The sequence below is a fragment of the Gavia stellata genome, chromosome 3 (genome assembly GCF_030936135.1).
Source record: "Gavia stellata isolate bGavSte3 chromosome 3, bGavSte3.hap2, whole genome shotgun sequence".
Classification (NCBI taxonomy): Eukaryota; Metazoa; Chordata; class Aves; order Gaviiformes; family Gaviidae; genus Gavia; species Gavia stellata.
In genome coordinates, this window is record NC_082596.1 from 77,574,338 (window position 1) to 77,862,695 (window position 288,358).

The 288,358-nt window shown below is 38.4% G+C and overlaps 2 protein-coding genes across 5 annotated transcripts; both read right to left on the bottom strand.

The window, feature by feature from the left end:
* Positions 1 to 11,156: 11,156 nt before the first annotated feature.
* ABCA13 (ATP binding cassette subfamily A member 13) lies at positions 11,157 to 214,197 on the bottom strand. Its single transcript, XM_059815467.1, has 55 exons — positions 214,129 to 214,197; positions 206,262 to 206,355; positions 204,356 to 204,479; positions 195,549 to 195,700; positions 194,654 to 194,682; positions 192,883 to 193,046; positions 188,912 to 189,027; positions 187,784 to 187,917; positions 185,837 to 186,001; positions 184,115 to 184,314; positions 166,609 to 171,321; positions 165,154 to 165,260; positions 163,122 to 163,240; positions 161,651 to 161,823; positions 160,388 to 160,464; positions 159,722 to 159,843; positions 156,881 to 157,075; positions 154,733 to 154,897; positions 148,908 to 149,085; positions 146,528 to 146,667; positions 141,111 to 141,224; positions 139,785 to 139,875; positions 134,120 to 134,296; positions 132,580 to 132,880; positions 131,628 to 131,742; positions 130,054 to 130,383; positions 128,103 to 128,172; positions 123,967 to 124,101; positions 122,473 to 122,610; positions 118,265 to 118,451; positions 117,213 to 117,431; positions 113,603 to 113,799; positions 112,678 to 112,835; positions 111,989 to 112,219; positions 105,037 to 105,127; positions 83,642 to 83,888; positions 82,611 to 82,700; positions 81,962 to 82,034; positions 80,193 to 80,311; positions 79,196 to 79,283; positions 73,579 to 73,687; positions 64,235 to 64,289; positions 63,457 to 63,634; positions 59,912 to 60,027; positions 55,638 to 55,794; positions 54,451 to 54,704; positions 53,976 to 54,168; positions 52,551 to 52,660; positions 39,984 to 40,134; positions 31,370 to 31,504; positions 28,735 to 28,838; positions 26,001 to 26,093; positions 14,299 to 14,404; positions 13,253 to 13,390; positions 11,157 to 11,246 (listed from the first exon to the last, which is right to left on the bottom strand). Exons 1-55 carry the CDS (start codon positions 214,195 to 214,197, stop codon positions 11,157 to 11,159), a joined length of 12,396 nt encoding a protein of 4,131 aa, XP_059671450.1.
* A 4,916-nt stretch (positions 214,198 to 219,113) lies between these two features.
* Positions 219,114 to 233,809, bottom strand: UPP1 (uridine phosphorylase 1). Of its 4 annotated transcripts, XR_009483934.1 has the most exons (9): positions 233,771 to 233,809; positions 231,234 to 231,298; positions 228,297 to 228,414; positions 227,635 to 227,793; positions 226,489 to 226,603; positions 225,816 to 226,025; positions 224,165 to 224,311; positions 220,642 to 221,455; positions 220,212 to 220,221 (listed from the first exon to the last, which is right to left on the bottom strand). XR_009483934.1 is itself a non-coding variant. In XM_059815351.1 (8 exons), the coding sequence occupies exons 2-8, from the start codon at positions 231,284 to 231,286 to the stop codon at positions 221,298 to 221,300; spliced, it is 960 nt and encodes a 319-aa protein (XP_059671334.1). In that variant the 5' UTR covers positions 231,287 to 231,298; positions 233,771 to 233,809; the 3' UTR covers positions 219,114 to 221,297. The 4 variants fall into 4 exon arrangements, 3 of the variants coding, with proteins under 3 accessions (XP_059671334.1, XP_059671335.1, XP_009815617.1); XM_059815351.1 differs by having other exon boundaries at positions 219,114 to 221,455; XM_059815352.1 differs by lacking the exons at positions 220,212 to 220,221; positions 220,642 to 221,455 and adding an exon at positions 222,038 to 222,705.
* Positions 233,810 to 288,358: the final 54,549 nt, after the last annotated feature.

Below are 288,358 nucleotides of genomic sequence, written 5' to 3' on the forward strand. Positions count from 1 at the left end.
CTGTGATCTAAATCAGTGCCATAACTGTTTTATATGCTGCTTAGCAACAGAGGCATAAACTGCAGCAACTGGGGTTACCTGCAGCGTTTTGTACGTTTCTACATTTCCCATTCAATTCAGAAGGAAAGGTCTGACCTGAGTACACCAGTCAGACTGGTAATAGCAGCCCTGCTTATTCTAGCCTCAGAAGATTCAAACCTTGAACAGCAGCAATTAATTATGTAATAAATTTCCCAACTCTGCTCAGACCCACTGAAAAAAACCTAAAACCTGTCCATAACTTTTGAGACACTTTTACTATTTGGGCTCTTGCTTGTGTCAATAAGGACCTTTCTGTGAGATATGTATATTTTTCACCACTTCCAAAGGCATGTGAAGAAAGGCTAGTAGTCAAACTGACATTTCTCCCCAGCCCATGAAATCTACTAAAACTCTGATTTGTAGAGCGGTCAATGAAAATTAGTTGCCAAAAACCTTCCAGAACTTTCTACAGTTATTGAAGAAGGGTGTTCAAATCCTAGTGCTTAGATCTGATCAGGCACACAGGCAGTGTACATGAGACAGGTGCACTCTTCCCTGGGTTAAAAACTGGCTGGACAGCCGAGCCCAGAGAGTTGTGGTGAATGGAGCGAAATCCAGTTGGGGGCCGGTCACAAGCGGAGTCCCCCAGGGCTCAGTTTTGGGGACGGCCTTGTGTAATATATTTAGCGATGATCTGGATGAGAGGATTGAGTGCTCCCTCAGCAAGTTTGCAAATGACACCAAGTTGGGAGGGAGTGTTGATCTGCTTGAGGGTAGGAAGGCTCTGCAGAGGGATCTGGACAGGCTGCATCGATGGGCTGAGGCCAACTGGATGAGGTTCAACAAGGCCAAGTGCCGGGTCCTGCACTTTGGTCACAACAACCCCATGCAACGCTACAGGCTTGGGGACGAGTGACTGGAAAGCTGCCCAGTGGAAAAGGACCTGGGGGTGCTGGTCGACAGCCAGCTGAATATGATCCAGAAGTGTGCCCAGGTGGCCAAGAAGGCCAATGGCATCCTGGCCTGTATCAGAAATGGTGTGGCCAGCAGGAGCAGGGAGGTGATTGTGCCCCTGTACTCGGCACTTGTGAGGCCGCACCTCAAATCCTGTGTTCACTTTTGGGCCCCTCACTACAAGAAGGACATTGAGGTGCTGGAGCGTGTCCAGAGAAGGGCAACGAAGCTGGTGAGGGGTCTGGAGCACAAGTCTTATGAGGAGCGGCTGAGGGAACTGGGGTTGTTCAGTGTGGAGAAGAGGAGGCTGAGGGGAGACCTCATCGCTCTCTGCAATTATCTGAAAGGGGGTTGCAGAGAGGTAAGTGCTGGTCTCTTCTCCCAAGTGACTAGCGACAGGACAAGAGGAAATGGTCTCAAGTTGCGCCAGGGGAGGTTTAGACTCAGTATTAGGAAAAATTTCTTTACTGAGAGAGTGGTGAGACACTGGAATAAACTGCCCAGGGAAGTGGTGGAGTCACCATCCCTGGAGGTGTTCAAGGGACGTGTGGACGTGGCATTGTGGGACATGGTTTAGTGGGCATGGTGGTGTTAGTTGATGGTTTGATTCGATGATCTTACAGGTCTTTTCCAACCTTAGTGATTCTGTGATTCTATGATTCTGTGAGAGTGATAGAGCAAAAAGAACTCTGACTCTCAGCCTTGAATCTTGAATGTTGGCTCAAACAGACTCAAAATTTGCTTTCTGTGAATATTATTTAATGTTTGTAAACAGTTGCTGCTCTTGTGAACACAGCTACTAGGAAACATTCTGTAATAAATGGATCTCCACACACATTTTTTGGAAAGAGTACAGAAGCATCAATGTTTTCCTTCCGGTCTTCCTGAGCAAAGTGTTTTTCACCTGGCACCTACTGATGCACTCTCTGATGGAAGATGCTAACTAAGAGCAAGTGTGAGATCTGTTACTGAGCAAAATAGATGAAAGACGTTGCCAATGTCTTTGAGCTCTCCAAGAGCAGCAAATTTATTTAGACAAAGTGCCCTAACGATTCAGCAGAAATGAAACAAAATAATGATGCACAGAAAAAGTCCCAGCTCTTCAGTATTCCCTACAAACACAATTTAGGGGAAGCTTTTCACATCCAAGATCTGGCAACCAGTATAGTGAGCAAAAGGCAAAGCAGCTATCAAGGGAAACAGTCTCCTCAGATGCTGAGGCTATTTCAGCTGCGGTGTATTTAAAGACCTGTGTAACACGTAGTGCCAAAAAACCATGAAGTGAGCTGCAGCTTGACAGCAGTGGAGTAAAAGCCGAAGACTGAAAACATTGATTGATAAAAGCCTATTAAAAGAAGAATAATGTTGAGAAAAGTCCTAGCAAATGCAACCTTGGTGGAGACAAAATCTCATCCTTCCTGAAAACCTTGTTCCAGTTTCTCTGCTACATCTATATATGTGCAGTGGCAGGTATTTATAAGGGAGCAAGGCTCACAGCAAGAAGCTTTCCAATTCTTCCCATGTCTTGAAGTGGCAAAAAAAAGAGGGCTCTTTCCACTTTCTAGAGACATGGACCCTTCAGGCACAGAGTAACGTTAGATATCTGCTGTCAGACTCCATCCCTGAGTTCAGACACGTAGCAGATGCTTGGTGCTTCTGCTACTCTCACCTCAAGGTGTGAGGCACAGAAGTCAAAGAAAGGAGAAAGTGCACAGAGGATGGGTAAAATCCAGGCTGAATCAGTTTATTGAACAAACGCAAAGCCACAGTACTCTGTGCTGGTTTTGGCTGGGATAGAGTTAACTTTCTTCATAGTAGCTAGTATGGGGCTGTGTTTTGGATTTGTGCTGAAAACGGAGTTGATAATTCAGGCATGTTTTAGTTACTGCTGAGCAGTGCTTGCACAGCATCAAGGCCTTTTCTGCTTCTCACACCACCTGCCAATGAGTAGGCTGGGGGTGCACAAGAAGTTGGGAGGGGACACAGCCGGGACAGCTGACCCCAACTGACCAAAGGGATATTCCATACCATACGATGTCATGCTCAGCATACACAGCTGTGGGAAGAAGGAGGAAGGTGGGGGGGGGATGTTTGGAGTGATGGCATTTGTCTTCTGAAGTAACCGTTAGGTGTGATGGAGCCCTGCTTTCCTGGAGATGGGAAGTAGTGAATGAATTCCTTGTTTTGCTTTGCTTGCGTGCACGGCTTTTGCTTTACCTGTTAAACTGTCTTTATCTCAACCCATGAGTTCTCACTTTTACATAACCTTTTGCTAACCTTTCTTTCCTAACACCCTTGTTGAGAATCTGCCTGAGAGAACCCATGTTTTATTGTTTTCTTGTAGCTAATTCTGTGAACTGCAATTGCAAATGAATACTTGAGGGCTTGTTAGTGTTTGGGAGAAATTGAATGTTGCTGGTCTTTTGCCCTTTATTCCTTTCCATTACACCTTTTTGTATAATAAAACTCTAGCCTCTAGTCAGCTTTTAATAATAGCTGCATAGTCAGTTCTTTCTCAAACACTGGATCACATTTCTTCATCCTCTTAAGGCCAAAAGTCACTTCCCTGCCTTCTTATCTGCAGCCACAACTTCATTAGAAGATGAATTTAAGATTGAGATAAAATGCTGTGTAACATGTAAATTTTTTTACATATTAAATCTAACCTAATTGTAAACAGAGCATACACGTGAGAATAAATCCAATTCACAGTCACATGAGCAGGATCCGAGGAACAGCAAGTGAGCAGAAAATGATGTAATTTTATATGAAGAGGAAAATCATAGAATGGTTTGGGTTGGAAGGGACCTTAAAGATCATCTAGTTCCAATCCCCCTGCCATGGCAGGGACACCTTCCACTAGACCAGGTTGCTCAAAGCCCCATCCAACCTGGTCTTGAGCAATTCTAGGGAGGGGGCATCCACAACTTCTCTAGGCAACCTGTTCCAGTGCCTCACCACCCTCACAGTAAAGAATTTCTTCCTAGTATCTAATCTAAATCTACCCTCTTTCAGTTTAAAACTGTTACACCTCGTCCTATCACTACATTCCTTGATAAAGGGTCGCCCTCCAGCTTTCTTGTAGGCTCCCTTCAGGTACTGGAAGGCCGCTACAAAGTCTCCTTGGAGCTTTCTTCTCTCCAGGCTGAACAACCCCAACTCTCTCAGCCTGTCTTCATAGGAGAGGTGCTCCAGCCCCTTGATCATCTTCGTGGCCCTCCTCTGGACTAGCTCCAACAGGTCCATGTCTTTCTTACACTGAGGGCCCCAGAGCTGAATGAAGTACTCCAGGAGAGGTCTCACCAGAGTGGAGTAGAGGGGCAGAATGTCTCAAAATCTTTTTCTTTCACTCTATTCTCTCTTTCCTTTACTTCATTCTTCTTTCCTCTCCTACTCTCTCTCTTTTGGTCTGGCTGCATACATGGGCTAGGTTTCAAGAACTGACCAATGGATAAGACTCGGTGTCTCATTTTCAAATCCACTGAGCTACACAATCTTTCTCTATTCAGTCCTAAATACAGTGAAACCTGTCTTATGTGACCAATGGACTGAAAAAATCCAGATACTCAGGTAACCGACTGTCTCTAATCTCAATAACAAGACTGCATATGTGTTTTACTAATCTTGAAAAAAAAGACAGGGTTCTTTTCCTAATTTTGCCACTATCTTCCTTTGCAACCTCAGACAAGTGATTTAGTCATTCGGTGCTTACCTTCTTGTTTCATAAAACTATTTTGACTATTTATACTGAAAGTTTTTGAAATCATGGACTGTCATGCCTTCAGGACACATCAGGCAACTGGATTGCAGTCTTCATTGTCCAATTGTATCTACCAAAATTTGCTTGAAATAAGAATACACTATTGTATAAAATGTCTCCAATCACTTTCTCCGTTAGATCCAGCTAACACCTACTTCTTTGGCACAACAAAATTTCAAAAAATTGATCTGTAAGGTATTGTTAGTGTATGGTTGCATTGGATCTGAAACTAGCTTTGGAATATTTTTATTTGTTTAACTGTGATACTCGAAGCTCTGTTGTAAAGTAATATCTTTATTTCCAATAAAGAGTTCATAATAGGGAAGAGAGATGAAGTTTCTTTGGCCTAGTCTGTTGCTTTCCTCTAAAAGCAAAAAATGGATGAAAAGTCAAAACAACTGTTTTATGGGTTGTTTCTAGGTGCTAGAAAGTCTCGCAATAATGCATATTTCTAACTAAACTTTTTGGATGGTACTCACTTATTATAAGTTGTTTTGCATTCCTCATAATACAAAGTGACCATGAGACTCAAGATTACATGCCCATCCAATAGCACTCCTCTGCTCCTCCCATCCTTCAACAATCACAGAGTTCTTGTGCTATTTTGATCGTTATTTAGCCTGACATTGGGACAAGCCCAACTTCAAATTCACTAACAACATCACAGTATAAATCACAAATACAACTATCAGAATTCTTAAGTTTTGAAAATTTAAAGATGGAAATAGTTATGTTTTCCTTACAGTTAGCATGAGTAAGAGAAATAGCTTGGATAATTGCCAGAACTGTAGAATCAAAAGTGTCCAAATGGCTTCAAGCTAAATCTATCCTTTTCGCAATTAGAAATATATAAATATGGACATATTTATTCGCACTTAGATATAAGGTAGAAGTCTATATAGTATATACACACAATAACTAATAACTTTATAACACATTTCTGTGAATATTGTTTTTAAATTTTACTTTAAAACATTTTATATCTGGAAATACATAAATTCCTCTATGTTACCCACTTGCTGAACATCTAGAAAATCTATTTCTAATTGCACAGCTTGCAAAGACAATCTTGAAAATATAATTCTGTGCATTAACTTTTACTACCAGTTTATCTAAAACATGCAGTTAGTAAAAAAGAGACTACTAAAATGGGAGCACAGAGTTGTCTCAGTGACCAGCACGTAAATGGTCTCAGCTCTGGGCCATCAATAAGAATTTTCAGTGACTAATTGGCCACTGACAAGTGCCACTTCTAATCACTTAGTTAACTTTGGAAGGGGAAAAAAAACCCCAACAAAACAACACTTCAAAATGTTGTGCATGACCTTGATTCTTACCTTTCATATACTGAGAATACGTTCTTATCTAGATTCAACCTATTTTGGATTCACACGTTACTAACAGAATTATTCATAATAACAGACTTCTAAGAAAACAATTTCAGGTTCTTCTTATTAGACAATTATCATCAGCTACAAAGTACTAGGTGACTATAACTCCTCAGCTAGATCATTACGCACATATTCCATTTGATTCAGAATAAATGTCACACACTCCTTCACTCAAGTTCTCAGCTAAAATTATTAAAGTCTTAAGAACTAACTCTGAATAAAATTAAAGAAAAAAAAACCACAAACTTTCACATTTTGTAAAAATTGAATCAAGTTCCAAAAGATTTAAGTCTGAAGGGAGAGTTCAGGTTTTTGGTGGGTCTGGTTATTGCATGTAGTAAGGTATGTAGATCAGGAATTAAGGGTGGTGTCAAAATGCTCTATGGAATAAAGTTTGCAATTTCTCTATTTCAGCAACAACTTAAAGGAAAAAATGTTTCTGATACTTCCCTTGCAGTATATGAAGTATATATATAAATCTCTCTATATGCAGTACACTTAATTATAAACTAGCATTTATTGCCTCAATACAAGAGTGGAAGGACTCCTGTTTGATCTTACCTTACACGGCAGCACTTTAGAGGATCCTATTCTTTTCCTGCTGGGTATCTCATAGTCAGCTGAGTCCCAAGGCACTTCTTTCAATTGTCCATGGCATGCACCAGCAGCCTAACAGGCAGCGAAATTATGCATGTATGGTGCCCTATAGCTGGAATAAATCAGTTGCACATGGCAATCTCACCTATTTACTGAATCATTTGCTTATACAGCTTTTATTTCCTTTTTCTCCATTTGTACTGTGTAGGAAAGCAGATATGAGCCTCGCTGATTTGATCTGAGTTAAACATTTGCATAAACTTCTACAGTGTAGATGACTCTGATTATGGCTTTTACAGAGCCATTGTGAAAGGAGCCAGAATTTACCCCAATGTATATTTCCATGTAGCAATAGGCATGAGGTCACTGAGGAAACAATATTCATTGTGATACTAAAATTTAATAAAGAAGAAAAATGTTTTGATTTTTTCCAGTGATCCATATCATTATTCAGCATGGAGAATTCACCTATTAAAATGTTTGACAGTACCTTGCCTGTTGATAGCAGCAGACTGTTGCTTTCTTTGCAAGAATAAGATAGCTGTGATTTCTGCTTCGTACCTGCTGCCCACCTTCATTGCACTTGCAGCATCAGTTTTACTTGTTATGTAAGTATCTAACACACAACTCAGGAAGCATTTTCTCTTTAGTTGTTGTAAGTCTCCGGAAAGCTGTCTGACCTAGTCAGCTCTCAATCACTTAAAGCAAGATCTTTGCACTGCTAGCTTTGATCTCTCTATTCTTTAGAAAGAAAAATTGAAAGTGCTGACATAAAAAGATTAAATCACATTAAAATGAATCACAGAAACTTTCAGCTTTACTACTTACTAGGAAAAGACCAGGAAAGCAATATTCTTACCTAAATTGGGTTTAGACTGATCTAGGAGTTGAGCAGTTCCAGCAAAAGTCAGATTCAACTCTGTAATTTATGAGATTTCAGACTCCAGTGATTCAAATTTCACAAGGAAAAACCAGCTCAAAAAGTGCCAGATTTCCCTGCTGGAAATCATGTTACACATCTTCTACTACCCTGGGGGAAATTTATCATCTTTGTCCATGATGGAACCAAACGAGAGAAATAAGTTCTTTCTCTTCAGGACAAAAATCTATACAGAAATTTAATACATAGCAGGATTCAAAATGACAATTCATGAGTTTTGCCATCCTGTCCACGATTACTACCACCCCTCCACCTCCACTGAATTTGTGGTCCTTTGATTTAAGGTTCAGACCTACATTTTATTTTTGCCCACCTCATTCTATAATTGTATGAAAATTAAATTAGGGGCTGAAACAATTGTTCTATGGCTGGCAGAAGCCCTTCTTTTGTCTTAGATAGTGGAATAGTCCCTTAAAAGTATGAAAATAATCTCCCCAGTTTTAGTGTTGAACATTCAGACATTCAGTTGATTTTCTAATTTTGAGCTTAATTCTACTTTATCATTCAGGGTGAAAGGTACACTTTCATAGACAGAGAAAATTCCAGTTGAAAAAACATGAAGCTTCCCTAATAAAAATCTCACAAGAGAAGTTATTGTTTAAAATCCTCAGCTGTCTTTGATTCAAAATCCAGGGGTGTTAGAAAAAGAGGTATTTCTGTGTGATTTATGAATTCAAGGATTCTTTCATCATTAACATACAAATGACCTTTTCTGTCCAGCCTCCTAGTTTAGGAATTTATTTTTTAAAAAAATTTAGAAAAAAAAATCTTCAAAAGACTTTTCTTGAAACTTACATACTTCAGGAATGCAGCAAGTCAAGGAGAGGGAAAATATCCTCTGAGACAGAACCCCATACAATGGAACTCAATTAGATTTTTACCTTCTTCAGCCATAAAGGATTGGTAGACAGACATTGTTTGCTGCTTGCCTGAATTAAATTGGGTCTCCTGAGATGCATATGAAGCAATTTAAAAAATGAAAAACACTGTTACCTGAATTTACTCAACCATCAATCTGAAGTAAACCTTATTTACTGCATTCATGTATTAAACTAAGATAATCTTTCACATTTTAATCAGAAAAAATGACATTTAATTAGTGTTACACAGCCGAAACCTGAAAAAGCTCCCCAATCTATGCATCCAGCTAGGCCACCGTTTTTCAGCCTCACCACAGTGAGTCTGGTACACTTTTATGCTTCCCTTGGTCTAAGCAAGCTGCAGGACTGTTTTATTAATCCAACTCCCTGGCACACTTCCGAAGCAGGAATAGGCACTCTCATCACAATTTCATACAAATGGGACCTTCTGGCTCAGCTGCCTTACACCCTGAGAACTGGCATCGTGTCCTTTCCCAAATCCATCCTCTAAATTTCCTTGTGTACAGTTCATTTTTTTTAAGGACTTGTGATGGTTGAGAGAGGGATATTAGTTTATAAAAACAAAACAAAAACCAAAGAAAATCAATCAATCATAATGTCAGTAATTTACAGATCTAGACATACCAATAGGAAAAAAAAAAAAAAAAAGAGCCCTGTGCACATGTTCTTGTTATACTTTCCCTTCTACTTTTTTCACCTGAGCAAGAGCTCCAGAAATGTTCTTCTGTTGAATGGTTTCAGACTATATCTCAAAGATGCTTGGCTGTGCCTTGCACATTCAGTTTCTTCCACCCCAAGATCCTGAAATTAAGTAGGACACTTTTATGATAGCATACCCCTGTTTCTGCCCAAATTTTCTTCATCTGCCTTCTTTTTCTTTCACCTCCACGACTTCTTTTACACTCTGCTTTGTAAGATTGACCTTTTTTTGTTCTGATTGGGGACCTTATAAACTTTCCACTGCCAGCCGCATGCAGAAATTAAAGATAACTGTTTTCACATCAAACACATCCATCCCATCGTGCAATGGCATTTCTACCAGGATGGCAACTTATTGGGGTTTAATGGCTCTTCAGTGCTTTGGATCTTGAGGAGCATGGCAGACTTCTGATATTATGCAGCAGACTGTATATACCAAGCCATTCTAATGATAAAGCAGTTTCATTAAGCTCACTCACTCTGATCCATGCACACCAAGACTGTAAATCTTCACTTTTTTTTTTTTTTCCCCCCAGGATTTAATTTCACCTTTATAGAAATAGGTAACCAGAATTCTGGCCTTAAAAACCATAGTGGGCCAAAACCACACCAACAAATCAAGCCTCAATAAACAGTCTTCTGAGTCAGCTTGCAAGGCCTAAAACACAAATATATATTTTTTAAATTTCATCATCATACAGCAGGGAATTAGAGCAGCAGCACTGTAAAATTGTCCATTTAAAATCAAATTCTTCCATCTCAAAGTATACTTCCCCTTCCCCCGCCCACCCCAGAATTATATTGCAGCAATTCACTTCTAAGTCACTGGTTCTACAATTTCAACTATCAGACAACATAGTTCAATAAAAGTGGCATCAGCTATTTTTCACAGGAGCCCCAAAGACTTGTTTTGGAAGAAGAGCAGTTTACTCCAAAATCTTTTTGTAATTTTTTTCTCCTGTCACAATACAACAAGGAGATTTTATTCATTGAATGTTCACTTCTTTTACATACTTATACGCTGAAGGCTGTGGCATGGGCTTGTCTGAAGTATCAAGCATCATAATATACATTTATTGAACAGCTTATTGATCAATGTCTGAGTGCTTATCTTATTTTCTTTTAACATGCCCATTAAACAGAATTTTGACTTTTTTTGGAAAAAAGTAAACAGATGAGAAAAAGAAAATAGATCATTAAAAATATACTTGAGAAGTCATCCAGCAGCAATCTGCAAGCATAAGGGAAAACTCATTGTCAAGTATGATTTATGAAATCTTGTTAAATTTACTTAAGATAACTGGGAGGCAGACTAGTACACTAATAACCTCTAACATAAAACCTTATGGAATATAGTGCATCCTTTATAGAATAAAAAGGCTAATTTAGTTTGTCACAACACAGAACTGAATTAATACAGAAGTCAAAAGGCTCTCAATATGTGCTATTAAATACAAATATTGGGTGATAGCCTACCTAGCACTACCATTCAATGGGTTTTTCTTGTCTTGTCATGTAAAAATTAGATGTTAGGTGTGCATGCAAGAGAAGATTACTGTAGTCAAATGAATGTAGATCCACCACAAAAAAAAAAATCTACTATACACCATGACATTTCAGATCAGTTTGTTCCGCCCCCCCCAAAGCTGCATTAATTAGGCCATTTATATTATAAAATTCCAGTTAACTAAAAAGCATTACTTTTTGGCGGTTTTTTGGTCTGCATGTAACCAGTTTCTTGTTTTACTGAGATTTGGTAACATTCCCTCTGGCCTACAAATGCAAACTCACCTCTGTTTCTCACACACAAACTGTTAACAGCTGAAAAGATATTGCATGTAAAATGCACGTATATATACACAAACATACACACACACACATATATGCTGCTGAAGCTGTATCCTATTCTGAGCCTAGACTGGAAGGTGGTCACGATGAACAACAGGAGATTCTTGTGAAGAATGTGAGACTCCTTGCTGTTGTGTAGCAAAATTAATGAATACCTGTAAGACATGAAAAAAAGTAGGACTTTCAAAATAACAGTATTTGAACTGAAACTTTGGAGACGTAGCTGATGATATTTTTCAGTTGCTTTCCTAAGCTTTTGTGACACAAAAATTAATAGTTTATGTTGAGGGAACCCCTAGAGAGATATGTTTTATAAACTATAGAAATAATCCCTCTTCATCTCTCCAGCTAACACGGTGTTCGATAAATTATAAAAATAATGGTAAAATGAGTTACTAACTTGCCTATGAAAATTATCTTTTACTGCTGCACAAGTTAGGGGGAGGAGGAGAGGAGGCTGAGGGGAGACCTTATCACTCTCCACAATTACCTGAGGTGGGTGTTGGTCTCTTCTCCCAAGTGACAAGTGACAGGACAAGAGGAAATGGCCTCAAGTTGCGCCAGGGGAGGTTTAGACTGGATATTAGGAAAAATTTCTTTACTGAGAGAGTGGTCAGGCATTGGAACAGGCTGCCCAGGGAGGTGGTGGACTCACCATCCCTGGAGGTGTTCAAGGAATGTGTGGACGTGGCATTGAGGGACATAGTTTAATAGGCATGGTGGTGTTGGGTTGATGGTTGGACTTGATGATCTTACAGGTTTTTTCCAACCTTAATTATTCTATGATTCTGTGAATTGTTTTAATTTGCTTTGAAATGACACACCTAAGGAACTTGAGTCTGCTGTTTCTATCAATAACGATCACAAATGAGGGTCCAGATATTTCAAGGTGAAAGTACACTTCTGAACATTGCAGAGTGATGATTCAACAACTAATGTACCTCCTTGATTTTTTTTTTTTAACAGATCTTCCTACAGAAAAGCTTGTTTACTTTTTAATCACACAACTATTTGACAGGCAGGAATGGAGAGTGAAAGATAGCTAGTCTTGATTCAAATGATCATATTCATATGCAAACAAACTTGGGATGCATGATAAGAGTGTTTGTTATTCAGAACTATTTTCCTGTTTAAAATTGACACTCAGTTAGTCAGAGAGAGAAAACAATGGTAGGTGACTGAGGTGATAAATCACCATGAATAATAGAGAGGAAGTAAGCTTGAGTGAACAAGGCCTGAACAATTAACAGGCTGAAATTACCTTATATTCAGCCATCCAGTGAATAGCTCATTTACAAGCAGTTAGTTGATCAGCACAGATTAGAATATTTCATTAATTATTTGCACATGGGAAAAAAGAGTAAGTTCACACCACCTATCATGGAAAATTAATATTTTGAATAGATGTGACTCTCAGTTTGTAGAACACATAACAGGAAGTTGCATATGAGGGTGCACTAACACATCACAACCACCCAGAAACCCCATCGTTGCCATCATTCTGTTCTTCCTTCTGCCCAAATAGAATTTCACAGTCTTTAGAAGTGGGATTTATTCTGTCTGCTTGTGCACTGTTCTCTAATGTGCAGCATAATACTCACTGCAAAAGAAAATTCTCAAAGGAAATTGTCCCATAAGTCTAAGGTTTACTGTAATTTGCAGAAACTGGTTCAGCTTTTTCAAGGACATTGGTAAGATCCCAACTTTTGGACTGTGGAGGTGGCAGTCCACAGTCCCACCTTCTCATCCCGCACAGATCTAGGTGTATCTAAGCACTGATTATGCTTGCGCACAGTACAAATATGTGGCTTATTGTGATGCTGTTACTGTGCTAACCGCCAGTGTAAAAGCAGTAGGGTTCATGAAACTGTAGACCTGAGATGGCCTGGAACTGCTGGTTTGTCGCACACAGTTGGGTAATCCAGCAAATGATATAGTATTCTACTACATCAATAATTACAGTACACAGCATGTTCAGACAAAAAAAAGGGGGGAAAAAAGAAAAAGAAAATAAGAAAGAAAAAGAAAAAAGAAAAAAGAAAAAAGAAAAAAGAAAAAAGAAAAAAGAAAAAAGAAAAAAGAAAAAAGAAAAAAGAAAAAAGAAAAAAGAAAAAAGAAAAAAGAAAAAAGAAAAAAGAAAAAAGAAAAAAGAAAAAAATACCTGCTCTAATGTGGTTTGGTTAATGGAGTAGTGCTTGATTTGGAGAAAAGCTTTGTGATTCTCTAGGATCCTGAAGAGCTCTGCTAAGCATCCTTGACTTCGTGGTACATGGTACTCGAGCAGGTTAAGATGCTGTCCCTTAAAACAAGAAAAATTATAGAAACAGATAAAAGTGAATGCACATTATGATGAAGTTACACGTGCTTATAACCAGTCTAGTTTCAATAAGCTCTCATTGCAGTTTAACATGGAAAATATGAGCTTTCAAACAAGAATGTACATTGGTAGCACAAAGAAATGTTCATAATCAGAGCACACATTTTGTGCATGTTCTGAGATGACATTTTGTTAATCTCATAAAAGTTATATAAATTTAGGACAATTTTATGGTATAGGTTTTTAATCCAACAGACTAGTGCTGTTACAATGCAGTCTGGGAAAAGGTTAAGCGAACACACACACACACACGTATAAACATGTACACAAACAGGTTCATATCTAAGGTAGTCATAGTTTTAAATGATTTTTTTCCTAAACATGGAAAAAGTAAAAAAAAAATACAAAACCAACAACAACAAAATAATTAAAGGTCTTTCGGAGATTTTCTTGGAAACTAATTACTATAGGTCTTTTGTAAGGCTTTGTATCAAATAAAAGAATCTCAGTAAAGACTGAAACTTATAATCTATGGACCTTATCAGAAAGCAATCAAAGCAAATACTCTCAGTGACTACACTGCACTCCTACTTCAGGTGTACACAAAGGCGAGTTCAACTTCATCAACAATAAAAGCAAAAGGAAATTTTCAGTCAGAGAAAGGGCCTGTTTATTTACGTTGCCTAAATGACTGTTTGGAGTTGATTTAATCAATATCACAAGTGAGATTTTTAAGAATTGCTTAATAGGAAAATAAAAGGGATGCTCATACATACTTTTTTCAAAAAGGTCAATATATCCAAATGTATATATATTGTTTTTACCGTCCCATACTTAATCTTTCCATAGAACAAATGCTATGATGAGGTGATGAGGAGTTTTAGCTGTACCTTAAACTGTGTTCCAGGAAAATGCAGTTGTAGACAGTCCAAAATCATTCTTTGATAGCTTATTTCTTTACTAAGCCAAACCTTGACAGAATAGCCATCTCCAAACCTGAGAATGGTACACAGAAACATAAATCCATTTGTCTATACTATGAAGACAGGAAGAACATTTCTTTCAATGGATTTTCCTATAACAATTATGTCACATAACATCATGTATACCTACTGTATTACCACTGTGAGTTTAGTATTATACTATTGAACAATAGAATTTCAATGAGAAACTTGTTAAATTAATGATAACAGAAACAAAACAAAAAAGTGTTATGCTTATGTTTTATTTACTACAGGATATTTCATTATCCAGTGTACCTGAACTTATACTAACTAAAGCATGCTTTAATTACTATATTGCTTTGAATGGTTAGCAAAAAATCATGAAGATTACCAATCACAAATACAGAAGAGAAAAAAATCCTTTAACTTTTCTGGTGAGAAAAATGGGCATGTAGCACTATTTTTCAAGTCTCTTAACAGAGCTGCACAGCTTTTATTTTAGCAATATGAGTACAATTGTGTTTTACAGATACACAAAGGCCACTATAGGAGTATTTAAAAAGATGGCAAAGTTAATGAATTTTCTTTAGTTCTATGGCCACACAATCTGTCTCAGAATAATTTAGGAAATGAACTTCTCTTTCCCAACATACATGTGATAAAAGTTAAGTACAGGCAATATAACCAACACATTATTTTTTATTAGATTTACTCACTGCTAATATTTAGTTGGGGAAGTTGCAATAAACCCATAAACACTGAAATGGCAATCGTATTTTTATGCACATTGCTTAAGCGATGGAGTTATGCCGCAACAGTTCCCAGAGCAAGGTGCAAGGGCAGAGCTCAGCAGAGAGGTGGGGCAATATGGGGCTGTTGCTGCGTCCCTCCCCTCCCAGCCCTCCTTTGCATCTACGCATCCTCCCTTTGGGTTCACTTTCTCAGTTAATTGCTAGGAAAAAGAGAACAGCAGGAGCCAAGTCAGAAGAGATTTCCTCTGCCGCTGCTATTCCCTGCTGCCAGTGAGCAATGGAAAGGCAGAGCTGGGAGAGGGACAGGGAGCTCGGACTGTATTACCCGTGTCCCCCTAGAAACCTGCCACTTCCTCTGCCTTCCCACTGACCACCACTCCCACATCCTTCACTCCAGCATTATTTCCTTTTCTTCGCTCTCCATCTCCATGATTACTCATCACCAAATCCTTTACAACAGTTCTTTGGTTTCTAGTGATGATTCTCTGTATTACTCCGTCGCGCCAATACCCTCCTCTCCCATGTCTTTTCTGTGTAAAACTTGTGAATCAGGGTAGCAGCTGGGTTAATTGGATCTGACCAGTGTGAAGCACATTTTCCTGTGATCAAAGCAGAAGTATGTATCACAGCACACTCTATGATGCTGCCCTTTTCCAATATAGAAAAAAATGTCTACAGAATATCAATTAAAGTGCAATAAAAAATAGAAGGACTATTCTGAGACATATGTCCAGTTTAACCGCTGTCTGAGTGACTCCCAGCAAGATACTTCACATGAAGCACCACGTGTTCCTCATCTATAATACGTGTATAGCAATGTAAGGGCTTTAGCTTTTATTTTGTGTTGGACCAGAACCTCTGTTGGTATAAAGCAATGAAGTCTTCACTGATTTCAGAGTAGCGCAAGTTTCCACAATGAAAAACTCTAGACTGCAGATTTTATTCCATTAAGAATTTCACATGAATTAAAAATATAATTTCCAACAATCTTCTCAGAGAAGAATCCTATTTCTTTGTGTAGAATGAAACCACAGTTGCTACATTTTAGGTATGAAAGCAGCAGCTTCTGCATAAGAAGTTGCACTGTATGAAAAGCCACATTGCAAATAATTGTAGGGTTTTTTGGTCTTTGGCTGGTTTTTTTTTTTTTATTTCTTATTGCAGTCAAATGCAACCACTGAACTGCTTGAAATGGAGTAAGAAAAAACATTCCTGATGCAGTGTCCCTGTTTGTTGTTTTCTGAAGGACATTTTATGAATTAAATCCTATCGGGGCCAAGCTGCAGGGTACCAAATATTCACTGAGCAATAAGACCTGACAGATGAACAATGCTGTTACAACAAAGAGATCCAGAATAAGGTGGAATCCAAAGCAGTGTCTGGCTGATTTTCTTTGCAATGATTTACTAATACATAACAGATCTCTGATTAAATGTTTTAAATGTATAGCATCATCCCTGAAAAAATACATGAGACAATAAAAAAAGACGTTACAAAAATGCATATAGTTAACAAGGGTGTTCAATTTAGCTGACAGCCAACCTGAGGCAACATTTTATCAGATCATTGATTCTGATATATTTTCTGGCATCTCTACACAGCCACCATTGAATTACAGTTTGAAAAATGCTGGCTTACAGAGATATTCAACAGTCTCATAAAATGAAATTGTTGTATGCAATGAAGTTTCCAAATAAAATTAATCAAAATTTTGATGAGCAATGACAGAGAAGTCTGTGCAACTTTGGTTTAATTCTAAATTTTGAATGGTATAAACATCAGCATGGTACAAATAAAAAGCTTTAAAAGATTTTTTTTCTTTTCGCTAGTCAAATTATGATGCTCCTATACCTTGATTTTATAATTCGTTTTAGTACAAGAGCTCCCCATATAGAGTAAGTTGATAACCAATAAACATTTCCCCTTGCTATAATCAGCAAGCTGCTTTCAGTAGCGAACTGAGGCATTGGAAATTGAGTTGACCATTTTTTTCACTCTCTTTTCCTCTCTGATTCAGACAATATAATTAATTCAGAAACCCAAATTGGAATTACAGAGAAAAACACAATCTGGTTTGTTTAGCACTGTTAGGACCAAACCTTTAGCACCTGATAGTTCAAGACCTAAGGAGGGAAACATTATCATTAAAATGGCGTAAGTTGAGCCAGCACACCTGTTCAGCACCCATCTGCTGCAAAAGAATCACCACCTCTTCAAAGCTAGTCAACAAAGATATTTTCCACTGCTAATTTCTACCACATTATTTTAACAACACCTGCATTTTTATTTGTGTATACACACACACAAAAACACATATTCTGACAAAAAAATATTTTTCCTCTCTGTCCTTCCTCTTCTCCCTCAGTCAAACTAGTTGTTCATGCTTGACTTTCACCTCGTTAGTGCTTCTGGAAGTATTACTTCTTAAGTGTTTTACCTACTAAACTTCCATCAGGAGACTGAAACTAAAATATAAATTCCCAGACTGATTGTAAACTAATTAACTTGAGTATTAACAACAGCATCAGCTGCAGAAGCATGAGCTTAGCAAGGAATACAAAATGCATCCAAGAACTTCACACCTTTAATTACATAGGTCCTCAAGGTAGCTGAGCAGCTCAAGTAACAAGAGAACAAAAGACCATAAAATGGCAGCAAGGAATGGAAGAGTTTCCATATCAAGAATTACTAAATAGGCTAAAAGTTTTCAGCATCAAAGAAAGATGACGAGGTGGTAGAAAGGTGTTTTTACAGAGCTCAGAATCATGACTGGCCTAAGGAATATAACTAAGGAACAATTCTTCACTCTCCTACGTTTCTCATGCAAGAACAGGGGGCATCAAATTAAATTATAGGGAAGGGAATGCAAAATCAGTAAGGAGAAGTAATCTTCCTTACAGCACATAGGGAAACTGTTCAACTCATTGACACAAGGTGTGCTGGATGCCAGAACTTGACATGAGTTGAATAAGGGATTAGAGAAATTCATGGTGGGGGGAGGGAGTGGGGCGGGAAATCCTCTAAGACCACCTTTGGCTTAGGAAGCCAAATTGCTGAAGGATGGTTGAGTAATGTGGAAAAGTAACTTCAGGCTCTTATCTTGTTCCTGTACTTTTCCCTCCTGGCAGCTGTCAGAGAGAGGATAGTGTGCTAGACGGGTCTTCGATCTGACCTCGCGGTTGTTTCAGTATAAATATCACAAAGAGGAGGTCAGCCTAGGCTAATCACCCAGATGGTTCCTCAATTCTCAGAAGGGTTTTGCAGCCCATGATACAGTTCCACAGCCACACTGCCAGCAGTACAAAGATAGATGATATAAAACTACTTCAGATATGTGTCTTACACAAGCTGCAGTCACACACACTGGAATGAAGTGTAGCCAGATCTATACTGATGAGGAAGTCCCCTGGCTGTTTTCCTGGTGCTCTTTCTAGCCTTGCAATGGGAATGGAAGTGGATTTCGTTGCCCAAAGGCTGAAAATTCTCATAAATACCAAGTAGAGGAGTTGCCACTTGGGGCAGATCAAGTAATACCAACTTCTCAATGTTCCCTTCTGCCCATTCCTCAGAGGTCCTGGTTCAGAGATTTGAATGGGGACAAGAATAGAAGCTGCTGAAACGCAACACCTTGTGGCCACACAGCTGAGCCTACACTAGACTGGTCACAAGGGGTCCCTAGGGTTACTAACCGAGTGCTTTTTGAAACTTAACCCATGAAATCCTGTTTTCTGTGAAGGGTGGGAAAAAAAAGTCGATTATCAGCAGACTTCTATTTGCTTTAAAAAAAACAAAACAAAACTGTGTTCTCATTTGAAACCCTTAGGAGTTTTCTTGACCACAAATGAACAAAAACAAACCTAGAAACCACTGTTTTAACGTACAGCAGGGTCCAGAATGACCAGTTCATTGAATCACACTCTTCCCAAAGCTCATTTACCATCCCTTCTCTCCCCCAATCAAAATTGCTGAATGTAACCTCAGGAAATCAAGAACGTGGCCCTATTTCCTAAACCTTGATGAATAAGAAAAAGCATCTAATCAGCCATATGCTTTTTTTCCACTAATCAAAGATTACATTTCCTGGAGAATGTTGTGCTATATATACACATCAAAAAATTACAGCTCCTGGAAAGTTTACTGGTGGAAATATAATGTGCATATTTTATGTATGCGTTAATCTGATTGATCAAAAGATTACTTCAAAATGACATTGTTGGATAACAAAATAAAAAATAATACAGATATCATTGGCACTTAATGTCTGCAAGGAACTGCATCTTCTAGAATATATGCTATAAATCAAAGAGGGGGAATAATTTGTTATTGTGCTGTTTGGCCCTCTGTTTTGGTTTACATTCATTTGCAGACACATGTGGTTCTACTTTCCCTAAGTGAAGAGATCTCATCTAGACAAGCTAACTTAGTTATTCCAGTATGATTGCTGAAGCACAGAATACAGATTCAGGTCATTCCCCTTACAGCCCTAGACACAAATACAATTTACAAAGAGAACAAAACTTGAACAAGATTGAAAACAAAACGCTTTGAAAAACATTGAAAAAAGAAACAAAAATTGAAATAAAATTGTTAAACAAATACATCACAATTTAAGACAATGTTAGATCACACAATAAATTTAATTATTTCATCTATTAAGTGGCAGGTAAAGACAATATCTAGGAAGGAAAAAATATTATTAATTTTTAAATAGTTGTTTGATTTTTTAAAAAATGCTAAAATCAAATGCAAATATACTATCACTTGCAAAATGTGAATTCCTTGTGCAGTTATTCAGAACAACCTCAGTGTTGCTGAACAGATAAACTTGATTAGATGCAAACAAACAAACAGACATAACAAATAGATTATAAAATCTGTCTTCCATGTACTATTCATAGATTTTGTTTCATCATTTTTTAATTGATTATGATTTTTCCAGGGTAACAATATAAACATGAAAACAGTTATTAAAACGAGTAACACTTGTTCAAGTATATTGTCCATGCACTATTTGTTCACACACACTCCAGGCTTTGTAACAAGCCATTTAAAGTAAATTTCCATATTCAGTAATATCATTGCCGTAACAGTGACAGCCTCAGGTTATAAGCAATGCAGGTGCAACTTTGCCTTGCTCTCTGAACGTAGGCATTCAAGTGCTTAGGCATGATTTCCAAATATGTGGTAAACCCCTCAAAAAATCTTGTTAATTGTTTATACAGCGTGCACACACAAAATCTGTCTGTATACGAGCTTGTATGTCTGCACATACAGGCAAGTATCAGAGATCTGTTATTCTTATATTATTTATATATTACATTCCCAGAGAAACAAGAACAGCAGCACTGTAACTCTGTGCAAGGCTGATGGTGCAGCCTACAAAGAACCAAAACCTTCTCCTCAAAGTACCTTCTGGGCCTCAACAGTGAAAAAACCAGGAGGAAGTAACATTATCATTGTGTTGCTATCACTGTTTTCTGGCATACTGGTTTTTTAAGTGATTTAAAAAAAAAAAAACAGGTTATTACACACTAAACTCTCTATTAAAAGGACTTTTTCAACACTTCAAGGTCAAATTCTCAAGTTAAAAAGTGCTAGAATGGAGATCAGCTGTGAAATTAAAATTTAAACCACTGGTATATTTACATTATGTAATAAGCTTTAATTACATCATCCCATAGTATCTCTTCATTAAATGCCTATCATGATATACTTCAACCTTTCCTCTGGGAAGATAAACTAATAGCTATATTACATGAATACACATCCACTGCTTTAATACATTTTTCATGTATAAAAGGAATTTGTTTTCTAGTCAACAGGAATAAAAATTATATTAATTTCTGTATTTTATGGCATGTAAAAACTTACTGCTAGTATATCTGTTAGTATAACACTGTTTCCACTGAAGGCTGAAATATTGATGAGATCTTTAACCTTAATCTTCTCTTTTCCATTTAAGAAATCTACATGTGTGAGTTTGAGAATAATAAAATGAGCAATAAAATATTCTCAATCAACCTTTTTAAAAAAAGGTAATGTGTAAATAGCTTGCCAAGACATTTTCCATTCTAACTCTGCTATAACAAATGGATTAATTGTTGGGTAATTTAATCAGATGGCTTGCTGATAAAATTTGAGCAAAGACTTGATGTGTGTCCAGCACTTGAAAAACTGGTATGGGTTTTTCAGCTATGAGAAGTCTGTCCAGATGGCCCTAGAATGAAGGATAGTATTCAAAATGTCGTTCCCAGAGGATTGGCCAGCTGTATCTAACATGGAAATGCTTCTGTGTATTTTTAAAAAACATTAAGTATAATGGAGAATACTGGTGAGAGCATTTAAATGTAATCCATTCAGAATTTGGAGTAATTGACTCAGTTGGCAGGAGTCGTCTGAAATTAGGTTTTAACAGGCACGACTGCTAATGCATCTATCTCATACAAACTACATCTAGAACTAAGATGCTAACTTTTTGGAAATTGCCCTTCCGTTCGTTCTTTCCAGCTAACACCCTTTCTTGGCATTATTCAGAAATTTGCCACCTGCAACAAAAAGCCTTTCTAAAGAAGTCCAACACTTATTATTCTACTGAGAAACATTTGAGGGTACTTTAAATCTGTTTAAACGTAGATAAATATAGACAGGGCTCAACAGTTGGGAGCAGAAACCCAAACACCTACATTTGCAGTGAGAAGACATTTTTGGACAAGCATTTTGTAACAGGCTTGCACAAGAGCTGGAAAAATGAATCAAGTCTCACACATTAGAAGCCACGTGTGTCACTTTTTATATCCCTATGAAGCTTTTATGTTTCATTTTAGTATCTTCCTGGAGCTCACCCATACCCTTCATAACAGAATTTTGTACTGCCATCTGACAAAGCTGTATTCAGTCCAAGATTATGGTCTTTCACATCTGCCAAGGGCTGAAAGTGTAGTGAGAGAGAAAGCTGAATCCTTGAAACTTCCCACCACAGCAAAGAAGCAAATTTAACAGGGCCCCAAGGAAGACCCATTAAGCCTTCATCACGCATCCATCAAAAAGGTGATCATAATCTAGACTTTACAGGCTGGAACGGTACTAAAGGAAAAGCACATAAAACAATTCTGAGGATTTCCATCAAGACAGACAGAATTGCCAGGAAGGGAAGAAAAAATGTCATTTGAGTGGACGTAGCTACATTTAAAAGAGGAAAAAAAATTCTTGAGACATGCTAACGTAATTGCATGTAATATCAAAATGTGCTCCTGCTGTTACTTCTTACAGTACAGGACTCGTTCCATCATAAATAAAAGCTGTATGAAAGTTTTCTTTGGTTTAAGTATTCATACAGTGTTTAAACTTCTTCTTCCAATCTTCGAAGCTAGATCAGGTCACTTGTACTCGACTTTAAAATATTCATTCAATTTGATTTGTAGAAACAAATTAAAGACAGACTAAAGGATATCAAGAGCTGCTTATAAATAAGAGCAAATTTTAAAAAGAGCTGTAAAATCTAACAGAAAAAACACGATAATCTACAACTATGGTCCCCACTAATTTATTTTAGTACCATTCTTGCCTGTTAATATAAATATGTCTATTACTAGCATAACTGATTCACACACATAGTACACAAAAGCACCATCAAAAAACAATTTTTATGGTACGAGTAATTTAGATAAAATCAGATGCAGCAAAATCAGTTTTGTTTATGCTTTCCTTCACTCACATTGCTTCATGGAACAGTTTTGTTAAACAAAATGTAAGGTGATGGGTTTTTTACTGTGAGATGGTGCCAGGGACAAATACACTAGACAGTCCTAATTGCAGGAAAACACTGAAAAACAGGACTAGTGACTATACCAGTGGAGGTGGCTGTTAATGAAAGTGTTCTTCTGCCAGTAGGTGTTTCCTAATAGATTTAGAAATCCTTAAGGTCTGTCACTTTAGAAGGAAGAACATTTTGCTCTGTATGGCAGTGAAAATGATAGGGCTATTAAATCATAGGGAGGGAAGGAAAATGGGAAGGAAGGAGTAACTCAATATTCTTTCAAGTCCTGGAAGTTTTTCCAGGATGTTCACAGGTGGAGTGGAAAGTGAGAAAATGAAAAGATTAAAATAATTTAAAGCTTAATTATTTCAATGGTTTTCTTTGGACTAATAAGTAAAAGAATACGGCTTCTCTTCTCCTTTCCCATCTCATGTAAATGCAGAAGTCCTCCACAAGGTACCTGGTAGCATATCCGGAAATTGTCTTCAAATAAGTTTGGAACATGAATTACACAGAGGTACGGGGTTTCTTAATCTCCTAACAATTACTTTATTTATTAGGTGTGTGATAGCCTGGGGTTTATGATGGAGCACTGTATGGGCAAGAAAACCACAGTCAGGAGTTCTGTCTGGAGGGAAGTTTGGAAGCTAGAGTAGGCAACAAAATAATAGGAGTACAGGGACAGTCTTTGGCATCTCCCCAGCACTTATCAAAAGTTTTCCAAAGAAAGCATGGAAATGTCTTTTCTGTATGCTTAATTAAAAAAAAAAAAAAAAAGAAAGCTTTAACAGCTGTGTGTATATGAGGTTTTAAGACTGTGCTCTGTACAGTGGTTTTGCTCCCGGAAGCCAAGAAAATTAATTAGGCAGTCACAGCAAATTCAAACAACTGCATGATTTTAATTAAATCCTTTGATAGAGCTAGTGACTATTTTTTCCTAATAAAAAGTTCTAAAATTTTAGAAAAATTCAATAGGTTCCTGAACAATAAGTGTGGAAAATTTGGAAACTAAATCAATCGATAAGCTAGGAGTTAAAGGGATTTTAGTCCTGCCTTAAATGAAAAACATTAGTGCAGCTTCAGCTACACAGTTTCTATTGAAAGCCTCAGCAATATCAGTAATATTGGTATCCAGTGCACATATTATCCCACATGAATGCTGCTGACATACATTGAAGAATTGTCATGGCAATACAAGGAATACAAACTTGCTGATAGTATGAAATATTCTTAACATAGAGAAGGTGGGCTTTTTTTAAAATTGCAATGATTTTAAACAAATAATTGCTACGAATATGACTGCCAAACGTGCTTTTAAATTCTCCAAAGCAAGGTCATGATAAGAGTTGCTCATACAGCCTTGATTCTTGAATGGCTGATCTGTGAATGTCTCGATATCCTCAGAATTAATTTGAAAATACTTCCAGCATGTCATATAGTTTATTCTTCTCCATTGATTTGCTTACTGTGATCTGAAAGAGGTGTATCTACAGAGACAGTGCAGCAAATTGAGAAATAACTGTCCTATTTATATGAATATGGTGCATACTTATGAGTATGCTTATGATGTCTTGCTCCCTAAGAAGGTGGATGAAAAGGTGCTGCTAAAGGAAACATCAGGAGTGGCAAAACGACTAGTGAAGCCAGCCTTTGTGGAATGCCTGATTTTGCCCTCTCAAAGTCAAGCTGAGAAGACAGAGACACACACTCACTCCAGAGGATCTGAAACATAAAAAGGGGAGACGCATGTTTATCCCAGCTAACTTTATGCACCCAACTGAAGTGCCTAAGTAATACCATTTTTCCTTATTAGAGGACATACACATCTTCAAAAAGCAGTTTTGCTTGCCCAAGGTCTGCATTGTCCTGTACAGACATCTGTCTCTCTTACTACAGAAGGAATAAAGGGTGCCTGCACTCCTGCTGAAGTACTCCAGCTAGTGGGACAACAGGCCACTATGCTATGAAATTTGGGAATAAGAGACAGGATGGCAAAGATGTAAATAAAAAAGAAACAGAAACTGCTGAAGAGCGATTGACTTCTCATGCCTCCAGAAACTGAGGCCACTACTGTCTGAAAGGTACACAAACATTAAAAGAAGGCTATGATCACACAGAACAATCAGAAATATAGATGCAGACCTCAATTTTTTTCACCATCCAGTTTGTAAGGTTTCTAGCTGAAAGTTTGTCTTGATGAAAAAAACCTTGGAAAGAGGGAGGCTTTATGTGAATGTGAATCAGACCCATCATGCTAATGTAGCTGTGAAACAAGGGCCTACAGTTCTACCCAAAGGGAAGGACAGAATGCCAAAAGTGCCCTCAAGGAACAAGAAGCTATCTGAGACACAGATAACTTCTGCCTTATAACCATGGCAGACAGCAATTCCAAAACACTTCTGTAGAGCTCCTTTACATTGTCAAATGTATCTGCACTTAACAGTGCTAAATGCTGAGCTAGTACAAAGCAGTGTACCGTTGCTGCTTGTAAATGAGCTGTATCATTTTACACAGCCGACTGTCTGTCAGTCTGGCTATAAGTTGCAGCAACTTTCCCCTCAGCTTCTGATCCTGTTTCCTTTATGGTGGTTTGAGCCCCTCCTCTAAATAAACATCCTTATTAACAGATATTAAATTAACTCATGAGCAGAGTTGAAGCAGAAGAGAGGCTCATGCACAAGAGGAAAAGGATGCAGAAAACATAGCATAAATATCTGCACTTGCCAGTGAATTCGGTAGGAAGCAGAGATGGTTCAAAATACATTGTCTTACTAGCTGCTGACCTGTTAAGAGTGCTTCTTCCTGTTACAAGAAATCCTCACAAGGAACCAAAGTGTATTTCATCTCAACATGTTGAATTCTCACAACGTATTTCTCTGGTTGAGTGCAGAAGTGCTTCATTTTAGATACAGATCTGTCTTTTTCAATTACCAGTGCAGACTACAAAGCATTTTAGCAATGCCATATGTCAATTTAGCTTGCTAAGATATCCTAATTGGCTCTTTTTTAACTTCAGTGATGGCAGGAAAAGAAAGATGTGCTTAGCAGTCATAAGTATTTATGCCTTGGCACTATTAAAGTGCCTAGGCAGCTTGTAGATTGAATGTGGCTGCAGAAGGTTTGATGTTGACGTATAATACCTGTTTTTAATGTGCTGGGGAGAACCAAGACACTTGAAACTTCCATTGACCATAATAGCAAGCCGTGTGCAGAGGGCTTCACATTCTTCCATACTACAAAATACAGGGGGGAAAAAAAAAAAATTAAAAGAATAATAGTGAAAACAGGGAAGATTATTTATACCTAACTTTAATAAAATTGGAAGGAATCTGGACAGTTGTAAAAATAGGTACACAAAACCTTTGACTTTAAAGGTAACAATACAAATTGTAACCCTATCAGTACTTACCAAGTTTTTACCACATGACATCTAGAAGAGAGCCCTAAAACGGAATTAATGTTTTTAGTTGAGAACTAATTGGACAATTCTGGCCACAATACAAATGTTTTATTACCACAGGCAAATATCTGATGGACAGTCTCAGAAATGCCACTGAGTGCAAGAGCCAAGAACTCTGTTAGTCCCTGTAATATCTGTTTGTGGGCATTCTTAGCTAAAGGATAGAGGGAGAAGAATGAAGTAAGTTTGCTCAGCTTGCCTCCTGCATAGTACGTACCCTTAAAAAGTAGTTACCCTTAGTCTGATGGCAGGGTAGAAGAAGATGCAAAACACTACATTTCAAACAGAATTCAGGACATGGAAATGCAGCTGAATAGAAAAGCAGGATCCTGTTATATGCGACTCCTTCAGATGATAAGTAATAACTTTGACTTGTAAAGCTTAGGGCAGATGGGCTGCCATTCTACATATTATATAGAATTATGGGAGCAGTTCTTCCAAAGCATCACTTTAGACATAGGACATCAGTTGGGACATATCCATCATCTCAAAGAGGAGCCAAAGTTGTTTGATGTTCCTGCAATTCACCGCGTGCACTCCCCAACCCTTCTGAGATAGCTAAACAAGAGTTGTCTTGTGTGCCTCAACCATGTGCCAGTCCAAATTAAAGTGCTTTTACTGAAGCGTGGCAATTAAAAGTACCCTCCTAGGAACAATTTCCTTAAAATAGGACAAGGATATGGTGAGAACTGCCAAACCACTATATTTGAGAGAGATGGGAAGAGGGCTTGCTAACACATCTTCCCACAGATCAGGAACTTAGCTGAGTCTCTTTGGGGTGCAGTAAATCCTAATGCTCCCCTTGGCATAACACTCCCCAGCTGTGGCAAAATAACACAAATTTAGGTCTGCATGGACAGTTAATACAATCTCGCTCCTCCCCCCACGCCCCAAAAAACCCCCAAAAGTTAAGCACTGTCTCTGAAAATTAAGTAAATAGACCTCAAAAACTAATTTTTACACAGGAAACCTTCTCTATACCTTATGCACTTATTTGCTGATATGCATGAAGATTCACTTTATAAGAAAAATTTCTTTACTTATACAAGTAGCCTTTGAAAGAATCTCAGATAAATCTTCAATGGCCTTCAGCAAATAATATAAATAGTATAAAATAACTTCTCCTTCCTCCACCCTGGCACAATAATGACTTATCAGAAATGAAATGTGTACACTATCAGTGTACTTATATCTGCTTCAAGTCATTCATTTGTAGAGTAATTAGTAACAATTTGATGGATTTCTTTCTTTGTTTACAGCATATTAGTAATGAGACCACATCCATCTTCTGTTTAGCTGCTGTTTGACAACTAAGGGTTCTTAATCTGGACTGAAAAGTCAAAGCACACTGTTTCCAGAAAATCACTCAACTTAATTCACAATGCGTAACTTGTGTTCCCTACATGAGTGAGCTGGTAAGCACTTGGGGATCAAATACAGGTATGTGATTTTCAAGATTCAGCTTCCGTAAATGGAATACTAGAAACTTTTGAGGGCATTTTTCCATCAATAATGTAGCACACACATGTGCAAGGACAGCAAATATATTTTGAGAATGTCTGAAAAAAATCTAACAATATCTGGAAAATATTGAAGGAAGTTTTGCTGCATTATTTTATTGATTCATCCATGCTCTAAATCTTATTTGGCCAAAATGTTACATTGCTGTGTTGATTAATGAGCTCTGTCCTCTCTGGGCACGTTTTCATGATCTCTCCCTCACTTAAAGACATTTTATATACAATTATATGTACTATACTGTATTCCCTAATGGAACATTTAATTTATTGCATTTTACTATAGATGTTACAAAAGAGTGTGATGTTTCCTCCATTAAACTGATATACCAATTACTATATCAGAGAATTAACAAGATATTTATTGTAGATAGAGTCTTCTAAGAGGATGGGGTCACTCCTACCATTTCTAGCAGCTCATACAGAGAATAGCTGATGCGTCTGTCTTTAGAATGCCATGGCATATTCTTTTCATACACCGATGCAAAACAGAATCTTTAATAAAATCAGAAGAGGATTTTTCACTCCCACCTCCCTTTGTAAGGATTTGTAAAGTGGGCAGCTGCAAAAAGATAACCTGGCGTTCCAAGCAAGAAGAGACACTGCAACATTGAATAGAAAGGGCATAGAAAAGGGAGACTTCATTGCATCATTTTTAATATGCCTGCAGCCCCTTTGAGCCACATTCTAATCCTTGAAAATTAAATATAGAAAATATTTAGTATTTACATAAGTTCAATTTTCACCAGCAGGAAGGAATAGCCATAAAATGCCAAGACGTATTCTGTGTTTCATACCACGGTGAGCATACCTTCAGAATATACGTTTCTGCTTTCAGCTGACAGCGGGTGAAGAGAGAGAACAGGAATATGTTGGCTGCTGGGATAAGGGTCTTACCTGTGGGATGTCAGCACAGCTGCACAACCATCCTGAACTTCCTTCAGGATGGTTTTCCAAAGGTAGCGTTTAGAGCAGGGATCCATCCCAGAGCTGGGCTCATCCTACAGGAAAAATGAAAATGACGATACAGCAGCATGGGAAAAACATACCACAGCTCCAGCCCAGCATGAAGAATTAACAAAACTCACAATAAAATAATATATTTTTCTCTAAAAAAGCTACATTTTCAGGAGGTCACATAAAAGACACCCTGATCAGTTTTTTGCTTTAATACATATAGTTTCATTTCTAAATTTATAGAAGTCATTTTTTGTTAAAGAAATATATATAAAAAACCAATATGTTTGTATATTATATAATAATATAATAAATATAATATTATTTATAAATATACATATATGTGTTTAATAATATATATAAATATAATTTTTTAATAGGAGAGACTTGCAGGTGGTTTTCCTCACTTTCTAGGAGGGTTTGGTGCCTGTTTCTTCCCTACATGCACATCTGCCATTGAGCACAAACAAGTGGAGAAGAAGTCCTGTAACTCCCAGCCGCTTGTACTGCCCATCCCATAGCCAGATGTGGACAGTATGTTTGGATTCGACATCCTGCAGCAGTTACTCCCAGAGTCCCTTCGAAAGGTACTCTCACCCACAGTAGAGAGAATCCACAAGATGAAAGAGCAACCCAGTCAGTGCTGCCCAATGCAAACCATCTGGCAAACCCATCTCCCACTTGGAAGGCTTTCATGGAGGAAGAAGTGCAGCTACAAAAACTACATTTCCCCTTCCTATCTAACCCTGCTCTCCTCACTAAATCAAATTTTGACTTCATCTGCTCATGGAAGCAGAAGGAATGACATCTGATTGCCGAAAGCCAGTCTGTCACTACAAAACTAGGGAGAAGGAAACTATTCCAGTTGCTTTTTATACTATGGAATTTCATGAGGGGTGTCAGCACCTATTAGGGTGGTATGGCCTTGGCCAATGTATTTGCAGCAAGGAATCCCAGCTGAAACCTGGAAGCAAAGTTCTCAAGAAACAAAGCAAACAAAATATCCAGTTTAATGCTGATTTTGGTGCTTAGCTCCCAATGGCAGAGTTGAAAAAGAATTCAGTTCAGTCTCCTATTATCTGTGGATAGCTAACAAAGAAAACATAAAAAGCAATAAAAATAAAGCAACTCACGCTATTACTTAAATTAATAGCTATGATCCTGGATGCAATCTAGAAGCAGATTCAGTGGTTTATACTGGTGTCTTTGCTTTCAGACAAAAAAAGCCTTTTAAAATACTGAATAACTCTTTTAAAATCTGCTAGCTTCTAAAGTCAGCCAAATGTTTTAAAGCTGTTTAGAAATTTTTCTTTCCTCTTGTCATTACATATGCAATAATCTGTGCCCTGCAGCAAGAAGTAGGTTGAAATGGATACTTGCAGTAGCATGCTGTCATAAAGACATTAAAAAACAGTTGGGGCATTTTCTAAGATCAGGAAAAAGCACTGATTTAAGATTATCTCCTCCTTTTACTAACTGAACCAGGGTCAGTTTAAGCATAAAATGTGAATAAAATAATTCAGCTCAGAAGTGAGGCAATGATAGGAAGTTAGAAGTGGCAAAATGTGTCTGATCTTCTGAAACATGAACCCTGTGAGAGCACCAGTTTTATCTGGTCCTACTTAGCCTGTGATCCGTTACTTGAAGCATTGGTTTCCCCCCCAACTCTGGGAAGCAGATTCCCTCCTTCTGACAGTTCTGAAAGGTTTATTCCACTGTTGAACTGGTTTAGCTCTTCCCAGCCAAGGCTTAAGAAAGGGATGTTCAATCTTTCTAGTGAAACAATAGGCAATGATAAGAAACAGAATGTGGTGTCATAATGATGCAGTTCCCAAAGATTTGTAACTCCCCGATCTTCAATACAAAAGTATCCTGGAAAGGCCAGTTTCAGGCCTAAATGAGCAGTAGGATGCAAGCATCAAAACAACATGTGATAAATAATTAAAATTAATATTATTCAGGAGTATTAGTTTGATTGTGTGATTTGTGAATCCAACAAAAATAGAAGAACTAGCCAGATTTATGAAGCATGACATAGCAAGGAATATGAACATCCTGAAAAAAATGGGTCAATAATTAATACCACCAGCTCCAAATTACTAATTAAAATAAGAATCTTCCTTCTTAAGAAAGCCAGTGGAATTGTTTATACATATTTTTCTCATGTTATATATGAAGTAGGGAATACATAAAGCATTAATATATTTTACATTAAATTATTTTTTTCTTCTACATAAGGAAATCTTAAAAAACTTCTACATATCCATTTGGACTATGGGATGCTACAATTATATTTGTGTGTGTTCAGGGCCCTTTTTTTCCTGCTCACCCAACTACTGCAAGAAAAAAAAAAAAAAGAAAAAACAGAAAGAATAAACAACTTGCTAATTTTGTGAGCACTGGAGAATAAAATAAGAAGTGTTCATACAGCAGAACAAAGAGGACAGTTGTACATCCATGTATCAATTACTCCCTGACTGACTAGGAAACTACCTGATTTTCTTTAGAGCAACACACAAGACAACAAAATTCAGGGTAACCCATTTATCATAGGCACAGTATTACCTTTACTCACCAGTAAAAGTATTTGGGGTTTACCAACTAAAGCCACAGCAGTAGAGAGCTTCCTCTTTGTGCCAGCACTGTATGTTCTCACCAGTTTGTCAGCATGGGCATTGAGGTGTAACCGGTTAACAAGGTCCTCTGCAACCTGTGGTTTAGAAATTTGAAGGCCACCAAAGATGAGCCAGATTAGGTAGTGTTTGTGCTTAGATTGAAAGAACACTCTGTTCATGCATACTAAGCAAATGTACATGTTGTTTCCTTATTCGCCTCCATTTGCTGCATATTATTACCTTTGAAACCTAGACACATAAAAAAAACTGCTCAGGGACTCCTTAGTTATCCACAAAGGATAAGGATTTTCTTATATAGACAACTTGGCTTTGTCATTGCTTGTAACAGTCATTTGCATTCATTTTGCGTTGATGGGTCAGTGATCTAAAATGTTCCTCATTTCACCTCACTCTCCGGTATTTATTTGATCAAACATCTTAGTGACTGAAAATTCAGGAGCCAAAATTCTACATCAGCCACAAAAAGATGGAAGGGGCAGAAAAGCAAGTCACAGGTCGAGGATTTAGAGTTTCTTAAAGACAAAAGGTAACTTAGGGTTAAATTAATATATCTTTCTAATAACTGGGAGGGGTAAGTTTACCCTAGCTGGTTTGGTTGCAATTGCTTAAATAAGTATGTGTGATCTGAGTAAGCTGGGCAGGCACATGAGCACAGCTGGAGACAATGTTCATGCTGTCCTCTCTGGCCTTTCTTTTTTACCTCTCAGAGACAGTCCTAATGTATGAGGCTCCCTCAAATACTGGTGCTAGAGAATTTCAAATGTAGCAAGAGCCTTGCTCCACCTATATCAACTATCACTGCTGGACCATGCAGGGAGACCTCACGCAAAAACATGAGGGACACAGCAGTGACTTTTCTACTCACCACTGCCAGACACACCCTGCAAAGCAGCAGGTGTTTAGGGGCATGCTGCTGGGTGGCTGTATCATCACGGGGTGATCAAATTTGTAATAAAGCCAGTATGTCTTCAACCTGGATGTACCACAGCTGGGAGATTCTTGTAAGACAAGTAGTTGCATGGTGCTCTATTGCCTGAGATCAACTGCCAGAACATGCCCAGCAGTATGGCGCATTCTTTTTGCTCCCGCTGCACTACCTTCAGCAAAAAGCAAGGAAGGACTGGAAGGATTAGTCAAATCAGATGGACAGTCTCCAATGAATTCAGAAAATCCAATAGGAAAAAATATATCAATAAACAAAATTGTGAATTAATATTCACTATCCATTTCAAATAAACTGCCATAAGCATAATAATATTTTTTGTAAGACAGTTTTATGCAAACCCCTTGGGAAATTATCGAGATATTTGTGACCCTTTTAACAAGATTTTTCAGTGCTACATATAAAAATAAGAAGCACCTCCAAGAGCAAGTTCTCTGTAAGGAGGAACAATGCTGCAGTGGTGAGAATCTGCAGTATTCTAGCGTGGATCCTAGCACTAGTATTAACAGTTGCCTGTGTTCGGTGTACCTTAATGTATAGCCTGACAGTAATGCATGTTCTCAGACAAAACCTACGTTTCATAAATATTGCCCTGATGACATTAAATGCAGAAAGTTTTTTTAAAAAGCCTGAATCAACAACCATTAAACCACTCACAGATAATTTTGTACTGAGAAGTTCAAATCTTCTGCTATTTCAGAGTTAATTCACAGTGGTTTACTTTCGGTTAGACACTATTGCAGCACTTCTACTGATATGCAGCAAATTCAAACATTCTTCAGCTTTAGAAATGGTCAAGCATCTAAGCTATATTCTAAGATATAATAGCTGAGCTTTTTTGTTGTTTTTTTTTTGGTTGTTTTTTTTGGGTTTTGTTTTTTACTTCCAAACATAGGTCTCATTATACACTGAAACAGCCTGTGAAGGGAACACCCCTAAAGCATATGGTAGACAGCTTATCAACTCTACTAAACTGGCTTGACTTTACTACCACTGGGAATGCATGCATATTAGTGACAACAGGATTATCCTCCTACAAATCCACCAACAATATACAGAGAATTGCACAGAAAAGCTCATAAAAAATTAAGACCAGAAAGTGAAAAAATGTGTGATCTCTTGTTTACAGCAAAATTAACATATTGCAAACTACAACAGACTTCAAGAGTTATTAAACAGTAAGGTAAAGAGGACTACATATCACAGCGGAAATGTAGTAAAAACTATCCTTTAGCGATGACCAGAACCGCTATTTCTAAGACCGCTTTGAAGTGTTACCAAAACTCTTAGTCTAAGTCAGCAAAATGCCATTCTTTAAAAGAGACAATGAATGCTGCACGGGGAAGAATTTAAAAAGCCAAGGAATAGTGCCAGAGAGAGAAGAAAAAAAAGAAATTCAAGTAAACTAAGTCTTATTGTAGTCTGTAGCCCCCAAGGAGACTGAATCATGCATCAGGTATGACCATAATGCTTTTTGTAGGGAGCAACTTTAAAAAGAATTGACTTTGCAAGATTTACAAATCTACGCACAGATTTCTCTTAACTGTCTGGTATGTACTCAAGCATTCAGTGCACAGATACTCATGACTACGCCATCTCCTGTTTTGTACGAGGAGAGAAAGCCTGGCGAGTCCTCTCCTATGGGAATTTGGCAAGACAAAGTTTACTTAAAGTAAAAAGAGAGGGGTGTGAATCATTTAATAGTACCCACTTTCCTGCTGCTTTGAATGTGTAGAGCTTCCAAGATAAACCTTGCAGGTCATTGCAGTGCACACCACAATCTGGCTTGATATCTAGATATGCTTCTTTGGTGCAAAATGTGTCAAATTAGAACAGATTTGGAGCTGAATGACATCAGCAACATAAAGGCAGAAGGATTAGCCAGCTTCCTTACTCGTAATCATTTCCCAGCTGCGCCTAGAAAATCTCCTATTCCTGCTATCCTCCTCAACCCTTACATATTAAAGGAGCTCTGCAGAGCATGCTTCAGCAAATATGAGAATATAGAGCTCATTCTTCTTTCAAGAGATGACCCCAAACCTTTTTCTCTTTTCTTTAATGTATATCATATAATTTCCAGTAATAACAGTCTCAGCTTCATCAATATGACCTAAACAACAACAGAAATGTCATTTTAATTAAATAAGAAATATTATATATTAGCTATATTGTGGAGGAGCCTGCACATCGCGATTATAACTTCATTTATCTGTATAACCAGTGATATCTTGTGGTTTGTATCATATTATACTATAAAGTAAAAATGAAAACCCCTCTTAAACTATTTAAATGAAATTTGAATTGAACATGTGACAAATCTTCAAACAGATACACACAATTATGCAAGACATTTACAATTCTAATGGTTTCCCTCCTTTAGTGAATGTGAGGTATACACACAAGCACCTTCTCTCCCTCCTTGTCATATTCATCCTGATGTTCTATTTCTGGTTTCAATTACTTTTGGCAGTGAAGAGTGAGGAGATACATCAATTTATTTAGCAAGTTGGTAACATTGAGACTGAATTAAAAGACACAGAGTTATATGCAAATATATACATTGTGAGTGCACTTGAACCATAAAGATGTTTTACATCTAGTCATGGCTGTAGTAATGTATTTAAACTCTTTCCTCCCCACCCCCCGCTGCGCAAATCCAGATTATAACAGACTTTCTATCTATCAGCTAACAACTTCCCTATTTTCCAATATTCCTGAAAATTATTTGCTTTTCCCTTGTCAATTATAACATCTTTAGCAAAAGTTCTTTTTCCCCAAATTAATTTGGACTAGTTCCCCTAACTTTGCAAATAGGCTCTGGAATGAGCCCTTCAATCTGTAAAATCTAAACCAAATCCTCCAATACTTTGTGCATTTCCTAAATACTACATTCATTCCAGAAGAGGCAGTAAAGTAACTTGAATTTTTGCACCATGTCAATATTTGTGGGAGTAAAGGTTCTCTGTCCACTGGGGAACCAAGAGGCACATCTACCTCACTGAAAAGCAGTAAGTGATACTAATTATGTAACTACTAATGCTAATGTTTTCCTACTCTCTTTGAAAATTACCATCAATATTCAAGTAAAAAAATAAGTGGTACTGAGAGTTTTCAGTTAGTATGTCTTCCAGAAAAACTTGGAGCTAGTGAAGACTCAATCTATTAGAAGACTAGAAGTGTGATAGCGTGTCTATCCTGGCTGTATGCATCAGTGTATTAATTTTGCACCATTTCTGACAAAATAAATACGATGTATCACTTCTTGCTATTTTATTTTTAACAAACCCTCATAAAGCAAACCTGACCTGATACTGGAAATGTGTATCATACCTAGTACAAATGATAATAAGCATGGGATGAATTCTAGAGTAATCTGAAAAATAACTACACACTTCCAAAATAGTTGTTCGAAGTGTCAGGTTCTGGGTAAGTGAAGGCAGTGTAGTTTGAACATCCTAAATAACAACCATTGATCAGTTCCACACCAAACAGTATTCATTCTGCTTCAGCGTAAAGTCAGAATTGCTAGATTACTTACATTAGGAAAGCGTATACCCATGGTCAAACTTCTACGGGAAAATAGTTCTTTATCCCAGAATTTTATAAAACTGTACACACTAATTCTGCTTGGGGTCCAAAAAAAGCAGGCATGCAAAAAATAAATGAATTTACAAATTTCCATTTCCAGCAGCTATAGGGTATAACATGTAAGGAAGTCAATGAGATTCCAGAGTCAGTGCAAAAATCTTCCTGGAAAGTTAATGTAAAGAGAAATCATACTGACATACCAAGAAGTTGCCTCTGAAGGCCTGATGAAGATTGTTTTGAGATTTGCAACACAAGTTTTGATGCAAATGAGAGATGTCATTTAATGTTCTGTTAATATTTTATATTTTTAACAAGCTGTATGCTGTCTTTTGGAACAAATTGATATATTGAAACTTGATATATTAAAGAAATAAAAATAAGAATTAAACGTACTACATAAATTAGTATCTACCTAAATAGCCCAAAAGCTCTACTCCAACTTTTCCAGTTTGCAGCAAAAAGAAACTTTCAGAGCAGATTTGGGAAGTAAAGTAAAACTTCACATTACATGAAGCTTAACATTGATAGCAAATGACCCGTTTTTCTCCTCCTTTCCCATTCAGTTAATTACTGTTTTGGAACATTAAGTACACTCAACTTTATGTCAGGCACTTAACTCCTGCTGCTGATAAATCTGTCTAGCAAAGGTTTTGGTCCTTGAAGTTAGTGCTTCAAGATTACTTTAGCAGCAACACATCCTGTAAGTCACCTGCCTGCTTGCCAATTTATTAAAAACCAAAGTGAATGTATGTTGATTTCCACATCAGAAGCATGTACTGTCTAGAATATATGTGTGTGTGTGCATGTTAGCACAAACACTCACTGGTAAACATTCAGAGGCAAGCATGGAGTGCCATATCATAGGCAGGAGGGAATGAGAAAATAACAGCTTACGTTTCCATACAGCTGCTATTCCAAAGTATTCCCAGGCCTTATTTTCTCTATAGGCAACTAAAATGCAGACTGTCTCCAGGCACCAGCCATTTCTGAGTAGAAACACAGCAGCTGTTCAACGCTTGACAGCAATGTCACACAGTCGGAAGGGCCCACTGACAAAAACATTTGTTTTCCTCTGAGATAGCTGCATTTCAGTTTTTGATGAAGGTAAACCAGAGTAGCTAAATATTATTTGCAGGAGCCCTTTGATGCCTTGATTGCAAGCATATGGCAGCAAAGTCTGCTCTGCAATATATGCAGACAAAAAATTAGGACGACTGAAAGGAAGAACAGTCTCTATATCCCAAATGTGAAACTAAGGCACAGAAGGCTGCCTATAAAGAATAGTCTAAGCCTACACCTATATCATCTAAGGTCCAGGATAATCAGAAGATTAACATTTATCTTCTCCCAGTGCACCACAGTAACATACCTTGTCTCTAAATAACACAGAATTGATTTTGATCCACTGGAAGCAGGACCTGTACGTGAATTACCACACCATTTCAGGTACTGTTCCCCAAATGCTTTTGAGAACTGCCATCGGAGTAGCTGTGTACTAACTGCCCAGAGAATAGCTGGATCTGAACATAAAGTGGAAGCTCTTAGGTACACCATTTATTCATAAACACTTCTGCATTTGAAATGGGTTTTATGAATGCCAGATATTTCAGAGAGACCACGATTCTTATATTATCTACAGAAAAAGCATATGAAGCCAGGTTACCCTTGTGGCTCCTCACCAAATACAGACAGGAGACAGCATTTGCAGTAGTGTTCATTTATACATGCACATGCATAGAGACACCCTGCAGGCACAGCATAGAAATCTGTTGGTATCTTCCTGCTCATTGCAATCTGGAAAACTTCCCAGGCACCTGAGAAAAGCTCAGTGCTGCACGGGACAGTTACTTATGAAATCCAGGTCCTTAAGCACATCACAGATCTCTCTCCTTTCTCAAGCTTCCACACAGCTCCTCATCCTGCTCGTCAACCTCCAAAACTTTTGGGAGGCCAAATGACTGGAAGGAGTCACAAACCAAGCAGTGGCAGCGGGATTCATGTGCATAGGCACACACACACACACTCTCCTCTACTACTTGGAGCTGACAGGGCTTTCTCTGCCTAAGATTAAAGCATTAAGAGCCCACTGTAATGCATGGATCAGCTCACACTTCTCAAAGCTACTGTCTCCAGTTGTCTGCAGATGAGGAATTACCAGTAAGAAGGTGTCTGCCAGTGCCACCTGAACAGCTTTTCCTCACACCTGTGAGTACTAAAATAAAACAATAGCTAAGAGTCTGCGACACCAGGAGTCAGAAAGTTAGCACAGCACTGAAAGCCCTACCCAGCTCTCACTCAAAGACACCCGTCTTGGCAAATTCAAGTCAGTTACAGAAGTAACTCTTCCAACAAGGCTGAGGCAATTATTTTAACTGTGGGGAAGTCCTTCTTAACCTACATCATAGGCTTGTTCCTACTCCATTTCTCTCTCAGAGGATCACTGTCGGCCTAGGTTTATGTGCTTCAGCACACTCACAAATGGGGAGCATGCTTACACTATGCTCTGCAACGAGCTTGCTGAGAGTAACACTGTGTGTATGTGACCCAAAGTATGCGAGTTAAGCGAATCCCACAACATTTAATTAAAACTATGTACTTCTGTCATTCAGGTGCTTCTGAAATTTCCATTCTTCATAGGGTGTCTTAAAAACTGCTTCATTTATAGTACACGGTGTACCATTTGGACATATGTATTACAAGAATATATTGTCTTTTCTTATGGAAATGATAAGACAGAAAAACTTCAAAGCCATGTTTAGAGCATTTTAAGGGCACTGCTGTATAATTAAAAATCAAACTTTGATTCCTGTTTTAAATTACACTTAGGAACAAAAGCATTCAATAACATATGTAAGGTATATGGATATTTAACAGCATCCTTTTGAATGACTACAAAGCTCTAGAGGAGATGCCAGAATCTGTTGCCACTTTTGTGTCTATTAAAGTGCCACAATAATAGGTGCTAGTTATGATAGGCTTTTAGCCCAGCTGTTAGAGAGGAGCTGTCAGTTCATGGAGAAAACAGGTAATTATAGTTGAGGGGTTTAGTGCAATAACAATTATCCCTTAATATATTTCCTTTAGATCAAGGGAAACATATTCAAGTGTTCAGTACTCCGCTAATACTCAGAAGCAAAAACTACCACCAATGAGTTATGAATAGCAAACTACTAAATAAAAGACTGTATGATGATTTCTAAGCACCCTGCAAGAAATGTACTGCTAAAACAGCCAGTTAAGAGTCCAGCCAGGCAGGATACTGCCCAAGAGAATGGGCAAAGACTTGTAAGAATCTTTTATTTCCCGCAGTCTCTCATCCATAAACATGCAAATGATTAGCTTAAGACAGGAAAAATTCAAAATATTGCCTGCCCTGATGCTATTATTGGGGCATGATGACAGTTATTTCTGAATACTCGATGTCCCATTTCAGGAATCATACCTTTTTCTGGAATAGTACTTAGCTGCTGGGGAAAGCTGGAATATTTTAGGCACTGCTCCCAGCAGGCGGTTTGAATGCAGCCACCATCTTGTGCAGTTTAGAACATTTACTAGCAGAGTACTGACAGCTGCCATCTCAGCACCCAGATGTTTGGTTTATTTATATATTCATTCAAAAATTTTTTAATTCCTTCAGAGTTTATACCCATTTCTGAAGAAAAGAGTTTTTCGGAGGCGCATGACTCAGAAAATGTGGTGTTCCCTCCCAGTTCTCTAAGTGTGATAATGAAGGTGTTGAACCATTCATAAATTTAATTTCCTTTATAGTTTTTGTGCCTGAGATTTCATTTGCATTAGTGTTATTTTACTATTCTCAGTGACATTATTGTGTTTTGAACTGGCATAACAGAGAGAAAAAAATCCATATTGTTTAAATAAAGTAGTAGTAATGAAAAATCTTATTACTAAAGCTGTTAAGAAATTTTAGATATTCTCTCATGTAAAAGAAGTACAATTGTTTTGTAAACTCCACAGCCAAATCTGGCTTCAGGTCTCCCTGCAAATCTGTTCTGGATAGTTACCTTATGGTGATCCTGTTTTGGAATTCCACGCAGTGTGCAGTAATAATAAAGATGCTCCCAACCCGTTAAAAGTTCATCCAGGGCATCTTGCTGCGGACAATAGCCGATGAGAATGCCTTCAGAGCTAGCAGACAGTATATCCATTTCAGACCTGTTTAAAGAAAAAGCAAAAGACTCGAATGTTGTTTTAAAAACCCACAGCCCTGGGTTTCACCCTTGGAGTCTTCAAGACAAACGCACTTACCCTCAACTCCATGGGTAAATGAGTTTGAATCTCTTCACTAGGATCACTTTCCATAGTACCACCCACACGCAATGCATGCTTTTTGTCCCTTTGAGATTAGCATTGCCAGCCATGCATCACTATTCTAACAGGGTGTGTGTCAAGGTGAACAGATCAACACAGGAGGAGGACACATCCATGACAATTAATTCTTACCAGGTTTACCTCCCTTATCGTTTTGGTAGACCCTGCTCTAAGGAGACGTATTTCAAAACCATACTGAGTGCATTACATTCAATATTAAAGGAGCAGTAGTTGAGAGAGAGAGAGAGAGAGGGAAATGTTGCTGTGTATTCTTTGTGTGTCTGTGCACACACGTACACATGCACGCATTCTCTAAACAAGAGTAAAACAAAACAGAGAATACTAAAGCCTAGTATGTTAAAAGACAATACAGAAAAAAAATATAAAATTATCCTGATTTAAGAGACTTTGGCCATCACTTTGTAGCTGTACAGCATTACTTGAAATTACATTCATTGCTAAGAAGCAAGCTTGATTGCAAGGGTGTCTCATTACCCATAATGACACTAAATCTATCCTATTTATTCCAACATCTAATTCAACGTTCAATGATGTTGATTTACATGTAGAGAAAAGACCTGTCAAAATTAAGATACTTAATAATAAAAAAATCTGAGCTTTGAAAGAAAAAAAGTTTTTAAAAGGTTCTGAATGGTTTTCCCCTTACTGGTTTTCTATGTTTCTGGTTAAGAGAACTAAATATATGATTAATCATTTAGACACAAAGAAAATGTATTAAATACAGGATCTACAAATACCAGCACTAGTGAAAATATAAATATGTATCTCCTGTTAACAAGATTCAGGAGTCTGGGGAGAAAAAGAAAACACAAATTCTGCATTTTACATAATGAACCACAGCATCAAAATATATTTTAATTCTACCGAAAGATAAATTACCATGATTATGACAAACCTTGCTGGGGACTAATTAGAACGGTCCTTTTCTCTTAATGGCAAAGATATAAAATTTTAGTATCTTTGTAGGTTTGGATGGTGCCAAGGAAGTTAACTGCCTGTAGACATCTCTCTAGACTTAGCAAAAAAGAAAAGGGGTGATAGGGGAAAGAGCATACCAGAAGTGTACTTCCTCATTAATTTATATCCACTTACAGGTTGTTTTAAATGAAGTATATTCAGAACTTTTATCAGCTCAGTTTCCAGCCATACCTAAATCAAATTAAATTATTTTTTAAGGTCATCTTTACCATAAGATATGGATTGATTAATATGGATCTTTTTGCATAACCTGTCAGAAACAGTGGATTCCTTATTTAATGATCTCTAACATAGTGAAACACTATCCACAGTGAAATGCTATCTAGATTCTGCTTAACAGAGAGAGATGTGTCTGAGGTTTGTTTTACTAGTAAGATTCAGGCACACTACCAAGTTTTCCTTTTGGTGCAGCTGCTGTCTTTGGAGAAACAAGAGACTGGGCTTTTGGTAATATGCCAAGTTCAGTCACAAGAGAACAAATCACACTCGGGTAATTTCAGGGACATTTGCTCAGCATGAACCGTGTAGCTGGATAGATACATCTTGTCTGGAATGGGTCCATACTATGAAGAACAAAAAGTAAGTGTGCATGGCTGCAAAAAATAACAGACATCTGATGTTCTTTAGCTAGAACTGTATTAGATAACAATTACTCAGTTTGCATCAGGAAATAAAAGCACATCAGTGTCCCCAGTGCTAATTGTACAGGTCTTATTTTAGTGTTGTGCCTCCCGTAAAGCACACAGCCTTAGATGAACAGTATCCCACCCACTGACCTTTAGTTTTCATAAAGGAAGAGTACAGTGACAATAGATTATTTAATATTCTTACCCATTTTGGTCCTTATCTTGCAACTTTATCCATTAGTGCTGACCTTGAACACTTAAAGAGTTCCCATTAATAAAGAGATTCTAATGTATTCACTAAAGAACTCATGGACCTAGGTTTTTTTTCCATTTCTGTATCTGTCAAAGCAGAAAACAATCTGACCAGAAGAAAAAAAGAAAAGCCATATGAAGATTCTGGTCCTTTACTGAGACTTTTTTGGTATGTATAGTGCAATGCGTATTCTTCCCTCAGCAATATCACTGAGTAGATTTCCAAATTAAAAAGCTGGAAATCATCCTTCAGTTTTGTTTAGCCAGGTCCTAAGCTTTTTCTGAATGCTGAAAGAATAGATGAAAGAAAAACATAGCATAATTTTTAATTATGTTACATATCTTACAACAGAAAACTGCCCTCATCTCTGGAAACTGATTTTCCTTAAAATTCAGTTAATCTCTCGGATTACATTTTCATGGGTCTAAATGAAATTAATGTTTCAAGTAGTGATGGCATGATACCAGAAAACCTTTTCACTAAATGATATACTGTAAATGTTTTTCTCTTATTTTTTTAATTCTGATGCCATTCCTTAAACTAATTACAATCCTCTTCTTCCTTAACAAACATCTTCATATATGATGTTATCAGAATCAAATTGGAAATATATTTTTTTAATATTTTCTGAAATACAGATTAGCATGCAGAAAAATGCCGATTTTTTTTCTTCTCAAACTAGAGAAAAACAGATGTTTATTTTCTGCTCTTTTATTATCAGCACGCTAGCATTTCTCATTAGGCTATTCATATAAACAACAGAACATACAGGAAGAAAAAATGAGCTCGCTTTATAAATAAAGAGAGAAAGAACATTTAAGTACAGGCCTCTCAGCCTTTTTGTCCATAGTACAGAAGACACAATGAATTTGAGTGTAGTATCTAAAAACTATAGGCAGGAAACCAGACTTTTACACTGATACAAGACTTTCTGTATCATTATAAAAACACTGAGTAATTGTATCTTTAAATTCTGTTAGTAACTTTGGTTACACATCTTGATCAAGTTAAGACATAGAACTAACATGGAACACAAGTTTTCTCCTTCCTAGTGAAGACTTCATTTTTAGACTATATTGTTATGCTCAGTCAGTATTTCCACTTACTATTTAATTTTGCCTTTAAAGTGGAACAGCTGCAACAGACAAAACCAACAGAACATGTCTATATGTTAAACAAAATTTTAAGTTGCAAAATTACATTTCCAGTACACTTTCAGAAAAGGTCAACAGAATGTATGGCATCCTTAAGAAAAATAGCGGAGTCTAGCACTTGAAGCATAGACAATATTGTATTCCATCCTTTTCTAAGTGCTTTGGTCTCCATTTATGCAGTGAGAGTTATGATACTTTGGTGCAAATCATCCTGAAAAAAATCCAGGACTCAAGGAGGCTTCCATAAGTTTAGAGTGCTTGTCTTACAGAGTTTTGTACTATCGATGAAAGAAACTTGCCAAAAACTTGATTCAAAGTTATTCCTCCACTGATCATTTTAAGGCCTTTTACATCAATCCATTTCTTTTGCGCATTGAAAAAAATGCCCGAAATCTGACTCCAGCCCTGAAGGCCACATTGGGGTGGCATGAGGAACTCCAGTCAGAAAGACTTTGCTGGCACTGAAAAGAAACCAAAACACTGAAACAAGCAAGAATGATCTTGGACAAAACCTGTTGCCTTCTCCTGCCTGAATTGGACCTGTAGTTTCCAGAAGGCTAGGCTGGTTATTACAGAGACTAGATTTGGTTCTTATTTGTTACAGTGGTTGACGGCAACATAGCTTATAAGTAGCTGTGGGCTGACGTTCAAAGGTACACCTCAGTTTCAAGTTCCAGAGAGAACTTAGTACCCTCAACATCAGCCTTATGGCTGGTTTTGGAAAAATTGTTTCACTATGGACTTCACTGTGCACTTTGCTTCACTTTTATATGCAGTTAAAATAAAAGCAGTGATATATACGGTACTTAAAATGGCTTCTGTAGAGAGATAAATTCCATTAATTAGTCAAAATAAAATATAAATTTACAAATTGCCAAAGTAGTTAGACATTCCATTGTACTCTTAACTGCACATTCAATTCAGTACATGCTAATGCTCAATTAACATTATAAAAAAAAAGTTTAAAATATAATTAATGTAACTATACTTAGTTATAATTAAACCAATAATACTGATATACAGTGTAACAACAGCTATTTCAGCCATTATATTGATGTAAATTTATTCTGCCTTTCAAGTAAAGCTATTTGAATTACATTTTTAATTATTTATCCAGCTGAATATCATAACTATCAAAAAAGTCCAAGTTCTAGATATAAAGAAATATTTTACTTTCCCCTCTTTGGAAAGCAGTTTTTTGGTCCTATGACTTTGTAATCCAACAGCGGAGATGACTGACACTTAATTCAAATAGGATGGGGAGCTGCTGTCATGGAGGATCTCTCTGTGTGGAAGGAAGATAAAAGTTCATGGGAGATAAATTAATTACGTGAAGAAGACTGCCAAATGCTTCAGGCCTCAGTTGGGCAACTTATGAACAAGATGACACCCGGCTTATCTATTTTTTCCTCTATGCACCACACTACAAATAAGATTTTGCTTTAAGTATGAACTTAAAGTCAGCTCTATTCAGCAAACTACAACAGCAAAGACTGCAAAATAGCACCAAAAAGGCAAACAAACCACTAATCACATATTTGTTATTTTACATTGATCTTGACATGACACTTAAAAGGATTTTGACACTTTGTCTTCCAAGCTGTGTTTAGCCCTCCTCACTTGAGGGAGGCTTTATGACACACTGAAGAAGGTTTAGACACAGATGTGGAAAGGGGAAGAAAACAAAGAATGGTCAACGTATGCCAAAAAAAAAAAAGAAAAAGTGGAACAAATGTACAATATCTGCTGATACATCAGTGCAGCAGAGATTCAAATACTATGAGGGCTCACTTTGTTCTCCTTTGTTTTACCACTTTGTTAAGTGTCAGCTTTTCTTAGTACATATTTAATACAGACCTTACTTCTTCAAGCTATTTGACAGAAAAAATAACTACAAAAATGTTTACAGTTTTATACACTAGCTTTCATTTAGCCAGCTCACACACTGGTGGCAATGTAGTTATGGCAGTAGAGCTAAGCATAAGCTAATTGAGTCCATTTGTATTCTTAAAGAGGAACAGCTGTGCTACAGAGAACACAAAAAAACCTTCTAAATGTCAAGCAGACCATGCAGTTAACTATTATACATATTTAAGCTTGACAACTCCTTTGTATGATGTTGTTCAAAAGCCAGACAGTGTCCTAATGTCTTATAGCACCATACTTTATAAATACAGGCAATCAAATTTTATTAAAATACTCTCCTTTCTAGTAAATTTCCTTTTTGGTTTTAATATTGCTGCCCTTTACGAGAGGGACTGCTGGTACTTCAGTATCACTATTTTATTTCCAAATCTTCCAAAGTAACTGTTTCAATGCTGCTTCTGCCTTCAGCACTCTTTAATATTGAGGTTGCAAATATCCCTAATATGGAGACACACTCTCCATATGATAATTATTTTTATGTTTCACTTGCACAGATATGTCACTGATAATGACAATGTTAATGAGGTACACAAAATAATAAAAAAGGCAAAATCCCCTGCGAATGGCATTTTGCTATTATCTTCACAAGATTGGCTGTGGTTGGTGATAAATTCCTATTATTTCTCTTACTGGACTATCTTTATCACACCACAGTTACACCCAGAATGGGACTGCAAAGGTTAGAAGTTGCCTAAAAACATTTTCTGCAGAAGGATATGAGAATAAAAAAGCAGGGTTTTGGTAGACTGCTCAGCTTGTATACTATAAATGTGCATATGCCATGTAAATGGTAAGGTACAAAGTTTAGGCTCATAGTGCATTTAAAATGTGTATTTAATTTCTAGTGTATCAAACAGAGAAAAGCTTAGTAAAACCACATCAGAAGCCTTCCCTTCTCCAAAAGAATGCCCCCATCAAGAAGAATGCCAGGAAACCCTGATTTGCAGAACAGATGAGGTTGGCTCTAGTATTTAATAAACACTCCTGCTTAATAACACCCGGTCTTAAGAATCTCAGTGATACTGAAAACTGTTAATAACATCTAGATTTTGTGCGTTTTACTAAGCTTTTGTTATGAAAACAGACACAGTTTTATCTCAGGTTCTTAAGAGTAAGCTCCTTTTTCGTTGTATTAAACATTCAACAAAGAAACAACCTGGAGGCCAACAAATCTTTTAGAAGTACTTGAAGATGTGCATATGCTATTCTGCCCTGTTAAAAAGGCAGCTGCCACTCAGAAATACATTTTTCTTAATTTCTTTGAGAATCTATCAGGAGTTCCCTGAATACTACTTGATTATCAACGTGTGAGGCTCTTTCTATATAACCCCAAGCACCTCCAAGATAATTTTAGGTTGAACTTCCCAAAATTCTACTTTGCAATTCAACACGCACTTTTGAAAAAGCTCATCTCTCATTTTTAGTCCTCCGCGTAGTTCAAAGGTGCAAAAGCTCTCCTGTAAAATTCAAGGCTGTTTTCAGTGCACCTGCCTCCAAGAGACGCTTCTGACTTCATTTTAAATTCAGTGAAATGATTGCAATAGCAATCAGAAAAATGTACATATGGTTTTGTTTGAGGTTTGTCTTCTTTTTTTTTTAAAACAGGAACCTTCAAGCATAGTTATTCAAGAAAACAGGAACTGTTATGAAATAAGGATTTTCTTCATGGAGTTACATCAGTTAGGTTCTCCAATATTTATAATAATAACTTTGCATATTTATTTTATTATTTGATCATGAAGAATGCATCATGAAGGATCCGTCAGATTATAGTATCCTGTCCTTTCAGAGTCACGGAGGACAAAAGTTGTGTTCTTTCCAGTCAAACCCAACAGGGATGGGATCTACATCTAAGCTGCTGCCCAAATTATTCATCAGGAATTGTTATCAGAGGTAATGTCTCTATGGAAGCTGCTTCATGACATAGATTTTAAACAAAGAAGTCTAGATCTGCTGACCAGCAAATGGTTTGCAGCCGTGATCGCAACTGCTTTCTTCAGCTGACTTTCCTCTCTTCCTTTATGCCAGGAATACCAGGCTTTTGAGTACACTACAGGAGTAAGAAAAGGAGAATACTTCTTACTATGATATCCCCCTTCCTCCATTTATTTCAGGTGTAAATACAAATCAATCCACCTAAAAGTCCCTGGGTACCAGATACCCAAATCAGATAGAGCTATGTTCTCCATGTATTATATACAGGGGTGAGGGGTTTTTTGTTGTTTGTGGGGTTTGGTTTTGTTTTGTTTTAAGACATAGACACTAATTTATCAGCAGCAAATAAATCTACATTTAGAGAGGAAAGATTTCTGAAATCTGCAATTGTCTTTCTGATGCGGAGTGCACATATTCCTTACAGAGCATATTGCATAGCGTAGCAAATAAAAAGAACAGAAACATTTCCATCACTCTGAAGTTCCTTGTTGTTTTTGCCTCTAAATACTGACTTAAAGGTGGTAGCTAAAGATCTGGAACTCAGACACACTCATTTATCTTTTAATAGCTGTTCACTGAAGTTGTAACTAACAAAGACAGTTTAGAGACACCTGGAACTGGAAGGTGTTCTGGATACTCGCAAATAAACTAACTGTTACAAAAAATATTTTTACATTTTAATTTTTTTTATTTCACTGTTTGGGAACTTGATAGTTTCCCCAGTTCTTGTCCTGGGGATAAACATGATTGCTGCTCAGAAAGGAAATGGCTACACCTGGATCTGAATCAAATTAGCATAACATAAAATTTTATCACAGTCACAGAATCACAGAATGATAGGGGTTGGAAGGGACCTCTGGAGATCATCTAGTCTGACCCCCCTGCCAGAGCAGGTTCACCTAGCACAGATTGCACAGGAATGCATCCAGGCTAGTCTTGAATATCTCCAGAGAAGGAGACTCCACAACCTCTCTGGGCAGCTTGTTCCTGTGCTCTGCCACCCTCAAAGCAAAGAAGTTCGTCCTCATGTTTAGATGGAACTTCCTGTGACCAAGTTTGTGCCCGTTACCTCTTGTCCTGTCTCTGGGCACCACTGAAAAAAGACTGGCCCCATCCTCCTGGCACCCACCCCTTCAGTATCTATAAGCATTAATAAGATCCCCCCTAAGTCTTCTCCAGACTAAAAAGACCCAAGTCCCTCAGCCTTTCTGCATAAGAAAGATGTTCCAGTCCCCTTATCATCTTTGTAGCCCTTTGCTGTACCCTCTCCAGCAGTTCCCTGTTATTCTTGAACCGGGGAGCCCAGACCTGGACACAGTACTCCAGATGCGGCCTCACCAGGGCAGAGTAGAGGGGGAGGATAACCTCCCTCGCCCTGCTAGCCACACTCTTCTTGATGCACCCCAGGATGCCACTGGTCTTCTTGGCCCCAAGGGCACATTGGTGACTCATGGTCATCCTGTTGTCCACCAGGACCCCCAGGTCCCTTTCCACAGAGCTGCTCTCCAGCAGGTCAGCCCCTCACCTGTACTGATGCATGGGGTTATTCCGCCCCAGGTGCAGTACCCTACACTTGCCTTTGTTGAATTTCATAAGGTTCCTCTCTGCCCAACTCTCCAGCCTGTCCAGGTCACACTGAATGGCAGCGCAGCCTTCTGGTGTGTCAGCCACTCGTCCCGGTTTTGTGTCATCAGCAAACTTGCTGAGGGCACACTCTATCCCTTCATCCAGGTCATTGATGAATATATTGAACAGGACTGGACCCAGTACTGACCCCTGGGGAACACCACTTACTACAGACCTCCAACTAGACTCTGTGCCACTAATCACAGCCCTCTGAGCTCTATCTATCAGCCAGTTTTCAATCCACCCCACTGTCCATTCATCTAGCCCACACTTCCTAAGCTTGCCTATGAGGATGATGTGGGAGATGGTGTTGAAGGTCGAGGTAGACAACATCCACTGCCCTCCCCTCATCTATCCATCCAGTCATGTCATCGTAGAAGGCTATCAGATCGGTCAGACATGACTTCCCCTTGGTGAATCCATGTTGACTACTTCTGATAACCTTCTTTTCCTCCAGATGCTTTGAGAAGACATCCAGAACAAGCTATTCCATCATCTTTGCAGGGATGGAGGTGAGGCTGACTGGCCTGTAGTTTCCTGGGTCTTCCTTTTTGCCCTTTTTGAAGACTGGTGTGACACTGGCTTTCCTCCAGTCCTCAGGCACTTTGCCTGTTCTCCAAGACCTTTCAAAGATGATGGACAGTGGCCTAGCAATGACTTCTGCCAGCTCCCTCAGCACTCATGGGTGCATCCCATCAGGACCCATGAACTTGTGGATGTCCAGTTTACTTAATTGGTCTCTAACTTGATCCTCCTCAACAAAGGGAAAGTATTCCTTCTTCCAGACTTTCTCTGTTACCCCCAAAGTCTGGGACTCCTGAGGGCTGTCTGGAGCAGTAAAGACTGAAGCAAAGAAGGCATTCAGTAACTCCGCCTTCTCTGTATCATCTGTCACCATGGCACCTGTCTCATTCAACAGTGGGCCCACATTTTCTCTAGTTTTCCTTTTGCCTCCGATGTACTTGAAGAAACCCTTCCTGTTGACCTTGACATCCCTTGCCAGGTTTAATTCCAAGGAGGTTTGGCTTTCCTCGTTTCATCCCTGCATACTCTGACAGCATTCTTGTAATCTTCCCAAGTGGTCAGTCCCTTCTTCCAAATACTGTAAACTTCCTTCTTCCATTTGAGCTTTTTCAGAAGCTCCTTGATCAACCATGCAGGTCTCCTGCTTCATCTTTGTATCTCCTAACTAGCCTACAGAAAATACCAACTTAACTGGTTCATAGATCACAATCTTCATCTTTTTTTGACTTAAACTCATAAATCAATTCTATTCAGAAAAAGTTATTCTGCTTTGGATGAGTAATTTTAGTCATTCTTCAGCTGTTGAGGAAGGGTTCTCCAGACCTGTTGTGGTTATAATCTTACCTATGGAATAGTCAACGACTTTGCCCCCTAGTGATTTTCAGTAGTACAGCAACACAGTGCACCATGATCTGCTTAACAGCAGTTGCCAAAATATGAAGTGAGGAACAAATTCAGGAATGATGTAAATCTCTTCTCCCAGCCTCAAAGTTGTTTGTTTCCCCAAGTTTAGCTACTGTGTAACTGCAGCTCTTGCTTGAGGTTGCCTTTTCAAAGGATAAGTTTTGAAAATTTAGGAATATGGGTTTTAAGTTCACTTCAAACACATAAAAATCGATAACCTGGATTGACACTACCATAATACAGAGTGATAATTAATATTGTGGAGGGCATTTTAGACACTTAAATGCAAATGTCTAATGCTTCCTCTCAAGCCTCCTAAATGTGTCAAATTTCATTACCTGTATTTTAGTATATGCTAAATAACATTGCATCTTAAACTATGCTTTCATGTTAGCTTTATAAGCACAGTGGGGGAAATGAAAGTTGCACACATGATGTGCAGGGAGAACGTTTAACCTATTGTTAAATGCCAGTAGCATACTAAAGTTGACCTCAGAAGAATTTTTATCTGTTTAGACACAGGTACCTACCAACATGTTTAATAAAAGGAATACAGGCAATGTTAAATTGTTTTGTGATTTTTTGAAAAGTTATCTTTAAGGGTTCTGATAAAATAAATCATATAGTCAATAAACATCGTGTAAGTGTCAATACAGATGATGAAGAAACATATTCTTATAAATTTATATTTGCTTTCAAGTGGATATTAAAATTTTGGAATTATCACACCGGATCAAATCATTTGCCCAAACATAGATCTGGTACCACATTGTACAGGGAAAACCATATGCAAGCCATGAATGCACAGGTGGGACCAAAGGCAAGTCCCATTAAAATCTATAGAAAAATAGCCCTCAAAATCTAAACAAAACCTGGCAGCTTAAATACTGCCTTGAGGGCAATATCTTATCAGATATTATTACACATTATTTTATTTCTGTACATCTGAAATCATCTTGAGACTCATGCTAAACTTCTGACCTCCATGATACCCTGGTATAAAGCATTCCACCAGTTGCAAAGAACACCAAATGTTAATTTTTACCTAATTTTAAATCACTTCTGTTGTTGTTGCTTAATGTTGTTGCTTTTTGTCTTCTGTTCTGGGAAATTCTAAATGAGAACAACCGTCTAAAAGTCTCTATAACCACTGTAAAGCCTCACTTATATCACTTCTTATTCTATTAAGAATAATTTTTCCAAAATCTCTTTAGGCATTCCTTCTTCATGATTAACAATTGTTTGACGGTCATTTTAGGAGTTCTTTGTTATCAAATTATTTTTACACTGAATCTCTTGAAAAAAAAGTTGTTATGAAAGATAATGAAAAAAATCAAACAAAACACACTTAAGTAAAATCATGTTTGGTAGTGGTGATGGTGTCCATTTCAAAAGAAGTGTAAACTTTCCAGAAAACTGAATTTTGCAACGACTGAAACCACTTACATTTTGAAGTTAAATCTACTGACCATTGTCTTTGTAAAGAAGTGAGCAAATACTGACCTATGAAAGCATTTAATTTCTAAAAAGAAGAAATGTAACTTGACATTTTGGAAATTCCAAAGTGCTTCCTTTAAAAATTTTCTGAATTAAACCCTTCACCCGTCCTTCTCCAAAACACATATTTTGAAATAAACATCATTTAGGAAAAGAGAAATTTTAAAATTGTTAACTAGCCCAGAATACATTTATATATACACATATACATTTTACTTTGGCCTGACTAAAAAATAACTTTACTTCCCTTCCAGTTTTGCTGGGAAAAAAGGTAAATGTTGGTTACATCTAACCCAAAAAGTCCATTATTCACTTACCATTCCATCAAAGTCAGATTCAATATCACCAACACTACCTCCTATCCTAATTACATAGCATATTAATCAAGTAATTAATGACTCTGAAGGACACAAGTGTCAGAAAACATTTTAAAATTATCTACTTGAAGTACTGCTCATCAGCCTAAGCCTGGAAACCTTTCACTACAGCACTAGTATGGGGGATATATTTCCATGCATCTGGACATACTGTATGTTAAGATTTTTGTTACAATTTTAAAAGGCTGTATGTTAAGGCTTCCTAGAGCCTACTCTTTTGCTACCAGACAAGTTTATTCTCAATTAACAGAGCTGTCAGATGGAATTAAATAATGCTAAAATGCTTTCCTGGGAGACTTAACAGCAATAAAGCAATATACATTTACAAGAGAACAAAACAGGTCCTTCTAGTACAGTATAAAGGACTGAAGACATGCTGAGTCTTTGATCACGGGCTTTATCAATTAGCACTATTCTGATCAAACCCTGTGTTATTTACCCTGTAGGAGTCCTGATAACAGCACGTCCTGCAGATGGGATGATATCTCCAGTCAGCATCTTAAACGTTGTGCTTTTCCCAGCTCCATTTGTTCCCAGGAGTCCAAAACACTAACAAACATTGAAAAAAAAAAAGGGGGGAGCAAAAGCAATCAATCTGCTATGCTGAAAGAAATAAGTAATATTAGTTCTTCGACAGTTTCTCCCCTTTTTATATTTCCTATCATATGTCTGTAAGATACTGTATATGGACATACTGTATGTGCAAATTCCCTTTGCCATGGAAAATAAATTTTAAAAAACCCCATATACCTAATATTCTGATTACCCCCTAATTCCTAGAAGTGACTTATTTAGGATTCTAGACCTCCACTTAAAACTCTGCCCAGTAACTAAATGCATTATTTATTCATATTATTAGTAAATGCTAGATTTGAACCTGAGGATCCCAAGTCCTATCTGAGAGCCCTGACTACAAGTCTACAGATGCAGTATTTCTCAGTTTCTCATGAGCTGCTTCACTCTGTACAAGTAAATGAACACTGACCAGCCAAGACACACGCTGACTCTGAACAGTTATTCCAGGCCCCTAGCTGCAATGAATATATGCTTAAGCTAGGACAGGATTTGTATTAAGTCTACTTATAGCACTTTGTAACTTTTAAAATACTTGCTTCATGAACCTTCTTATTGATAAATAGGCTTTAATCAGCAATAACATCCTCCTGGTTAACCCAGTTAACCAACAACTGATCTATAACTGGCAGGACGTCACTGGACCTGTGCTGCCATGCACTAGTTTCTCATATCTTCCAGTTTGCTATCAGCAACCAAGAAAAGTCTTTTCCTCATCAGTATTGTTTAAATTAATATCTGCAATTCCTAAAAGCATCAAAATCATGAAAAAAAACCCAACCGCAAATATATGCTGTTCTGAAATCTTTAGGATTACCATTTCAGTGCTAAATTTCAGTTTATTAAAATAGTGTATTACATGTTATATTAAAATATACTGTGATGATTTCAGCATGGGAACTACTAGTTTGCCTTGGTGACAAATTCAGGATTCAGTCCACAGTTTACAATTGAGCTAGGTATTCTTTGCTTTCTCTTCGGACATTGAACTGCTATGCTACCTACTTGGTTTTTATGTTAGCCTATAAAACAGTAACATGGTAAAGATAAGCAAGAAGAAAAAAATTAAGACTCTGATGGATTTGTAACCCAAAAAACAAGTGAACAGTTGCTTCTTAAACACCACCAGAGCTTCTGCTTTTATCTAGTTATTGACTTTCAGAAATCATTACAGTTGAAATTGTTCTGCTGCTATCTACAGATCTGTGATTGTAGACATCCTGAGTATGTCTGAACAATTGCTCAGAATGAAGTGTTATTTTTTGAAAGGAAAAAAAAAAGACCTCTTTACCTCTCCCCTTGGTATTCCCAAGCTTATGCTTTCCACAGCTGTGTTCTTCTTACTGAAACTTCCGTAACACTTCCTGAGGTTGTACAGAAGGAGGACATCATTACCAGTTCTTCCACCAAATAGTCGCTGTCGCTCCATTTCTACATCAGCATCTTCTGAAGGGCTGACCATGCTGTTAATTGAACACTGACCCCTAAAACAGAAGGTAATAATGAATTACTCATTGCAAATTGGACATTGCTGTACCCTGGATAACTGTTTTACTGCCCTGGTTGCAATCCTTTAAAGTTACGAAGCTACCAAAACTCAGCAGAATCCAAAGGAAACTACTTGTATTTTTTCTGCAGTTTCCACTAATTCAGGTACACCATGTTATCAGAAGTATTTATCTTCAGGTGTTCAAAGGAATCCACCATTTTCTTTCTTTAAAAATTAGTTCAGTGTCCGCTATAGCAGAATACAAATGGTAACACACCTTGGTTTCTGGAGGAGATCCCAATGAAGAAAAAGCCGTAAAAGAAGAAGTAGTGTTCCCTGCAGGGCCATTTCCACAAAAGTCCAGCCCAGGAAATTCATCTCAAAGGGGCTCACATATGAATCTATTCCAAAGTTGTTGGTCAGGTCAAACTTTATCTGATTGTATGAAAGTTCTGTTAAACCCTGACCTAAGCAGAATTGCGGAAATACGATGAATGCCCATTTGAAGATATTGTAGATGTTCTGAAAACTCTGTATTAAGATTCAGCAGGGGGGAGGTGGGGGGGAGAAAGGAAAAAAATTAGTTTTCTCCAACAGCATATTAAGCACACTTACAAAGCTGGATACAGCATTCAAATCTCACTCAAGGTGAACTGATTTCAGAAGAGGATTTTGTGAACTATTTTGGGGCAGGGTTCATCTCTTATTGTATTTTAGAGTGCCTAGGGCCATGGGATTCTAATTTTAGTTGAGGTTCACAGACAGTAACAAAACACATGTGGCCATGATCATTCTATTCTTTTAAAATTTTAATATTTGAATGCTATTAATTCTAAATCACCTACTTAAACCCAAGTCAACATCAAATCTGCCTCCAAACTTGAGTGACGTGTAATCCAGATTTGACTTCAAACATAAAGTTTTTGACGTGGTACATGCATAGATATTCATATATGTTCTGGATCTCCTCTCTATCAAGTTGCTTAATTACCATTATGACTAATGAAAATTACATACATGGGGTGAGAATGCATATTGCTATTCATACAATGCATTACAGATCCTAGGAATATGCGGCTTATCTCTTATGTCAATATTATTCAAACACATTTAACAATGCATATAATCTATTCAATGGACCAGAACAGCTCCCATTATGTGCCAATTACAACTTAATGGACTGGAAAATGTCAAGGTTTCAATTAACGCTGTTTTTCCATTATTACAGGGTAATTTTTTTTTTCTTTTGTTATAAGCAAGTTAAAATTCTAGATGGTAACAAACAATACAGTATACATTAGGACAGAAAAATCATGAACGTTTAAAACATAAGTTTTTCTGCTGGAAAAATCTTGTCTGTGCATATGTATAAACATACATATCTATACACAGAAACATACACACATGCACATGTGTGCATACATCTCATTTATGAGTAACGTAAAGCAAAGGTTTTATACTGACCTGCACTTTGGAAATTACAGCTAACAAACGAGGTAAAAGAGTCACCAGCATGGTACACAAGCCAAACACAAAATTTAAGGAGATGTAAGAAATAAAAGCTACATCTGAACTTGGGAAGAATCTGGATACAAGATACATCCACGGTAAAGTTGCATATCTGAAAGTTTAAAGAAACAAAATTATAACAAATAAGTTATGTTTCGGCCTCACTAAAAAAAAAAAGGCAGTTATCATACTAGAAAAAAAGCAACAATAGTTACTCGTTATTTTTAAGATACACAAACCATTCTTTTGACCAACTGAAAAAAAAAAGGAAAAATTTGGGATATGTTTTCTTAATCAAATTACCTTATGGTTCCATAGACGTACACATAGCTACTGCCATGTAATGGGCAGATATGATCCATTTTTGCATATATCAACTGCATATATTTACTTTCACTGTTCCAGAAAGCTCACAACCCTGATTTGTGAATGATTACAAAACCATGCATCTTAACAAGCCTCTTACACAGAGGTAGAATTAAAACCAAATATTTGAAGCTTAAATCATTGATGCTGAGCAATCAGCTTTTCTTAGAGGCTTTCACAGAAAGAAAAAAGAAAAAACAAGGAAGGAGAGAGTGAGCAAAAAGAGAAAAAAAGAAAAAAAAAAGAAAAAAAAAAGAAAAAAAAGCATTAATCCTTGAACTGGAACTAATATTTGTGCCAGTGATATCTGAGAACTGAAATTTGCCAGAGATCATGTTAGCATTGTTATTACCTAAAACAGGTTATCAGTTAGTAGACTAGTAGCCATCAAAAATGAGTGCACAGTTACTTCATAGCACAATGATGATAAGACAGCATGTCTGTGGCTACATCATTTTCAGTGCAAATCATTAAGGGAGGAGGGAAGGCACGCTCCATTCTGGCAAGTCAAATGACGCCCAAAATGGAGCAGTCATATTTTTTATAAAGACTAAGATATGTCTGGCCACACTACAAAAATGCCCAGGCAATTTGATGAGCATGAACGTCATGTAAAGAAAATTTATTTTCCGTTCAACATAGCACAAGACATATCTATCAAACAAACAGTATATAGGCTGCAGGAGCACAGGTATCAGCATACAACATTGCATGATGATAAGTATATATGTAGTGTATATGTATAGTTGTATATATAAATACTTCTTATACAGTATTAATATATATAGTTATTTTAATAGTGAGCTCAGTGCAAGAGCAACTAGCCAAAAATCTGTGAATTTACTTCTTCATTGCATTAAACAGTAGTTTAGATTATGAGCCATAAAAGTCTCTTTTAAATTCAGTATTGTGTACTGTACAGATGAACTTTTTTCATCTAAGAATACTAAAATCCTTTACCTTAAGAAACAAACTTTCAAATCCTGCTGTGAAGTAGTAGTGATGTTATCCTCAGTTTACAGGAAGATAAAGGTTAAATGACTTAATGTTTGGGTCTCAAATGACGATTGTAAGTATTCAAGATCACACTATATTTTTCAGCATCCTGTTGCCAGTCTTACTCATACAATGTTTTCTTCCCTTCATGTACATACCAAAATCACTGTTCTAAATTTTGGTCTGAATTATAATACTGTAAATACAACACAAGTCCATCCTTGGAAACAGGTCAGGAAAGAGACATGATTTAGAATGCTGTTACTCTGCTGTAAATGAAAGCAAAATTTTATTTGTTTGCTTATAGCTGCTAAGAAATGAGTAAGACTTTTGAAATACTGAAGTTGTATGATGTTCAAACACAGCCTTTAAAGTAGCTGCCAGTCATGCCTACATTTCTATCCTAACTCTTTCTTTTCCTTCAGCTTCAGCTGTAATTTGTTATTTTGTAAGTAACAAAGTTAGAGCATTTTGGACAAAAGTGCTTAAGCAGATGCACTATAAAACACTTCTGCTTTCAGCTAAAAGAGGAAAAAATGCAGTTTAGTTAAGATACCATTAGATTTTTAAAGGAAATCAGTTTTAAAGTAGCACACTAGGAAATTTTTGATTATTCTTTCAAGAACACCCCCTTCTGGCACATAGCTTAACTTTTTCATATAGTTGGGCTATTTTTATCTTTATTCCAGATCAGAAATGCTGCACAAGTGTACCCTGAAGAGAAAAAAAAAAATTTAAAAGGAAGAAAATGCATCATGTAATGCAGATAAATGAGAATTACATGCACATTACTGGGAAAGGATAAAATGACCGCAATAGGCTTCATCACATTTACTGTGTAGTTAGGCTGAGTGAAGGGTAGAATAGGAAGAGTGGCAACTCTGGATTTTATCAGAATGTCCTTGAGACATGTTAAACTTACTGACTGACAGTTATTGTATCTTTAATACATGTTAATACACATTGAATACATAGACCTTGTTAAAAATCACTATAATATCTGTTATGTCAGCCAAAGCTAAACAGTACAGGAGGGGTTATGCTGAGATAGTGAAGCTGCATCTGCAGTCAACAAAAAAATTTTTAGAAGACAGTGCAGCTTTTCAGTCAATGCTTGTTTGTTCTGAAATACACAAACTTTAACTCAACATTTTGGTTAAAACAATGACAGCATAACTCTTAGCACCTGGGATTTAGTACCTTGGGCAGGACCAAAGCCTATAGCACACCACAGAAAACATGTCATGGTTTCAGCAGACATACAAGCATGTACGGTATGGTTCCTTTGCTGCTTGATTAAGACTCTATAGATGGCTATTCTTACACTAGGGTCACAGCAACTGTATTACAAGAAGGATTCAACAGCTGTAAAGGTAATAAAAGAAAACCAGGGATGAGGTTTTTTTAGTGTAAAGTCTTTGCACTAAGACTGATAAGATTTTCTGCATTTAACTTGAAGGAATCAAATGGTAGTAGTGCAGAAGGAAGGAGGAGGAAGATGGAAGTGATACAGAGATGAGAAAAGTATGAACTTTGGATGTTTCATCTGAGTTATTTACAAGATCCTGGCATCATGACCTCTAGAATATTACATACTAGTCTGGCCACTCATGCCCAGGAAAGATGAGCTCAAACTGGAGTTATAGGGAAAAATGATAAATAGAATTATGCAGGGAATTGGAAGGCCTTTTTACAAGAGAGGACTTGGCTTGTTTGGGCTTGGAAAAGGTGTTTGATGAGGGAGAATTATGAACTATGGCTCTAAATAAACTTAGGCTGGAATTTCAAAGAATACATCCAGGTATGGAGATACTGAAACAGTTTTCAAAAAAAGGAGTTGCTGGAGGTGTGAGATCTTGAAACCAGTTCAAGATGAAATACAGTAAGTTGTTTTTTTTTTTAAAGTGTTTCTCTGAGACTTTTCCTGGAATGGAACACGTCCTGATCTTTCAGAAGGTCCTTTCTACTTTCCTTCCTTGTGATTCTCTCATGGAGCAGTTATATTTCATGATCCAAACATCTCTCTCATAAGATATACATTCCCCCCTACAAAGCTAGCAACAATTAGTTGCTTGAGATATGGAAGAAACTTCTTCTCAGAATGCTTATCTGTAACTATTCATCTTCAGCATTTCTCACATAACCTGGGACTGTACGCAGGAAGAGTGAAAGGAACAGAATAGACAGACCACTAGTTTGATTGAGCCCGGGGTCAACAGCCCTATTTCTATAGAGAAATCAATCCTCTGTTTAACCAGTTATTTTAACTTTTTATAACTGTTTTTTCATGTGAAACTAAACAAGAAGGTGATATGGGACAACTTTCCTCTCTCACAGTACTATTTGGAGACAAATCTCCAACCAGACCAGCACTCCACATTAGACAGACTTCTCATTGGAAATACAAATTCCTGGAGCTATGCAGAATTACAGAATTACAGGAATTGGGTAGAACTGTAATAAAAGACAGCCACTTCTCACCTTCTTGATGATATTCTGCACAGCTAAGCACTGAAATTCTGACCTGACTATTTTATTATTCCCTCATTTTCTGGAGGATAACATGCAATCAACTTCTAACAGCAAATGATTGTTATACAGGCTGAGTATTTTCTGAGACATTTCCAGTCCTTTTTTTTTTCCTCTTTTTTTTTTTTTTTTTTAATGTGTGAGCAAATCTCCCTCCACCTTCCACGTGGAACTTTCAAACTCATGTTTCAGCCTGTTTTCTCACTATCTTTTGCTGAATCATAATCATTTCCAAAGAGAAAAAATCATGCATCCAGCAGCAGGTGCAAAACAAGTCTAAAGATTTCTGTTTGTTTCTTACAAGCTGTAATTCCATAGTAGCATTTCCAATCACATACCCAAAAAGTATCAGCAGGAGAACAGTGGCTGCCAAGTTCTTTCGGAAAGTGAAGGCCGATAGCTGGAAGGCACTAATAACACCAACACACAGGGTGACTGGAACCATGTAAAACAGCTAGAAACAGAAGAAAAAAAGCACTTTGCAGGTGAGCATCTCTTACTGGTCTTATTTAATTAGCATAGAAGGGTTCTACTAATTAACTTTTCCATATTTGCAATATAATTACACTATAAATTAGGAAGATTTAGTCAGAAAAGCTCTGAGATTTTATAGTCCACACGTGCTGGGAAACTGCCCCTCTTACACATATACGCATGAAACAGCCTGACAAAATAAAATCTGACTACAGAATATTCCCCTTAATTCCATTTCTTTTGACCTTTCCAATATATCCATTTAACAAGCTAACTCTTCCAGATAATGAGTCCGTATGGGACTATTGCTCCAAAACATGAAATTATACTGTGAATACAGAATCTTGGATTCAGAAATAGCAGTTTCACTGATTGGTGTTTCAGTCATAGGAGAATAGTAAGGACACAATTTTAAAAGTTACTTTAATGAAGGACCATGTGTGCTGATGAAGCAAATGACAATTTTTAATGGGAACAGACATAATATTTAGAAGAGTTACAGCCATTAGGCAACAGGGAAACAGCTTCTCTGTTCAGTCTCTAGACATAATGGTAACCAAATACTTAAGGGGGGGAGGATGTGACTGGTCCAGGGGATTCATTTCTGAGTATTCAACAGAGACAGGTTCTGCTTGCAACTAGCAATGGCAAGATGTGAAAATCTGTGCTCAGTTCCATTCTCAGTTTCTGTCTGCTCTGTGCATTGAACCTGAGCTCATTAGGGCAGTGACTGCCTCCATTTCTGCTTATATAATATTTAACCTTATCCTAATAAAACTGAGATTCTGAGGTGCAACTGCAATAGAAGCAACAAATCAAGGTCTAGCTAAATACCCAGTGTAGAAGAACAACAGCCTTACTGTTAAAATTGGACTTTCATATTTCATACTGAAGTACTATGCAAACCTGTTCAAAATCAAACTAGAGGGCATCACTTCTTTACCAATGGGAAGACAGACTTTTTTTTAAGTTAAGGGCAATGGAGTGAACTGTAGACAGATGTAATGTTTTCATCTTGTTCACAGTGTACCTTATACAGTGCCATATACAAATATCGTACCATACCACTCCACAGATTTAGGTTTCAGTTATCCTGGAGCTGTTTAAAAAAATATGGTAGAGAAATCACAAAGCATCTGAGTCCTAGTATGTTTCAACAGACCTGGGCCTTTTTTCTAGAAATAAATAAATAACTTTAAACATTAAATTCTATCTGAAATCTTACCTGAAAACATCATGTGTTATAGAAGTTGGACACGTGCAAATAAAATAGCCTTTATTTTGCCCCTCTAGTGACACAAGCTTAATCTGAACAAAACTTCTCTATTTGTCATGAAATGTTCATAGCACTTACACATTTTCCATTTGTTGAACATAGTAAAGAATGCCATTCACATGTATAAATACAGTAAGAGCAGCCTGATTCTCATGACAGCAATTTCATAAATCAAATACTTCTGCAGGTTCTGGTAAAGATTATGCTACCAATAATACAGGACACAGCCTGTAATACTTAAAATATGTAGAGGGATTTCAAATTTGACAGTTCATATATTCATGTGTTCAGTGTCCCTAAATGATCTGCAGCACAATTAGCATTTAAAGCAGCGTTTGTTCCTTCCCAGATCATCATTGATCATGCAGTACTGTGCTGAATTTGTGAGAACATTTTGAAAGGAAGAGATTGACAGAAAATAATGAGTTGAGCTTGCTGCACAAGGAGAAACTGAATGATGGACTGAGTTTTTAACCAAGCCTTCTTATCTGACACAGCAGAAAAAGGAATACAAAGATTGACTGGCTAAGGAAATAATGTTTGGAGAAATGTGCTCTTACTTCAACCTTGCTCAAGCGTGAAAATCCTGATTTCAAACATGGATGGGTGAAGCTCTAATGTTTCAGATTTAGAATAGCCTGAATGAGAACAGAGAGTGTTCCAAAAATGTCTGTTCCTGACAAGGCTAGTTCATGTTTGTGTTGCCTGTGCTAGGTCTCAGCCCTTCCTTCCATGACCCACTGTGTTAAGCAAGGTGCAGAAAGTTTATGTCCTTTCTCTGGGGCCAGGAATCTTTTTACTTTTTAATAATCCAGGTGACTCTGATTGTTCACTATTGCCTCTGAAACCAATCTCCCCACCCAAAACACCTTCTTTGAGATGTAAACTGTCAACACCCAGCACCCTAGTTCTTTTAAAACAGTAATTCTATCCCTTTCCCACAAGTAGATGACCTAATCTCAAATTCCCACCAAACACTCAATTAATACTACAGCAAGCCTCATCACAAGTGATTTATGAAAAAGCCTTTCAGTAAGGGACATATATATATGCCTTATATGCATATATACATGCACATACACACAGATATATATAAATACATATATAATGGAGCAATTTTTACTTTAGTTTTTAAAGAGTCACCTTTGAAAAAGATATTTTAAGATAATTTGTGGAATTCATGCTTAAATGGAATCCAAAACCAAACACAGCCGATGAAAAATCAGTGAGTAGCAATGACTGAGAAAGTTAATTCTATTTCACCACCTTTGCTTATTGGCCTGAATAGAAATCTACTTCTCAGGCTTGAAGAAGGTAAGCAAAAATTCCTATTTCATTTAACAATGTTGGCCTAAATCCGATGTGCCAAAGTCAGGACTCAGGGGTATTCCTGTCTTTACAATTGATTAAAAGGGTAAGATTCAGGTAAAAATAACAACTTTGGTGGTATTTTCAAAAGAAGAGAAGATTTTCAGATTTGTTAATGAACTGCATGAAGATAATACTATTTGTAATGCTAACAATGCTAGAAATTACTTTATATGAGAAAAATAAAAGCTCAGGACAGAGACCTCACCCATTTCTGATCTAGGTCATTTTGTGTATATGAATTAATAAAGAATATTTTCTACTGTCTACCTTGCCAGAAGAAAAAGGTACCAGTTATGAGTATCTCTCATATTACCCACCAACAGACAACATAATTATGCCTTTAAAGTAGTTGACTGGTATCTTCAGGCTTCTCCAATAATCTGAAAGATTTTGCCAGTGGCAACTCAAAGCACAGAAACTTCTGCTATGAACTGCCGTGTGGAAGATTCTCTCTGTCTAGGTTGATTAGCCAGCTTCCTTTTATTTGCAAAATAGCGCAGGTACCTAAAGCTAGCATATGCTTTACGTTACAATTCAACTTTGGAAAAATGAAGAACACAATCCCTGCCTTAAAGAATTTTATCTGACAGTATTAAAGTAGGAATGGTGTCCCAATGCTTGTTAACATGACAGAGAAGAGCTGTTGCTCTGCAAAATTCAAATCTTATTCATGTGTCTTGTGACCATATCTCCTTTTGCTCATTTATGACAAACTAGTTAAAAATTGACACCTGAACACATGCTGCCCCACACAATACATACCATATCACAGCAGAAATTAGCAAGCCAATAAGTTCTGTAACCCAGGCCTGTGATGTGCTGCAAGCGTTTTGTGCCAGATACTCTGTCTTTCACTATGGCACTTCCAATGGATGCAGTAAGGATAGAGAAACCCAGCATGATACACAGTGCTACCCCACACTGACGAACATTCTCCATTCTAGGGTACAAAGCAAAATGGCATAATGAAAACACAACGGGGAAGAAAACCCTCACCAAACCCAAACATTTTCAAGGCCAACTTCTTACCAAAACAACACTAGACATTATGACCTTAATCCTATTTGCAAACACCATGCTCGTACACTGTCAACATCTAATCAGAGAAGAGGAGCAAGATGATATGTTAAGTCACAAAACTATACATGAGTTACTGAACACAGCATGTGTTTAAAGTCTGAATAGTAAAGTGAAACTTTTGCAAGTATTTCCCTCACCACAGAAGATTAAAATTTAGAAACTTGACAATCATTTAAAGCAGTTAGTCTGTTTGAAAATATCATGACCTGGTCACAAACACTCTGTAAAGCACAGTCAGTGTAAATTCAGTAATTTTCTCTACAAAATAATGCAGACATATCTGATATAAACAGTAGACTTGACATATAAACACCAGACTAGAGAAAATGCTTTACCCAGTGGAACTGAATTGCATCTATCAAGTCACAACATCTATTGCATACAACATACATGCTTATTGAATTAACAGTTTCAATTGTCTGCTCATTGCAGCTGTTATATATTTTAAGAGTTTGCTCACATTTTGTCCTCATCCAGCAAGGCTCCTCCATATGGTTGGCTGTAGAGTGTGATCCCTGTGAAAAGCAACATACATTATGAAATAGTAAATGCTACATCAGGACTTCAAGTTCTAGACTACACTGTTGACCCCTTATTACACAAGATGAATGAAAAGGCTATATACTTAATAAGCAACAGAAAGAGGTCAACCACCAAGCTGCCAAACCAAATACTGTCTCCTGTTGAGTGATTTCCAGAGTCTGGATCCACCAAAATCTAATGAATAAACATAAGTAATAGATGTTTTTCTGCACTCTGCAGAAATGGGTTCAACAATGCTGTATGTTGCTGCAGGATCTACATCTAGAGACCAAATACAAAACCTAAAGTAGAATTTGTTAATCTTCTGGAGTAAGGTAGGTTGTTATTGAAATTTATATACTTGGTATTTTATCATTGCTAAAAACACTTTTAGATTGCTGGTGTTTTGCAGAGAAAAACTGTTTAGCTAAATTCACAAAAAAAGGCATATCTCAGATTGAAACTGTGGAGCTTTAAATTAAAAACATACCCAATTTGGGAGACAAAGAAAAATCCTGAGTAAGCAACGCATTCTTAGGCTTATTTTGGTTCTTGGTACAACCCGCCTGTAACAATCTAGCAAACTGAACTTCAGAACGGGAAGGTAGTTTGTGGACAAAAACTTTTTGCTTTTTGGTTTTTTTTCTTTTCAAGCAGAAGAAAAGGGGGGGGGGGCGGGGGGCAGGATGTGCAAAACTTTGTCAGTGCAAACGTTGCTGTCCAGCTGGTCTTGATGCTGTTCCTGACTTCTTTCCGCCTGTGTACCTGACAGGTGTGCCAGCTGTAACATAATACCAACTGGAAATTCTTGCAGTGAGGTCAAACCAGCACTATCTGATTAGAGTATCTAAAATAAATCCATGCTGTTCCCCCCTGCCAAAAAAAAATTCCATCTTAACAGCAATTATAATCTTCCCAGTATTTTTGGCAAAGAAATAAATTGTTGGTAGCCTTCGATGGACTCTGCAGGGTGCCACTTAATTGAACACATTTGGTCATATTTTGTTAGAGCCCAGCTGTATAAAGATAAAAATTGTCTTTGTTCCAGTAACAGGTGCAATCTCACCGAGTATGTCTATGCATTTATTTTTGCCCCTTTAATTTTTCATTCCTCATCTTCAAGCCAAAGTAATCTAAACATTACTAAGTCACTATGGGGTTAAAAGCTGAACAACAGAGGAAGATGATTAACTCACACACAAAACTAGTACAAGGTAAAGATTTTTCAAATATAGTTAAAAGCTGTACACTGAAGCCCAATGGCAGTTAACGAATCAAAAGGAGATTCAAGCCAATAAGGTTTTCATTCATCACTAGTAGATACATGTGATATTTGCAGAAGTCTTTCATGTCATTTGCCTAGAGTGACTGTTTAAAGTTTTCCTTTGTTTTTCTTTTACACCATTAATCTTTTAAACAATAGGTGCTATTTGTTCTGAAGCAAAAACCAGTATATCAAATAAAAATATTTTTTCCCCCTGGAACCAAGTATTAGTTGAAATTCCATTTATGTAAAGGAAAAGTAGTATGATAGAAAAAAAGGTTCATTCCCAGAAAATTTTTCTAAGTTTTTCCAATGGTTAAATAAAGGTGTACATATTAGAAGAATGTCTTTACTTCATATATATATAGGATTCCTATTGAATTAGAAATTAGTAGCCAAAAAGAGAATTAAACCAGATTTTTTAGGAAAAAAAAAGAAACAAAAAAATCTGATTTTCAGACTTAATCTAATCACAATGGAGGAAAGTTTTTTGAAAATGGGAATTTTGATCATTTCAGAAGCACTAAAACAAGCAGTTAACAACATGACATGTGCTTCTTGTACTCACTGGTGCTCAGCTAAAATGGCAAAGAGCAGAAATGTCTTCCAGGCCTCCTCTTCTATGGCCATGAGCTAAGTTCTAGTTATAGAGGATCTTCCCACGATTGTCAAGGTTTTGCCTTCGTGATCAAGAATTTGAATGCTCTAACCACGTCATCCTCCCCCAAGCTTCAGATGGCAGAAATCCTACAGTAAAATTGCTCCAGTTCAAGGGTTAACATTTTTGGAGCTTGCAAATCTTAAAATACTGCCCACGATCAGGAAATGCCAAGACTTGGAGACTTATAGGTCCTACTGATTCACATCCCTTTTCCCAGAATTGTGAGACAGGTAAACTTGTCATGTGGGCTGTGGTACAGAATTGTTGCCCATAAAGCATCCAGAACTGGGGCAGTTTGCAAGGAATTCAGAAGGTTCTCCACTATATTCCATGAATTAATCCAGGCTGATCTGAATCGTATCCCATTGCTCTACTGCTATCAACTATCTGCTGTGTTTAGTGAGAAGAATATGCATTAGCAAAAACAGAGCTATGAATTCATGCTTGTGCAATTTCCTGTGCAAATGAATTCATGGTCATAAACATAGGTTTGTCCACTCGTACGTTTTGAGAACGTAATCAATGAATTTTATAGGAGGAGATCATCTGCACTGCTGAAACTTTTCAAAAAGACCCACAGGGAATTAATGAAACATGCAAAACATAACAATGACAAAAATGACATCAAATGTTTTGCAAGGAATAACTTCTGCTCAGGAATATTTAATGTGCCTGGAAATAATCGCTCGCCTGAAATCATCATTGCCTGTCCCTACTAAGTGCACAGATCCCAAGAGGAAACTAACAAAACTTTCAGATTACTGCATTGCTATTAAACAAAAGTCTACAGCAGTTGACTTGGGTTCCATACACAGAAATACACTGCTGTAACTCTCTAGTACAGAATAAACAGAGTCTGTGAAAAAGAGGTAATTGCTGGGGGAAATAAAAAAACCATGACATTAAATAGCATAATGCTCCTTGCAATCTTGTATCATACAATACTGATCACAAAGCAAATGGCACTGAATTAATTTCCTTCAATGGAAGAGTCCCAAAAAGTAATTGCTCTTCTTAAAAGTAGTAACCATTTTCTACAGTCAATTTCCATTCAAACTATGCAGATGAAACAAAGGATTGCATTTTTTAAATTTTACACACACAACTGAGATTAAATTTCCCAGGGTTGGAATTACAATTAATCAAAGAATGACCATGTCAAGCTAAGTTCAGTTCTATGTTAGAATTCAAAATTCTATCAATGTATTATATTTAATACTTGCCTTTCATTCATTATTTTACATTTTTCAATTAGTCTGGAACATGAGGATCTTCTGCATTTGCTACACTTTTTAGTATAATGATTTCTTCCCTCCCCACCATAGTCCAAAAATAGATGATGAATTTATATAAAGCCAACAAACTGGCTTGTAATTCATAGAGGAAAAAAAGTTCCCTTGAACGTAAGGAGAAGAAAATTATAAACTATCTTCTAATAGGAAAATAAGCCAAGCGTATTTGATATACACTATTTGCTAGTATATGTATTTCTTTATTAAAAAAACCTTCCATGTACTTTTATAACCTATTCCTTCCTAAATTTCTCCTAACCACCTAGACCATATTTCTTTACATATATTTCTGTCCCAATACAGCTGTTAGCATGATGTAAAATGTACTTATTGATGCTTTCTTGCCTTTATGTGCTTTCTTACTATGTAAAGCTGCTATAATAATGCTTATTAAGTTGAAAACTAAACACCATCTTTGAGGACTTAAAATAAAAACTATAAATGCCAGATAAACCAAGACATTCTAAATGACAAAACTTCTATTAAAGAGAGGTATGTGGTGTTTATGCAAGGATTTTTTTAAGGATTCTATTTGCAAACCTTGTGTGAACTGCTTTCAGGACAAATTTTACTAAATCAGTATTCACAAGGGAAAAAAAAAGACAGGCAATATCAATATTATATGATTCAGCTCTAACTCTGTCTGCTCCTTTTCATAACTTTCTTAGTATAAAGTTATTTATTCCACATCTACAGATTGCCATTATATTCTCCTGACTTAATCACAACAAGAATTTTCCTAATTGTCCTAAAACATCCTTTGTCTGTCCTTGGCACAGAGTTGGTCACGTTATTTTTACAGTGAGAATTTAGGCTTCTTTATAGGCAGAGGTGAAAAATTGTGATAGCCACCAATTCCAATCTTTCCAAAGCCCTGCATAAGCAATTCAGAACAGGAAAAACTGTGACCATGGAGATCCTTATACTATATCAGGGTTTTAATGCTGTCTTCAGAGAGTAAGTGAACACCATGATGCCAAGACTTCCTTAGACCTTTTAAACTTCTCCAATAAAAAAATTAAGAGATTGAGAAATTAGAAGCACTATTTCCCTGATTAGAGTGGGGTGAAGAGGAGAGAAAGAAACATGACTGTATACATGTTAATTGATATATATATGCATGCATAGTTCTGAAAACTAATGAAGCCAGATGTCAATCCCAACAGAGAGCACAAGCACCAAGTTATTTTGGTAGTATATTTTCTTAGCTGGTTTTCAGCTAAGAAACTCCTTTTTCTTTCTTTCCTCGGTTGTTTTACCTACAGTTAACTACGTTTTTGGCTCAGTTGCTCTCTCTCGTATTGCTTAGTGAAAGACTTATCTTTACACAACTGAGAAACAAGGGCATTTTTACCAGTCCTGCAAGCCACATCGGTAAGGAAAAAAAGAGGAGGGTAGTAGTCAGAGCTTCACAGTTTAATGATAAGTTGCATGACTAACCCAGAGGGGTGAGGGAGAGTATTGGAAATGCCACTAGGAGCTCCATGCTACACGCTCAATAGTAGAAGAGACAATAAACAATTAATTGTAACCTCTTCAGCTTCTCCATGATTTCCTCTTAGTATTCTCACTTCCAGGCTGAACAATCCTATTCCTTTCCTTACACTTGTCTTAATTAAACTAATTTTAGATTCTAATATGTTAAAAAGGCATCCCTAACCTGATGAAATAAATTCTTTATAAAATGTTATAAGCATTATGACATTCTCTAGAATAAAATACTATCCTTTTCCATTCTGGATAGGACAGTTTGCAGGAAAAAGGAAAATGCATCCACATTACGGATGCTTGAAATGAACAGCATCTTGGTTGTAGAATCCTGCCCTGTTGCCATTCAGGAGCCGCACAACTTAAGACACCTTTCCCCCTACCAAAATCTTATTAACAGTCTGCAAACCGTACCTTCAAGAGAAAGTGCTCTAGATCTTCTATTTCAAATCTAAACCACCTGACCATCTATCAGAAAAAAAAGCCACATGCAATGTGGCATAGTCTTAGAGACTTGAAATGTTTCCTTCCTGTAGGTTATAAAGAACATGAGGCACTGGTAGCCCTGTCCATCCTGTGCAACTTTCCACATAATCACATGTTACAAAATCTGTGGGTTTGCACTTAAGAATGAGGACAGTGATATGAACCGAGCAGTACTTTTTCATTATAGGGTAGAGAGATCTAGAGGAAAAAATCTCAAGGGTCTTCAAGCTTGTATGCCATCACCATAGGCTAATCAGAGCTGTCCTTAGGTACGTTTCACAGTTCTGCACCACGTTTTGGGTGTGTCTGAGCCTGTCTCTTGGCACCCCTTTGTGAACTATCTTTTCCTGTCACGTAGCATGCTGAATCTTGAGTACATAGATCAGTTTGGATCCATGCCACTAATTCTAAATGTCATAATTGTTGCAGACTTGAATAGAAGACCAGTCTAGGTTTCTTTATTCCAGACATTTTATTTCAGATTAGAATAAAATAAAATAGTACGTATAACAAAAATGGAGGTAGCATATATATATATATATATATGCTTTTTACAAGCTCTTCTTTGTGAGCATTTAAAATTTATGACGAGATTTCTGTTTGTATAAAATGAGACATTACAATTTACTGAAAATTACAGCTTACATTTTATGGAGAATTTCACAGGCAGCACCCTCATTAACGATTTATATTTTACTTTCCCCCCCAATAACTAGACATGGTTAAGAAAGTTCCTACTAAATGGCATTTCACAGGTTCCTTTGAAAAGAGGTTTAAAGTTACGATTTGCAAAGCAATCAGGAAACTATACAGTCACTTTCCACCAAAACTCAGCTGAAGATGGGTCTCTTGATCCCTTCAGCTCTTTTGAAGAACTGAGTCTGAAATAAATGAGGATGCTATATGAACGCTTACAATGAGCCCTAGAATGAAAGGTTTTTCAAAAAATCAATTACTTCAATAGAAGTCCTGAGATGGGGCAGCTGCGTCACACAAAGCCTTTCTATATTGATACATTTCTGTTCTTTGAGTAATCATGTAAGAACCTTTTTTGACCACTGCACTTTACAGACATCATTATAGATGACTACCACTCCTTCTTTCTTTTATAGCCTTATCCTAAGGGATAGGTAATAGTCCTTCCCCTATATTCCAGCACGATAAACACATTCTGATTCAACTGTATACAATTAAGTGTGAAAAATAACATAGTTTTACTTGATCAGAATTTCTATCTTAAGCTTAAGCAAAAAATGTTGCCTTTTAGTTTTTTATTCCTCTTCATTATTCCATTTTTTATTTGCTCACAATTACATTATCTAATTGTAGGAATGCAGCAGTTCAGAAAGAGATTTAAAAACATACGAACATCATTCACATAAGCTTGAAGACCAGCCAGAGCTAAAGAGTTTTGACAAAAACCCAGTACATTTTACCTTCTCTGTTGAATAGTCATTCTCATTTTTTGTTTTTTATTGTTTAGCATGTTCATTTTCATTCTCTGTCACTGAATTTATAACCCACTAGAAAACAAAATGTATTTGGTTTCCTTTCCAGTAAGACAGTTGAGTTAAGTTTTTTCCACAATAGAAACACAGACTTAGATGATTATGAAGCTAGAGGTGGCTATGCACATGGTACAGAAGATGAGCTATTTTCATACAAGAAGTATTCCCAAACTGCTGATCCATTAACTGTGATAAACTGACGTAAATCAATCTGGCTAACTTCTGTTGCTCTACCTATTTACACGCACCTTCAACTGACACACACATTTTCTTCAACAATCATACCACTCTTTACATGAAAATTACAAGAAGCAAACACTGTCATTTTCCAAGCATCCTCACAGAGAAGCTTACTGATAATCCCATGTGTGGGGAAAAAAGAGAAATCTCTCCATTTGCAAAGAAAGGATTTGAAGATCAGATTACATAATAATAAAAAGGAAGTATTTTTTATCACCAAATAACTATCATTTCCTGCTTCTGCATACTCAGGATGATCAAGAGTCAGTAACTTGGACTGACACAAGAAAAACAATCGTCAGGTTTTTTCACAGTTTTTGGAACAGATACAAATCCCTCAGGATATAAATCAGTGCAAGGTAGCATATGTCCTCTGTATTCTTGGGTACAACTTCTTCCTTCAAACTCTCATACAAAATCCTAAGTCTGTATTCCCTATATCCTCTTGACTGAAGAAAAGACGTTAGACAAAAGCATTTAGCCTCCTTCTCAGCTCCTTATCACTAAAACCCATCACAAACCGGGACCACTGCTACTGATCTCCTATGAAAGTTACTAGGTCTGTCCCTGTGAGCAGAACATTGGAAAACTCTTAATTTTTTTTTTTTAAATAAAATATGCACATGTATTTGTCTCTACACATATATACACACATATACATACACACATACATGTATGTGTACACAGACATATACATACATACTGATAGATAGGTAGATAACTTGACTTCTCTTTCTAGGATCTCTCTGACAGGTCCCTCTGCATTATGTCTCAAGAGCATGATCAAACCATCTTTATTGCACCTCTCCAATAGATACACACATAAATAAACTGCTTTCCAGTTCATAAACTCTACTTGTGCAGAGACTTGGCCAACATATTCTGCCAGAAGATTATGTAATGAGCCCACATTTCTATAGATGACAGTCCAGGACTTCAAATATGTATTAAGCACTCTTTTGCTTATTGTGTTTATATGTCATGCATCAACATAAAATATAACATTTCCACAGTTATTGGGACAATTATGACTTTCTCCGACTGTAATCTGGATGGTAAATCCCCAATTCTCCATGACAGATACAAAAATAAGGGTACTTAAACATTTATGTTCCAGAATGGGATATCTAATGCTACAGAAAACAAGCTACCATCAGTACTGTTCATTAAGTGCAGGGAAGCTTGATTAAAAATCGATTTCTATTAAAAATTCTCATTAAAATACCTGATTTCATTTCATTCAAACTTTCTGCAGAAATACATTACTTTTGATTTGTTCTCATAATTCATTTAGAAAAATAAAACCCCAGCCATTTTGAAAGCAAGCAATTATTCTTTTTTCATTGACATTCTGGAAACTTTTCTTAATGAATTTCTATTTTCAGATACTCAGGATTACTTCCCCTTTTCACTGATTTTCATCTTCCTTCTTCATTATAAAAACACTGAATATAATTTTACCATTACAGACAACTATCCTACCTTTTCAAAAACTCTTAAAAATTGGTCATAAGCTATTATAAAATTTCTCTGAACTCTTAAAAATTGGTCATAAGCTATTTTAAAATTTCTCTAAACCAGACTAATTCCTCTTTAACAGAACCTTAAGAACGAAAGAAACTGGAATGAACAGAAGTTAGCCTGAACTATCAAGCCCAGATTTCAAACTAGATTTCAACATCCTAAAAGTTCACCTGTGTTAACAGCTGATTCTTTGGCTGTTGTAATTCTTTTTAAAAGTCAGTTTGTAAAAATTTTATTTTAACTAGTTCTTATACAGTTCAGGGATATCTGAATCAGAGAATTCAGATGTCAAATATACTAATCTCTCTTTTGTTATGTACAATAGTAAGATATACCAGCCTCTCCTATTCCTTGAGTAACAGGATGCTATGGAGCGTCACGTTGCAGTGTGAATTTACAGGATACTCTGGGTTTAGCCTGGATATTTACATAAGGAGATAGAGTAAAGTGACAAAGAAGTTATAAATTCATACTCCGTTGTGCATTTATCAACCCATTTAAGCAAGCCCTAGCAGTGGTTTCACTAGCATCCCAAGGGTACCGAACCAATTTACACTTATTTCACAGGAATGTCCTTTGTAAGAAACTATATGGCATAGCGAGCTGTAAATTTAAATTTTACTTTATTGTGTACTACATTCTTCACACAAACAAACCTTCCGTTTAATTAAAAGTTTCACTTTCAAATCCTCTCAAGAAATGTGTGACTCTGCAATCCTACTTTATAATATGAAAAATTTTCATACTTAAAATTATTTTAGTTTATTTAAAAACTACTTTTCAAAAGATATGAAAAAAGACTGAAAGAAGGACTATTACCATACTGTCTCCAATCTACATTAGGAGGCAAATTCAGCCACAGAATGAAGTTATTGAGTTCATTTAAGTAGGATGGCAGCGAATGGAAACCTTTTTGGTTGTACCACACCTGTAAGAGAGAATGGAAAACGTGAATCAAAAATGAGTTGAATCTGAATGCTGATCTGAAAGCTCCCATACCTTGAAGAATTGCATAAAGATATCTAATTCTCCTGTTATGACACCTATTTACAGATGGTGAACTAGGCAGAACAGAACCAGTTAATTTGTACAGGTCTTTCAACAGAGTGCAGCAGTATGTTTTCTACTGTTGGAGCTATACACCTATGTTAATTATTAAATCGAGATTCTCTGATTTAATGGAACACTGTTGCTTCCTTTACATCCATTTAGTCAAACAAATAGAGGAAAAAAAAAGTAAAAATAACATCTGCCGATTTAATTGAAAATACAAGAACATGAATAAAACTAGTGTTAGAAGAGAAGACTATTACTGAAATTCCAAAAGGACTTATCTAAGTAATACCTGCAAGTGACACACAGCATAGAACGTCTAGGAACAGAATATCCTAGGAAGTGGGGACAGAAAGACTCAAGGAGGCACTGTTTACAAGGTGAGTATGAAACTATTCTATAAAGGACAAAGCTGTGTCTCCATCTTCAGCTAGCAATTATCAGCGGTTTGTTAAGCATGGAGGAAATTAATATGGACAAATTTTTAGGCAGACAAGTCAAGTCAGTCTGTCTGAGGAGCACAGGGGAGCAATTCTGCTGTAACATATACTTCATCCTTAAATCATGCAGAATCACCCTGACTTGATAAATACACTGAAAATTCACCCTTCCATACACTAGAATCATTGCTGAGAGCCTGATATGTCCCAAACCAAATATACTGAGGTTTGGGTTTTGCTTGGCCTTTGGAAATGGATTTCATTTCTATGCCTCATTACTGTTAACCATAGTGCCTTTGAACCCACGTTACCCATAATGAAAACTAGGTCAAATGCTTATGTATGTTTGTTTTCAGTTTTACTGACATGTTTAAAATCACGTTTGATTACTATCCATTCCTCACTCCACGGCAAGCTTTCATCTCCCCTTTTTTTTTATGCAGTTGAAAAACTCTTAACCTTTCCCTATTTGACATCCACTATTTGCTAATCTGCATTTTGTACGTCTCAGATTGATGCTGGGCAATTCTCACTTTGTGTCTGGATTCTGAATCACACTCCAAAGTGCACAGTTTTTAATATAGGTCTTTCTTGCCTTAACACCCTTATTCTAGGATTTCAATTTTCTTAGATCCTTCCTAAAATTACCATCTATACAGTTACCTCTTGGAAACTTCCCTAAAGATTCTTTTCTCATCACGCTGATGCTGTTCTCATCTAGTGCTCTTCAATATATATGTGCCTCTTCTTGATACTGGTGTAAATTTCCAGATTTTTTTTTTTTTTTTAATGTACTTGCAGATAATTCTGGTTTTTCTTTCTTATAGTATCCAGCTACAGTCCTTACTTGGACACTAGTTGCAGACTTTGACTGTTTTTCCTGCTGTGTTCTTCTCTATGTTTCTCAATGCAGATTGTCTAATCTTCAGTTCTATTTCATTCTCTTAATAATTATTTTCTTCTGATTTATTTTCCTGACTACCTACTTGTTTGGATTTCCACATTGTACTCTGTTGAGGCAAGGTTTACAACACTCTAATTGTCCATTCAGTTTCTTCCTGTCTATCCCATATGATGCTTTCAAACACCACTCTGAGCTCCACTGTCATTTCTCCTATGCCTCTCACCCTTGAATCTTCTTTGCCATAAGCTCTGTTAGTCATTATTTAAAAAATGTGCAGCTTTGGTCTACCACTGCTCTTGCTTGCATTAGCTTTCACATTTTCAACTCTTCTATAAGTGGTCTTCACAACTGCTTGAAATCTCAACAGCATCTTATGTTTCCACATTTAAAGAAAAGAGAAAAGAACAAATCCCAAACTCTTTCCCCCTTTGCAAAATCATATGCAACTCCTTTGTTCTCCTCCAGTTCAGTTCTCACAAATTACTACACAAACTAGATCTCCTGTTCTTTAGTCAACAAGAGAGTTCTTTGAAGAAATGAAGTGAAATAGAACCTAAATGTTCTTAGGAAAACTGCAAATCTTTGCACTGTTGGATCCCCTGTGCAAATAGTAAGCAGAGCAAAGAAACATAAACAAGTGATCAAGGGTAGCCAGTCTTTTTCACACACCCCCACACCCATTTCTTATTCTGTCTTTTTAAAAAAGATTTGTGCTGAATGGAAAGTTATATGTACTTAATGAAACTCCACTGCAATTGTGTTCATTGTATAGAAAAAAAAAGCAGTTAAGAAAACAATAAAGCAAAATTCTGATGACACATCCTCATGTAACTGAAGCAGGGGAAAGGTCTCAAGTGTTCACAGAACACCTTAGAAATATAATAATGTGACCAATATTCAAATGATAATGTAAAAAACACAATAGAGCATTGTCTGTAGCAATACATTTCAACATCCCACACATTAATTAGAATTCTTCCTTCAAGATACATTATGTAACTGAATCAAACCACCAGGAAATAGCCAAATTGAAGCTGGATATTTAATTGTTTATAATCTGGCAAAAGAGGCATTTGAGGTTGTTCACTTCATCAGAAGATACATTTAAGCTCTTTTTTCCTAAGGTTTTGTGGTTTATTCTAAATTGATTGCAAAGGTAAAATATTAAAAAGGAAAAATATAAGTTCCAGCTGAAATATCTTTCATATTTCTTGTGTGCCACACAGGTAATTATTTACAGAGGGCAGAAAGGAGATGAGTAATGGAAAAAATATATGGATTAAGATGATTAATTTTTATTTTCATTATTTTATCTTCTATCCATGGTTGATAAAATTCCTTCCCAAGGAAAAACACAGCCCCTCACCACATTAGATGTAAGTTCTGTAAAGACCTGTTTTCCATTATGCCATACCATTTTTACCTGCCATTAATATTCCAGAATAATTTTAGACTGACATTTTCACTAACCTATGGCCTATCAAGAAAAAAGAGTGAGGAGGGGCAGAGAAAACCCTAAGCATTGCTGGACCAGATTCATGGTGGGGAGGCAGAGAGAAGGGGTATTAGACTGGAGAGATGTAACTTCCTCTGGACACATACTATTACTGTACAGTAAAGCCTCAAATCCCAACCTTTGAGATTGGAACAATGCACATTTCAGAATGCCATGTAAACAGTACAACTTGCCTTTTAGGACTATTTAAAATTACCGCATGTTCTTCCTATATTTAATTATGTTATAAACAGCAGCAACTATGAAATCATTATGGAACACTTTTTGCCCACATTACCAAAGGAAACCAAAGAATGTACAGTCATGAAAGCACAAAAAATTTGAGGAGGAGCTGCGTTTTTGCTACGTAGCAGTGATCATCAATGAATGTCAATAATCAATGGTTTTAATCATCCACATTTTTCATGTGGTAGATATAGCCTCTCTCGTGCATGCACACATATGCATTCTCTGTGTGCATACATATACCATGTATATGGTATATACAGCATATGATTATGGTATGATTAGGTAAAGTAAAATAGGTATTGAATAGGTATTTTTAATTTGAACTGGAAAAATTGTTGACTTTCTGAGTGGAAGAGAGTAACACATAAAGATTCAGAAATTTTCTGAAATTAAATTAATCGTACAGTAAGTCTCTTCAAATGCAAATTTCTCTTTTTCTTTCATACAAGGCTATGTAAATGTTACATTCACTGTCTCATGAACAAGCCTGAAAGGTCAAAGTAAAAGTCTGGTCATTAATTACTGAAAGGTTAATGCAATAATTTGACATTGCATCAGTTGAAAGCCACTTCCAGGAGGTATTTTAGCTAACACAGTGCCCTTTATAAATCTACTCCACTATTTTCTTTGGGTCTGAAACATGAAGCTTACTCACTAACAATGTAACTATAATTTATCCCTGTGCTAATGGCAGGTGGAGCTTTATGCCAAAGACATTTAAAAAAAAAAGGACCCTGACAAAAACCGCAGTGCAGGCATGTCAAAACAAGAGTCTAAAATGATTAAAGATAGATAGGACAAAAACAGAGCAGTCAGAAAAACACATCTTATCACAATCCTCTAGGACTTCAAGTTCCTAATGAAGGATTGATTGAACTGGAGTTCAAAGCTATAAGAAATCTGGGGGTAGAAGGGAGATAGCAAATGACCAAAATGAAAATATGTATAAGGTAGCGTGCGTATATAAGATAGAGATATTTCTAACAAAACTACATGGAAAAGGCATTGCAAACAGGCAGTGATTTTGCAAAACTAAACTTGAAATGATATTGGATTGGAGAATATCTGTATGTTGTTTTAGCACATGGTTGTTTTAACACTTTGTCCCAAAAAGGATTTTGGGGATAGAGCTTATTTACACTGTTCCTTTTCTTCTTCTTTTATAAGAGCAAATAAAATCTAGTTTCTATTCCCCCATAAAATAATTTAAAGGCAGAAGCATCTTTCTTTCTTATTCTAATCTGGAATCTGGAAAGTCCACAGCTTCCTCTTAACAAATCTGTTTTGCCTCAGTACAAGAATAGAGACCGCTCACTGATATTCTTCAATATCAGTGAATTCTTCAAGATCCCTGTTCCTCTACTCATTACTGGTCTACATTTGAATGGATCTCAAAAGAACTTTTCAAAGCATTCCTCAGGAAAATAAAATCCTTTGTACTGATAATTGCCTGTTAGCCTCTACGTCCCATCCGAAGTTTTCACAGTATGGAGGTACTGTATCCTTCCAGTGCATACCAAAAGGCCTCAAGGAAAAGCTCTTTATTTAAATTGTGCATAGTGTAATCTTTCTTTTCCTGACTTCAGAGGTAGCTCCAGACAGAAAACACTGGCTCTGTGTAGCATTGCCAGGCAGTATGATCTACCATCAAAAAGAGATTCAGATTTCACAACCTGACTAATTTCAGCAAGGCACACTTCTGTTTCTCTGGGATAAAAATGGAAAGTTACTCAATATTTGAAAAGGCAATTACAAACACAGGGTAGCATATTTGTTATGCAGAAGTAACTACTCCTAGAAGCTAAATTTTCACCTTTTTTTTAGGGGGGGAAGGCAGGGGAAGAAATAGGAAAATGTAGCAAAGAAAAGTATTTCTGGCAGAAATGAAAAAAGCATCAATAATAACAACTCATTTTTGAGACGTTCAATGAATTTTTGTGAATTCTGACATTGACTTTTTGTAGAAAACAACAACAAAAAAAGGAATAGCCGGGCTGACTACCTAAAAAATCTTTTAAAGGTGAGCTCAGTTAGACTCTGAAATAAGTTCACAGGAAAAAACAATAAAAGATGTATCATTGGACTCATTTAAAACTGCTTCTCAGAGCACAGGAGAATAGTTCAAGAATTATGAACAGAGCAGTGGACTATAATAGACAGAGGGGTTTTCTCCCAATTTCTAAATGCAAGGATTTTATGTAATGATTTATTATTTGCTAAGTGCTGTGAAGTCTGGAGCTGGAATAAGTAAAAAACACATACACACAAATGCACACACATACATGCAACCCTTACCTTAGCCAGAGGCTTAGATTTGGTGTTATTCAATTTTTTATCTGGAAGTTCAAAGGCTTTCCTCCCTCCAAAAGACCAACCACCATATCTGGTAATAGAAAATAATAACAAGTTACCTGCCTTTCTTGCAAAGCATTCTTTTCTTGCAATGATAAAGTGGTAATATCTACATTAATGTTTTATTTTTCAACTGAAAGTAAAATTTCACCCCTCACGAACCCCTTCTCTTTTAAAAAGGAGGAGCTCAATATACTCTTGAATCAGGTGAACATTATTGCTCTTTTCTGGCAAAGGGATTCCCTCAGATAAGAATTTTTACTTTCTGAAAGCTGAAATCCTGGAGCAACAGGAGGGCTTGTGAGCAAGTAAGGTATTCCTGACTTTCAGAAACATCTTAAACAGCTTGATTTCTTCCTACTCCATTCATATTTCAGCTCAAATCTTTCATCCTAAGATGTTTACCTCTATTTTTATCATACTTAGTCTAGTATTTGCACTTATGTCAAAGGCAGTGGTGAGCTGTAAAGGCACATAAGTAAACCTCAAAATACAGCAGATTATAACCTCTGTGGCTGGTATCACAGAATATGAAGTCTTGCCAAGTGTGTACCAGCCCTTTTAGTTCAAATAAAAGATTGTCTGGAGCACATCCACCTATATTTGATTGAGTGTCTGAGGAATGGAAATTATATTGTTCATCTGATTTGCATATGCATATACATTTTCTTTCTCTGAGATGCCGAAATAACTCACTGTGTGGAAAGAAGAGCCAAGGTATGCCTAGAGGCAATTATCGTGCAACTGCTGGAGGAAGCTCTGAGAAGTGACTATGGAGGGGGTTCTATGTTTCCTTAGCCTGACTCCATGCCTTGATAACAATCAACAGATAAAGGCAACTACTCCTTATATTCTCAGTGACGTAGGTCTATGCTTTGGATCAGGAAGGACTGATTTTTATCCACAAAAGATAAACAAAGGTTAGATATTTTAAGGTTACCTTGCTTTGTTGGAAGGCCTCACTAAATATTCTTCCACAATGAACCCTGAAAGATTATACAAAATATGTCCTTTCTTATTCTTCACATAGGGAGCAGAGGTATTGAAACTTGGACACATCTGAAAAAAAAATACACATATAATAAGTAAAGCACTCTTAAAAATCAGTGGCACTATATTTAGCCATATTTTTGAATTTTTATGTAGATTTTACAACATTACTTTTCAACTGGATTTGCCTTTCTCAGCTTTGATAACTTTTCAATAAATTATGTATGGTTTTATGTTTATAAGGCATCTCAAATGATTGTGTCACCTACATATTAGAACTACAATTGATATCTTTTGCAAACCTGTCAGTCACTTTTGTTTTGAAAACATCAAAACTTGTATATAATTTTGAACGGTTTACAACAATGGAAAAGGCAAGACGGCTATTCACTTGTTGTGCCTAAAAAGAAACACAAAAAAGCACCAGATGGATATGAGATGAAAACAAAATTCTAATTAATGCAATATGCTTCTAAAAATTTTATTGATGGACTGCAAAGAAGAATAAAGGAAGATGTTTGTTAATGATTCAGTGGGATATTCTCATAACCAAACAAAAGGAGACAGACATTATGGTCAGATATCTTGGAAGCCTTATAAAGTACATTATGCATATCAACTGAAAAATTTTAATGTTTATTTGACATCTCAACATTACACAAATTAAAATTCATTCTCAGAGCTTCTGATTTTCCATAGCTCACAGACACAGGTTCTGCCTCCACTGTCAAGTGACTTCTCTCCTTTGAGCTTTCAAGATTAACGGGCCTTTCCCTGTATGAGTTCCCATTCACATTTTATTTAAGCTTCTCATATTTTAAGTATAGGTCTCACTAGTATTAGAGGCAAATTTGTTCCTTGCCCAGCAAAGTAAAGAATTAGTTTTGTACTTCTTCTTTTCTCAAAACTGTATTGCTATATTTCAGATGCAACTCTTACTCTAAATATTTATATCTTTATGAAGAAAAGAACTTATTTGATAGAATGGACCCATCCAGGAAAATATACTTGTCACTTCAGACACAGTTTCACATTCTTGTTTATTACTCAACTTCAGAGCAAGTCAGCAGGAAAACTCACTAGTCAAAAAGGTCAGAAATTCATTATCTTTTTCAAAATCCTTTCTTTCCTTGAAAGCTGTTTTATTTTCAAATACACAATCCAAATCAAAACCAAACTCCAACAATTCAATCTCCTTCACACGTAGATACCCTGGTAGCCTCTAACAATTCAATCATCTCATTCACGCATAGATACCCTGGTAGCCTCTATCAGCTAGGATCACCTGCTCTTCCATTTTGAAAGTAGGTAGTCTTCCAGATATTATGGAAGTGTTATGTTTTAACCTTGTTTTACGTGAAATTTTTTTGTAAGCAAAGTCATATAACATACTTAAGCAAAGTTGCATCTGATGAGAATAGTTCAGCCATCTCTGATTCCTGTTATTTCAGATCAATCTATAGCCATCTCTAGTGCATATATAAACAAACACACATATATACATCAAAATTGTGCAAGCTCTTTCCCTGAAGACTTCAGAACACATAGCCCAAACATTAGATGAAACACAAGGAATTCTCCAATCATAACAAAGGCAGTGCTCTGAGGGTTCATTTCCTCATCTCTTTCTCTAGCCCTTCAAAAAGAAGAGTCAAGGTATTAGATGTAACATGCACACACATAATTTTTACATACATAAATAAATATAAAATTACATACGTCTTGTTCAGCCACACAGCTGCATGAATCCTGGGGTGACATAGATTCCATCTGCCAACATGAATTATTTTTTCTAATAGGAATAAACATAACAATAGGAACAACCATTAAATGAAAGGAATATATTACTTAGCAGAAGAAATCCACAGAGTAATGAGCAGATCTGGCATCTTGAACACCTTCTTAGCGTTTTATCACAGTGGCAGCTGTGTCTAAAGCTATATCAATTTTACTCACTTGTATCAAAGTGGATTCACTAAAAATATTTATATAAGTAAAGCAGCATGCCTTGTGTTTGCAGTAATAAAATAAGTAAAGCGTCGTCACACTCTGCATTCCTAAATTTGGAAATCTGGAATGCTTCCTAACAAATACTGTAATTGTTGTCTAACCTTCATTCATATGGGCACCAGACTTGATCAAAATTCTCCTGAAATTAATTGGAAAGCTGTCGCTGACTTTTAAGAGATTTGGATCAGACCTTTGATAGTATGTACTTGGATGCCATCTCCGTCATCAGAACAGATTTGTCATTAACCTCACGCTGCAAGAAAAGCTTAAGATAGTCCACATTACACAGAAAAAAAATATTGAGTCTACAATATTTACACTTTACAATTAAGGAAGTAGTTATGTTATTCACAGTTACCCTTGTTTTGAATGCGTGCATGTGTGGTCCCAATCAGAGAAATATCTCAGTAGAATCTGAGAAAGGTTTCCTAGGTCGTCATCTTCAGTGCTGTTCAAAGTGGGCCACAGGGGGAAAAGGGGGTGGGGGGAGGGGGAAAAAAAAAAAAGGAAACACAAACATGTTAATATGTCTAGTTCTATTAACTTTTAGGCTCAAGATCCTACATGTTTACCAAGAAATTAAAGAACTATAAAATCCATGCATAGGAAACATACCAAAACAGCAAAATGACCTCAATTCAAAAACTATATATAAACATGTAAAGAAAATTCAACACAATTATGGCTAAACAAATCTCAATATCTCCCCATGGCCATCTTTCTCTTTATAAACATGCATTCCTAACAATTACCATGGTTTAAGTGTTTTTATGTTTCATTTCTAAAGTCAAACAGCATCATGTTATTTTTATGAATATATCTGGATATTTGTCCAGTATAGAAAGTGATCTATATGTGATATGCACTCAATACAGAATGGTTCAGAGCTGAGCTATAGATACTGTACATTATAAATAAATAAATAAACCCAGTTGGTTTCAAAGCTGAGCATATAGAAACTGGAGGCTGAGTAAGAAGAGCATCAGGCTCTGGTAATACTGTGTGACACTTTCAAACCTGAAAATTATTTTGAGAAAATGGGTTCAGACCTAAGCAATTAGTTAAAATGAAGCATGCAAAAACTTGTTTAAGTACACTTGTGCCTTTACATATAAATGGCCATGACTGGTATAGAAACAGATTACCCAGTTCAAACTGCTCCAAAGTCTTTGCCCTTTCCTCCAGAAAATCCTTTGTCAATGCTTTTCTAATTTTATCTCCCCCCTCATAATAATCTATAAAAATGTGCTAAACATCTGCAAAACAAACAACTATTGTAAAAAGTAACCTATTATTCTTCCTAAAATACAAATAGTCTTTAAAATAAGAGAACTCAAGGGTAGAGGTTCCAGAACCCTGGATATTGATGATGATGGATGAGCCCTTTACCTAAAGAAGGATTCTGCATTGTCATAAAGTCTTGGTGTCAGCTTGAGAGAAGGATAATCAATAGCCAGCGGCTTCACACTAAACAAGGCCATTGCCAGTGCAACAAAGAGAACAGGCAGCAGCACATTTGACAGACTTCCTTTCCAGTCTCGCCTAGTGTGGTGAAACCTCTTCATCAGAAGGGCAACAATCTGTGTGAGAACAAGACGGGCTCCACGCATACTTGAGGCCCCCGTAAATGAGATATCTGAATGAGAAAAAAAAAAAAAAAACCAACCTTCTTGACAAACAGGGAAAATCTAATTTAACTTTCATGTGCTACATTTTCAAATATAGAACACAATAGTCTTTTTGCTAGAAAAAACAAAACTACATAAACCTACAATGTTCTCCCGGATGGAATAGTGTAATTCCCTCCAGTAAAACTAATTAACTCTTCCTATAAAGGAAAACAAATATTCAGCTAACAAATTATCTCTATAGCACCACACACACCGCTGAAGGAGTACTAAATACCTATTTTCCCATGGTCCTCGCACTGCTACAAACATTCCTTGTGCATTGCCACTTTTGCTCCTAGACAAATGACTAAGACAAACACGGCCTGTATATAGAACTAAGGTCCTTGATCCACCTCAACTGAAATCAGTGGCAACTTTTGCACAGGGATTTCAATGAGACATCTTCACAGTATGTAATAGAGCATTGTAGATGCTAGAGATGTGGATTCTCGCATAAAATCATTCCCTTCATTTCTCTGCTCATATAGGACTGATAAAATTTTCTCATTTGTTAGTCAATGCAGTTTTCATTATCCCAGCTCATGGGCTGTCCCTCTCATTCCCATGGGAGTGTGTCCACAGCTCATTAACATCTCACCAATCAGACATTTTCCTGATAGACTCTCCCTTAATTTAATTTTATTGTTCTTTGTTAGACACTTGTGAATCACACCAATCACTTTGCCTCCATTTTAGACCCTAATGCCTTCTAGGTGTGTGCAGGCTATTACCAGTTTCTCTTACTCGTAGCCTTGCCAGACTGAATGTACTCAAGCCTCTTTTCTTCTTATAGCATAGCAGCGTCTGGTAGATTTACTACTGCAAGTATTTGCACTGTAGCAAGACTGAATAGCCTGTTTATCGTAGTGCTCAAAGAGATATTTTATTTTATGATCCCTTGTGATTTGTCTCTTATTATCTTCCCTTCTATATATTGAGACAACTCTAACCAGCATTTCCATGTTACATTTTAACAACTACTTGTATGGGAGCTTTCAAGTAACCTCAAATTAACTGTCCTTCACTTAGCACAGTTTTTTTCTTGTTTACTAGAAGTTTAATCACAGCGGAGAAAGCTGTGGGACAAATAGGGGCAAAACACAATCAGAAGAAGAAGTTGAACTTCTGACAGAGTGGCCGTTGATCAAAACAGCTCAAATTCTGTACTCTACAACAACTGGCCTGTGAATTATAAACTTATGATTTCCTATATGAAAAATTACGTGTATTTTGCCATGAAAAGTTATAATTAAGTAGACACATTGTGGGAGATTGTAGCTTTTAGGGTTTGGGCCTACACAAGAGGAGGAAGTCAGGTGAGACAGGCCTTCATGATGACCCAGAAGTCCTCATGTGGACTTCTCAAGGCTAAGACTTTTGGAAAAAGATAAACATCACATCCAACTCCAAGAAGAGCAAAAAGGAGGATCTAGGTAAATACAAGCTAATTATCCTCAGTCCCTGGGAAGGTTACAGACCAAACCCTCCAGAAAACGACTCCCAGGATATGAAAAACATAGGAATGTTTGAGAATAGACAACATGGACTTGGTAAGTTTGAACCATGCCACCTGAGAGCTCACCGTGAATACAGGACTGGTCTGGTGAATGAAGGAAGAGCAGTGGATGCTGTTTACTTTGACTTAACAAAGCCTGTGACACGGTCTCCCACAGTGTCCTCAGAGCAGATGGAGGGAGGAAGACTACAAGAGCTGCTGGCCAGACTGTCAGGCACCACACTGCAGGCTGTGAGCAGCAGTACTGGGTCCAACTGAGGAACAGTTGGTTACTAGGGCTGTCCCTCAGGGGCGATGATGAAGAAAATGCTGACTAACAGTACTTGTTAATGCACACACATGTGCACACCTGCACCTGGAGGGGATCTGCACTGTTTGGAGGCATCTGTGGGTCAGGCACTGGGGACAGCAGGAGCAGCTCTCCAGCAGCACCCAGGGACCCCAGTGACACCAGGAAGCAAAGTCTCTGCTCAGGGAAAGGACAAGAAGCAACAGGCACCAGCTGGAACATGCAATATTCTGACTTAATGTATCAGGAAAAAAAAATTTCACTGTGAGGGTGACAACCAAAACTCAAAACCAGGCTGCACAAGGCACTGAGTAACCTGCTCTTACCTGACCCACTTGACCCACTCTTCCAACCTTAGTATTCTCTGACTCTATCAGATTCCAATTAACCCTAAGTAATTAATTTTTGTTTTATTTATGGAGAAAAAACATTTCCAGTATTGATATTTTTAGTTCCACAACTGAATGGCATCTCGTTTTTCCCAAGAAAATCCCATAGAACAGAAATTCTGTCTTGAAGCAGTTCTAATCACAGCCATATCTTGCAAATTTAACAGCTAACACAAATGGCATTTAGGATTTCAAATCTCTGTGGAGAGAAAAAGTAGCTACAAAATTCAGATCCTGGTTCAGCATTCAAGTGCCCCAATCAAGAACAGTTACACTTTGGGCTTGGAACCTGTTTTTTCTATAAATTGGACTAATAGGAGAAGAAAATCTTAGTAAAAAATAATTTTTTTAAAGCAAAGTTCTTATGAATGTATTAAGCTCTTTGAATTATTATGATAAGACTTTCAATAGTTGACTCAATACAGAAATTGAGACACTTGGAAGCAGAACGATTTTCAGGAATTAATGTTTTTAGAACAAAACAGGTCCTGTAAGAGTTTGCAGCTGAGCATCCCTGAAATTGTAAAATATACCATCTTTCACAGAATCATAGAATCATTAAGGTTGGGAAAGACCTGTAAGATCATCAGGTCCAACCATCAGCCCAACACCACCATGCCCACTAAACCATGTCCCACAATGCCACGTCCACACGTTCCTTGAACACCTCCAGTGAGGGTGACTCCACCACCTCCCTGGGCAGCCTGTTGCAGTGTTTCAGCACTCCCCCAATAAAGAAATTTTTCCTAATATTGAGTCTAAACCTCCCCTGGTGCAACTTGAGGCCATTTCCTCTTGTCCTGTCGCTAGTCACTTGGGAGAAGAGACCAACACCCACCTCTCTGCAACCTCCTTTCAGGTAGTTGTAGAGAGCGAGAAGGTCTCCCCTCAGCCTCCTCTTCTCCAGGCTGAACAACCCCAGCTCCCTCAGCCGCTTCTCATAAGACTTGTGTTCCAGACCCCTCACCAGCTTCGTCGCCCTTCTCTGGACACGCTCCAGCACCTCAATGTCCTTCTTGTAGTGAGGGGCCCAAAACTGAACACAGGATTCGAGGTGCAGCCTCACCAGCGCTGAGTACAGGGGCACGATCACCTCCCTACTTCTGCTGGCCACACTGTTTCTGATACAGGCCAGGATGCCGTTGGCCTTCTTGGCCACCTGGGCACACTGCTGGCTCATCTTCAGCCGGCTGTCGACCAACACCCCCAGGTCCTTTTCTGTGGGGGAGCTTTCCAGCCACTCGTCCCCAAGCTTGTAGCGTTGTGTGGGGTTGTTGTGACCGAAGTGCAGGAACTGCGCACAATTGGCCTGGGCCCATCTATGCAGCCTGTCCAGATCCCTCTGCAGAGCCTTCCTACCCTCAAGCAGATCAACACTCCCACCCAACTTGGTGTCCTCCGCAAACTTGCTGAGGGTGCACTCAATCCCCTCATCCAGATCATCAATAAATATATTAAACAAGAGCGGTCCCAAAACTGAGCCCTGGGGGACTCCACTTGTGACCGGCCACCAACTGTATTTAACTCCATTCACCACAACTCTCTGGGCTCGGCCGTCCAGCCAGTTTTTTACCCAGCGAAGAGTGCACCTGTCTAAGCCACGAGCCGTCAGCTTCTCCAGAATACTGTGGGAGACATTTCCTTTATCAAAGTAGTGAAATGCCAGAAAAGGAGCATAGAATGAGATATTTGCCATGGTTCCGGACCTGTTCATAGATTATAAGCATGAAATGTGAGTGAAAGATGCTTCAAAATATTTGCCCCTTTGAATCTCTGAAAGAGGACTATGACAGCTGCTTTCAGGGGGCAGAAAGGGAAATCAAAGCTGCCATTCATTCTTTTTTCTTGACAAATGGAGCAGAGAGAAATGATAACAAATTAATTCATATTGCAATAGGAAGAGAAACTGTTATCCTGAATAAAAATAATTGTCCATTTTGTCCAACGTCCTGACTCTTAATCAATATTTCTAATGCTGGCCAGCCAAGATACATCACAAGAAGATGCAATAAACCATTATTTTAAAAGTATATGTTTGCCTCAGGCACTTCTTCATTTTAAAATGATTTGTCATTTCTAAAAAAACCCATATGTTTATTATTTAAAATTCTCATTGATAAAGATGTCAAATGTCTTTCTGAATCATCTTAAATTCCAATCTTTGTGACCTTGAATTCTGTCATTCCTTTGTATTTCAGGTAAAAACCAAAAATCTTGTTTATCTATTTTGAATTTATTCTGTTTGATGGTACTGGATATGGTCTTATATCTTGCTTTAGGAGACAGGTTATAGAAGTTTCCAATCTATCATCTTCTGCATAAATAATCTCAACCTTTCAGTATCCTCTTATAAAAATCCTTATAGTCCTAATCATCCTCACCACTTGCCTCTAGTCCCCTTATATTACCACTGTATCAGTCTTAAGATATATTGTGTTCAACACACCTGCCTATCAGATGTGGAAACACTACTGATTTATACAGTAGCATTAGGCAATCTTGTTCTGAACTGCTTGTCTTCTTTATGCATCATACCATTTTGTCTGACTGCAGCCACACTGTGAAAAGTAGCCTTTATTGGGCTTTCCATAATTTACTCAATATGGCTTTCAAGATTTCCAAGGTTTTAAATCACTCAAAAAAAAAAAAAAAGGTAAATAATATTCCTGTGTACACTTGCTATTTAACCCTTCATGTTTCTTAATCCTATATGCATAGTCTAATCTAATTTTCTTTTAACTAGAACCTACAAAATTAGTTTTTGCTTCATAAAGCTTGTAAGTAATTCACCACCTACATTTGGTATGCAAGTCAGGAGGCATAAAAGAAGGATACATTTATGGGAAAACAGTTTCTGATTACCACTGATAATCATGAAGGCTAGAAGACAAGACCAGCTGACCTCTCTGTTATGAAGTCAATTTTTATGCAAAAAGCTTATGGAAATATTCTCATTAATAATTTAGATCATAAAATTAAAAATCTGACCCAACTGTTAGAAGCCGTCTTGCTTGACTTACGATTGCAATTATCCGCAAGAAGTGCAATTATGTTCACAATTAAGTTGTACTTCCCAATTCATCCAGACTCTCTTTTGTATTATGGAAAAGATTTTTGCCTCTTTCCAATTCATATAGTTAATATCAGGTACAGGGAAACAGATCATAAGTCTGAAAATTTGTGAACAAAGATTTTGAAAGTCCTTACATATAGACTGCTCTAGAATTAGGAGCAGAACCAAATATTGTGAGAGTTTCTAACTGGATATTAGGTAGTCTTTTTCTCCCTTTTTTTGCACTTCTAGAAAATATTGTAATTCCAAACTTTTTTCATGGCACAATAAAGTAAGGAAAAATGGGCTATGCAATGGCTAGAAGTCGACAACAGCCAGAAGCAGACATTTTCAATTCTGCTTCTGTCCCTTTGGCATTTAGAGAAGTCATTTAGAGGAGGTCCAGATTTTGGGAAGATAATCCAGGAACTGAAATACCTTGGCAAAACAGTTGAGCTTGCTCACATGCAACTGGTTGCATTTGGAAGCAGTATATATTTATTAGCTTATCAGAAGTTCTGTGCCAACAAGTAGTTCTAGGCTGAGCTAGTGATCTGCGATCATTCTGCATTTCAGCATATGCCATACTGGTGTAGAGTCAGTGCTAGCCCGCCAGTCTGCACAGCACTCCATTAGAAGGTCCTTCATCTTCTTACATATTTGTTTACTTCTTAGAAAAATAAACGTAATAGTGATTTTGTTTCCAGGAGGATTTCCAGGAGGACTGATTTTCACGTAGGGCATTTGAATAAAAGGCACTTTGATGTTGTGAGGTATAAAGGGAATGCTTCTAGTCTGTATTTCAATACTACGATTGATTCTTGCTTATATGTAATAGGGTCACGAGCTGTCTCCATACAGCGCTGGTCAGAAAAATCTATAGTTTGGAATGTCTCTTGTGAAATTCCCCCCCCTTCTGGCACTTTTAGATATAAATCCTCCCATTCCCCTCAGAGTGTTTTTCATTTTAAGCATTGTGAATATTTCTTCTAAAAAGTTGATTCAAATTGCTTCCATCTTAAGAATTTCCTGTCCAGAAAAGCAAAGCTTCAGCAAAACTTACAGTTCCTCCTCCCTCCCCCATACATACTGCTTAATCCAATTAAGTGACTTTTTTTTAAGGGAAAACGGTTTTGGTTTTTTTAATTAAAAATTCAGCTTTACATTCTGTGCCCCAGATTCCAGAATGGGATTCTGCATGGGCCTGAAGATCTTTGAGGCAGAATAATAGAAATCTAGATAATGGTAGAGTTCATCAGTAAAATTAACATATTTTAAAGCCAAAGCACTTTGGCTGTCACTCCACAACCTTGTGGAGAATCCCCTTCACAACTCAGATCTCCCAAGCCCTTTTCCTCAAGCCAGACAGTTGACAGATTAGAGGATTTCCTTCCTTTATCTAAGACATTCTTATTGTTCAAGATCCAACACGTTTAATATTTTAGCACACTGAACACCACTGAAATGACAGCATGAAGTACATAACTGATTCCTACTGGAAAAAAATCAAGAAAGCACCAACATAACCAGAAGAATGTGCTGAATACTCTCACCAAAAAAAACCAACACCCAAACCCCACAACCCAAAGCACTGTCCCTAGAAAAACTACCAGCAAACTTGTAAAGTAGCCCCTTTAAGTTCCTTTATTTTTGCATTCCCCAGAGAAATGGGTATGAACAAAAGTTCAGTTGTAGGCAAGAAGTTTAGGAAAAGATGAGGCAAACTTCAAACCACCCACCCTCTATTTAGAAAAAATAAATTCTAAAGTCAGGCCTAAACACAGCAGTAATGATCTACCCACAGCAATGTGTAAGAGGCTGAAGAACTGGCAGGGCACCATTGTACCAGAATCTCTTAGAGGCAGGAACACTTTACAGTACCCTCACTCAGCTGGTTGAAGAGGCGATACATGTGACCTACACTGGCTAAATGAAAGACACAGCCACGTAAAGTGCTTTTGTGCAGAAGGAAAGGTGTAAAACATGCAGAAGTTGGAGGCCTTCATCCATAAAATAATTTTCTTCAGTGTTTCTTGCTGCATTGTTATCAAATCAGTGACAGAGGTGCATCCAAGCAACAGTGTTTGATCCTGGACATCAGTTTGCATCCAGGATTTTCATTCAGGTTTGTTGCAGGTGGCAAACACATTGTACAGACTCACATAAGGCACATACCTAAATGGCAATGGAAAATACATTGCTAGCACCCACCAGAGAAAGGGAAAGAAACAAGGCAGAGGTATAGCAGGTTTTTGTCCCCTTCGTTCTCGTTCTTTTATTTTTCACAAAGCACTATGACATAAGCTGAAAAATGTATAGTGCAACACAAAACACATGCCAATTTGTTAACAAATAAATGAGCTGCGGTCTTTTCTTTGTTGGGAGAGGAGGAACAGTTAAAATGAGGAATTTTCCAGTCATGGTTTTGCATGAAATATGACTGTTACAAACACTTTAAGCACCAATCTAAAATACTCCACTCCTCTTGCACACTGATGCACCTTAACCCTACCTTCCATGGGATAGCTTTGGGATGGCTAACTAGCAAACTGAGAAATAATTAAAACCAGGACTAATTTTTGAGTACTGAATAACCCAAATGAACAGAATACATTATAGTTATCAAAATAATGAACAGAATAGAATACATTATCGAGATTCTCAACAGCTCATTAAATGGATATATTGCCTTTGCTAACATGTGCTAAGCAGTTAGAGATGAAAATGTGGAATCATAGCTTCAACACTTCAGACATCTCTGCAGCAAATCACTACCCCAAAAGGATTGATTCCTGCCCCCAAACTCTTCAGCTTTTGTACAGATTACTTAGTGAATTTGAACAGAGTCCCTCTGAATCTACCTCTTCCTACAGCAGTCCAGCATCAGAGTATGCTGCTGCAAGGATCTACAAAATAGTCAGAACAGATTTTTAGTTTAAGATAGAATCCAACTCAGGATGTTTACTCATTCTTTCCAGACATACCATAGCCTCATCCACATTACGAATATAATCCTTTAATTTCAAGAACTTGCATTTTTTTCAAAGTTAGAACATACTATTACTTGTATTATACAGACAAATAGGTGAGCACCATTGAATGCAAGCCAAATATTTTTTTAGCAATTATAAAAATTAGATAAAAACTAAAAAATTAGATCCAAATTTTCCCTTCCTTTACATCTTCATGACTATTCAGACATCCGTGACTATTTATAGTAGACATTATAATTCTATCATACAAAGTATTAGTTTAGGTATCTGTAATGCCCATACAAGATACAAAGAAGGTAAGCCAGCCTCTTGAATTCACATATAACTAATACTGACATACACATAGCATTTCCTGACTGTTTTAAACTTCTATTTAATGCAAGAATACCCAGTTTCATACCACTGCAAAAATCCATTAAGCTTTCTCATCACTCATATCAAAATAACAGAAAATCCTCTAAAAGTATAAATGCCACACCATGCAACAGCACCTCATGTGTTGTAATAGATAAGATTTTTAGAACAGATGTGCATCACAGCCACTCTCTATTTTAAGGGTAAATTCGGGGAAGAAAAAGAGTCCAAACAGCATTTAGCAAGTAAACATAGTAGTTAGAAAGTCAGTGAACTGAGACCTCTGCTTTTAATTTATGGACCTGATTTATAATCTTACCTCCCCAAACCTATTTGTCTGTTTTATCCACTCATTGCATTCAGCCGTAAAACTAGACTGCAAGCTGTCAAAGGTAGCGAGAATCTGTTTTTTTTATCCTTACTATTAGTCCGCAGGGCATCTGGAACAACAGGGCTTGACTTTTGATTAGGTTTCCAAGGTACCACTGCTGATATAATAAACAATAATAGCCACCACAACAGCTAGGAAAAAACCAACACTCTAATTGCTGCTGAAGTGTTAGTTGTTGTCAAAACACTACTCATTGTTTTTACTAGTATGAAAATGGGTAGGCATGTGACCATAACAGAAACCTGACTAAGTATACATTTAGTTTGGAATGTAACACTTTTAGTGAATAGTACAAGCACCTACTCCAGTTATAAAAGTAGTGTCATAACTTTCAGTTAATTAATTTCCTAGTACAGTGTCATAATTTTCAATTAATTTTCTAGTACAAAATAGTAACTTTTCTTCCATTCTCCAGTCAGAAGCACATGAGTAGTACACAGCCATAAAGAAATGGGAAACTATGATGCTGCCTTCCTACCCATTACCCTACAGACCCCAAAGAGAACCAAAAAAGTTTGTTACACTGACAGCCAAGCTGATTTGATGAATAGCCATCTAAACTAGTCTGATCCTGATGGAAGAGGAAGACACATTGCTGAATGCACTGTTCCCATAATTCATAAATAGAGTTTCATTTCTTTCTGTATCTGTGACTTTCAGTGCCTAATACAATCTCTGTTGTTACATTTCTATGTTTTCTTTCACTTTGCCTTGATTTATATCTCTTCTCTACATTTTAGTTGGGATTGCTGCCAGCCTAAACCATACTGAAAAAGAAGTTGGAATTAAGGACCAAGTATTTTTTAGCTTTCTCTGGCAAACTCTGCTGTGGCCAGAGCACCTTCATCATGATGAAATGGGCATATTCTTTGGAAACAAATAAAAGACAAATATTCATCCAGGCGGACACAATCCTATCATGCCCTGAAAAGGAAAATTACTGTAATTTTGGAAGCCCTAATTCTCTGATTCTGAGGTTCTGCATGATTAACTTGCAAAATTAACAAATATGCTCATTTCAATTTCCAGGAGATAATTTTCCAAATATGTATGCTTTTATTGTAGTACTATCTCCCCTGCAGTGATGCACCTGCAACGAATTGCCACATGGGGGAGGGAACAAGAGGAGGAAGAGTTGAAAAACAAACACAGAATGATGGCTACAAAATGAAAGCCTATTTGCACCTTCTATCTGTATTCTTTAAAAGTACAAAAGCAGAGGAGAAGTAGTCTCTCAGAATTGCCAAATGAAGTTCCCAACTGATTTTACATATATCTCTCTCTATATCTATATATCCATATATCAATATATCAATATCTCAGACTTGGCAGAGAGAAAGAATACATTTGTACATGTGCAGGCAAACATCCATCAGATACATACTCTGTGCTAGAATATACCCTCTTATTATAAGAAGCAGCACATTTTTTGAGATCGGTTCCTTTTCTTTGTAGAAGTGTAAATCAATACTCAGAAAGCTATTAGAATTTAACCCACTGAATTCAACCTGTAGACTCAGGATACAACACTTCCAGACTCAATCCAATGTAGACAATAGGGCTACGACCCACAGTACTTTTGCTGTGTTTGGTAAAGATTTGGTGAAGGGGCAGGACAGCAATACAATCTGAATGTTCTCTCTACCACAGCACTTAATGTTAAGTGTTAGACTTAATGCTAAATATCTTGGCTTTTTCAAACTAGACAGATTAAATGTAGCAAGGGTGGAAGGAACTATATATTCAAACCAGGTGTTCTCTCAAGTACTTCCCACTGGGGGGGAAAGGGACTTTTAAATTGTAGCTGTCAAGTTTTGTACTGCAGATGACTTTTGTTATGCAGCTGCCCAGTTTGCAGTGAGTGGCCTTTGAAGGCACTGTGTAAAGCACTCTGGAACAAGCCTCCTGGAATTGCTGAGAGACAACTCAGACAACAAATGGAGCAAACCTCTTCAGCAGGGCCAAGATTTCACCCTGATAGACAAGGACATTCTTAGCCACTTTAACTTTTACAATTTGTGCAAGTATTAGTTTAATATGAACAAAGTACTTGGTCTAAAATATTGCAACTTCCATAATCAAAAACATTTTTAGACACTATCTCTACTGGAGTTATTCTATTAACAATAAAATCATATCAGAGTTTGTGCAAGGAAACAATTCAAAACTGAAAGATGACTGAGTTCTGCAGGAGTCATGTTTTATTCAGACCTGCAGCTATAACAAACAATTGAAAAATGTATTTGATGAATAATGTCTTTCCTCAGGCATTCTGGAATCTCATAAATAGTGGTGTTAAACAGCTACAAGGATCTTGATTAACAGAACCAACTGTTCCATTTTTTCCAATGCCTCCAATGAATATGGTAACCTAGATAAACTCCAAAATAGAATGAGACAGATAGAAAGAGGAAAAATTATATGGGTAAAAATTTCCACCTATACAAAGGTCCACCAGGTCTACGTATCATAAAGTCCCATTTGTATATTTCATATGAGGAATTAACTGGAAACAGTGTAATATACAAATCTTATCAAATTGTCACCTTGTGACCTATATGAGTTTATTGCATGAACAGTTAGCAAAAAGAATCACAGAATCACAGAATCACTAAGGTTGGAAAAGACCTGTAAGATCATCAAGTCCAACCTTAAAAAAAAAAAAAAAAAAAAAAAAAAAACACACAAAAAACAAACCACAACACACCAAAAACCAACCCACCCAACACCACACAGCACCATGCCCATCAAGCTACATCCCACAATGCCACATCCACACGCTCCTTGAATACCTCCAGGGAGGGTGACTCTACCACCTCCCTGGGCAGCCTGTTCCAATGTTTCACTACTCTCTCAGTAAAGAACTTTTTCCTAATATCCAGCCTGAACCTCCCCTGGCGCAACTTGAGGCCATTTCCTCTTGTCCTGTCACTAGTCACTTGGGAGAAGAGACCAACACCCACCTCTCTGCAACCCCCTTTCAGGTAGTTGTAGAGAGCGATGAGGTCTCCCCTCAGCCTCCTCTTCTCCACACTGAACAACCCCAGTTCCCTCAGCCGCTCCTCATAAGACTTGTGCTCCAGACCCCTCACCAGCTTCGTCGCCCTTCTCTGGACACGCTCCAGCACCTCAATGTCCTTCTTGTAATGAGGGGCCCAAAACTGAACACAGGATTCGAGGTGCGGCCTCACCAGTGCCAAGTGCAAAGGTACAATCACTTCCCTGCTCCTGCTGGCCACACCATTTCTGATACAAGCCAGGATGCCGTTGGCCTTCTTGGCCACCTGGGCACACTGCTGGCTCATATTCAGCCGGCTGTCAATCAACACCCCCAGGTCCTTTTCCTCTGGGCAGCTTTCCAGCCACTCGTCCCCAAGCCTGTAGCGTTGCCTGGGGTTGTTGTGGCCAAAGTGTAGAACCCGGCACTTGGCCTTATTGAACTTCATCCGGTTGGCCTCAGCCCATCGATCCAGCCTGTCCAGATCCCTCTGCAGAGCCTTCCTACCCTCAAGCAGATCAACACTCCCTCCCAACTTGGTGTCATCTGCAAACTTGCTGAGGGTGCACTCTATCCCCTCATCCAGATCATCAGTAAAGACATTAAACAAGACCGGTCCCAAAACCGAGCCCTGGGGGACTCCGCTTGTGACCGGCCGCCAGCTGGATTTCACCCCATTCACTACAACTCTCTGGGCTCGGCCATCCAGCCAGTTTTTTACCCAGCAAAGAGTGTACCTGTCTAAACCACGGGCCGCCAGCTTCTCCAGGAGAATACTGTGGGGAACAGTGTCAAAGGCTTTGCTGAAGTCCAGGTAGACAACATCAACAGCCTTCCCCTCATCCCCTAGGTGGGTCACCTGGTCATAGAAGGAGATCAGGTTGGTCAAGCAGGATCTGCCTTTCATGAACCCGTGCTGGCTGGGCCTGATCCCTTGGTTATCCTGCACGTGTCCCGTGAGCGCCCTCAAGATGAGCCTCTCCATAACCTTCCCCGGCACCGAGGTCAGGCTGACAGGCCTGTAGTTCCCTGGATCCTCCTTCCGACCCTTCTTGTAGATGGGCGTCACATTGGCAAGCCTCCAGTCGTCCGGGACCTCCCCTGTTGACCAGGACTGTTGATAAATGACGGAGAGCGGCTTGGCAAGCTCCTCCGCCAGCTCCCTCAGCACCCTTGGGTGGATGCCATCAGGCCCCATAGACTTATGAGTGTCCAGGTGGCATAGCAGGTCGTTAACTGCTTCCTCCTGGATCATGGGGAGCCTATTTTGCTCTCCATCCCTGTCATCCAGCTCAGGGAGATGGATACCCTGAGGATATCTGGTGTGGCTGTTAAAGACTGAGGCAAAGAAGGCATTAAGTACCTCAGCCTTTTCCTCATCCTTCGTGACAATGTCCCCGCCGCATCCAGTAGAGGATGGAGATCCTCCTTGGCTCTCTTTTTGTTGTTAATGTATTTATAGAAGCTTTTTTTGTTGTCCCTCACGACCGTGGCCAGGTTGAGCTCTAGCTGGGCTTTCGCCTTCCTAATTCCCTCTCTGCATGACCTAACGAGGTCCTAAGTGCTGGCTGCTTGGCATACTGCCTTTCATACCAAATCTACTTTGGATATTATCCCTGTAACTCCTAAAACACATTTTTGTTAGCTTTGAGAAATGAAAACTTTGTAGTCCTGCAGAATGTTGTTAGCATTGAGAAAACAGATGTGTGACTATTGATAATGTCTTTGTGGGCTTTTGTAACACAAAATAAATATTTTAGTGACAGAGCAGAGACAAAAATTTCACCAGAGATACTTTTGAGAAGGTACTGAACACATGAAAATCTAGTTTCATGTGGAAGTATCAAACTCAAATACAGCCTTGGTAGCACAACTAAGATGTGTACCACGCCTCTACATATGTATGATATTTACTCATTAGATGAAGCAAGATTTTAAGAAGACTCCATGAAGCCCTTTCCCTAAGCAATGTTCCATTTTCCAAGTTATGTTTTAAAATATTTGTGTGCATGTGTGTACATACACATACACTATCTTCATCTACAAAACTATATAAATATATACACAGAGAGGCACACTTGAAAAAAAATTCTATAAAATGTATACTCCACCTGTAAGCTAAAGCAAGGCAAGGAACCACCAGAATTTACTTTGTGTATAAAACCCAAAGACTAGCTATTAAAAACAAATATTTTCTGACACCATATATGTGACTTTGTATTAATTATCTAACAGTCAAAATTTCCTCCAACACATAGGCCCCATATTATGAGGGAGAGAAATAATCAGTTCATCTTGAACACGGGAAATAAATGCTATCTTTGGAAAACTTTTGCTACACCTGTTACTGAAAATTAGATGATCTTATTTTTGAGATCAAATATCTTTTTGTGACTACTGATAGGTAACATTATAAAGATGACCCATGCTCATTCTATGCTTTAGACAATCCTGAAAGTGTGACAAAAGGAAAAGGAAACAAGATTCAGGGTTGAGCAGTATAAAGCTAAATAATTGGAAGAGACAAAATTAAGTTTTCAACATATGCTAGAATCACAAGATTTCCTGCAAGAAACTAATTAAAACAATAATAAAAAAGCTGAAGGAAAATATAATGTATCCAAGATTTTTAGACCAGCTATTCTGACACTTCTTTTTCAGGGTCTAGTCCTGAATTTAAGTGGTTATATACTATTAGACTACCAGAAGACTGAAATGTATGCTGTATCTTCTTCTTATCAGTATGTTACCGAAAAGCGTAACCAAGAAAACTCTCCAAACCAAATGATAGTTTAGAAAGCCGACATTGGTTTATTGCAGCACTGGGTGCATGGGGGATTTTTCCTCCTAGCATGCACACCCAGTTGAAATCATGACAAGTATTTGAACAGTTATCAAAGTTAGTTACGCCTACTGGTCCCACCCCTATTGGTTAGCATCTTTCTTACTTCATCTTAAAGATACAGTTCTCTTTTAATTCACTGTGCATGCCCAGAGAGTAGGGGGCTTATTTGGGTTGGGGGCTTTTCTAGCTGGGAGCTGTGGTTTTTAACATTATAATGAGGTAGGTCAGCCTTAGGACACCCATTTGGGGCATTTTACTGACTTTGCTGTTTGGTATGTAAACAATACCAAGTCTCAAGGCTGTATATCAGTCATTATCAGGAGACCCAGAGGCTCCTCCAAGGTGCTATATCTCATTATACTGTTTATCTCAAGGTAAACAACATCAACATAACCCAATAAAGCCAGTCACCACAGCCAGCCCGTTTCCAGAAAAACTAATGCATATTTCAGTTTATGTGACGCAGTAGCTTCTTAACTTATCTGCACAAAGTTTGCACAAAAGGGTCTGTTCTTTGTATGCTAACTAAATTGTTTAAGTCTTTGGTATCGAGTAGTTGGCAAAAATTTGAAAATTTAGTATCAGCCTTCATGTCAGCAGACACTTATTCTAAACAGAGCCACTGCTACTGTCCACAGTTTTCTGCTCAGAAATTGTTACATTTTGCAAGGTGGAGCATTAAAATCATTATTACATCCTTTTAAGTGAATTTTACAGGGAAATGAAAGAAGAGAGTTCCACTTAAAAACTGATGTTGTGATACAACTTCAAACATATTATAACAAATATCTGTCAACCCTTATTTTGTAATTACAAGGCACTCAATTTGTCACAGTGGATTAAAAGCTTCTCTCCAAGAATAAAAGAAACCACTTGATGACCTTTCAACAGACATCAAATTCCACTCTGTTACCCATGTGCAGAATTCAATAACACCTTTTACTGTAGCATATTTTCTGCAAAGGCCCCAGGCTTGTGTCAAATGCACCAGGAGAGGGAACATACTTCCCTGGATAGACTAACTCCAACAGTTAATTAACCTCTAGGAGAAGTGCCTGCCTTTAGCTTCCAGTTATTTGTTTCTCTTATTTCTTCCTTTATCCCATTTATCACTTCTGACCCTAAAAAAGTTAGAGCTATGCCTTAATAGACTGCATTCTCCATGCATAAAAATCTTAGGCTTTTTAAGCAAACCACTTCTTTGTCTTCTTTTTGATGAACTACATTACAGCCACAGATGCTTTGAGGTGTACCTTCTCCTGCGTGGGCTTACCCTTGGGCCACAATCCCTTCAGAAGTACACCTGCTGCGGCACAGACATAACCACGGCCACAGATGCTTTGAGATGTACCTGCTCTGATGTGGACTTATCCACGGCCACAGATGCTTCAGGGTATCCTGCTCCCGCATGGACTCATCCACAGGTCACAGTCCCTTTGACTCGAGTTCACACTGGAGTTTCAGCCTGTCCAGTACAGCAGCACAGCAACAGCAGCGATGCCCTGGCCATCTGCCAGCCCAGGTGCATGGCCATTGCTGTTATCAAAATGTTCCCAGGCACAGCAGAGCAAGATGATAAGCAGTATGGCAGTACAGCAAGCAGCGAAAGCAAAAAGCAGACACTAACAAGCACTAGACTCTAATATACAGTAAAGCAAGCAAACCCCATGGGAAGCACAAATCCAAAACACAGCCCCATACTAGCTACTATGAAGAAAATTAACTCTACCCCAGCCAAAACCAGCACAGAGCTGATGGTGCCTTTATAAGGACTTCACCTCCAACCTCCAATATTAACTCTTCTCTGTTCCCTTTCTAAACTCTTGACTTTTCCTTGAAGACATTCAAACTTAAAAATGTGGACATAAAAGTTGTGCATAGTATTATAGCATCAGTCTCATCAATTTTGTACTGACAGTCAAAATGACCTCTTCACATCCTTTTGTACATTAAATTGAAACGTAAATCATCTTAGCCATATTGTCTCAAATCGCTTTTTCACCAGGGTTAATAGGTAACTTTCAAAGTCAGTGTTTTCCAGTTACTCCCCAATATACAGATTTGCCCAGCATTTGGCTTAATTAAAACACACTTTATTTAGAATAGATTCAGATTTTCAAGTGGTCTAACTCACTCTTTAGGACTGATCTGACTCATTACCATTCTACCAATCCCTTGTAGCAGTCACTTTTTTTTTTCATAAGCAAGGTTATATTTACTTCAGTATCACTGATGAAAATAATCAAAAGGTAGAGTTGACATCCAGTGAAAATTCACTGAAAGCTCTTCAGTTTACTGTTTCTCTATTGATGACTGCTTTTTGTCAGCTACAATTTCTTATTTAAATTAGCTTTCAGATGTGCTTTTAAGTACTGTGTATTGTTGATCTCTTAAATCCTAATAGGAGCAATGTAACATTTTGTCCAATATCCTTCAAAATTACTAACACCAGCTGCTTCAGATAAAGGTTTAAGCCACTATAAAAACTAGTTATGTATCAACGTGCTTCCAGTCCAACACTTTCAGTGGCTAACTTATCCATGATATTCAAAAACATATAAGCTTTAATAGCACTTCTGTTACTATAGCTATTCATATTATATATATACTAATAACCACTCTTTGGCTTTTTTAAACATATTACCACAATCTTAGTCTCCATAATGTTTTACGGCAATGAATTTCAAATGGTATGTATCACTGTGTGAAAAATATAATTTTATCAATTTTGAATTTTCTACGGTTTAGTTTCATTATATCTCAGGTTCCAACAGTATTTTACTGCCAGAAGAGATTAGATCCAAAGCTGACATCTCCCAAACATTTCTAAGACACAGAATGCTACAAAATTAATTCATTTGGCTCTTCAGAAAGCTATCTGAATATCTTAATTCTGCAATATAGGTCCCTTAATGATCCAATGAGCCTACTCTCTAGCCTATTGCCTGCTTTTGCATATGTTCAGAATATTTTGTTATTTATTCATGGTTAGCTAGTCACCCCTTAGACTTGCTCTTAGCTCTCCTGATTATTTTTGTACATATACTGCCTGCTGTAGTTTATGATAATTTTATTGGACTCCATAGAGTTGGTTTCTCCATTTTCTCAAGGCTATTTGGCTCCAATGATCTTGTCATGCAGTCATTGCAAGCTCAGTCTAACCTTTTTTCTGCACGCTCTGTATGCATCTACAAAACAATGACCATCAATTTTGTGCCCCAGCTGTTTAGAAATTATTATGCATATCTGTATTATAATATATGCATGTATTATTCCTGCACACATAGGCATACCCTGACTTAAAAAGAAAATGTTAACTGTTCTCACCAAAAGGTGAGTTTTATTCCAAAGTTTTTTTGTTGGAATATTACTAAAATTTATGAGTAAACCTTCCACAAATGAAACTTAAACCACTAGAAATTACACAGTGTGCTTTATATCTTTAAAGTTACCAATATTAAAATTGTTACAATTAATTTAATTAATGGACTGCTACTTACCTCTAATATTTGCATTTAGAAACGGTCAAATAATTCTGAGTTTACTTTATGTTATTGTGGTGTGTTGACCCTGTCCAGCAGCTAAGCACCACACAGCTGCTTGCTCACGCTCCCCCTCCTCCAGCAGGGTGGCGGAGAGAATAGGAAGAGAGAAAGCAAGAAAACTTGTGGGTCAATATAAAGGCAGTTTAAGAAGTGAAGGAAAAAGGGAAAAAAAAACCCACCCAAAAAACCAAGGAATGCAAAGGCAATCACTCACCACCTCCCACAAGCAGACTGATGTTCAGCCCGTCTGGTAGCAATGGCTACCTTCCAAAAGAATCCCTCCCCTCAAGTTTTTATTGCTGAGCGTGACACCATATGGCATTGAATAACTCTCTGGTAAATTTGCCTCAGCTGTCCAGGTCATGTCCCCTCCCAACTTCTCGCTCACCCTCAGCCTACTTACCACAGGGAGAGGCGGCAGAATGGGAAAAAGAGAAAGCCTTGACATGGCAGGTACTGCTCAGCAATAGGCAAAACACTGATGTGTTATCAACACTGTTTTAGCTACAAATCCAAAACACAGCACCAAGGGCTGCTATGAAGAAAACTAACTCCATTTCAGCCAGACCCAGTATGATAAGACACTGTAAAACATAACTAGACATTATCAAAGCTCCAACTTCAGTGAGATACTGCCATATTTTGCTGAAGTGATGTCTCTTGCCTGGTTTTGGCATTGCTCATCAGCCTAAATCATGTACTGATTTTTTGCAGTTTCATTTAAGGGACATGCACACCGCTCCACTACACCTCCTGGTCTGGGAGACAAGAGATAGATAACATTTTGGTTTCTACACATTCCTGACACCTCAAGGGCTCAGTACCAGTAAAGGATAGCCAATACCCCTGCTTGTGCTCAGATCCGTATTTTGTCAAAGCAGCTCTAATCCAAATTCTTTTACAAATCAAATAGCAGCATCCTGTGATCTTCTCAATAACCCAGCTGTTTGCTCTAGGGGGTTTTGAAAATTCATTTGACTACTTTGACAACAGAAAGTTTGACTGCCTTTGAATCTGCTTTCAAAGACAAAATTATATGGGTCAAGCTATTGCCCATGGAGTATTCCGGTTAGCTTTGACAGTGATGGATACCTTTCATGACCATTTCCGAGATCCCTTACGCCTGCACTTCACAACCGTCCTTAATGATGAATGAGTCATCTGCAATGAATGACAATTTTCCAGTACTCTCATCCCCAGAGAAATGGCATTATCATCACATTTTCTTGCTATAATTTGTCAGACTGAAAAATACACAGTCTTTGTACTAGATTATTTATTAATGTAATAACTTGAACAAATACTAAGTTATGTGTTCTGAAATGCGGATGGTAAAAGATATCAAGTTATTAGGTACCGTATACTCTGTTTTCCTTACTTTAGGAACCGTAAATCTTACTCTAATGAAAATGCAATTTGGAGAAGACTTTTGATTTTAAATTGGTTCGGATATCCTAGCTGAGCCTTGAAGAAATACACAACTGATTGATTGTTATAAAATAAAGGGATATTCAAAGCTGTATTTTGAATGTAAGTCTTGTTCTCACCACTCACAGGAGTGGATATTTTATTTGCTTAGTGAGGGTTTTTTGCTACATAGTTACATCTTCACTGATTCAACAGGAACTGAAATAGTCCGGCAAAAAGACCCTTTGGAAAAAGTCATCCAGTCAAGTTTGCACTTTGTGAGAAAAGGTCTCATCTTCGGCCTCAATTCTTGGCACTGATTACTCATTTCTGGCAGATCAAATTGAATTTAGCTTAACAAATAACACAAGCTTGGTTCAAAATTATTATTTCCACTACTGTAACAATGAAGATCTTCAGTCACAAACCAGGACCTCTCGGTGCCTGTGTTCTAGAGAAACAAAAAAAAAGGACTGCATATAGAACAAAATGTTTGACATCTAATCAAAGAAGGCTATAATCTAGATATAAACCATCAAATAGAAAGAAACATGGTAAGTACAGAAGCATGAGAATCCCAGGAACAATGAGAAAATATTGATGACCTTGGTAGGCACCATCATTAGAGAACTTGAGTCTTGTGTTTTGCAAGTATCACAATATCACAGTATTTGCAGGTATCACAGTAATGACTTCTAAGAAGAGTTTTTAAGGAGAACAAGCTGCCTAAGTTTTCAGAAATGTTAATGGGGACCTCCTCCCAGGCTTGCAGGGCAGGAAAACAGAAAGCACAAAGGTACTTTTTTTAAAACAGACAAACACGTAAGGGAACCTGAAATATCATGCCACTTGAGAGGACAAATCATCTTCTGCTATGGGGGGCAACAGCTTTTATTTATTTTTTATTTGCACATGGATGGAGATGAATACACCTTTCTAATAGGTTACAGATTTTACACCTGTGGTATATTTCAGCAATATTTATCCATTGTCAGTATGAGTCAAAAAGGGTAATTAGTCACCAGGGACTGGTAGGAGGCAGTACATTAGTGGTGATGCAGTGAGAGAATGTTTGTGTGCATGTGTACACATAGTAGAAGGGTGGGAAGATGACTGTGAAGTGTTACAGAGGTGAATCACAGTACACATATAAAAACCTACTACCCAAGGCAGATCACGTCACACACACAAAAAAGGAATTACCAGATGGTAGCAAGCAGTATTCTCCATTTGCTTGTGCATTCTTCAACTTTGGGAACTTCATGCATGTTTATGTTTGCATTTGTGATCTTTATAAATTTGGCTGCTTCAGAAGGTACCTAATTTTCTACTTACGGGCTGATTCAGCACCATTTGTATGGTTCAGGTGTGCTGCCCGTGGAACACAGGGCATCTTCTCTGAATCCTGCAGTAGCTTCAGAAATACCTTTCATGAAATAGGAAAAAAATAATTTAGAATCTGTTTTCTAAAAACTACTTTTTTTATATCTATATATCCCAAACCATCCAAACTGTCAGATGTTAGTAGTGGCTGCTGTAGCCACCCTGCTGGCATATGACTATGAAATTGGTCAAGCTCTCCAGTGGAGGAATCCTGGGGATAAGGGGAAAGGAATAAATGCCAATAGATGCCAAATCACCTATACAAAACATTGCTGGCCCATGCACACTACTGTTTGCAAAGACTTTTCAATAGACTGTCTGCCCTTGATTGACATTTTATGCTCCTAAGTTGTAGCATATGTTGGAACTCAGTTACTGCAGTTTTTACCAAGGGCATGTTGACAGCTTCAAGTCTTTTCTAGTTACAGTATCAGAAATCTGTGGGCACAACTGGAACTGCTACCAAAGAATTCTAGTTGTACCAGTACAACTAAATCTAATGTACAAATCAAGAATCCACAGAGCTCTGCGAAGTGTCCATAGATTTATGCAAGCATGTGGGCAATATGTGGGAAAGACATTTAAAGAACAGTGCAATCATCAGGCACAGTCAACATTAACAATGTCCTGTCTAATACTATGGACAGGACTAGGCAACAATGCATGTTTTGCAGCAAAACCTTTAGCATGCATACCCCAAACTGGGAGAAAATTATAGGGTCGTGTTACCTAAAATCACTGTGGGAAAAACTGAAATGACTTTTTTATAAAAGTAACAATCTAAAAGTCTGCACTAGAATAACATTGTAAGGGATGAATCTTCCTAATCAGGGGGACACACATCAGAAGGGGGTTAAAGATAACATTTAAAAAAAACAGCAGAATTAACCAACTTTATAATCATGAGATCTATTTAAATGGTATATACACTTGGCCAAATAGATTTGTGTTCAACCTACTACTTCTTGCTTAATCCTGTTTCTGTCCACATGAAGTCCTTTGAATTTCATAGAGATGTATTTCACTTATCAGTCCCTCAGCCTTGCAGAAGCTTAGAACAGCTTTCATAGCGAGTCGGTTATTAACATGCACCCCACTCCTTGTAAGCTCAAATGGAAAATAAAACTAACATTTTCTTATCTTAACCTGAACTGCAACTTAAGCAGTGATCTAGGAACTTCAGATAAAAAGAAAGACAAGAAAAATTAACAGAAATTACAGCTACCACAAGCATCTCTAATTGAACAGCAAAAGTACAGCCAAGTTTTGCTTTCTCTTGATGAAAGCCTTCTCTTGCTTTCTCTTCTCTGTTTGGCTTGCACTGCAAGACTTAGATTATAACCACAGTGTGACTTTCAGAAATCATTAAGAAACTATTTATTTCTTCCCACAAAAGAACCTGATATCAGCTATAAGAAAAAATCCCTTGTTTCCAAGGAGCTCATATGATAGACAATAAAAACCAGTCAATTTGAAGTAATTTATAGTTGTGGAAAGATATTTCTTCACTTGCTAAGGTCTGACTGTTACATAAACCATATTTTGCGTAGTCAATATAATTGCCATTTAACAGTGGTTATTGATTGCATTTGTTACCTGCCAACTTTCTGGGAACATATTTGGCCATTAACAACTGCAAGGCCAGAAGAAATTAATACCTCCTGACATTTCTGTATTAGACCCTGGAGGGAGATCCTGACTGCTCAAAGCCACATTCTAATTTGTTGCCTTCCACCTGCTTGCTGATGGCTCCTCTGCACACCAACTCTGCCAAGCAAACCAAACTAAACTGAACCAACTAAAGTCACAAGGGAACTGCTCCTCTCTGGTTAGGACGAAGGCTACACTACAAAATGTTGCCTGCATATACTCAGTTCAGTGTCAAAATTCCTGCTGGCGTTGCAGACAGACATTTTCTTCTTTAATCCCATTATGTCACTTGAAGAGAGGATGTAACTATGCCTTAAAAAAGGAACAAAACCACCAAACACTTTTCCAATACATACCGTGTCTACTGTAGCTTCACTGACACAGCTATTCTGATACAGCTATAAAGGCAGAAGGCCACCTGCATTGCTCATAGTATCCAGGCAGCTCTCAAACATCCCATTAAGAATGGGAATCATTAGGGACCATATTGTACAGAAGAAATGACAATTTATCTAATATTGCACAGGATATTGTGGACAGAAGTAGTATTAGCCTAGCAATGTTATTAGCAGAGTAAATAGCCTCCAAAACACACAGATCTGGAAAAGTCAGGATTAGACACCATGACAGAGAGACAATGTGGTCTTGCCATACCTAAAAGACTGGATAAATTCAACAAGAGCAGGTGTCTTCTAGATTTCAGCAGAGCATCCCTTTCCCTACATGCCTTAGCAATTCCTGCTTAATTTCTGCTTTGCCTAGCAAGTCCATATCTGACCAAGGACTTGTCTAGATGGCTGTCTGTAGGGGAATCTGAGGAAACAGACATTTCCTGCACCCCCTCTAAGCTGTACTAGGCAGCTACTCCATGATTTCTTCCTGATTCCTTCTTTGGGACAGCATCACAAAAACAAGCCTTGTTCACTGGTACAGTGACATAGTATCCTTGACACCTCACTGCAGAGCATGGGGACCCTGTCACACCTTAGTTATCATTCCTAAAACACATCTTCACCTGAAGGGAAAAAGTGGGTGAAAGAAAGCGAAAGCAAAGAGGGGGAAAAAAACAACAACCACACCTATAGACAGTCCTTTATCATCTAAAACCACTGACAGGTATTTTAGCAACATTTCTAAGCCCTCCTATCCCACAAATCCCATGTATATCCCACATATTTTGCAGTGGGAAGGTGTTAATTGCTTGAATTGCTTGCTGTCAGTTCATTTGCAACAAGCACCTGCAAGAAGTGTAGTCAAAATTGTGAGTGGTAACATACTAAGTAATTTAAAAGCCATATAAAAGTCCCTGAAAAGTAAGCAGCACATGGAATTAGGATCACATGGAAGCAGCGTTTAACATTTTCCCAGCTGTTTTTGTAGACCTTTTCACTAGGACAGGCAGACTCCTATGAACATATCAGCGAGCACAGAGCAGTGTTAAATACTCATTGTTCCATACTTGAAACACTGGTAACACTCAACCAAATACTGAAATCTGAAAATCTCCCTTTTAAGAAATATTCATCTTCCACTTCAGAAATGTTTACATTCTGCATAATTCAGCATCATTGAATTTTCTTCAGTAACTGAGCAGTATATCTGGCAAGAATCCCTGGGAAGTTTCTAAGTTTTAAACCTACATATGTAATCCATATTTTACTGTAAATAACTTCCCTATGTAGGAGCCAATTTTCCTCTCACTACATTGTCTATTCACATTGTGTTTGTATTTTCTTCCAGGCAGTCCATGCTTAGTATAGCCTTCTGTAGCTACGGGCGTGTTTCACTAAGCAGAACGATGCAGAAACAATCTTCAAGCCATGCACTGTGGATGACTTGACTGAGGAACTTTTGCAAGCAGGTCAATGGTTATCCGCAAAATAAGAACACTTCTGACTGTCAAACTTAGACACACACACAGACAGAGGGAGACAGACACGTGGCAGAGCTGAAAGCCACAGAAAGAAACTCTATGCTTTTGAGGAAAGTGCTTAAAATGGGTGAGGAGTAGCATGGCTCACTTCCAGCATTGCCCCTGTGAGCTTGCTCCACACCAGGCACTGAAGGACCACCTCAGCCACTCTTGGGGATGGAGAGAGCAAGTAGTCCTGCTGGCTGTTGAGAAGAACTTCCCTACTTGCAAGCAGCAGCCACTGCCCTGGCTGCTTCTTTCAAACCACCAGATTGTCAGCAGGTATAGGAAGTGCTTTTTCCCTCTAGGAAAAAGGTCTGGCCAGATGGCAATACTACAGTGAAATAGATTAATATGATTGTGCCATTATTAGATGTTGTTAAAGCACTCTCAACAAAATCGAATCTTATTAGAAGCTACATAATGTAGCTAATGTTTTAAGGCTAAAATATTTCAAGGAGGTATATGGCTTTTCGTGGGAAGTTTTGGGGCAAACTCTGGTCACTTAAAGAAAGAGAATTTAAAGTAGTACTCCATTAACAGGTATTTCAACACATCTTATTTTACAGAGGTGTTTCAATGGTTTTGTTCTCTCCTCAAAGCAAAGCAAGAAAGTAATAATCTTTGAAACCTCCAGAGTTGCCAGAAAGTGAAACATCATCCTTAAGTTTACGCTTAATTTAATTAACCACCCTTCTATACTCCTTTCGGTTCTGCTAACACTCTTTGGATTACAAGCATTATAAAGTATACAAATACAAATGGTTGGAAAAGGTATTTAAAACCTAAAACGATACAAATATAAGATTAGTGAGATCTGAAACTGTCAGGAACTGATTTTGTTAGAACTTCAAGATTGCTTTGAAGTATGAACGGAAGCCTGGTTTTCCTTGAAGAGTAAGATTTTTAGAGAGTGCGAGCGTCCCTCAGACTGAAAAAGAATAATGGCAAGTGTATGAGAGAACAAAAATAGGATAAAATAAAAATTATAACACCTTTCTTCCTTTAAAGTCGGACTTCTTTGTTTCCAGATTGAATTGTTTGAATAGACTAAATAATAGCGCTATTATGTGCTATCCATTTAGTTGCCAATGCAAAGAGGCTTTTGATAAGAAAATGGAGGACTGAGGTTGAAACAACAACTAATGATGAGATACAGAGATGACAGAAATCAGCCCAAATTAATGCATTAAGTCTTCAAGCTGAAGAGTGATACATCAATATCTAATACCACCTTTAAAGCTTGTTTTAACCGTCCCTGCAGAAAACAACCAAAATTAAGGTCTCAACTGAATAACAGATGCAGCACATTGAGGAAGCTTCCTCATATTCCATGACAACTTCACATTTACTTTACAGATGCCAGATATGCAAAGTCCTATGATATCCCACAGAGACATAATCAAAAAAGGTTCTCAATATATACATTACCTCAGAGTCTATAAAGTTTGGCAGTGAACAATGTTCTTTCTTATAGCATGTTAGTCACCTTATCTAATTTGAAAGACAATAACAAATTTTCAGTAAGCTTTTTCAATAAGCTTTTGACTTGCCTTATAGAACTGTATAGCAGGAATGTAATTTACTTTACAGAATTATGTACAATGTTCATTAAACTTGTATGATTTATTCCCACCCACCTTGCCATAGTAAATGCTTGCCACACTAGCTTTATTTACCATGGTCACTTATAAGAGAAACCCTGAAGAGGTGCTTTTTTTTTTTCTTTGTAAGTAACTCAATTGTATAGAGCTTAACTTCAAAGGAAACAACATACTTGCTGGTAGATCATTCTTTGGACTGCAGTTTAAAAAGAAATGTGCAAAACCAGATCCTTTATGTTTGTGCAGGGTCCTAAAAACCTATGTAGCAAATCAATATAGTCCCAAAGATGTCTCCCAGTGGACCACTTCAGGATATAGCAGCTCCACGTGGTGGTGTATTGGTTCAATAAATTTCATGAACAATTGTCATTTTAGGTTTACTTGCATTATTGGGGTTCTATTTATATTTTTTCCACTGATTATATAAAATTAACAATTCTAAACTTGCAAAACAAACCTGCTGGTGCAGTTTCAAATATCTGACACCATTAATTCCCATATGTATATCTCACGCAACAAAAATAGAATACATAAGTGATGTCTGACAGGCCTTAAAGTGTATCATCTTCATAAAACAAGGAAAGATAAGCATCTTCCCTGGGGGATCTTGTGTTCCAGCTGACCACAGTACTACATCATATCATCTCATACATTTCAAGGGAACAGAGGGAGAAGTGATACACCCCTTTTCTATACTAAGTATTTATTGCTATATATAAAAGAAAAAATCACTCTACAGGAATCTGCATTTCATTATTTTTGTGGTGGTTTTGTCTAACATATATTAAATTTTCTGTTAGAAAACAGTCCAACCTTGTCTGTCTTTATAGGTAATCGCTGGTGAAATCAGTTTCACAAAGTGATACTGAATGAATTGTGCCATCAAATAAAAATAGATGCATTTTGTGCATCAGAAAAAATACTGACATTAGTCTTCTTATCATCATTTGAAGAAGTGGAAAAATTATATTTTCAAAAAGATCTATAATAGAGAATTTGAACAGCGGTGGTTTAGGGAACCTTGATATTTATAAGTTACAGGCAGGATAAAAACAGTCCAAGGGAAATAACTTCTCACTGATATGGCTATTTACACAGAGCTAAATTCAGAAGTGATGAAGCAGCATAACAGAGTCTCTTTCTCTGGTCCATTTGGTATATATATACACACACATATATGTGTATATATATTAGTGTGTATGTATGTTCATGTACACCTATATGTAAGTCTCTCTCTCTCTCTTTCCAGATATACACACAAAATATTCTTTAGATATTTCAGTTTTGCTAAGTCCTAAGCTTTAGAACTTTGTAAGTCAGAGAATATTCTCAGTAATTTTTTTTCTGTCCCAAGAGCTACCTGAACTGAACCTCCAGCCTTTCAAGTTCAAAGCTCATCCCAATGTTAGAGATTCAGAACGACAGTGGTTCTCATTAAATCAATGACATATTAAATTTTCCTTAAGTAAAGGCAGAAACAAACATTTAAGAGTTACACAATTCCTCAGTGTTCACATTGGATTCTTGAAATAAGTCGTAGTAGAGTGGGTGCTGAAATTAACAGTACAGCAAAACTATAAATATACATTTTGCCTGAGGTTTTTTATTTTTATTTTTTAGAAAACATGCTTCTCACAAGAAACTGTTGTGAAATATGAAAGATACAATAAAAGTAGCTGGAAGCTAATACAGGATTCTCTAACCAAGAAAATACCATACACAGAAAAACTAAAAGTACCTCTTCCAAGGTGGTGTCAGAAATGCCATAGCCAGTCACATGTAGATGATGAAGGCTTTGATCTAAAGCCTGGAAAAGACCTTTAAAAGAGGTCTTATCTGCCCTTTCTGGAATCACATAGGTCAGCTCAGTCCCACTGTCCTCTTTCAAGAAGGCTTCTGGGATGTGGGTCTGTACCAAAGACGTGACCCGAAAAATATGCTTAGGATCCTGGATTTCAAACACAGAGGGCTATGAGGAAAGAAAGATAATTATGCACAAAAAATTAAATGTTACCAGAGATATGGGACTGGATAGTAGAATTCATACAGGAAAATTTCCACTGATGAAACTGCACCAAACCTGGGACACAGAGACTACATCCCAGGAATAAAGAAGAGTGAGACAAAGGCCTTTTCAGCTAAATATTGAAATTTATAATTTTCAAAGATGTTCTTGTGTTTGTCTGAATAAATAATAAATTAATAAATTATTAATAATAACAACAACAATAATAATAATAATAGTGGTAGTAATAATAGTAATATTAATACCACCCACCCAAAACAACCAAGAAAGCTGATAAAAATAATCTCTAATGATTTATATCAAATATTACTTCCTGGCAGGGGCATACGGCTCTCTTAGAATATATACAGTTATTACTTGGCAGGCACTGTTAAATTCTGTACAGTACATTTTTAGTATACCTTTTTTATGAGCGTTAGACTGTGTCCCTGACCGTATGTTTCTCTCAGATAAGACGGAGAACCACAGCACCTCAGCTGGCCATGCTGCAGGATGGCAATGCTATCGCTGAGCACCTCTGCCTCATCAAGATGGTGGGTGGTAAAGATCAGTGTGCAACCTGGATGAGAAAGGTTGGTATGTGTCTACAAAACCTGGTTTCTAGAGAAACACATCTTGCTTTCACAAGGGTCCTTTAACCTTAAGAGAACATGTTTCAGGTCCCTTCAAAACATAACTGCAATGCACAAACAAAACTTGCGTTCAGATTTACAGTTTGAGTTAGATTCAGGCCTAAACTTGCTTTGTCTTATATTATACATAGTATTAAGCCATTACAACTTCAAGCTCTTATAAGAGCTTAAGAGATTCCTTAAAACCACATAACACCAGTGTCTGTTTCAATGGATCATTCACTGTGAGTTATTACAGCTGAGTGCTCACTAGCTGAAGAGTTTGCTTCCTACAATCAGATTTTAACCTTATGGCACTTAAAAAATTAATGCAGCAGGCTGACTGATGATTCTGTTTTCATTAGAAGCATATATGCATCTATATACAGATATGTGCAAAATGGGAAATGAAAACCAGAAAATAATTTTGAGAAGCTAACAAAAAAGAAAAAGTAAGAGAAGAGAACCTTCAGGACAGGACTCAGAACTAAGCTCAACCTTCTGTTAGATTGGGCATCTTTCTGTGAGATAGTAGATAATTCTTGTAATCTCACTTGGCTGCTTTAAAGTTTCCCAAATTCAATTAAATGTTACCTCTGAAATTAACATATTTACTGAACAGCAATATTAATATTCTGACTATCTTGTTTAAATTTATTGAAACAGAATTCCAGAAAGGAAGATAATTAGCAAATTATGTGTATGTGCTTTGTACCAGCTTTGTACTTCAGAAGAACATCCCAAATGCTACGGCGAGAACATGGATCTACTCCACTGGTGGGCTCATCTAGAACAACTGTCTTTGAGTTTCCGATAAAGGAGATGGCAATTGACAGCCTCCTTTTCATTCCCCCAGAAAGGGCTCCAACAGGTTTGTACTGATGTTGGGATAAATCCACATCTTCCAGAGCTCTGAAATAGTACAGAAATGGGATCAATTTTGAAAATGTTTTTCCAGTCACGTCATGTCCACACAGAGCAGAATTACTGAAAAGTCACTGTAAATGGAAAGTGAAAAAAACACTACCTCTGACTGATTATACAATTTAGTGACAAAAACAAAGAGGAAAAAAAAATACCTCTTTACCTACAAAGTCTAAACACTCATCACCACCTGAAATACAAATTCTGGATAAGTATTGTGCAGGATAAGAACAGAAAATTTTGAAATTAAGTCCAATAAAATAACTACCAGTTTGTCCAGCGATCTCAGCAAACTCTAGATTATAACCTCTTAAACCATGGTAAAGATGGTTAGTTTCGTAACTCAAACAGTTCTTCAGTTTTTGCAACTACAAAAAGAACCTTAAAAAATGCTTGAGTTTTGAAGTAATTAAGGTCACACTGCTGCTTTTTTTTGTGTGTGGTTTTTTTTTTGAAGACATGTTTCTGTAAAGTAAACAGATTAGCAATTCTTAGGTAGAATAATACTACCTAATCCAACCTAATATAATTCCTGTGTTGAGGACTGGGAGATACCTTACAGACATTGCCTATTCAGCCCTTGCCCTCTGACGATCTTGCATCTGAGCAGTGTGTGGAAACATTCAATAAAGGCAGCACTGATAGACCATCAATTTATTTTTCATCACATTGAACATCCAGTCATTGACCTAAAAGCTTTCATTTGCGATCAGCCTGGCAAGCAAGACATAAAAGGCTCACAGTCCTAAACTAATCTCCTGAATCATTTGAGTGAATATGCAGCCTGTAAACCATGACATTTACCCTGAGAGAATTTTTCATTTTTAAGAAAACAGGTTTCTATAGTTGTTGTATAGATATATATCCAGGAAAATTATTCTTAATCTCTTTAGAAGCCATATTTTTTTGCTTAATAAAAAGCAAATTTTGTGTCATTGTTTTGTTGCTTTTTTAATTTCTCTGAAGCATTTTAAAGCATTCATTGCCTCTAAAAAAAAATTATATTTTTCTTAAAAGCAAGGCCTGCAGAGTCCTGAGTATTCTTATATGCCATTAGTATGACAGTCTGCTGCTGAAATTACAATTCAGCAGTCTAAATACAATAAAATACAGGATATTATTTTGCATAAATTTTAACCAAACACTATGTTTGGTTTGTCCTCGTCCTAGAGAGTTGTTTCTGTCGTTTCTAGAGAGAATTCAGTGTCCCACACAACAGAGATTTTTCAGTTCAAAATTTTAAAGTAAAAGGCTTTTATGATAGCTACTAAAATGGAAAGCCATTTGGCCACAAATGTGTCTGCATATGCCTAATTGTACACTTAAGGAGAAATCCCATCAACTTGGCATTTATTTCCATTGAAGCGTTGACGTGCCCAGCCCTCCACACAGTCTAGCATGAATCAAAAGGAAAACAGAAACTATTTACACTGCAACACTGTTAGAAGAGCATACATTTTATTCCTAAAGTTCAGAAAAAGCAGTTTACTATTAGTGAACAAGATCTCACCTGGTACGGTTTACTAGTAGTTTAATATACATGATGCAAAAATGAAGAAGATCTAGTCCTATATCAAAGAAGTAGCAGTCTAAAAACACTAGCAAACATTCTCAACCTGACAAATGCCTAATCCTCTGAGGTCATGTCAGAACTCTGGCTTGCTTTTCCTATTGGATTGTTTGTTTTTAAACCCCTTCGCTTGTTAAACACATTTAAAGCCTGAATTTGACAAAGGAAAAAGATGATGTCCTATTTAAAAAGATTGTAACAAGCAGTGCCTTTACCTGCTGTATTGGGTTTGGGTGGCAAGGTTTTGGCAGGGGGGGGCTACAGGGGTGAGAAGCTGCTAGAAGCTTCCCCCATGTCCAATAGAGCCCATGCCAGCTGGCTCCAAGACAGACCCACCGCTGGCCAAGGCTGAACCCATCAGCGACAGTGCTAGTGCCTCTGGGATAACATATTTAGGAAAGGGGAAAAACAACTGCGCAACGGCAACTGGAGAAGAGAGGAGTGAGAATGTGTGAGAGAACCAACTCTGCAGACACCAAGGTCAGTGAAGAAGGAGGGACAGGAGGTGCTCCAGGAGCCAGAGCCAAGATTCCCCTGCAGCCCATGGTGAAGACCATGGTGAGGCAGGCTGTGCCCCTGCAGCCCATGGAGGTCCACGGTGGGGCGGATATCTACCTGCAGCCTGTGGAGGATACCATGCAGGAGCAGGTGGATACACAAAGAAGGCTGTGACCTCATGGGAAGCCCACACTGGAGCAGGCTCCTGGCATGATCTGTGGCCCCATGGAGAGAGGAGTCCATGCTGGAGCAGGTTTGCTGGCAGGACTTGTGACCCCATGGGAGACCCACGCTGGAGCAGTCTGTCCCTGAAGGACTGCACCCCATGGAAAGGACCCATGCTGGAGCAGTTCGTGAAGAACTATAGCCCATGGGAAGGACTCACATTGGAGAAGTTCGAGGAGAACTGTCTCCTGTGGGAGGGACCCAACACGGGAGCAGGGGAAGAGTGTGAGGAGTCCTCTCCCTGAGGAGGAAGGAGCGGCAGAAACGTGTGATGAACCGACTGCAACCCCCATTCCCCATCCCCTGCACCGTTCGGGGGGAGGAGGCAGAGAAAATCAGGAGTGAAGTTGAGCCCAGGAAGAAGGCAGGGGTGGGAGGAAGGTGTTTTTAAGATTTGGTTTTATTTCTCATTACCCTACTCTGATTTTAATTGGTAATAAATTAAACTAATTTCCCCAAGTCAAGTCTGTTTTGCCCGTGACGGTAACGGTGAGTGATCTCCCCGTCCTTAACTCGACCCATGAGCCTTTCGTTATATTTGCTCTCCCCCGTCCAGCCGAGGAAGGGGAGTGATAGAGCGGCTTTGGTGGGCACCTGGCGTCCAGCCAGGGTTAACCCACCAGACCTGCCTTTTCTGGTTTTCCAATCTTCCTTCCACTGCAGGTGAGGGAACACAGAATAATAAATACATAAAGTCAGTGTTGACTTATCTGAAAACTCAAGGTGAACACACAGCAGTTTACTTTCTGTCTGCCTCTCCAGCAAGGAGGGAGGTAAGACAGACAGCGTGAGGCAGGAACCACTACAGCTGCTACCAGGCTAACAAACTCCACTCCAGTCAAAACCTGATTATTTGATGGTTCTGTATACCAGGTTTTTAAACATTGATGGTTTCACTACAAATACATTCAAGTAAAGGTTAGAAACTAGGAAATCTCTTTTCAAGGCATGATTTCAGAACATGAAGTGTGATAAAAACTCATGGTAAATCTGCAGTTTCCATTTGCTTCTGCTTGCAATTTTGCTTTAGCACTTTCTTGTTTGAGTGGCTTGCAACAGACACTAGAAATTTACTTGACAGATTTCGGCAAATGAAGGGAAAACTTACTGACTGACTTGCTGATTCAGCTGTTCCTTTGTCCAGCCAGGTGCCTTCACTGATCCATAAAGCAGCAGATGTTCTCGCACTGTTAGTATGTTGAACAGGACATCATACTGTGGGCAAACACCCAGCTCTGTCCTGATGGCAGCCAGGTCAGTACATATGTCCTTTCCATTAATAATAATGGTACCAGAGCTTGGTGGATACAGACCAGTCAAGAGTGATCTGATACAAGAAAAGAAAAATAATAATTCAGCAAAATCATGTGTAATGACTGTATTACATAGGTCACACTTGGATTTCCTGAGGCACATCCTAGCATCCTTAGAGCAACACCAGTTCAGCTGAGCACAGTTACAGAAACACCACTAATGTTTTGGGCTTTTTTTTAAAAAAGAAAAAAGCCAAGATCTCAACAATCCTTTATTTCCTTACTTCCAGAAAAAAATCCATTTTTTTCCAACCAAATATAACAGACTGTTTCTTCCTTTTTTCACATGTGTATTCTAGCTGAGGAGTAATTCCTAATTGGGTCCCATCCTGCATCACTGGTTTTATTAAAGCTCATCATAGTTAACATAAAGCTAGAAATACGTAAGCTTCTTAATTGAGATATTTAAAAATGTCATTTTCATTTTGTTATTTTCATTTCTGGTCAACTGCCAAGAAAGAAGTCCGGTGCAATCTGTAGGAACAAAGCACAAAACCCCATAAAACTCCATACTCTCCATGTGATAGGAGTACACATGGGATGTCGGAAAAGAACACTTTCCTGAGATGTGTTCAACTCTACAACTAGACATGCCCAGCTCCTACTTAAACTGCTCCTGAACTATTACATCATGGTTTCAGTGGCACAGGGGACCCAGTTCTCTATTCACTACATTGCTTTTGTTGTAGATATATAGCCTTCACTTTCCATGTGCTTTGATGAGTTTTTTTTTTTTTTTTCCAAATAAATATTTAATAGACATATGAAAGAGTTCACAAACATTTTGAAGTGAGAAAGCATAGCTGAGATCAGAGGGGAGTGTAATAGAATTAAATGGCAGACTTACATAACTGTTGTCTTGCCAGCTCCATTAGGTCCCAAGAGGGCTGTTATCTGACCTCTATGGAAAGTGAGGCTGAGATCTTTAACAGCAGCCTTCTGGCCATCCACATGCTCTTTGGTGAGAGACAGCAGCACTACACCAATGGTGGCTCCTTCGATGCAAGGGCCTTTCCCACTTGGAGGTGCTGGGTCTGTATGGGGAAAAGCAGCAGATCAAGAGGACCGCTGAATCTAAACATGTGTGTGTCTGTATATAGGGAATAACAAATTAACTTAATCCCTGTTGCCATTTACCAGAGCCTGGAACAGTTGTTCAGATGCTCCAAACTGACATAAGCTCCATTGAAATCAAAGATACTATACCAGTTAGTATTTGCTAAGAATTTGGCCTATGTGCAGTTTTAAAAAGCAACCTAAAACAATTCTGCCAAGTTGTTTGCATGTCCATATATGTCTCCATAGAGTCATAAAATAGTTGTTACATTTTATTTGTAGTAGAAAAAACACTTATAATAACGTTGTTTAAATCATTGTTTTATACTCATAAGTATGAGAAAATTCTGACTGTGTGAACTACCCCATGTATGCCATCCAGTTTCGGGCATGTAACATTAATATAACATTAACAGGCAAAGCAAGTTAATCCTCTTAATTCCCTCAGTCAATAAAGCAAAGCAGATCTCTTTGCAAAATGATTCAGAGCAGCAGTTTAGTCTAAACATAATTCAAAGTCCTCAATGCAAGTAGATACCCAGCATTTTTCTAACTGTGAGGTAACCAGCTCAGCAAACTGAGATGACCATATGACACAGATCAAGTTGACTTCCATTCTGTGTCAGGAGGAAAGGTTGGCACTACTTTCCAAACATGAGCACAGTCAATCACCAGCCCCGTAAATATATTATTAATATGTAATATTTTGTTGACTCATTACAAGTGAGAAATCTGGCAGTGGGATTTTTGTTTCTTTTTAAACAAAGGCAAGACAAATTGGAATGTTAGTTCAAAGAAACAGAAACTGTTATGGATGAGAATTATGAGAAGAAAGAATTATCCTTTTTAATATACATTTTATATATCAAAATGTATAATTTATATATTTATATATAATATTTCTAGTTTGCATTTATATTTTATGTAATAATTTTATCTATAATTAAATAAAATATAAATAACTATTACAAGAATATAGAATTACACTTTATATACAAATATATAAAATTATATAAATCAAACTATAAATAAAAAAATGTAATTATTTCAACAATTGGTTTGTTTAGTCTGTGATTGAAGAAGGTTTTTTTCTCCTTTCACAATCAATTTCAAGTTTAGAAAGAACTTCTGCCAGAAGCTTGAGGTTACCTACCAACAAGGCACTACCATCAGCTGTGACGTTTCTGAGGCCCTTCTACCCATGAACCTCTCTTCCAGTTAGCTTCTCTATCTTTTGATCCGAAGACTAAAACCACCAACAAACATTATTGATGCCCTTTCCACTGTTTCCTAAATTTGCAAGTACATCCTGGAACTTAACAAGAAAACTTAAAGTACAGACTGAGCCTCAGACAATGTATCTCAGGTAAGATTCAAAGGAAGAGCTCCAAATTGCTTGCAAGCAGTAAATTAATCACCCTAGAACTTCTCCTAAGAGGAGTTCCAAGTGGGTAATCAGCACCCAGGTCTCTGCCAGCCCTACTCTGGTTGGAGTTCCAGCTTGTAAGAACTACACTCCAGCCCTTCCCTGACACACCTCTGAATTCCAAAGTGCTTTCCACCCCCATTGAACCAGCCCTTACCTGGGCTATATGGAACAAATGCAGAAAACACCTGGTATCAAGTCACTTTGCTGCTCCAAGCAAATTATCCATGAATGCCCTTGTCCCATTATCAGTACAATGACATCCAATTCTTATGAAAGGGAGCAAGTTCCTTCGCATGCATGGCAGCATCCGAGTTCGAGTTCGCACACAGGCAATTTGATACCGAGCATGTGACGTGGATCAGTTTAAGCAGAGGAGAAGTGAGTTGAACAGATCCACAAAGTTGTAGGCAATCACTTGTATGGCTTAGGTCAGAGACCATGCTAGTAACTTTTCAGGCAGAGGAGAGGTTTTCTCTTTGCTTTCCACAGAGGAAGTGGTGAATCCAGGGGGGAATACTGAAAATCTTTATTTTAAGTAAGGACCAAAGACAATCATCTCCACAAAATGGAATTGTTCCAAATTGCAGAAATTCAGACAAAATTCATACTGTTAGTTTTTCCACAAATCTGTAAATGAACCTCAAGACATTTTGAAGTTTGCCCTACTCTAAGAGATACCAATACATAAAACTGCTGAGTTGTTCAGCTTCTTTGTCTGTGCTACAGACAACTGGATCATTTCTAAACTACTGCAACTTCCAAAAAACAGCAACTCATCATGTTTTTCTAAGGCCCAAGAGGGAATATAGGTGAGGGTGACGTACTCCTTCATTCACAAAACATAAATGAAATGTGAGAAAGTCCTTAAAGACACCGGAGAGGGAAAAAAAAAAAAACACCTAAAAAATTAAATTAATTTTAAGCAAGTGAACAAAGAAATAGAAGAGCAATTAAAGTATCCGAAGGCAGATAAAAATTAGTTACAATAACACTACCTTTTTAAACAAAAGGATAAGAAGCAGAGACAGAAAGAACAGTGATATCATAGAAGAGGGAAATAAGAACTAGAAGAAAAAGAAGTTAACAAAGTTAATCTTACCACTGAAACAAGAAGCAAATAAAAACAGCATAGGAGGAGGAAAAAAATCAAACTGAAGGGAAAAAAAAAGTTAATAAAGTACAACATTTTTCAAATTCAGTAAGAGTATGAAAGGTTTTGCTTTGGGTTTGCATGATAAGGTTTTGGTAGTGGGGTGGGGTACAGGGGTGGCTTCTGTGAGAAGATGCCAGAAGCTTCCCCCACGTCCGATAGAGCCCATGCCAGCTGGCTCCAAGACAGAGCCACCGCTGGCCAAGGCCAATCCAATCAGCAACAGTGGTAGCACATCTGGGATAACATATTTAAGAAGGGGGGAAAAAACTGCAGTGGAACAACAGCAGCAGAGAGAGGAGTGAGAGTGTGTGAGAGAAACAACTCTGCAGACACCAAGGTCAGTGAAGAAGGAGGGGAAGAGGTGCTCCAGACACCGGAGCAGAGATTCACCCACAGCCTGTGTTAAAGGCCACGGTGAGGCAGGCTGTACTACTGCAGTCCATGGAGATCCACGGTGGAGCAGATATCCACCTGCAGCCCTTGGAGGATTCCACACCAGAGCAGGCTCCTAGCAGGACTTGTGGACCCATGGAGAGAGAAGGCCATGCTGGAGCAGGTTTGCTGGCAGGACTTGTGACCCCATGAGGGACCCACGCTGGAGCAGTCTGTCCCTGAAGGACTGGACCCCGTGGAAATGATCCCTGCTGGAGCAGTTCGTGAATAACTAGAGCCCGTGGGAAGGACTCACATTGGAGAAGTTCGAGGAGAACTGTCTCCTGTGGGAGGGACCCCACACGGGAGCAGGGGAAGAGTGTGAGGAGTCCTCCCCCTGAGGAGGAAGGAGTGACAGAGACAACGTGTGATGAACTGACCACAACCCTCATTCCCCGTCCCCCTGCACCGCTGATGGGGGAGGAGATAGAGAATTCAGGAGTAAAGTTTAGCCCAGGAAGAAGGGAAGGGTGGGAAGAAGGTGTTTTTAAGATTTGGTTTTATTTCTCATTACCCTACTCTGATTTGACTGGCAATAAATTAATTTCCCCAAGTCGAGTATGTTTTGCCCATGATGGTAATTGTTGAGTGATCTCTCCCTGTCCTTATCTCGACCCACGAGTCTTTCTTTATATTTTCTCTCCCCTGTCCAGCTGAGGAGGGGAGTGATAGCGAGGCTTTGGTAGGCAAAGAGGCAATACATAGGGACAGAATGAACCCAGGAGATAGTTTTTTTAAATTTTTTAAAGAGTTTTCTTAAACATTTGTGTACAATAGTTTTAATTGAATGATTCAAGCATTACAGGTGACAGCACAATTAGCAGTTAGTGTATAATGTTCATAGTATACACTATATAATAGAGGAGAGAAAGGGACAAGATCTAAACACATAATATACGACTAAGTAATGATAAAAGCAGATTGATCAAAATCAGCACACCATTCAGTAAAGAGCCATTACTAAAATTCTATTATGACTACAAACCTTTTTCTTGGAAGTTTTCATTGAAGAAAAACATATTAGAATTCAGACAACGTCTCTTCCTCCTCTCTGCACCACACAGGTTCTTCCAGTAGGAAACAGTAAAGGGAAAGTTCCATCTGTTCTTTAATCCAGATTTTCCTAGATGATAATTGTGATAGAAACTTGCAAAATCTGTAGTCATTTCATATTTGTTTGTAGACTACTAATGTCCTATCATTACTTACGAAGATCTGGTTAGCAGATTAGCTCAAACTCTTAGCTGCGCTTAACAAGCCTTAATAAAGTGGAAAAAATCATTTGGTCATAACACCAGGTTCTGCCATAAAATAATCAATCCTCAGTGATACTGTGCTTTACCCTATCTCCAAATCAGCTGTAAAGTGTAACAGAATGACAGACTTAACAATATGTAGGCACAGCCTAACATAATCTTGCAACCTAGAGGAAAGAAAACGCACTAAATGGCCTGCTGAGGCAAACAGCCTTATTTTTTATTATAACAACAATCCATTGCACCAATCTTTAAATATTACTCTTCCATTACTATCTGCACTATTTAAATAAATCAGCCAGCATAAGAAACATTTATTGTAGCACACAAACAAAAAGGGCAAAAATATGCTCCTACACACAACCTGAACTTTGGCATTGCCTGATCATTGGAGGCTTCATTTACCTATCACACAATATACTCTCTGTGTGTTTGGAGTTGCATTTCATTGACACTAAAGGGCAGGTGTCAATTTAAACTAAAGTCTATAAAATTCAGTTGTATATTCCACACATCCCTATCTTCCAAGGCAAAATTAGTTTCTTTTTTTTATATTTTTAAAACAAATACAGAGTAGCTGGAAGAAAAGGTGACATATGCAAATCAGAGGAAAGGTACATTTCAAACAGCTAGTGAGGCATTAGGCTACAATTAAAAATGCATCAACCAACTCAATAATATTCATAAAACTTGGTTAATAAAAAAAAAATCCCACTACTTTCTGAAAATATACTTGAAAGTTAATTAGTTTTCTTTATGCATTGGACTGTGGACTGACTGGGAGCAAGATACAGTTACCACACAGTTTGAAGTCTTTGTGATCTGAAAATGTCTTCTTGTTCATGGGTTTCAGCCCAAGTACTGACTCAGAAGATTCATCATTTTCACAGGAAGTTTGCTACTAGACTGAGCTCTGTTACTACGAAGTACCAACAAATTCTTAAGTCCTTCAACTATTAGTCATCCCCGTAAGCAAACAAAAGATATATCATGCCTGGCTACAAATTCTAATCCATGGGTTAGCACTACTCAATATTTATGTATGTAGAAAGACTTTCTTACCCTGTCCCTAAACGCAATCAGGCAGTTCTGCACATCAAAACCTCAACTCAGAAAAAGATGTGGTTTTGGTTTGGTTGCATACAATGAGGAAAGCCAATTCTATCCATTCCATTCAATAACTTCTTCAAAAACATGAAATAAGAACAACTCCATGATCTTACCAGGAATAATATTGCTGAAATACCATCCACCTATGGTATATAAAATGGAGTCAAAGAACATCATCCAGCACATCCATCCAAAGGTCATGTATCCTCCTTGGGCCATTGACTGGTGCACATTATTCCACTGAATTCCTGGTTGTAATAGTAATAATAATAATGATTTTTAAAAGGTCAAAGCTAAATCAGTACAGCATTAAGGATCACAAACACATCAACACCACACACTTCTGGGTATTTAAGCACTGACACAAAAAGACCATAGTTAATAACAGTAATCCTAATGAACAGAAATTAATTGCTATGCCTCTACAAGCCTCTGTTTAGAACAGCAGGTGACACTACTGCTGGGAAAATGCAGAGAAGCTCTTGTAGAAAGGGCTGTTTATGAAGTTTTAGCTGGCCCTTAATTTGGCAAAAGAAAAAGAACTACAACTCTGACAAAATGGGGCACTGACCCCTGAAATTAATCAGGCTTTATGCCATTCTGCTGATATTACAAAGAAATGGGTTACACAAAGTTTAAAGTCATTTTTATAATGCTAAATCTGAAAACTTAAATCTGTGAATTCTAAGAAGCAAGTGCATTGACTGTATTCAGGGGTAAACTGGAACAACAAACTCACTGAATAATTCTATGAAATATTATTATACCCACTGAATAAAATTATTACACTGCAGAAGACATGAAAGGAAGAAAGAAGGTGAAAAATACTAGTACTACAGAAAGTTGCCATATTGCTAAATGGAAAATAAAAGTAACCAAATTGTAGATTTACAAAAAACATTGCATTTTTTTCCTGAAAATGTTACTTTGTTTGCAGTACAGCGTTATTGTTTCTACAATTCTTTTTCTACAATTGCCAAGAAAAGCCATTCTTCCACAAAGCACATTTTGTTGTTTCTTCAGTCAAGATGAGTCATTCGGATGAAGTGTCTAGCGGGAAATTTAAGTAGTATTTTCTGCAACTGTCTCTTCCACTCTTACCAACTTTTGTATCACTATGATACTTTTTTAATGCCTAGTGGTTTGAAATATCCAGTCATCAATATCGATCTTGCCATAGTAGTAATAACAGAAAGGGATTACATCCCTTTATATATTTAGATACATAAATGCATATCTTTTGTAGACATTTATCAAGGGCCCAGACATTCACTTCTTACTTTTCTAAAACTTCAGCATCAATAGGGACAGCTCTTAGCTTGATGATAGGAGGGATCACCATGTTAAAACATGTAGTAACCTGTTAGAACATCTAGCCAGTTTACAAACATTTTTTCTTCCTAACACTTAAACATAATAGAGTGTTCTCATGCATTTCTGCACCTGCTCAGTAGCTCAGTGGGGATTTCACCAGCTGCCTCCAAACTTGCAGAGGCAAGCTGCTACTCAGGCTGAGTACAAATAGGGTCACGCAGGAGAAATGTACAAAATACTTCACAAAGTAAAGGTAATTTTTTTTCTTACTTTCCAATGTATAATAGTTAAATAATCATCTTAGCATGATGTTGAGAGTGAATAACTTACACTGTTCTTGTTCTGGAAAATATTGTTCTCATAAACCTCCATTGTGTTATACACTAGTGCATGTGTGAACCCAGACACATCTATCAAGCTCAAGAGTAGTCCAACCTAATGAATAGGGTTGGAGGCCTGCTTGGATGAACAGGGAGCTCCTGGCCAAACTCAAACACAAAAAGGAAGCATACAGATGGTGGAAGCAAGGATGGATAGATAACCTGTGAGGAATAAAGAAACATTGTTCGAGCATCCAGGGATGAAGTTGCGAAAGCTAAAGCCCAGATGGAATTGAATCTGTCCAGGGATGTCAAAAACAACATGAAGGGCTTCTATAAGTACATAGCTGACAAAAGGAAAACGAGGGAAAATGTTGGCCCATTGCTCAACGAGACAGGCGACCTGGTTACACAGGATGTGGAAGAGGATGAGGTACTGAATGCCACCTTTGCCCCAGTCTTCAGTAGCAAGTCTGGTCTTCATAAATCCCAGGTTCCAGAGGCCAAGGGAAAAGTCTGGAGCAAGGAGGATGTACCTTTGGTGGAAAAGGATCAGGTCAATACTTAGGCAAACTGCACATACATAAGTCCATGGACCCTGATGGGATGTGCCCAAAAGCACTGAGGGAACTGCAGATGTCATTTCAAGGCCACTCTCAATAATCTTTGATCAATCATGGCAACTGGGAGAAGTGCCCGCAGACTGGAGGAAAGCAAATATCACTCCTGACTTCAAGAAGGAGGACCCAGGGAACTACAGGCCTATCAGCCTCATCTTGATCCCTGGGAAGGTGATGGAGCACCTAATCCTGGTAACCATTTCCAGGCACATGAAGGACAAGAATATCACCAGAAATAGTCAGCGTAGCTTCACCAAGAGGAAGTAATGCTTGACCAACTTAATTAAACTTCTGCGATGAAAGGACTGGCCTGGTAGATGAGGGGACACTAGTGGATCTTGTCTACCTGGACTTCAGTAAGGCTTCTGACACTGTCTGCCATAAGATCCTCCTGAAGAAGCTAAAGAAGTATGGGCTGGAGAAGCAGACAGTGAGGTGGATTGCAAACTGGCTGAATGGCCAGGCCTAGAGGGTGATGATCAGTGGCATGAAGTCTAGTTGAAAGCTAATAACTAGCGATGTACCCCAGGGGCCAATACTGAGTCTGATCCTGTTTAACATCTTCATTAATGATTCGGATAATGGGGCAGAGTGTATCCTCAGTAAGTTTGCTGATGACACAAAACTGGGAGGTGTAGCTGATATGCCAGAGGGTCATGCTGCCACCCAGAGAGGCCTGAACAGGCTGGTGAAACAGGCTGACAGGAACCTCATGAAATTTAACAAGAAGTGCAAAGTCCTGCACCTGTCAAGCAACAATCCCCTGTACCAATATATGCTGGGGGACACTCAGCTGGATAGCAGCTTTGCAGAAAAAGACCTGGGGGTCCTGGTGGACACCAAGTTGAACATGAGCCAGCAATGATCCCTTGACACAAAGAAAGCTGATGATATCCTTGGCTGCCTTAGGAAAAGCATTGCCAGCATGTTGAGGGAGGAGATCCTTCCCGTTTGTTCAGCACTGGTGAGGCTACGCTTGGAGTACTGCGCCCAGTTCTGGGCTCCACAGTAGAAAAGAGGCATGGAGGAACTGCAGGGAGTCCAGCGAAGGGCCACAGAGATGATTAAGGGACTGGAGCATCATGTGTATGAGGAAAGGCTGAGAGAGCTGGGACTGTTCAGCCTGGAGAACAGAAGGCTCGAAGGGGATCTTATGAATGTATATAAATACCTGAAGGGAGGGTGCAAAGAGGATGGAGACAGGCTCTTTTTGGTGGTGTCCAGTGACAGAACCAGAAGCAATGGGCACAAACTGAAACACAGGAGGTTCCCTCTGAACATCAGGAAAGACTTCTTCACTGTGAGGGTGACTGAGCACTGGCACAGGTTGCCCAGAGAGTCTGTGGAGTCTTAAACTTTGGAGATATTCCAAAGCCGTCTGGACACAGCCCAGGGCAACCATTTCTAGGTCGCCCTGCTTGAGCGACAGGGGTGGACTAGATGACCTCCAGAGGTCCCTTCTAACCTCAACCATTTTGTGATCCTGCAAAACTCCCTGTTGATATCCTCATCAGAAAGCAAGCATTAGAGTTGCCACTGACATCAATGAGGACTTCCAAGAAACTGCTCTAAATGCCTTGCCAAAGCTTCCTCCACTGGACTGAGAGAAATAACACATTCAATGAGTGAAATAATATTCAGTCAGATGGTCATCCTTAGGTAGCTTTACTGAATTTCACTAAATATAAAGTTTGGGTTTGCATCTCTAGAACAATTTTACTGGCTGAATACATTCATTCCGTCATCTAACAGGATGTGATTTTTCTCCAACCTCTATTGCACGTAGAGTAATGTTAAGCCCGCTTTAATTTACTGCTAGAAAGCAGCACAAGCTTAACTTCATTTTCAAGGGACATTAAAAAGGTTTTCCTCCTGTTATGATCTATCCTGTTAACTCATGATCAGAGATTTTTTTCAGAACAAAGTGAAAAACATGTCCAACCGTAGTTTTTGAAATAATAATTACAAAGCTTTTCTTCTAACCGGAGAGCTTACCTATTTCTTGGCCTTCAAAGAATGTAATGAAAAATACTCCTTGCCCAAAGGCAGTTGTAGACAGAAGACACTACAATACCAGAGGAGAAACAGGATGTGAACATCAAATAAAACACGTCATTAACAAGATCCATGAAATAAAATAACTTGTGATACTAAAAGCAAGCACAAAATAAACAGACCTTTGTTTCACGTACGCTAATGGTCTTTATTTCCTTTTATGTTTTAACAGTACTCCCCCCACATACTGCAGTAGTATTTGCTCCACCTTAAAGAGTTCCACTGACCTAGTTATTAATAATGGAAAGCATTATTTAACTTTATAGCAAGTTATAGACCATCATAAGTCTACCACATACTGAAAACATATAAAGTATATCACTGTAAAAGTATGCAAAGGAATATACTTTCTGTAGTAAGAGCAGTGGTCCCACTCATTTTTGTAAGACCAGGACTCAAGAAGAGACAGAGGCAGAAGGAACACACACACTGGGTACTATGCTGAGCCAGCATTTTTGTGCAAGGAAATAACATTTGACTTCCAAGAAGCAACACAGTCATGCTGTATCCCAAAAATACAAAATGGAAAATAAGCACTTCAGTGATGAAGTATAACAAGGAAGTATGACTGATGATCAATGGAAAAACACTGGTGAGCTCATGAAGGCTGATGGGGAGATCCAAAACATTGCTAAAATTAATAAGCATTACTCAGTGATAAAGTTCTGCTGTTTGAAAGTGAGCTGAAATAGCTCATTTTATCTCCTATTTTAAAATAATACAATTAAATAAGGTTTCTGCAATATTTGACACAAAAGGAACACATCCTGCCAGCTGTATAAAGAAAGAAGTATAACATAGGCTGCTACTTAGAAAAAAAATCCAAATCATTAGTGGCATGGATTACATTTTTGTACAGAGAAGTTTATGCTAATTCCCATTATCTGAGTCCCTGCCTCTTACATTGCTAAGGTTTCGCCATCTCACTTGATGGTCTCTCCCCTCTCTTCAAAAATTATTGCCTTTTCCACATGCCGCTGCCTCTTATTTTTGGCAAATGCAGGATATCTGAAGAGTTATTTTGAAATAACTGATTTTTAAAGTGTGCAAATTATCTGATGCATACTTTTCCCTCTCTGTGGCCCAAAGGATGGGGAAAAAAGCAACAGAAAAAAAAAAAAAAAATTCCACCCTGCCTATTTATGCCTGAATTCTGCAGTCTTACATCTGTGCTTACTTGTATGCATAGAGCCAGTATATTTTATCTGACAGATTGACACTGAAAAAGTGTCCATTTTTTTAATAGTGTATGAATTATTCCACCAGCTTAATTTTATATGTGAGTTATTTTGAAAGAGTGAAGCCATAATGTGTGAAATATGGTTTGCATCGCATGATGGTAATATTTAATGTCCCAATCAGGGATATAGTGTGTTAAGACAGTACAAAGACATAAACAGCCTATGGCATACATAAAACAGGAAAGGACATGGAAGAACTGATGCCAAAGAAACATATACTTCAGACTGTACAGCTAGATAAGCACTAGACAGATTTCTGATTTAATCCCCAGTTGTACTCAACAGAGAATCAATCACTAGTTTTCCTCCAAACAAATAATGACTTTCAGGAGTGGTATGTCATCAGGTGTGCTTGAAAGTACACTAACATTACAAATATTTTGAGGCCAAAGCATAAAGAGCACAAGTAATGTAACTTCCTTATATTTTCTGAACGTTTATGAAAACGTTTATGAATTTTTTTTATTCCTTTCTACATTCAAAACATTTTCTCAACTGGACAGTTATTAATGTGACTTATTTCCAGTGAAACACAAAAGCAAACAGAAACCTGGGAAAAAATAAGTAAATTATAGTCTAAAGTTTCAAAACTATGGAAATCCACAGCATGGCTGGAGGAGAAAAATTAGAAAAGGAAAAGAAATATTTACCATTATAATCTGTTTGGTGAAACTCAACTGGTTCTGCAAGACCAACAAAACTATGTAGGGTAAAAAACTGATCATATACACAAGGCTGGCACACAGAGCTGCTGTATCAGCACTGCTAAAAAACACTCCCAAAAAATAGCTTAACATAATAACTGTAACTCCAAAATCCAGGAGAAAAAGGAAGATGAGGAAGCCATTGCTATAAGCAAAGATACCACTTGCTTTTAAAACAATGGCCAGAGCACAGCTGCTTATTGTGAGTACAGTGACATTCTCCAGAAACCAAGCAAAGAAATGAATGGCTGGATGTACACCCATTGTCTTCATATACTGCAAGAAAACATAGCAAAGAGAGTTCAAGTTAGGAAACAAATTTTCTTCTCTCTCTCTTTTTTTTTTTTTTTTTTTAAGCAAAACATGTTGCCACCAATACACTACCAGCTCCCCAGAGGATGTCATCTTCCCCTTAAATTACTTGTCTCTTTTCCCTTTTCTTGTGCTACCCCTTCTGCTGCTCTCTCCTGGGTCAAACATGGTTCTGAGCAGGACTGCCTCTGAGCTTATCACATACTAACCCGAGGAATACCAGTGCTCAGGCACAACTCTCTTTTGCGTAGGATTGCAGGACCAGATGTCAGATTAATTACTGGGTCCTCCAGTGAGGAGTTTGCCTTTTTATGCTCTAAAAAGTACTGAGGATCTCTACAGCACTGTATATACCAATGTTTTTTCCCAGCTTGTTGCTTTACTGTAAGTAACATATGGATATGTTTGTAAACCTTTATGTATTAGCACGCAAATAATAATTTAGCCAGGTATGAGGTATCACCCCTCTTTTTTAAAAAAAATGCTTTTTGAAACAAGCTAATACTACTTCTGAAACAGTTTTCATAAGATGATCAAAATTAACTTTAAGATTATTTAATATTTTAAAACATTAAAAAAATAAGGCCTATCTTATAACACAAAGTTTAGAGTAATTTGATAATTTCCAAAATTTAAAAAAGCTTACTCCAGCAGTATAAAGACCAGTATAATTCTTCAAAAAAGTGTATTTATCCATTCAGAAAATGTATCATAAAACCCCCTGTCCTTCCATATGCTTAGCACCTGCTAAGACTAGCCATTGATATAAGCAAATAATTGTCTCATTTTTTCTGTGTCATCCTCCCTTATATTTCTGGTGATTACATGGTACATAGCAAATTTTTAATTTGGTTTAGGAAGTTTTATCATTTTAGACCACATATAGCAAAACATGAAAAAGGAACCAAAATAAAAACCATTCTATTCACAAGGACTTTTTCGAAACAGCAGTTTCCAGCTTCAACTTTTACGGATCTTTTGCTTGTTGCTTTTTGTCTCGGGGACAATATTTGCATACTGAGAGGACTGATGCTCAATGTTGTGAATCTGAATTGGCAGCTAGAACTAGAACTTACTTGCCAGAGGAAACAAGTGAAAACAAAGCCAGCTGGATTATGAGTACATAAAAGTACCTCAAAGTTTAAGTTTTGTATTTCAGTACACTTTAATAAATAAATTTTATTTTCAGGGGCTAATCTGCCTCTTACCTCCTCAAGATGAATTTCTCTTTCATAAACCAGCCTGCGAACCATGCCAGCAACTGAAACCATCCATGTTAACATCATCATAAGTGGGAAAAAAAACCCTATATTGTTCAAGAATCTGTGAAAGAAAATATATGCAGAGTTGTTAGCCCCCCCAAAGATAAAATATTTTTAGCAGAATGTTAATAGGTTAATACTGGGACTAGTCTCAAATTATGCACAAAATAAGATCTGACATGAGCAATAAGACTTATTCTTGTTCTGGTTAGCATTGCTTATTTTTCATGTAACAAGCTAAATATATGTATTGGTACTATAATATTACATTAATATTTGTCAATGATACAACTGATGTAATCACTCTTTAGGGCTCCATTCAAAGTCAAAGAGAATTCAGATTTGTGTCTATGGCAAAGTAATATATTTGGGCAGTAAGGAATAACATGAGCCAGTCAACTTCTGCTCCACTTTAACAGATTTATTACCACTGACTAATTTTAAATTCTAATAGTCAGGATGTTTTGATGGTTTTACAAAGAACAATCCTACACTTTTTCTTTTGCTTCATCAACTTTACATTGTATCTCAACACATACCAAGGACCAATTTACAGTTTGTGTACAGGACAACTAATGATGGGAAGTGGGTTTCTTAGCATCATCTAAGTTAGTTACACAATATGTTCACACAGTCTCTGTCCAGCAGACTACTCCACAGTATAACTGCAAACAGCTCGTAAGGGGTCATTTGCCAGACAGAAGTTGCATAATGTTTTGTGGTCACAACTGTTAAACAACATTTGCTATACTGTAATATTCTGGTATCGGACATACTGGTTCAATCCTGTGCTGACATATACATTCACCCACTGCAAAGACCTAGTAGCTTCCCAAGTCCTCTAGCACTAATCTAATAAGGATAATATATTGAATTCAAAAGCTGAAAGTTTACTTACAGATCACTAGTATGACAAGGGTAAGGCATGGCTTGCACCTGAATGGTTGGCTCTGAGGTATCTGTCCCAGTCTGTGCTGAAATAATTGCCCTTTCAATCATGTCTTGAAGAGGAATAAAAATGTGGTTGTATTTAAACCCATCAGCTGGCAACTTCTGGGGATGGGATTTCCACACTGGATTTTTAATCAAATCTGTTCTCATGCTATAGAGAACACTGGTCCTAATTGTATATGAAATGTGTTGTGGAAGGGAAGTGCTAGACTCTTGCGTCTTGTTCTTTGGCATATCAAAGATGATACCTGACACAAGAAGAAAAGGCTCTTTATACCCAAACTTATATGATTTACGCTATTTACATAGCTAACTCATAACCAATTATCATATGATAGTAGGATACATTCACCTGTCAGGGCAGGCCTTTAAAGTTTCTTGGCCCCCCCAACAAAAGAATGGTAGGTTTCATAGAGACTTACATTTTTTACATTCATGAATGAAATGTAAAAAATTATTCACAGAATAAATGGGCTTGCTACAATCATTTTTATCTAAGAAAATCCCTTCTGTGATTTGTTTTTTTGAATTGTGGTTTATTCTCTTTGTATCCAGATTTCACCCCTTTTTGGGGACTGATCTCAATTCCACAGTGAAAGCAGCGGCCATAAAATTTGTCCATCAAAGGATAACAACCCCTGGAAGTGGGTGACAAAGTAAACAGTACCAACCCACTAAAATTTACTCTTTTTTAATTTCTGGTTTAGCATAGCAGAATTTGCATGTTTATTTTCCCTAGCTGTGTATAAAATAAAAAACCAAAACAACAGAGGGGAAAAATGTGGCACACTATACATAGTCTTAAATGGGGGTCTCTTTTGGAAAGGATATATGCAACTTAAAAGCATTTTATGCAAGAAGAGAAAAGTGTGTGTAATAAGAAAAACATTCTTGTCTTTTAAATTCTTTTGTACAATTAATTGATTCTCAGCAATAAAGATATAATGCAGGAAAAGGATCGAGAGTGTAATCCCAGGGAATAAAAGAAATATATCTGTTGGTGAAGTATTTCTTTATTCTGAATAAACAAGTTAATTTTTCTGAGGTGTTGGTTTAAGAATAGAACTTACCTTTTTGCAAAGCCAAGAGTATAAAAATTGAAATTCAAAAGGATGTAAGCTAGATGATCTCGTCATAATAAGTAGTCAAGTTTCCTCAGTACTATACATTTCTCAGCTCTTTTTATTCTACTTTAAACATTTATTACTATTCTTTTCAATACTTTGTTAGAAATAACAGACTCCAAGGATTCATTTGGCAGTTCCACAATCAAAACAACAATATAATTAGTCTTTACAGCATATATTACAGCATTCAAATGTTGGGGAATACCTCTAAGGTAAATGTGCTTTATTTTGCCTGTATTATAGGTGTTTTAGTACATACTTTACAACTGTGTAAGCTTAACCTACCTTATCAATAAACATAGACAACAACTACAAAGGCTGATGTTTTCTGTCAATATACATTCTAAAGAAGGTACTTACTAGCCAAAAAATTATTTTGCTGCATGAGTTCATGAGCCTTCTCCTCCAATTTCTCAACAGAGTCAAAAGGCTGGAAACGGTCCAGTAACACACAGGAAGAGATATTTACTACAAGCTGTGACAACAGGTCAATCTGTTTACTTGCTGAGCTGTTAAGCATCTTGTTCATCACAGTTTCTAAGATGAGGAAACAAATTGGACTTCCTTAGTTTTAATGAACAGAACAGAAAGGTATGTTCTCACTTCCACATCCTATACAAGTAAATACCCTTTGTATTTAAAAAAAAAGGAGGAAGTTTTAAAAGCATAGATATTTTAGTGTGAACTTGTGGAAGTATAGTTCCTATTTCAGTGGCTTTTACAAGTCTTCAGCTAAGTTTTCCTTCAATTTCAGAGCAACAAAAATGTAACAAATTCTAGCAAAGTTCTGGAAAGAGACCATGTCCTTGAAGCTGTAGGACTTTCAACATTTCCTTATCTTTCCATAACTATTCCCACAAATACAAGTGAGTTATGGTACTTCGAATATTACAACAGAGATCCATCTCTTTCATCTAGTAATGTATTGGCCAGTTGTTCTCTCTTTGGCACTGCGAATATTTCAAGTACCTTGTTATATAGGGCATAAACATTTTGACTCAAGCCCTACATTTAAAAAGCATCTGAAAAAAGCCTACAAGGCCTTCATTTTGACTTTGATCTTATCTATGGATCCAAGATGAATGCATACCTCAACCAAAGCCCAGTTTCGAAAAACACTGAACCTTGGAGGAATTCAGATCTTCATCCATTGGTAGAGAATGTAGAGACCGTGCTATATCCTTCTGTTTGAAAGAATAAGCAGAAGGATAGCATGATCCAGAAATAATCTTAGCTCATCTGGATTTAATGGAAACAGCTGAATTTCTCAGGTAATAAACAATGTTATAAAACATCCAACACAAGTTTCCATCTTAAAATTTTCAAGACTCACTTGAAGATATAGGCTTTAAAAAGGATAGGTGATGACCTCATTTGATAACAGTGGTGACAGACAAACCCTGGATCATAGATGTTATTCAGTGTCAGCACAGGAAATACTACAATAGGAAGGCAGGTAAGTGGAAAAATGTATGGAGTAGTCTGGAGAAAAGACATGATTACCAGCAAGAAAGGATAAAGATCACAAGGAGAAAAAGTAGAGGAACTGATAGTCTAGAACTCAGAAGACAGGCAAGCAATGACAGGGTGAATTCATGGGTTGAGAGAAAACAGCACCAAATATAGATACTATATGTCTTATTTACTGCTATCCTTGAGAAGGACAATAAAGGAAATACCTATGCTGCTACTTGTTTTGTGGCATTAAGAGAGAACAGAATATTCCTAAAATTAAGCCCAAGGAGTAGGGTTAAGCTTTCATAAACACTTCTATGTTTATATATATGGGTGTGTGTATTTATATATAGCCCTATATATACACACACAAAAAAATTATCACCAGAGATCTCTTCACCAGCTGATCTTTGAAAGACCTTAATTTGAAATCAATAATTAACTAAAAAAACTTCTCTCTTATGAATAAAACTATTGAATATTTTAGCATAAGGAATGCCAGCTAGCTTGCTACTTTCTTGCAGTACGGCATACTTAAATGTTTCTGAAAGCAAAATATTGTCTTTCACAATGTGCATGAACTTCTGTACTCTAGCGTAGAAATAACATATATATATGAACAGATACAACCCACAGGAAAGTTTTAGAATTAAGATCTATAGAATTGCCTACCTTGTATTTTTCCCATTCATAAATGTAGCAATTATGAATAAAAAACTCAGCAAATCTGTTTTTGCTATTATCTTCTTCATATTTTTTTACATACCAACTCGTCTTCCAGTTAGCTTGTTTAACCTATCATTAAGTAACCGGGAAGAAATTTAACTGGTTTGTGTACATCTACTAGGTAGAAGTGCTATTTAAGTAAAAGGTTGCAAGATTAAATTGGAATAAACCTGCAATGAATTAATTTAGGTCAGAAATTAGGATAAAGTTTCTAGTTATCAGGTGGTTTTGGTAGTGTCACAGTTTTCAGTGATGATGTTAGAGCTATTTGTATCCAGCTTTCTATATACACATAAAGCTGTTTCATTACAATGAGGGCAGCAGAGGTGTGGTATGGAGGAAAGCTGCCTGTTTTTTGTTACCCTGGCTGTTACATCCCAGGTCACATGTAGCTCTCCATAAGGGAGATTGCTTGGTAGTGAAAAAACACTTCACATCTGGGAGAAATCACAGAAGGACAAGAGAGAGACTCGGCAAGCAAGAATCTAAAAAAACCCTGCAGGACAACGGCCTCCCAGTGCCTCTTGAGAAGTTTGTAAGGACTGTGCCCAGCAAGGAGCTCACAAGCTCTAGTGGGACAGGGTTTACATAAAATCGGTTACACCCAGGAAATTACTACAAATTGCTGGGTCAGAAAGCAAGCATAGAGGAATACAGTTGCCTTGCCCACATATAGCTAGTTTAGAAAGTAAAGTAGGGTTTAAAAAGAAAACCACAAACTTTTCTGCCCTCCGTTAAATATTTACTTTGTTCCATGTGAGTAAAACTGACACAGTAACTCTGTAAAACAGTTTCAGAAATTGATAACTTTGCAAGGTCTTATAGCATAGAGAGGTTGGAAGAGTTCTCCATCAATCCACTCTGTGTCCGCGACACTTTCCAGCAGGAGCAGCAGCATGAATGTCACTAAGACTGTCAACCATTTTTATAGCATTATAGAGAAGTAAAAAAAGATACAAACAGAAGCACATTGGATTTGAGCATAATTAGAAGTCAGCTTAAGGTGAGTGTAGATGTAATAAACCAAGGGAATATTTGCTTTAGTTGGAAGACAAAACACAATCACACAGACTAGGTGATTTTAGAAAACTTGAGCATTGGATGGAAATAAACAGATTGTGAGTGGTAAAACCAAAAACACGTATGGATATATTTAAGACTTTAATTGGATCCAAGCAAGATAATTACAGGACTAAAAAGCTGATGCAGTATAAGAGTAATGAAATTTAAAAAAACCCATAAGAACAGAGGTTTACAGTAACAACTGCACATGATTATAGACTAATAAAATGAACAAAAAATCATATACAAAACCAACATAAAAATAAGAGGGCACAGTCATTTTTCAAAAAGAAAAATGATAAAGGGAATCTGTAAAAAGAAGTGTAATCAAAGTGTAAATGCAGAAGAGTGCTCTAGCACTTTGGACAGATCAGCTTCACAAAGGCATAAATTCTGTTGTGATTTATAGCCCATAATGATTTTCACTTTTTATATGATATTAACTTTATTGACTGTATTCCATTAAAACAAAGAAATTCTAGTTTCACAAGCCATTCTACTTAAATTATTTCCTGTATGCACCATCCAAGACTATTAACAATTTATTACATATTGTCAAATGTCCTTAGATTTGTTAAAAAAGCTAAAACTTGAGAAACACATGCACAGATTTCTGTGATGGTGTTGTCTGCAACAGTGAAGATGGACCTGATAACTCTGGAGATCTTGATATCTGTTTGCCCATAACCTATCATGTAGTTCCCAGTGTTAGAGCCAAACATCTATCTATTACTCAACTAATATATTGCGACAGCTATGTTTCCAGCAGGCCTTGTGGGTTAAGACACTTACTCTTTCCTCCCTCCTATCTTTCCAATTGTGTGATACTGTGGGGGTTTTTTCAGTTGTATTATGATCCAGCTTCACCATGAGGGGTGAGCTGTGCCTGACCTACAGTTCAGTGGTTAAGAAAATCTTCCTGAGAGATAGCTAATTCAAGTTTGAGTTCCTCACCTAAGGAGGATACTGAGCCCAGATTCTTACTTTCTGGGTTGAATTCTGAATACCATTTGCCATTTTTCTTAGTGAAAGTGTGTGCAGCTAGTCCTAGCCTTCAAACACAGCCTTCAAATCAAGGCCAGTTTCAATTAAACCTCACATCCTGTGTGCAAAAGAAAAGCCAAGAACTTCAGCTCACATGAACCATGACAGCACCAGCTCAGGGCAGTAGTACAATTTAAGACTGAGAATACACTTCATCATTTACAAGCTCTCAGGAGTTTCAGGGGATTTTTTCAATGTCCTGCTTAGAGGCAGGTACCCAAATCCAATAAAAGTTGCACTTCAGATACATTTATCTCTTTATTTTAGCTCTAGACTTAATTCTTTAACTGTAGAGCAGACTTAATAAGCTGTATTTCTGTAAAGCCCATTTTTTCCAGCAATGAGGGCCACATGCCCCTTCATGAGGGCATCTGAGAGCTCGTCACTGCCTCCTCCAGCAAATGACTGGAACAGATTTGTGTCTGGCTCATAATTACCCTAACACTCACTGATAACAAACTGCACAGATATGGCCTCTCTACTACTATCCTCCTCTAGGAAGCACCCAGTTCCCTTTGTACATGATGTCACACTATCTGTTTTTGCATTTTATCCCACTTTTCTCTCTTTCTGGTCCTCAAAATCATGAACTTTTCTTAAATGACATTAGAGTCTGCTTTGGTATGGACAGTTCCTTCTGGCACATGTCAGCAACCATTTCAATCATCATGCACCTACCCTACTGACAGCAGGACATATTGAATTATTTTCAATTATCAAATTCTTACAAATCTTTAAGCAACTTGAATTTCCAGCATAATCCTTTCTCTTCTCCTCCTTAAATCCCTGTACACCCAAAATTGCTCATAATAATCCCCATCTCCTCCATTATAAACTGTTCCCCTTGGGATATCTATCCAGACCTGGAGGACATACTCTACTCCTGGAGGTCTGGCTGTCAGGGCTCAGTACCAATGCAGAAAGGGTGCAGCCAAGGGTGACCCAGAGGGACACTGCTGGGCAGCCCCATGCAGACACCTGAGCCAGGGCCACTCCTTTCCCATCAGAGCTGCACAGAGCTGTGTCTGGGCCTGCCCCAGGCTGCAGCTCCCACCACATCACAGCCTGGCTGTGGACCTGGCCATGAACCTGCTGATCTGGGCCCAGACCCCTGGTCACAGGGTGACATCCTGGCCTGGCCTCAGCATCACCCCCATGGCCCCTCCTGGCCTTTCCAGGGCTGGGTCTGACCTGGTTACTCTCCACTGACCTGAGCCCAACCTTGCTGCTCTCTGGTTATAACCGTGTCTCAGGCTTTTCTGAGGCTCAAGGAGACCACACACAACTAATTCTCAAGAAAAGGAGAAAAAAAAAAAAATACAGACAGCTTTTGATTAAACACACTGTATCCGATCTCATTTTCTATTTATTTCCATTTAAAGTACCTAGATTTCCCTCAAAATTTACTACTATGTAATGGAACTGTGGCTACCAGGATTACTTTTCCCTTCCCTCCTTTTAAGTATTGCTCCTATGTTTATAACTCTCCCATGACAGTTTGCCACTTCTGATTTGTTACCAGATTTTTGAAGTCTTTCAATATTTTGAAATGCAAATTATCCAGTCAGAAGAAAAAGGACAATTAGAAATACTTGAGACTAACTCAAGAGGAGAACTTAAAGTCTGGTACTTTAGTATCATTTAAGTAGGTAAAACTTTCAACTTCAACTGAACATAGTTCTAAGTTCAACTTAAAGTATAATAAGGGTAATGAGTACATGCACTTTTATGTACATACCATATACTTCCATTTTTTTAAAGAGTTTTTCCATGTCAATATCCAAATTACTTTCTATAAAGTGCTTTATGAAATTGTTTTGCAGTGTTTCCTAAAATGAAAAGTATGAGATGTTACATCAGGTTTATCTTCTCTAAAGAAATATAAAATACACATATGTACGTAAAATATACATATACATATATAAAGTGGTGGAGTCACCATCACTGGAGGTGTTCAAGGAACGTGTGCACGAGGCATTGTGGGACATGGTTTAATGGGCATGGTGGTGTTAGTTGATGGTTGGACTTGATGATCATACAGGTCTTTTCCAACCTTAGTGATTCTGTGATTCTGTGATATGCATTCATGTTCAATTCCATTATCAAGACCTCCTGCGTAACACTGGAGAAGTCACTTAGCCTCTCCATGCCTTCAGTCTTCCCCTCTTAACAGGTTAACTCCACACATTTCAAATAAACAGCAGAACATATATTCCCCATTGCTGTACATCACTGTCCTCCTTTAATGCAAATATTTTAACTGTGAGTCCATTCTAATGTCCTTGCAAGTCTGCTGCTGCAAGACTTTTGGGCTATTATACTATTAGCGCTGACAGAAGTAAAATAAATATTTTTTAAAAACTGGCATTTGGGAATTCCTTTTACATTATTTTAACTTCTTTACCTCATTTGCCAAGTTCTAAGGGGGGAAAAAAAATTACTAGCTCTACAAGAGCATCCTGGGATCTGCAAGTCTAATGCATCATTACTAGTATCATTCTTTAATTGAACTTAAAAGTAACAGTTCAATTGATATGCATGGGCCATAACAGGATTCTGCTTATTTTCCCAAAGTGTAACAGCGACACGTGTTTTCACAAGTCAAACATGGCAAAACTAAATTTTATTGGGGGCAAAAAAAGGACACAAATATGTAGAATGGGAAAAATCCCAGGAACAGCAATGCTCTTCTGTTTTAGTCAATATTTCCCACATCAGGTTTTTTTTATCAGTTGCACACATTGCTGGAAAAAGCAAGTGATAAACAAGCAAGTTCCAGAAAGTATTTTAAGTGTGTAAAGATTGTAGGTGTACCTACTTGTTTTATTTGCCCTATTACCTGGTAATACTGGATGTGGTGAGGTAACATTGCTTTTATGTATTTTCACCTCAGAAGTTTCTCAGTGTCACACTGTAGGCTCATAATCTAAAGCTAATCTGCCTCTTTTTCAGCTCTTTTTAAACCTGAAGCCAGATAGAGGGACAGTTTTACATGTGTAGAAATTCTGCCTAGATCACATAGCAAATAATGGGAAAACAGGAAGCCCTCCCACAGTTCACCAACCTGCAGTCGTGAGACGGTGAAGACATTTCCACTGCTTTTAAAAACCTCAGACATCGTAAGCCATGTCTCAGAATAAGTCTTCAACTTTTCCACAAAACCAAAAGTGAAATTAGCCTGGTAAAAAGAATACATGGAGACAAATGAAGTAAAAACTGCACATAGCAAATCTTAAGAAACAGGAAAAACTGGAATGCTTCAGATCTTCTGCAACTCCTTTCCATTTCACTTTGATAGTCAGCAGTAAGAATATCCATGTTTTCTTTTTTCTACTTAAGAAATGAAAAGTATTTGTTGCAGTCTCTGAATACCAAGCAAATCAAAGAAAAGTCTTCCTGCAGCATGTATGTTTCCTACCTGAAGTGTCATAAAGACCTCTTTATTTTATAATGGTTCTTTCAGATATAGAGGTGCTTCAGAAAGACCAAAAAAAAAAAATACAGTTAGGACATATTCAAAAGAAAGCCTTTGCAGACCTTGTGGGTCTTTTATTCAAACTACTTTGGCTGAATGTATAATAAAAATGAAAGTTGGAAGCATGGTCTGAACAAATTCAACTGACCAATCAATTTATTTCAAAATACTCTCGCAGAGGAAGACTTAAGTATAGCAAAATATTCTCTGTCCCAGTCAAACATAAGCTACAATTTCTCTCTCAGCCACTAGCAAACAACCATCATTTTTTTTCCAGCCTGTTTTAAACAGGTCACAAGTGTACAAGATTAGAAAATACTGCAGTATCTTTTTGTTTAAATTGGTGCTATCAGTTACAGAAGTGCATTTAAGAACAATCCAGCATTGTTATTATGGCAGAGATTGTGACATTTCCCAGCAAAGAGTGTCTGCAATGAGTTGTAAACTCTAATTTGGGACCACACTTCTTTTCAATAATTCCTACTGAAAGTACACAATTTTTGCCATAGTATTTTAAGTGCCTTTTGCAAAATCCTACTCCTAGCACAACATGGCAAAACAATCTGTGGTGGTTCTTTCTTCCCATTTGTAGCACAGAAGGCTCCAAAGAGACCCTTGCAGATAATTTCATTTTCCTGAAAGAATTTGTGCATTTAACTTCTATGACGTACCCCATTCCATTTTCAAAGGGAGCCCTAAATGTTAAACTGAAGTTTGGTGTCAAATCAGCAAACCCAATTTCTTCCGTTAACAGCAACACAGAAACCTCATGGACTGCAATCCCAGGCCTGAATATCAGGATCGTGTAATCCACTGTCCAGGCACGATGGTGACAAGCTGAGGGAGACCAGAAAGGCTGCAAGGGTAGCAAACAGCCAGAATGGGAGATTGCTATTTCCCCAGTACAGAGCAAGCACAGGTCACACTGGAACCCAAGGAGATCAAATTTTCAGACATCATTAGAATTTGTTATATCAAGCAGCTTGTGAGGTGAGCTCAGTAGAGCTCAGGTCTTCACACTTCCTGACTTAATTCTGAACAGCGCAAAAGATTTTTTTTTTTTTTGCTGAAGTCACTTTCAAAGAGCTACAGTAACTGTAACGTGGATGTATTCAACCTCCTTACACCAACAATAAAAAAGTTACTGCAGCAACATGGATTTTTGGAAAAGATGAACATTATATAATGTAGAAGCTTATTTGAAAGAAATTAAAAGCAGCAAAGGGGTAAGTTGTGTGCAGGAGGTACAGAGACTATTTAAGGCGGCGTAGAGGAAAGTGAACAAATATATATTGCCTATCAAAAAAAGATTTGAGAAAGACCATATGCGTGCACATACACTACACAGCAGGAAGGTATTAAAAAACACCCCTTTCAAAAATTAAAGTTACATCCAAATAAGAAAACAAGAAAGGCTAGGAAAAAAACTATTTTGTTCATTATTTTTTTTCTTTCTCGTTCACCACAGTAGGCCTTTGGGAAGTTCCTGTGTCAGAAGCCTTCTACATGGAGAACACTTTAGAGAATCTGTCTTAAATTGAGGCAGCAGTAAAAAATGATTATACAATTTAACAAAATGAAGATTAAGTAGTTTCCAGGACAAGATAACATCCAGCCAAGAATTCTCAGAGTGCTCAAGGATTAAATAGTTGAAGTACTCACTGTAGTGTAACCTCCTGAATAAAATTCCCTTGTTATCAGGGAACAGGAAAATAACAAATGCAATGCTATTCATAAAAAAGATGCTAGGGGAACCAGGGGACTACAGACTAATAATTCTGAAATCTGTACTAAGCAAATTTTAATTTTTCTTTAATAATGATAATAATAATAAATTACAAAAAAGAGTAGTAGTGGAAATAGAGAATAGAAATAAATATAGTTGGGAGATACAAACACAGGATTTTAAAAAAGAAATTGCCTCAGCTGAAGTTGAAGAACAAGCAAGTGAGGAAGAAGTTGTTGATGCAGAACATCTCACCGCAGGCACTATGAATATTAAGAGTTTATATAACCTCAAAAAGCAAGTGGACAAATTATAGCAGTAAAGTCCTGGCAAGCCTGACCCTTAAGTTTTTGGAAGTTGGGACAGTATTTGGGGGGAATATAACTTTACTGACATGTTCTTCAGTTCCTCCCTATACAGCTTTTACTGATTATAGTAGGAATCAGAACCTAGGGCAAGATGAATGCTTAATCTTACATGGTAAAGCAACTCCTGTAAGTTTGTATGCTAATGACTAGCTGGACTTTAATGTTTAATAGAAATTCTCTTCAAGTTCTCTTCTTCCTGATCAATGAAGATTCATTAAAATAGTCTTTATAGCACCTAGGCTGGATATTACCTTTGATTAAAATTACAGTCTTCAATATCAACTATGGTCCTGTCTGGATTGAATACATCTAAGCCTCTTCCTAATGCAAAAATAAATAAAAATGTTATTTTGAGCTTATTGAACTGTTTTTATAATGACATCTTTCAACAGGCTGACAAGTCAAGTGTGCTTATGTAAAGCCAGACAGGATATGTAGGTTTAGAGTAATCATTATCAATTTTTCTAATTATACTAGATAAAAAGGCAGGAAACTGAAATTAATGCATTTGCTAGACTAGTTTTCTTTCTTTCATTTCTCAATTGTCTTGCTACATTTGTTTTTTTATATATATATATATATTCTGGCTGTTCCAGTTACAAAGAAATAGCACAAAGTTGTCCTAATGTGATTGCCTTAATGTAAGATCAACTCTGAGAATCTTTTGAAATAAGAATTACTTTCATAAGATCAGGTCATCAGTGGCAAAAAGTTCAGCTGTGAAAGCAAGGATCAAAGACATCAAACTCCTGGATGCCAGTTGTTGTCACTGAAATGTTTTGCCCTCAGTCAGCAATGCAGCCTGTATCTGTGATGGTCACTGTTATTCTACACATTAGAACTGTTGAATTCTTGGAAGGTAAAAACCAGCAACCTCACAATTTATCAAAGAATGGTCAATTACACAGTCTTGAAACAAAATAGTCCATGTGAAAAAATTACAGAATATATCTTAGTATACAAACATCAATGTTTTTGTTAGCCTTAACACTCTACTTTCTTCTTCTAGTAAATAGCTGCCATGTGGTCACATAGTCTAAAGGAAATTAGAACCTCTGTTCCAATTTTAGTAGGAGATTTGGCTGTATAAGGGCTACAGGGTCAGTTTTTAGTAGCTGTGTTCAAGATACCTGGGACAATATTTTGCATTTAAATTTTGTTTCTGTTCAAGGCTTCTGATAGGCTTCTGTAATAAAACAAATGAAAAAATTGTTGAAGAAACTTTCCTACTACTTTCATAATTACACATAAACAGATACACATTCATAATTGCTTGTTAGAACTACAGGTTTGGGGGAAGGGTGGGGGTGTATTTACACAGATTCCTGAATAAGCTGACGGAACTTTTGTGAGCTTGAGAATACATAATGAGGATGAGGGATTGTGCTAGAGGCATCTACCAGAATCTTTGTGTTGTTCCAGAGCATTTTAAAAAAAAAAAAAAAAAAAAAAAAAAAAGAACACAAGCAAACTTCATTCTGAAGTGTATTACTCAGTCTTGATTTTGCTAAAAGATCTGTAGGGGAACACAACATATATCAGGAGATTTATCTTTCTTACAGATGCTTTTAAGAATGTGGTCTTGGCACATTAATTGGCAAAATAGTGTCAAAATGTCTTAAGTGCATTATTTTAAATCACTATAACATAGAATATAAATCACTATTTTAAATCACTGTAACATAGAATATAATTATGTATTCAAAACAATTTGGAATTTTTATAATTTCTTACAACTCATTCTTTTTCCATCTATAAACATCAAGACCAGCTTCATTTTTAGCCGATTAAAAATTTTAAATTAATTATACTTAACTCCAGAGGTGGCCTGTTGCCCAAATTAAGTTATTTAACTTCAAAATACGAAATCACTGAAACCTTATTTCCAATTCAGAGCAGAAACTATAAAATTACCTAGTATCTGCTATCTAGTATGTGCTTTTTGGCTTAGGTTTTTTTACTGTCTTTTTAGAGCATAAGTCAGAATACCACACTGTACCCATTTACATGAAAAATAGTTACCATCACATTTTAAGTTACTACAGTCTTTTTGTGTAACATGTACAAGCAGTAATGCTTTTTTCTAGATTTTTAAATTAACCTAAAGTACCATTCTTGCAATAAGTAATATTCCAGGATAAAAATCATATTTGTAAGATAAATGCAAAATTTGCACAGAACTCTAATATATATTTTAAAAAAGTCATCAGTTCTCCTCTTACAGAAGTTCCTCAAAGCTAGTCATGAATAAACATGTCATTGTAGATAATCACGCTCAAGACAGAGCACCCACGATATCAAAACTGCAGAGACAGTAAAACTGTTGAGTGATAACAAGTCATCAGCGTTCACACACATGGCAGCTCAGCTACTGCTGGTCATTCATACTAGTGGTGTTTGAAACATAATCAGGAAGGATGCACTGTACGTTGGTTTTTTTTGTTTGGTTGTTTTTGGGGTTTTTTTTAAACACAGCTCAGTGACTCCCTCAGAACAGGCTTTCGTTTCTGGGATGTCCCTTCCCCACAGGTCCCTATGCTGCCCCATTAGAGTTCCTATCATGAGAAAATGTTGAGGGCAAAAGCTCACTTGGAATACGTATATCCTACACGTTGATTCACACGACACTTCTAATGTGTTCTTTTTAATCTTCCTGTACAAGGTTTAAGGGACTTTGAACAAAATTCTGCTTTTCACACTGAGGTGAAACCACTGTAACAAGTAGGATAAAAGTCAAGAGAAATATTAAGCTTAAAGTGGGAACAAGATGAGAACTCAAGGGGCAGGGTGGATCCAGTTTTCTGAAAGGCAATTACCCAATTGCTTCTACCTACCCTGAAAGAAGTGGACCTTTAAAATGAAGTACAAAGACAAAATCAATAAACAGAAATAGTGTTTCTTTTGATACTCACCTTCTCCATCACCAGGTCAATCATGTTGATGTTTGAATTGTACAGTATCTTCCCATGTAATAAAGGTTTCAGGAAAGTCCATAGCAAAACCCCATTAGAAGACTGCAAAATCTCCTGATAAAGCTTCAGGCAAAATGGAGCTGCAAAAACAAAGACAGACACACATTTAAGAGAGACAACACAGTACTGGATTATTACTAGTTTTTTAATTCAAAGAAAAGCTTGAGTCTTAATTTAGGATCTGCCACAGCACCATGCCAAATACCATCCAGCGGCCACTAAGAAATCACTACAGGTCCCTGAATATAAATTGTTTAACCACAGTCTATGATAGTGTTGAGGATGCAGAACTCTGAACATTAGACAAGAAAAAAAGAATGAGAATCCAAAAAGCTTCTCACATTTGTGAAAAGCAGCCTGTGAACCCCATCTATCCTAAACGTTACATTAGTGCATTTCAGAGAGGAAGGACACATGCAAAACCTCTGCCCACAAAATGAATGCTGAGGGAAAAGTCACCTTAAAAGAGCCAGACTCACTCCACACCCTCAGTTGTTCTGTAGCTTTCTATTCCCACTTAAGAAAGAAGTAGGAATACACAAATTCCTTCACAAATACAGACTTTTTTATTTGTATAATTTCATAAGAACCTACCAAAAATATAGGAAAAAAACTGGCATGACACTTAAACTTCTTGATTTGAAAAATCTAACCAGTTCACTTAACCAAAAAACATGTTCCTACATCAGATGGGGCTATTAATACATTAGGGTGTATGTCCTTCAGAACTAGGATCCAAGGAATAGCTTCCAAGACATCCCACTGCACTTGCACTGAAGTAAAGACAATGAGTTTCCTTTGAGAAACATTTAGGTTTTTATGCCCAGCTCGTGTGTTTTGGGGGTTTTTATTATTTACTATGAGTGGATTTAGAAATATCCCATTTCCAATGCTGTGAGGAAGTATTAAATAATGTCATTAACTCCTCAAGGAAGACAAATTATTGTACATAATGGAAAACCAGGCCAAAAACATTGAAACTCCTGTCAGAAGTTAAAGAAACAAGTGTCAAAAATGTATCACTAAGAACACCCAGTTCTTTGCCCAAACTTTTACTTTCTTCAAGGAAACAATCATTACTAAACACGATCATTGCTAAATGACAGCAAAGAATTAAGAGGCTCCAAGTTGGCCAGTCAGAAACATCAATATGCTAAAGACACAGAAGACTTGCTAATCTGAGTTTGCTGTGATTTTCAGAAAGTCATTGTCAAGTGTCTGGTACACAAAATACACACAAGTTAATCATTGTGAAGGAGTACAAATCAAGTTTCTGTGGCCTCATATAATTTTTTTTATTTTCTTTTTCCATTGCCTTATTTACCAATCTGTAAAATATGGGAAAAAGTATTAATTCACTCATAGGAATGCTCGAACTAACTGATGCTTTAAAGATATTTCAAGGTCCTAAAGTAAAATGTCTCACAACACACCAGAGTTCTGACAATATTTTAAAAAAAAAAAAATCATTAACAAACAGATACTGCTTCTGGCCTAAACAGCTTTGAAAGAGACTAAGCGCCAAACAATCTCTCTAAATCAGCCACCCTACTAACTCCATTCTTCAAAGAGGAAATAAAAGCAGAGCTGCCTGCTTACTGCTCTCCCACACACAAGTGAAGAAGGCTAGGGCAGAGCTCTGGCTCCCTCCCAAGGGTCCCAGCCAAGCCAGAGTCAGCTTCTGGCTGTAGAAACTGACAGATGATAGAACCATGATTCACAGTCACAGATCCTTCCCTAGTGACACTCTATCACTATTCTTCTCTTGCACAGGGCCACTGAGGCACTAACAAGGTTATTAACAATATTAAAATTATTCAGGGTAACTCAAATGTATATTGAGGAAAGGGAGCAAAGATGAAATTACATAAGAGCTAAAAGATTTTCTGGGCACTTGATAAAGTGAATAGGAATATCAATTATTAAAACACGTATTTTATCCAGATGGCTTCTGTATTTCACTGCACAATAATACCACAGATTTGTGTTCACAGAAAAAAGGCATGCAGCAATAAATTCTCAATGTTGTATCTCAAACATATATTTTTAATACTAAGTGCTTTAAAAATTCTAATAAATATGTCTCTAAGATAGGAATATTCTTATTTATTATTTGCAAAGATAGAAAGCAACCAGAATCACTTGTGTCTCATCCACAATTAACTCATAGCCATAAAACTTTTATTGATCAACCCTTGTGCTCAAGATTAGAGTGTCAACTGAGATGTCAGCTGGTATATAAACATTTCCATTTAAGAGGGAAAAACTTCTCTAAACTCTGAATGCATACATGCAACTTCTGATTGATAGTTTTTCTTACTTGTGTCTTCAGGAATGCCATATTTTACCATATTGTCCTCCAAGAGTCCCATGATTCTGGGCATGTCGACGAACAGGTTTGCATTGCTGAAAAATGAAGATTCTTCTTTACACACTGCCTTGATTACAGACTCCAGGGATCCAACAGCTGAACTTCTGAACTGCCTACCTTGCAAGAACTAGAACAAGGAAACAGAAATACAGATGAATCAAAGTTGCTTTTAGTAGCTTCAGGGAGTAGCCCTTGTGTTCTCTCAATATTGACATCCAAGGAGATTGACAAAATTAGACTGCTGAAACTGCCTACAAGAATGAGGGCATGCTGTGCTCTTTTCTGTTCTCCTGATCACCTTTATCATGGGGAGGGGAAAAACGGTAGTGCAGTTTTAATTGCCAGGTTACTCAATGAAAGACAGTAGTACAATATACTACATTAAACTTTGAAAAATACTGTGTATTGGTTAGGCAGAAAAGGAATGAAAATATCAAGACAACTGGACTACATATTCCTTCATTACAGTGTCAGTTTTCACGAAGTCTACTCTTCTGGTAGATTACTCCTGTGTCACAAAGACAACAGAAACAACCAAAACCTTTTTGCATATGAATTTTTGCAGTGAAAATAGTTGCTAAGAAGAGAAAAAAAAATATTCAAGTGCATGTGCCCTAAAAGTCTATTTTTCAAGTACATCTTTTAACTTGTTAGATATGCTTCTAGTTTTTGCACATCTTGAGTCATACCAGCATTTATTAATGCCCTTTGCTCATGACTAGCATACGTCTAATGAGGAGAGCAATCTGACTGCTTTTATGGTTTAAGTGCCACCATTCACCACATTCAAAAAAAAAAAAAAAAAAGAAAGAAAAAGAAAAGAAAACCAGCTTTCTCTGTGCAGCTCCATTTTTCAAATAACATGGAAGGCTGTAGACGTGCGCAGTTCTAAGAGAGGGCAGAACTGCAAGGCAATGTGCTGCTAGAGTATAACTAAAGGATGCATTGGCCCACCTGATACTCATTACTATTGCAGATGCTTGTCAAGAAAAACATAACTAGACTATCAGATATCATTTGAATACTGCACAACTGGCAAATAGAAAAAAGACTGTGATATGTCAACCAAACACATTTGACACTGAAATAAATTAGCATTTTATCTTTGGAATTTTTTTTTAAACAGAAGAGTCAATTTTTAAAGTAGTACAGCACTTTACATAAGAAATAAATCAAAGACAATTTACAGATTGTGCTGCTAGAAACAGTTTATCCTGATCAATGCATTTACTGAAGTGCCAGGTGCTTCTTTAGTAATTCTGGAGGAATACTAGAAAGTGTTATTTAAAACTCAGTGTTGGCTGCTCCCAAAATCTGACTTTTTGCATACAGTTTCGGCATACAGCACAGTAAATAATATCCAGATTTCATAATACCATCATCTACAGGTCTTGAATGAATCTGCAGGCATGGACTTTACTAGAGAAATAAGCTTTATGCACAATGCCGAATAAAAGTGGTTTTGAATCCTTATTATGGTGACTATTTGCACTAGAAGGATAAATGATGCTTATTTCAGTCAAAGAGCACAGACTTGCTAATTAATTCTGGTTCAAATCAAAATAACTTGAAATTCAAATAATGAATATTTATGCGGTAAGCTGCACCAACAGACAGACTGTCTTTCAACTAAATATCCACTGACTCAATAAGATATGTTTCCTAAAATTTGGCTTTCATAAAGTGGAAGAACTATATAGGATGGATGTCCACAAAAAGTTATCTTTGATCCAGTTTTTCTAGTTTAAACTAGTTGAAGTAGGTCTGTAATCAAGCCTGATGGATCCAAACAAGCAGCCTCCTACAAACAAAGTAATCAGTCAAGCCAGTTGCTCCAACAAATTCATGGAAGAAGGCTGGTGTTGAAGATTAAAAAGCTATTTGAAACTGGATTCTCAAATGGGGGCAAAAACTTCATAGCATAGGGGCTTCTGAACTAATTGGACAGCTGTATGCTTAAAAGAAAATGTTATGAATAGAAACAAATTCATGTGGAGTAGAAATATCAGCTATTCAACAAAAGAAACCTAAAAGTCAAGCCAGGTTACAGCTTGCACATAAAACTAAAATAAATTCAGAATCGTTACATTAAGGGACAGAAAAAAACCAAACCATTTTCCTGGAAAACTACAAGGAGGTTAAAGATAATTCAAGATTTGATGAAGCCAAAAGGCTAAAGGAAACAAATGGAGAGAAATAGGTATTCCTACTTCTGGGTAGAGCCATAAATAAAACAAAGTCTTTACTGTACTGAAATTGACAGAATCAGGGAAAAAAATGGCAAACTTCCTGATTTGGTTAAATTATTTTTTCAGAAGCCTATCAAATTTAGATGGCAATATTTGAATGAAAAGTAGAAATTCATCTATACTCAAGAACGAGTGACATAAATGCTCCAGGAAGTAATGGATATCTCATTGTGATATTTAATAGGGCAAGATACACAATAAATTTTAAAGTGGGGAGCAGTTAAAGACAAAAAGTATGTGAGGAGTAGGATTTAGTGCATTATCAAATTATCATTCCAGACCAATATATTTATGTGGGCAGGCAAGTGCTTTTTCCCAAAAAAGACATATGCTATTTCTAAACTAGGTGAAATCTAAGAACCAATTGATGTTCTTGTCCTAGAAAATATTAATCAGCATTAATCCAATAACTATGTGGTGGGTAAAAAATGATGTTAATAAGATATTGCAGGGACCCTGTTAAAAGGAAAGAGAACACTGGATCACAAAGAAGTTACTAGTGTTAATACTGTGAGACTGATCTTAGGTCCACTATGATAAGCTTTTTAGCCCTGAAAGAAGCAAATTACTTGAATTTGTCTATAATTTAATACCAGAAGGCATTGCAGGAGAAAAGAAGATCAGAATGTGCTATGGTAAGAAACCAATTACCTGAATTGAAGTAAATTGAATATAAAGATAACCAGTGCAAAACATTATTTATCAACTGAAATCATGAGATGCTGTTATAAATTGGAGCTTAACTGGGTACATCCCTGATCCTTGATCAAGTAAGAGAGAAAAACATATGCAGCTTATGAAAAAGGTGAATGCAAGATTAAGAAAGTCATTTTAGTAGGTATAGACAAGAATAAGCAGAACTACAAGAGTCATCAGCCATAATTCCCCTCAAAGACTGTACACATTCCTTGTTCCCAACACTCAAGATTAACCTTAAGACAGCATGCGAAGATGACACTAGGAAGTCTGAGACAATGAAGAACCTTTTATAAAAGAAAAAAAAAAACTAAAACAAACAAAACAAATACTAAAATAAATCTATTTAACCTATCAAAACAGAGAAGGACCATTACTGGCCTTCCACAAACACATGGGCAAGTCAGAGAAGTTATAAAAGATACAGAACATTTTTGATACGAGAGTAAACATACTAGCCATGGATAAACTTAAGTCAGAATTTTATACATTTATAACACCAAAAGACTTTTCAGTAATGATAGTTTTAACAGAGAACTTGTTCAAGTTAGTGGAGGGATTAGAGAATGAGGGCACTTTTCACAGCTGACAGCATTCAGTAACTCAGCAAGTCCCCTCCAGCTTAGCTATTCATGAATGACAAACATAAAAAAAAATTAGCCATGGAAATATAAGTGAATAATTTCAAACAGCAAACAAACAAGCAAAAATCATAATCGAAATCAGCAGTGTATTTCCTCAGGGAGTTAGCCATTCACTCAATGTTGTTACCAGTAGAACATGGCTCTGTATTGCAATTACTACTGACTGGCAGATATTGAGTTTTTACATCATCTTTTATTACACAATATGTAGCACACCAATTCAACTTTACATTTTACAGATATTTCTTGCTTTACATTTTGTCTTTCAGACAAAAATCCACGTGCATAATTGACAATTACTTTATTACCTCTTTCATTATAGAAGTAATTAAGTATTTTTTTAAAATCAACTCCAAAATAACTTTTTCAGTTACAAGTTAATGAAGGAGACAATCTTTCTTACTCTATGCTGAAGGTTCACATATTTTTACTTTAAAAAACCTACATACTTTATTTGGTAATCTTCCTAGGTCACTGAACTACTTGTTGCTGGTTATCATGAAAATAAAAATCCAGAAGGATGGACTTTTTTGGAAATAGAAGAAACTATTTAAGGAGGAAAGTGTGTAAGCAATATCTCCACTTCAGTAGCACACTTATTCAGTAGCACAAGTTTGGCCACTATAGAAAAGAAGCAAACAAAATAATCAAAGGTATTATTGCAAAGTAGAAAAAAAGTAGAAAAAAACCTGAAAAGGAAAGGGTACTTAAAAATAAACAACATTTACTAGTCTACAAATTGAAGAAAAGTGACAGAGACAGAGCAGCCCTTCAAAACATCAAACATCTAATTTATTAACAAAAGACAGGCACCAAATTGTTTCGTCCTCCACAAATTATTAGGTGACAAAAACAAACAGCAATTTCTCAAGAAAAAAGGAATTAACAAAAACTAAGAAAATAAAGATTGTGTCAGAAAAAGTGACCAAAAAAGGTAAGATGTAAAAAGGAACAAAAATTCCAAGGTTAAACCTATGGTGTATTACAGGATAATGTGGGTTGCCATGGAGCAAAGAGTAAAACCGTGACCAGATGGCCCTCTGCTGTTCGATTTGTTCCTTTATAAACTTTTTTTGAACAGGACCTTTTAAGAGGTTCTGCCATCAAATAAGCAACTTTGGGTTTTCACTCCAAAAAGAATACTTCATTTGTTCAAAGGAAGGCCTGACACAAATAGAACTAGTTTAAAGAAAGCAGAAAAAAATGTAAGCATCTGATGAAAGCCACCGATCATTGTGGCAGCCAAAGAGCCACCCCAAAGAAGCGAGGCTCAAAAACAAAACTAACATGCACAGAACAGCATTTTACATGTCTCTTTGTCACACAGATCAGAAGAACTTGAGAAAGATCCATATCAGTAGGGAAAACAGTATTTAAGACAGTGTTTACTCTGTACTGTAGTCACAAACCAGTTTGTACTGTTTACTACTGAAGGATCTTTTAGCGCTTTGCAATTTTAGAACCAGATTCAATCCTAAACTTTCCACAGAGAACAGCAAATCCAGAAGGTAATGCCATAGGGGTCAACCGGTCTTCTTATGGAATTGAACCCTGCTTAAAAACAGAAATCTTTTTTCTGATGTATTTAACACTAGATCTGCCACTGCACTAGCTGTATAGATGCGCAGCCAGCAACTGCCCTTAAAGGCAGGGACAAAAGAAATATCCTCACTCACACCCCATGCCGCTCTTTTTCAAATGCCAAGCACAACTATCACACAAAAACCTTAAGTGACAAAACCAGAAACCTATGGCAGATACAAGAACTGCACATGCTAGCTTGAAATCTTATCCTTTAAAAAAGCAAAGCCATTTCTTATAAACGAAGTAATAGTTTGCTCATCAAAAAAACCACAACATTGGCAGAAAAGGCATGGCTATCTCCAAATCATACATAATACATGCTATTATTAATCAGTAGCCTAACACCATGTTAACTTAGGCTATGATCTTATAAGTTAATGAAAAAAGAGATGACAGATACAACACATCGATAGTCTCAAAATTACCAGAGTGCTTGAAAGAGACCAAATGAATCTTCCTAGGGTCTATGGACTCTCTTTTCTCTAAGTTCACAACTTTCTAGGACACAATTTCTATTAGTGTTCCTCCTTGCTAAGCACACATCCCTAACAAAGCACCTCAAGATGGGAATTAAATTTGCATATTGAAATCATACACATACCTGCCGCAATGCAGAGATGTCAAGCACGCCAATATTTTGAATTCTTTGGAGGAACACTGGAAGGTTTTCCATGACATGGTGGGCTTTATTGAGAAGAGAGCTGATACTAGAAACTACATCCAGTAGCATGTTTAGTACATTGCCTATCTCAGATGGTATCTTAATCTTGGAAAAGAAGGAAAAATCACAACAATAAATTCCAATTAGAAACAAATTTTAACCTTTCAATTAAACACTCAAAATTATTCAGTCTTTTTCTAAAACTGATTATACAATGTTCCTGCAAACCATTTTTAACAAAACTCCTTTTAGTATAAACTCCCCAGTTACTCTCAAATTCAGCTAAGGAAAAATTCTCTGGTAATGTTAGAACTGGCCTATGACAAATCAGGAATTAAAAACCAGAGAACATATTTATTCCTGTCAAGCTGAAGCGAGCTCTCCTACCCAAGATGCTAATGGGATCTGCAACTTCCTGCCCCCTTGGAATTCAGTGTAAATGACAACTTTTCCTTCAACAGGTTCAAGATGCTCAATGCAACAGTCTAATATTTTAAAAATAATTCGTTAAGTTAAATTAAATCTAGCAACCACTTTAGTTGCTTTAAGAATCATAGTAGACAACAAACTTTCCTGTCACACTGTTCCTCCCTTTGCATTTTTCATATGCACTGCCTTTTACCTAAAATAATTGTGTGCATTTCATTCCCTACTTGACTAAAGTTCAGTTGGCTGTTTGCTGTTTCCACCATGCAAGTTTTGGCATTATGAATTTTCTCTATATTTCTGTTGCTTTTAAAGGTTATTTAGATGATATGTTAATACAAACTAATTCATTGTTACCTGCCTATGCATGATAATAAAAACAATATAATCTCATTATATACTTTCAGCTGCTTCCTCTGATTATCTTTATTTTATCCACCTTTATTTGACTCCCTACTATGACAATGTCTGTGTTCAATTTTCTTCCCAGTCTTCACCTGCTTTTACACATAAAAAAAGAAACTGTAAAAAAAAAATCTTATTCAGTTAAAAAATTAGCAAAACTTCCATAATAATTTAGGATGATCTGACATTTTTTTATTCTTTGCTAGGAATACATTATGCTTCAGTCAGGTTCAGTAAAAAAGCCCATCAGAATAAGCACTGTTTGTTTTTTTCCCCCCCCCCTCTAGGTTGGCAGATAATTCAGAAAGTAGAAATCTTTTCTTTTCCCTCTGGTATCTTAACCTATTCCAGGAAATTGTCTTGTTTTTAAGTGTGTGGCCAACTTGTTTAACTGTGCATGCAGCATCCAGAATATAACCTGACATCTACGCCTTTAGAACAAAATATTCTTCCTTCCAATGTTATAACTATTTTTCAACTATTTATACTTACAACATTTTATGTTCTGTCAATCAATTACCCCAGAAGAACTGAAATAAATGTCTGCTATCAGAAATCCCATCCAATAATTATGCTCTTACAAGTAAAAATATTATCTCAGTGAAAACCCACACTGGATCCCAGATTATCTGCACTTGTACTGATAACACAGTTTTGCTACAGACTTCTGCATCCCCTTCATTATAGTTTTGGCACTGTATTATTCTTGCCAAAGTCATTTGAATTAGGTCATATAAAATGCAGGAGGTTTGCCCTTATAGAGAGACTCATCCTGAGAGCTGGAAAAGCTCCTTCATGAAGGAGCCACCTGAATTGCCAACATGATTTCTACAGCAAATAAAATGTATTCCAGAGTGCTATGAATTTTTCCTAGAAAATAATTTTGTAATTCTTGTAATGTGAGCTTGTATGCTTGTTTTAGTTCCAATGATGCCAGATCAGTCTTCCACACTCACAAATTAGGAAGTGACTAATTGCATGAACTGCAAACTCTGCTAAAGATTAATAAAACTACATCTTCGACCTCCTGTATTTTCTCTAAAGCTTTCATAATTAACTCCTCAGTGATAATTTTCCTGAGGAAGTAAGAAATGGAATACAGTAGCATCTACCAACCCCATTCTTCAGCTGTTGTGTTTGCTTCCACAGAGAAAGAATATCTGAAGAAACAATAGAATTATTCATTTATCTACCTGCCTGCTTTAGACTACCTTCAAAAGAAAAACATAGGAACTGAATGCTTTTTTCCCATCTTACCTTGTAAATTATACGACGTAAGTTCAAATTCTGTATGGTCAGTACAAACATGGTATATAAGTCCAGTGCTGGTAAAGAACATAGTTCTTCCACTACCAGGGAAGTTTTACTGTTTTCAGGTAGCTTTAGCAGCAGGCTAAGTACTTCTTCATCACATCTTCCAGTTAAAGCTATCACAAAGGCACTGTAAAAAACCTATCATAATGTGTACGTATTAAAAATTTTTTCTTCCTGAAATGCATCACCTTCTTTTATAGTCAATAGGGTGAGAATTTGTGTCACAGTAACATGACAATTTGCAGTCATCAACAGACCTGAAATAATTAACTATGCAGCTCTATATGAGATTGGTATGTTCTTACTTTATATTCTATGTACATATAAAGAGATGAAGTATTTTTCTTATAAAGATTTACTTTCATTTGTGAATGGGTCAATCGTTCATTCTGTGAGCATTCATACCATAAGCAGGCATATTTACAACGCTGAACATACCCGTTCTAGAAGATACACACCTTTGTTGCAGAAACACCTAAAGATCAAAGTCCAGATGTATGAATCACTAAAATCAAACACTATGGACCCTCCTTCTTTCAGAGGATACACAAATTTAACACTTAGGGATGCCTATATGGTACAATGTTCACTCTGAGCTCACATTTCTCAGTTCAACACTCCTGTGAAGCGTTATCATTTAATAATGCACGAAGGGACAAATGCCTAAGCAGACTTTGGGCAAGACTGCAATAAAAACTCCTTGGGTAATGATGGCTTGTTTCTTCCTACAAAAATGTCACATCAAAAGACAAATGCTTTCAGCCCAGATATCTCAGAAGTTCTTAGCTACACTTTCTCCTGAAATGCCTGAAAGAAAGCAAATGTCAGCAAGTCCAGAAAAATTACAAGTTCGGAGCCTGTAGGAGCCAAAGTACAGTACTCAGGGCTCCACTGTACTCCTTAGGACAGAATCTGCCTGTACTGCCTCCACTGAACGCATCCATAGCTACTAACAGTACTCAGTGAGGAAGAGGATCCCCAAGAAAATCAAGTTAGAAGCCTAAGTTTGTCAAAATATGCAACTTAACTCTAATTCCTATGAACATTTTAATTTCCAACTTATTAATTTGACTTTTAGATTTTTATTCTGGAACACAACTTTGCCTTTGTGATTCCAAAGGATTTCCTATATATTTAAATATTCACTTGTTTTGTGCGTGCACAAGGAACAGAACATGAATGTACATATAATTCTGCAAGCCGCATAAAAGGATACTGATTTGGACTTATTGTTGTGGAGGACCTTTGACTCTGTGATACAATTTGAAATTTATTTCGTCATGCCCCACACAAATATCACCATTTCGGTCCAGTTCCAACCCATTCAGCATTTTATCCACTAGATTAAGTCCCTCTGAACTTTCCTTGCAGCTTTGTGAGTACCAGAGCTAATCCAAACTCCTATGTTCAGTAAATGAATGCTTATAGTCTTCAGACTACAGGTTTTGACCAGTTTCAAAACACTTAATCGCATGGCAATGAGCACGGCCAGAGCATAATATTGTGGTAGAAATTAAGGGTAAGTGCAATAAGCACAAACAACTTGCAGGCTTTTACCATTCCCAAGACAAGCACGGTAGTAGTACAGAACCACAGAAATATAGGACTGCAATGGGCCTGCAGCTATCATTAGAGTTATCAGACAGTGGCTATATATACCATAAGCATAATGGGCATGCCTAAATTATAGCTTAAAAACGTACTTGTGCATCTTGCATAATCAATAAGAGACATGGGCTTTAATGCTCCCGTTGGACTGGGGGATGATTTAAGCACTTAAGCAAACAAAAAATTCTGTACAGATATGCAAATGTGAGTTGTGTACATGTCTCTAAACTCTACATAGGACTTTGGCAAAAAATCAGGATAGAAAGTAATTTGAAAATTCAGTCAATTAGCATTATTATTCCAAAAGATCAAAGGTGCACCGAATCCCATTTAACTGAATCGCTTCCAGGTGAATTCTCTCATTATCATTTACTGGTATCAAAATAACAAGCTAACAATAAAGGCCAAAGAAGCAGAAGAACAAATCATCTATAAGTAGTTATGGTGGTCTGAACCGCCTTTTTAATAGCCACACTTTCACGAACAAAACTTGCAACTGTTTCTGCAAGTGGAGCATCAGTGACACCCAGTGGCTGCTTGATCGACCTGATTAGTTTATACCAAATGTACCCCCAACTCTTTTCAGTCATACAAACATTAACAGGAGAGAGAACCTGTAAGTTAGGTGGCATTTTTCATGATTTCTACTAATCACTGGGATCACAGGAAACAGCAGCAATGATAACACACACAGTCCTTCACTCAGAAAACTTACACAATCCACCCTTTAGACAATACTCAAGAGACAAGAGATAAATAAAGTGGAGGTAAGGTAAGACACTGGTAAGATAATGTAATAACAGTGAAGAGCACAAGAAGAAATACCAAAAAAAAAAAAAATATCAGGCAACTCCGAACTACAAGGATCCAGGAACCCTCACCTTTTCTAGAGTACCAAGATAGGAAAGCTCAAATTCCATGTGAGCACAAGGGGTAAAACACTGCTGAAAGTAATGAAGTGGTGTCGTTTAGACCAGAAGACTAGTGCTACTATAAACTGATCTCTTAATGCGTCACATTATTTTTTTGAAGTCCTAAATCTCACAAAATATTCCACATAGAAATGACAAGTGAAAATAGAAGATTCCACACAAACAAGGAGGTTTGTTTTGTTTCGGTTGGCACATCAGGCTATAGGTTGACCTGTTAATTTAACACCTCTTTTTGATTTTTTACCTTTGAATGAGAGATACTGGCTTCCAAGATGGTACTGATAGTTTCTTCAGAAATATTGACAGAAGAACCAATGTCAAGCCTCAACTGAGTAAGATTCTGCACACATTCTTTGACTTTCACATCTAGAAGAGAAGAAAAATAGTGCCAACAATACCAACCTGCTTAATTAAATTGCCCACAGACTGTATCCTTTTTGTTAGATTTATTCTGAGGGGTGATAAAGGACACAAAGGCTTCATATCACGTAATTCACTACTACTTAAAATGTAAAGGTCACTCTCCTGGCAGACTGAAGGGCTTTTGCATCTGTTTGTATTACCCTAAAAGAGCACAGGTTATCCCACATCCCTGTATTATGAGAACATCTGAAATTAGTGAAGCAGCCTTTAGTCCTTTAAGATTTTCTTCTTCCACTGACTTAAGTCCCCTCTTCTTTCTAATGAATCACTGCATCTTATTGGACAGGCTCTGACAGGGTAAACTATGCTGTCCTGTGCCAACTCAAGAGCAGGTATGTGCACATGTGTACAATGAAAATACATTGCATTAAGTCAGTAATCTCCACAATGAGTATCCCTTTAAAATGTGAAGAACAATGAAAAAGTTATTGCACTGCCAAATTACACAGCAGTGACTTGTAAAAAAGTGAAGAAAACTGGAACCCACCATTCAAAAGATTAAAATTGCTGAGAAAAGCTGCTGCCGGATTTTCTGACAACTGTAGCTTCAAACTTGCAGCCAGCCTGAAATGATAGCCTTTGTTTCACAAGTTATCAGAACTAAGTCATTGACATTACTATGTATAGAGTAACGTGAACAGTGAAACAGCCACTAAATGAGGCAAAAGAGTCACATTTTTCTCTATGTGCACACACTGTGCATGCAGTAAGCAACTTTACAGACCTTCTTTTGCTGTATTTATATGGTGCAGGGATCACCATATTTCATGCCTAAATGAGATTGCAAATGTAGAGATCTTTCCATGATGGCTAAGTGCTCTAGCAAACAGTAGCTTACGGAGAAACACAGGTCTAGCAATGCCTCACTTCCATTTTCTTACTGAAACATTCCAGTTTCGTACTGAACACACATTTTTTAAACCTAGAGATACAAAGCACTGCAGTTCAGAATGAATAAGGTCTATCTAATTGTAATTTAAGTAATAAAGAGTATACACACATCAGATATTATTTACCATTCAAAAATTGGACATAAGTCTATGTCCATAAGAGCAGCACCTAAGCTCAAGTTCTTCTGTATTATTACTATAATTCACAGACACCATTCAAGCCCATTATGAAAAAAATCCAATAGTCAAACCAGTATAGCAACAATTATAACAAGGACCACTTTTAACTGACAGCAAGTTTGAAACATTCTGTAGTAGCAGTTTTATTAATTTACTTAAAATCTACTATTTTTCCTCAAGGGAATACCAAATATCTGAAATCAGTTGGAGTTCAAGCCTGTCAGTTTATAAGCACCATCCTGTGTTTCTGACTGTTTGTACTACTGAACTGATCTAAATGTTTAATGTTTTGCAAATGATATCCAGCTGCTAAGAGGACGAGGTCATAGCAAAACAGCTTTAAATAAAAAATTAAGATATCAAAGTTTTGACCTAACTGAGGTCATGGAAAATTGAAAAATTTCTTAGTTGTTATTCAAAGCATTCTCCTTGTCAAGCAGCAAGGTCTGCTGCAAGTGCTCAGCAAAAGTGTAAGGGCTTTTAGAAATATCCAGAATTTTGCTAAATTACTTAAATAATTTCTGCATCGTATCGATCAATTTTTGGTTAAATGAATGGTTTAAAGAGACTTTGATAAACAGTATTTCTCCTGTAATTACATAATTTAGAACACAGACATATGCACAAAATAACATCTCTAACAAGAACCGTTTGGGGTACCAAAATGTAAAACGCTTTACATTTGCAGTTGTCTCTGTATGTTCCCCAACTTTAGTTGGCATTCACAGCTGCCATTGCTGGTATTCTGCAAGGCTCTCAGGAAGCTCTCCAAAGTATTGGAAAGTTTTTGGTTTATATATACCATACTCTCACAATCCCCCTTGTTGAAAGCAGGCCACATTCTTTCAATATCCTGCAAAACACAGTGATCATATGGTTAGCAAATTCATGAGATTATGTTATTGCTTGAAGTAGCAGGTCTTGGCAACCATATGATACATATTTTCAAAAGAGAATATGGGAAGGTAATATCCTTTTACTCATTGTATTTGTAATTGAAACTGGGTGAGAGGTTTCAAAGAACCAAGGAATTTCCAAAAATTTGAGTTTTGGAAACAACCAAAAATATTTATGAATCTGACCTAGCCTATCAAGGAAATCATCCATTAACAGAAATGCAAACATTTTCATTTGAAATTTAATTTCAAAATGAAATGAGCTTTTCTTTTTTTTTTTTTATTTTAGGCTGACCATTTTTATCTTTTTCCCAAAAAATTGTTCTAAACAACATCAGTTTCCATTCAGCAAACCAAAATATCTCGATACCCATACCCAAAGGTTTTTTTGCATTATGCTTTGTGTAGTATTCACTTTTACCTTTTCTCCTGAATATTCACATTTCTGATTTGGCAAGTTTTTTTTAATATTTGCAGAAGTAGGTCATAGAATGATGGTGACTACAGAAATGCATTTATTCTGCAAAAGTCTACTTTGAGATATGAGTGATGCCTCTGATGTCTGTTTACCTTAAAACATTGTTGTTCATATCAGCAGAATGTCCAGGTAGACAAACTAGCAGAGCTATTTCATAAAGATGAGGCAAATTCTGTACTAAAAGCATGACTTTAGTATTTTGTCTGCGTGCGCACACATGCGTGCGCTATCCAAAAGCCTGCTTCCAACTCTGGATGTGTCTCTAAATGCCAGATGTTACTCTCTCCTGCTGGTAACTTCATGCACTATTAAAGAAAAACAGACTGACCCCAACTGGTAACCACAATTGCTATTTTAGCTTGAGTGACTCTGGACAAAACGTTTATTTGCATCTAGCTTGATTTCACAGCTGTTCCTATGAAGATTTAAAAGTATAAATGCATTCTGATTCATGAAATTAGCAGTATCACAAAATTTAAAGGAATTAAAAATTGGCTGCTGTTTGGTATTGAATGGCAATCTAGTTATTCTAGTTATAGGTATTCTAGTAATTCTAGTTATATTTACAGCTTTCAAAGGTCACCAATGTTTACTTAAGGAACTCCTGGGTATCACTGTCAAAAGCATCAGAGCTATACCCATACAAACCTCAGCTTTGCATAGCCACTGTAGGGACTCATCATTCAGACAGTAGGAAAAAAAGACAAAATTTCCATTAGTTTCTACAGTTTAATACATGGTGTAAAGAACACTTATAGGTGTGGAAACCACTCAAACCTGATAATGATCTTGAACCAGAGTGAGTCCTTCAATGACAGAGAGGAGTGAGTGACTCATTAATCCACCTTTACATTTTGTAACAACACAGAAAAGGTTGCCAATGACGGCAGGTTCTTCTGTAAGAGAAAATGTCCAGGTTCAATCAGATGAAAAGTTAACCAAATAATAACAACAGAAAAGTTTTTAAAAGCAAAGAAAGTCTGATGTGTTAAGGCACTGAGAAATATTTCTGCCTAAATTTATTTACCATTGCAGAGGGCAGGAAGGGCTACTTTGATTCAGCTTCCATTACTCTTCTCCATTACACTTCCCTGATCAATAATAAAAACAGCAATACCTGCTACAGAACCAGAGAAGAAAACTTCATATTTGCTCTTTGTGAGCAAGAAGCATAACTCTGAGAAGCTGTGTATATTAACCACATCTACCTCCTCCTTGGGCAGGCTCCCCTGATCCTATTTCCCTGTGAAGACATCAGGATGTTACTAACCCACCAGTGAGTAGTAACTTTCAAACCCTAGCTGCAAGCAGAGGAAAACAGCATTACATAGACATTTTGCATATCAAGGGATAAAGAATCCATCTAGGGGATATTTATTACCTGATCATCCATGGAGGAAGTTTCTACTCAAGCTTGCAGCCCCCATGTCCCTGGAAAATAGCTCCATTCCCCTGCTTGTAGTGGGTTTGTACATGGGATAGCAAGGAAGGAGTTTAGCTTGACAGTTGAATTCTGGTTTATGGAAGGATCAAGTTCATTTTTTCCCCCATGTTTCTTTCCTTATGTTTGGTTCATAAGTCAAGAAGGAAGAATAATAAACATTCACCACTGCTTCTAAAACAAGCAAACCTTGATCTTGCTCACAGAAGTAATACAATGCAAATCAGTAATGCAAACCAAGTCAAGCAGTTTTCATCTTTTTTCATTAGGTTTCGTAATGTTTTCTGTATCAAATGAAACATTATGAAACATCCCTATGACCAGAGAGTATTGAAATAAGAATGACAAAAATTTAGTTGCTTAATGTCAGTTCGCTCAATAAATAGACTGTTCTTAAGAGGTCAAAGGCAGATCCCAGGTACCAGGCACACATTTTCAGTATCACTTATTCTGAGCTTCACATTGCTGCTGTTCTACTCTTTGGGAACTACATCAGTCACAGGAGAGTGGAGAAGGTAGTCAGAATTGGGTTGTAATCACATTTTAAGTTTTGTTTGGGAATTAAGTTGGCATAAGACGTTACTGATCTCATCCCTTGCTCTGTAACAACAGGTTAATGCGTCCTAATTGCTCTTTGCAAATAATTCTGGGCATAGTTCAGTTGAAATATGAAGTTTGAAAAGCAAAGGCTTTTGTTTCCCCAAAGAAAACATAATATGAAATTACACCCTTAGGTCAATACAGAGCCGTTCTTAAAGTGCTTATCTTCGGGGCCTGTATACAAGGAATAAAACCAAGCCAATCCACTGGCTCAACATGGCCAGAAGTGGGGGGTGCCACTTCCTTTATATACCTGCACTGTTTTTCCTTTCTGTCAGCTATATGCTGCCTTGTGGCAACTCTGGCTCATTAAAAAAACCTCTGTGACTTGACTCAGTTCACTAACCTGGCAGAACGATATGCAGTAAAAAAGATAAGACAAAACCCAAATGTGTATACAGTCTTCTGCTGGGTTTGTGAGTCAAATCAAAAAAGGAAGAGGCCCTGGTGTGTCAGAGTAAGCCCGGGAGGAAGGGAAAAAGCACATAGCTAAAAATGAGAGAAGAGGAGCTACAACACCTCCTGTTCCCACTGAGATTTTGAATCAACATGACCACTCCAGAAAGAAATCATCCCTTTATGTAATCTGTATCAAAGTTTTTCCTGTGCCTCAGTTGGTTTAATTTCCAGGCATCAGTATGCTTGCCTTGCTTGACATCACCCAAATTAACCTATTTTTACAAAAGGATGCTCAGAGTAAGGCCTTAACATTATACTACTAACACATATGGTGACCCATATACTCACTTCACTACTGTGGTAACCAACCTGAAAAGATTTTAAGAACATTCAAAATGGTAAACTGTAACTTCTGCAACAGTAGGACACTAGCAGGGTATAAATGTTTCTGAAGAATCTTGCAGATTTTAGATGCTCTGTAGAAAGATTAATAAGAAAGCATTATTTCCATAACAAGGGTACCACAGAAAAATTTCAACAAGTGACTATGTACAGTTGTAATCTTCAATGGACCATATACAGATTTCAGTATTAAGAGTTACTACATTTGTCTGAACTATTTCAAAATCAGAACATAATACTCCCATGTAAAAAAAAAAAAACAAAAAACAAAAAAAAAAAAAAAAAAACACCACACAACCAAAAAAATAAAACAGCTCTTCATCAAGGTAGAAAGTCATGAGCTTCTTTAGACCTTAGGAGTGCTAGAAAGTACCTTAGCAAAATAAGCAAAATCATAATGGCTTCAGAAATACTGAGAGCCCATAGCATATACTGACTTGATGGCAAAGAGCAGAATACTCAAAATCTCTGATAATCAGCATTTGGGGAAAATAAACCACTTTTCTAGTATTTGCTTTTGTTTTTTCAACAAATTTAGCTAATACCTTGCCCTGCTGACCATGGGTTTGACAGATTTGCATAAAATTAATCATAAAGGTCTAAATACTACATCAGAGTCATGCATCAACTTCAGTATGCAATTTGTCAGCTGGTCTATGTCAGCAGGATCAGTAGCTCCACCAGCAAGACACCCTAGAGCTGTTTGGAACAACCATCTTGTGGGATTCATTCAGTGAGTATTACTTCAATGCAGCAACTCCAGTCTAGCAGTACTTTTATTAAATAAGTTGCTAGTAAACATCTTCCTGAAGGAGACTTTCCTCTGCTGCTGGATTACATTTGATTTGAGTAATCTGCCAAAAATGATCTTGAGCTCAAGATTCCTTCAGAAACTGTATTTGTTAAACTGAACAACTTAACATTATAACCATAGCCCCAAAAGGTTCATCTTGTTTGCATAAGTCATTAGCAAATGTAAGTTGAAGACATTTCAAATACAGTATACCTACATTCGGATATAAAAAGAAAAAAAAAAGCCACCACAAAACATTAGTCCCAAGCATTCCTTAATATTTAGCTCCATAGCCAAAATCACTGTTGTCCACCAATAACTGTGGGTTCAGTGTTCAGACCTGCAAAGATCTTAAAACACTAGTATCTTCAAATATTTCGTTCTATAATAATTCCAAAGAAACCACCTTGAGTATCAGTACAGATGACTAAACACATGAATAACCTGGTCCACACCAAATATGGCTGGTCTGAACAATATAAGTTGATACAAAATATCATTTTACTCAAAGGCACAAATCTGAAATGAAACAGTAATTAACTGAATAAAAGTTTTGATTGAGCTGTTTACAAAGAGCTTTTCTGTCACTGTCAGCACACTGTCAAAATGAGTACATAGAAGACACTCACCTCATTTCTGCCGTTATATCCCTATGCAGATCCTTTAGTAAGAAGGTTATTTTGTTCCTGTCATGTTCTGTGGTAGACTGAAACATCATTTGCAAGATCTCTTGCATGATCTCCAGAGTTCTGTTTTGGGACTTAGTAGAAGCTTCTCTATATTGTGAGTTATCAAAAAACGAATCAATGAAGTCAACTATCTGAAGCTCAATATTGTTTGTATGCAGAGCTTCTTCTATAACAAGATCAGCAATTATATGAAGGAGACTGTTTAGCAGAACTGAATTAGCAGTATGAGTATTATTCAATTCTTCTCTGCTAAGATGACCATCAACAAACAACATACCAGTGTAATCTTCCTTAGACTTATTTTGGAATAGTTCCAGAAAGTCAATAATGTCTTCAACAGCCAGCAGTATGTCATTTGATGAATTTTCATTAGCCATAAGGAGAATTAGAGCATGCATTATTTTAGAATAATTTTTATTGTTACACTCACATAGAAAGCTGTTCACAATCTCTTGTAGGTCTTCAAAATTTCTTAACATGGCATCTACAGATGATGTATTAAACTGCTGTATTAAAACATCAAAAACCATTGAAGAGGACTGTCCAGTGGCTAACCTTAGTAATTGAAACTCTTGGTCTATCACTGCAAGTAAGTGTCTAACATTAAAATTCACAAATAAATCTTCTATGCTTGTAACTATAAGAAACCAGAAGTTCTCAAAGTTATCAGATATATTACTGTTTCCATTTAAAACTGATAATATCATAAGCATTGAGTAAGTCTGGTTTCCAACAGTAGACAGCATCATTAAAGGCTGAATTACAGAAAGAAAAGGAAAGAGAGCTTCTGTATCCAGGAGTCCAGAAACTTCACTGGTCATATTTTTAACATTAGCAAGAACAGCCTTTATAAGTGATGTTCTTGAATGTCTGTTCCAACTTAGACCACCATAAAGATCATCCAGCTGTTCAAGAACACCTTTGGCCATCTCCATTTCTGCCACTGGCATACTGCCCAGTGTTTCTACTATTTGTAAAGCCACTTGTGTCTTCAGTGTGGAGGAACAATTTATTGAGTATGTATTATTCACCTGCAGCGGCAAAACGTAGAGGGATAGCTCATTCCAAAAATCTAGCAGCTCTTTGAGAACTGAGCCATTTACATGTTGGAGCTCAGAAAATTTCAAAAGAATAGAGTTCCATTCTTTGATTTGATGAAAAAAGCAAGTCAGATTGCGAGTGATATCCATCTGAATGTCTTCCATAGTGCATGAGGAACTATCCTCCAGAATGACGAGTTTCAGCTCCTTAATGACTTCAATGACTGCATTGTAACTAAGAGTAGAATTGCTATGCACAAAGTCACAAGGTTTAAAAGTGGGATCACTCTGAGGTGTTGCTGTTGTGAGAGTCCAGCAGAATGCTGCAGAAAAACAAATTGAGGCCTCTGCAGGTTCATCAGACACATATGTCAGTGTCTCCAGTAACATTACAAGACTTGCTACTTGATTAGAGAACTCCTTTTCAGTAAACATTGGCATTTTTCCTTCCTGAGTCAGTACGAAAGCGTATACTTCAGATAGTCCTTCCGTGACATTTCCATGAGCTAATCTTTCTGTAAGGCTGACAACATCGAGGAGGAGATGCACCATCTCTTCTACATTGTAGAGCTTATCTTGTTCAAAGAGTCGTGTTATTTGCCATAAGCCAGTCAGGTTCCAATTACATGAATTGTTCTCAAATGCATTCCACCAGTCTGTTAACATTCCTAACTCAGAGTTCTCAATATATAAAGGTTTGAGATTTTTAAAGAAATTATCTAGGCTCCTCTGGACTTGTTTGAATTGACTTATCAAGAACTCAACATCCAAGTTCCTCATATTTTGCACCAAGGCTACTATATGCTTTAGAAACTCTTTATCATCTCTTAATGGAAAGCCAGTAAAACTAGAAGACATGAAAATTTTAAGTGCCTTCCTTACCAATTCAGTATTCAGAGCTGCTGTTTCTATCAGTTTCTGGAGAAATGTTTTGTGTTCACCCTGCAAGTTTGAGTCAAGTTTACTAATCGCATGTTGAAAGAACTCCATCAACAAACTGCTATTTTTCTCATGCAAGAATGGTTCAATCTCAATATCCAAATAAGAGGAGCCATTTTTTTGGATTTCAGAAGTTTTATTTTTCAGAAGAGTTTGAATTTCTGCCAAAAGTTCTACAGATGAAAGCCGAACATGGTGAAAAGGATTAAGGAACATCCTCGAAGTCCTGTTAAATCCATGGACTGACTGACTAAAATGGGTATTATTTGATGTATACTGTGAGTGCCCGGCTAAATCATTGACAACCATTTGTATTTGCCCTCCAGAGTTATTTAAAAGTGTAAAAATAAATTCAAGCACACTAATGTCATCTTTTACATAAAATTCAGGGAGAATAAATTTTAAAGTTTTTGCTACAATACTGAAATAAAGATTTACACAAATCACATCAGAACCAGTTAGGGAACATTCAGGGAGTATCAAATTAAAAATCAAATTAATAAAGTCCATCACGTTCATTAGCTTAGCATCTGTCTCAATGTTTCCCAGAGACTTCAATAGAAATAAAATATGTTTTGCACTTTCAAGGTGGGAAAGTGACTTGTATTTTTCACTGAGATTACTTAATCCACGTATCCATGTGTTACAATCCTCCACTTCATCCACTGTACTATAAAAGTTTAGAAAGGAATTAAGATGAGATGAAAAATTTGTTTGCGAATGGCTTATGTCTTTCAGAGTATTGTCCAAAATTAGTTTGGTAATATTCTGCAAAATGCTGATACAAACCATATATTTGCCTTGAGGTACACTTTTAAAGAAAGCAGTTGTGTCTTTTATCTCAGTGAGAATAATTCCAAGTTCCTTTTGGGAGAGCTTGAGAATAGTAGAAAGGGAATTTCCAATGGAAAATGCACCAGCACTCTGATCTTCTCCCTTGGATCCTCCTGAGATGAAACTATCAAGCCAAGAATTCAAAAACTCTACATTAACAACCTTCAGTATAGATTTCTGCAATTCAGTTATCATGACTCCCATCATTTCTAAAACACTTTCTAAACTGTTACCTTTAAGCAAGTTTGCGACATGAACTGCCTTGTTAGATACACTTTGAAGATTAGCAAGGAAAGCTTCAAAATCTTTCCAGTCATTTGAATCACCACCTCCTTCAAATATCATTTTCAATAGATTCATTCCTGCTGTCGTAGCTTCAACAATAACCATAGCTGTATTATTGCACAGTTTATCATGAGTTGCATTTAAAAGACTTTCAGAGAGATTTGCCAAATCATTTCTTAGATGGACAAAAAAGGTTGAATTCAAATTTAAGATTTTGGATCCTTCTTCAAAAATCTCTGTCCAGGTTTGAAGCCATGTAAAAGTGCAGTGCAAAGCAGAAGGCGCACTTACCTTATCTCCCAAGTCTGTTATATTAGACAGAACACTGTCCAATGGAAGAAGTAGTAAGTTGTAAAGCTCTGCTGAATGATCTACAGAAGTAATGTTTGATAGATAAAAATCAGTGCACTCATCATTTACCAGGCATTCTGGGGAGATATCAAGAAACTGTTCCAAATAACAAAAGGCAGCTGTTTGGAGCTCGTCATCTGTAAACAAAGTTTTAAGGCTGCTCAGAGTGCTATAGACAACTTGCATCTCTTTTTTTCCTTTCTGTGCAAGAGACCGGGCCTGAAACTCTGTGTAGTTGTAAATGATTAGTAACTTTTCACAGAGAGACTTACTGTTGAAGTTCCAGAGAAGATCAAAAGTTTCAGACAGAAAATAAAAAACTCGATCCCTCTCTTGGAAATCATGCCATACTTGAAAAGATGAAATGTCTTTTGAAATCTCATAAAGAAATGTTAATAGAGTGCTATTGCTCTCAATATTTAAGACCAGATCATCGTTCTGATACAGAGAGAAAAGTATTGGAACAAGTGAGGCCACACTAGTACTGTTTAATTTTTGGATGTTTTTGAAGAAATCGTGCACAATTTCTCCTAATTCTTGTACTTGATATATAAAAGTTGCATTTGAGAGTAATAAAGAGGAGGCATTATTCACTCCATGAATTGTGCTGAAAGTCACATTGACATGATCATCAGTCAATGATCCAACCTCATAGAGATTCCTTAGGAAGTTTTCAGTTAAGTGTTTTAGATGGTTCAAAGCAGCAATATTGACCTCTGGCCAATCAGTCAGGATATTTTGGAGCAATAGCATACTTCTATTACTGATTTTATTTTCTGTAATGGAAAATATAATTCTAGATAAGGTCTCCAATACCTCCTCCTCTTCTACTTGACTCAAATGAGAGAGCCTAGAATCAAGTTCATAGAATACAATTTTCACTATATGCCAGAAAACTTCTGTCTTCCCTTTCATCCAGAATCTCTGAAGAGGCTGGAAATATTCTCGTAGCTCATTATGGAGTTCAGAAACTGCAAGTGAGAAATTGGTGGCAGATTCCTTCCCCTCAGCAAAATTTTTCATCCATACAATTGTATTAGTCAAGACTTTTTCAGTTAGAGACTGGTTTGAAGAAGCTGAGAAATCAAGCATTATAATTTCTTCTATTACTTCTAGAAGATGTAAAAGATGATCCATTTCCTTTTCACCAGAAATCCATAAGTTTTCTTCTCTCTTCAAAAACTCTTTGAAAGATGTCAAAATCCTGAAAAATTAAGCACAAGTTTTTTCTTGTTAGTTACCTAGCAGGCAGACAAGAATTGGTTAAGAATATATTTTATAATTGTAGAATATAGTTTTATTTACTTAACTCAAAGGAGGTTCAAATATCATTTAAATAGCAGTCACAAATTAATCACCACAAAACCTGATATAGCACAAATGACAATTACTTTGGTTTTCAAAAGTGTGACAACTCACTGAAAAGTCGCAGCCACATTCAAATCAAAACCTGAACGTAGGCAGCTAGGTTAAAGAAGTGTGCATTTATCAGTAATTATAATCAAGCTTGTAAGCCACAAAGAGTCAAACACCTTTAATTTAAGCACATCACATTTTCAGCTGCTGAAAAGAGCAAAGCTTTTATGCTCCAGAGACGAATTATTTTATAGAAAGGAACTTATCAATAAAATCAATCAAAAACTCTAATTTTATGTGAATTCTGAAGAATTTTTTTTGTTTTATCATAATTATTGAAAGCCAAAACATTCCAGTTGACCAACTGATAGCTGAACACTGCTATTTTAATATCTAGAAAAAAACCCAAAACATGAAATCACAGTGAAAATTTGAATACTCCAACTGATGTTTCAATTGTGTCAATACTATTTATCAAAAGAAAAAATGTTTACTAGCTCCGTAAGACGGGTCAAGATTGAAGTGCATAGAAAAAGGAGCATTCCAATGCAAAGGTCTCAAACTGAAAATACCTTTTCCTTAAACATGTTTTCTTTTAATAGTTAAAATGCACAACCCCACACACCATTAAAAAGCTTTGAGTGGGAATTTCTGTGGCAATTACTGGAATGGCTTCTACAGGAGAGAAACCAAAATGTCAAACACTGAAAAAAACCCAAAATATTCCCCATGTAGAATCTTCTTCCTAGACCTATTCAAGTCAAAGAAAAGAAATTCTAAAAAGAAATTCTACTCCTTAACTTCCATTTTGTTTTTACTGTAGATATCAAGGATATCTAAGATTTTGAAAACCCAAACCAGTTCTTTGCTTCCAGAGCCCATTTGAATCAAGCTGCTAAAGTCCCTGTCAAGTTCTGACTCAACGAAAAGGACGACATGTCCTGTCTAAAAGTGGAGGAAATATTAAATTGTGACATTGATAAAATTTTGATTCTTCATCTTTCATTGCATTAATAGCGGTTATTTCTATTTGATAGGTTAAACAAGGGATTGATTTAGCAAAGAGCTAAATAGCAGCATAATCAAATATAAAGTTCAAAGTCCAGAAATGTAATTTAGAAAGTATTCTTATCTACTAACAGCTGTGATCACCAGCATAGCATGGTAAATAGTTAATAGCACTTAACAGCAGAGGCAGCACTCAACAATTAGTCCGAAGTTGTTCCATGAGGGATATTTTTTTTCTTTTTTTAAACAGAGTGATGATTAAATGGATTCTGTTTCACTGTTCATCTAGATATTAGCAGGGCTATAATGCAAGTAACTTAGTGACAAGAAGCCCTTGTAACAATACATTGGAACCATCAGGAGTACACCACTTTGGTTACTACTGATAACACAACAGAGATGGAGATGTCTTTTTTTAATGCTTTTGAATGACAGCCACAAAGACGTAACTTTCTTTGCAGGATTCTATTTCTTCCCAGTAATACTGAAAAACACCAGTCATTTGGTGAAAAGAGGCAAGGTAATTTTGTTCAAGAATTACAAAATTCCGAAGTGGAGGTGGGGTAAAGGATTTCTGGAAAACAGTTAAACAAAGAAATTACATTGACTAGTTCAACCTTACCGTGCCCAGGAAATAAAAAAGGAATAATCTGGTAAGTCTTTCAGAAATGTTAAGTAATGACCTAGGATGGTCTCCAAACTGAGCTTTTGTCTAGAACATAGAGATGCTTCTAGTCCATCTGCAGAGAAAATACAAATTTCAACATCAAGAGACAGCTCACAAAAATTTTTACGAACACATCTATGAACAACTTGATCGACTCCCACTGAAACAACCTGAATAAGTCCTACCAAATTCAGCAGGACTTGAATGTGTGCAGAAAGAGAAATACATATGTACATTTTAAAAGAAGTAAATATGAAATTTTTATTAAAGTGTTTGATGTTAGTTCTACTGAATGATTTAAAGGAATGAAATGCAGAATCAATAAATAAGGCAGACCTGTATTTTCCTTACAGAATTCCTTACAGAAAAATTCAAATAGAAGTCCTTACAGAAAAACAGGAAAAATAGAAGATATCTTTTGAATTATACATGAACTGCAGAACTAGTTCAAATAAGATTAGTTTTATTTACCAGAGCGCACTTAGTGCTGTACTTAGCACTGAAATGAACTTTAATATTTCTTTTTCCTTGGAATTTCAGTAAAGAGAAAGCAGTTCTGTGAAATTCAGTATTACTGCCCAGATAACTGGAATATCTGGAACTGTAATAGGTTACAAAACTTGTATAATCAAGTCACATTTGAACAGTTCATTTCACTAACACAGTTCTTCAATTAAAAAAAATACTGTTTATTTTTGCATACACTCCATAGCTGCCCACTTGCTGATGAGGTAATTCAGCACATTTCTGATTCAAGTCAAAGAAATACCTCTGCACGTATAGCAAAGAAAACCCAAACAAGTCAGGTGATTTTGTTAATACTACTGTGTAAAGAAAATAGTGCATAGTTTAGAAACACTATCTAACACCAAATCCAAATCCTTGCTCTAGCAAATGTGTCTGCACTGATCTTTATAACAAAGTTGGGAAAGATCACAAAAAGAAAAGTGATTGAACATTCAAGATATTAATTTGCATTCTACTCCTTAACTTCCATTTTGTTTTTACTGTAGATATCAAGAATATTAAAAAAAAAAAATCCATCAGTAACCTAAATCCTTCAGAAGCTGGAAATTTAAGTCCTCAAAAAATGGAAGAATTGGGAGGCGAGAATACTTAAAGGAAACAAATAGGTGATATTGGGCGAGGTCATTTTTTAGAGCTGTTTGGATCAGCCACATTGTGCTCTGCTTCATAGCTCCACTAAAACGTTGAGAAGAGTAACACAAATATTTAATGAGAAAAAGTTCTGAAATGGAAGATCTCCCTTTCCTCAGCATAAATCTCAGATATTTCAAAGTTTTCCCCAAATAATGAAAAACTAGTGTATTCCAAGAAAGTTAATAGCAGATGGGTCAGGACATCTGAAATATCACAGAACAACTGGGGTGAAGGAAATCAAGCATGAAGTCCTTGCCTAATCCGAAACAAGCCTGAAATACCTAGACCTAGACCAGCTAGTCTGGTCTCCCATTTATATCCTAGACTTAAGAAGCCTTCCTGACAGAATACTGTTGCAAAAGTAGAGACTCCAACCAGGTTCAACCAGTTGGAATTTTCCTAATAGAAATCGATGATCCAAAAATTTTCCAGCTGGCACTAAAATCACAGCTATTTACCACAGTCAGGCTCTGTATATTATAAGTTTTCCTTGCTAATGATTCAGTCAGCTGGTGAATCCTAAGGCTGATGGAAAAACAAACAGAAACAGGGTCACAAATGTAAAAATCATCACTTTTTCCCTTTTCAAGGAATACCATACTCTAAACCAGACAGGGAACCAGCAGAATAAAGCCTGTGCTGTGCAGTAGCTGTTCCTTACCTGACTGACCACCCATGGAGCCTGCTTTCTCATTTGTGTATTGAGCTACCTCACATGTCCAACTGACAAAAGTTGTTAAATCCTTCCAGTATTCGTTTCCCTCAAAAGCAAACAAAATTTCTTCAAGTGTATTATTAATTCTGAAATGACACAGAAAACAAGGCTACCATGATTAAACTGGTTATTTCTTTCAAAGTCAAATTGCCTTGTGAACACATGCTATTTCTCTATAAATCTCTAGCTAAATTCTATTGCTACTTTATGCATACAGACAGTCCTATTGACTTAGGGAAGAACTGAGGCAGGCAGGCTAATAGCAAAGTCCTTTGCTAAAGAAATCAATGGCATAGCTACTACATCGTTCTAAGCACAACTAGACTTTACTACATGAATTTGTGAGCAGAAAAAAATTTAAATCTAAAAAGTCTTTTAAGAAACCCCCAACAAAATGCTCTAGTTCAAAAAGTAGCATTTTGAAATTAAAAACAATTATCAAGAAATGCTTCTTCTTGTCCTGAAATATACTTTTGCATTAAAAAAAATAATTGCTTTGTCCCTGGGAAAAAAAAAAAACAGTCAAACAAAACAATAACAAAACACCTCACATAAAAGTAGTGCTGAGCTTTTCTTGCTCTTTAATGTTACTTAAACACAAGCCTCTATTCTCAGGGGCCTTTTAGCTCTATCAGTGTTTTTGATGCTCAAAAAAGTAAACGTAAAATTCGTCTTCCTGGTGATTTCACAGTCATTTAGAAACATGGAGGGAGGGAAGGCAATCAACAATTGAACAGCAGCAAAAGGGACAGGAAAAATGACATAATTCTTTTAATGTCTAAGATATTAATATCTGTGGATTTAATCCCTGCTGCCAATGCAGCTTGTGGAATTTCTGACAGATTCTTGAATGATTAGAGGTAATAGTTTTACTGCTTTAATAGCAAAATCTTCTGTCAAGTTTCTTATACGCAGAAGAATTGTAGATAGTTGGCTTCTGCACGTTTAAGTTTGCGACCTAAGACATCTGTCCAGTATAAATGCAACTTCACACTAAATGCATTATGCTCATGCTTTACTTTGCCAAGCAAGAATAATAAAATTTTATCCTATTTTAAAGCACTTTATTGATACAGGGGTTTGTCTCTAATATATTCTGATTTAACACCATTAAAGCTTGAAATCAGTCATTGCAAATGACAATCAACTTAAAAAGATGAATGGATTTTCTGCCAAAATAGAGGAACCACTTGATATGTTCAGAAAGCAACTTGAGGCTGCAATACCCCTCCTAGTGCACTTTCTAACTACCCTCTCTTTAATGTTTTCCTGCATCTTCCAGGATTCTTTCAGATCCAAGTTTCCAAGCATCCTGAGCAGCACAGTACCAGAGAGGTATGTACCAGGAAGCAGGCTGAGAAGTAGCAGAAAATGCTTGGATGTGAGAAGATAAAAAGGGAGAATAGGCTTTTAGAATCCTAGATACCTGCCTATCCTCAGCCTATTTCCACCCCTACCCCCTCAAATACTACTACTAATTAAAAAAAAAAAATCATCCTCTACTTTTCTCTTTGTTCTAACAGAAAATTGTTAACACTGGCTAGTAATCAAAAGCAAAAAAGCAAGGTTTTAACCTTTTTGTCTATTTAGGTACTGGTTGTAATACCTTACTCCAGGCTGGTACCAGTCAGGATATTTATGTATTAAAATGTATACAAGATACATACAGTGAGAAGAGCAGCTGTTCCTGACAAGAGCTGAAATGGACATCCTCCTTAGATGGTGCCTCTGTGCTCAGCAATTGATTAATTTCACAGTAATAAGCATAATTTTTTGTTAGCTGCTCTTCTATTTCTTGCCATCCCAAATAATCATCCATTATTGAATCTGGCAGGCTCTGTCGTCCCTGAGTTACTTTTTGCAGAAGCAGGACCTTTCACAGTAAAGAAAGCAATATGTGAAACCAGTAAAAGGGAAACTCACCTGAGACTTTGGCCCTGCTTCTTAGATTTGTAATATTGATGATACTGAAATCCAACATAAGATGGATTAAATGAGCAGTCTTTCATACCTTCTCAATTTTTTCTGGAAGCCACAGCTACTTAGCATGTCTAAAATGTCACATCCACTCAAGAGAGTCCTCAGGACCATTTGTGCCTTGCCCCCAAGCACATTTTAATCAGTTTAAATAATCAGTTACCCATCCACTTATTAATAGCAAACACTAAGTAGTAAGCTACAACCCCTGCTAATTTATTTCATTTTGTAATAGTAATATAAGTAAGGTTCTGCAAGCTTTAAACATGAAAAGAATTCAGAAATACTTACAGATTCCTTTAGTGACTGGACCTGGTTACTTAGCTTGAAGGTCACCTCTGAACCATTGCCAGGGCACATGGATATTGCTAAAATGTCATTGTCATCTGAGTCCTCTGGAAATCTCAGGGTCTTCTCAAACATTGTAAGCATATCATTGCATATATAAGAAGTATTGCTCATCAACATCTAAAATTTAATGAATATACTGTCACTTTAAAAATTAACTCAGGGTGAAGGAACAGATTTTATTCACACTCCATATTAATTCTCACAATGAAATGTCAAAAGACAAAATCTTACAAAGTAAATTTGGACCAAAATGCTGCTGAATAAAAAGTGAAATACTCTACTTAGCAAGTACTTTTTATCCCCCAAAATAAGCCTCTGCAGCTCTGTGCAAATTAATATACAAACATTAAATAACAACATACCTGTTTTATCTCCACAAAGAGCTTTCTGATGTCTAGATGAATGAATCCATCTCTTTGGGCAAAGGGAATCAGTTTTTCCAGGCTACGTAAAGCTTCTGTAAGACATTTCCCACACACACCCCATAAAGAAAATATTTAACCTACACAGTAATTCAGGGACAGTACAGTAGAAAGCATCCTTCTGTGAAAGAAAACTGTGCATGACATGGTTTAAAAATACAGCAGTAACAGAGGTATAAAGGTTCCACTTTGGCTTAGATGATATCCCTGCCCAAAGCACTCCATCATTTTGCCCAAACTATGTACACAGTTGTACTCTGCACTTCTGAGGAGCAAAGGCTGCTCCCCTCCTGCACCACCACTGAAAAAGGCTCATCAAGACAAGGCAGAAAGAAGACACTAGTCTTCTTACACCAGCAAAAGCATGACCCTATCCCTTTTCACAGTTATATCAGAGTAGCTCCAATGGCTTCAGTGAGCTTTCATGATTTGCTCTCTACAACTACCTGCAAGGACAAGAGGAAATGGCCACAAGTTGCACCAGGGGAGGTTTAGATTGGATATTAGGAAAAACCATCCCTGGAGGTATTTAAAAGCTGTGTGGATGAGGCACTTAGGGACATGGTTTAGTGGCTGACTTACAGGGTTAGGTTTGCAGTTGGACTTGATGATCTTAAAGGTCTTTTCCAACCTAAATGATTCTATGATTTTCAGAAAAGGAAAATGAGGTCCTGTGTGGGCTTCTAGCTATGAATGCGGTAAATAAACTTGGACTCTTTCCATACGTAAGTGTTGATTTAGCCAGCAAATTCTTCTGAAACATGGAGAGGTGGCCTAATTCCTTAAGCTCCCAAGCAAAACTAATCTCACCCTTCTCAAATAAAAGACAACCACAGAAGTGTTAGCAGGTCATATTAGGGAGCTACCAAGTTCAGCAGCCCTACAGAGGTGAGGCTGCCATAGCTCCATGTCCCTAGGTCCAACCGACAGCAAGGCTGGGCCGGTACACACAAAAGCCAACACATACACAGTAAATGCACATGGCCGGCCACACAGATCAAGACAGACCAACACACGCAGAACTTGCACACACACAAACAGCACCAACGGCCTCATCCTGTTCACCTCCTCGGTCGGTCAGGATGAAGGTCTGTTAGAGGGAAAACATACATATATATATACACACACACACACACAGAGTGTGGATCCCCCCTAGCAGTTGGGCTCAGACACCCAGTCTGCCCAGCAGCTGCCCCTGGATCCCAGTCTCCCTCCACAGTTGGTGGCACCTGGGCATATGAGCCCTCAAAGCTGCAGCCCTGCCCCAGCTTCTGGTAGAGATGTGCTTGCTTACACACAGTGGATCCCTGCAATAACTGCTCTTGGACACTCAGTCCATCTTGCAGCTGGTCCTGGTCCCTCAGCTCCCCCCAGCTGCTTCACACATAGGAGGTACACAAACAGGTCTCAGTCAACCCTCGGACCCCATAGTCTCCCTGGTGTTGGGCTGGACCTCCTGGTTTCTCCAATAGTTGACTCCTCCTCACTGTCAGAGAAGCGCACACCTCCCCAGCTTCCAGGTTACCTCAGCCACCCTTCAACTATCCCAACCTGATATTCACTAGTGATTACACACTGATATGCCCACCCTCACTCACTCTAGTTTCTGGCACCATGGACACACAGGTCCCACCCCATTTACTGGCACTTATTTCACTCACTCCAGTCCTTCCAGTTGTTGCTATGGGCTCCTGTATGTCCCGTAGTCTGACTTCAGTTGCTGCACAGACCCCCATACACACACTTTCACACAGAATAGGAAGTCGTCACCCAGGAAAAGAGTTAGAAATGGATTTTAGTGAGAAGGCAGGACAGCCTGCAATGGTCAGGCGCATGGCATGGCCAGGCAAGCATATTGACCCAGCAGCCTGTTCATATGCGAGCAGCCCCTTTCATCACCATATTTCTATTTTCCCATATTTGTTCCTCCCCAAACCACCTAGATCACTTCCTCGCCCTGCCTTTGGTTCCTCTTCCAAACCTCCCATACCAAGTCTTGTGCAATCCCAAAATGTTCTTTCCCTGCTTCCCGTAATAAGTCCCATACCCCTAGGCAGTAATCCTCTCAGTCTTTAAGGTGATCCAGCGTTGGAGGATCTGGAACAGGGTAACATTTGGGTTTTCCCACTTGCCACTGTTCCTCTATACTCCTTTGTGTGCATGGAGATGAGCATTTTACCACATAAGCTGACAGGGCAGATGCCCAGCGATAATAAATCAGTATAACTCCGCGGTCATGAAGAAAGGTATACTTATATACAGTATACAGGCAAAATTGTGTAGCATGCTTCAGATCAACTCATCCTAAAAAGGAGACTACAGAAACGATCCTGAAGTTTCAGAGGTGTCTTGCAGGGTTGGGTGCACAAGTAAATCAGGATTTGGTAATAAGACTAGCAGTACTGATTCCATGTGGCCATGTGGTATGAAACAAAACCCACAAGACAAAAATGACACTTTTTGGTCCAATGACCTAATCAACACAGAAGATAAACAATCAGCAAACTTAATATTAAATGTCCTAAAAGTGCGCCTTTGGAAAATTATGTTGAAAGAGTACTTGTTTTCTCATAAGATCTGCTCCCTGCTATGCACTCAGTCCTTGTTCATTTTTAGAGGCTAAAACAGATTTTACAGCTTAGTTCAGTTAGCTGATACAGCTAAAGGGTCTGTTGGATTATATCATTTTTTTGTGTATCAACAAGAGAACTGCTCGCTAAATTCCCAGAGTACTCAGCTATAAAGCCATTAAAAGGCAAGAAGCATACATGAGTCATACAGCATAACCCAAGGAAAGTGGGCTTCGCTGTTATCACTGATGCTGTAATGTGACCTGCACAACCTTTACTCCTAGTAATAATGCACAGTACTAAAATACACAAAACCTGTGTCAGAGTCTGTCTTAATTTCCAACAGTGATCTTCAAACAAGAGGTGTTTATTTGTAATCTGAAGACATCTGAGCTAGAAATCAAGGACAAAATTGCACAATTTCAGTGGCATCCTGGACAAAATTTGTACTTTTAATGTATTGTTTATTTTTTACTGTAAAGTCACATGCAAATATCAAGTAATTTAAGACTATCAATGTCCCCAAAAGGACCAAAGTGTTTTTCATATACCTAATTACAACTGAGTAATACAAGTGTTCTTCCTATATATACCCACATTATAGTATCGCAGGTCTCCACTAAAAAGTTTCACAGAAAGATAACTTGTCCCTTTTCCTTTTTTTTTTTTTTTTTTTAAATACAGATCTGTGTGGACCTTATAATATGATTATATTGCCGACAAATGCCTGGGTATCATGGTGCTGAGCATCACGCAATCTAAGTCCAGCACACCGTTTAATACTATAAATGTATTCCAAATCTGAAAGTCACAATTGCTGAACAGACATATTTACTTACAAGAACTTCATGGGAACTAGTTCATCTTATTCAAACTGCTGAAAACAGATCCAGTTCCCCAACTTCTTATAAAATACACCTCCACTTGCCCTGAGTTCTTCAACACTGTCCCCTCTCTTCTGGGAATGGTATCTTCCACTTCCTTCACCATCAGCCTAGCTTTGTATCCAAAAGCATAACCCCCAGAGAAAGAAGCACCCTGCCTCTATGCTTCGCAGCCCTCAATCAAATCCTTACTTAAAGAGATCAGAAAATCCATATGTCCAACTCAGCATTTTGTTTCACTTGCAATGACCAGTCAGAAACATCAAGTTGCATCTAAATCTAAACCCAACACTTCTTGTTCACACATACGTGACTGATGGCATCAGAAACTTCTCAGACATTGATAATTTGAATTTTTATTAAGCAGGCTCTTTTTCTTGAGTTAGATCTTTAAACAACAGCCACAGCAGCATACATCATCATATAAGATGCCTAAGGAAATTATTTATTCCTGATAGAAGCAAAAACCAGGTATTATGTTGTGTTCTATCACCACTAAGGGAAACAAAATTTTAGGAATTCAACAGCTGCTGTAAATATTTAAGTGAGATATGTATTACAGAGCCCAAATGCCTTCCTAGAGGTAGAATGTTATCTATTTCCCATGTTATTCTGCAGAAGTCATTTGAGTGCTAGTAATGAGTAACCACCATGCAGCTTTACCTTCAGTGAAATATAAATACTGTGCTATTACATTCCTTATAGCTCCATCTACCAGAAGAAATTTCTTTGTAACAGGCCACTGAGGTACATCCTGAAGTACAGACTGCATTCTCTCCAGATGCAGGATTCTGCAATCAAAAGAGATAGAGCACAGAAACATTGTGTACTACAAAAAAAAAGGTAAAAATGCTGAAAAACTATGGGATCTTTTTTGTTGTGCAGTCACTATATCATCTACTTTGTAGTTTCTTACAACAGCAGCAGTATAGCACTTCCCTGTTATAAAAAAAGGAACCAAATTGCAAAATGTACTACTAAATTATTGAACAATTTGACCGCAGTCTCTCTCTTAACAGAAGATAATGGATTTTACAAAAACCTTGGCAAACTAAGGTAACAACAGCAAAAACAAAAGAACCCCCTGACTCTCAGCATTCACTAATCAGTCTCCCAGGTGAGAAGTACAACTTGTTTTCATGGACAAGTCTACTTCTTTTCAGACTAATTTACCTGAAGGCCAAAACCATTAATGTTAGGGAAGATTTACACACAAAATCATCTCCTTTCTTCCCCTTACAGAAAAGAAAAAAAAAAAAATAATGGAGACATTTCCCATGAAAGAGTTCATTTTCTATCAAGCCACTTACTGTACTAAAAAAACAAATGTCTTTTAACACTTAAAGGTGGGAAGAGGAGTTGGTGGCTGCTATTCCACCAGCAACTGTTAGGTTAAGCACAGGAGCTATACACCTGTTTATAATCCCACATCAGTTCATTTACTGAAGAAACAGTTTTTTCATTTGTTTGTGTCCCTGTTCAAACAGATTTGTATGGAAATGGAAAGAGGCCTGTGTCCATTTTATAAGTTAATTAAAACAGCAACAAATCTAGAACCAAAGACATTGCCTGATCACTTCCCACTTGTGGGTGTGCTGCATTACAGCACTTTGTATCTCTCAGTTTTATCCTCAAATGTTGATTTGTATAGCATGGATCATACCTCCTCCAATGAAGGACAGTTTTTGATATGAACAAGTAGAGCTATTACAAGTAATGCCAAATTGAGGCCAACATTAATACTCCCAGGAGCAATGCAAGTCATCCAATGTGCAGTTAGAGAAGTATCAGTTCCTGTGCTCTGCCATAGACTTTTCATGAGGCTCTGCCAACTCTGACGAACATTAACTTCCTGTATCTACAACTTAACTCCTGTGTAGAACCTTCCAGATAATTTATAACAAGTCCTTTTTTTATTTTTAAGTAGGTAGGCAAATGGAGCTCTTAAACCACTTTATTTTGCATAAATCACCCAGAATTGTCTTGATTTTATTTTAAAACATATGCTGTGAATCATAATTCCTGAAATTAAAGCACAGTCAATCTTTACAAGCTTGTAGTTGCATTTGTCCTGAAATGGGAATTGAAGGCATTTCCAAAGTTGCAACAAAATAGATTTCTACTAGTTTAGTGACCAACTAGTAAAAGAATAACTCTAATGTACAGGAAGATTTGGACTGCTTCAACAAAAAAAAAAAAAAAAAAAAACCAAACATTCTGAATAAGTACAGAACTTACAGCCATATCTTCATATAAAATGCTTACATTTGCATTAAGTGATAAGCCAAACAGGGAACTTGAAATTAACAGAAATCTTAGCCTCAGAGTGCCCTAGATAAGATTGGAAACAACATGTATATAATATACATGTATATATTACATCATAATTATGTTCTCCATAGTAAGCTTCTGTTCCAAGATCTCCTGCACAAGCTAACATGAGTATGACTGCTACAACAAAAATCCAAAACATTTGAGATGCACTGGACTTGCTGTACATGGATAGATTGATCCTATAGCATACATCCATGAGAAGCATTACTGAGACACAGCAACTATTTGTGGGAATTAGACTTTGTTTGCAGAACAAAATAAAGAATTCAGGTCCTAGTTCAAAATGCTTAATTATACACAGCTGCTGATTCCAATGAGTCTTGATCATGTACTCAGGTCCTCTGCTGAACCTCTAACTCTGAAACACAGATTTAATTTCTTTTTCAAAATGTGTACACATCAGCACAATTATTTGACTGTATATGAGGTTTTGAATTACAAAGTAAAAACACAAAACAAAAATCAGAAATCAATTAATTGTAATGTGAAGATAAATATTCAAGTTGATCTGAACTTTGTAAGACAAGTTGCAGAAAGATAAGTGTAACTTACAGATCATGAGATGCAGTATATCCTTCTGAAAAGTAGGCTTCTGATTTCTCATTCCATTGCTGGATCAGGGTATTTATCTCTGAAAAAAGTTTCCTAGCTTCCCTGTCATCTAGAAACTGAGACATTAAATAATCTATGATTCCTTCAAGTTCCAAAAGGAGTTTCTGAGAGAGGCTGCTGCTGAACCATTGCTCAAATACCTAGCAGATTGAATGCAAAACAGAACACACTGTGTTATAGAATCAAAGCTTACTTATTTAGACAAGACACAGAATTTGCATGTCTTTAAAAAAAACAAAATTAACAATGACAGTAAAATTTCTCCCTGACAATGTGTCTAGACTCTGAAATGACTAGCCTCACAAAGGTTGATTTTCAACACAGTTTGTACTGACCTGCAAGCAGGCAATATAACATGCTACATCACACAGAAAACTAACGTCCTATGCTATGCTGTGCTGTCCTTGCCCAAAGTCCCAGGAATGGTAAAAAGATGGGTCGAGACTGAAACCTCCACAGTCAATTACTCAGGCTTGCTTTCCCTTACAGGACTTCTGCCTACACTACCTACACGATGGAAGGCAGCAGCCTCAACATTTTTGGGGTCCCATTACACAAAGAGATGGAAAAGGAGCCTGCATGCTCGTATTGTGTAGCCTAGAATAAAGCATGCCAAGGCCTGGCCAAACGTACTTACTGCTCTTCTTTCCTCCACCATTACTTTTTTTTAATGCCAAGTGGTTACAACAGGTTTTTCCTATAAGAGATGTCCTGTTCACTAACGGAATTCCCAGTGGCCAGCGGCTTACAGTACTTCAAGTTGCCATCATAAGGTTGTCAGCTCTTGCAAAGAGTTTAAAAATCAAGGCTGAAATTATTACTGGATTTTCCTATGGCTACAATAGGAATTAGTGCATCAGTTTTGGCAATCACATTAAATTATTACTTCAAGACATCATACATCAGTGAAACCTTTATCAAGAGAGAAATCAAAGGCTGCATTTTTGAGGAAATACACGATAAGCTCTACATGCCTTCTTTAGATGATATTGCAAACCTCTCCAGAACAGCTTGATACAAAACTGCTATTTTTGAATGGAAAAAAATCCCATATTTCAGAGGAAAAACAAACACCAGCATTAAGACAGCTAGGTAAGTGTTTTCCTTAGGAAACATCTGAATGGTTTATCCTTTTCTCCACGCAACTACCCATATATCACCATAGAGACTGCACGCCAAGCTGTTCTGCCAGAGCAGAATTTTAAGATGCTATACCAAAGATTTACTCACATCCTCTTCAACATGCTTTAGCCACTATTGCCAGAGATAGTGGAGTAGAATTAAAAATAAATTAATTATATAGTATATCAGCGGAGGCCTGTAGTCTGCTTTCAGTTTTATCCAAGATTCAGGTTTAGGTGGGAGAGTAAATGGGTCTTCCTTCTGTCAGACCTCTGCAGTGCAGTATATTTCACCATATTCCCTATTAGATTTCAAATCTGTATTTGAGTTAATGAGAAAATCTGATTAAGTGGACACATGGTGATAGATAATACTTCCACTGTAACGATTCTTTACAAGGACTACTTTGTCTTATTAGCAAGATGAAAAAAGTTCATGACAATAACATTTAATAGCTAACTCAGATCTTTTCACTGAGTTACTGTTGACAGCCTACATGCAAAAATTAGGAATTTAATCTATTTACTTATTAAAGTGTACCTGTGCATAGAGTCTGAGCTTGCTGACAGCATGAACAAGATACAGTTTGGCCTCATGCCATGCAGAAATACAGCCCTCTTCATTATTCTCTTTGTTTGCTTCATTTTCTGGCACACTAGACAGAGCAGAGCACACAAACTGCTCCAGTGTCTCTCCTGTGGGAATCTGGCAGGGACAGAAGAAGTTGATGAGCATCTCAAGAGAGCTGCTGAGTGTTATCTCTGCTATCAACTTACTTATCTGGTGAAAAAAGAATATCACATAGCCTCCTTCAGTGAGAGCAAAGCCCATTTAATCCAGCTTCATATTCTGGGGCATGTACTTCAAAGTACTCCACATGCAGAGCACTGTATAAAATACCAGTGGCCCCATTAGGGTTCTCATACACCAGGCAGAATTATATTTGTATATGCAAGGAATTTTCACCGCATAGCTACACTAGTGTTGCTACTTCCACGGTCATTTGCAAGCTGATGCTGAACTAACTTGACAATGATACATTACACCTACACTAGAATTTTACACTACAATAACTGCATCGAAGCAACTTCACAAGTATAAAAATTACTGATGTAAAAAGGATTCTATATAATGGTATATCTCAACCAATGATTACATGCAGCGGACTAGTTTTAAATTGAAGTTGACAGGTTTCAGCAGTGTGGCCAAGAGGCCAGAATTTTTTCCTCATAGCCTAATTTCTAAATTCTGTGTTGAAAGATTTATTACTCACAAGCATATAAATGTTATTAAAGCATACAGTAATGATATAACACATTTTAATTCTCCCTATTAATGTCTTTCGGAGATACTTTACATCCTTACTCCTTTCAACTGTAACTAGAAAATTTATTAAAAGTTTTGCAGATGTTTTGATACCAAATGAGCTGGGTGGGGCATTACATACAGAATTGAAGTGCTCAGAACAGACATTGTCCAAGCTTCCATATTTCTCTTCATACTTTTTGAGGGTCTTCAATGCCCTAACACAAGCACACAATATCAAGATATTAGTTTAATCTATAAATAGCCAGCGAGTTGCCTGGGATTACACAGCCGACCATAGCTAACAGGCTGCAGTCAAATTCAGTCCAGTTGATCAAACTGGCCATCGCTGATATTGCATTAAAAGGCCATTCAAAAGTCAAGTTTTTTATAATTTACCCCTTTGTGTAAATCAGCTCTTTTTATAATGAACTCTTCTGGAGTACAACTCTAGACTGTACCTGGCAAAGAGCAAACATACTTCAGATAAATACTAGCATGTTCTATTCAAAAACTGTGGACTTTAGAAGAAATTGGAAAGATGTTTTAAGTTCCCCGCAGTTCAAACCAGACCATCACAAGAGGTCACTTTGGTCTAGAAAAATGGTTAGAAAGTCCTTTTTGAGAAAAGATATTTTCTTCAAATTTGACACATTGCAGGTATATTTGAATAGCCCCACTGAGACAACTCATCAGTCAAGTATATTCATATCAAGACTACACAACTTAGAAGAAAGGACTCTTGATGTACCTTAATTTAGGCACAGAAGAGATAACATTTTTTGTCTGGTTTGCTGGACAAAGAATGCCTATCTGCCAAATTAATCCAGGCAGCTTCAAATCTAGGATCTAGTTTAAAAGCTTAGTGGAACAAACCCCAGAATTCTCTACAGGATTAGATAATAAACTCAGGACTTTGCCATACCCAACGGTGACTTCAGAGAAGCATGAATTCATTAATGTACACAACTAGACCTATCAGCATCTTCATGTGCAGAAATTCCAGCTGAAGCTAAATATGTTTATTTTGATGGGAATGAAGCCAGGATATTTATCAGTTTTGTGGCTCCTTCACAAATCTAAGATATGTCTATAGCTTCTGTAAGGCATGAAAAATCCCTTCAGGTTACAAATAAAATCAAAGATGAAAGGAAGGGACACTGAAATTTTCAAGTGGTTTACCTTTGTTAATTGTGCTGTATAACTTAGCAGCTTCTCAACATGAAGATCATCAAAACCAAACCTGGATTCAAGTTCTGCTCTCACAGCATTAGGATTCCACAAAACACCCCCAAGAGAAAGATTATACTGAAAACCTGAAAGAAAAAAAACCTTCTGTTTACATTATTCCTCCTTTTGTTCATGTTGTTTCTTGATGATTCATACTTGATGACATCCAAGTACCATGCTTCCAGCTTTTTGGGAAAAAAAAAAAAAAAAAGCGTGCACCTGAACACCAGTTCACCAGGATAAAATCCAGGATTACATTAGTACTAATTAGCAGACCCAGCAGAGTGCCATTCTGAACTGTATGTCTAGTTCTGCACATAGTCATGCGAATGTGCGTGTATGGGCTGAATATGAATCATTGCTGAGAGGGAGACCACCAGGAGAATAGCAGAAGACCCAGGGAATTCAAGCTCATGCTCTGTGCAAGGGCTCCAGCATAACACCTTTGTACCATTCAGTCTTGGTTTTGACAGCTGAAGTGGGATTTAGACCACGTATAATTCTTAGCCTGACCTTCTATGCAGAGCAGACAGCTGGACCTGGAATCTAATTGTATGCCACCGGACAGTTTGCCAATGAAACTTGTTCCTGACCTTTTCTTGAGGAGTTGTCCTGGGGCCAGCCTACTGTCTCCAGTTAAACTCATCTCCCATACTCAAGCAGCAGGTGGGGAAACATAGACCAGAATTTATACTAACAGAAGAATGAAGCTTAGAGTAAAACAGCCATAATGCTTACCATGCATGTCCAAAACAAGAGGCTATACTTCTACCAAATAGAAGAAATTATCCTTTGCAGTGATTTAGTCTCTCTCCAAAATTCACCACTGAAAGATCATTCTAAACATGATATATTAGACCAACATGCTTTGTTGTCTTAGTTGCCAGAGTCTGATGAAATTTAGTTATTAGTATTTAAAAAACAGATCAATAAAGAAATGGGTTAGGACTACAGCCATATAGTTCAATTCTTAGACCTTTTACATTAGGAATTTAGCAGAAGCTCAGACAGTTACTGCTATCACATATTCCCAGCATGCTTACAAGGTACTGCAAAAAAAATCTGAAGCAAATTCCTTACCTTCTAAGCTCCTACCCTGTAATGATGCAGCAGTTAAATTCAGTGCTGTTTTCACCACTTCATAGAAACTTTCGCCCAATGGCATCATAGCTAAATCCTTCAATGATGCTAAGGTACTGAAAGTGAAAAATAGAACAAAAATCAAGCTCTCTATACACCCAGAAAAAGTGAAAGGGCTTGGTGGAAAAAGATTAAGTTCAAGCAACTGAATATTAAAATACTTTCTTTATTGTTGAGGAACTGATGTTTTGTCAAATTAGACTTTTCATGAAAAAAAAACACAAGTTGAGATTTTACAGTTAGAGTTTCACTCAATTCGCATTAAGGAAATGTCTCCTAAGAGGGCCAATATCCTCTTGGAAAAAAAAGAATGAGAGAAAAAGAGTTAAAAGTGAGAGCAAAAATGAGAGTAAAACCACCACAAGACTTCTCCCAGTTATCCCTGCAACAAGGCAGGATGGACACAGAATACTTTTTATTTTACTTTCACCCAATCTGCAGAGAAAAAAAAGAACCTATAAAGCAACAGAACATTTATTCTCACAACAAATTAAACAAAGCACATTAGAGAATGCATTGATAAAAATATACATATTGAATTTCTTACAAGTCCCAGTCTCAGTCACTTTAGCTGTGAAACAAGCTTCTTTGTTAATGTAGCTGTAATTTACTGCTTAAAGTTTACATCCAACTTACCAACTATTTTCCATAGAGTATTTCTTTGTTATTATGAAAATAAGAATCCAGTTTTGTTAGAGCGGATCATCAGTTTCCAACATATGCGAGAGGAGGAAAAAAAACCTCAAAAAACCCAACCCTATTTAACTTCAGGTAGGTGTGAAAAGTTTCTGTTAAGTACCTCTGAGAGACACAGCAAGGACAGTACAGCCCAGGATGTGGGAAAAGTTGTAAATTTAGGATCCTTTCTGCTGACTAAATTCTGCCTGAGCTAGGATCTCTAGAAATGTATATTAGTAATATGAAGCTAATCAAGAAGTAAGCACTGGTTTCTGTGGTTTGCTTTCCAAATTGCATAAATTATGGCAAATTTGATCATTGAAGGGCACCAAAGTCTTACAAAAAACAAAACCCATATGTAAACATCTGAGTCTCCTCTTATTAATCACTTGTGGGTTGACCCCAGCTGGCAGCCAAGCACCTATACAGCTGCTCATTCACTCCCTTCTCCTACAGAATAGGAAGAAAATAAAAGGAAGGTGAGAAGACTCGTGGATCAAAATAAAGACAGTTTAATAGGTTGTGCTGGTTTTGGCTGGGATAGAGTTAATTTTCTTCCTAGTAGCTAGTATGGGGCTATGTTTTGGATTTGTGCTGAAAACAGTGTTGATAATTCAGGGATATTTTAGTTACTGCTGAGCAGGTCTTGCACAGCATCGAGGCCTTTTCTGCTTCTCACACCACCTGCCAATGAGTAGGCTGGGGGTGCACAAGAAGTTAGGAGGGGACACAGCTGGGACAGCTGACCCCAACTGACCAAAGGGATATTCCACACTATATGATGTCATACTCAGCAATAAAAAGCTGGGCGAAGAAGAGGGAAGGGGGAAAGTTCGAAGTGATGGCATCTGTCTTCCTAAGTAACCGTTAACGCATGATGACGCCCTGCTTTCCTGGAGATGGATGAACACCTGCCTGCCAATGGGAAGTAGTGAATTAATTTCTTATATTGCTTTGCTTGCATGCACAGCTTTTGCTTTACCTATTAAACTGTTCTTACCTCAACCAATGAGTTTTCTCACTTTTACTCTTCCAATTCTCTCCCCCATCCCACCAGGGGGGAGTCAGTGAGCAGCTGTGTGGTGCTTAGTTGCCAGCTAGGGTTAAACCACGACATAGGTGAAGCAACAGTTGTGCATGCAAGCAAAGGAAAACAAGGAATTTATTCACTACTTCCCATCAACAGGCAGATGCCCAGCCACTTCCTGGAAAGCAGGGTCTCAACATGCATAACAGTTACTTGGGAAGGCAAATGCCATAACCACGAACACCCTCCACTTTTGTCCCCTTCTCGCTCTGTCCATGCCATAGGCTCAGGGTACAGAAATCACTGTTGAGATTATATTAACAGATTAATAACTCGACCCAGCAGAGCAGCCAGTGGTTACTGCTATCTTTGCTTACTGCTGCTGAAGAAGAAAACAATAACCACAAAACTTACAGTCAAGTTCCTGTCTGACCTCAGGAACACTCAGACTCAGAGTTTGCAAACCTTTCAGAAAAGACATCTGCTTTTGGGATATAAGCACTACAAGCACAGCTAATACAGATTTGCATGTTAATAGTTCAGAGAACAAGCTAGAATAAGGTTACAAAGAACTCAGCCATAAAGGGGGGGGGGGGGGGGGGGGGGAAATAATAAAAATTGAGCCCCACCACAGTTGCAATCCACATATTGCAATCAAAAGAGACTTGTTTCCCAGTTTCAAAAAAATTATGCCATCATTTAGGTTGGAAAGGACCTTTAAGATCACCAAGTCCAACCGTTAACCCAGCACTGCCAAGTCCACCACTAAACCACGTCCCTAAGTGCTACATCCACATGTCTTTTCAATACTTCCAGGGATGGTGACTCAATCACTCCCCTCAGCAGCCTGTTCCATTGCTTAATAACCGTTTCGGTGAAGAAATTTTTCATAATGTCCAACCTAAACCTCCCTTGGCACAACTGGAGGCCATTTCCTCTTGAACTATCACTTGTTACCTGGGAGAAGAGACCAACACCCACCTCACTACAACCTCCTTTCAGGTAGTTGTAGAGAGCGATGAGGTCTCCCCCTCAGCCTCCTCTTCTCCAGGCTAAACAACCCCAGCTCTCTGAACTGCTCCTCGTAAGACTTGTTCTCTAGACCCTTCACCAGCTTCATTGCTCTTCTTTGGACACGCTCCAGCCCTTCAATGTCTTTCTTGTAGTGAGGGGCCCAAAATTGAACACAGTATTCAAGATGCGGCCTCACCAGTGCCGAGTACAGGGGCACGATCACCTCCCTGCTTCTGCTGGCCACACTATTTCTGATACAGGCCAGGATGCCGTTGGCCTTCTTGGCCACCTGGGCATCATATCCTTCATATCTTTTTTATTAGGAAAAAGGCAGTGGGATGCTAAAGGGTGACAGAATCAGTACAGTAATTTCCTATTCAAATTCTTTGGACCCCTGCCTCCCATGGAGTAAGGCTGGTGAAGTTCACGGCCAGTCTTGCACAGGCAGCCAGGTTCGGTGGCCTCATGTAGCCTTATAAATATCTTAATTGACTACAATGACAATTACCTGTCAACCTAATACAACCAACTACCTATTCTGGCAAATACATTTTTTACTTTTTCCTAACAATTCCCTTATTTTATTGAAAATTCCTGTAGACACTTGTCTTAGTCTGTTCTTTTGATACCATGTCTTCCCCTGAATCAAGCTGTCCTTTACAAGAGACAGAAAACCTTCATATTCAGAATACAGTCTCTGTGGGTTTTTTCTTACTGCTTCATTTCTTGCAAGAGAACAGCCAAAGCTATTTTGATAGCAAGAAGCTTGAGGAACAAAATGGAGTAATTTTCCCGATATTGACCAAGTGCTACGTACATATTAAGTTGATTAGAATCCAAACTATGATTTTCTTACATTCATATGTAAATATTCTGTCTTTCAAAGAGTCCCAAAGCACATTACAAAGTTCAAAGCTGTATTATGTGATGGTCTAATTTCAACCATTGCTAAGATGAAGCTATTTCTTTGATACTCCTAGAGAATCTCTGCTGAGATAAACAGAGATGAAAAATACAGTTATGAAGGAATCACAATGGGTAAAAACTCCTACCACACCTCTATAAAGGCAAAACCTGGTAAACAGAAGAAAATCTCAGCCTCTTTACACTGATAAAGATGCTTATTTTATTAAATAGCCAGTGAGAAGAACAAGAATTGCAGGTAAATATTCAAGCATGTAAAAGTACTTACTCTTGAATAACTTTTAGAAACTCTGCTACAGCAGCTAACCCATCTTCTATATAAAAGCTGTTCAATTCAAAGCGAGGGAGTGAATGCAGAAGGTTCCAGAAATATGGTTGCTTGTACAGGTTTTCTGCCTTAGAAATCATTTCCTCCACTTCATTCAAATCCATCTTTATGTGAAGAAAACATATTTACAAGCAACACTTCCATTAACAGAAAAAAAAATAGCAGGTGCCTGTTACTTCCCCTACAGCCCTCTTGAATTTTAAACCATTTAAAATATTTTTTTCAAGTGGAAATATACCTCTAGCTTTGGTAATTCACCACATCATTTTGGTGGTATTTTGAACTTATGGCAGCTTTGCTTCAGATGTGTTTTGCTGCTCTGATGGCAAATGGAGCTGGGAGAGAAGCTAAGCAATCTCTTTCTGCTCAGAAGTGTAACCCTCTCCCAAAAAGAAGGATTGATCTTCTTTGAGATCTCAAACACAAGGAGCTCTTTAGCCCTGCAATAAATTTCTAAGTCTAGGGTACAAAGACCAGGGGACTACCAGGGACATGCCATCCTTGCTTCACAGCTCCTTGGGGAGCTTTTGTCAAACAATAATTGATAAGAATGGCTCTTTAAGGATGGACTGGGGTAAAACCACTTTTATAGGACCACTTTTATCAGCTGCCTATGCAAAACATAGGATCTATCATGCTTGTTTATTATGCAGTCTCTGTTTCACTAGGGCTCTTTTGGATAATGGTAACATGAGCATGGTTTATACAGAAAGAAACTTGTGTATACAAGCTCTATTACTAATAATAATAGGCTACTTTCAACTAAATATTTTCTTAATGTTGATAAATGCTTTATTTATATTTTATATTCCATCCAAGAAATGAAATTTCATGTTGATACAGCTCCTTTCTGTCAAGTATTACATCAGCATTAAAAAATATTACTATAAAAATGCCATCTAATTTCAATTTATAAATTGGAAATTTAGATTTCATGAACTAGCATTTACAATCAATCACATATGAAGAAAATGCATTTTAAAATATTTTTAAAGTGAAACCAGTGATCTGTGAAAGTTACAAAATTGACAGTAATGGAGATACACTACTGTGCCCATTCAGCCGCCTTCGTTTTGTTGAGATTGCAAGGGTGAAAAACAAATGCATTAGGGACAGCACAAAGATCAAACTTGTTTCATACAAACTGCCAAATTGATTCTGGAAGGAATTACGCTACATCTTGCAATTCTGTCTTCCTTCACCCCTACTCGAGTCTGCTTGCCATATTTACTGGATCGCAAATCTGAATTCAAAGTAATCTCATCCAAGCAGGATGACCATCTTTTCAATCTCACTGCAGTCCTTTTTAAGTTTTGCATTGTTTTTTTGGGTTTTGTATTGGTTTTTCTTTTTTTTTTTAATAATCAGTACATATTAGTATAAGAGTTCCTTGCAAGACATTTTGTAATACAATTTTACATAACTGCACAAGGTCTGACAGATGCATTTTTAAATTGCTCCTAATGAACAATTAATCTGCAAATAGCCGTGAATTTTAGCTACTAACAACCTAGACTGGTTTAAATCAGGAATCTAGAAACCACTGAACCTCTATAAAATTTGCAAGACACCATTTTTTCCTTCAACAGCATACCAATTTTTTTTAAGACAGTTTACTAAAACTTGACAGGATACAAATTTTTAACTATTATAATAAAGATGCCTCAAAATCCAGAACTGTAATTTAGAAATAGACTGTAAAAATACTTACAGTAAGAGAAGTGGTGACGTTATGGAGCCCTGTAAAATCAAATATTTTCCTTTATGGAGAGCCATTATTAACTTCAGAAGAATCAATTTTATAAGCAAGTAGTACACAAAGGGCATTTCTACAGGAGTAAAGGCTTGTGGAACAACTAATACCCTAGAAAGACAGTGATCCACTTGATTTTCTGTGCTTTCCAATACATTTACTATTATCACAAAAACAATTTAGAAGAAATTGCTTACCATTCACTTTTCAGTAAGGCAAAATCATCACATCAATACTAGATGAACATACTAGCTCCCAGACAGCCAGGCATGAAAATTACTGTTTTGCCTAAATCTTTCTGCTTGAAAACTCAGCCAGAAAGTCACTGTAGTAGTAGGTCTTAAATGCCCATCTGCTACAGCAGCAAGGCTGCACAGTGTGGGTGAGAACAGAGCGGGAGCATCAGAACTTGGTGTTTCCATTCTCGCTCTTTTAGTTTAAGACTGATTTGTTTGCCTAAAGGTTAGCAGGTGTGAGCTGCTGAGGTTTTCCTCCTCTGTACTCTTTAGCAAAACAAAAAAAACCTGGGGAGAAAGACTTAAATCCTGATAAGTTACTTTTGAATGCATGTTAGACCAAGTAACCATGTACCCAGATTATTAATCCTTATCTTTAAACCTTTCCCATCACAGTTAACTATCAAGTAGTAAAACAAGACCACAATTTTAGAAAGCTAACTTTTTTCTGAGAATTTTATGACAGCCACAGCAATAGTAATTATAAAAGTGACTTTTTTCAGGGCAGCTAAAATTTTTTTTTTTCATTTTATTTTAAAAATAAAATTATTTTTTGTTCAATGGTTATCACTACCTGATAGACAAAGCAATTCATTATTAGAAAGATCACAGCTTACCTGAGAACTTTGAGTTTTCCTCCCATAGCTTTTCTAAAGCCATTGTTTTCTCTGTGATCTCAATAAATCCCTTTGCAAGTTCTTCTATCTCTTTCATGAAGCCTAGATCAAGTCCTGTGAAGCTCTCTGGACCAGCTTGGATGCCTGAAGTACTTTTTAACAGCAAGAAAGGGGACAAGGGAGGTAATTACAAACTGGAAGCAAGTAGCTAAAAAAATATTCATATACTCACAGCAGTATTGTGATTACATTTTTTAAACTATTACACATTCACACAACTTTTATTTGGTTCAGTTCATTAGCACGCATGTTGCAGCACTGAGTCTTAAAACCTCAGGAAAGGGGGCAATGAAAAATTGCTGAGCTGGAGCAGCTCACCTACACCAGTAAACCAGACACGTCCAAAGAAGTCTTTGATGTTTCTGAAAACACTCAATTTTCTCCCCTGGTTTATCATGAGTCCAGGTGATTGTTCTGTGATGGCCTGTACCCTGAAGTTCAGACTTTCCTATTGCATCTAATGTAACACGCTGCAACCAGCACAGGTAAGTTGGTCAGTGTCACCAGATGAAATATATGTAAGTTCCTTTTTCTGGGCCCTGAAGAAAGTTGATGCTTCCTCTTTAGTTAGTTTACTAAGCAACAGAACTATAATAACAATTCCACCACCTTAACAAAAAAGCGTCCATACTAACAAACATATGCCGATTCCAGATGATGCGCTCCTCAAGCTACCCTTCTACTTGAAAAGTGAGAAGAATGGTGTCTGGCTACGTATTTTTGCCTTATGCTGACTCACACACAAGAAGTGTCTGTTGTTAGGAAAACCTATACAGTTTGTATTTGGGATATGACAGCTTGCTTTTTCAAATACATGCAACCACCTATAAAAATAGTATCCTATTATCATTACCGGCTTTCCCCTGATTTTAGCTTACAGCTAAACCCCTGGTACATGTCATCTCTATTATCTCTATCATACTACCATCTGGTGGCTACTCAATAGCACAACAATTTTCTAACAATACTTTCAAGATTAAATCAGAAGTCAGAGTCATTTAAACATCTCTATACAGGACAAAATAACTTAGACTCTCCCAAGGCACCATAAACAATGGAATAATAATCTTTAGCTAGGAATAATTATCTTTTACTAGGCAGTTGTATTCTGTTTTATCTTACAGGAAGTTCAAATTATCTTAGGGTGAAATCCTGTGTAGCAAAAATGTTGCTATTTTTCATTAGAAGCACAATTAACCATCACATAAGCCCCACTTACAAAAATATAATGAAGAGTTATGTTCCTTTCTTGTCAAACTTGTATGTGAATACTAGTTTTCAGCACAATTCTTACTTATTGAAGAAAACCCTAATGAGATAGATTCACAAACCAAAGCAAAAAACATCAGTCACTGCTTTCAGATTCTCTCATTTCTCTTTCTCTCCCTCCCTGATCCTCATTTGTTCACACACCCACAGAGCTGTCTGCAACTTTCGACTAAGGGATGAGAAGAAAATTTAATCTTAAAACAATCAAGTTCTTGATTGTTTCAGCGCAGCTTATTTTGATCTCAACTTGGCCAACAGCCAGTAGGATTTTGGAAAACTCTTTCACCAGCCTCAAACTTCAATGGATTAAAGGCAGAACAATTCCTCACCACATTTTTTTTTTTCCTTTTAAATGGAGTTTTAAAAAGCAGGTTTCTGTTGTTCAGAAGGCAGCTTTTAGGGTGATTAATAGCTGCACTTTAGCTATTGCCTTTGAAAACTACCACATAAATTCCAATATCACTAACACAGCTACTGCCTGAAATTTCAGACAGCTAGAAACACTGGTGTTCAGCAAAGAACAGGAACACTAACTACATACTGAACACTTTCTAGCACTGTGCTTTTTGAGCATGAACAAGTGACCAGCAGTTGACCAGAATAATAACCACATTGGTTAAAACACAAATCCAGTCAGAACTTTAAACACTCTAGCTAAGTTTCCACAGGAGTTTCCAGAGATTTTTTTTCAAAATACTTGCTGAACTTTAAATTGACAACTAAACTCACAAAACAAGGTCACTTAAAATAATTACAAGTATTCAAAGAAGTGGAGCATAAAGGCAGTATTTCAACCCTCATTATTTTCCCTCCAAACTAGATGTAAGCCTTTCATCCTCATGTACAAAACTCCCTGTTTTAGAAGCAGTGCAAACAATAATGCTCTGGGGAAAAAGGACACTTTTACTCACATGGGAGCATGTGAGCAGGGCTGCTGGTGCTCCCCAGCCTCCCTTCCAGCAGCAAGTTGCACAGATGACAGTCATGGGGGAGTTAGTAACTCCCCCTTCTCTATCCCCTTCGCTGACTCTTATGCACCTTGGATCTGCAAAGCTTGAGTTGATAAAGAGCAGGGGAACAAAAAACCCTCTTGGCATCTAATTTTATGTGCTATAGCTACCTGTTTGATACATAGCAGAAGCACACCCAATAACACAGGTTGAATTGCGTGAACATTAATCACTTCTGTTAATCCGAATCTCTTGTGAGTAATCCCAGCACAGAAACCATTCAGCCCCACACTGCATGAGCAGAGCAGAGAGCAGTTCTCGGAGCAGGTAGGTAGCAAATGTAATAGATAAGCAGGGACTGTTTAGCAATAGCTTTTCAAACAAGAGGAAAACTGAACTCCCCCATCCCCAAATTTGAGCAAGAAAAAATGCTGTCTGCTCTTCATCACTTTTAGCTTCAAAATGTTTCATTGATAGCTGTAAAGCTTCCTATGAACTACGAAGTTGGGCAAAAGGCTTCAGGTCGTGCTGCCCTAGGTGCTGTGCGAGGCAGCAGCCTGCTTAGCCCTTCTGCTCTGCCCCTTGCCCGAGCAGGACAGCAAGCTCAGCTGGGCTGTCCCTTCAGCGCCTCTGGGCTTGAGGGCTGGGGAGGCAAGCCACTGCCCCATGAAGGGTCCCACAGAGGACACGGAGGGAGGACTGGGGAAGATACACAGACTAGAAACATTAAAAAAAATAGTTGGCAGCACTTGGAGCAAGGTGGTTCTGAAGAGCTGCGGGGGAAAGTGCAGGGAAAAGCAAGTTGGTGGTAAAACTGGAGGGGGAGGTAGGAAACAGTAGGGACGTGTAGATATTTAGGGTATGGAAGAAGGACCAAAAACCAGCCCTAAATCCCAGCTATTACAGAAGAGAAGGCAGCAAGTGCAACCTGAAAAACTCAGAAACACTACACTAGCAAGAACAAGCCTCTCAGCAGGATGAGAGCAGCTGTTGGGATGTGCTGTTTCTGAACTATGAGCTTATGGGGATTGCCAGGGCAGGAGCAATGTCAGCCAGCTGCCAATTGTGCCCCTCTATCGCATCATTGCCCCAGCCCTTCCTCTGGCTAGTCTTGGAGCTGAGTGCAACCTCCTTTGGAAGAGGAAATGGCAACGGGCATGATATTAGTTATCAGGCTCAGTTTTATCAAACAGATTAAAATCTTAGAGAGGTTCCTTTTGCTGAATATCCGTGCCAAGTTTTAAAGGATTTTATATCTTTTCAACATGGTAATATGGGACCATATTTATCTCCCAGTAAGAATGCTATGAGATACCACTAGTTTCTTAATTCAGCACAAGTTACACAAAATTGCAGGAAGATGTCACCATCTTGCCAAAAAGATAAGAAACTAGACTTCAAAACCAGCTACAGGGACAGTCAAGACAAGCAATTTTCAGGCAGTGTGCCAATAAAAATACTTCATTGTTGTACTGCTACTCTCCCAAAAAGCCTTCAGTGTGTGCTTTCTGGGGCAGAAGATGACATTAACTTACTTGTGTATGTGTAAAGGAAGTCAACAGCAGCAGTTGCTAGGAACAATAAAGAGGAGAAGCAAGGGATGACAAAAGGGACAAAAGGAGGAAGCCAGTAATTTGTAGGAGAGGATGTACATAATTAGAACTGGGGTGCTAGGAGAAGGGGTGTGTGTGTATATATATTATTTTATTATCATCCATGGTAACTCTTCCCTCTTGTGCATTTCCAGAAATACCTGCATGAGGACAGAAATCAGACTAAAGACATACATTCATATGAGTTTTGATGATGACAAAACACTACAAAAGAGCAAAAAGACTCTGCATCTCTTTGAGCATGTAAAAGGAATAGGCATTTCCTAAAGTCATGACTCAGAAATGCTAATTCTATCCAAATTACCCAGTTACTCAGGATGACAATAAGAACATTTCAGAGCTCATCTGAGATCTCAACGTGTAATCTCAATGTGTAATGCCATTTAGACTGGTAATTGTCATAAGCCTCTCAGCAAACTCTTGTCTCAACCTCACCCCTGTCACCACATTAAAAATTCTCTCTAAAATTGCAAAGCCCCAGCTGTGCTGGCTCCTCTTCTGCACCATTTCAGGACAGCCTGGAGACATGACATCTCCATCAACACCAATACACATGCTGGACAATAGCTTACTGCGTGTCTGTCACAGAAAGGAAAGATCTTTCCCTCCCATGTTGCATACTATAATAACCCTTCTAAAATGTAATGGACCAAAAAATATAAAGAACAAAAAAAGTGTTGTTCTTAATTGGCTATAAAATGGCAAAAACTCATGTTTAGAATTGCTTTTCTCCCCAACTCTCTGACAATCTATAAGCAAGATCATGAAAATTGCTTAGGTTTCTGTTTTCCAACTACATAGCAAAAGACTACAAAAGCTGGCCCAGACCTCATAGGGTTACTATTCCAATAAGTTGGTGCAGAAGTACAGCTATCTTGCAGAATTATTTCTTTTTTCATTTGAAGATACAAATCATTAAAGAAAAATTTGACCCCCTAAGTAATTCTTATGCAAGTGCTTTCACTGTTGCTTAGACCTTCCTTGATTTTGTTTTTCCACACCTGCTCTTGTACATGAGCTCTTCTGATGCTGCTCCACTAGAGAACCACAGAGGCCCAGGTAACAATAAAACCAGTAACAAGAAAGGGACCAGCGAGAGTGGGGCTGCTCCAGGAGGGGGGCTAAGCTAGGAGCTGAGGCGACCCTGGGCGAGACCATGCCCTCACCAAAGGGGCACCATCCGCCAGGACCCTAGCCAGCAGGCAGAGGCGGAGGTGGTTCACAGGCTCCAGCGACAGACCCAACACAGTGAGATGAGCCCAGGAGTCCAGTCAGGTGCCAAAGGAGGCAAAGCTACCATGTGGGACTGAGGGGCCCATCCAGGAGAAGATGCCAGTGGCAGACCTGGGGCTCTGACGCACCTACAGGGTGAGGCTGCTACTACTTGTAGCTAAATAAAGAGAAATAAACTAATGTGCTTACAAATAACATTTTAGAGCCTTGTTTTCATGATCTTTGTAGTTCTAAGTCCAAGAAAACCTAAGCTTAATTTTCTTTTAGGAATTGAGAAGTCTAAAACACAGATCTAGGAGTCTGAGCTGCAAGGGCAAATCCCACCACATTCTGCAAGATTTCCAGTGGAATTAAGAATCTCAATTTTACTCTATGCTCCTTTAAGATGAGGTGGGGGGTAGAACATTCTGGAAAGAGCAGGGAAAAATGTCCTTTGCCATGGGAGCTCCTAAATATACCTCCTAAATATTTCCTTACTCCTCTGCTCTGAGATACTGCTGGGTGTAACAGGCTAGGGAATCACATCAAAGAGCGGCAAGCAAGCAACTCTTGCAGTGGCTGAAGAGAGCAGCAAAGCCCCAGAGCTTTTGAAAAATGGATGCTTTCTGAGGCATCAGAGGAGGTGGCAGATTTTGCTGGAAATCAAAGTTAATGAGGTAGTTGTAGCCTTCACCTGTCTCATCTTCTCACCATGTTGGAGGCTGTTAATGGAGCCTGTTGTCTGGGGGGATGGTGCCACATCTATGAGGGCATAGGCTGCACCAGGATGACTTCAACACCTGGCTCAGCCCTCTCATGGAGCAGCCCTGCTCAGGCTGCTCACTGACAAATAGTTATTTGGGTGGTTTATGGCTTTCATAGTGGAGGTTCCAACAGACGTAATAGAATTATTTTTTCCAAAAGACAACAACTATTTTTCAAACTGATAACACCAATGTGGTACCTACTGTGAAAACAAATGGGTTAAGTGTCCATGCAAACTGTGCACCGTCTTTGATTTACCCTTAATAAACACAACATTGTTGGTGCAAAAATGTCCCTGAAAATGATTATAAAGAAACACCTATGGTTTGGTATAAATCCTCAAAGGGAAGATAATTGGTATTACTGTTCCTTTGCCACCCCTTCTCTCCAGTCGACACAGGGACATTGTAGGATTTAGTTATGTTTGGCTGATCAAGCTGACATTCTGTATTCCTAAGGCTGTTGGCAGCCAGCATAAGTCAGAGCAGCCCTGAGGTTGATTTAATTTATACTGATGGACCTGCTGGAATAGACTGCCCTCAGAATGAACTTCATCCTACCTTTTTACCCCTTTTCCTTACCTAGGAAATACGCTACTCAGTGTAGCGTATTGAGTGTATAAATATGCATACATGCATGCATTTTATTTTTCAGTTGAAAAATTGAAAGCCACTGAATAATTTCCCCAATTCTTAAGTAGGTCTAAGACTGCCTTCAGGAAATTCTTCCCTGCTTTTCTTTTGAGCTGGAATATAATTTGGGCAGTTCAGTCAAAGCAGTATAAATAATCATGCAGAGCACTCAATATAGTTCATAGTTTCTAGAGGTTTAACACACTTAGATGACATCTGGATTAGTGATATAAATAAAAACTATCCTTTTAGGAAACAGTTTTTTAAAAGGCCAACAGCTACTGTGACTCTATAACCCAGTAATATAGCATTGCCACTGCAAGTAATGGGCTACAGGCTTTTTACTGAGTTTGCAAGACTATGGCACAGAGGCTTGCCACCTTTGCTTTGTCTGAACTTGTCTTAATGTGCCTGCAGTTTTGGTTTTGACTTGGTTTAGTTTTAATTATTGGGTTTTTTCCAGCCAGATGGTTATGGCAATTTGCTTTACTTTCACCTGTCATCGTATAATACCACCATAGTTTTATACAGATAGTAGTAACAAGTGGTCATTCAGTGCAAAATGAGATATTTACAATGAACGTAGCAAAGCAGCGCAGAGGAACACAGGCCCAGTGTTATAGCAGAGGCCTTGAGAAGTGGGGACACAGGATGTACTGTACTAGAGGACAGGTCTGTGATGGTAAGAGATGGAGCACAGGCTGACACTGAGGACCCCATGGCTATAAACAACTCACCACTGGTCAGTTAAAATGCAGAACTGTACATGGACAAAGCCAATTTATAAGTATCAAGAAAAAAAAGAATGGGTACCTAACGTGTAAAAGATACCATATACATTCTGATGTACCATATAAATTCAGATGTATCATGGAGATGCAGACCAATGGAGAACAAGCAAGGTATAAAAGCACAATAGCAAACATAAGTGACCCCAAGTGCACCCTAGAGTGAAAAAGCAACCATCAACACCACATTGCTCCAGGTAAAGGGCTCCAGATCATGACTTGCCATAACAACCCCACCACCACCAGACTGCAGCTACTGACCTTATCACCCAGAGCAGCAGTGGAAAGGTGAGCATAACACCAGGAAAAGGAGTAGAAAATAAGTGGTTGTGTAACAATTTTAACTGTATTATTATTAGGAGAAATTTTGTTTAGGGATATTACTGTAATAGTTATTTCAGCATATAACTATTTTGTGTGCTACTAGATCTGGACTAATAATGATACATGGCTTAAACTGTTAAGATTTCAATTCTACTAACAATTTATTGCTTTATGTAGAAGATGTTTGCCCAGAAACAAGATGGTTTTGCATGGTCTTATGCTCAACCAACAGCTCTCTACATGTACAAATAACTAGAATAGCCTGTCTAGATCAAACAGCAAGTATTATGAACTATTACTGTGATACTGAAGGTTTCCAACTTGCTGCATGCTGAATTTATTGCTACCTATAAACCATAAAAACTTGATGTTTTTACACACTTACCTGGCTCAAACCTCTAAGATCTTTTTTGGTAGATATTCTCAATTTTCTAAGAATAAACATACATACACACACACACATATATTCTGATTAGCTCACCTTAATTTGACTTTATTGTTATATATTTTGAAATGTTGCTTATGACTACGTCCTCCGGTCAATTTGCATAAGTGTCTTTGCACCTCAATGCTTTTCAACATTTTGAAGTAGATGAAATTACTACATTTCTTAAAGAAAAAGCCCAAATTCAAGTTCATCTTTTTTCTTTCTGCATTCTGGGATCCTGTGACAAGGCCCTCTTACAGACTACTTTTTCAAGTTCTTTTTATTAGAGAGCTTCTGCTACTCCTTTTTGGTTCTGTGTGGATCTTACACAAGAGTAATCCTTGTTTTGCTTTTCTGTGTTTATTTCTCCAACCATCTATACTTCCAAACTATTAAAAGTTTAAATCCAGGTATGATATACTTTTTGTTGCTCAATCTCACCCTCATGTCATAAAAGACTTTCTAGTGAAGGATAAAAGTATGCTCTCACAAGGTAGCAGTGAAAGGCAAGAATATCACATGGTACCTCTCCAATTTTCCCCAAAAACTGTTTTCAGTATCTAATAACAGCATGAAATGCCCAAGAAAGGCAAAAAAAAATTAGGAAGAGGCATGGCTAAGGCACTACATCTTTTGCATTCATAAGGACACTTTCAGCACAGAGTAACAAAGCTCCTGTTCTACCAGTCTACAAGACAGTAAGAACATTTGCTGTAGAAAAAGATGCACTGTGATACTGACAGCTCTGTCAAATTTGTATAACTTACTGTAAGCGGTCGTTTTTCCGTGTTGTATAACTAGTATTCTTACATCTTGAACCAACATTACAGAAAAGGGTCCGCATGAAAGGATAAAGGCCCCGACTTGGCAAATCCCGAGCTTCTAAGTAACCTAAAACCAAGCAGCGGCAGAATTAAAAACAGTGACATTGCAGTTACAAACCTGTACCATCACATTGTGTACCCTTCTCCTAGAAACTGGCTTTGCCACCTGCAAACAATGAAGTTGTATCGATAGTAGGTGTCCCATTTAAGAACAACTAATTCACCACAGAAAATTAATAACTTCTGTGTCAGACTGTGACAACAGGGTATAACATTTGAGAGCAGTCTTTGAAAAGCTGATTTTCATGGTAGTAACACCGTTGCAACATCATATGCTTTCTAGCCTCTCTGCCCAAAATGGCTTGTGACCTAGATTAGAATATAGACTTCTTCACAAAAAAGTATTTCCTCTTTTCTCCCAGGCTTTCATGAGATGAAGGAACTGGTATTCAGTAAAGTCTGAATGCACATCCATCAAGACTGTCTAAACAGCAACTTTTCTATATCTCTGGAATTTATCCATATCTCTCTGTAGTTCTGAGAATTTAAACTTTAAAATATAAAGCAACTTTTTGCTTATTTTGAAACATAAGGAATAGCTATAGGGTTCCTATTTAACTTAATTTCTCTGTTTAAAACAGCTAAAATTGAGAAATACTTGAAAGGTCATTCCCCTCTTCCTCTGGATAACCTTCTTTTGGCAACCATTACATCAAAATTAAGGGAATGAAATGAGAAGGAGATAAGAAAGCTAGCATTTGGGCTAGCACTCTTACTGAATATTCTGAATTGAAGGATGCAGAAATGGGGAAATTACTACATGTACATGATACTTAAAAATCCTAATTTTATTTAAGTTCAGGTGCCAATATTTTTGAGACATGTACCATTAGAAATTGCACTGTAAGTCAGACCATACTTCATTCCTCAGGAACTGTACCTGATGTATAAAATAATGAATTTTGAGTTGTGAATGACCAGTGCCATTAGCAGATGAGTTATTTTTACTTAGCACACTCCAGTTCACATTGTAGAAATCTCTCTGAGCACATACCCTGGATCCCTTTCTGCTAAAACAAAGCAGAAGATGTACTCCAAGAGCACACTTAATGTACTCAAACCATTAGCATGCATTACATCCTTGGGTCCAGACTAAAGCTAGTCTAAAGCAAATGTGTGTAGTGCAGGCTAGATTCTCTCCAGATGTTTCACTCTACAGATCTATAATTTTTTTACCAAATTGGTTTCTAATGTAGCTAAAGCTGGTTTATCCCCAGCTTACTGACATCTGTGAATAACAGAATAATAAACTGAATAGACTGTAATATCACAAGTCGTTATTTTCTGAATGACGTTAACATTTAACAAGATAAAAGCAAGAACTTTATAAGGTGGAGGTAGTCATAACAAGTTCTGAACTGTTGATGGAAATGGAAGAATTTATCATTTTTAAAATGTTCATTGTAAATCCCAGGAAGTGGGTAGGGGTGAGATTCATCTTGTCTAACTGTTAATATCTACTGCATAATTATCTACCTCGGAGCCAGTCATCTAAACTCTATTACTCAATAGAAAGAAAGAAGTACAACCAAAACCCAAGTAATGCACCTTACTCCAAACTAGGTGTCTAAAACTGGTCTGACAAATCAGACCTTAAACTTTGTATTTCTTACTTGCCTAAATATGACTTGCTGAGATCCACAGCTAGACAAGACTGTGTCCCACTGTAGGATTCTTTCTATTGACTCCACTACATTTAAGTCCCCCCTTCTAGGATATCTTTCATATTTCCTAAAGACTTCTACAAGCAGAGGCGACCAAAACAGAACACAGGTGAAACAAAACATACAGTTTTCCTTGTATTTTGGGGGCTCCTGGAAGCGAATTGCAGCCAGAATCAAGAAAACCACACATGGCCAGAGTATTTCAGTGAGAGACAGGACCTAAAAAGGAAAATCAAAACATCATCAGTACTATAGATGCTATAGATTTTGGAACAAATAATTAAAATTCATATACCTTTTAATAAAAAAACATTAAATATCCCCTCTACAACTACTTAATGGAAAAGATTACATGCAAATTAGTAATTAAGACTTCTATTTAAAATCCTTATAACTTTGCCAGATACACTGCTTTCCGAGTACAAAAGCAGTTTTCACTCCTATTTATAGTGTTTGTAGATATTTCCCTCTGGTCAGCACAGTGACTCTGACAACGTGATGACAGTGACATCCAGCTTTCCCACACCTGAGCCTCCTAAGAAGCCAGCAGCATTCTGCACCTTGCTGCAACTCCTCATGCTTCCCTGAAGACTGCTGTCCTGAACCCTGCCCAACAGCATACCTCCTTGTCCTTCCCTGGCTCCCTGACTGCTGCCATTACACCCTTTCTTTCACCTGCAGTAGCCTCTCTCCAAAAGCTGCCTTCATCACCTCCAGCAGCAGGGCATTGCAAGACCAAGCTCATCGGCCTGAGGCTGCCTACTGCCATGCTTCTCGTTTCCCTGCCTTCCCATTTCCAGAGCCACAATGAAAAGGCACCCAAGCTGGTGCACTGCAGGACTAGCAGATTTTGAGCATGGCTCCTCTCAGCAAATTGCATGTACACTGTATGTGCTTGAGCCTCTGCAGAGAGGATGCAAACCCCGAAACAGATTGCATGGAGAGAAAAACAAACAAACAAGAAAAATTGTCTCAATTTTCAGCTGCAAAAAGGAAGAAACTGTCATTCAGCCAACTTTCAAAAGACTTCTAGATTCGTTGGTAAAAGTGCTCGGAAAGTGTGAATACCAAACTCAGTAACAGAAATGTAGTAGAAATGACAAAAAAACACACCAAAGATCTCCCATTAGAGGCTATTACCTTCTCCGAAGCATACTGAGGATTTTTATTTCTAAACTGTCAGAGTTTACTCAAATCCCACTGGGGAAGTGATTCCTAAACTTGGGTATGTTAGAAAAATATCTGAGAAAAGTAATATAATGCTTAGGAACAAAATCCAATTGCTGGGTCTTCCCTGTGGAAAAGACCTGCTCTGCTGAACGCAAGGCAAGGAACTAAAGGCTTCCTGAAATTTAGAGAAACTGCCATTTAGCTAAACTGAACACACTCCAAACCCAATAGGAGCCAAACAAAAAAAAGCAAGGCCTGGTGCTTTCAAATTTTCAGGGAGCAGCAAGGGCCAGCTGCTCCCTAAGGCACGCAGAGCCATGCATGGTAACACCTCCCAGCAGGGCAGGGACCTCACCAGCTGGGGACCTGTCCCACAGGACCCCACAAGGTGAGCAGGGCAGGCCCAGCCATCACCACCAGCTTCAACCAGGGGTCCTGATCCTCAGGCAAGGTCACAGTGACGAGGCAGGACCACAGTCAAGCCAGAAAGACACTGGCCAAGTACAAGAGCTGAGCTGGAAAGCAGTGTTCTTCTGACTTTGCCCATACAGGAGCTGAGGGCCCAGAAGCCCCATTTCAGCTGAGCCCTGGGCCCAGGTGGAGCCCCAGGTGAGGCTGCTCAGGGCCACTAAGGCTCAGCAGTGCTTCCAGGGCCCTGGCAGCAGCCCCCCCCCCCCCCACATGTTCATCAGTATACCTCCCATCCGGGATCAGAGGGGCCTTGCTGGGTATCAGTGGGCTATTTTTTTTTCGGGGGAGGGGGTGGGGGGGGCAGGAATTGAAGCCACTGCAGTGAAGACACTGCAGAAGAGACTTGGAGGCCTCACCAGGCTGCCCATGAGGGGCTGGAAAGGGTCAAGGCTGCCCCTAGACACACACACCACCACCACCCCCCCAGGCCCGTGCTGTGGGAGACCAGAGCTCAGGGTGGGTTTATCGGAGGAAGGCCCTGGGCAGCCACAGGATGGGCTCTCTGGTGCTCACCTCAGGGCTCAAGGCATCCTAAGCTAGCAGTCGGGGCACAGCACCAGCCAGCTGCTCCCTAAAGGGCAGGGAGCCAAAGGGGATCCAGGCCAGGAGGGTCCTTGTCAGGCAGTGCCTGTCCTGCAGTACCCCAGCAAGCCATGCAGGCTGGGCAACAGCAGGCAGGTTCAACAGAGAGCCTGGATCTCCAGTGATGAGACAGGCCTCCTAAGATCAAGCCAGGAAGCTAACTGGTAGGCCATGGTCACATCCAGTGAGAGCAGCCAAGGTCAGACACACACCTACAATCACTAGCAGAGTCTATGGAGAAGGTATAGCTGAGCCAGAGACTACCACTCCTACTGAAGGTCCCAGACTGAGTTTAAATAGGGGCAGGGCTGGCTGTGCGGGTGGAGGCCCCAGGTGAGGCTGTTCAGGACCATTGAGACCTATCAGTGCCCTCAGGGCCCTGACACCTGTGAGCAGAGCTGTAGGTGTATTTAGGTATTCACTTGATAATGCCTTCCAGATTGGATAGAGCTATCTATCATCTGCTGTTCTTTGCTCTTACTCATCTTTCTGTAAGCTGGAGAAGTCACTTGGGATTCTGCATCATGGGGACCATCTCTGGGGAACCTGAGGACTAGCCAAAGTCTTCTGATTTCAAGCCTGCTGTTCTGTTCTCTCTGTCCTACTGCACTGGACTTTTACCAGGGACTTCCTTTGCCTCTTGCAAGCAGATCAAGCATACATAAAGAAATTGAATGTGCAGTTGGCTCGATAGCTTTCAAATCCATTGCAAAATATTCAGAATCATACTTGTGAGCCCTGGGCACTAAAATAACTGTGCCAGCTTTATGCTCTTTCAGTGCAACAACCAGGACAAAACACAAAGTCATGTAAATAAAATCATGATGAGGAACCACCACAGTTAGTTCCAGGCAGCTCTACTGCTGAAAGCCCAGGACTGGCCCCATGGCCAAAACAAGTCATTGGTTGACACCTACCAACCAAAAAACCTTTAGGTTCTTGGTTATATTTAACGAGGACTTATGATGTGGGAAGAACAGGAATGGTTTTACCTACTGGCTCAGTCACCAGTATCCAAACTGTTAGTAAAAAAGCTGGTCTTATTGTACAGAGCTAAATCTAGGCCTTACTAAAAAAGATGTGAATTTGGAGAAGCATTTCACTAGGACACTTACTGGTGAGAGTACCTCTTTGGTCAAGGAAATCTAACACATTATTTGTAATTAGTAAGAAGGTTTCAAGCAAAAAATGCAGGTGGTTAAATATGTTGGTAAGAGGGATTTATTTGTACAAAGCAGAGAAAGAATATACTTGAAGACTTTTAATTATTACAAAGGCCTTCCCAGAGGGATGGAACAGATTTTATTAAATGTCTCTGGACAAGTAGACCTAGGATCAAAAATATCACACTATCTTATCACTAAAATTGAGGAAGAGCATGATACTAGCACTGTGGGATGCTTTTGAGCTTGTACAAACAGCTTTATAGGAGTTATGGTATCTGAAAGATTCCACTTGCTTACCACAACAGAAAAGAGAAAATATACTGTGTTTCCCATTAACTGAGACAAAACAAAACCCTACTAATGGAGAAACAAATTTACCATCAATTCAGAATAAGGTGAGCTTCTGACTTCAAAACCTAGATTAGTTCACCCAAAGAAATACCGAAATACCCTCATTCTGGACCTTCTTTTTTCTTACTGTTTCCCCGATTAGGCTGCATTAAGAACCAGTCATTCATATTTAAGGTAGCTGTGAAATGAATTGGACTTCCTCCAGTGATACTCCGTTTGGTATACCATAGGTCACCAGAGGGCCAGTCTTGCAACTTTCATGGGGTGTGATATATCACTTGGCCTAAAACTTTGAGTGGTATTCTTCCTGTAGATTTCCATGGACTTTGGATGCAGCCAAGGCAGTCAATTTATTTCAGGTAGACTTTAGTTAATTGATTTTGTCCTGTTCCTGGGCTTTTTTGTCTGCAATTACATTTTAGAAATATTTTGAACTTTAAGAGTTCAAAATATGAGAATTGCTGCTGGATTATCAGATGTTACATAGAAAGCAAAACAGAGAAAGGGTTATAGGTATAACTGAGTGTCATCTGGCTAGAAATACAAGAGAATACTCTGTGACTAGAAAAGTCACACAGGCTGTAACATAGTAGGGTATGCCAGGTACAGAACAGTTACAGTTGAGAACTCTCCTCTGGTTTAAGCTCTTCCAAAATTAATTTGCTTAGTCAGAATATCCAAAAATCTGGCATGCAGGGAAGGGTTGTTATTCCAAATCTGGGACAAAGGAGCCAAAGATTCTTAAAATACAAAAATACAACAGCAGCATTTTTTAAAATGGGCAAATTATCTTTTTTCTTTTTTTTTTGCACAAACCTAGGGATCAAAATGAACATTGCACAATGCCAGTAGCATTGGCACTGGGAGAGAAAGGCACCTAATGAAATTATAAGAGCTATTGCTCTCATTCTGGGCTGCGTTCTCCTTGGTTGTTGCCATTCACCTGAGAAACTTCATTGCACCTAAAGAATAGGGCAAATAGCAATGCTTTGGTGATTCTATAAAATTCAGTGTTTAATAAATATATCAAATTTGTGACTGGAGAATACCAGTGAGCCAAGCAAGTATAGGCCTATTAGAATAACTTCTGTTGTTTAGAAGGTTTTAGGAAAACAAATAATTTCCCCATTTTCCATTTATCTCCAGAATTTCAGTATGCATTAATGGCTTATCAGAGGTAGACTTCTCAGTCTAACATGCCTTTCTTTGTTAGAGCACCATGAGTCTGGATGTTGATAACAGCAATTGCAGAGAACCTAGGAACATTAGAAGTAATCCCGTTGTCCACATTGCCGTAGTCTGCTCCAGCTGTCCTTACTAGCATCTCAACCACTGCCTGGGTAGCAACAGCAGCAACCATGCAGCTGATGAATGGATGTGAGGGAGTCTGCAATAGTTGGGGTTTTTTTCCGAACTCCCAAAAGAGCCCTTAACAGTCCTGTCCTTTAGTAAGCTACTGATTTTTTTTAGGCAAATAAAGCTAACCCCACTCAACTGGCTCCTGCAGAGTTTGTGATAACAGCGGAACTTGGAGTGAGTACAAGAACTGAGAAGGCAGCTGCAGAGGCAGCAACAACCAGTTGGACTGAAGTGGAAACAGGTGGGAAGACTCAATGAACCATCAGCAAGCTGCAGACATTAAGCAAGCAAAACTGATCTTATTGAGCAAGTTATTCCTGGTAAAGGTGGGAAGTAATACTGCTGTATAAGGCATATGTGTGTTCAAAGAGGAAAGGCATCAACAGAAGAAGGTCCAAAGAAAGGGCATTTGAAAGATGACAGCCCTTGAGCAGCTGCTTCACCCAGGCACTGAGGGGAACTGGGGTCTGAAAGCTCATGCCATTCTGTTGAGTTGCAGCTGGGAAGAATGGTGAATTTGGGAATGGAGCTTTAGGACTTGGATGATAAAAGCAGACAACTTTGTAATGGTTTGCTGTTACTAGATTTTTTATTTTTTTTGCACTGATGCAAAAACATATATGTGCAAAACAGAGGAAACTCAGCAGTAAGCAACTTTTAAGGATGTTTATATCTTTTAAAGTGTGGAAGAAAGGAATGTGAACTGTAAAGGATAGAAGCAGGGCAAAGATGACACTCAGTGTAGGGGCAGATGAAGAGCAAGAATTATACCAGCATTTTCTTTCATGCTTAACATTAATCCAGAATGAAAATGATTAATAACAGCAACTTTTTTAAAAAGGCATAGTTTTAGGATAGGCTATGGTTCTGTTTTCTCCTGATAGCCATATTAGCAACTACACACTCCAAGCATTTTACAACATGATTATAATCCCAATTCTCCTCTAAATTAGTGTATCAGAACAAGCGAATTTGGGAATCACATTTCATCCTTTACGTAGCTGTGAATTTGGATGGAAATAAATTTTATATAAACAATAGTTAAGAAATGCAGTGATTGATAGAAAACTTACATACTACCAGGCAACTGTATTACTTGTCTCCTGAGCTTCCAGAATCTGTACTTCACAAGCAAAAGCTTCTGAAAACAGAAATGGGAAGGCATCTTCTGCACAACTGCAATTTCAAACTCCAACTGATGTCCAAACATACATATTATCCTGTGCTGCCTTTGAACCATGTTAATAAGAAGTGCTGATGCCTGTCTGAATTTCAGTCAAAACACCTACTCTTTACAGAACACTTACTTCTTTCACAGCCCCTTCACCCTTCATTGTGTGATATCAACTAATGCCACATGACACTCATAACACATCATTAGTTCAACAGACCACACTTGTTTTCTAGCCCTAACTGCTGAAAAAAAACCATGAGAAGACAATTGCCTTCTACAGATAGATCTACACAATATAATGCAGAGATGAAGCTCATCAGATCTTTCAGGAGATGCTTCTCTCTTCAGATTCACAAGGGTCTGACCTGCCCTTTGCATAGGTGAACAATTCACCTGGATTTCTCCTTAAGTAACTGCCGATGGAGTAACTTCATGGCTCGGTGTTCGCACAATGAGCACATAAGGAGGTTTTATAAATTCCCCATGTCACCTCCTGGCTCTGAACAGGCAGAATTAAGTTTGCTTTCGGTCATTTATTGTAATTCCTGGTTTGGGGAAGTCTGCATCTCAGTGAGCTCTCTATTCAGGAAAGCTACCAATTAGGCAAACTTAAAACTTACATGAATGAAGATTTTGTCCTTCAAAAATATATAAGAGGCAAAACTAGACAGAGCAAGAAGAGAAACAGATCAGCTTGGAGGAGAACACAAGATACTGAGAAGCCACTTAAAGCACACCGATTGAAGTATGAGGAACTTGAAGCATACAGAAATGTTTAGGAACGGAGAAGAATATAACCATCAGTATCCCTCCCCCAAAAATGTCTTTCCTATTAAAAAACATCAGTTGAAATCATTTCGAGAAGAAATTATCTCTCTAAATCACAATTTCATTTAAGTGAAATATTTCTGAAATGAAAAGCTGTACGTTTATTTAATTGAGGTAATCCTGCCTGAAGCAGCCAATATGCCTCATTGCAAATCCCTAGATCATAGCAGATGAGGGAAATCAATGAGAAACTATTAATTGAAGTGACATTTTTTTCCCACAAAAATGTTACCTCACTTGAGAAAATTCGCTTCCTTCTATCTTAAATTAAAAAATCACAGCAATCACAGTAAAAGCAAACAATGACATCTTATCTCATATTTGAGTACTATTTTAATTTTGACTGCTGTTGAAGTAGCTGCTACATTCTGCATACTGGAATTTGAAAGGTTAAATTAGGCTTTCTAGAGTGGATAAGAAAGGAAATTTAGAAGTATATACAATTTTAATGTACAATCCTTGCATTCCCCATATCTAGATTTTGATCACAGTTGTGCAAGCTTTCTTACATTACCAATGAGTACCTGTAATGTGAAGAAAATTGATTTTCATCCTTGCCACTGCTACAAGCACTGGTAGTATCTAATGACAATTAAAAGATAAGCTGTGGCTCTTCAAAACTTTTATGAGATTTCCTGTCTCATTTGAAAATTGGGGAGCATTGCTGTATTCAGCCATTTTAGAATTAAAACACACTGTTGTTCTCTGCTTGTGTTTTCAGCAATTAGGAGACCAAAGGCAAAACAAGAACCACTTGCAGCCAGCCTATGCAACCTGCAGTGCAACCTAACAATCTGCAGTGAAAAGGGAAAATCAATAGATACACTCTTTCCAACACATATTAAAAGAAGATTTAAAATATTCCTTTTTTTATCATTTCCAAAAACTCACCGGTTGCCTCACACGGCAGAGCCAATTCTTCCAAAATAGAGCCTTGAACTGGTGTACAGCGTGCCCCATATCGTCCTTTCTTTCTTTCATCCACTTGCAGAGTGGCTGCTTAAGGACTTTCTAACTCAGAATCATCTCACCAAGCAGTCTGAATATATTATTCAGAAGCTGATTAATTACAGCACTAGAGAATGGTGCAACAGATTTGCCTGCTTGCTGAGAAAAGATGAGATTATGTTTCTGCCTCTTGTTTTGCATTCGTTGAGGAATCTCATCTTTCCATTTGCTCCTCAGTGCAATGATCAGTAAGGGGATGGGTTTGTATAAATGCCTTCAGGGTGCTTTACTCCACAGTATATATTCTGCACTTGTTTCTACTTTTTTGGAATAAAAATGAATGCAAACAACAGGAAAAAAGAATATGTAACACACATTTTTCTTTTTCCAGAGTTTGCTGACTTTCTGTCACTGCAGTGTTAATGTCATTTTGCATGCATATGCTTAGATTTTTGAAAAAAAAAAATAGTAGGAAAATAAGTACACTGTTTAACCACATAGCCCTATAAATGTCTGCATACTTCTAGAACACCCTTATAAGTACACATCTAGCACTGTGGTGGTCCCGCTGCATCATCATATGACTGTTTAATTTTGTCTTATACAGGGTGTGTGCTTGATATTTCATTCTCCTTTTTCAGTATACATTACCTATGTAAAGGTGGAATATTCCGACGAGTCAGAAAACTACATTAATTAATTGCCACATGCCACCCAGGATGAAAATCAGTCTTCCAGCATTTTCTTCAGCAAAGAGGAGGGACGGCAATTCCTGGAGCTGTGCAGAGGGATCTGCAGGAGGGGAGCCTGCACATACCTGTGGCAGCAGGGCCACCTGGAGATACAGTAGGTGTCTGGCGATGCAGAGCTGTGCTGTTTAACCGGGGGGTGAGGATGACTGCCCTACCGATAAGGAATGCCACCCTGAGCAGAAGAGTAAACTTCCTGTATGTTTTGTTCTACCCAAATGAATTGCCTAAGACGATAGAATCTGATCCCCAGAAGCTCTCTCTATGGTCAATGAAGACAGATAACACAGCCATTATAGAAGGTGATTCAAACCACCTATAGTCTGAATCATGAATCACACATAAACACACACATTAGGATAGTGCAATGCCTGAACAAATATTCTTTATTTCTCATCATTGCTGAGCAAATTGCATCATTACACTTTCTGCAAAATGTATTACCACTGAATGAAAGAGACTTCTTAACATTCACAGCTATTTTCCCACGTTAAGAGTAAAACCCCCAAAAATGTAAAAACTTTTTGGATACAGAAGTCACCAGTGAGGAATCCAACTTCCACTAGATTTGAGCTAAGGCAGCAATCTAAAAAATTGGTAAGTCTGATACTTCTGCAATGAGCAACTGCGCATCTATATGTCCACTCACCTCTGCCAGTTTCCATGGGATGAGGTTCAGCTGGTGTCTTATGCCCAGTGCCTGAGCTTCCCTTTCCCAGGCTTTGGATTTCGGTCACCCAGCAGCAGTTTTTGGCCCTCCAGAGCATGTTGTGAAGCTTAGTTACTCCACTTCATGTTAAACTGATTGATTAATCTGTTAAAATCTTTGTGTGTGAAATGGCACAAATTACTCTTTTAATTTTTACATTTTCCATGGGTTCAAGGACTAGAAAAAACCAGATTATGTAGGTGTCATGAATTCATAAATTTTTACATACTGGTAAAAATCACCTCCCAGCAAAGCAGAAATCACAGATGAAGTCATGGCAGAATATGACTAGTTGAACGCCTTTATTCTTCAAATATGGTGGGATTTCCTTTTATTTTCTCTGCTCTGAGACTGAAAAGTTACTGAAGTAATCATTTAGCTTTAAATAGAAATGTGAAAGTCCTCAGGATGTGCTAAAAAACTAAGTAGTTCACTGTTTACCTGAATGATGTTAAGCATGTTTGTACCTCTAAGGCAGGATTAATTAAGTTAGCTATGAAGGTGGGTCTGTTGAGCACATCTTCTGTTCTTCCATTAACCCCTGTTTTCCACTCCACTCCTCCGTCATCGTGGTACTGGCAAAGTGCACACCTCCAGCGGTCATCAAGCATGTTACCATCTTTCTGCTTCCTCCAGTGCTGAAAAGCAGCCCCCAAGCTGTGCAGCAGAGCCACATGTCCCCCACGTCTCACCTCTCCCATCATCCCCCTGCTCTGGGGCTCTCCTCTTGGCATGCCCTACGGTGGCGAAGTGTAGCTGGGCAAACAACCAAAAAGGAAGAATATACCTCACCAAGGAGCTCCACTTCACAGCTGGCTGGCATTTACATAAGGGACATTTCTGCTTTTAGTCAAACAATGCTAAAATCCCTGCTCTTTCAGAGTGTGTACAGGAATTTTGCTCACTAGGACTAAAGGTGAAATTCTGAGATAGCTGAGATGAAAACTCTATGTACAGTTGAACTATGCATTTTTAAACAAATATTTGTCAATAATTTAATATTGTGAATTAAATGGCTGTTCACACAGCCATTTTAGAAAGCTGGGGAGCAGAATCTATAGTGTGTGATTTGTAGGAAATAATAAACCAATCAGTCAGCATAATGAATTACAAACAGTTATTTATCAAAGTAACTGATACGGAAGGCGGTTCCTGGCTGTAAGTACGTAAGCTAAAACAGCTGACATGAACCATTTGCCAAATTATTTTGAACAAGTGATTCTGCAAAACCTCTGCTCATCCGACCGTGTGATGTGCATAATTTCTATGCTCTATTTAATTACATGCTCATAAATTTTCCATTCTATTTTTTAACGCTAAACAGTTTTTCATGGATACAGGAAACAACTATTTTGGATGTGATTAGTATTCAGTACTAATGAACTACTGACTCCTCATTTTACTGTTTAAGACACCCAGTAGACAAACAACTTTCACCAGTGAGTTCTGTTAACTTCATTTGCCCTCATACATCATTGTCCTTGCCTAAAGAAATTCATTCTTGCCTAGTATGGTGTTCTCCAGTAGTAAACTTGTTTTTTCTAGAACAAAATTTATGAAAGTAAAAGATACCTCATAAGCATTCAACCTTCCTGCAGTGGCATTCTGGGAAATTAATTCTAAAAGTAATTTCAGAAGAAACAGGTTGTATGAGCTTGATTGTATTATTTGAACTGTTATAGAAATGTGAGAAATATGAAATCAAACCACCACCCCCCACCCCCTGCACAAACCCTTGGCACAAAGGAGACGACAGTATTAAAAATTAAGCACACAGGCAGGAAATCAGTTCTGAGTATTTTTGGAAAGACACGCCAGCTATATGGCTGCCATCCTGGAAGCTCTTTTGAGTGATCTAGGTTTCATCAGTACAGTGTCAACCAGTATCCAGTGCAAGTACCAGCCTTAAATAGCAACTTTGTTTAGGAGTTGCATGTACGAAGAGCTTAAAAAGGTTCAAATACAGCACAGTTGCTGGTAGGCTAAATGAACTATATGCTTTCAGGGCTCCATAACAGAGTGGCTGTAGTCAACAGCAACATCTTGAATATTCCAGGGCAAATTAGAAGCTCATATATTTCATCATGTGCTTCAGAACCAGGTCTCCAAGCAAGGACAAGACAGAGTCACCTGCCCTTTTCTGCTTCTGCTTAGCTTTAGCAGGCTTTGTCTCGGTTTTAACTTAAAAGTTTACTCTTACAATATGCAAGATATCCAAAACCACTGTGGCTAGAAAAGTCAGAGAATCTTCTGCCAGAATCCATTTCTGGTTTTAAAACTTGAAATATGATACCATCAAGACGCCAGGTCTAGCCTACAGTTTTAATGTAAGCTAATTAGAGTAGGTTGGCAAGCACATTCAAAGAAACATAGTTTTATATGTTAAATAGGTTAAAGCCCAGGAGCCAAAAATACTGTTTGGTAGACAGCAATGCAGACAGATCATATGAGAATATGGCTGGGAATCTGGTAAACTAGCGTATTTTCCTATCACCACCCACAATTTCTTTCACAAGGTTTATTGTGTGATCACAAGGCTTTCCTTTTAACATTATTAGGAATACTACTTGTAAATATTTACACGGCACAGACTTGTTTTGCAGACAAAGTGCCTGCAGGATGACATCAATTAGTAGCATCTTTCCTGGGAGACACTTCCTGTGTGCGAAGTTAGGATATGATGAAAAATGTTAGTTGTGGGCAAGGTCAAATAATAGGGCTGATTAAAATGGAGCTAGACATTAAACAAACAAAACAGACCCAATCTCACAAGGAGGCCAGTGGTTTCTTTGAGCTTCTAGGCAGCTCTAGGAATTTCATTCTTGTAATATGACAAACTGATAGTAAACTGAAAATGTTCTCAGTTACAAGCTCAGCACCAACAAGAAGCATCTGGAATCAGGTTTCTGTGTCATGTAAAACCGGCTCTGTCTGTCTTTTTCTGCTGCTACATTTTGTTTGTAGCCTGAGCAAACGCATTGCCCCTGTCAGCATTACTCTTTCTTCCTTTATTGTACCACAGAGTTTCAGATTTAATGTTGCTCTGTCCAGTGACCTCCTTTCTCTTCAGGCAGAAAACTTTAACTGTAATTTAATTCATACTCTGGAGTATAATATTAAATGGTAATTATTTTAGAAAGAGAAAGCATGTATTTAAGTCACTCCAACTTAAAGACTGAGAAACTTTCAGGGAAAGCAAACCTCAACATCTTGTAGCAAACTGTAATACTGTCATCAAATCACACTACTGTGCTTTTTTTGTATTCAGTTGTTGCACGCAGATCCAATCCCCAAATCTGTTTGCTGCTTGTACTACTGAGTGCTGCATTCAGAATATAACTGACTGCTGATGGGCAAATCTAAAAACATTCCCGCTTTAGTTTCTTTCACCTATCTTGTCAATGGAAATGAAACACGTGTCCAATTCAACTGTATAAACACTTTATTTAGGAATATATTGAGATCCAGACTTGAGAAGAAAATCCAGTTATGTTACATGATGCACTGAAAATCCTTTGCAAGGACTTAGGAAGAATTTTTTAAAAAGATATTGCATATTACAGGTGTATGTTTTCAAGAAATACTGAAATTACTGAATTATTTTGCTTGGTTTTTAAAGGACAGGTAAAAACATTTATACTCTCAAGCACTTCTGGCAATAGGTCATTCCAAAATGTTCCTTTTCAGGATTTCTCATACCTTCCATTAAAGAAAATCCTTCTCTGAAGCATATCAAGATGCCAAAAATAAAAATCCACTCCTTCAAGTCACTCATCAAGTTACTGCACATTCTCAGTCTCTTGCAAATGTGAAACAAATACATTCTAGTCTATCTTCATTATGGTCTCAACCATTTCTTTAACAAAAAGGTAGGACAGGCCAGAAGAACACCATGAATCACAGAACAAACCACAGGTAGAAACCACCATTTTCTCCCTTCACACTTCCACCCTATTAGTATCTTCTGCCTTCCTTCTTTGCTTTTATTTCTTCTGATCTCTGGAGTGAACTGATTCTGTAGTGTATTGCTAGGTACAGGGTGGCATAAAGAACAAAAGCAGAACTTTGATTTGAAGTTGAGGTTTCCAGGGTTTGCAGGATTTGTAGATCTACCAGGAGACGCTGCACGATGTAATATCAAACATATATGTAATATCATATATGCTTTTAAAAATATCACCACTCAAAATCTTGATTCATGTTCTACAGAAAGAATGTGAATGTCTAATATTAAAGAATTGATTTGCATATAAAAGACTGTTAAATATTTTATAATTCTTTATGGGCGTCTTTGTAAAACCTACAGGAAGGTAACTTCACTGCCGGATGCACACAGCTGACTCATTTCTTTATCTCTCTGTCCAGTTGCACTCACAAGGGAAAATACAATTGTTCTTATCAGGGTAATGTTCTGGCAAGTTTCCTCTGAAGCTAAGAAAAGTATTTTATTGCACGTAAATGTGTCTATAGAGCACCCTCTTGCATTAGGAATACAGCATTACAGGATGGTGACCAGTAGAAACAGGAGGATACTCTGTCTCCTTTGAATTCTAATGTTGTCATACATCCCTACTCCATCTGTTAGGAAGCACAGAAGAAAAATGTTTTAGCAGAAAGAAAAGTACAATGACCTAAGGAACAGTGGGAAAGAGAAAGGACATATTGGCAAAAAGTGAATGGCTAAAGTCTTGCAGGGGTTTCTGCTAGGGTCTTGTGTGCTGATTTAATAGAATAGTTGCATCACTCCACGAATGCTTAAACCTTAGCTCCAACTCAGCCAGGCCACAACGCTAATTATATTTCAGCACGTAGCACATAGGAGTTTTCATATTAGTTATCAAAATAGAAGTGCCTACTTCATATGACTGTAAATACAAAAGATTTGTAGTTTCAACTAACAGCTCATACCATTAAAGGATTTAAGAACTTTTTAACCAGTTTCCAGATTCTTCCTGTCCTTCCTTTAAAAAGAAAAATCACACCATTTCAAATTCGTACCTCCAGGACAACTGCAGAAATCTGCTTCCCCAAAGCTTCACAGAGCCACATTAGGTGTTTCTTTGTTTTCTTGATAAAATATTTTTCTCCTCTTTAGGTAATTCATAGTAAGTATTTCTTTTACAACAGCAAACTGTCCTCTCCAAACCCATACTGGTCAATTTGGTATAAGCTTTTCTTCAGCCTAGAGTGCAGGAAGTTGCTTCTTAAGTGATCTCCTTTTTATCTCTTTGCTACTGTTCTGGGAACAGGAGGTTGCAGAGCAAGGATGTGCTTTGTTGCATGTTTCCCAAGGGACCTCACAGTACTTCGTGCAATGCCCATGCAAGCACTAGGCATAGTTAAGCACAGAGGGAGGAACAGTTCAAACAAAATATGGAGCCATTTCCACCTGACTCGTCCCTTAAGCTTAGAGAAAAAAAGGCTTTCTCTGAAAACTTACATTCATTGTATATCCTGATCATAAATGAGAAAATGTGTTTTTAAAATTAAAGGGAGACTAAATTAGTAAATTTTAAAAAATCTTTTTATCTGGTCTCCAGTTGAAAATTCATTGGCAGTTTCCTGTTCACAAGAGTCATCCCTTCCTTTTTTAATGTTTTCGTCACATTGCTTCCAGTTTCTGCCACTTCTTGGTGAATGTGCCTACTCCTACATCACTCCCTCTTAGATCTAACTCTTACGCTTGTTAACAGACTGTTGCAGACTACAATCCTCAAAAAGAAAATCTCATTTAGCTGGATCAGTGACAGCTGTTCTGAGAGTTTATTCAGACCCTTCTGACTTGTGACTCCTGCTAGGACTGCACCCTCCACTGCAGTAGAGAAAAAAAAAAAGAAAAAAAAAAAGAGATAAACACATTTTTCTTTAGCTGACCGTGTATTTATATTCTAACCACAGCAGCAAAGCAGCAATGAGTATGATTTAAAAAAACCCCAAACATTAGGCCAATGTTAGTGGAAAAAAATTGCAGAAACAGTTTTGATGGCATGTACAGTCAACAGCTATTCTCCAGTTTTTCAGAAGAACTGAAACCATTGCAACAGTGAGTGTTATGTCCTGAAGACATGGAGGTGAAAAACAATTTGAAAAGAAACAAATTAAAAGGAAAAAAAAAATGAACTACCATAATGCAGTCCTGTGAACATGCTATGCATCTCCCAGATGCCTTTGGTTCCTCTTCAGTAAGCAAAAGCCTCAATTCAGCAAAAGATTTCAAGTTCTTCAATGCAAAACTACTTAATGCATAAATGTTTCCTGGGTATTGATTCAATCGTATAGTTAAAATGGGATATGAATGACCTTGTTGGATCAATATCTAGGAAGTACAGATATTCAACAGCTCAGTGTCAAGTCCTTAATGCTTAGAAAATTCAGTTCCACACTTTGCAATTTCATGAAATTTTAATATACGAAAATAGTACTGTTTATTTGTCAAAGTTTGCAAAAAATAATCTGCATTCACTTTAAGTTTTCTTTACAAGTGAAGCAACAAATACAATTAACATTTATATAATTTTTTGTAACAAAAAGAAAGGGATTAGCATTCTTAAGTTAATTTTAATTTCGTGGTTTGCAAGTGCTTGGCAATAAAGTTTGATTTTCTTCCTCATTTTTCTTTTACAGCAGGGATAAATAAAGGTTTTTCATATATTATAGCAGGCATGTCCTTCACAACAGATCCATTTTCCAGTTCACAGAAAAGTGAGTCTTATATCCAGCAACACATAACTAAGCAAAACTTAACTGAAGTCCATTCAGCACATTCAGTTCCCCAAGTACAGTGACATAAATGATTAACTTCCACAGACACACAGAATGCTGTAAGGTATTCTGAGGCAAAAGACCTTTAATGCACAGAAGTCATGACCATGACTTCAGCTGTGCAAAAGCCTTCTGCTTCTAGAAAACAAAGATGGATAGTTCATACTTTCCCAAGACTTTTCTTAATGAAATACCCCACTAACTTCTGCGGTCTCTGCTGATACTCCACAAGTACATCATGTGAGCTACTAATCTGATCCCTTTCAAGCCGATTCAGAAGAGTGACACACACTACGGCAGCTAGAAATTAAAAGACAGCATTAGTTAGGAATGACATTCTGGCACTTCTACAGTCCAAAAGCATAAACACTTGAACGAACAGCTAGAAGATTAGAAATATGAGAGAAAACAAACCCAAACAAATGGTGCACAGTTCCATAAGATGCTAGGGGACTAGCACGCTGTGGATGATAGGAAAAAAGTTACAAATAGTTTAAGACAACTGATCGCTACATTAATAAAGCAAGAGCTCTCTGGGAGCAGCAGATACTTATTGTTGTATCATGATTCTTATGTTTTTCTGGATAGGAATTATATTTCACAGGTACCCAGGGCTTGACTGGTAGGAAGTGATCAGAGACACTGTTGTAGCAGATGTAGTTACAGCCCTCCGCTATCTACCTTACACCCAACTCAAATCCCTCTGCTGTAGGTGCCGTCCCTCAGGACCCAGCAGATGAGCAGCTTCGACATTCACGGATGGGGAGCACTGCAAGTACACAAGGATCTCATGGATCACCTCAGGCTCATCTTCTGCCTTTTGGTAATCAGAACCCCAAAGGTAAAATCCCTCCTTTCACTCAAGCTGACATCTACCATCATTCTTCTGTATCTGGGTTTCTGCTAGTGACAATTTGCAGAGCACAACCGGTAATACACATTACAGACCTACAAAGTCGAGACAGCAAAAAGTACCAGGCTCCCTAATGGCTCAGTGATAGCACAGGTTGGGTTTTTAATCACTCTCAAGTCAGTAAGAACTGAGGATGTTTGATACAACTGTTAGCTTTTTTGCTTATTTTTCTTCATTTCACCTTCAAGTTTAAGGAAGTTTGAGAAACATCAATGTTTTAAATTGGCAAATTCCTTGCCAAGAAAAGTGAGAGACTATAGCTAACATGGTAAGTAGAAAGGCACTGTATTAAATTATTTGTAATCGCTTATTTTTTTTTTAAATCTTTACTGAAAATTAGTTAGCTTGTGTAAAAAAATTAAAAACTCATTTTATGATTATGAATGGTTTATTCATGACTCTACTAAAAATCTTCAACTGTTTAAGAATTAAGGCCATCAGTCTACACAAAATACTTATATTGTCAATTTGATATGAAAGTATAGAAAGTGAATATACTTTACGTATCACCTGATTGCTTAAATTAACCATTTGCTTCCTGTAAACTTCAAAAACTAACTGAAAAAAACAAATTAATGCTATAGGGTAACTATGTACTTTATATGTGCTTGCCATGGGCTGGAATAGCAAATGACAGAACTAAACTGTGTAAGAACTATGTGAGGAAGCTTGCGTAAGTTGTGAATACATATGAAACAAAACAATCATAGCAACAAAACTAACCAGGACTGTTTTTTTTTCTATGCAGAAGGTATGTTAACACCTCATTTGCAGTTTTTACCACAAACCCCCTGCAATGCAGAAAGCTTCCTATAGCTTGAATAAAGTGACTTTAAGTTAGTTTACCTTTTACACCACTGAGATTACACATTGCAGCAAATACAGAAGATTCCATCTCTATGTTTCTGACGCCAGAATCGTAAGCTTCCTTCAAATATTGCAGTTTCTCTTCTTCATTATATAAGCAGATTGCACCATCCAACCTGCCCTGTCCTACGAAGTAATTTTGTAGAAATTTTCAGAGTGATGAAGTCATAGAACAAATTCAGTTTCTAAAACACCCAATTATTGCAGATGCCCTTATACCATGTCCAGCTTTTACTACTACTGTTTATTTTCATGCACAAGACAAATAGGACAAAGTGATTCTTAGCTATTGCCAGAGCTTCTACATTACTTGTATTTTATATAATGTGAGTCACGGTAATTTAATTGGTCTTCTCCAGCTTAAATTCTCAAATCCATAAACAGGAAAATGTAAGTAGTAGTTTCCCGCATGTGCAGCATGCATCAAAATTCAGCAACAAACTTTAAGCTGTATGGAAGTGCTCCATTTTTTTTCTATGTTTAATCATTGTCTAGAAAAACTGCCAGGCTTGAAAATGCTTTCCTTATGCTACCTTAGAAGAATGAACATTTTATTACTTACAGACTCTCTAAGGTAAGAGATTAAGAGTCTCTTAAACTAAGTAGTTAATACTATTGTAATTTTTTGAGAAAATTAGTTTATTCAAATTATTAAAGAATAACACCCACAGATAAAACAGCAGCAGTTTATGTACAGTAAAGTTAAATTACATAGTGTTTTACTCAGTCTCCTTTTGTTTTCAGGAGATGTACTCCTAAATTAATGCCCTTGAGCCTGCTTTCATTTCTTGCTGTATAAGTTGAAAACATTCCTGTCATGTTTTTTTAGTGTAGCTTGCACCTGTGATTGGTGTCTGATGAGATATGCAAACTGACAGTGTCAGCTTCTGAACAAGCTTGAGCACTATTATGAAGACCATGCGTTCCCCTCTGCACTGCACCCTTTGTCACCTATTCAGCAACAGCTAGAGAAAGTAGTATCAGGTGCCATCTACACTTTGTTCTCACACGATTTGAAAGATGTTTGTGAATAGACTTGGCACATCAGAAATGCACCTGAATGTCTACACGTTTATCCAAAGTAAGCCTTGGAGGTTTGCCCCTCCTACGTAGCAGCATCGACACAACTCAGCAAAATACTGTCTTCAGTTGTCTGACTGCTGCTTTGCTCAAAATGCACATGGGAAACAAGTTCCAACACTTCTTTCAGAAAATGTTTACTTTACATACTTAAGCAGTGCAAAAAAAAAAAAAAAACCAACGCCAAACCAGCCACAAATAATTCTCACTCCTCTAATCCTCTAGGATGCCTCAGTAAATCACACAAATTTTGTGACAAACACACCTAACTAACAAGTACGTTAAAAGTGTATAGTAGACTATATGTATTTCAGAGGATCTATTAGAGCTGGGGGGAAATAAACCTCCACAAAATTAGAAGTTCAATACAGCAAAATGCTAAGCACAATCTTGATTTTACATACATGAAAAATAGGTTAATTACAGTTGACAACTCAAAGTAGGGAATGTGTTCTGTTCAGTGAACTGGAACCTTCATGTTAAAATATTATTCAATATTTACCTATTGCTGCTAACCAATATACTTCTGTTAGTCTGTTGCAAGCCTTACCTTCATAGAAATCCAAAGTGCACATAGTGTTTCCAATGACTGTATTGAACTGCCCGATTTCTTTACTGCACTGCATCAGTTCCTTAGCTAGCTGTTCATCTAGGTTTGTACTGCGAATTACAGTCTTTCCCAGAATAACCTGTTCAAACTGAGGTTTGAAGGTGGCATCTACAGACTGCCTAGTTATAACCACTGAGCCTGGCTCCAGACCTGCAATGAAGAGAAATAGATATAGCTTCACAATGTAGTTAACGCTTTGTTTCCATACACATAAAACATACATCTTGATGCAATCCTGCTTCTTTTCAAGGTGGCAATTTTGCCCCTGAATTCACCAAGAGAATTTTTTGTGCATGCCTAGCTGCTTCAGTTTCTAATTACAAATAATTTCTGAAAGAACAACATTTTTCCTTTCTCCCTATATATTCTGTCTTATCTCATACTTTTCATACAGGACAGGAATGTCCTTCTCCTCACGTTATCAGATCTCTTAAGTGCACTTTCTCTATCCAGAGGCAGATTTTGCCTTTTCTTTCAAAATTACAGAAGCAAAATGATTCATCTCCTGTGGAAAACTGTTCTGACCATCAATCACTTACTTGCAGAGAGATGCTTTACTCTCCTACAAAGATGCTTTGGTTTGAAGAAAAAAAGAAATCAAGAGGGGAAATACCTATTCCACCAGAGGTGCCAATGCGAATAATGGTTATGTTGGAACACTTGGCATGATACAACAGTTTGATCAGCTCATGCAACATGATTGAAATAGAAGGAATGCCCATACCGTGCTGAAATGAAAGCAGAAATTAATATTCAACATTCACATAGACACTGCAAAATATATATGGAAGAAGGAGCTGGAAAATATCTCCTTCCTTATATTTTGTTCCAAATGTCACCTAACTCACTCCCACAAAAACCCTAACCTATGGGCCTACTGAAAGGTTACTATAGGTAAACAGAAAGACTCCCACTGGCTTTGGTAGACTATGGATGAAGTACAGTATTTCTAAAAATCATGAAATATAAAATACTTACATTCTCAAAAGTATAAGCAGTGTCCTTCCCAATATTTGACAAATGTACGTCATCACAGGACTTTTCTTAAACACAAGAAAAACCCCACTCTGATTTTTTACCAAACTGAAGTGCTAGTGAATAGTTAAGCTAAATTTTTTCAAAACACAGACATTGTGGTTTAGTCACAAAGCTCAGCAAATGTAAGTCCACCTTAACTTGCATGATAATGCAATAATTACAACTCAAAAGAAAGGGTGCAGAATGATACTACAGTTATTCAATTGCAACTGAAGTATTTAATCATATCTACAAATTAAAGGTATGAAGTTTTAAAACACATACATGAGTTGGCAGCACAAGTCCCATGGAATGCTACTCTTAAGCTACATTAGCACATTTGACAATGCCACTGCAGATACTTAGCTCTGGATGTGATACAGCCATTTTTTCAAATACCCCACATGCATCGAGTGACATTTTTCCCCATTATTCAGGATACAGAACAGGGTCGAGGCAACAATAAGTCTGCTGAAAAAAAATATAAGGCCATTCCTGCAACACCTCAGGGGTACACTGAGGAGAAAGGAGGCAAGAAAGGAACGAAGATCTCAGAGATTTGCCCTTATACAAGAAAGGGCTAAAAGGGAATTCTGAACTAGCTGACTGTACTATTTTAGGCATGGCTGATACACACTTAAAAACCTGAGTCCATCTATTAAGTGTTTAAAAGTGTTCATATCTTCTGCTTTGAACAGCATCATTGAACTGTGTCCCATATCTGATTAAGTGAGTTACTTACACTCACTGACAAAACAGGTCCCACTTTGTACATTGCGTAACGGTCAGTTCCGGCACAGATGTTAGGATAGTCACAACCAGGGCTCCCAAGCCCCAGTTCTTCAGCTATGTAGGCGATAAAAGCTTTCATCCGTGAAGGACTTCCTCCAACACATACAAACTGGGGTGGACAGTATGCAACAAAACAAAAATCAATTGCATGATTCAGTATATCAAAGAACATGCAAAGATCAACATGAGGATGCAAACACCTTCAGTTAACACAAAGATATTCCCAGATGTGGTTCTACTCATAATCATTCTAAAAGGCCATGAAGAAAAATTATGGAAAAAACCCACCCTTCTGTACAGCACTCAAATGCCTTCATCCTGTTTAAACTAGTAAAAGACAGATATTGGCTTGAAGGCCCCCCAACAGGGAATTCTACCTGAATAGAGGCTGCACCATTTGCCTTTTTACTACATGAAAAAGAGACAGTCAGAAACAATTATCCCCAATTTTGCTTGATATTGAAAGTGACAAGAACCTACAAAATCTTACCCCCTTTCCATTCATTCCTCAGCTGGTGGTATGCTGACACATTTAGTCTTATTTTGAAGACAGCTATACTTCCACCGGCTGCAGAAAAGCTTAGGCTTGCTGAATGAAATGAAGCGTCTTACCTTTACATCTCCAAACAACGCCGGAAAATCATGGGTACCAGTCCCAAGAGCAAAATGGTACAGGATGTCTTCTTTCATTTTCTCCAGGTGAGGGTTGCAGAGATGGATAAAATTCTCTCTGCCAGGACAGCAGCATTGTGAAACATACAGAGTATATACAAACCCCTACATTGAACAGATGCTAATTTTGCAAAGTCAAGCAGTAGAAGTTGGGAAATGCCACACCTAAGTATGCTTGCACTACCTTATTTTGGTTCCTCATGCATTACATTAAGGAAATCTTAAATTTCATCACCACCTTATGTCTCATAATAAATCACATATGATATTTAACATTCCATTCATTGCACAGGATGAAATTGCTGAAGAAAAGCCAGATGGTAGGATGCATTTGCAACAGTGCAACCTTTAACAGTATTAAAGCTGTGAAGCAGAGTGGGTCTTTACGGTGAGCAGAACAATGGGATCAGGACCAGGGAATATTCAGTACACCTCCTTACTACATAGACAATCGATAGCAAAGCTGAAAAGCAAACCTTTGTGTTTTGACTGACCCTCCTAGCCACCTGAGAGGGGTGGAAAGATTTGGGCTTTATAGACAGGCCCAAAGGGGATTTCTGGCAATTTGGCTCACTGTAACTCTGTGTCATCCGGCCACAAGGAAAAGACTCTATGGCATACGACTGGTAACAAGAGTACAGAGGATCTGGAATAGGAGAGGATAGAGGCAAATGGAAATCTGAAGCAAAGAGAAAACCATGGAAGAGGAAAAAAAATGCAAGAAAAAGGGAAAGAGAGGAAGAGGTAAAAAGAATTCACTTCCTCTTAAGTTGCTTCCTGTAAGGAAGTGATACAGCTTAAAAAAAAAAAAATCTTTCTGAAGAATCAGGAAACGACAAGGCGAGGAAGGAAAACTGAACTACTTAACATGCGGGATCGCCTTCATGAAAAATTTGGTAGTGGACTAACTAAGCAAGTTGAATGATTCATAAAACGTCTACCTTCTGTGCTTGATGTTTTAAGTTCAATTGAAACAGGTAGGAAAGACTAGTCAATGATCACAAGCTTAAGCAAAATACCGGCCAATATTTCAAAGTAGTTTCCGAGAGATGAAATCAAGCAATAAATATCTTCCAGACACAAAAAGATGACTTAATAGCTTAATGAAGGCTCACTGCAGTCACAGCATGGCTCAGCAAATTCAAACTGCTTTGTCAGAGGAGACAAACAAAATAGTTTGCCTGGAGTTAATGCAAAAATTGTTAAGACTTTGCAGGAACAGCTCTGAAGCCTAAACATAGGCGTTTAGCACTATTTTAGATGTTTTAGGCTACCTTGTCTGTCTTCTAATGCCTCTCCAGAAAGGCAGTGCTTTTCTGTAGGTCCTATGTCTTATCCTGCGCAGGATGTATTGGTTACCTTAAGAAGCCTAAAGTGGCCTAGATGCCCATACTGAGGTCACTGAACTGGTCCTCAGAAAACAAATAAAATAGTTACAACCCCAATATTCTAACAATTGTTTCTGTTCTTGAAATTCTCTCCCCAACGTCACTAACTATCCAGCAGCAGCTGCACAACCAAAGAAAGAGGTATCATCCCAATCCACCCTATTTGTCCCTGCCCACCACAACCACCTTCAGCAACTGAAAAAGCAGCCCAACAAAGCGGATGGTTCGTTCGCCCCTTCAGTAGTAATTCCTTTCCCTCTCCCACGTGCCCCATTTGCCTCTCTTCATACAAATCCTGTCTGAGGTAGAACCAAAGGCTTTGGTTGCCTTTGTTCTTCCCTCTGAGAGACCTGTTTGACTCCGGAAGAAATAAAGACCGGGTTTATGGCTCTTCAGAAAGGCACAGACAGCCCAGGAGTTTGCCAGCTCATGTGCGCAGAATTCCCAAGCTGCCTCCTCTGAATTATTCCTGTTCGGCTTTGTGGGACCCTCTGCCCATATTTAATGGGTCACTCACTAATGCAGATCAAACAGCTGGCTTGAAGATGTTTATTGGAATGGCTTTTACATACAAATAGGATATAATTTGAAATCACTTTACAATTTGTTCTCAGGAAAGCAAAAAATATTTCCTTCCTTATGAGAATACCAGCAACAAAAGCTTCTCTCCAGGAAATAAACTGGGAAAAGGCGAGGCCTCTATTAAAAGTATAGGGAAATTCATGTGGTATGTGCCAAAGCCACTGTCCTCATGTCTGGCCTAAATACAGCTTCCTTCCTCAGTAGTGACTATCTTTTACCTTTTTCATCTCATACCCTACCAGCAACACTCTTCAACCCACCCCTCACTGCAGCTAGGGGCTGTTACTAACTTGTTATCTGCTCATCCAGATCTAATTGCAGACTTGGACCCTGGGGTAAAATGGGCGATAAACGTAAGCATATTACTATGTGTACATAGGACCAATGCCATGGATTTACAGTAGAGGCAAAGTTTGCCTGATAAAAATCTTTGGTTTGTAACCCTAAGGAGCAGACAATTTATTCCCATCACACTGCTGTAAAGCACCTACAACTTCTGGGGGTTTAAACAAAACATGAATATCTGAGGACTAAACATGCATATATAGCTTTACTAAAATAAGCTTAAAGTAAGGATTAGTGAAACAGATTGAAATATTTGTTCAAACTCTTGAAGCAGGTACGTCTGGCCATATGCAGCAACCAAAGTCAACATTTCAACAGCTCACCTATGCTTGGAAAAATTCACTGTCATGATAAATGAAAACGGCTAGCCAGCAAAGCCCTCTGTGTACGTCTGGTTAAAGCAGATAAAGACCCCATTTGTCAAAACAGCTTCTACTAGATATTTGAAGTTATAATCAATATTTGTATCCTAAACTTTATCTTAAACTAAATCAGTGTGTTATTAGTTTGGGGAGGAAGGTAAGTGTAAACTTGGACAAGATAATTCATTTCAGAATCTTACTTTGAAGACTGTTCATCATCAGTTTTCTTCTCATTTGAGACACCAGGAGCCATGTATGCTTATACCTAGAATTAGATTAAAAAAATTAGATATAAGTGCATCAGAATAGTCCCATCCGTAAAGCCAGCATCATTAACAGTGATAGAAACCTTCTATAGATATGATACTGTCATGAATATTAAATCCCCAAAATAATCCAGCCACACTACAGCTTTTATAACTGCAGCAAAACGAGCATCTCCATTTTTTTATGGCCAAGCATCACCACTTTCAAAGCACTGAAGCCCAGACTAACCCCTTGCTAACATAACACCCGTCTCACCACCACTTCTGTTCTGTGGTATAAGCAACACCTGGCTCACAGGCCAGAGGGAGGTAAGTCTCATAGCTAACTAACTAGTCCTATTTCTTCTCTACCTCCCACAGCGACAGTGACTGCTGAACTAGCTTTAGCCCCCTGTCATCTCTGGCTCCAGAAGGTCTCCAAAGCTCATCTCTAACTGTTATACGCCTGAAACCTGAGTCCAGGAAACATCTTACTCATAACATCCTCTTCATTAAACTCCTCCTACTGACCTTAAGGGCACTTCTATCTGCCCCAGCCTAAGGGTGAGGAAGACTAAACCAAACATGACTCCAAAAAGTCATAGCACTCTAGTTTATCATTCACCTTGAATATCTTTTTTCCTAATCCATTACCATAACCTATACCAAAAAAATTCTCCTTTCTGCATTCTCCTTTACATTTAAATACCTGAAAGTATCACTGAGGCTTTGGTGCTGATACGATGACAGAATTACAACTATAGAATGATTCATTTGTTATTATTTTCATAAGTGACTAAGTACCAACTTCATCACGTAGCCTTTCTGGGAATGCTCTTACAGGAAGTATTGAATCACAAAGTTTTGCTCTACCCTCCCTTACAAAGAGCCTGACAGCACATAGTATAATAGAGACAAGACTGTAATCCTTAAAAAACCCAGGATTACACTACAAGGAAATAGAAAGAAATCAGTCTTGCAACGGAATTATATAACACATGAATTTTGAAAGCACTGAAGAATCAAACAAAATAAACCTGAAGTCTGCCTGTTAAAAGCCACTGAATAATGGAAATGTATTAAAATTTATAAGGACGATTAGTTTTCTTCATTTAAAATATTAGCCTTTATTAAATAGACCTAAATCTCACAAGTACTAGATGTACTAAACTTACACTAGAATCTACGCTCAAGGAGGTAAAGCATGAAAGTCGCATTTAGAATCAGTTACGCATCATGGTCGTGTGATTAGAGTCAGCTAGTACAGGGTATTGTTATTATACCATATACGTTATGGGAAAAATGCATAATTTTTTTTCAAGAAAACTACAGTGCCATGAGTCCTAATAACAAAGAGTTAGAGGACAAGAAGAAGAAACAGCAAATTGATTTTTATGTACGTAGATGACAAATGGCTGCAAATAAACCGAGGACATTCATTCGGCTGCTGTTCACAGTATAAAGCAACCACGTGATTTTTAACAGTGTTCTTGGTTCTGTGAACCCCTAAGCAACAATGTAGTTCAAAAAAACGAGAACAAAGTTCTGACAGTCCAAAGGTCCAGAATACCCTCTCCAACAGCGCCCAAGAGGAGATGCCTTGGCAGGAACAGAAGAAAGGAGCAAGCATAAAGCAGTTTTCCCATGGCAGACCATTCTGGCAATCAGGTAGTAGCTGACAGGCCGCCAATTAATATAAAGCCACAAAATTCTCACACTGTCTAAACAAATAGAAATTTTTACAGTCACGTCAAAAGTTTCAGCAGCCTTCCTCAGCCGTAGTTAAAACTGATGTTCAATAATGTGCTCACAGCAGGACTCAGCTCAAGAAAGGGCATGGCCCACTTGAACACGTCTGCAAATCCTCTAACCTATGTTTTGAAAACATGCAGAATCCATTATCATTACGCTCTCCCTTATATTTTTATCCCCTCCCCTTGTTCTTTTTTTAAAGAAAAACCTAAGTTAATAGTATCTTTAAGGAAAAGCTCTAGTTTGGCGTTGATCCATCATTAGAAAAACTGGAGTCACTGCAAAATTGGTTTTTATAGTGTGGTTTCCCTCTTGAGACGGTACAAACAATTACAGCTCACTCACGCCGCACATCACTGCCAGACCATTTCCTCGACCCCGCAGACGGCGCAGCCCGCAGGCAGCGCCCATCAATGTAAGCTGGGAGACGACGGCACTACCGAAATTCCCATCCGACGAGACCTCTGCGTCCGCGGCCCCTCCCGCAGCCCACGATGAGCGCTCCCCCCGGCCTCCCGTTTCCCCGCCCGGTGGCACCCAGTTTCTGCCTCTGCCGCCCCCCCCCCGCAGGGGTTTCGCCGCCCAGCGACCGGGGCTGCCGGTGCCGGTTCCGGGAGGCGCTGCGGGCACCCGCCCGGCGGCCGAGAGAGGACCGGGGGCTGCAGGGGGTCCCCCCACCTTGCGCCGCCACGCCTCGCCCCGCACCTCCCGTGCGGCGGCTGGCGGGGCTCGGCGCTCACCTGGGGCGTCGGGAACCGCCGCTGGGAACCGAGGAGGGCTTCTCGCTGCACACGGACGGGCTGCGGGGCGCGCCGGCCGAGCCGCCTCCCGCCTGCGGCGGGCGGGCTTCGCCCCGCCCCGGGCGGGGGCCGCAGCACCGGCGCGATTAACTGCCTGGGCGCCGGCGGCGCGGCGGCCCAGGGCGGGAGCGCAGCCGCCAGCGCCCGCCGCCGCCGGGGCGCGGCGAGGGTCGGGGGTGCCCGCGGCGGAGGGGCCTGCGGGGCGGCCGGCCCGGCTGCGCGGAAGCCGACTGTTGGGCTGTGGGGCGCAGGGCGGGGGCTGCGGGCACCGATGAGGGATGCGCTGCGGCGCGGGAGCGAAGCGAGAGCAGCGCGCCTCGTGTGCTGCAAGCGCGGGTCTCCGCCGCTCCTCTGGAGCTCTCCCTCAAGGCTCCGAGTTTTCGGGATGATCTTATAATGTACATATAAATACATAAGCACATGTTGGCACCCTGAGGATTGCAGAGTCAGGTTAGGTTGTATGGACGTTGGTATCTGTATCTGTCTATGTAAATGCACAGACTCTCTTTAAGTGCCCTGCTTTTACTAGCACTTTGGCATGGCAAAAAAAGGCGGTGAGAAAAGAGCACAGATGACTTCTGCTGACAGAATAGAATAGTTCTGTTGGAAGGGACCTACAATGATCATCTAGTTCAACTGCCTGACCAATTCAGGGCTGACCACATTAAAGAATGTTGCTACGGGCGTTGCCGAAATGCCTCTTAAACACTGACAAGCTTGGGGCATTGACCACCCCTCTCAGAAGCCTGTTCCAGTGTTTGACCGCCCTCTCAGTAAAGAAATGCTTCCTAATGTCCAGTCTGAACCTCCCCTGGTGCAGCTTTGAACCATTCCCATGTGTCCTGTGAGAGGATGCCAGGGAGAGGAGATCAGCGCCTCCCTCTCCACTTCCCCTCCTCAGGAAGCTGTAGAGAGCAATGAGGTTGTCCCTCAGGCTCCTTTTCTCCAAACTAGACAAGCCCAAAGTCCTTAGCCACCCCTCATAGAACATGCCTTCCAGCCCTTTCACCAGCTTTGGTGCCCTCCTCTGGACACATTAAAGGACTTTAACATCCCTCTTAAATGGTGGGGCCCAGAACTGCACACAGTACTCAAGGTGAGGCCGCACCAACGCTGAATACAGCGGGACAATCACCTCTTTTGACAGGCTGGTTGTGCTGTGTTTGATGCACCCCAGGATGCGGTTTGCCCTCTTGGCTGCCAGGGCACACTGCTGACTCCTATTGAGCCTGTTGTCAACCAGCACCCCCAGATCCCTCTCTGCAGGGCTGTTCTCCAGCCACTCCTCTCCCAATTTGTACTTGTGCCTGGCGTTACTCTGTCCTAGGTGAAGGATCCGGCATTTGGACTTGTTAAATTTCATTCCATTAATCACTGCCCAATGCTCCAATCTATCTAGATCCCTCTACAAAGGCCTCTTGTCCCTCAAGAGAGTCAACAGCACCTCCCAGTTTGGTATCATCAGCAAACTTGCTAATGGTGCATTCAACTCCTGCATCCAGATTGTTGATGAAGGTATTGAATAGAACCGGCCCTAGAATTGAACCCTGAGGAACACCACTGGTGACCGGTCACCAGCCAGATGCAGCCCCATCCACTAAAAGCCTTCGAGCCCTGCCCTTCAGCGAGTTCTTTGCCCAGTGCTCCATGAACTTGCTCATCCCACAGTTGGACAACTTGTCCAGAAGGATGCTGTGAGGGACAGTATCAAAAGCCTTACTAAAATCCTGAAAAACTGCATCACTGCCTTCCCCCCCTTCATCCACTAGGTGGGTGACCTTATCATAGAAGGATATCAAATCAGTTAAACAGGACTTTCCCTTTGTGAACCCATGTTGACTGTGCCTGATGATTGCATTATTCTTTAAATGCCTTTCAGCAGTATCCTGTATAATCTTCTCCATAATTTTTCTAGGAACTGAGGTTAGACTGACAGGTCCGTAGTTCCCTGGTGCCCTTTTTATAGTTGGAATAACACTGGCTAGCTTCCAGCCAGTGGGGACCTTCCCAGATTCCCAAGACCTTTGCTAGATGATCGAGAGGGGTCCAGCCATAACATCCACTAGCTACTGCAGTACTCTGGGATGCATCCCACCAGGTCCCATGGACTTGTGAACATTCAGTTGACACGTCTGGTCCCTTACAATTTCCGTGTCTACAAATGGAAAGCCACTGTTCCCACACTCATGGCCCTCCGACTCAAGGGACCAGGCAGCCCAAGGTCTATCAGTATTATTAAAGACTGAGGCAAAAAAGCACTGAATGCTTCTGCTTTTTCTTCATGCTTATTAGTCAGATGACCATCTTCAACAAGTCCAATGTTTTTTTTAGACCTCCTCTTGCTATTAACATGCTTAAAAAAGCTTTTCTTGTTGTCTGACACAACACTGGCCAGTTCCAACTCTAATTGAGCTTTGGCCTTTCATGTCTTCTCCCTGCATTTACAAACTACAGCTCTGTAATCTTCCTGCAAAGCCTGACCTTGCTTCCAGAGATCATACAATTTATTTTTCCTCTTGAGCTCCACAAGGGATTCCCTGTTCAGCCAAGTTGGTCTTCTGCCCTGCTTGCTTGACTTACAACACAGTGGAATTGCCTTCTCCTGTGCTTCTAAAAGGTGGTTCTTAAAGACTGACCAGCACTTATGGACTTCTAAGCCCTCAAAAGCAGATTCCCAGGGTACTCTGCTAAATAGCAACCTGAATAGCTTAAAGTTTGCTCTCTTGAAGTCCAGGGTAGCAACTCTGCTGTCCTTTTTTCTCATTACACTGAAAATTTTTAATTCAACCATTTCATGATCACTGTGGCCAAGACAGCCACCTACCATCACATCTCCCACAAGTCCTTCTCTGTTCACAAACAGCAAGTCTAGGAGGGCATCTTTCCTAGTTGGCTCACTGAGTACTTGTGACATGAAGTTACTTTCCACAAACTTTAAGAATTTCCAAGACCTGCTTGTCACAGCAGTATGATATTCCCAGCTGATGTCTGGGAAGTTGAAATCTCCCATGAGGACAAGGGCTACCGATCCAGAAATTTCTCCTAATTGCCTATAGAGTAACTCATCAGTGCTTACATCCTGGCTGGGCGATCAGTGGTAGACACCCACTACAACATCTCCTTTGTTTTCCATCCCCTAATCCTCACCCAGAGGACTGCTAACTGTAAGGGCTGCACAATCAAACCTCTCCCTTCCATATAGTGTGACACCTCCTCATCGCCTGCCCTGCCTATCCCTCCTGAACAGCCTGTAGCCCTCCATCCCAGCACTCCAATAGTGGGACTCATTCCACCAAGTCTCACTAATACCAATGATATCAAAGTTCTGGGAGCTGACCAACACTTCCAGTTCATCCTGTTTGTTTCTCACACTGCGTGCATTGGTGTGCAAGCATTTCAGATATGCCTCTGAGCCCTCCGTGCTCCCAGGAGCAAAGTAAATGTTCCCACGAGCACTGCCACCCTCAGGCAATGCCATGTCAACCCTTGGATTACCTTCAGCAATCCTGTTGGTATCCCCTTCCCCCATCAATTCTAGTTCAAAGCCCTCTCCATCAGTCCCACCAGCTTACATCCAAAGACACATTTTCACCATCGGGACAGGTGGATCCCATCAGGCCCCAGCACCACAACATTTTCCTCTACTTTACTTGAGAAGTACTAACTCAGCTGTACCTAACTCAGCAAAGCAGGCAGCAGTGTTTATCACTGCTGGTATCAAACTCAGTGTGTCAACCAACTAACAGCTACAATGCATGTAAAATGCAGGTCTGCATTTTGGATGGAAAACAAGTGTTAATACAAAGACCACCATATGAGTCTGAAAAATTTTCTTGGAAGCAGAACCTGAGTCACCTGACCAGTAGTTTACTTGGCCATTGCACCAGCCGGTGATAATGATGTAATACCTAAAATTAAAGATCTACTCAACATCGATCAAACCAACACAACTGGGGGTAATCTTCATTTAACAAAAACCTGATTTATGTCTGGCATCCTAAACACACACAAAAACCTAGAGAGTGTGACACTACCATCTTAAGTCAGATGGTCTTTTAGGGTTAAAAGCTTGAGCACCAATCAACAGGTTTTAACATGCTGCATCTCCAAAGCAGCTAGCCTGCAACTGTTTGTTGATTCAGAAAGTTCTCACAAGTCCCCTCTGCCTAAGTAAAACGAACAGATTCTCCACAACTTGCTATGAAACATCTCCTAGCTAAGCTCAAAGCTTTGCAAAGCAAGGAAATATAAAATATACCCTCAGCTCCTAAAGCTAGACAGGCAAGTGCAAGCACAACTGTAGCTATGGTACCTCCAGTGTTACTTTGGTACGGCTGACCTTGCTAGAGCTAGGCCAATTAGCCTGAGAAAAGTAAGCGAAACCGATCTGTGAATTTAGCTCATGCCCTTTTTAGTTCTGAAAGAGCGGTACCTGTTTGTCGTGAAGCACCAGTGAGATCCTGAAAAAGAGATGAAAACATTTGCAAGAGGGATCCAGCACATGTAGCTAGAGAAGTAACATTTGCAATGGAAATAGAGCTACAATCCTACAAGTTTTGAAACTGTAAGGAACATAGAAAGAGAGACTGCAAAATACACTTAGCCTGACACACACTTTCCTAGGTCTATCTTACAGAGTCAAGCGTCCAATTTTTATGTAAGAGAGATGTAGGCTAAACATTAGTTCTTCCAAGAGAAGCTATACTTAGTCTGGCACAACTGGTTCAAGCTGGAACAGACAAATTTAAAATGATTAAAGGATTATCCTTTTCCATCAACTACCAAGACATCTAAAGCAAAAACAAAGCAAAAAAAAAAAAGTCAAAGCACTCTGTAAGCATAAATTTAACATTGTTCATACAGTAACTGAAGACATTAAACCCAGAATCCTGCAATACAGTTTTTTAAATAATTTTTTCTACCAGAACTGCACTGTATTTGTCATAGTAGGGAATTCTTGGGAGACAGAGCAACTAAAACCTTCTTTGTATATAACCTTCTGTACATCAGGAGGGTAAACACATTGGGCACCAGACATTGCCAAGATGTATTTATTACAAAAATCACATATTGGGCATTTAGTAAAATCTCTTAATAACCTGTCTCACACCAATGGACTTTGTATGGGAATATGAGAGGGAGAAATCCCCTGCACACAGATGCGTTTCTAGCCATGAATGGCATACAAGAGAAATTGCTCAACAAACTAAGAAAAAATGCCACCTGTTCAACTTGTTTAAATCTCTAATAGGTAAAATAGAAACACAGCCTCCTAATGCATCTTGTTTTCCTGTTCCTTGAATATTTGTCAAAACTTGAAAGCTACGATAGTGGACAATCCAAAATAAGCATCTTAGAACAGTATTTTAATTCTGTGGAAGAAACTTTTCCTTTAAATAGGAATATTACCTACCCCTTCATCTCAGGGTTCACTGAAAAATCTGCTTTGGCTTTCAGGATATTTGTCATTCAGGTAATATATTAAGAGAATAATCAATATAAATGACTTCTTTTGTAAATAAAGAATAATCAGGTTACTATAATTACCTTGTCTGAAACATTCAATAAATAATGCATCTCTGAGTCTAATAATTGGTAGTAATCTTTGCCCTCAGTCATATCTAGAATTTTTTTTTTTTTAATTTAAATTCATTTTAAGCTTCTTGGTTTTGTAATCTTTGGGTTTTCATTTAATTTTGTACTTTAGCAGGAAAAATACCTCTTAAGTAAAAATACAAAATATGTTATGAAACGTTATTTTAGAAGGGTGAAAAATACACAACTACATACTGGGATTATTGCAAAAATAAATTACAAAACCTGCAACTGCCCTCACTTTTCAGATTTTTATATTGCATGGATGAAAACTTGCCTCTATGGAAAGTAAGGCTGTCTGTCCTTTTATAATCAAAAGTATACTCCTTCCTGCTCACCATATACCATTTTTATAGTCAATTCGTCAAATGATTCAGTGCAGCTATTCAGACACTTACCTACTGCATTTTGATTCTTCGGTCATTCTGGATGCTTAGTATCATTAAAACTATTAATAGGAGGACAAAACGTGCTAAGACTGAACTTCTGTATTTCTATTTCTAGGTTTTTTCCAGGCTATAGCATAATATGTAACTACATTCTGAAAAATAATCTGCAGAGAACTGCAAAAGCAGAATAATAGGCTATTTGTTTAGGGAAAAAGATTGGGCTTCATCCTACATCTTTTACAACTAAGTCTGCATATTCAGTGCAGGTATAAGTATTTAAGAAATAGATATGCTGAAGTCAATGAAATTTTAGATGCTTAAGAAATGCATGGGCCAATTCAATTTTTGTTTGCATTGCTACACAAAGAAAGTTAATGTATATATACCCTTGATCTCTGAAAACATGTTTATATTTTAATCTAGTCTACAGAGGCATATGTGGTAAGAATGAAGTATATATTCAGTCACATTAAAATGAAAACAGCCATTAGACTCTGCTACAGTTAAATGGTTCCACGTAAAAGGAAAATTACACTTCCATACCTAAACTGCCAAGTTATTTTTAAAACTGTATCTGGAACTGTCTTTTAAAAATATTCACATATTCAGTATACTTGGATGTAATTCATAAAATGTAACTGCACTCTTGTTTCATCTTTGGGCTTGCAAAGCAATCAGTATTCAAAAAAAAAAAGAAATTATCTCATTTATTACTTAAAGGCATTCAGGTCGGAGATGGAGCACAATACAGCTAAATAAACGTTTCAGCGTTTAAAACAATAAGGCTAGATTTTGTAAGTAAGCGCCCAGCTTTTGACTTCAGCATCTCTCTGAAAAACAAACATTGAAAAACCTTCCAGACCCAGAAGCTTCCACTGCTTTTACATGGAACTGCTGACGACTTTGAAAACTGCCAGTTGCATGACTGCATTGACTCAGAAGTAAATAAAACAACATAATTACTGGGGTAAGGTGAACTTGAGCAACACATTTCCATCCTTGAATTCAGTTGGAGCTTTTTATTTGTTACACTACTTTGATTTCATGTCCCTTACAGAACTGGCAAGTTATGCTTCTGCTGCAGCGCTCCATTATTCTGAATACAGAAACACAAATTCCAGGGTTCTTCACCTGCTCTTATAAGGAGAAGTCTTAGGCTGTTAATATTCTAACTCATGGTATTCAAACTGTGATCCATGAAGACTCAGTTGACCAACAGTGCAGATCAAACATCTCCTTGGCTTGACTAAGGAAAGCCGAGTATACATTAATGGCACATTAGCAAACTTTTAAGAATTTGAGGAACGTCATGTGGATATTACCTAATGGTGACCAAGGTAAAAAGAGACAATTTTTACGATAGGATATGGTGTGCACTTTTGAAATATCTGAAAAACGGCACTTCTAAGAACACAACTACAGTAAAGCAAAGTAACCGTGCTGAGTGACCAGGTTAGGATCTCAATGGTCTTTCTGTCTCTGCCTCTAGCAATTGGATCCAATATATGCTTAAGAATAAAAAACCTTCTTACTCTGCTGATGAGCATTAAAAAAAAAAAGGTTTGGCTGCCTTACTGTTAAGCAACATAACTCCAGAGAGTTTCATCATCACCTCATATTTCCCCTTTCTTTTATGGTTTTGGTCAGTAAAGTATGTAACTGCAAACAGTATTTGCAAAAGAAGGTTTTCCTACGATAATAGGAGTCAGAAGATCAAAGTGAGATTGAATAGTACCATTGTTGATAGTTATACCCTTAAAGTATGCTACAAAGGCTGTCATACACAGAAATTACTGGGGGTTTTTTTTGTTTTTTTTTGTTTTGTTTTTTTTTTTTTTTTTTTTTTTTTTTTTTTTACAGACACTAAAAATAACAACCTTATCCAAAGACTCTATCAAATAAAGATAGCTGAATTACCGGATAAGTTCATATGACTGAATAATTCTGAAAAATTCATGAAATGGTACTTAGCTTTTTTGGAGAATATCATGCAGCTATTGGTCATTACTGCATTAGGTGTAAAATTTTATAGTTGAAATCCTAAGGGTATCAACAATTTGCCTGTTATACATACATAATTTCTTCACAAAAACTTATTCTTTAGTGCTCCTCTATGATGACAGGTGACAGTTTTTCTACTGGTCAGGTTTTAATACTGTGAGCTTCAGCTCTAGTATTCCCTGGTATTCTAGCCTAGAAAAGTAGATTTCACCAAAAGCTCTGCTTTCACAACAAAATTAATGGTTTCAATGTATCTGAACATAATACACAATTCAAATTGTTAGTGAAAAACAGATACAAGGTAGTAATTTTATTTCCCCCCTCTCAGATACAGCTTGATATAAGGTTTTTTATATTTGGAAAATTTTGCCAACTAACTAATATTGTACATTTAGGTATTTTCATATGTTTTAGCCTTTTATTTTTGTAAATACAACTTAGCTGAATTGTTGGTTAGAATGAACAACAAAGATGGAATCAGATGCTGAGTCTAACAACATCAACAGCAAAACTTCCACACACTTTCACTGAAAATTTTGAGGGTTCAGATTAGCAATAGGTTTACCTATTTCCAATCAATTTTCATATCAAAGTTCTAAAGAAAAGCACTGTCAAGCCAAATCCTCTAAACATTCTGTTCAAAGACATGTATATTCAGTAATAAATTTTAAAATCTTCAGCTCTTGGATTCAAAGGTGTACAATGTACTGAGTGCCCTCTGAAAAGGAAACTAAAAATTACCATTTTACTTATGAAAATCTTCACTTTTCATAGTATTAGCAAAAAAATCTTACTGAAATTGTATCCCCTTTCTAATGAGCTTTATAATAAATATTTAATTATTCATCAGATTTCAGGGCTACATCCTAATTCAAGTAGATAAAAGAGCAAGTGTTAAAATATCAGTGTATCTAACTTCTTCAAAATATTAATAGTTTATATACAATGCTATTTCAAAGTACAAACTGTTTTGCTGGTGTGAATAAACAGAGAGATCTAGCATATTTTTGTTGCAGTGAAAACTTCAGGATAAATACAATTTTTATGTAACAGCTGAAAGTGCAGACATCATATATAGCTTAGTCTACACCACTGTTACCCTATGATTCATCATCTATATAACAAGACTATAGCAGGAAATGCCACCAGGTCTTAATTTAATTATGTGGCTGATCACTATGACTGATCAACTAGTTCTTGTGCAGCAGGCATAGCAATAGAATTGTCCTAGAAAGCTGAATATCTAGTCTAAATAAATGTGCTTTTGGGACTAGGAAGCCATCTTTCCAGTGAAGGCTTGATTTTTTCACTGGAAGTATCCAATACCAGTTCAATTCTATTTACATTTCATCCCATACCATACAGTTGCCCTTCACCTTTCTTTACGGCCTAGGTCATGAGTATAACTGTAGTTAAATAAAGAAACTTGCTGGTTTGGACACATCAATATCATACATGTGTCTAGTCAAATCAGCAACAATATGGTAACCCTATTTGACAACAGCAAAGGAGCACTGGTCTGGTGTAGGAGAGGACTTCAGGTTTGCTTTATTTTGTTTATTATATTAAGAAAAAAGTCTAGGAATACACACTGACAGCTGTTGCTTGTCCTTTAAAATTTGCTGTAATCAAGCACAATGAAGTTCATCCATATTATAAACCAAATGAATGTCTCAATCAAGGATGAGTTCAACTACAAAAAGTAATCTAACAAACATGTAAATAGTGGACTATATAAGCTATATAAGGCTTCATTTTCCCCAATAGTCTTTTAAGTTACATTTTACATCCCTGAAACAGTGGTTTTGACTCGTTACTTCCAAGTGCTGATTCAGACTGTGATGGCTCTGAATCTGCAATAAAAAAAAATAAAAAAAGATAAAAGTTCTTAGGATAACTTCAACCATAAGAATAAAAAGGTCAACTAAAATTTTCAGTTCCTCTCATGTCAAAACGCATACAAATTCCAGTACTTCTCATTTTTAACTAACAAGATAGACAAGCTACCTACAAAGTTTGCAGTATGATGCAAATTTATTACCCAACACAAATGGATTATAGATTTACATAGCGAAAGGGTTATATGTCCTGTCTGATGTGTCTTGGACTTGTCCTGTGCAAGAGATAACAGAGAAAGCTCCATCTCAAAAGGGAGCTGCAAGGTGCTCATGCTGCCAATTGCTTTGGAAGAGAAAACAAAAGTGCCCAAGTGGGAAGAAAATACAAGCACTACCTTCAGTGTATACCTGAACGGTGAAAAGGACAAGGTCAAAACTGAACCAAGGTACATGTCTGGATGAAACCATACTGTTAAGAGCATTAAAAAAATCTCCTTTTACATTGAGATACAGAATCAATCTCAATTGGAATAGCTATGATTGACAAAGGAGGGCAATACAAGCAAAGCAGGTGTCATGTTATCTAAGAATTTGTGAAAGAAAAGCATCTCAAAAATAAGATGTATCTATGTATCACACTATGCAGCATACTGACTTTTCAGCAGCCTTTACAGTATACCCATCATTTTGTTCTCTATGCCTAAGTGGTATAACCAAACCAATATCATGATTACTCGGAAAAATCTTCAGCTTTCTTTATATCCCAAATGTCCCATTAGAGGCACACTTCACATTAAATAAATCAACTATCACCAAATGAATGAATTTGAGGTTTCGAAAATCCCAAATCCTTTCATTTTATTCACAGTACTGGAAAAGAAAAATGTCAGTACACAAGAAAGTTAAATAAAATCTGAAGACAAAAGAAGAATACTCAAGGTTTTCTTTCATGCTAAGGAAGAACACTTTTACGCTCCACAGTTGAACTGTTAGGTCATTGCGCCTCCCAAGGCAGCATCCTCTGCATGATCAGAGTTTGGATACTTAAGTTGACTTTGAAGAGTGGCTTCTCAGATTTTGCACCCTCTTTCAGGTCCAGACCGAAATCTGGCTTCATCCCTTAGTTTTATAGCAGTTTTTCTTCTGAACAATAACACACAACTTCTAGTTTTCTGTTTGCCTGTTTTCTTCTGATACTCACCTGGAGGAAGAGGTTCTGCACACACACACAAAAAATTATTACAGTAGATATATTAATGGAAGACACAAAGATGAATTCAGGAAGTGCTAAAGTGTCACAGAAACTAAATTAACTGGCCTCTAAGACTTTCACACATTTATATAGCAAGGTCAAGGGAGTTTTGGCAATCCCCAGTGCATACACAAGCATTCACTGATAGAAATAAAAAAAAAGTTCTGGAGCTTGCAATGTGTATGTTCAATAGCACGTTAGAAGGTTACTGTAGAAAACTGATATACCCACCATGGTTACCAAGCCACTGTAAAAAGCCTAAGCAAAAGGTTTTTGACAGAAATAAGGGGAATTTTCCACCCTTTAACCTTTACATCTAACTGTTTTCAAGTGATGTCTTTCATAGCTATTACCATTGTGCATGACAAAGTAAGGTTTGAAATCACAGGTAAACATTGGATAACATTTTTGCTCTCTAATACAACTGTTGCAACACCACTGTCTTCTACAATGCGCATATATTTATTTTGACCAATTTTTATGAACAGCGATTTCTTAAACACAAGTATCGATGACATTTATCACAGAAGTTTTCAGAAAAATATTAGGGGCCAAAGACTATTCACAACAAGTAGGCAACAAATATTTTACAGTCTGCTTAAATTTAGGCAGGAGGATGGCTGTGTCTCTGCAGCATTTTACAAAACACGTAACACAGAAGCCCTTGGATTGGAACAGAGCATACTTCCGCAATTGTAAAGATGAAAAAAAATCCATGAAAGCCCCTGCCTTCGCTGGCTACAAACAAGAACACTCTTTTCTTTAGCTGGTCATAGGGTATTGTAAGCTAAGGACAGTAATTCAGTAAGTCTTACCATATTCAAAGAGAGACACACAAATTATTCAGGCTACCCTCTGCTGTTACCTTGAGATCCCAACTCACTTTAAAAGAAACAGCTTTCAGTAATTTTACCTTTGGACTGTTCACTATTTTCTGATGTTTCTTGAATCTTTTTTTCCCCATCCAGTACACTGCTGAAACCAGTCAGTCCCATAACCATTGCTAATTAATATGCTAAAGTTTACTGCTTCTCCTTTTCTCTGAGCAGGCCTGTAAATCCAACTACATTAAGGAAAAGCAATAGCATAAGTAAACAAAAAGGGGGATTAGGTGAGAAAATTTTATTTTGCACAGAAAGGGCAAGAGAAATAAATTATGTTATAAGGCTAAGTAACTAAACATATATTCTACATGTAATCATCTAAGGAAAAAAAAAAAAACCCAAAAAACCCAAACCATACAACTAAGCCTGATTCAGTAATGTATAATTTTACATGAAAAGAGACATCCATTTTATAGGAACTTTACATGTATACTACTTATACAGTTCTGGTCTTAGAGGCAAAAAGTGAAAAAGGGAAATCACACAAAGAATATAGAAGTAAAAAAGGCTGACAACACTCATTCTGTGCTGCATGAAGGTGAAATTTTGTCACATATTTGCTCTTAAATTCATTAGACAGTTTAATCACTTATTTTGCATCATTAACATATTTCTAAAACATACTGGGACTACTGATGGCTGTGTAATAAATTTTTAAGACACAGTATGCAGAAACAATTCAGTTGTGCACACAACTGATGATGTGATTACACCACAGATTATATAATAATTTGCTTAAAAGACTATTATTTTCCAGACATTCATTACAGTATTTTTGCTGACCTTATATAGGCTATTGTTTATTTGTTTTCTTAAAGTGGTAGCCCTACTTGTGTCTCTGTAACCTGTGCTTGCAGAACTAACAATGTACATTATCATTTGCCTCTATTCACTGGTATTGAGAAAAAAAACCCAAGCAATTTAGAATACAGTAAGTGTTCTACATGAAGACATGAATCTGTATGTTTAGTTTTCCTAAAGCAAAGTTATATTGAATAGCTTTCCTATACAAGTTAAAGTGCTATTATTTTAGTTGTTTGTAAAACTATTTTAGCATCACACATGATAGCAAGTTTAGTAGCAGTAAGAATCCACAAAGTCCGTACGCATATCCACTAATCTCTGCAATTTCACAAGGAGTAATATTACTTCCATGCACAAATAGTTGCAGGTTTAGGAATTTAATGAATTTAATAAGTGTACTACTTACATAGGTGGGAAGGAAAGCTTATTTTCCCAACTAAATTCCTTGTTTGTAGAAACATTCGGCATTCTGTTTGGATATTTAGGGTTTATAGCTGGGAGCTTTACCTGCATTAGAGAAATCTTAATAAAAGGAGCTATGATAAAAATAACCAAGATGATAATATTAAAGGCCCTACATGTCTTCACATTTTACTATCTATATTATTTCCGTAAGTAAGAGTAGAGGAATATAAAGGAATAGCAAAAGATAAAGCAGCACCTTAGTTATTCTAGACGAGATCAGCTCTTTGTTCAGTATGTCAATAATGCAAAACGTGCTCTCTGCAAGCTTTTCCCTCACAGTACCCTTCTACCCAAAAGTTAAGCTTCAAACTCAAAATTTACGCACTGCAACCTCTCATCTTGTCTCATTTCTCTGTATGCAGTGTATAAAAACATCCCAGTCTTACTAGAGTCAGTGGGACCAGAAATTTGTTTCCAGTTTAATTACTAAATTTTTATATATATATATATATATATAAAAAGCATAAAACATCCCATATAATAAGAAAACAAACAAAAAAATTAGAGGTTTGAAATTCAAACAAATGCAGATATATTGGGGGAAGCATACAACAAAAAAGTTTATTTTACTTTTACCATTTTTCACTTGCTAATGACAGTTAAAGAAACTCAGTGATGACTCAGAGACAGAAAGATAAGATGACACCTAGAAAGTCAGTGAAATGACATCACAAACTCTGGAACTGAAAATTGGAAAATCGAAAAGTAACAGAGAAACATTAGCAACACATAGCAAAGCTGTTTATCATAATTTTGATCAAAATCAACAGCTGCTGAAGGGTCAAGTTACTTCCCTCTCAAATAAAAGCATTAAATTAAATATCCCAAACAACTCCCAGATATTTTTCACTAATAGCTGCTAAGAAGTTTTGAGGTTAAAAGAAAAAACAAAACGTCTTTAAAGACTATTTACAGCTTCCTTCATTGCATGAAGAGGGGGAAAAAAAAGTCCTAAAGATAGCACAAAGTTTTCAAAGCTTATTAACAAAGTCTTTGTGTTACACTAATATATCCTTTTAATTAGAACCTAAATATTATTTGACCATTTTCTCTTTTAAATATGCAACACCGGAGAGTGCTCCATAGGATAAGAGATATTACTTGCAGGTTTTTTAAAAAATTATTAGGACAGGGTAACTAAAAGTCAAATGTATTGCTCTGTAAATATAAAAGTACATTAAGGATAAAGATACTTTTCACCTATGTGGACATACCTATTGCAATACAGTTAACAGAGAAAAAAATTATGAACAGAGTGCAAAAATTAGATGCATCAGCAGCAGATGCACTTGGGTTGCAGACATTACAAAACAACTCCCATGAAAGCATCCATGAGGAGAAGATTCCAAAATGGGTGTAAACACACCACAGACTTCTCAAGGAGCCCGTGCACATTTAGTATGAAAAGAGCAAAGGAAAGTATAATAGCATTTGAACTGTTATTAATTAGACAAGTGGAAATAATCAATCTCAGGTAACTTTTGTCACATATTGAAGGCATGATGACACACAGGGCAACACAGAAACAGAACTCCATTTATAGGCAGGCTATACAAATAGTAGATGGAAAGAGAGGAGACTCTCCTCTTGGCACTGAAGAGAAGCGCTGGAAAAGGAAGCCTAGTAATTAGAGAGTTAATTAAAGGGCAGGGGGAGGGGGGGAAGCCTAGAGAGATTTTGTCGAAGATAAACAAAGGCCGAACTGTCAAAACTAAAGTCAAGGGGAAAAAAGGGGAAAGACAATGATAAAAGACTTGACTGCTGCTAGCAAGTCTCGTGCAGTGTTTTAAAGATTGTCTTTCTTTTCTTGGTATTAAATGAGACAGGCTAGCATAACTTGCAGGTGTCAAAATGTTCCCTACTGTCCAAATCAGCTAATGAGTGACAAAAGGTGCAAGGCAACAGATCAGAATCTGGTTTTGGAGGGCACCCACAATCCCATCAGGTGCTGTTTGTTACTTTGCTGGGCAAATTCAGCATTAAAAGCAGACCCTTGTGCCACTACACCCCAATGGTTATAGCTGAGGAGGCATCTTCACTTTGACAAGCCTCTATTTAAAAGCCGTCAAGTCTCCCAGATAAAGCAAACTATGTAGGACATTTATTACACGTTCTTGGTTTAAAGTGTCCTCTCCCTTTGTGAAGAGATGGCAACAACTAAAAATTGCTACCTAAATTTTTTATACATACACATTGATTAATCCGAGATTCAAGAAACGGGAAATGTGATAGGTATTGTGCCTGGCTGGTATATGAAGAACAATGCATACCTGCTGCAAGCATGGAAAGCTAAAAGCCCCCGATGAAATCCTGGCTCCCCTGTGATCAAGGGAAAAATTCTAGATTACATTTCAAATCTCCGAGGTAAAATCCTGACCTCAGATGAGTAATCCTTTTGCTACAGCACATACATACATATGTATATATGTATACACATATACACACATACATTTCGGGCAAGTGCCTGAAAGAGATGACTTCAGACATGAAGTAGCAATCTTACTGGTGCTGCAGGAAGATTGCCTAATGCTGATGCTAACCCTGATACCACCTCCAACTGATCTCCCACCCACACACAAACCTGCCTCTTTCTTAAGGTCATAGCATTTTCAACCCAACCCGGCCGGGTCCACATGATGCATAGGCAAAAGGATGCTTACACCTGGGCTAGTAGTCCATCACTTCACCATGAGCACAAAGGCTAAATCCTTCATGCACTAACACATCTTTGCCGCTTTGCAAAATTTCCAGAAGAACAAGAACTATCCCCGTGATTAAGGCGTTAGGGAGGAACTACAGGATCCATCCTAAGGCACAGAGAACCATGCAATGGTCCTCCTGATCTCCAGTCCTCTATGCAGTGACAACCATAATATGAGGAACAGTGGAGATTCTAAGACTTCAGAACAAAGTGGCATAGAGCTCCAGAGCAAGGGCCCACTTGGGGACAATGTTTTCCAAACTGAGTAGAACAGGTACCCTTAGAGGTTAAAATGTTTTTACACTTGTCCCTAAAGGGAGCCCTTTGGGATTTATCTCCACAATTGCATCACGCATCTCTCTTCTGAACAACTGCTTAGTCAGACTGGACTGAAAAATATTTTCAATACATTCAGTCTCAATACTTGAGGTAGTTCGCTGCTGCAGTATCATCACGTAGTCAAAAAAATAAATTGAATATTCCTTAGAAATTTGCCTGTGGAGTTTTGCAATACATATCTTACATTTCAACATACAAGATGTACGGTGAGAAAACTAAAATCAAGACTGTTTGGTAGGGCTAGTTCCATTATCTCACTTGAAGACTCTTCAGAAAGGTACTCTTAAAGCACGGGATAGAAACCTCCTATAAGAGGAGGTACAAGAAATAGCTGTGAAAGAGGCACCATGTGATGTTTCAAGATATGAGAGACTCTTTTCAGGGTACGTGAAAGGTACTGTCAAGGACAACCATTTCAGAGATGGTGGTGTGGAGGTAGAGCTAAAGCTAGAGACACAAGATCTGCCTTCTCAGGCACCTAATCTTAAAGAAAAATATTTAGTAGATTTAGTACTTTAGACAACAGTCAACTTCAGCTTCCAGAAGAGCAGTGTAAATTATATATCAAGGCCTCAGCAGATTTGGAATCTGAGCTGCATATGTAACATATATTCACTTTGTGTTTGGTGAGAAATAAAACACATGGGAACTTTCATTCACATGACTGAATGAAACTGGTTCTTGATCAAACTCCACCCAAACAGAAACAGACCTCAGTCTCACTTTACCAGCCACCACATGGACTTGAATTACACTTACTGTTATCCAAGTTAAATTTGACTCTTGGAGCACTGAAGATAAGTGATTCTTAAGTAAGGGAGCGAGGGACAGCACTTCTTCTCCCTCCTAGTTTGATCCTTTAAGAGGCTCTGTGGCAGGCTAAGTTTTTATTTTCAGTGCCTTAAATCTGTGATTGAAAAAAAGCTTCACCTCCAAGCATCAGGCAAATTATAGTTTAAGCATACGGTGCTTGTTTGCCTGTTTCCACAGATTAAGTAAACATTCCCAAGCCTATTCAGAAATTAGGTGTTCCCATTTACGCAAGCTATCGTTCTGAATTTGCACTGGTTACTCATCTCAGCAAAGGCTAGGGACTTTTTTTCCTAAAATGTCCAACATCTGCCCTTCCGTTCAAGAAGGGAGGTACTGGTGTTCAAGTACATCAGATACCTTTCCATGTATACTCTAAAGACCTATGGTAAATGAGGCAACCAAGATTACAGAGGATATCAAAGAAACGTTAAGGCTTCAGCATCTAAAATGGACAGGGGCAGGGAGGGTGGGAGAGAAGCTTCCAGAACAAAACGCCAAGATCATCACAGAAAGGTTTGTTCTGGGCATAGCTTGTGCTATACTTATTTTGTCTTGGATACACCTTCCATTCAAAGACAGTTAGGGCAGTCTCTTTGGGGACTCTCTTGCATTTTGAACTAAAACAAACCCCTTTTTCAGAATAGGCTTCTGTTCCTTCCTCCTTCTTCTTTATTCCTCCCCCAAGATCCTAAACAGGAATTGCGTTCACCAAGAGTGAATTGCAGGGGAAACAAAGCATAAGAAGATAGAAACTAACTACTGTCTTTCATTCGCACTTAAGTTTACGCACCATATAATTATAATTGGAAACTGCATTTCTGGTTCATATGCTACGCCTCCAGCACTTAAGAGAAACACGGCTTTCTTCTCATTCTCTAACTGCAATATAAAAATTGCTCTGGAATACAGAAACTCAGGTGGACTACAGCTTCCCTTCTGTAAGAACCCACAGGCCCAGCTAGAAGTGCCTTCACAAGCTCTACAAAGCATCGTCACAGAGTGCCTCTCTCCATCACACCTTCTTTTTCTCTGTGCTTTCCTTGTCCTCAGCATCCTGCTGCCAAACACTTTTCATATCAAAATCAAAAGGCCCTCTTCTTTTCTCATAACTATTACCATGATGGTCATCAGCCTTAAAATCTCTGGGAATTGTATCACGTGGTAGTGAGGAAACAGAGCTCCTGTAGGCAAAGATTTAACACTTGTTTGTACAAGGGATACATATCTTGCACTTCAGTACAAAAGTATTCTGAAACACTCACTAACAGGTGAAGAAAGAACCCAAGAAGTTATGCAGGGTCTCAGCAGACTTACCGTGGCTCATCAGTCACTGGGGAATTAGAGCAGTGCAAGGAGTACCAGTCAGGCACAGCATATGCTGCTGGAGAGGACCTCCTTGTCACAGGAGTGTAGTGCTTTACTAGGTCTTGAGAGAGAAAGACAAAAGCCACTACTTCTCTGACTTCTCATCTGGTTGCAAAAACGTTACCTTTGTTTTCAGGTTGCTGTTTTATCAGGAAGAAATGCTTGCTTTATTCAGCAAGGAGCATTTGTCTCCCTTGATAAAACGGACAGTCAGAACCTTGCAGCATTTTGTTCCACATGTACCTTGTTTATCTTGCTCTAAATGCTTTGACGTGTTTCTACTGCTCTGTTAATTCATATTTCTGGATTTGTCACCCTGCTGTAAGCATGCATGCAAGGCATCTGCTCAAGCTCCTCAAGCTTCCTTCTTCAATAAAGGAAATAATAAAACCACAGATCAGTTGGTGCAAGAACAGAATATGTACAGCACTGTGACAAACTGAATGTCATCACAGAAAACACTTTATAAACCTCTACCAAGTTTTCTGATGATGCTTTTTTGTGACAACATCATTTTCACCAGACCACTACTTAAATAGCCCAAGCGTAAATTGTAAAGACCTCACTCAAATGCAGCTAAACTGTCATCAGTCTACTTAGATCAGATAACAATGCAAAACTATGCATTTTGCTAAAAGGTACCTAAACACAATAGGCTGCAAGGATGTCTTGACAAAGTGACCTGTTACGTCATATTTTCAATCACTCATTTTTTCTATAGGTTAATTGCAAAACTTCAGAGGATTCTTCTGTAGTATCTACAAGCACTTTCTACCACCACACTCAAGGAAAACAAAGGAAAAACAAACAAGCAAGACAAATGCTTACGAGGTCGGCCTCCTTGCTTTGCCAACCTGACGTAAGCTGAATCGGTCTCTTTGATCCACTTCCTGCAGCACCCAGATGGCACTTCATTGGTAGCTTTTGCAAGGTCACCAAGACCCGGAATCTAGTACGTTGGAGGAAGTGTGCTCTTCGAGGTTACCAACTTCTCTGGTCATTGCAGTGGCATGTGGTATTACTGTCCTGCGATAACAGAAAAGATGGTAAAAGTTAACTGCTAGCATCCCTTTTTCAGGCAACTAACAAATCGAGCCCACCTGAAACTTGACCCATGTGCTGTGTTTCAGCTTGGAGACAGAAGACCAGGCTTGCTTATTCTGGGGGGATATAGTACACGCAACTTCTAGAGGATCAGATGCAACACGGGAACATCTTGGTTTCAGTTTTGAAACAGCATTCAAGTTTTCACATAAAGTATTCTAATACAGAGGATGGTGCACCTTCATTCAGAAAATTGTTTCCAAGGACACCAAGAGCAGCAAGAGGCACAGAAGACATTAGGAAATACTTAACCCTTTGGTTTCCTTTCCTCCTCACCTGTTAACCAAAGCAAAGATAGTACCTGTCCGTTTGCAGGTCTTTATTTGTAAAACAACCAAATCTAATCCCCAAACCTCCCACCTCCCCAAAAAAAAACCCACAAAAAACCAACACCTAACACCCTTCGCCCTGATACATTCCTTTCTCTAGTTCTAGTGAGCAAAAAGAAAATGGAAATAAATCCTCACTAATGGGAAAATGAAGTGACAGACAAGAAAAAAAAACCCAAAACGGACTAAGGAATTATGCCACGAAAGGTGCACAGGACACTTCCTGAAGTGACTCTAAGTGCATCATATGCTGTTTCATAGGTGTAAGGAAACCATCTTAAGGCAGGCAGCCTACCGAGGAGCTCTTAGCTCCACACAAATGTTAGCTATGCTAAAACTCAGCTCCAGAAGAAAAAACAAGGCAAAGCACTTACTCTCCTTGGTATCAGGGGTAAAGAAATATTACACTCTGTTTGCTTTCACTTCACTAATTGCTCCATCAGAAACCGCTGAACCTAATTATCCCAAATGCTCTCCTTTAAACTTTGCTGGGTTGCTACTGTCTTGGACCTCTACTGCATGTAATGGCTTAAAACTCGAGAAAAAAAAAACACCAAACAAACGAGATTTCCTCTAAAACAGATCAGAAATCAATCCTAGATAAAAGGCGGTGGGGTAAACACACGGGATGGGTGCTGCGCGAGTCCCTCGCTGGCTGCACCTTACCGTGCCGCTAACTTCCATCCCCCAGCGAGGGGCCGCGGTGCCTGACGGAAAGCCTGCTTAGGGGCAAGCCGGCACCTCTCCCTGCACGGGAGCACCGAGCAGCACCAGCGGAAACCGACTGCGACCACCTGGGGTAGAGAAGCCAGAAACAGGAGGCAGTGAAGCGGATGCAGCGACCGACAGCTCCTTCGCTTGCCCGCCCAGCAGACAGAGGTGCATGACGGCGCTGCCGGAACACGCGTGGGGTCCCGCGCTGCAGGAGACGCCGCCGCAACGGAGCGGCTCCCGAGCGCCTGCGGGCCAGCGCCCGCCTCGGAGCACCCCTCTGACGGGAGGCGAAGGCAAGCCTCAGGGCGGAGTAAGGCTCCAGCCGGAGCCAGAGCGGGACAGCCCGACTAACGCCCTCTCCCTCCGCAGGAGCCCGAGCGCAGCACGGTACCCGCCACGGGCAGGGCCGCCAGGCGACGTCCGGGCGGGTCCCGCCTCTCCCAGCTGGCGCCTGGCTCGGGGAGAGGCGGGAGCCGCACCGGGCCGCGCCCGCCCCCCGCCCGAAGAGGGACGCCCGCCGGCTGCGAGCTGCCCGCGGTGCCGCCTCCCGCCCGCCCCCACCGCGCCGCGCCGCGCCGCTCTCGACGCGCGGGCCGGACAACGGACAGCTCTTGGGCTGCCGGCCGCGCCGCTGCAAGCGCCGCCCATCCCCATGGCAACGGGGGCGGCCCGCGGCCGGTCGCGCACCGCCCCGCGCGGGCGGGGGCTCTAGCCGCCGGGGGCCGCGCGGCGGCTCCCAAGGCCCGCCCCGCTCCCCCCAGTCAGGCGGGCCGCCGCCATCTTCTGAGCCGGCTGCAGCGCGGCGGGGGGCTGCGGGGTGGCCGCTTCGCGGGCGGGCAGCTCAGTCCGTCTCCCTTCCCTCGCCGTCCGCGGCCCCGGCTGGGGTGCCTCTCCCCGCCCTGGGCTGGGCAAGCGACACGTTTCCCACCAGTCGGTCGCAGAGCCTGGGGGTAGCTGGGACCCTTTCGGCGTCCTGGACCTCCTTGCATCGGCTGTGCGGAGCAGGGGTAGGGTTTTGAGGTGCGAGGCCCTGGGCCCTGTGTGACCACGCTGCAGGCGGTCACGAAAATGGTCCTCCTTTTCTTTAATGAGTTGTTTTTCCTGTTTCTGTCAGTTTCCGTTTTTTGGTCTCGATTTACAGAAAAAATCAGCAGCTGGTATTCCGTAACATGCAGTAACGTAGCCATGCGGGCAATTTTCTGCAGTCCTTTGCCCGCCACTTGCCTCACGTCACCAGTGCTGAGGTAGACACAGCAGGGCATCAGCTCGGGGTTGTCCCTGCACCTTTGCCACTCTCAGCCTTGAGGGAAAAGAGATCACAGAGGTTTTGCTTGCTCCTGAGCAAGCAGGATGTCTGGTGCCTGCACCTCAGTGGTTATGGAGAGGCAGCCACGGAAAGGCCAAGATCTGAATGGGTTTGTTTGAAAAATCCTCTTCTTTCCCCAAGTGTATGTTCCACCTCATCAGCTGAGGTGGATGGTTGGTGGACAGGGGAAAAATGCAAGGGCAGCCTGAAAGCTGGGTCTGGAAGTGGTGGAAGGCAGCAGCAGTCTCTTCGGTCTCTTCACAAACACCAGGACTAGGCCTAGAAAGCCTTTTGTGTCTGTGAAATGAGGGACAAGTCCATTCTGGATTACAGGGAGAGAGTCCAAGCGGTTGCCCAGATACATCCTGCTATAGTAATTGCGAGAGCTTAGCGCAGTCCTGTATTGCACTCTGCAGGAAGCGTTATGGCCCTGAGCTGTCTTAGTTTTCCTTTCAGCCCAAACCAGAAGGACACCAATGTTTCCTCTGTTGGCAGTGAATTTGCCTTGTGTTCCTGACAGATGAGGTTTCCTTTGTAAACCTGGTCAGCTCCTCACCAGTGGTCTGCCTTAGGAGCACAAGATCCTCTGAGGGGATGAGTTTATGATATGTACCAGATGCAGATAGGGAGCGATTTGCTTCCACGTGGCAGAGACTCCGCTGTATACATTTACTCCCTCAATGCATGTTTTAAACAGTCCGACCATTGTTCATGCTGCATTGTCTAAAGAACTAGAAAAATTAAAGTTACCACAGGAGGTCACTGTTGTGCGGTATATATGTATATCTGGTAGCATGATGAGCACAATCATTCCACTTCGGAAAAGATGCTGTTAGCAGCTTACAAAGGACTGGCAGTGACTGAAGTGATTGTCCCCCTGTGCTCGGCACTGGTGAGGCCGCACCTCGAATCCTGTGTTCAGTTTTGGGCCCCTCACTACAAGAAGGACATTGAGGTGCTGGAGCGTGTCCAGAGAAGGGCAACGAAGCTGGTGAGGGGTCTGGAGCACAAGTCTTATGAGGAGCGGCTGAGGGAACTGGGGTTGTTTAGCCTGGAGAAGAGGAGGCTGAGGGGAGACCTTATCGGTCTCTACAATTACCTGAAAGGAGGTTGCAGAGAGGTGGGTGCTGGTCTCTTCTCCCAAGTGACAAGTGACAGGACAAGAGGAAATGGCCTCAAGTTGCACCAGAGGAGGTTTAGGCTGGATATTAGGAAAAGTTTCTTTATTGGGGTAGTGGTGAAACACTGGAACAGGTTGCCCAGGGAAGTGATGGAGTCACCCTCACTGGAGGTTTCAAGGAACGTGTGGACGTGGCATTGTGGGACATGGTTTAATGGGCATGGTGGTGTTGGGTTGATGGTTGGACTTGATGATCTTACAGGTCTTTTCCAACCTTAGTGATTCTGTGATTCTGTGAACCCTTGACCTGGGAAAGGAGCATAAAAAGGAGCACTGAATACATGGAGCCTCCTTGCTCTTCTATCCAGGATGCCCCTGAGTTCAATCCCTGTCAACCAGATGGTGTCCGGTTTACTGACAAGAGTGCTCGCAAAATACAGGGTAAATGGCAAGGAGTAGCTGCTGCATATTTGTAGCCAAAGAACCTATAGTAACAGAGCAAATAAAAGGTTTTTCTCAATTAGCAGAGCTCTATGCCATAGTATTAGCTCTTAGAAATGGTGCACAGGCCATATACACTGATTCCTATGCTATATGGGCTAGTCCTACACAATGGCTAGGAAACTGGGCAAATTCCCCTTATATCTCAATATATAGGGAAAAAAACATTGGGAGCAAATATAAGATATTGCCAACTGTCATCCTATTACTATAAGGCATGTAGCCACACACCAGAAAATGGTGGTATTTACCTAGCCATTTAGTACTCAAGGCTTTTCTTCTGCCTTGAGTGCTGAATGGCTACATGAATGATTTGGACGCACTGGAGCATATGACTTGCATCAGCATGCAGAAGGTGAGGTTGGCCAATTGCTAAGAAACAAGCAGATCATATAGTGACAACCAGTGGATTTGATAATGAAATTAAGGATTCTTTTGTCCAAAGTCAACAACAAGAAAACCTTAGGGAAGGAAAAGTCCTTTGGGGTACCGGGCAAGTAGACTATATCAGACTCATGACGTGTACCTCCAAGGGGTGGAAGTTTATCATGACTGCAGCTGAAGTAGTGAGTGGTTTGGATAATATTTACCTTGCACGAACTGCATCCAGATTGCAAACTGTAGCATGATTAAACCGATGGTTTGCTACACAGCCAATACCACAAGAGATACAGTCAGATAATGGGTCACATTTTAAAAATAAATTAGTACAGGAATGTTGTCTTGGGCATGGAGTTAAGTGCACTTTGCACTTAATTCTATTGACCTCAGAGTAGTGGTATAGGAGAAAGATGAAGCAGGTTGCTTAAAAAAATCAAACGGAGCAATGGTGGCACTAATTGGGGAAGAAATTTATGGGAGGCCATGCAATTAAAATCCTGACAGACAGTGACTGGTAGTCCACTGTATAGAGGTTTTGAACAATCTCCTGTGCTGAACCAACACCAGCAGGACACTTTGAACACCTCAGTGTGGCATCCAGGAGATCAGGTGAGAATTCAACACCCATCACTTGGAAAACTGGGTTGCTTTGCAGTGCTCATGAGGGAAAGGAACATAGGAAACTGCAGATAGTGTGGGAGTGAAATTTCTCATTACTGAGGCTTGGGTACAGTGTAAGACATAAGTCTTCTTTCTCACTCCCTAGGAACCACTGACCTGCTGGATGAATGAGTGAAAGATGCCATTTGATCTGTGTGCTATGGAAAGTGTCCATCCAGCAAGTATGCTAAATATTCCCTGGAACTTCATTAACACTCCCTGTGGTGAGGCGTTGCCAGAGAGAATGCTGACAACATCTAGAAAGTCAGGATCCTTCATATATCAAACAACTCTGAACCTTGTGTTGGGAACTCTAGGATACTATTAGATAAATGTTAATGCACTATGCGATAATCAAGCAAACCTACAGATGATGGTAACCTCTTCCATGACACGGGGTGTGAGGCCCAATATATTAAAAACCCACCAGTGGGATAACAAGAATCAGGATATCCACCTGACTGCCCATACCAATCTTAAATTTGCTTAAACATCTGTATCTGGGAAGCTGAACTTGGGTGGAGAAACTAATACATGGTAAAGGAGACATAACCCCCCAAAACTATCACAACACCGCTGAAGGGGTCCTGTTCAGTTTTTCCTCTTACACAAATGTACGCATGCAAAAATATCAGGTAACACAACAAGGCATGGTGATGCCTGGTGGGAATGGAACCATTAGAATTCATTGTAGGAGTCTGCAAGCCAATTAACCATCAAGGTCGTGGCTTGTGTGCCACAGTGAGCAGCATGCAATTTGAAATTTCCCTGATTCCCACTATCACTACTACACCAGTAATAGTTACCCAAGGATTTCCCAAAAGATTTGCAGTTTTTACCTCTGAAGTATTTGAATTTTACATTCGGATTTGATGGGACAGTAGCGTAGGTATATTCAAATTGCTCACAATGGATACCATATATGGTACCTATATATAAACAATGGTGCAAGTTGCATTGGAAAACCTGCACAGTTAGGGATCTTTCCAAGGGATTGGGAACAGCTGGATTGGGCACTGGAGCATTGGATTCTATGAACTTTGAAATCACTAATAATAAAGTGTCCAGGATAGGACCATTAAGCAAACAAGCTATAATTCGTCAGAGCATGGATATAATAAATGGAAAGGATGCAACTACTGAAACCTTGACTATTAGCCTAAAGCCTTGGAAAAATCTCCAGAAGATTTTCAAGGATATGTATGCTGGTGTTCACAAATTTGTTTCTAATACAAGCAGTGCCATTGCTTATGTTACCTTGCAAACCTTTATTATAAATGAATATGAACAAGCCAATTGGATCCATAGTGGGAATCTTGCTCTGTTAGGGACCCTATTATAGGATTGGTGCCAGTATTTTAAACTCCATTTTATCAAAGCTTAGGGGTAGCAAGCAAAAGTAGTCTGTTGAATGGATCTATTTATTACCGCACCATAAAGAGGGAAAGTAAAGAGCAACCCATTTACCAATATGCCCCACTCACCATTTTTGTAGCTAATAGAATATGGCTGCCAGTTCAAGGGTTCAAATGCATGGATAACAAAGGTAACCTAGTCCATACTCATGGATATAAAATGAGGAAACTATGAATGGTACTGCCTTGGACATTTAGTAATACAAGACCCTTGTACGAGTAATGTGACCTTAGGTACCTGCTATTTAGGCTAAGTGTATGATAACTGCATGGTTGTACTTAAGTGAAAATTGAGTTGTATATGTATTGGTTTTGCTTTGTGATGTTCTGTGTAATGACAGAATGACCTTACAGAAACCAAAAAGCTAATTCACATTGATGCTGGTGGAATATTGGCCTACAACTTGGACAGGAACTTTAGGACCAATATGGTACATGGGACGTTCTCAAACTGAAGAATTGGAAATTTTAATCACCAAATATAAAAAAGCAATTGCTTATCAAAAACAGATGACTATTGCTATCAGGCATGATACTGACCAGATTGTGAAGATTGCAACAGGAATTGAACAAACTGCTAGACTTCATTAGTGTGACATTTGTATGGGTTATGCACCATCTGCAGCTGGCATCTTGCATCTTATGTTGCATCTTATGATCATTGTATTGTTGTTCTATATTTTATTTGGTTTTTATTAGTATGTTTATATATCCAGATTTATTGTTAACATCACCATGTTGAAAGTATGTTACCTAATAACAAACTGTAATGCTAGACTTCCATGAAAGGGCTCAAAGCTTTCTCCTGCTCTCACCCTCAGTGAGGCAAGAAGCGTAACAGTACCTCCACTCACTGAGGCATGGGATTTACTAGACCTTTGGCCTATACCAAGTGGTGGAGTATGGGTGTTCACTTGACACAAGTTTTGGCCTAACACACAGCTTGTGCTAAAGCCTGATGTATGGTGGGAGCAGCGCCATTAGGCTAAAGTGAGAGCAACATGTACACTGGATGAGAGAGTAAATTTGTGAGTTAATGCTTTTGTGAGTTAATTAATTTATGAATTATTGAAGGTATGGATTTGGGAGTTATCAAGTTAGACTAGTTGTTGAAAGGGGATTGAGCCCTTGTTTGATTTTTACCTAATGAGGTAATTAAATAAAGATTTGTACACAGAGTACATTGTCCTTTAAATTTGAGAGATCCAAATGAACTGTGACATGTGTGTTATCCAGAATCTGCCACATGACATTTCTGGCACTCCATTGACTGTTCATTTAGCAAGGGATAGGTTTTCATTCAATTGGTTTCTGTCCCCTAAGTATTGCTTACCTATAATAGGACAGAAGTATTTATAGGGAGCTGACACCTGTAGTAGTACTATGAAAATTGTCATTGTTGACAAGAAAAGAAAACTTATTTCTAGTTTTGTCAAGCTCTGATGACAAGCTATGGCTTGCTTTCTCCTCTATATACTCCCATAACGTTAAACATAATGATTTATTAGTGCAGGGAGAAAAGATGAGAGGAATGGCAGAACTTTGTGTTTCTTAACTTCATTTCCTATTCTTGTGCTGGGTGGTTTACTGAGATATCAGCTTTCACTGAACAAAAAATTTCCTTCCTCTGAGAGACTGGAGTCATGCCATCATACTGCTTTTTGCTTGACAAGTGTATATTAACTTAAATGGTTTGTTTCATCTGCTCCTTCTGGTGCCTTTGTATTAACACCAAGCGATGATTAAGAAAGGTCTCTTTTCTATTTTATTCCAGCTTTAGAAGACACCATCACAGACATACTGTATGGTAATCAGGTATATAATTTCTACACTTTTTTTTCCCTACCAAAAGAATGAGAGAGTTAGTCATATGCTAACCGACATACTTCATCTCAATAGAAACACTACAGAAAAGCATAGTCAAACTCTTAATTTCCCATACATGTATCTCTTTTTTCTGTGGTAGCCTAAGCCATTCATAATTCATGTTTCTCTTTTTTATAAAATGTATTTTTTATACAGTCAAGTGAATGAAAGCATGTCAGTTTTTTGTGCAGCATAATTTTCCTGAGAGAAATTACATATCAAATTATTTGCAATAAGCAGTTTTTCTTAGAATTAAGTCTACAGTGTCATTGGGGTTTATGCCGGGAAGTGATCGCTCCTGAGCCAGTTACTGTGCACCAGTTTTTCTTCATATTGTTCATTGCCAGAGTAAACAGCACAGCCTTACTGAACACCACTGGGAGTGAACCATGGTTTGGTACTTCTGCAACAGCCCTTATGGCTGTTTTTATATGAAAACCAACCTTAATATTTATGTGATTCTGTAATTCTGTGCTACTGTTGGGGCTGCCACTTCTCCTTCTCCTCTTGCTGCTGGACTGGGGTAGAAAAAGCAGAGGAATTACAGCTTACTGAAGCTTTAATGACACAATTGGGAAGTTGGAAAGAGTTAAACAAACACTTCCCCAGCCTAAGAGGTGTGGGGAAGTACAAAGGGATGTTGTGATTGCTGTTTCTGCAAGAGAAGCATATCACACTTACTTACATAGTGTGATAACTAGTTCTGTTTCTAAGGATGAATGCAATGGCAGATTTTGTATGCTTGAAATAGGAAGCTTCATTCTGACAGTAGCACAGTCATTTGAAGAACATGGGAAAAGTAGTGGAGGCTGTGTGCTTTTTTTGGTATGTTTGGTTCTTGGGACTCACTCACACACCAGCACTGTACTTGCCCCCGCTCTTGAGTGGGGGAGGTTTTACCAATTTGCTATGCCGAAGCATTCTTCATGCAGTATTGAGCTACTAACTGGACTGGCTGCTGGTTAAAGAAGCCCTTGTGGTGTCCATTCTCTGTTGTCAGGATGACCTGCTATGGCACAGGTTGTATGTGCAGGCTAGCTGATGTCTTTCCTCCCATACTCATAGAAGCAGAAGGAAAGTATGATACCTATAGGCCTTCCTGGAGAACTTATTAGGATGTGTGCTCATATAAAGGCTTTGCTGAAAAAGTAATCAGCGTATCATCCACAGAAGCTGTGACTAGCAGATGAACTGTCTGTACGAGAATGCAGAAAAGTTCAGGAGTACCACTGCATAAAGGAGAAGTCAAAAGCTTTATATTCACTCAGGCAAGTCATGTGGTTAGGTACATCTGTCCAGCCATAGGCACCCCTGCCTTGTCATGATGAGCATCTTCTGTGTGGACTTTGTAGACCATTTTAACCAAGGCTTTGCCAGCAAAGTCTGAGGTTATACGCTTGAGATACTATCTGCAAGACCAGGTGCCAGAGATTACGCTGTTTACCATATACATTCCCCAACACAGCTAATGAGAACAGCATTCACAATAGCAAACTTCGTCCCAGAAAACCTATCTGAGGGTTTAGGGGTTGCAAAGGAGGAAGAGCCAGTAAGCGATGCTATGAGAATGACTCCTCTGAATAGTCCTTTTCAGGAGAAAATTTGGTCCATCCACTTCTGTTGGTTGAGGCTCCCAAAACTGATCTTTGCCTGTCCATGCACTTGGAAGTTGTGAGGTATAAGGAGTGAACCAACAACAGCACACCAACATGATCAGCACTGAAACAAAGACTCAAAGACTGATCAGAACAAACATGTCTCCTTTGACTTTTGGAAGGTAATTGTGAAGTTGCATTTGTGGCCCCAGAAGACTCTGATATTTTAAGAAAACAGGTCAACATAGTGGTGGTAAAGAATTATAGGGACCTATCAATGTACCTGAATTTTTACAGAGCCATGGCAGGAGTCTCTCTGGTTTTCAAGGTGTTCATGTTACATATGGGACTAGTGTAGGAGGTGTATATATATATATTTTTATATATCCTGTTTAGAAAGTTGTCACCTGACACTATGGGGACAGACAGGTTCTTTTACGGGTCCTTGGCAGAGTAATGACAGCACTAAGTTGCAGTTACAATTAAAGCTTTATTTTTTAACAGAATTTTATGATCAGCATAGCATAGAATTTTATGATCAGAGTAGCACAGGATTTTAATAAGCAGAATCAGTGTAGCACAATTTTATAAGTAGCATTGCACATAATTTTATAGCACAGCTTAGCTTATGGTTTTTAATCACCTGGACGCTCTGCAGATTGGGTCAAGTCTTAATACTTGGCTTGCTGTATCAGTACAACAATCATAATCTAGACTCAAAATAGGTGAAGAACAGGAGTCACCTCACTCAATCCTTGGAGGAAGCAGATGATGATGGAGGCATCCCTGACCACCAAGGGATCACGGGTTTTGCCGTCCAGCAGTAGTTCCAGTCCAAGTCTCACTTAGGACCTGTAACTGCTTGATTTTATAGACAGTGCTCTGTGTGCCGCTACACTTACCTGTTCTGTGACGGGGTCATCACAAGCTGGCTGGCCAGGTGCCTGGGACCTTCAAGGCCAGTAAGGAGGGGAGTAGTCAGCCTGGTGCCCAAGAACATTGAGGCCAATAGGGAGGGGAAGAAGAAAACTATCTGGTTCACAGGACCTTCAGGGCCTCATAAGGAGGGAAAAGGGGACTGATATGTGACCATCTTGGTCACAGAGAATGGCCGTTTGCTTTATAAAATGGAGTTAGTTATGCCAACCATACTAACTAGGGGTCAGGAACAGGGGGTACTGGTCACAAAAGCCTATGCCACTTTTGAAAAGAGGTTTGGAAATAATTAAGCCCCACATCATAAGCACCTCTCACATTGCAAAAAACACGGTCAGACACATTTTTCAGATCATCCTGGACAAGCTAGAATTGCTAAAAGGGCAGGAGGACCGTGGCTGGTCTTTATTCAGAGAAAAGGGTTTGTTTGCTTTGCTTGCGTGCGTGACTTTTGCTTTACCTATTAAATTGTCTTTATCCCAACCCATGAGTTTTCTCACTTTTACTCTTCCAATTCTCTCCCCTGACTCACTGCGGGGGGAGTGAGCGAGCCGCTGTGTGGTGCTTAGTTGCCAGCTGGGGTTAAACCATGACATAGAATTAAACACATCACCTTCCCAATGGCAAGGCAACCCCTTGAAAGAAAAATGAAGGTTGGCACAGGACAGCAGCCTGGTCAGGACAAGAAGAAGAAAAAGAACAACAAGCTGTGCCAAGCAGTGCAAAAGAAATGGGAAACCCAGAATAAGGTGACCTGTTCCATTCCTCACTGCAGGTAGTATTTTCCCCGCAATGCAAACCAAAAGCTACAATCAAGAAGTAGGAAAAGTGGGAAAGAAAGGGTGATTCTCACACTGGTGGCAACCATTTTCCATGAGAACCCACCATAACAAGAGTATTGGGGTTTGCAGGTACAAGTCCATGGCCACAGCAGCATGAGAGCGATAGCATGAGGAAAACAAGTGAAAGTACTGCTTGGGCAGCTGTGTGAAGGGTTACAAAGGTCTGAATGTCAAGAAGGCTACAGACTTGCAGATAGAAGGCCATAGCAATATGAATTGCTTGGGCACCTAGGGCACTGTGCATCAGGTCCAGCTCAGTGTGAGAGATGCTGTAGGCCTGTGGCGAAATAGCTATAGGCTCTAATTTCAGACAGCTGTACTGATTTATAAGTCCAGAACTGATTTATAAGCCAGAGAGGCAGCTCTTTCTCCTACCACTCAGTCATCAGGTTGTTTCTCAGCTACAGCTATGTCATGCTGTCCACACATTTCTTCACAGTTTCTTTTTCTCCAAAGACATATCTGGGCAGCAAGGAAGCTCATGCTGAATGGTGTTGGTGATCAGGGCTTAGGCAATGCTCAGCTCTGATGGCCCAGAGTGGGAGGACTGAACTGTTGGGACCCCTCCACAGTGACCCTTTCTTTCAAGACAACCTTGTTGAATAGTGTGGATGTTGAAATTAAGCTGATGCACAGCAGAGACAGCTTTTGCTGGGTGAGCTCCCTGGCGGCAGGTGCTTGTAAGAAGGTTATCACCTACAGCTTGGTGTCTGTGAAGAAATTGCAGGTGGTGCCTGGGACACTATTATGCTTATCAGTATTCAGATTGTACTTCAATTACACTTTTTGTGATCCAAGATTAAACATTTTCTGCTTCAGGTTTTCCTTTTAAATGAAGGTGCTCAATCACTCCTTTGTTTCAGCTGCTGCAGATTTTAACTGGTACAATATGTTATCATCTGGAAGAGGTCTACTGTTCTTTTGGTTGAGTGAGATTCAGACAGAAAAGCTTCAGCAGTCATAGAAAATCAGGCATAAAGATATGCTTATTTTTGGTTTGCACAAGAGGAAGAACTCAACTTTCTGTTCAGCTTTAAAATTTGTTCCTTCTGCTCAATACACAAAGAAAAGTTTGTATTAACGTTGTCCTATTTTTTCTGTCTGTGCAAGTTACTCTAGTAAAAAATAATATACTACCTTCTCTTAGTTCTCAAGAACTTTTCAGATCTTTGACTAACACCCGAATTCCCCATGAATTGTGTTTGGGTTGCATCTACAAAACACATACAGTCTTTATTTGCCAGTTCTAAAAGCTTGGGGAAAATGGAAATAAATCCAAAATTTCTTGAGATTATCTCACAGGAAGGTAGACATTTGGAAGACTAATAAGCTTTGCTTGAAGCTGCTGTTGCCCACTTTTGTTTTGGGTGAAACTGAGTCTGCCCACACTGGAAGATCTGAACCACAGGATTTTCTTCAGGAAACACATTTTTAAAAGCTTTAATGATCACTGCTGTCAGAGTTCTGAAAAATTTGTAATGAATCATTCAGTGCTACATATTGGCCTCCTCTTCTCCCACTGAGTCATAATTTTCAGTAGGAGTAATCATGGGGAAAGTAAAAACTTATGAGCCCCTTTTGCCTTTCTCTGACGATTGGTCTACTGAACATCAGAATTAATTAAAAGGCTGTTAGCAGGAATTGAATTTGGTGATGAGAAAAGGGCAACTATCATCAACTTCAGTGGTAGTTGCAATAACGAGAACATAGAGGAAAGGCCCTCAGTGCCAGATGCAATATCTAGATAAATCTGTGTCAAGCTTCAAAATTACAAATGAGAAAACATCTGCTCAGTTGCTACCTGAACTTAAAAACATAATTCACTAGTCATTTCCCATATAAGCTTGCAGGTTCTGTATATGCTACAACTGAAGTTCTGCATCTGCTAAAATATCTCCTGGCTAAGTTAAGTTGGGATGCCGAAACTAGAAAGAACAGCAGCAAAGCCCCAAGCTATGTCCAGTTTTCCCTTAGACAGTGGTGTCAATGTCCATCCTTCTGTCATGAACCAGTGGCTTGCACACTCGTTAGGGATGCTGGGTGTTCACATTGCCCATAAAAGTAACTAAGCCTTACAGCTGCAGGGAGGAGGTACATTCCATAAGTACATATGTATTACCAGAAGATGATGCCAAATTCGTGGAACCAACAGGACAACAAGCAAGAATAGCCCTGAGTCTGTGCATCTCCAAGACAATTTTATGTTAGACAGCTTTAGGGTCGACAGAGAACAAAGAAGCTTTAGCAGAGATCAGAATCCAGAAGTCTGGATGTTGCCACTACTGGGCAGTCGGTCCCAGGCCTTCAGCCTTCCTTGTTTCAGAACCACTGAATCAATGCTCTAACTGTGGCTATGGAAGAGGTGTTCAGGAGCAGTATTGGCACTTTCAGCAATCCCTTTTGAAAAAAAAAAAGAAGGAAAAAAAAGGAGGAAAAAAAAATACATTGCTCTTCTGCAACCCCTCAGGTGCCTCATGCTATTCATGGAGAAAGACACTGTGTTCATTCTGTTACTAACTTTAAACAGTTCCCTGGTCAACATGCTGAATTTTGGGCTATTTTGTGAAGTGCCTAATTCTCCTCGTGCAATGCACAGGAATCACAATTACATAACTCTGATAGCTTATATTTCTAGGGGTTTTATTGCATCTAAATCCAAATTCCTACAGCCATAGTCTCATTTCATTGCTTTTTTGTAATCTTCAGACTATGGAATGCATCATTTACTAGCATTAAAGATCTGAGTATACAGCATCCCTGTATTATCTTCAAAATGTTTGTGTATTCTCCGGCAAACAAGAAGTTTTACCAAAAAAACTGCAGGGAAAAAAGCACACTGTAAAATGTCTAACTGCTTCTAAAATAGCATCCTGTAAGAGCTGGTATAAAAACTGGAGAACAAAATTATGCCAGTAAATTCTCTGTGGTGACTCACAATTGGGAAGGTTTTAGAAATTCTTCAGATCTTGTTTTTCTTTCATCACGTTCAAGTACAATCCTTTCAATACATGGTTGCACTACCTCAAAAAAATGAAAATGTGTTGTGCTGGTTTTGGCTGGGATAGAGTTAATTTTCTTCATAGTAGCTAGTATGAGGCTGTGTTTTGGATTTGTGCTGAAAACAGTGTTGATAGCACAGGGACGTTTTAGTTACTGCTGAGCAGTGCTTACACAGAGTCAAGGCCTTTTCTGCTTCTCACACCACCCGACCAGCGAGTAGGCTGGGGGTGCACGGGAAGTTGGGAGGGGACACAGCCGGGACAGCTGACCCCAACTGACCAAAGGGATATTCCATACCATATGATGTCATGCTCAGCATATACAGCTGGGGGAAGAAGAAGGAAGGGGGACATACGATTGGAGTGATGGCATTTGTCTTCCCAAGTAACCATTAACGCATGATGAAGCCCTGCTTTCCTGGAGATGGCTGAATGCCTGCCTGCCGATGGGAAGTAGTGAATGAATTCCTTATGTTGCTTTGCTTGCACGCACAGCTTTTGCTTTACCTGTTAAACTGTCTTTATCTCAACCCATGAGTTTTCTCACTTTTACTTCTGATTCTCTTCCCCCATCCTACCGGGGGGGGGGAGTGACCAAGTGGCTGTGTGAAGCTTAGCTGCCCGCTGGGGTTAAACCACAACATGTGTACTTCACCTTTTCCATGCAGTCCTGTAGCCTTGATTAAGAATAGTCTCTGATGTATCAGCATGGTTTAGATTCATGGATGGGAGCTAAGGAAATGGCTGTGCTGAGATGTTGAGTAAGCATGTAAATTTTGTTGCTCTTAGTGCTGTTCCTGCCTTGACTTGAAGGAATAAGAATGATATATATGACAAAGTCTGAAAGATTGGACCTTAGATTTATTAAATTTTCATTCATTTGTAGCACTGTACAAGTGTTCTACAACAAACTGGAATTCTACAAAAGGTTCACCTCCTGTGTAAAGTACTGATCGGACTACATAGGGTCCGCCTAATGGCTCCAGTCCGCCTGGGTCAGCCTCTTCTGTCAAACACAAACACACATTGGAACAGGTTGCCCAAAGGTGATGTGGAGTTTCCTTTTTTGGAAATATTCAAAACATAGCTGGACAAGGTCCTGAGCAACCTGATCTAAGCTGACACAGCTTGGAGAGGCTGGCAGTGGACGAATAGATGACCTCCAGAGGTCCCTTCCAACATATGTTATTCTATGAACTTCTCAATCAGTGTAACCACCTGGTGGAATAGGAGGGCAATAGGCAAGAGACTTTGTGTGAGCAAAGTGATGGTCCTGAGATCTTTCTAGATCCTTTTAAGCACTGGATTAACATAATACTTCTGGGTGGGAACTAGTTTCTATCAAGGCAGCTGGGTGGGCAGGAGCAAGATCTGAGGTATATCTGTTCCTGCTGGTGTTGATGCATTTTATCAGCATAGCTTTGAGCATCACATTAGAATGGCTTTTTCCACTGGTATAAACAGTGAAGCCAGACATTTGGAGGGCATCTCTGAAATTCATCTTGTCCCAAGCCCTGCTGTGAGCAGAAGAATTTCAAAGTTAAGTTTCATGTAACTTCAACATATTTTATATGAGGGAGATACTCAAGTTACAAGGCAGAAAATCAGGAGTGGTATTCATCTTGTATGTTTTAATCTCGCAAGGAAGTTTAGAATGACATTACATATTTTGCTACTTACCCTAGCACACTGAAATGAAAAAATAAAAGTAAATATTGAGTAACAGACTAGAAATCACTTGCTGTGACTAAAGAGATAGTAGATCATATCTAAGTTATTACTGGCATTTGATATGTCTCAGTTTGATTAATGGAATGTGCTTATATCAGGAATGATAAATTCTAATTGAAATATGGGACAATGAAGAAGCTGAAATAATTCCATGAGTGTAAATATTAGAGACATTAATGAATTAAGAATATTTAATATTAACTACCAGGAACTACAGAAAAAAGTCAAGCTAAATATGAAATGCTGAAAGAATGAAGAAACTGCTGGGATTAGGAGTTATAAATCTAAGATTAATATATTATTTGCGTAATTTTGTATCTGAATTAATTTCAAAAATATTGTTTCTGCTTCTTCTGCATTTGGGAACAAATCAGACTCCAATTCTGGGCAAATTAAAACCTCTGTGAGTCCTAATGTTTCTATTTAACAGCTGTTGAATAATTTACAGCATGATGCCTTCTTTGTTTACAACTAAAAATAATAGTAATTTAAGAGCAAGTATAACTTTTCATTCAAAATATCAATTATGCCCTTTCTGCAAAGGAACTTTCTTTGTCTCTGTACTTGAACAGTAGAAAAAAATCTCTAGAGGATCTCTTTGGATGTACAAGTCAGGGAAAGGGTCTTTCAGATGGACTTTGGGGAGCCAAGAGACTAACTAGTATTCCCAGTCCTGTGTTGGGTTTCCATTAGCAAGAGAAACTGATGATAGAATCACTTCTTTCATGTACTCTTCTTTGTCAGTAAAGACAGTTCAAAACATAAACTTTTCCTGAATATACTGGGAACTAACTGCTAAGAGTTTCCTTGTTTATTATACAAAATCTTCTTGATCAGTGCTGATGAAAGGACTCTTCCCCCACAGTTCTAGCAGTTTGTTGGCTGTTGACTCAGCTTTGTCTTTGGTGTACATCTGATAACAAGTGCTTATGGCTGTTTGGTACTGTGGGAGGCACTGGGACATTTCTGAGGAAGCTAGCTGAGAATATTCTCCCTGCTGACCATGCTGATGGAAAGGATGGTTAGATTGTTCTGAAAGTTGCTGGGTCAGTGCAGGACACAAGAAATTGAGTAGGTTTCCAAGTACCTGGCGAATGGAAATAATAACTTTAAGTACTACGATACTTCAAGGAAACTTATTTACTCCTGTCATTTATTTTTTGCATCTTTTGCTAGTATGACTCCTGTTTTTATTTTTATGTTCTTGATGAATACCCTTTTCCCCCATAACAGATCAAGCTGGGGAATTTGATGTGGAAAAATTCTATGAAATTTCCTGAAAGCAAATTTTTATTGGCCTAGAATAATATTGCTACAGTATGTGCTTCTTTTCTGTGATTCAGAAGCTCATGTGAGTTATACATTATTTCAAAGACAGTCCCAAGAACTCAGTCAAGGAAATATTTTGGCACCATTTAGCACTGCTCTGTCCTTTGAGTCCTAGATGAGACAAAAACAGTAAAAAGGAACCCAGCAAATGAGTGCCCTTGGAATGAATAAAATGGCACACATTTATGTCTTTTCTTTAATATCTTGAATTTTAATGATACTACTGAGAATGAGATTCCCGTTACATTTGTAATTATAAAGGAGAGCAGATGGTGAAGGCTTAGCTTAAAGTTCTAATTAAAATAGCTTACACAGCCAAGCCTCTGCTTGAATAAAGTACATCAAGAAGATGTAAGACATGAGTGACTGCCCTGTTCTAGTGAATTATTCTTAAATAAAGCTATCTTGGAGCAAATTCATCAGAGATACTTAATATGTCAGTGAAATCTCTTCCTCTTGAGTTCGTGAAACAAGCACTAGACTACATGTTATAAATGTACATTTCTGGAGGTGAAAACAAGTCTAGATTCACTAGGAGGATTTGTATACCTGACTGCCTTAGTAAGCATTCAAATAAAACAAATGGATCTTCAAAAAACAGGGCTTCCTTGCTCTCTCTATACGTTTGTTGGCAGGCACGTGCAGGATCATTTCTGTGTGGGCTGTGTGGAACTGAAAGAATGCCAATACACCTTTGGGATTCATCTTGTTAATTCATACAGGTGACTCAACACAAGAGAATTGGTTCAGAGATAGTGCTAAGCCTCCCACCTTCGTACAAAACAGTCTGAAGGTGATAACTGTCAGTCTACTATACTCAGCTGTTGGAATAACTCAGCTTGGTTACAGAAGACACAGTTTTAGATGCTTTTTTCCCTTGATTTGGGATAGAGCTCCTTAAGTCCTCAGCAGCACATCATAGCCACATAGATATTTTGTAAACAAACATGAAGTTGTTCACTGGAATAAGGACTAGAAGCCAGTTGCCCATATAGCCTTTGAACTGTTCACTGGACTAGTCATACATACAAACTTTTTTCTCATTTCTTTCTCTGAGCCAGTACATTTTTAATTGAGCTGTAAAAAAATGAAAGGCAATCAAAGAGAGGAATAACAGGTGTCTATTTTTAGTATTTGGTTTAATTTATTTAACCTGATAGTATCCGTTTTACTTTAAGACCTCAGCACTTTCTACCACATGAAACTAAACAATAGCAATAAGGTGGTTTCTGGCCTTTCTTTGCACCCAGGCACAGTCATTTGATGTTTGTTTTAAACATAAGTTTGGCCCAGGCGAGCCCCACCTCTCACGTTCTGTGCTTCCAGTTTTTTAACTTACAAAAATGCATTGATTTGAATTTAAGCAACAAGTATCTGATACTTCTGAAAACTGAGCCACATCTTATTCACCTTCTCATATGCCTAAGAAGACTGTATTAAATATTAAGTATAGCTGAAAATGAAAAATTCAGCGTAAGCATAGTATCAGTCAAACTATGTAAGAAATTGTCTTAAAATATGCTTGACACCTCTTTCTAATATGAAAGTTGAGAAAATTTTCGCTGACTAGAGGTGTACGTAAAAGATAGAAACCTTTTATTTTTCAATTCCTACAGAGACCTTCATCTTTTCATTGGAACTTTTTGGCAAAAGTACTTCCAAACAGCTTTACTAACTCCTGATAGAGCCAAGTGGTCAGGAAATCCTAATCTGTCTGTATTTCTGCTCTTGGAGAACATGACAGATGGGTGCAGATGCTGCTGATGCAACATCGTATGGCCATCTTTGGAAGACTTCAGGAACAAAACAACGGGTTGGGAATGATATGGGGAAATGTATCTCCTCTCCCTCAAACTCCTACTGTGTTCTACTCAGTCATCTTTATCCTAACATCTCTCTCTCCTTTTAAAATAATGTCCCCTCTACATCACGAGGTCTTCCTGTTTCCCTTCTTCTCCCTTCCTGCTTTGGCATTCTGAACTGCTATGCTGGTGACATCAGAAGCGATGAAGATTGTGACTGGGTTGTCCTCTTCATTTCATTTTTGTGCTGTAAACATATTTGAGCTGTGGGTTAAGAGTCTAAGAAAAATACATAGTAACATTGATGTGTGCCATCTTTACAGTGTCAGCTTAAGGGAAAAATTTTTCCGCAACCAGGTACTGTAAACATATGTATAGCACTCTGCTTTTTAAATAGCCTTTATTAAAACAAAAAAGGTGGGGAAGAGCAGTATCTCTGTCAATCCTTTATGTCGCTTATATTTGGTAGGTCTTGGCAGTAAGACAGAAAATGTTAAAGATCATCTGGTAAGAAAACAAGATGTCAAATGCTTTCACTGCCTTTCCTTAAGGGCTCAAGCTCTCAGACCCTTTTCTTTTCTGAAAGGTTACTGGATTATGTGTGTGTTAATAGCTCATGGTTTGTCCTTCCAGTTAGAAAAATTGTTCTTATACCTTGGCTTGCTTAAAAACACAATTGGGTACAGTCTGGAAACATAACCAGTTAACTACCTTCATAAATGTAGGTGTTTGCTGATCAATATGTTAAGCAAATACCCGTTTCTTTGAATGTTTCCTCCCTATTCATTTCTCATTGTTTGAACCTAAATTTCTGTTATTCTTACTGAATCTCCAATAGAGATTCATGTGTTAAAGAGATGACTCCTTTCTGGGCAGGGTTCTCCTATCGTCTGCCCTTTTTACTTGATGTCATTGAATGAATGCTCATTCATCTTGGAAGTGCTGAAAAATTCTGGATGATTGAAAGCTGAACTATGCTAAATGCTTCCAACTGATCCCTGAGCACAACGAGACCCAGGAGGTAACAAATTCCGGGCTGGAAGCTTCAGTGTTGAGGCTTTATGGTAGATCCCAAATGCGTCTCGGCCTAACAGAAACTGGAAGCTGATGTGGAGGAGGTGGCTGTGGTTCATGGTGGAGGGCAAGTGAGAGAAGCACAGGTGAGGACGCATTCTTTCTGACTAAGCACTTCAAAGCAATGTCACTGTTTGAAAACAACCTACCTGGATATTCTTGTGAAAGAATACTATTCAGAGTTTATGCAAGATGGAGAGCTACATTTTCCTTTCAAGCTGTTTTCTTTTCCCACATGTACTTTGATCAAGTGCTCCGATGTTACTGTTCTCACTGCGTTCACCCTCCTGTAACAAGCTACAATTACGAGTAACTTCTGCTGAGTTTTGTCTGAGCTGTAGGAATGCCTTTTAGATGCTACAGTTATTGTCAGAAAGTAGTCTAGTGTTCAAATCTTGATAGGTTTTTATAATGAATGAGTACAAATTGGGAGCCCCTTTTATTTTAAAAACTATCTCTGCCAGACTCAAAATTTAACAATATGCTTTTGCAATACAATCAAGTATCCACCAGGAACAGAATATTCTGCCTTCTACATTTTAGAAATTGGGAAGGAGACTATTTATCCTCTGTCATTTCCTACTACAACCTTTCATTCCCAGAAGACAGTCCCTACTGTCTTTCAGATTGCAAGCAGGAATTTGACTACTATGATTTTAGTAACTTCTAAGTTCCAAACCAATCTGTCCTACCTGGTGTTCTGCACATTCAAGCCTGCTCAGAGAAGATTAAGTATTGTGTTCTCCTTTAAGTACTGTGTTCTCCTTTTTTTACAGAATTAACAAAACTAAAAAAAAAAACAAACAAAAAGTCACTTCAGACCAGTATCACTTCAGACCAGTATTAGATGGAAAAATTGATGCATGTGCACCCAAAAACAAAAAGGCAAGCAAGCACAAATGTATTTCACCCACAAAACACCAGCTGTTAAGCAGATTCTTCCTAAATCTCTCCTGATACTTCTATTTCACTTTATAATGGGAAGAATACAATATTAAAAATTACTTTGTAAATTACAGGTTTATTGCAGAGTTCATTCAACCACCATTCCATGCCATTAGTTAGCATCCAGTGACAACATGGTTCATGCAGGCTTAACGTGTAAAGGATGTTCTTCCTCCTTCTTTGTTTAGTGATAACCAAAATCTGTACAATACTATGACTTCTGTCTGATCTCTACAACGTCATCTGCAAGTTTGAGATGACATAAAGAAGCAAAAGCGCCTTCCATAGCCCTTCTCTGCTCACTTTGTCAAAAGCAGACATCAGAATCAAGTCATCTTGTTATGATAATGCAACTATGAATAAATTAGTAAAAATGAAAATGTAATTGTTAAAGTTTGGCTTCAATCCACATTGTATACAAAGAAATTGTCTCCATTCAGAAAAGTTGATTCTTCTTTTAAGGAAGAAATCCTCAGAAATAGGAATGTAAAAACCTAACTTAAACCATATTTTAAGCACAGATTTTCAATATACATTCATGACATGAATATTACTTCACAGAAAGCTAAGAGGAAAGCCGAAGAAAACTTGCAGGAGGCATGGAAAGTAGTGCATATGAAGGAGACTAGAAGAAGGTTACTAGCAGACATCTCTGAAGAATATTTTATTTTCATAATGATCTTGTCACAGAACTGTGAGGTTACAGAATCATAGAAATGTTACAATGTGTTTAAAAAGCCCATCTCCAGACACAGGAAGGAGCAGAGAGGCGCAATGCTAGGTGGGGGAACCCCAATAACCCAGTCAGAGGAATGGACACGCTGCCTCGGTTCCTCCCAGGGCTGTCCCAGGAGACCCTCGGCCCCATGATCTCAGCACCACAAGTCAAGAGGAGAGGCTGTCGCCATCACCTTACAAGCTGAGTGGGGTCACTGTTAATAGGCGTATGGGACACATTACGAGATGCAGGGGTAGAGCATTTCAGGATTGCCCAAGACTTACTATATAATGTTTAGGGGAGGAACCAAAGATCGGGGAAGGGAGGGATCGTGGTGGTTTGTGGAGGAACAAGCACAGGAAAATAGAGGGCTAAAGAGATAAATGGGGCTGGTCGTGTTTAAACAGGCTGCTGGTCAGTATGCTTGTCTGGCCATGGCCCTGTGCCTGACCAGTGCAGTCTGTCCTGTCTTCTCATTTAACTCCATTTCTAAGTCTTTTCCTGGGTGCGGGGCTCCCTATTCTGTGTGCAAATGTGTGTGTATGGGGGTCTGCGTGCAGCAGCTGGGGTATGTCTGTGGGTCACAGGGGCACCTGTGTCTGTGCTGCCAGAAACTGGAGTGAGTGCAGGTGTGCAAGGGAGCGTGCGAGCACTAGCCAGGTCGCTAGTCTCACTGTCAAGCTGGACTAGCCATCGAGAAGGTTATGTGGCCTGGGAGCCAGGGCGGGGGTGTCTCTGGGGGTGAGACCAGAGGGGTCACCCCTCCTCCGGCTGTGGAGGGACCAGGGGAGTCCCAGCCAACTGCCAGCGAGATGGGGGGGGGGGGGGGGTGCATGTGTGTGTGTGTGTGCATGTGTGTGTGTGCGTCTAGGGGTGAGACACCTGGGAAGAGTAAGGAGGCACAGGACCAGCTACTGGATGGACCGTTTGTCCAAGGCCAACTACTGGGAGATGACATGCGTGGGGTGCACGTGCGTGCATGGCTGTGAGCAAGGGGGATCTGTACCAGCAACTGGGGCAGGGCTGCAGCCTCAGGGGCTCATATGTCCAGATGCCAGCAACTGGGGAGACTGGGATGCCAGGGCAGCTACTGGGCAGACTGAGTGCCTGAGCCCAGCTGCTGGAGGGATCCACCTTGTACGTGTGTCTTTATGTATATCCCACTAATGGACCTTCATCTTGGTTGGCCAGAGAGGAGAACAGGATGAGGCTGTTGGTGCTGTTTGCGTTTGCGTGTGTGCTGAGGCTGTCTGTGTGTGCTGATCTGTGTGGTCAGCCATGTATATATGTACATAAGTACACTCTGTGTGTGTACATGTGTGCGTGCTTACTGGGAATACATGCTTAGCCTCACTACAGGTTGGACCTGGGGCATGGTGCTGCAGAAGCCTCGCTTCTCTCGGGCTGCTGGATTCAGCCACTCCGAATTCTGAATTCCCAATGGAATTGGTAAAAGTTTACTTGTTCAAATTGTATGATAGAATACCAACAGGATATTACCACACATCATGTTCCACAAAATAGGTAATACATAGTAAGCGGATCAGAGGATCAGAGGATCAGGGGTTGGCTTATTTAGATAGGTAGCTGGGTACAGAGGCTTTTCCTAAACACACCAGAAGAATAGGCTATTACATCAGGAGGAAGAGAGAAGAAAAAAAAAGAAAAATATAATGCTGCTACCTAAGCCCCAATAAAATTCAGTTTCTGTGCAGCTTAAAGAGATGATCTGGTGGGTACATCCTTTATGGTCGTGTGTTGAGAAATACCTTTGTTAACTAGAAGGAGAAGGTGTAACATATACAGCATGAGAGAATCCTACTTTTAGTCATGGAGGAAATATGGAATATGAACCCATCAAATGGATGTGTTTCTAGAATAAGATTGCTAGTGCTAACATTATAAAGTAGGAGGTACCTTGTATGATGATGAGTGGGTGGGTTTTTTCCATTAGAAGACCTGCTATAGGCAAGTATAATGTTCTTTTCTCATTTGTATTTAAATCACGCCACCTCTTAATAATCTCTGTGTTATTATTAGCATGGTTTGTCATCACTTCACGGTCTTTGATTGGCCAGTATGTGAACTGATGCCTATATCAATGCTGTGCAATAAAATTAGGCTGTGCTGTGCAGAATTTCATTTCCTTTTCTGATTAACTTTCATTACAGTAATTTTGCAACACCAAAAAAAGGTGTTGCACAGTTTGATAGGTCTCCTTTCCTTTCAATGATAATTGCACCAAAGAATGTTTTGAGGACTTACACGATCACACTTCTCAAGGGATTTTAATGATTGATTGTTTTGCTTCCTCTGTTCTCAGAAAATCCTTTCCAAAAGTAGCAATTGTGCATATAACTAACACTTCTTTTTTCTCATCTACATCACTAATTTAATACCATTCCAGAAAATTTATACTTTTGAAACTTGTATCTTCAACTTACAGAGTCATTAGAAAACTTGCATATTCCAGATGTTAATTACTTTCAGTAAGCCAGAAAATGCTTGCTCACTGAGATAATTTAACACCTGCCAATAGCTCAAACATGAACACAAGTAGTTTTTATCGTTTACCATTTTGGGTTCTGAATTTCCCCACTGTGCTCTTGTCAATATGTTTCAGTGCAACATTTCAACAGAATACATTGACTGTGGTATGTTCATTCAAACACATTGAGTTCTGATTCTTCTGCAGTGAAGACTTCCCTGTCCCTCTAGCTGCTTTTAATATGTCTGATATCTGTATTCTCCAGGGCATGGTTAGAACCTCTTAATCTGTAATATTTGAAAGGGAAATTTCTTCACCAAAGCAGTAGTCTATAGAGCTTACAGTCAGCAAGTTGAGCTCAGAGTCAGATATCCGCGGACCTTCTGGTGGAATCATTAACCTGTAGTTTATATTCAAAATACTATGATATAATACTGAGACTTCTTTCCCTAATTTACATACATGTTTTGCCTGAGACCAGCATCCCTATGGAGAGGAGGTGAAACTGGCCATCCTTACTGGGAGTGTTCTCTCAAGCAGATCAGGAATCTGTCTGGAACTTCTCCGGTTCAAAGCATTTTTTTTTAAATCTGTGATTATTTCCATTAGATAACTGTTTGCAGAATCTTAGTCAGCTAGGTATAAACTTTGGATTTTCAGTCTGTGCCCACATGATTTTGGTATCTCTGTTATGTTTTCCATTGTCCCTCATCAGTATTTATACCCTGGACTGAGTCTATAGCATAATGGTTGGGGACAGAGCTAAAAAAGGGGAAATGTGAGTTTCTATTTGATTAGTAAACCTAACGTCAAAAAGGGCTCTGCCCAGAATGTGTGTGACATGAATGTGATGGATTCAGGACATACTGCGTTTTAAGAAGGGAGAATATACTCAAAGGCATTTTGCTTTGTTAATCCACAGTGTGTGTCTGATGACTAGACTTCTGAGGTCTTTGTCTATTAGGATGTCCCAGCTTCGTCAGGAGTCCTTGCTAGTCCTTTGTGGGGGGACGGGGGAGCAGGTGGAAGGAAATATAGGAAAGTTTGCAGAAGTGTGATGTGATTGATACTTTGCATTGCAAACAAATGAATTGGGATTATCTGTCTGCCGATGACTGCTTTTTAAATCGGTTCAGTAATCTGTACCATTCCTCCTGAAGTATGCATGCAAATGCTAGGGCCCTGGCCTGAGCTGAACGTAACTGAACTGAACATGATAAACTGCTGAACATGACACGAGAAATTTCTGGATGTAGCAAGTATCAGAGTGAGAAGTGGGCAAAAGTTACAGATAGCACTGTGAGGGGCATCTGGCTTTCATAGACAGGTAAGCAGAAGTTATGTGAAAGGTTTTGGGGTTGGGGGGGTGTCTGTGTGTATATTGAGAACATGCGCCCGATCTCGCTGCGGGCTCCACCTATAAACAGGGAACTACCCCAACCCAGCACTACTGCCCGCGGCTGGAGGAATACCTGCAGTCTCTGCCCTCACAGGCCAGGAGGCAGGGTTGCCCTGTGTTCCCTACATCCAAAATACACATTTTCCCTTTCTGGTTCCTGTAGCAAACACACACAGATGCAATGGGCATGCAGTTAAAGAACATGGGCTGTGGGCGCACAGAGTGATATTTTTAGGTGTGAACGATGCCGGCAATAACCTGCTCTGCAGTTGACTTCGTGTCCGCTGGGGACTGCACAGATGCAAAATTATTAGCAGGAGCAAAACCTGAGGTATAAGCTGGTCTGATCAAAAGTAGATACTGCTAAATGATGTGTTGGTTTTTGAAAAACATTAGCTGGTTATTACTCAGGGGGTTCCAGGCAATGAGAAAAGGTCTGGGATGTTTTCAAAATGCACGACACTCCAATGTATTCAGATGTGTTTTGCTTTGCTACAGGTTGACAGTTACCATGGTGTTCTGGATGTGAATAACTTGCCAGAGAGAAATTTCTGGCTAGACATCAGGTGGTCATAGCTCTCTTGCTGGTTTCTGTTTTGCTTATTTGAGTGCAATATGTGCAGACAACTTTGGGTGAGTGATCTTTGAATTGGCCTAATTGTAGAATATTTGTTCAAAAAAGCACTTAAACGCACACGCAGCTGTGGATCAGTAAGAACTATGCAGAGTGCCAATTTAAAACTCGGTGTGCTAGTGCTACTCTTACATGGGCAGGAATGACAATGGTAAAAGAAAGCAATGTAATAAGTGTTATTTTCTGCTCTTTGGCATGAGTAATCTTTTGTGTGTCAGTCTCCAAATTACAGACCTGGAAGACTCAAGAAAATAACTTTTGTAATTATTCTGAATGTATATTTGAGACAGAAAGACATGTAACCAAATATAATTCTGGGATGAACCTGGAGCTGGAGAAACCTTGAGAACTTAAGAGTAAAGAAAAGCCTCTGTTAAGAGACCTATTGACACAAAAAGTGGGGGTGCAGGAAACATTTCCATAGAAACATTTTCAAAGGTTGCAAGGGCTATTTTATAACAAGTAGCTGCTGAGGGAAAAGGTAAATCTGATCACTCGGGATCTGATGTGTGTAAAAGTGAAGCTTCTGGATTAACATTTTCTTTGCATTTTTGTTTAGTATAAGATTTAACAAACTCCACTAGGCTATGGGTTTTAAATGCTCTAGAGAGTATTTCCTTTTTTTTCCCCCCTTTTTTATAATGTGCTTAAAAATACGCATTTTATTGACCTTTACATAAGACTTTGGTGGAATGAAGTCCAGGGACAAGCTGGAGTTTTATTCAAAAATCATCAGAACACGACTAAGTTTTTTACCTTACAGAAGAAATGTTTACCCTCATTGCTGGTGAGATGCTAAAATTTTATGGACAACCTGAACTATCTATGGGAAAGAGACGGCAGAGCATCCCATTGTCACAAAGACAGAATAGAACTGAAAAAGCAAAATGGTGTACAGGTCTTTCCCAGTTTGTAACCATGTCAGCTGCATGGCTGTATACAGGTTTGTGTTATTAAGGCACACGATGTAGTGTTTCTACCTCTAGACAGCTATTATAGTCAAAGAGATATCCAGTCCTACTGATACAGTGGTGGACAGATATCTTGCAAAAGAAACCCTGAGGTTTGTCTTAGATCATGGGAGGGGAATTAAAAGAGGGCTCTTACTCTTTTGAAGTTACACAGTTATTGACAGGACACCTTTGAATATAACAACTGTTTTTTCAAGATTTTTGCTCCAGTTGTTGTGAAACATAGTGGAATGCCTAATAAGAGAAAAGATACTATTATTTTCTTTATTACCAGATATAGAACAGATATCGATTGAGTATCTTAATGAGATAGAAGTTCACTGCAGGACCAGTCAGGGATATGACAGGAAGGCTGGAGCTGGGTAGAGAGCTTTGCTAAATGTATAATCTCAGCTCTCACGGCTATGTCCCTCTGTGCTGCTCACATAGGGAAAGCTGGGAGGAGGAGATGTACAGCCACACTGACTGGAGAGGCTTAGTGCATTGGGAAACATCATGCTGCGTATAAGGGAGGAGAAGTGCATTTACATGGCACAGGATAAATACAGAATAGTAGCGTGTAGTGCAGGAACAATCCTGTACTTACCCTTATTACAGCACATAGTACTGGTTGAACTTTGCCTGATGGGCAAATTGCAAAAATGTTGTTAAATCTGTGTGGTAAATTTAGTCAAAGAACAAATCTTTAGCATTTCAGTGCTGCGAGAGATCCTGGCTTTTTTTTTTTTTACTGTCTCTTCTCCCCACAGAACAACTGGTTTCATCCTCTGATTTAATCAGTGGTGAAATGGCATGCATCTTGGAAGTGTGCCAAAGACTGTTACACGTTTGTCAGAAATATGTGTGTTTTAGGAGGCTATTTTCCACTGCTTATACTTCTTTAGAATTACACAAACTTGTATCAGCTTCTGTGATATTTCTGAATCCGAAGCTTAGTGGAACCTTCCTCAGATCCATATTTTAAGAGACACCCCTGTGCTAGGACCTGGCATCACCAACACATCAAGTTTGTGTTCACATGACCAAAAATTTACAACTTGTTGGAGGGGCAGGAGGTCTGGAAGAGAGTCAAAGGGATTATTCTGAATACTACAAACTGAAGGGGTAAAGAATCTGGTTTGACTGTATAAAAAGAGCTGGTTCTCTCCAGTTGTACTGCAGCTAGGAAAAAAGATCTTAGAAAAAGAGAAGCAACAAGTGTATCAACCATGCAGAAGAAAAAACGGGAAAATGAGGAAAACAGCCTTTAAATACCTAACCAGAAATGTTGATTACCACGGAAAAGAATTTCTCCCAGCTGTTTTAGAAAACAGATACACATTAGAAACATCTGTTCTCTGTTTTGCTGTTGGAACTTAAAAAGCATGGTAACTGAACTTAAAAAAAAAAAAAAAAGAAGAAGAATATCAGGATGACGAAAGGCACAACCCATGTGCTGTAACTGTGTTGCCAGCCTTGGGCTGTCAGAGTGCATGTCTTCTGCTGTGGTCAGCGCTGTGATGTAGTCTTAGTGCATTATTCCTCTGAAAACTGGGTCTTTGTGCTAGATTTGTCAGCTGCCCTAACATAAATATTTATTTTTGTAAATATATTTCCTGAGACCCTTGATGAAGTTTTGTTATTTCAACATCATATAGTCATCCTGAACTCTAACAATCTTCTTGTCTCAGTTTCTGCCTGGGTGGATGAAGGAGGCCAGAACAACTTCCTAGGGTAGATTATACACAATTTAGTTTAGCCTCATCATTCACAACCTCTGTATGTGGTCTTTAAGGCCAACTGTCTGTGGAGGTAGAACAGGGCTGGAGAGTGTACAGAGCCTGGTGGGTTTCCGTGGGTGAGGATTCTGGGACAGAAAATGCAGCCCCAACTCTTCTTCTTCTTCAGGGGCCAATCTTAGATCATGACTCAGCTCTGCAGTCCAGACCAGTATGGTTTAGGCTCTGTTTAACCTAAAGGACATGACACTCAACTTTCTGTCCTGTGGCCCCACAAGACTTTTTAAAGCAACATTGGATCACATTTTTGCTCTTCACTTTTTCCATAAAATTTCTTTAGGAGGAGAGTCTTTCTCACATAAAAGATGTCGTGAGGGAGTTGTTTCCCAATATTCTCCTGTGTACCCCATTTCAGTCCCCCAGTCCATCAGTTACTAAGTTTGTAGAGAGCTGTTATGCTCAGGCATCACTGAGCTAAGCTGTATTTAACTTCAAATTTTTCTGTCACCCCTTTAGATTTTTAATGCTTTCTCTTGCTTATCTCCTGAATTATCTCTAATTTTTCTCCTTTGTCATAATGATGAGCTGTTTTGTATTGGATGCTTGAATCTATTTCACTCTGCTATTAGTGCGTTACTGTCCAAATGAAAGGAGATAGAAGATGTTTTTGTCTTTTTAAAAGAGATTTGTTCTCCTTTCAGTCCTGCATTTATGTGCTTCCGTTTTAAATACATAGCTTTTTTTAATGCTTTGCAGGTACCAATGTATGCAACCTGCATTTATCAGTGTAGTATTCAGCCAGTTATTACCCACTCTACCCTTTACCTAGTTCTTTAGTTTCCAGATCCTGAAATATCAGTGATTTCTGCAGTTCCTCATGAGACTTTTTTTTTGCTTCTTCTCTCTTGTTGTGTAGGGCTTCTGACAGACAATGGAATGAGGAGAGCTCCCTGATGTTTCTGTGTCTTCAAATTGGGCTACCACTACGTTAACAACACATGCTTCCTTAAGGATGTTTGTACAATTTTTGTTCCCATACTGATTTAAAGTAGGTATAAGAATTAAGAAGTGACCTGGAAGGGCAAAGAATGACACAAGCCAGTGCGAGCCCCTGTCCTACCCAGTTGCTCCACGTGAATAACCTGTTGGGAAGTCTAGAGTTAAACAGTAAGGAGGAGAAGAGACGAGAAATGGAGTGTGGATAGAGGAATTGGTAAATTAAAACTGCGGCAACAGATTAAAAGAAGATGATAGACAGGCATAAAACACAGATGTAAAAAATGACATTATTAACTTTAATATTAATCAGTATTATTTGTCCTACTTCTTCACCTGTGTTTCTCTTGAGGACATGAGGAAGATGATAGTATGAATTACTTAAAGATTTGAGCTCTTCATCTGAAAAATCTCACACTACAGCATAAAGAGGTAAATGTTTTATGATAATAGGATCAATAAAGACTATTTGCATTTATAAGGGAGGAAATGCTATGGCTTAAATGACTTCTAAGATCACGAACAAATCATGGTTTGTATCAGTTCTTAAGTCATATCACTATATTCCATGTGAATACCCATATAAAATTTTAATAGCTGAAGATTAAAAAGAGCAAAAGCTTTTCTTTGCATTGTCTGATATAATTAATTTAAATTGTAATTTAATTGTGGATTCAAAATTCTACAATCAGTCTCAGTCAGCAAGGACTCAGTGCTTATATGCAGCAGTGATTCATCAGATTACATAGCATCATAGCAGCTGTAGGTGTTGTCCAAATTCTGTCATTCCAAATCAAATGGTGAACACCCAGCCCAATGTTCTACAAACTCCTACAGCCATGCCTTTAATGAAAGTGCTATTTCTGCTGCTGTCTTTTCCTTCAGTGGTTTGGCACTTTTTTTCTCTTTTTTCAGCTTCTTCAGGAGATATAACTTACGATATACCGGTATCAATTTGATGCAACATTAATCCGTCAAAATTGGGGATACCCTGATGATCCCATGAACCATGAACCATGGAATCATTTTAGCTCATGACTATGTGGTATCTGCGCTCAAATTACACTGGAGCAAGCACTACCTGAATTTTATTTGTTTCTATTTTCTGCACTAAACACTTTCTCTTCTCTCTACAAGGCCTTTTTTCCCATTCTTACATTCTGTATAAGTAGTGCCAAAAAGTAAACTACAATACTGCACCTCTTCTACCAGACATGGATAACTTTTCCACCATACAATCCACAAGGGAAAATCTGCATAAGGCTGAAAGGTATAAGACACCAATAACAGACCTCAAAGATATACAGGGGAGAAATCTGTGGGACTAGAGAGTTAAAAACGGTTGAGATGATATTAAAGACCCCTGTGGTTATGTCAACCATCAGACTTTATTATAAATGGATAGGATTGGCTCATACTTGTGACTCTCGTTAGGTTCAGTTTCTGATCTAACATTAAAATTATTGCAGAAAGTCAAAGGCTTACTTAAGTAGATCTCAAGAAACAGAGTTAACATCTTTTGAATATGTCTGCCTTAAAGAATAGTACAGATATGTAGAGTGAAACACCCAGTGCTGAGAAACCAATGTCCAGACTAGGTATGTTTCAGGGAGCTTTATTTTGATGAAGCCTTGGCCCGGTCTCATGGATTGAATGGTCATGTGGAGGTGAAGCACGTCAGGTGTGCTGCTGAAACACACCTTTTAGTTTAGCTTCATCCCAGAGGAATCCGGTCCTCATACTGTGACACCACTCCACAACATGTACCGCAGCAGGGAAATGGGGATGATCCGGACACTTGTTTGAGAAGTACCCTCCCGACCTAAACTAAACCACTCTACAACATAACCTTTACTGCAAATATCAAAGCAGTAGCCTGTCTCCTTCATCTTGACTTACCTCAGTGGAAGCAGAGGAGTTTGTTTTCTGGAAACACTATATTAGGGAAAGACAGAAAGAGCTGCACCCTTAGTTTTACTTGAGCCATTAGTTAATACATTCAGTAAAATTAGTTAACCAAATAATGTTCATTAAGCCCACATTAGCACATACTATTTTATTACCATGGTTACATTATTATTTTACCTTAACCTGCACATCATTGCCAGCCAAAAAGAACAACCCCGTATATTCAAAATTAATAAAAATATAAAATCTCTTATTTTTCTTTAATAAACAAGATACTGTGACCTTTCCATCTAAGCAAGCAGTCTGTTTATTAACCTACCTGTAATGCAACTCAGTTCCTAGGCCTAAGTATTCTCCACTCACATTTTTGCAAAGCTGATACACTTCAGCTGCAAAACCAGCTCCCACTACTCCACTGTAGGCTGCTGCATATCCAGTGTGCCAGTGATTCTGGACCCAGGAGCTTTCACAGCTCATTACTTCCTACACTCAAGATGAACCCATATTGTGGGAGTTGCACCTGAGTAGCTAGGGGTCTGTTTACAGCTTAGGCTCAAGGGTCACTCATCTCTACTCTATTTTCTAGTTACTGTTTACTCCTAGGTTTTCAGTACACCAATAAGAACAGACAGACTTGATGATGCGTGTCATAGGACACCTAAGAATTTAATTAAAAAGAAAGAGGAACTTGCCTGAAATTATGTTAGTACAGTTCAGAATTCTACCAACACCTTCTGTTTATGACGGAAACAATCTATTCTCATCCCTTTCTCAACAAAAATGTGAATATGATGAGATAGCAAATTGCCTTGAAGAGCAGAGTATGCCAGTCAAACTTGCACCCTAATTTATTTTACAAATTTCTCTCTGGAGGCCCCTACTGGAGTATCTGAACAACTTGTAAGGAATAGTGACTTAGGCCACAGCATGTGAATTTAGAATTTAGACCTTCTGATGTAGACCTCCTTTCTACAAATTAGGAGACTGAATTAGGAATGAAGCGAAGAAATTATTTGCACAAAATCAGAACAGGAAAAAATATACCAGTAAGTTTTACAATAAAGAATTTGTGGTGTTAGACAAAAGCAGAACGTTTACGAGGAATTCAAAGCAGTATTTTACTGCTGTAAAACCAGCATGTATGAATCATTGACCTGAATATCTGGGAATAAAACATGACTTGCTATCTCTCTTTCCAATAATCTGGGATTAAAAGGAATGTTCACAAGATTTTTTTGTGATTCATAATCAAAAGCAGCAGAATATTTTAAAAAGGCTTGTCGGCTATATTTGAGCAATTTCACCAACCTTTTTTGCCTTTTTAGGGTTAAGACTGAAGTAGAAACATGTTCCTGTGGCATTGTCATTCTGTGCTAACTATACAGAATTGAACCAGAACAAGCTAAATGAGAAAGCAGTCTTATGTCAGATATAGAATCATAGAATCATTTAGGTTGGAAAAGACCTTTAAGATCACCAAGTCCGACCGTTAACCTAACACTGCCAAGTCCACCACTAAACCACGTCCCTAAGCGCCTCATCCACATGTCTTTTAAATACCTCCAGGGATGGTGACTACATCATCTCTCTAGGCAGCCTCTTGCAATGCTTGACAACCCTTGTCTGAAACCTGTGTTCAGACGAACTGAACACAGTATTCAAGGTGCGGCCTCACCCGTGCCAAGAGCAAGGGGACAATCACCTCCCTGCTCTTGCTGGCCACACTGTTTCTGATACAGGCCAGGATGCCGTTGGTCTTCTTGGCCACCTGGGCACACTGCTGGCTCATATTCAGCCAGCTGTCAATCAACACCCCCAGGTCCTTTTCCGCTGGGCATCTTTCCAGCCACTCGACCCCAAGCCTGTAGCGTTGCATGGGGTTGTTGTGACTCAGGTGCAGGACCTGGCACTTGGCCTTGTTGAACCTCATCCAATTGGCCTCGGCCCATCGATCCAGCCTGTCCAGATCCCTCTGCAGAGCCTTCCTACCCTCGAGCAGATCAACGCTCCCACCCAACTTGGTGTCATCTGCAAACTTACTAAGGGTGCACTTGATCCCCTCATCCAGATCATTGATAAAGATATTAAACAGAACTGGCCCCAAAACTGAGCCCTGGGGAACACCGCTTGTGACTGGCCACCAACTGGATTTAACTCCATTCACCACAACCCTTTGGGCCCGGCCATCCAGCCAGTTTTTAACTCAGCAAAGAGTCTGCCTGTCTAAGCCATGAGCAGTCAGTTTCTCCAGGAGACTGCCGTGGGGAACAGTGTCAAAGGCTTTGCTAAGGTCTAGGTAGGCAACATGCACAGCCTTTCCCTCCTCCACTAGGCGGGTCACCTGGTCATAGAAGGAGATCAGGTTGGTCAAGCAGGACCTGCCTTTCACGAACCTGTGCTGACTGGTACTGATCGCCTGGTTGTCCTGCACATGACGTGTGATGACACTCAAGATGATCTGCTCCATGATCTTCCCCGGCACCGAGGTCAGGCTGACAGACCTGTAGTTCCCCATATCCTCCTTCTGGCCCTTCTTGTAGATGGGCATCATATGCCAAGCACAGGGCAGGGAAAGATGGAGTATACCCAAAATCCTCTCAA

Excerpts from the sequence above, each read along its gene's own strand:
- ABCA13 (XM_059815467.1), bottom strand. The coding sequence starts at position 214,197 with ATGGGGCACGCTGTACACCAGTTCAAGGCTCTATTTTGGAAGAATTGG. Across the intron at positions 187,918-188,911 it reads ACAGGGTAGGAGCTTAGAAG|GTTTTCAGTATAATCTTTCT; the intron begins GTAAGGAATTTG and ends TTTTTCTTTCAG. Across the intron at positions 64,290-73,578 it reads TGTAGATTGGAGACAGTATG|GGATCACACTCTACAGCCAA; the intron begins GTAATAGTCCTT and ends TGCTTTTCACAG.
- UPP1 (XM_059815351.1), bottom strand. The coding sequence starts at position 231,286 with ATGGCTCCTGGTGTCTCAAATGAGAAGAAAACTGATGATGAACAGTCT. Across the intron at positions 228,415-231,233 it reads GATGATGAACAGTCTTCAAA|AGAGAATTTTATCCATCTCT; the intron begins GTAAGATTCTGA and ends CTGTCCTGGCAG. Across the intron at positions 224,312-225,815 it reads CACTTTGGATTTCTATGAAG|GACAGGGCAGGTTGGATGGT; the intron begins GTAAGGCTTGCA and ends ATTACTTCGTAG.